This window comes from Phyllobates terribilis, unplaced genomic scaffold (genome assembly GCF_046119375.1).
Source record: "Phyllobates terribilis strain yellow unplaced genomic scaffold, ASM4611937v1 Scaffold_11__3_contigs__length_659146591, whole genome shotgun sequence".
NCBI lineage: Eukaryota > Metazoa > Chordata > Amphibia > Anura > Dendrobatidae > Phyllobates > Phyllobates terribilis.
In genome coordinates this window covers 329,131,281-329,419,638 of record NW_027362771.1, presented here as the reverse complement: position 1 = coordinate 329,419,638, position 288,358 = coordinate 329,131,281, and the positions used below count along the sequence as shown (strand labels likewise).

Below are 288,358 nucleotides of genomic sequence, written 5' to 3'. Positions count from 1 at the left end.
CGCACAGCGCCATCTATACTCAGCGGGAGGCCGCACATAGCCATCTATACACAGCGGGAGGCCGCACGGCACCCCCCCAGAGACAGCAGGAGGCCGCACAGCGCAATCTATACTCAGCGGGAGGCCGCACGTAGCCATCTATACACAGCGGGAGGCCGCACGGCGCCCCCCCCAGAGACAGCAGGAGGCCGCACAGCGCCATCTATACTCAACGGGAGGCCGCACGTAGCCATCTATACACAGCGGGGAGCCGCACGGCGCCATCTCTACACAGCATGGGGCCGCACGGTGCTATCAATACACGGCGGGGGGGCGCACGGCGCCATCTATACATAGCGGGGGCCGCACGTAGCCATCTATACACAGCGGGGGGGCACATGTAGCCATCTATACACAGCGGGGGGCCGCACGTAGCCATCTGTACACAGCGGGGGGCCGCACGGCGCCCCCCCCAGATACAGCAGGAGGCCGCACGGCGCCAACTATACTCAGCAGGAGGCCGCACGCAGTCACGCACACACACAAACATATACAGACATATACATACACGCATAAACACATTTGAAACACAAAAATACATATAAACAGACATGACACAATGATATCTGCCCACACACACACACATACAAACAGACATCACACAATAACATCTGCCCACACACACACAAACAGACATCACACAATGACATCTGCCTACACACACACACACACACATACACACACACATACACACACAAACAGACATCACACAATGACATCTGCCTATACACACACACACACACACACAAACAGACATCACACAATGACATCTGCCCACACACACACACAAACAGACATCACACAATGACTTCTGCCCACACACACACACACACAGACATCACACAATGACATCTGCCCCCCCCACACACACACAAACAGACATCACACAATGACATCTGCCTACACACACACACAAACAGACATCACACAATGACATCTGCCTACACACACACAAACAGACATCACACAATGACATCTGCCCACACACACACACACACACACATCACACAAACAGACATCACACAATGACATCTGCCCACACACACACACACATCACACAATGACATCTGCCCACACACACAAACAGACATCACACAATGACATCTACCCCCCACACACACAAACAGACATCGCACAATGACATCTGCCTACACACACACACATACACATCACACAATGACATCTGCCCACACACACACATACACATCACACAATGACATCTCCCCACACACACAGACATACACACACAAACAGACATCACACAATGACATCTGCCCACACACACACACACACGCACACACACACACTCACTCACCATCCCCCGGCTTGGCTCCAGTCCTCCTGGCTCCTGCTCCTCTCCCGTGGTAAGTAGCAGTGCAGGCCGGGCGCACACTGCGTGACGTCACAGCTAGGAGACACGGCCGCGCACAGGGCCGTGTCTCCTAGCAGTGACGCGGCCGGGCCAGCACAGGTAAGTTAACTGCTGCAGTGCTGGCCCGGCTGATGAAGAAGTAGCGGCGGCTGCTGCTGGGGGAGCGGTACGGGCCCCCCCTCCCGGGCCCCCCCTCCCGCCACTGCTACTGGTATGTGCCGCGGCGGCCCGCACATATAATGAGGGCAATCCGGCATTAGATACCCCGCCCGGAGCCGCGGGCCCTCTGCAGGCTCGGGCCCCCGGGCGGTCGCCCGGATTGCCCTCATTATAATCCGCCTATGATCATAGTATAAGAGTGGTCCGAGTGCTAAAACATCAGATAGCCATCCTCCGAGTGATAAGCTTGTGTGCGCAATGCCTGAAACTGATAACTTCCAATGGTGTTACACTGCAATTTTTAACCTACTACGACTGCGATGCTGAGCTACAAATGTTTCCAAATGTGTTGGATTTTCTTTTCTTCTTTATTACAGGAAAATAAAGGAGACAACACAAAGTTATATTTTTAATATTGTGCATTTTATTACTTCCTTATTTACTATACTTATATACTTGAGGTTCTTAGTGCGCAATTTGATCAAATTCTGCAAGCCCATCTGCCAACGTCAAGGCGACCTTATCAGATGTGGCCCTACACTAACCTATTTATTGTGTTTCTACTATTCTTATTATCACCACAATCTATTCATTACTATTACAATATTATTTTACTTATTATTACTTTTATTACTTTACTACTATGAGATCCCTAGAATTAAAGCTGTTAATCCAGAAGAAGGCAAAACCCCTGGACACATTAAGCCAATTTGTTTCAAGAGGAAAAATTCCTTCTTGGCCCCGGGAAAAAGCGATCAGTCCTAAAACCCTGAATCAAACCTGCTGATGCCTAATAATGTACTATGCTATTATTATACTATTTCTGAAAATATACTATAAGCATAGGCGGATTATAATGAGGGCAATCCGGGCGACCGCCCGGGGACCCGAGCCTGCAGAGGGCCCGCGGCTCTGGGCGGGGTGTCTAATGCCGGATTGCCCTCATTATATGTGCGGGCCGCCGCGGCACATACCGGTAGCAGTGGCGGGAGGGGGGGGCCGGGATGAGGGGCCCGTACCGCTCCCCCAGCAGCAGCCGCCGCTACTTCTTCATCGGCCAGGCCAGCACTGCAGCAGTTAACTTCCCTGTGCTGGCCCGGCCGCGTCACTGCTAGGAGACACGGCCCTGTGCGCGGCCGTGTCTCCTAGCTGTGACGTCACGCAGTGCGCGCCCGGCTCGCTACTTACCACGGGAGAGGAGCAGGAGCCAGGAGGTCTGGAGCCGAGGCGGGGGATGGTGAGTGAGTGTGTGTGTGTGTGTGTGTGTGTGTGGGCAGATGTCATTGTGTGATGTGTATGTGTGTGTGTGTGTGTAGGCAGATGTCATTGTGTGATGTCTGTTTGCGTGTGTATGTCTGTGTGTGTGTGTGTGGGCAGATGTCATTGTGTGATGTGTATGTGTGTGTGTGTGTGTAGGCAGATGTCATTGTGTGATGTGTGTGTGTGTGGGCAGATGTCATTGTGTGATGTGTATGTGTGTGTGTGTGTAGGCAGATGTCATTGTGTGATGTCTGTTTGTGTGTGTGGGGGGTAGATGTTATTGTGTGATGTGTGTGTGTGGGCAGATGTCATTGTGTGATGTCTGTTTGTGTGATGTCTGTGTGTGTGTGTGGGCAGATGTCATTCTGTGATGTCTGTTTGTGTGTGTGTGTGTGTAGGCAGATGTCATTGTGTGATGTCTGTTTGTGTGTGTGTGTGGGCAGATGTCTGTTTGTGTGATGTCTGTTTGTGTGTGTGGGGGGGGTGCAGATGTCATTGTGTGATGTCTGTGTCTGTGTGTGTGTGTGTGTGGGCAGATGTCATTGTGTGATGTCTATTTTTGTGTGTGTGTGGGCAGATGTCATTGTGTGATGTCTGTTTGTATGTGTGTGTGTGTGTGGGCAGATGTCATTGTGTGATGTCTGTTTGTGTGTGTGTGTGGGCAGATGTCATTGTGTGATGTCTGTTTGTGTGTGTGTAGGCAGATGTCATTGTGTGATGTCTGTTTGTGTGTGTGTGTGTGTAGGCAGATGTCATTGTGTGATGTCTGTTTGTGTGTGTGTGTAGGCAGATGTCATTGTGTGATGTCTATTTGTGTGTGTGGGGGCAGATGTCATTGTGTGATGTCTGTTTGTATGTGTGTGTGTGTGGGCAGATATCATTGTGTCATGTCTGTTTATATGTATTTTTGTGTTTCTAATGTGTTTATGTGTGTATGTATATGTCTGTATATGTTTGTGTGTGTGCGTGACTGCGTGCGGCCTCCTGCTGAGTATAGTTGGCGCCGTGCGGCCTCCTGCTGTATCTGGGGGGAGCGCCGTGCGGCCCCCCGCGGTGTACAGATGGCTACGTGCGGCCCCCCGCTGTGTATAGATGGCGCCGTGTGGCCCCCCGCTGTGTATAGATGGCGCCGTGCGGCCCCTCGCCGTGTATTGATGGCGCCGTGCGGCCCCCTGCTGTGTAGAGATGGCGCCGTGCGGCTCCCCGCTGTGTATAGATGGCTACGTGCGGCCTCCTGCTGAGTATAGATGCACTGTGCGGCCTCCTGCTGTCTCGGGGGGCGCCGTGCGGCCTCCCGCTATGTATAGATGGCTACGTGCGGCCTCCTGCTGAGTATAGATTGCGCTGTGCGGCCTCCTGCTGTCTCTGGGGGGGGTGCCGTGCGGCCTCCCGCTGTGTATAGATGGCTATGTGCGGCCTCCCGCTGAGTATAGATGGCGCTGTGCGGCCTCCTGCTGTCTCTGGGGGGGGCGCCGTGCGGCCTCCTGCTGTGTATTGATGGCTACATGCGTTCTCCCGCTGAGTATAGATGGCGCTGTGCGGCCTCCTGCTGTCTCTAGGGGGAGCGCCGTGCGGCATCTATACTCAGCAGGAGGCCGCACGTAGCCATCTATACACGTATACTCAGCAGGAGGCCGCACTTAGCCATCTATACACAGCTGGAGGCCGCACGGCGCCATCTATACACAGCGGGAGGCCGCACGGCGCCATCTATACACAGCGGGAGGCCGCACGGCGCCATCTATACACAGCGGGAGGCCGCACGGCGCCATCTATACACAGCGGGAGTCTCAGTGCTTTGCAAGAGCAGTCAATAAATTCTGCTTGACTAATTCTGAGCACCATAAAGTCTGGTTCGCTTCTAACCTACTGTCTTCATTTTCAGCTTGCTGAATTCTATCTCATTTACTGTCATTCGAGACGATGCCTTTGCTGGTCTCTTTCACCTTGAATACCTGTAAGTGCTCCACTTAATGTCATATTTTTGATTCTGTTCTTCTTCATCTTTTGGCATGTGAAATTGTATGAGCAAGTATTCATATGAATTTATGACCTACTTAAACCTTCGAGGACCTTAAATTTTATTCAATCAAATTTTTTTACAGTTTAAAACTATGGGACATATATGTGCCTTGGTCCTCAAAGGGTTTTTAAAGGGGCTGCAAACATAAATCCGAAAAAAATAATTCAATTAGTGATTTTTGTGTTCATTTAATTTTTATTTGAAGTCCATTTTTTTTATATACCTTGAAATTTAGCCCTACCCCATGGAATGAAGCCCTACCTACATGACATCTGAGAGCTACATGGATCCCGCTTGTGAGGTGCCTGTCCGTCACTACTATTCAGTTTTAGGGTCCACTCACTAAGCCATATATTCTCTCATGCAAGAGAATAGGGCCAATTATGCTAATGACACTCGGCTCAAACTCAGAGCTTCAACTGAGTGTGATCCGATTCTCTCGCAGCACAGATATGGAGAAGATGGAGAACTTACTTTCTCCATCTTCTCCATAGTCTCTGTGAGTGTTCATCGGACTGCACTTGGATGACATCCGAGTGCAGTCTAATGTTTTACGTGCGCCCATAGACTTGTATGGGTGCACATGGTCCGAATATCGAATGAGATTATTTTCTCATGCCAATAATCGCACTGTCCCATAGTATAACATAGGGCCGAGTCCTATCCGATAAAACATCACATAGCATTCAGCCGTGTTATACGACAGTGTGAGCGAGCCCTTAGAGTCAAGGAATATTTACATGCAGATGATGATATTACTCTCCAAGTGCATATTTTTTTAGGCGAGTTCATAGTAAATGCTTTGCCTTTTTGACATGTGATCAACTAAAGAACAAGAAAGATTTAGGACCTCCCCTATAGAGAAACGGAAAATAGTTTGGAGGACTTGCATGTCCTTTTTTATTTATTATGAGAAAATCATAAAAGATCCTGTTTTTTCACCATGCTGTGACTTTCTGCTGAGGGAGAGGGAGAGAGCTGCCCTATTCAGAGTCTGTAATAAGACCTGCTGACAAAAGTGTTGAAGATACAGTCTAATGTGAATTAACAATGAAAAAAAGTTAATTTCACAAATGGCTTGTATTTTTTTTAATACAAACCATTTTGTGTTTACAGCTCCTTTAAAGGGAATCTGTCATCAGGTTTTTGCCACCTAATCTGAGAGCAGCATAATGTAGGGTTAGAGGCACTGATTCCAGTAATGTGTCACTTACTGGGCTGCTTAGTGTTGTTTTGATAAAATCATTGATTTGTCAGAAGGTAATTATCACTAGATGACTAGTAAGTTCTGTAGGACCCCACCCCCATCACTGATCAGTAGATTTCTGTGTACACTGAGCATGGGCAGAAAGCTGCCAATCAGTGGTGTGGGTGGGGCTATACAGAGCACAGCATTCAGAGAGCTGCTAGATCTGCAGCAGATAAAACGGTGATTTTCTCAAAATGACAACAAGCAGCTGAAAAAGTGACACATCGCTGGAATCAGGGTATCTGCCCCAATATTGTGCTGCTCTCAGATGAGGCAGAACAATTAAAATTGTGGCAAATTAATTTCCCGTGAACTATCACATGATCTATCACAGGGGATCATGTGACATGTCACGTGATAAATCAGGTGGGGGGGGGGCCGCGCCTTCTAAACTGCCCGGGGCCCTTGCTACTCTTAATCCACCCCTGACTATAAGGATTTATATTACTATATTATTACTATCATTATTTTTAAAAAATATGAATATTATTACTAATATTTCTATTCTCTCTCTAGTTACTATTAATTAGATCCTATTCCTAATGCTATTGATCCAGACGAAGGCAAAAAAAACCTGGGCACATTCAGCCAATTCGGGCAACAAGGGAGAAATTCATTCTTGACCCCGAGAAAAGGCGATCAGTCCTAGAACCCTGAATCATATCCCCTAATACCTATTAATTATGTACTAATTATGATAATCATTACCCTAGATACTGTTGTTGTTTTATTCTTATTACTATTATTTGTTATTTTTAGCTTGCTGCTATTTTACTATTATAACTATTATATTACTAATATTCTACTCTTAATGTTTTATCCTATTTTTTTTTTTATTATTACTAATCATTACCATTGTTACTTTCATTTGTATTGATATTTTTCTAAAATTATAAATTAGATCCATATTCCTAAAGCGGTTGACCCAGACAGAAGGCTAAAACCCCAGGACACATTCAGCCAATTGGTGTCACAGGGGAGAAAAATTCCTTCTTAATCCCGAGAAAAGGCGATCAGTCCTAAAACCCTGGATCAAATCTCCCCTAATATCTATAAAAAATGTAGTAAATGCTGTTAATATTTTATTTTTAATATTATAGTATCATTTATTTATTACTTTGCTAGTGAAATTTTAACTGTTTTATCACTAATATTAAACTTTATACAATATTATATTACTATTCCACTAGTTCTAATTCTCCAATAACCTTATTAATAATAATACCTTGGCCATTATTGCTAAAGCTGTTGATCCAGAAGAAGGCAAAACCCCTGGACACATTCGGCCAATTGGTGTCAGTCATAGGGGGAATATTCCTTCTTGACCCCGGGAAAGGCGATCAGTCCCAGAATCCTGGCTCAAGCCTGGTGATGCCTAATAATGTACTATGCTATTATTATACTATTTCTGATAATATACTTATAAGAATTTACATTACTATAGTAATATTATCATTATTTAAAAAAAATACTATTTCAATTCTTTTTTTAACTTACTCTGACTAAAATTATGAATATTATTACTAATATTTTTATTCTCTCTCTATTTACTATTAATTAGAACCTTTTCCTAATGCCATTGATTCAAAAGAAGGCAAAAACCCCTGGACACATTCAGCCAATTAGGGCCACAGGAGGAAAATTCCTTCTTGACCCCGGGAAAAGGCGATCAGTCCTAGGACCCTGGACCAAACCTGTTGATGTTATTTTTATGTCTCTACCATTATTATACAATGAATGTTATAGTTATTGCTCTTATTATAATATTACATACTAAATTACTTCTCCTATTATTATAAAAGTCTTTATAATGTTTTACTAAATTTTAAAGCTTTTTTAATCTAATAATTACTATTTAATATCTATTCTTTTTATTATTATTATTAGATTTGAAGCAGTCGATGTTTCTACAGCTGGAATGCTGATTCCATACAGTCCATCAGCGTCGCATTGGTTTGAGGAGGATGGTCCAGATGATATTCCTCCTTCCTATGAGGTTGGTGTTGATGTATTGGAGGATGGACTGCTGACGAATCTTCAGTCTTCGTGTCGGCTGACTCTGAACTCTTCTGGTCCAGTTGCTCTTCTTTTGCACAACATCTTCTTTCTCTTCTGATGCCTTCTCATCTTCTTCCTCTTCTTTCCTCTTGGTGTCTTCTGCCTCATCTTCTTCCAGTTCTTTCACCTCCCGATACTTCATTGCCGCTTTGGACATCTTCAGCTCCTCTTCTTTTGGCTGCTCTGGCGTCATTGATGTTGGCTCAGGTTTTCTTCATCCAAAGGATAAGGTAAATATTTCTTCTGAGCTTCACGGTTGGTCGGCATGAGGCGCTAAGAAAAGAATAGATTCAGTCAATTGTCTATTGAGATGTTCCTTCACATCTTTGGACAGAACATGGACATAATATGCGGTATAATCAGTGACCTCCATCTTGAAAATCGAGGATGAGAGGAATCTGGTACAATAGATGAGAAGTAGTTGTTCTCTTTCTTCCTTTGTGCTGGGACAAGCTGGAAAGAAAACACAAGCAGATAACGGGATCAATAATGCAAATGTGACGCCCAGCTGCTCTTGGTATCACAAATCCTAGAAGGGTGTATTAAAGGATTCCTCCACAAGAGGCCCCCATAACCATTCACACATCTCCACCTTCCACCTCAGACCACCAGAGGGAGCCCGTTAGGCCCGTTGCCCTGAGGCCTAGCTCCACCTGTGGGGAGCTATATCATCTAGCTGCCTTATCATCGACCTCAGTGGACTGCGCAGCGCTGGTGATCCTCACCAGAAGCCACAGGTGGCGTCACGAACTCTTTTATAAACTTAACAAATCACCAACCCTTTTAAAGGAGCGACCCCAGGGTACGGGCCCGGGAGCCGACCACCGCGACACCCCTACAAGGCCAGGCTAAAGGCCGGGGTACCGAGTCATCCCCATTCCCCTGGGTGAGTCAGCTCTAACTTGGCGTCACGAACATGATTACGTGCCTGCTGCAACGATGAAGTGTTATGCCCGTTGCCACCGGGTACTGTGCACCTTTATTCTGAACTGTGTACGTAAAGTTGTGGTGAAGATAGCCGCCATTGTTGGTCCGTTGAGCGAGAAGAAGGGCGTAACCGCAGGAAAATTAGGGGCGTACCTGCAAAAGAGCGCGAAGCCCCGGACACGCCCCACGCTTCGACGTCAAAGCGAGTAGCGCCAGGTTCTGTAAGGAGCGTCGCTGAACACTCTGACATAGGACGCAAGCGACGCAAGGTCCTGAAGACGACCGTCACCTGCGGAGCTGCGGCCTACCAGAAGAAAAATCAGAAGATAGGCCACGGTTAACTAGGGGGGCGCCAAGATGTCCGACGAGCAGCAGAACGCCGATCTACCGGTCAACGTCCCTGAAGTTCAGCCCGCGCCCGATGATGAGCAGGCCGAAGCCGCCGCTCCTCCTGTAACGCCCGTCATTCCTATGACTTTACCGTACATTCCTGGAGCAAAGTGGCTCCCCCAGTACAACGGCAAACCAGATACCCTGTCTGGATTCAAACGGAAGATATGTGGTATCTTGGACATGTACTCTATGACCGGCAAACAAAGAGCCGCCATTGTATTAGGACAACTGACCGGTGCTGCAGAACGGGAAGTGGAAACATGGTCAGCCGCAGACCAGGAGTCAGTGTCCGCAATATTCCAAAAACTACAGACTGTCTTTGAGGACCTTACTGAGTCGGACCTCCGGATGAGGTTCTACAGCTTCTCCCAACAACCAGAGGACAATGTTCGGGACTACGCCTGGCGTCTTCAAGGGGCTCTGCGGGCTCTGAACCAGGTTAGTTCAACCAGCGTCGAAAATGAGAACAAGATGCTGAAGGAACAGTTTGTCCGGGGACTGAGGTCTCCAGAGGAGAGCAGGACTGTGCGTTGGTGGTCCCTGGATCATCCAGATGCCACCTTTGACAATCTCAAGGACATGGCTATAAAAGGACTGCAGCCCCTGGAAACAAATGCCATCCAACGTTACCAGGGTGGGGCTACCCCAGTGCCTGCTACACCCACCTTTTCCCCAGTGGCTGCTGAAGCTAAGGTCCCAGCAACGTCCCCTAAAGAACTGGACAGTCTGCGCTCTGAGGTGCGTCAGTTGAGCAAAACCCTGACCACTGTGCTGAGTGCTCTGCAGCTGCGGACGGAGCCTGAGGAAGGAGGGTAGATCCTGTTAGCTGATAGCCCCGAGGATGTCCCCTGGATGCGGAGGAGGAGGAGACCAACACCACCCTCGCCAACGACCAGTGACCAGCGCCGTCCACCGAAGGACCCAGCCTGCTACCGCTGCCGCAAGACCGGACACATCGCCCAGAATTGTCCTTTAAACGAGAAAACCCTGGGTCAGAGGGCCGACACCCAGGAGTAAACTCACCAGGCCCATCAGACTGGTACAACAGGTTCGTCGGAGGAAGACCTTTCCTGTCCATTGTACTGGACGGGATCCCGACGCATGCCCTGCTGGACACAGGATCTCAGGTAACCATCATGCTTGACTTTCTCTACAAGAGGTTCTGGTCCATGGACGACCTACGTCCGCCAGCTCCAAATCTATCAGTATATGCCTCAAATGGACTCCCCCTTAACCTAATCGGGGTTAAAAATGTAACTGTAAAGGTGGGGAGAGTGGAGCAGAAGGACCAGGGACTAATTGTAATAGAGACTAATCCTGATGACACCAACCCGTATATGGTACTAGGCACTAATGTTGTTGGTAACTGTTTGGGAGAGGTTGTGTTCTTGCTCCAACAGATCGCCGACACTGCCAGACCGAGACAGAGGAGGGCACTGCAAAGGGAGATCCGAGTCCTGATGTATCAACAGCAAGTAAGGTTAACAGACGGTGAAATCGGTAACGTGCGGGTAACAGACCCTATACCCATTGTCGTCCCCCCAATGAGTGAAATGCTCATCTGGTGTAGAGCTGCCATAGGTCTAAGAGGATAGAGCTACCAGGCGGTAGTAGAACCCCTTTGCTCCGAGCATAGACCCACGCTCTTAACCGCCAGGGGAGTGGTAGATGTACGTAATGGAAGGGTGCCCGTCCGACTTCTCAACTTAGGGGAAGATGAGGTCAAACTGCCACGTTATGCCACTGTTGCCAAATTATATGCTGTCAATAACAGCTGCATCCATGAGGCGGAGTCCTTAACCTCACCAGAAGAAGTAGAGGATAATGACCCTGCAACCCAGGTGGAGGATTGGTGTCAACAGCTCCATGTTGGCACAGACACCACTCTTGCCCATCAAAAACAGGGTGTACACTGGGTGGTTCAAGAGTACGCGCAGGTGTTCAGTAAACATCCACTTGACTTCGGGAGGGTTAAGGGGGTTCAACATCATATCCCCACAGGCAACCATTCCCCAATAAAAGAACGTTATAGGCCTATACCCCCAGCTCACTACCAGAAGGCAAAAGAAATGCTGCATGACATGAGGAAGGCGGAAGTGATAAGGGATAGTTGTAGTCCCTGGGCCGCTCCCCTAGTGCTAGTTAGGAAAAAGGACGGGAGCATGAGAATGTGTGTAGATTACCGTCAAGTAAATCGCATTACACATAAGGATGCATACCCTTTACCACGCATAGAGGAGTCCCTAGCTGCCTTAAAGTCTGCAAATTACTTTTCCACCCTTGACCTCACTAGTGGGTACTGGTAAGTAGCTGTGGCTGAGGAGGATCGGGAGAAGACGGCCTTCACCACCCCGATGGGACTCTGCGAGTTCAACAGTATGCCGTTCGGACTCTGCAATGCCCCCGGAACGTTCCAGAGATTGATGGAGTGCTGCCTGGGACACCGCAACTTCGAGACTGTGTTACTTTACCTGGACGATGTAATTGTGTACTCCAGAACGTACGAGGACCACTTGAAACACCTGGCAGAGGTATTTGAGTCACTGTCCCGGTACGGGATGAAGTTGAAGCCCTCAAAGTGCCATCTGCTCAAGAGAAAGGTACAGTACCTGGGGCACATTGTCAGTCCGGAAGGGGTAGCACCAGACCCGGAGAAGGTCACAGCCATCCAGAAGTGGCCGGAGCCGAAGAACCTCAAGGAGGTGCGTCAGTTCTTGGGACTAGTAGGATACTACCGGAGGTTCGTAAAGGACTACACTAAGAAGGCAGCTCCTCTGCAAGACCTCCTGGTAGGGCAGTCCCCCAAAGGCAAAAACCCCCCCATTCCACTGGGGTAAGGAGCAAGCCGAGTCATTTCAGGAGATGAAGGAGATCCTGACAGGTGATGAGATCCTAGCCTTCCCTGACTACAGCCAACCGTTCCTGCTGTATATAGATGCCAGCAACGAAGGGCTGGGCACTGTCCTAAGTCAGAAGCAGAATGGCCAAGAGAAAGTGATCGCATACGCAAGCAGGAAGCTCCGCCCGACTGAAAGGAACCCAGAGAACTATAGCAGCTTTAAGTTGGAGTTCCTGGCCTTGGTCTGGGCCATCACTGAAAGGTTCAAGCACTATCTGGCCTCCAGCAAGTTCACTGCCTTTACTGATAACAACCCCTTGACCCATCTAGAAACAGCTAAGTTGGGGGCACTGGAACAACGATGGATGGCTCGGCTGTCAAACTATCAATTTACAATCAAATACCGGGCGGGCCGCAAGAACGCCAACGCCGATGCCCTGTCTAGGATGCCTCACCAGTCAGACACAGAAGAAGAAGTGGATGACCTGGAAGAGATTGAGCTACCTGCCTTTCATCGGAGTGGGATGATCCATGAGCAACGAGCCTCCAGGAAACAGCGTGGAAAGACGTTAAACCCCCTGCCTCACCACTGCTGGAAAGAGACCCAGGACAGCGAACCGGTTGTCAGCCGCATCAAACAGCTGATAACCCAAGAAGGTGCCTCCCTGGAGAAGGATGCGTCCCTCCAAACGAAGCAGCTGTGGAACGAGAGAAGCCGGCTGTTTATCTACCGTGAGAAGCTGTGCCGGAGGTACGTCAATCCAAAAACCCATGAGATGGTATGGCAGATAGTAGTCCCGAAGACAGACATCCAGATGGTGTTAGAAGCTTACCACGATCAGGCGGGGCACTTTGGCTGGAAAAAGCTAGAGACCCTGCTGAAGTGTCGATTCTACTGGGTAGGAATGCGCAGCTCCATTGAGAGGTGGTGCCGGGACTGTGGACCCTGTGGCCTAAGAAGAAAAGACTTCAGCAGCCAGAAGGCACCCCTACAACCCATCAAGACGACTCGACCTCTGGAGATCGTGGCCTTGGACCATGTCAAGTTGTCCCCCAGCAGGTCAGGATATTCCTATGCATTGACCATGGTGGATCACTACTCACGTTTCCTGGTGGTCGCCCCCGTCAAATCCTGACGGCAGAGACAGCAGCAAAGACGTTCCAAGCGTATTTCTGTAGACCCCATGGTTACCCTGAGCAGGTGCTGACGGACCAAGGCCCGGCCTTTGAGGCTGAGTTGTTCAAGGAGTTCTGCCATCTCTACGGGTGTAAAAAGATAAGAACTACACCTTACCACCCACAAACAAACGGCCTCTGCCTCTGCGAAAAGATGAACAACATCATCATCGACCTGCTGAAGACCATACCACTTGAGGAGAGAAACCAGTGGCCAGACCTACTACCTGATCTAGTGGATCTGTATAATCATATACCAGTGAGTTCCACAATTGCACTCTGGCATATCTCATGCGGGCAAGGCCAGGAAAGCTGCCCATGGACCTGGAGCTTGGTGTTGTTGAGCCTGAAGCTGATATGACCACTGAAGACTGGGACAAGACCAGACAACAGCAGTACAGAAGAGTACAAGCTTGTGTCAAGGACAGTCTTACTCGAGTGAGAGAAATGCAGGAAATGCACTACAACAAAAATGCACCCGCAGAACCTTTTACACCTGGTGAGACAGTACTAAAAAGAAAAAGATGCAACCACAAACTTGATGACCAGTGGGAAAAAGACCACCAGAGGGAGCCCGTTAGGGATAGATAAATAGGGAAGGTGGAGCCAGGCAGCAGTTAGTCTATTCTGGATTCAGAGTCGAGTTCAGTCTGGTTTAGCAGTGAGTCCAGTGCAGTCTGAGAAGAGTTACCTCAGAGGACAAAAGCCTGTTCCAGCTCCTGCAATTGCTATCCTGTAGTGGAGCTTATCCAGATCAAGACTCCGGGTAGCTCAGAGAGGTGAGCTTTAGGTGTGCCGGCGCCATAAGATCGGTGAAGCGCGGCAAGCTGCCGTTAGTGTGAGTAGCCTTAGTGAGGGCCCGAGTAGGCCGAAGGCAAGAGGAGAGTTAGTACATAGGGGGCAGAGGAGCTTAATTGGCTCACCCCGAAGCTGTTGCCGGACACCGGGTCCGAAGCTTACCGGGATCTCCACGACCCAGTAAGATATAACCGGAATCCCTGGAGAACTACAGGTCTCAGGATCGCTAAAGTGCTGATACGTATCAGAGCCAGGAGACACATAGGCCCCGTAAGTCGGGAGCGTGTAATCCAAGAAAAGGCCCTACCACAAGGTCAGCCAGCGCAGGACAGAGACAAAGTTAGGCCTAGCTCCAGGCAGGTCAGAAACTTACTACGCAGAAGCAAGAAACAGGAGATCTAACACCTGCTTTTTGGGGAGGATCCTGACATGCACCCTTCACCCTACAGTACTCCGGGACGTGCCTGAATTTCCATCAGTAAAAGGTACTGAAGTGACTATCGTGTCTGTCCCTGTTCTTGCTCTGACCCCGCTGGGTCTCGCCTGTCCTGCACTCCCCGTCCATACACTGCCCTGAGGCCTAGCTCCACCTGTGGGGAGCTATATCATCTAGCTGCCTTATCATCAACCTCAGTGGACTGCGCAGCGCTGGTGATCCTCACCAGAAGCCACAGGTGGCGTCACGAACTCTTTTATAAACTTAACAAATCACCAACCCTTTTAAAGGAGCGACCCCAGGGTACGGGCCCGGGAGCCGACCACCGCGACACCCCTACAAGGCCAGGCTAAAGGCCCGGGTATCCCCATTCGCCTGGGCGAGTCACAATGTCCAGAGGCATCAAATCCTTAAAATTACAGGAAAATTCATTTAACCCAACATCACCGTGACCTGATAGATTTTGAATTAATCCGAGCATAGAAAAGCATACAATCTACTACTGAAAACTATTTTCTGACATTCTTCTCAAACTAGATTGTGTAACAATTCTGTGCTGGATTAATAGATGTTCTGGATAATTAAATGCTGGATTAAAGGAATGGTACTTTATTTTCAGATTAACTGGGAATTCTTTTTATTTAAACAATAATCTCACATGAGAAGTATCCAGGTCTGAAGACACATTCCTGACGGAGATAGACGTCCTAAAGAAAACAGAATCCGGTGAGTGTCCACTTATCAGGGATCAGGGATCCATCAGGGATGGAGAATAGGACAAGGGGTCCGGTTATAATGAAGCTGCTGACCCCCGGAGATCTGCGGCTTGCTGCCATCCTGTATATATCCTCCTCTGTAGACTCCATAGGAAAAGCTGTGAATCCAAAAAAGATTCAGTCACAGATCTAATAAAGAAACAAAAACTGCAGCTTTCCACACATAATCATAGTGAACGTCCCCCCAGGTATCGGACCCCCATTAGTCTCATACATGAGGCAATATGACCATATGGAGCATAGCCTTTACTGGGTGTTTGTAGAGTCTCCTCATAGTAGAGGCACCAGTATAGAGAACTCCACATGCAAAACATATGGTGCACTGGATTGTACTGGTGCTCTGTAAATAAAGATATATGGCATACATGTATTTCTATGTCCCTCATGTCCATAAGTACAGGTAACTGTCCAAAAATTAGAGCCAAAGTGACTTTATTAACAGCAATAAAGCCTAACCCCCATTAACAGTGCCAGAACACTAATCCCATTGACAATAGTTGCAAAAAAGGTTCCTCAATAAATCATACTGGCAGCAGAGTGTCCTGTATAACCTAAAGATAAAATTCTGCTTTCCTGCGGCCACTAGGGGGAGTGCAGTACACCAATAAATATATATTATGCTGAGAGCTCCCCCTAGTGGCAGGTGACAATAGCCGTTGTGGCAAATTTGTCTGTTCTTCCTGCTGTTCTCTCCTATTTAGAGTTGAGGTGAAATGATGAAATCATCAGCGGATTCCAGATAACATGAATGAAGCATCAGGGAGATGAGATAAATCCGTGTCAGCTCCATCAGATGATGGGATGGGAGCACTCACCGACATCCATCTTCACTGGTCACTGTCCTGGAACAGACTGAGGATGGTTGACAGTTTTTTTTTTTTTTTTTTAATTCAAATGCAGCGATCCTATTGGCTGCAGACCAGTGTCATGTAACACATGTAATTTAAAGGGACAGGATGCTATTATTTATTTGCAGTGTATTTCATATATGCTATAATTCTGCTTATAATTTGAAGCTGTGGGGTTGATTTGGGGGCACAGCTTTACTTTTCCATACAGAGCAATTGAAATTTCATAATCGATATTATATTCTACAAATTATTATAGAATAAAGGTGTCATGAAGGAGTTAATTATAAATTATATTATTTTCAATAACTTGTTCCTGAACAGGTTTTTTTTCTAAATTCTCCATCTTTTTTTCACACAACATATGGTATATTTCTACAGTACATCTTTATTACACAGGATCATTAGTGTCATTTCAGGAAATTAACATTTTATTTTTCACTGTCCTTTAATGCAATATATGTTATACTGTGCTGAGTGGTCATGTATTACTGTGACCACTAGATGGCTCTGGTGCAATAAAGATATATAGCACATTACTACCAGGGAGTACTGGGCTGAGTGTGGTGTGAGCCACATGGAGTGCCAGGGAAACCTGTTACCTGCCACATTAAGCCATAGGACCTGGGACACATAACTGTGCCCATTCACAGCCTGCTGGAGGATAGCTGACAGAGGAGGGCAGTATCTGTGTAAGGCCTCTTGTACACAACTGTATTTTCGGTCAGAGTGATATGCGTAAAAAAATCGGATCACACTCACACCAATGTTATTCAATGAGGCTGTACAGGTGAACGATATTTTTCTCAGACCAATTCAGAGTGTAAAAAAAAAATAGCAGCATACACGATTTTACCCCGAAAATTGGATAAGACTTGTTCAAGTCTAAGGGTGCGAGAAAATAATCGGACCATACATAGACCATCTGTATAGTATCCAAATTTACAGATCACATGGAACATGACCCAGGAATTTGAACCTTGTCAGCACAGGAAGTTCTACTACCGGAAAGTAGTCTGAGCAGAAATCCTGAGGGTCTTAATCTCTACACACCTCCACGGAGTAATATGCCTCGCACAATGAATGTCCAAATGCTGAATGTACTGGTCCAGAAGATGCTGGAACTATGAGACAGAGGGATCCTGCCCACACAGAGCGGCACAAGGAAGATTCCTCCTTCTGTATTCAGTTTACTCTGTTTCCACATTATGACTGCAGCATGGCTGACATCAAAATATCCATTAGTAAGTATGACAATTTATATTCACACAGTGTATTGCTAAATTTATATACAGTGGGGAAAATAAGTATTTGATACACTGCCGATTTTGCAAGTTTTCCCACCTACAAAGAATGGAGGTCTATAACTTTTATCGTAGGTAATTGTGACAGACAGAATCTAAAAAAAATCCAGAAAATCCCATTGTATGATTTTTACATAATTAATTTGCATTTTATTGCATGAAATAAGTGTTTCATACAATAGGAAAACAGAACTTAATATTTGGTACAGAATTGCAATTACAGAGGTCAGTCGTTTCCTGTAGTTCTTGACCGAGTTTGCACACACTGCAGCAGGGATTTTGGCCCCCTCCTCCACACCGTTCTTCTCCAGATCTTTCAGCTTTTGGATCTGTCACTCGGCAACATTGAGTTTCAGCCCCCTCCAAAGATTTTCTATGGGGTTCAGGTCTGGAGACTGGCTGGGCCACTCCAGGACCTTGAATTGATTCTTATTGAGCCACTCCTTAGTTGCCCTGACTGTGTTTCAGGTCATTGTCACGCTGGAAGACCCAGCCACGACCCATCTTCAATGCTCTTACTGAGGGAAGGAGGTAGTTGGCCAAAATCTCACGACACATGACCCCATCCATCCAACCTTCTATACGGTGCAGTCATCCTGTCCCCTGTCCCCTTTGCAGAAAAGCACCCCCAAATTATGTTTCCCCCACCATGCTTCACGGTTGTTCTTGGGGTTGTACTCATCCTTCTTCCTCCAAACACGGTGAATGGGGTTGATACCAAATAGTTGTATTTTGGTCTCATCTGACCACATGACCTTCTCCCATACCTCCTCTGGATCACCCATATGGTCATTGGCAAGCTTCAAACGGGCCTGGAAAAGGGCTAGCATGAGCAGGGGGGCCTTGCGTGCCCTGCAGGAATTTAATCCATGACGGTGTAATGTGTTACTAACAGTAATGTTTGAGACTGTGGTCCCAGATATCTTTAGGTGATTGACCAGGTCATCCCGTGTAGTTCTGGGCTGATTCCTGACCTTTCTTAGAATCATCCTTACCCCACGAGGTGAGACCTTACATGGAGCCCCAGACCGAGGAAGCTTGACAATCATCTTGTGTTTCTTCCATTCTCTAATAATTGTGCCAACAGTTGTTCCCTTCTCACTAAGCGCATTGCCTATTGTCCTGTAGCCCATCCCAGCCTTGTGCAGGTCTACAATTTTGTCCCTGGTGTCCTTAGATCTTTGGTCTTGGCCATAGTGGAGAGGTTGGAGTGTGATTGCTTGAGTGTGTGGACATGTGTCTTTTATACAGGTAACGAGTTCAAACAGGTACAATTAATACAGGTAATGAGTACAGAGTAGGAGGGCTTCATAAAGAAAAACTAACAGGCGATCAAATACTTATTTCATGCAATAAAATGCAAATTAATTATTTATAAAACATACAATGTGATTTTCTATTTTTTATTTTTAGATTCTGTCTCTCACAGTTGAAGTGTACCTGCGATAAAAATTACAGACCTCTCCATTCTTTGTAGGTGGGGAAACTTGCAAAATCAGCAGTGTATCAAATACTTATTTTTCCCACTGTATATAATATATACACTATGTCAAAATATATATAAGCATATAGATTTGCACTATAAACACATACATATTTATCACTAACCCCACCTACTGACCGCCATCTAATACTGTGCTGCACAGGGAAATGTTCGCCCCCCCTATGATATGTGTTTTCGATCCCATCATTACATTGATTATTGTACTATATACTGGACAAGTGTCTCTGGACTAACCTCTGGAGTAACATGGCATTTATTCAGTTGGCAACTTGATATGAATGAAAGTAATCTAACATCAATGTTTAATAAGCCAAACTTTACGTGATGTCTCCTGCCATTATGATATTGATGAAGGAACATGAAAATTCACCACTGAAAATATTCAGAACACATTTATCAAATATTTCCATGTGTAATTCTTGGTCATAAATACTTTACGGTGGAGTATGTCACAAGATGGTGGAGAAGCTGACCGATAAAGGAGAAAACATATGCAGGAAGGGATAAGTGGTTCTGCGGCAACCAAAAGGCTGTCCTACCTTTATTATGAGCGGCTAAATTTCCTTCCTCCTATAATCAAGCTGCGTCCATAAGTGCACCATTTTGTATGTTCTGTAGGATCGTACTCACTTGGGTGCGATGGGAGGCAAACAGGAGGCATGTTCCTTTAAATGTCCATAACGGTTTATTTGCTTATTAAACTGGTCAAAAGCAAAATTCAAGCAAACAGCCTTTAGATCAAGCAAAAACAAAGAAAACAGTCCTTTGAGCAAAATATCTGGTTAGCCAGCGCTGTGGTCACACAGGCTAGTAGGCATCCAGTACACGGCTCATTCTGGAGACAAGCACACACAGGAGGTCTTCTCCCTCCAGACACACAGACTATGTGCCAAACAACAGCCTCCATTATATAGGCTGTTAACCACACTCGGAAGTGAGGTATGTGGGTAGCTGAAACCTCCCATCTCTCCAAGCTACCCGGTCCCCGGTGCACCAAACAGTCCTCTTAGTGCTTGTGGACTAGAGAAACACTCCAGGTTATATCACAGAGGACCGCCATCTCTGTGACACATACCTCCCTTCGACTATGCGACCATTAGCCACTTTACATACCTCCCCATCTGCCTAAAGCCGTGGGGCTTGGCACCTTCTACCACTGGACAGGGGATTCTCAGAGGTCATCAGCATTATCATGTAGCTTTCCTGCTCTGTGTTCTACATGGAAGTTGAAATCCTGTAGGTCTAAGAACCAGCAGGTGACCCTAGCATTTTTACCCTTTGTTTCCCTCATCTATCTGAGTGGGGCATGGTCGGATACCAATCTAAACTTACGTCCTAACAGATAGTACCGTAACATGTCCACCGTCCACTTTATGACCAAGCATTCCTTCTCAATGACCGAATAATTCCTCTCACATGAGGACAGCTTCCTACTCAGTTATAGAATAGGGTGCTCCTTCCCGTGTATTTCCTGGGAAAGGACTGCTCACAAACCGACATCTGAGGCATCCGTTTGGAGTACAAATTCTTTCTTAAAGTTGGGGGCAAGCAGGACCGGTTGCATATGTAGCACCCTGAGGATTCGGCTGCTACAGGGGTATTGCACCTCAGCCAGAGGTGTGATATTCCACTCCCGGGAAAGGGTGGAGTGTGGAACTGAGCTCAGTTAGCTGCATGCACTACACACATCCCATTTCCGGGGAACAGACCGATGGTACTCCCACTAGAGAAATGTACAGGTACGACAGTGTCTGTTCCTGGCTGGAGTGGGAGGGGGGTGGAACATCCCAGTAGTGTAGGGGCAGATAGGGGGAGCAGTCTGGGTAATGCTAGGAGCTCATTGGGTGCTGGTCACCTGAGCTCACACATAGAGGGAGTATATAAGGTGGGCACCATCTTAGATCAGGGTCAGTCTGTCAGAGTTGAGTCAGAGAAGCAGAGCAGCTCAGCCAGCTCCAAGGCCAAGAGAGAGAGAGAGGAGAAAGAAGGACCCAGAGGGGGAGAAGAGGGAACTCCAAGAACCCAAAATTAGATCAGAGGGTGAAGAGTTGGCACAAGGGTACCGGATCCCAAGCTGGTGGAGGGCCCTAATCCTTAGCCAGAGACCGGAGGTCGTGGGCAGGATCTGCCACGACCACCCACTAAATCCACCCGGAAGGCAAACCAAGAATAGGGTCAGGGAACCCAGAGACAAGGGTTTACCAACAAGAGGCCCGAGGGAGCCGGACTTAGGTGGATCCCTGGTGGGGAAGGCCGGAGAGGAGGACAAGTCAGAAAGGGAGCTCAGGACCACACTCCGGAGTTGCCTGGGAGTTGACCGAGTCCAGGACCTGGTGGACGCAGCACGGCTTGGGTGGTCACTGCTGTACACAGTGACCCGAGCAACACCAGTAAGTAAAACCCTGGAACTGCATTTTATGCCTCTGAGTCTCCTTGCTGCACCTTCACAACCACCATCCTCCACGGCTGACCCCCTGAGGCTATACCTCTCCCGTTGGGGGTTATACTACCGCAGCTGCACACACACCACCAGCCTCAGCGGACCATCTTGCAGCGGCGGCCTTTTGACCGCAAATCAACGGGTGGCGTAGTCGACACTAATAACATCTATAAGGACTGCCGCACACTGAGTTTGACACCCTGGGCACTGACCGGGTCACAGCCACTCGGAGACTACAACCCCCATCTGATCCGGCTCCGGGTATCCCTAACAGCACTGGCCCAGGGGGCGCGTCAACTTTGGCGTAGTCGGCAGGATTACGTGCCCGCAACAACCGGGTACTGCGTGCCTGAAGAAAAGTTCACCGTTACCTCAAAAAGAAGTCTCCCGCCGGTTCCGGAGGGTCCCCGCCAACGGACCCCATCACAGGTCGTTTCCCGCCGGTTGTCCGCCATTTGCAGCTTTTTCCCGCCATCCATGGAGTTTCCCGCCACTGGGAGACGATTCCCGCCATTTCCAAAGATTTCCCGCCTTGGAAGAGCGGACGCCATTATGGGCGTGCCAGAGGGTGGCAAGAGGCCACCTCCCATCGTGGGCCAGGTCAAAGAATGGCGCCAAAAGCGGAAACCGCGCCCACCAACAGAGACTGTGATGCTGGAAGTGTCCATCAGCGTAAGAGAACTGCCCCTGGAACTGACAATCACAAAGTTGCCCCGGGACCACCCTCAATGTGGGCGGAGACAGAACAAAAGAAAGAAGATGGGAGCAGCTTGGAGGAGTCTGGAGGAGAGTCCAGAGAGAACACACCCGGAGATGGAGGGAGAGTCAGGCAGCACCGACCCAGTGGTCAGGAGCCTGTTGCAGATCGCCACTCCAGAAGGCCTGCTGGAGATCCTAGCACAGCTCCCCCGAGACCGGGAGTGTGCACAGACCGCGCTGGAGGGCCTCGCACGGAGGATGGCCCGGGTGCAGCGGGAGACGTTGGCGGAGTGGAGCCGAGAGATGGCCCAGCAGACCGGAACCCGTCAGCGGAGCACGCCGCCCGAGACGAGGAGACAGACCGCCTCTGAGGATGGCGCAGGAGGAATGAAGGCAGGAGACGGCGCCGAGAAGGGAGCTGAACGGACGGAGGCAGGTAAAGGGGACGTCTCTTCCCCAAGCCGGGAAACCGCGTGCCTGCCCCAGCTCCCCGTCGCAGAGCCCGAAATTCCCCCTGCCGTGCCCGTCGCTGCATCGTCACCGCCGCCGACTAGGCCTCAACCGGAAACCGCGGCCGCGACCCCTGTGACGTCACACGCCTCGACCTCGAGCGTGGCCAAGCAGGAAATACCACCGGCCTGGTCGCAAGGCCTAGTACCCCCGGGCGCCGCTATTCCAACAGCGCCCCCACCGGCCTGGCCGCAGGGCCGAGTAACCACGGGCGCCGCCGTTCTTACGGTGCCCTTTTCCTTTAGCGTGCCCCAAGCCTGGTCGCAAGGCCTGGTCAACCCGGGCGCCGCTACCACCACAGCGCCCATAGCACCTAAAGTACCGCACCTGGGTGAGGACCTGTTCGCCCAGCATACGTGCCCGGATGGGCAGCCCTTCATATGGCCACCGGAGTTTCACCATCCCCGACTCCGGAAAGAGAGACCCCTAGATGAACCCCTGATTCCGGTTCCGAAGCCCGCAAGGAGGACCTCGCCCCCGCTGGAGGAGGCACAGTTCGAGTGGGACCCCACTGGAGAAGACCTCATGGGGTTCACTCAGGAGACTCGGGCGGCCGCAGCGGAGCGTGCAGAGTGCTGCCGGCAGCAGCTCGAGGTCTTCGAGAGGGAGCGGAGAGAGAGGCGGGTCCGGGAACAGCAAGCGCAGATAAGGAGCGCGGAGCAGAAGAGCCGGACCAGGAGGAATCCCCATGCAGCTCATGGTCCCCCTTCCACCGGGACTGTGATAAAATTCAACATGCAGCATGGGTGGGGCTTCATTAGAGACCATCAGACCCCCGGCGACGTCTTTGTAACCCGCAGAGACGTAGAAAGCCATCTGCCGGAGGGACACAGAGGTCGTGACCTGTATGTAGGGGACGAGGTCACCTTCACCCGGCACAAGTGTGCCAAAGGACCCTACGCCCTCCATGTGCATCGCCTGACGGAGGAGGAGCTGCGGTGTGAGGAGGAGCAAGAGGACCCGGACGGGTCTGAAGAATCTAAAGAAGGAGCAGGAGGACGCCGTCGTTGAAGTACGGTAGAGAGAGACTGTACATAGTTACCCGTCAGGGTATAAGAACTGTTCTAGTTAAAATATAGTCCCCGTTGGGACCAGCCAATTGAACTGAAACCCGTGTGTCCCTATTCCCACTGACCGAGGACTGAGAGCGGTCATTCCTCCCTAATACCTGGCCGAGGACTGAGAGCGGCCATATCCCCTTTGTATATAGTTGCGCTTCCTAAAGCGCCCCCTACCGGTTTTATAGGGAACTGTTTTATTCCAAGAGAGACTGTCGCACTTTACCCGGTCACAAGTTGCACCGTGACTGGAGGAACCAGAAACAAGAATGTTATTTATATGAAAAGTTTATTGCTGATATATATATATGATGTTTTCTATGTTTATGTTTATGAAAAAAAAAAAAAATTGTATGTTTTGGATGTTTATATCTTACAGCCCGAGGACGTGCTGTGATTTACCAGGGGGGAATGTAGCACCCTGAGGATTCGGCTGCTACAGGGGTATTGCACCTCAGCCAGAGGTGTGATATTCCACTCCCGGGTAAGGGTGGAGTGTGGAACTGAGCTCAGTTAGCTGCATGCACTACACACATCCCATTTCCGGGGAACAGACCGATGGTACTCCCACTAGAGAAATGTGCAGGTACGACAGTGTCTGTTCCTGGCTGGAGTGGGAGGGGGGTGGAACATCCCAGTAGTGTAGGGGCAGATAGGGGGAGCAGTCTGGGTAATGCTAGGAGCTCATTGGGTGCTGGTCACCTGAGCTCACACATAGAGGGAGTATATAAGGTGGGCACCATCTTAGATCAGGGTCAGTCTGTCAGAGTTGAGTCAGAGAAGCAGAGCAGCTCAGCCAGCTCCAAGGCCAAGAGAGAGAGAGAGGAGAAAGAAGGACCCAGAGGGGGAGAAGAGGGAACTCCAAGAACCCAAAATTAGATCAGAGGGTGAAGAGTTGGCACAAGGGTACCGGATCCCAAGCTGGTGGAGGGCCCTAATCCTTAGCCAGAGACCGGAGGTCGTGGGCAGGATCTGCCACGACCACCCACTAAATCCACCCGGAAGGCAAACCAAGAATAGGGTCAGGGAACCCAGAGACAAGGGTTTACCAACAAGAGGCCCGAGGGAGCCGGACTTAGGTGGATCCCTGGTGGGGAAGGCCGGAGAGGAGGACAAGTCAGAAAGGGAGCTCAGGACCACACTCCGGAGTTGCCTGGGAGTTGACTGAGTCCAGGACCTGGTGGACGCAGCACGGCTTGGGTGGTCACTGCTGTACACAGTGACCCGAGCAACACCAGTAAGTAAAACCCTGGAACTGCATTTTATGCCTCTGAGTCTCCTTGCTGCACCTTCACAACCACCATCCTCCACGGCTGACCCCCTGAGGCTATACCCCTCCCGTTGGGGGTTATACTACCGCAGCTGCACACACACCACCAGCCTCAGCGGACCATCTTGCAGCGGCGGCCTTTTGACCGCAAATCAACGGGTGGCGTAGTCGACACTAATAACATCTATAAGGACTGCCGCACACTGAGTTTGACACCCTGGGCACGGACCGGGTCACAGCCACTCGGAGACTACAACCCCCATCTGATCCGGCTCCGGGTATCCCTAACAGCACTGGCCCAGGGGGCGCGTCACATACACAGAGTCCCTTTCATTTTTTTAAAGGCCATCTCTGCCTCTTCAGACCATTTGGCCATTGCCGATTTCGTTCCCTTAAGGAGGTCAGTCAGGGGTGCGGCCATCATGGCCAAGTTTGGGATGAACCTCCTGTAGTATCCCACGATCCCCAGGAGGGCTCTAACTTGTTTTTTTGACAGCGGTCTAGGCCAGGTTTGGATTGCCTCCACTTTCCTGATTTCGGGTTTGATCTCGCCTCTCCCCACTACATAACCCAGGTATTTGGCTTCTTCTTTCCTCATGGCACATTTCTTTGGGATTATTGAAAACCCCGCCTTCCTTAGAGCATCAAACACTGCCTGGACCTTTTCCAGATGACTCTCCCAGTCTGGGCTGAAAATAACAATATCGCCCAGGTACAGTACAGACCAAAAGTTTGGACACACCTTCTCATTTAAAGATTTTTCTGTATTTTCATGACTTTGAAAATTGTACATTCCCACTGAAGGCATCAAAACTATGAATTAACACATGTGGAATTATATACTTAACAAAAAAGTGTGAAGCAGCTGAAAATATGTCTTATATTCTAGGTTCTTCAAAGTAGCCACCTTTTGCTTTGATGACTGCTTTGCACACTCTTGGCATTCTCTTGATGAGCTTCAAGAGGTAGTCACCGGAAATGGTTTTCACTTCACAGGTGTGCCCTGTCAGGTTTAATAAGTGGGATTTCTTGCCTTATAAATGGGGTTGCAACCATCAGTTGTGTTGTGCAGTAGTCAGGTGGATACACAGCTGATAGTCCTACTGAATAGACTGTTAGAATTTGTATTATGGCAAGAAAAAAGCAGCTAAGTAAAGAAAAACGAGTGGCCATCATTACTTTAAGAAATGAAGGTCAGTCAGTCCGAAAAATTGGGAAAACTTTGAAAGTGTCCCCAAGTGCAGTTGCAAAAGCCATCAAGCGCTACAAAGAAACTGGCTCACATGAGGACCGCCCCAGGAAAGGAAGACCAAGAGTCACCTCTACTTCGGAGGATAAGTTTATCCGAGTCACCAGCCTCAGAAATTGCAGGTTAACAGCAGCTCAGATTAGAGACCAGGTCAATGCCACACAGAGTTCTAGCAGCAGACACATCTCTACAACAACTGTTAAGAGGAGACTTTGTGCAGCAGGCCTTCATGGTAAAATAGCTGCTAGGAAACCACTGCTAAGGACAGGCAACAAGCAGAAGAGACTTGTTTGGGCTAAAGAACACAAGGAATGGACATTAGACCAGTGGAAATCTGTGCTTTGGTCTGATGAGTCCAAATTTGAGATCTTTGGTTCCAACCACCGTGTCTTTGTGCGACGCAGAAAAGGTGAACGGATGGACTCTACATGCCTGGTTCCCACCGTGAAGCATGGAGGAGGAGGTGTGATGGTGTGGGGGTGCTTTGCTGGTGACACTGTTGGGGATTTATTCAAAATTGAAGACATACTGAACCAGCATGGCTACCACAGCATCTTGCAGCGGAATGCTATTCCATCCGGTTTGCGTTTAGTTGGACTATCATTTATTTTTCAACAGGACATTGACCCCAAACACACCTCCAGGCTGTGTAGGACTATTTGACCAAGAAGGAGAGTGATGGGGTGCTACGCCAGATGACCTGGCCTCCACAGTCACCAGACCTGAACCCAATCGAGATGGTTTGGGGTGAGCTGAACCGCAGAGTGAAGGCAAAAGGGCCAACAAGTGCTAAGCATCTTTGGGAACTCCTTCAAGATTGTTGGAAGACCATTTCCGGTGACTACCTTTTGAAGCTCATCAAGAGAATGCCAAGAGTGTGCAAAGCAGTCATCAAAGCAAAAGGTGGCTACTTTGAAGAACCTAGAATATAAGACATATTTTCAGTTGTTTCACACTTTTTTGTTAAGTATATAATTCCACATGTGTTAATTCATAGTTTTGATGCCTTCAGTGTGAATGTACAATTTTTATAGTCATGAAAATACAGAAAAATCTTTAAATGAGAAGGTGTGTCCAAACTTCTGGTCTGTACTGTATGCTGCGGCGTATTTTTTATGAGGTGCAAGGATTCGATTCATGGCTCTCTGGAAGGTTGCAGGGGACCCCTGCAGTCCACACGGCATCCTGACATACTGGAAGCATCTGTCCGGTGTAGAAAACACAGTCTTCTCCTTGGCTCCTTGTGATATGGGGATCTACCAATATCCCTTCGTCAAATCCAAGGTGGTTATGTACCTTGCTGGCCCAAGCCTCTCGATCAGCTCATCGACGTGTGGCATGGGATATGCGTTGAAGTTGGAGACCTCATTCAACTTCCGATAGTCATTGCAGAATCTCCATTCACCATCGGGCTTTATGACCAAGACAATCGGGATCGACCAACTGCTCTTGGATTCTTCAATGACACAGAGTTTCAGCATACGAGCCACCTCTTCGGAGATCAACTCTCGTCAGGCTTCAGGTATCCGATAGGGCTTCAAGTTCACCCGCACATGTGGCTCCATCAGAACCTCGTGTTCTATGACCCTTATGCAGCCCGGCAATTGTGAGAACAGATCCCTGTTCTTGTGCAGCAACTCCTGACACTGCTGTTTTTGGGCCTTCATTAGCGTCTCCGCTATTGTGACTCCCCCAACCTTGCCTTCTGGTTTGTCCATTAAGCATGAAGCTTCCAGAGCCTCTCTGTCTTGCCACGGCTTGAGGAGGTTGACGTGGTATATCTGGTATGGCTTACGTTGTCCTGGTTGATGAACCTTGTAGTTCACTTCACCAACTTTTTCCACCACCTCATACGGCCCTTGCCATTTGGCCAAGAACTTACTCTCCACCATAGGAATTAGCACGAGGACTCAGCCTCCCGGATTGAATTGCCTCACTCTGGTTGACTGGTTGTAGATCCTGGCCTGAGCTTCTTGAGCCTGGAGGAGATGTTGACGCGCCCCCTGGGCCGTGGGGTACTCGGTAGACGGGCCAGTCGGTGCTGGGGGATGTCACGGTGGCAGTGACCCGGTCCGTGACCCAGGGCGGTCAATAAAAGGGAAAAGTAAAAAGGGAATAAAGTTTTTAGAGATAATGTTTGTGACGCCACCTGTGGTATGCGGCTATATGGAGCCGCCGCTGCGGTGCAGATCCCCTGGAGCTGATAGTGACGCAGCAGAATTAGTTCAGCTCTCCACAGGCAGAGCTAAGCTCTGGGGCAGGATATAGTGATGCTATGAGGTAGATGTTGTCGGTGCGGTGTAGTGCAGGGCTGGTGGCGCAGTAATGAGTCAATGATACAGTGGAGTGCAGTCTCCAGGCTTTACTCACAGTTCTAGGCAGTTCCAGGTCACCGCTGCAGCCGGTAATGACCACCCACGTCGTCCTGTGTCCTCCGGGGTAGGGATCAAGCAATCTCTCAGGTACCTCAGGAGCACTTAAACGGGACCCCGTTCTATGTACCTTTCCCAGTCATGTCGCCCTCCTGCCCTGCGCCTCACAATCAGTGTCCCAAGCCAGTGGCCTCGGGCCTTGTCGGGCGACGTGCTCTCAGTCCCTTGGACCCTATGCGGCCACCTTTTTGGCGATATAATTGTGGATTTTGGCTGCAACACCTTGAAAATGCTGCAGACTCCGGTTGGCTAGCTGAGCCTAGCTGTTCTCCACTAGTCTGGGGCCGGTCCCCTTCTGCGGCCTGATCCCTCCACATCGGCGTGGATTTGGGAACATGGGTGGCCTCTGCACTCGCCATGCCCCTGGGATCCCCTCAGTCTTTCTTGGAGCCCTTCTCACTGCTCCTCTCCTCTCTCTCCACTCTCCTCTTGGGCCTCTCTCACTAGGGCCGACTCTTCTCTCCACTCCTCTGAGCAGAGCTCCTCCTGAGCTGCTGCTCCCAACTCAACTCTGTCCTCTCACCTTGCTCCCCTGAGCAGAACTTCCTCTAGAAGCTTCCACCCTCTCTTTTATACTCCTACCCTCTGTGCTCCACTGATCTACTTCCTCCACCCACAGGGCAATAGGCAGCACCTCCGGCCATGGAAGTGACAATTCTTTACTGGCTTTAAGAATTTTGTTTTTCAAAGTGCCATTCATCCTTTCAACGTTGCCGCTACTTTGAGGATGATAAGGAGTATTCAGGCCCAATCATCTCCCAGATTGATTTGGTAACTTCTGCAGTGAAGGCGGGTCCTTGATCACTGTCAATCACTTCTGGAATCCCGAATCTGCAGATAAGTTCTGCCAGAAGCCTTTTCACTGTAGTTCTAGCAGTCATGTTGGCCACTGGGTATGCTTCTGTCCAGCCGAAAAACATATCCACCACCACCAGAACATATTCATATCTTCCACTCTTGGGTAATTGCATATGATCAATTTGGATTCTCTGGAAAGGATACTGTGACATAGCTTGTTTCTTCTTTGGTACATGTTCTGTTCTTCCAGGATTACAAGTGTTACAAATCTCACAGCTCCTAGTATAGTTTGTAGCAAGAGCTGAGATCTCGGGTGCAATATAGAGTTTATTAATAGCTGAAATAATCTGATTCTTCCCTCTATGTACCTTTTCATGAGCCCACTCAACCACTGCAGGATACAGTGCTCTTGGCAGACATATTCTTCTTCCCACTCTCCAGATTCTGTCATTACAAAACGTTCCTCCCCGTCCGATCCATCCTTGTTTTTCTTCTTCTGTTACCGCATTCTGCCGGTCCATAAAAGTCCTGTGTGCCGGATTCTCTTCCAGTCTTTGCTCCTCTTCATCTTCCTCCTCTTCTTCTTCCAACCCCAAATTTCTCATTCTCGTTTCTTCCTCATCCCCTCGTTGTCTCTGACTTCTTGTGAGCACAAACACCTCCGTATCCCCCGACACCTCTGCTTCCTCTGGAAATATTGGTTCCATAGCTGCTGCTTTCGCTGTAATGTTAGCCAGATGATTCCCCTTGGCTTCCTCTGAATTCAGTTTCCCATGAGCCTTAATTTTGATCACAGCCACCTGGCTAGGTAACTTCAGAGCTTCTAGCAGACTTCTCACTGCCGCTGCATTCCGGATTGGAGCTCCACTGGCTGTCTTGTAGCCCCTCAGGGCCCATATAAGGCCAAAGTCGTGGGCAATCCTGAATCCGTACCTCGAGTCTGTGTAGATATTGGCCATTCAACTATCTGCGCACTTGCAGGCTTCGGTCAGAGCATACAGTTTGGCCTCCTGAGCTGACATATAAGATGGCAGTGGTCCAGCAGAAACAACCATTGGTGGGGACACCACCGATTATCCGGTATGGTACGTTCCATATTCATCTGCGTATCTGGAACCGTCAGTATACAGTATCAGTTCCACTTCAGGCAGTGGCTGCTCAGAGACAATACAGTAGGTAAGTGAGAGGTTTCTGCCTTCATGACATCAAGGCAATCATGGTCACTCAAATCAGGGTATTCATGGTCTTCTGAGGACCCCCCTAAGTCTTCAGAGCAGTCCCCCCTTGACAGAGGAAGCAGAGTGGAGGGGTTCAAGACAGTGCATCGCCTAAGAGCTATATTTTCTGGTAAAAGGAGCTCACATTGGATTCTGACACGACGTTGCATAGATAGATGGTTGTTAATGGAAAAGGGGAGTTTTACCAGCTCACCTGAGCAAGATCGTCTTGAAGCATGGATGTGAGGAACTACTCACAGTGATTCCATAACGTGAGAAAAAGGAAGATTTCCAGCTTCTTAAATAGTCCAAAATCCTTTTATTGTAGAAAAAACTTTATAAAATCAGATTCCATAGTCATGTTATATAGCCAGGGCAACGCGTTTTGAACGCAAGGCTTGCGTTCTTTGTCAAGACTCTTGACAATGGAACATGACTATGGAATCTGATTTTATAAATTTTTTTCTACAATAAAAGGATTTTGGACTATTTAAGAAGCTGGAAATCTTCCTTTTTCTCACGTTATAGATGGTTTGTGCAAGGATAGCTTTCAAATCATGAGGGGCCAGTATAGTTGTAGGATGGCCAAGTACAACATCTGCTGTTCTGCGGAGGAGTTCTGTAGCTGCCAACACTGCTTTGAGGCATGTTGGAGCTTTTTGCGCCACTGGATCCAATTTACTGGAATAATATCCGATGGGTCTCATGTGGCCTCCATGTTTTTGTGCCAGAACTCCTGAGGCATGGCCACATGCTTCAGAGACAAATGGAAAGAATGGAAATCCATAGTTGGGAATCCCCAGTGCAGGGGCTGAAATGATGAGTTCTTTCAACTGGTCCATTGCATCCTCAGCTTCTTGGTCAAAATGCAGGTCAAGCTCAGAAGAGTGGACCCGATCATATAGAGGTTGCATGAGAACTGATGCATTAGGGATCCACTGCCTGCAGTATGTGACCATTTCCAGGAAAGCTAGGAGTTGTTTGACAGTTCTCGGGTACGAAATGTCACAGATGGAAGTTTTCCGCTCTTCAGTGAGATTCTTGGTACCTTGGGATAAGCAATGACCCAAAAACACAACTTTGGTACAACACCATTGTAGCTTTTGCAGAGTAACTTTGCATCCGATGGTGGCCAGAAATTGGAATAAAGAATAGCTGAACCTGTGGCAAGTTTGGTCATTGGGACAACAGAGGAGTAGATCATCGACATATTGTATCAATGTGACTTCAGGGTTCTCACTCTTCCAGGGTTGGAGACTGGTAGTTAAGGCCAGTGTGAAGTGATGGGGAGAGTTCTGAGCTCCTTGAGGCATAACGGTCCAGGTGTACTGTACTCCTCTGTGTGTAAAAGCAAAAAGATACTGACAGTCTGGATGCAGAAGCACACTGAAGAAGGCGTTTGCCAAATCGATTACTGTGAAATGCATTGCCTCAGGGGGAATTTCACTGAGTAATGTATGTGGATTTGACACCACTGGGGTCTCCGGGATTGTAACTGCATTCACAGCTCTCAGATCTTGCACCATCCTAAATTTATCCGGTTCTCCTCTTGCAGTTTTCTTCTTCATTGGAAACAATGGAATATTAGCAGGAGAAACACAGGGAATTAATGCTCCTTTCTTGAGTAATTCTTGGATCTGGGCATCTAATAACGCTTCTTGGGCTGCTTTCAGTGGGTACTGTGGGAGTCTGGGAATCCGTGCACCTTCTTTCAGGAAAACTTGGATTGGCGGGACAGGCAGCTGGCCTATATCATCAGGACCTTGAGACCAGAGTTCAGGTGGTATGCAATCAAGATAATGCTGTGGTATGGCGGTTGTTGCAAATTGGATGACACACAATGGGAGGGCATGTACCTTTGTTTGTTCCTCTAATGAAAACGGAGTAGAGACATCTAGATGCATTCCATTCTCATCATATGATATTTGAGCATTTAACTTTGGAGTAGATCTGCTCCCAACAAATTAAGCGGGCAGGTGTCTGAAACGAGCGATCTTGCCAGCAGCTTCTGTTCTTTCCCAATAGGCAATGGAAATGTTAGTCGGGATGAGTGTGGTTTCACATCCACTCCCACACATGAAAGGAAATCATCAGATATAAACAATTCATAGGGTAAATCTCTTGACCGTATTACTGATCTGACTGCACCCGTGTCTACTACTGTAGAAAAGGTAAAGTTCTGTCCCCTACATCAATTTTGACAGTAGAAATCAGTCCAGATTTAGTGGGGACGCTTGCAACTGAGGTCAAGGTGAGCACGGGTTTGCCACTGTCCTATGCGGGGTAATTCTGGTCTTCCCCCGCAAACCGGCGTGGTGGGTCCCTGTTGTTGTTCTGAGGATATGGGTCATCACGATATTGTGGATCCCTGTTATTTTATTACATCTGTTGTAGTAGCTGGTCTCTGTAATTCTGCACAGGTTCTCTTGGCATTATCTCATACTCTCTCTGTGGTGGCTGCCGTGATGGCTGTCTATACTCTTGGTGGGAGTACCGTGGATTCCTTTGGTAGTGTGAAGAATCTCTTCTTTCAAATTGCGGGTTGTAGGAGAGTGACATTGAGCCATAGAAAGGATCCCCTCTATTCTCTGGACATTCTCTTCTGAAATGACCTGGTTGGTTACAATGGTAACAGATTCGTTCCCTTAGTGTTAAACTCAGTCCTCTGTACATTTGTTGAGGACCCATCCATCATGGGGGTGAGCGGTATAGTTGTTGTGGGTATCCTGAGGAATATGGCAACTGTTCTTGTTGATTATCTGCAGGTTGATAGACTGCTAGAGCAGCTGGAGCAGGAGCAGGAACAGGATTCGGTGTAGGTGCTGGAGTAGGCTCTGGAGCAGGCCTTGCAGCAGGCCTTGGTACAGCATTCAATTGTTTCTCTATAGCTTTAGCAATGAGGAGTACCTTTCGCGGGGACATGTCCACATATTCTGGTCTGGAGTCTGTAAGCTTCGCTGAGATTTACTCTCTGAGTCCCCTAACAAATGAAGTGACTAGCAGATTTAGTTGGATCCTCTGACCTTCATCGAACCCTTGATCCTTGAACAGAGTATAGATTCTGATGTAAAATTTTTCGACATTCTCCCCTGATTCTTGAGTACAGTCCGATACACTGGTAGATGAGTCTGTGAGCCGCTCCTTGGCTCATTGCTGAAGTTGTTGACAAAAAGCTCCTCCTGATTGGTAAGTCTCCTTGTCTGTCACTTGGCTGTCATCCAGAGCTGCTTGAATTATTGGCCAGAAGGCATCTCCCGCTTTAATGCTAGTGATTTCATGAAGATCTTTCCAAGTGGCTGAATAAGTTTGTTGAATTTGTCTGATTCTTCTGTAGAACGCCATAGGGTGTCTGTCTGGGTGAGGTAGTTGACTAATCACTTGATTAACTTGTGAGGGTGTGAATGCCACATATCTATTATGGTGATCTGGCACTGGAGATTCTGACTGAGAAGATGTTGAGGGAGATACCGGCAACACAGCAACAGGAGGTGGGCTTGTTTGTCTAGGAAATAGTTCATTTGGGTTATCTTCTGAGGTCATCTGGCGGCTGAGTGGGCTGATCTAGCTGTGGCACTTTCCACAGCTCCGGTGAGAATTTGAGATTTATGACAGTCATTGCTGATTAGTCTTATCTCCTCCTCTATCCTCCCGTATAGCGTGGACTATCGCTTGGGCACAGGCTTGCATAGGAAATCCATACATTCCAGAACTTATAGCAGGAAGAGCAATAGAAGTAAAGTTCCTTGTTCCAGCATAGTTCAGAATATTGTTGATTGTAGCTCTAAGTTGTGACACACACGGATCATGATGATCTTCATCATACACTGGACCTACTGCATGAATGATAAGCCTGCATGGTAATCTCCCTGGTCTGGTGACTACCAGGTCTGTTGCCTCGAATGGTCCTGAAGAATGTACAATGCTGTTACAGTCTTCCTGAATAGCATTACCTTCGGCTTGCACAATAGTCTTAGCCTCTTAGCCACTCTTCCCCTATGTTGTAATCTAGGGTTTGCTGCATTAACTATTGCATCCACCCACTGTGTTACCAGATCCCCCAGACCTGCTGTTAGTACCGTTGATGACTTTCAAATCATTCTTTCTATCCATGGTTTCTACACCTGTGGGTATTCTTCTTCTGAAAGAGTGGCACGAGAATCCTCCAGATCCGGAGGGAATTCTGATACTGGTGTACGAAATGTCACACGAGCCGGTTTACCTTCTGGATCGCTTATTGGTGTGGACGCTGGTGGTGGTGGTGGTGGTGCTGCCGCCTCTTCATTCCACGGCTCCTCTGGTTCAATAGTATTTCTCCTTCGGTTAAGGGCCTGCTGGGACTCCGGACTATTAAATAGAGTTTCGGCACTAGGCAAATGAGGATAGAGAGGGACATAGTCTTTTAGGACATAGTACGCACCATCCGGAGTGACAACCGGACACACTGGTATAGGAGTAAATGTTGCGGTTGATGTTCCGGGTGTAGTGTGTATTGCGGCCTGTATTCCGGGTGTGCCAAGATGGCTACCACCGGAAGGAAGCACACTACAGGAAGGGTGCGTGTCACTGGGAAGGAGCACACCCACTGACATCTGGTCAGAGGCCAGAGGTGATGCAATGGGTGTAGTAACATGGCCACTGCAGGATGAGGTTGGGGTTCTAGGAGTGGCTTGGGTAGTAGCGAGGGGTGGCCCTCCTGGACGGGGCGTGTGACGTGCAACACAATAATCTACTGACAATGGATTCTGCTGGCCACAATTAGAACACACCCAACAATTCATTGCACCGCCATTGTAGGGCGGTGGCGGAAGCATCTCTCTAACATAGAAATAACCAATTATGTTTCCTTTGTTATCCCTATAATATCTACTAGGTTCTGGCACTCAAATAATAGAAGAAAGTCAATGAATGTGTTTCAAACAGGTGGAAGCTTTAATAGATTCTCCAAAACAAAGGTAGCTCAAAAAGATGCCCAACGTTTCAACCCCACCGGGGTTTTCATCAGGGGCTTCAGAAAAGCTTGAAATCAGAGCATAGACATAAATACATACATGAGTGTTAGTGAAAATGAAAAAAATCACACAGAAAAAATAAGTATATGAGAAATCATATCAAAAGATGTATATCACTGTCGGGAAAAAGGAACAACAAAGAAACAAAACTAGGAAGGGAGAGAGGAAAAGGTATACACTGTTATAGCAGACTAGATTCTACTAGATAACAGAAGGGGAAGGACTGGAGATGAACAGAAACTAAGATAGAAATGGTAGTACCTAAATGTTAGAATCTAGTACGTTCCGTTGTGCAGGATCCTGGATTGTAGCGTGGTGTAATCCGGCAAATATAGTGCAGTGTGCTGGTATCGAAAGAAGGGATGTTAGAATACACTCCCTACCGGGCAAAAATTGCCACAAGGTAGAGACCATAATAATAAAAAAATAAACGAATAAAAAATGATAACAGCTAACCTCACAGTAATGTAGTGTGGAAAAATTCCAAGATTGGGAGAAATGGGATATATGCCCTTACTTTATGTGATTTGTGCACCTGTAAAACATATACATGAACATACCCATACATACACATATATAAAGAAGTATATATATATATATATATATATATATATATATATATATATATACATATACACAGATCCATATATATACCCACCTAAAGAGGTACTAGAATACATACGATTATTTTTGCAAGGAGCTGTATGGATCAGATCTAAATAAGGGCTAAGACGGAGGTGTAGGGAGGCTACCAGAAAAGAAAAGGCACATACCTGCGGGCGGTAAGCTATCCCTTTAAATGAAGGTAGGAGGTATACAGTAAAGAGGTGTGTACCTAAATGTGGTACTTGATCCTGGTGAGGGAGGTAAATATCAATAACAGGTAATAATTCAAGTTGTTGCCATACTCATAAGGTGTACTAACCTAGGGATAGCTGTATACCAGATGACCAGTGGATTTTGATCTGGGTGATAGGTAAGCGTACCTGTAAAGGAGGAAGGGAGTGCAGATAACTAATAAGTGAGTCTATTAAGAATCAGGGTCACGGATGTACCAACAAACCCAATCGTCATTGGTGAGTCAGTGTTAAAGGCACATACCTGGCTGCAATCTGCTGGTCCTATACCGGTGGTGGTGTAGTGTTGTGTTCAGTGGTATCGCTTATATAGCGATGAGATATTTTGCACTTCCTGTTTCCGGTTATCCGGAATACAACTTCCGGTCCGTGGAACGCAACATCCGGTTGCGTGGAACGCACCAACGCGCATGCGCGATGTGTGTTATGCTGTAGTGGACCGCAAATGCGTTCCACTGTCCGTAGTAGTGATTAGAAAGCACACTAAGGGGTAGAAATACCCGCAGGAAGGACCGTTCATTGTAGATGCACGTGGGGAGTAGAGTGGAGATGTAATGGACAGATGTAATGGTAGCCTCCCTACACCTCCGTCTTAGCCCTTATTTAGATCTGATCCATACAGCTCCTTGCAAAAATAATCGTATGTATTCTAGTACCTCTTTAGGTGGGTATATATATGGATCTGTGTATATGTATATATATATATATATATACTTCTTTATATATGTGTATGTATGGGTATGTTCATGTATATGTTTTACAGGTGCACAAATCACATAAAGTAAGGGCATATATCCCATTTCTCCCAATCTTGGAATTTTTCCACACTACATTACTGTGAGGTTAGCTGTTATCATTTTTTATTCGTTTATTTTTTTATTATTATGGTCTCTACCTTGTGGCAATTTTTGCCCGGTAGGGAGTGTATTCTAACATCCCTTCTTTCGATACCAGCACACTGCACTATATTTGCCGGATTACACCACGCTACAATCCAGGATCCTGCACAACGGAACGTACTAGATTCTAACATTTAGGTACTACCATTTCTATCTTAGTTTCTGTTCATCTCCAGTCCTTCCCCTTCTGTTATCTAGTAGAATCTAGTCTGCTATAACAGTGTATACCTTTTCCTCTCTCCCTTCCTAGTTTTGTTTCTTTGTTGTTCCTTTTTCCCGACAGTGATATACATCTTTTGATATGATTTCTCATGTACTTATTTTTTATGTGTGATTTTTTTCATTTTCACTAACACTCATGTATGTATTTATGTCTATGCTCTGATTTCAAGCTTTTCTGAAGCCCCTGATGAAAACCCCGGTGGGGTTGAAACGTTGGGCATCTTTTTGAGCTACCTTTGTTTTGGAGAATTTATTAAAGCTTCCACCTGTTTGAAACACATTCATTGACTTTCTTCTATTATTTGAGTGCCAGAACCTAGTAGATATTATACTGTCTTGTTGAGTTCCTGGCACCTTCACTCCAACGGTTGAGCCTGGACTTTATATTTTGTGCTCCTTTGTTATCCCTATCCTCAATCTCCACAATCCCTTCTTTCGATAAACTCAGCGCAACCTTTTTCCACATGTATGCACTTTGCAACAACCCATTATCTTCCCCTGTTTTCTCAAATTGCTGCATTCAACATCTCGTACTGTAATCTACCCCCCGGGTACAACCCACACAATGACATTACTTTTTTGGTTTTCTCTACATATTTCCTTCCTTCTCTTCTAGCAACTATATCTTTGGGGTCCTGTCGCTCCTGATCGAGCGACCCCTGCGACACAAACAATGTCTTTAGTTTTCCCATGATTTTGGCTCCAGGCGTTCCGTCCCCTTAGACTTATGATCAGACCAGGCAGCTGATACACAAGTAGAATTGTAACAGGTCCCTACACTCCCTACCAAGCACTGAATTGATTCTTTTATGACTTAATGAAGCACTGAACACCCCGAGCACCCGTGACATCTTAATATACGGCTTAACAATACAGTTGGCTCCCCTCTTATCCCACATCTTAATAGAGGATTGGTTAACCCCGCGTGCCCGCACCCTAATGGTGTCTTAATACACGACTTATCAGTAACTTCCATCCCCGCGTGTCCCATGACTTAATACACGACTTAATAGAGGCCCCGCATGCCCGCGCCCTAATGGCGTCTTAATACACGATTTATCAGCAACATCACTCCCGTGTTATAAACAAAGAAATTTTCCTAAATTCTCAAGTATATACTTGTACGCCCCTGCGTACAAAGATCGTTCTAATGGGACGGAACACCTCAGATACCACAGAGCAGCAGTTAGCCAGGAGCAACTACACACCAGAATTCTTGGAATCACACAGCGGGGACTGTCCCTAAGGGCCAATCTAGACACCCCAAACTCACCAGAGACTGCTCAAAATACGAATAAGCACTACAGATTAATTAAATCTGCAGACTTTCCGTATTCAGTGATGAGAGTTGATCAGGCTCTCTCTTTGAGCAGTCCCGGCTCGTCCGTAGGTGGTCCGGTGATGGGCACCCCAAGACCTAGAGTCCCCTCGAGTGTGATCTGAGTCACGGCACCATTTGTGGAGGTTTCACCAATTTAAGATAGACCAGGTAACTGCTATTCTCCAAATTAAAGATGTCTGAGTGCATGCGGAGAAGCTAATTAACCAAATCTGCTAATCTGGTTGAGAAACTTCACTCAGAGACTGAACCACGCAAAATGGCATACTTTATTACGTAGACATGGGATTATATAGTATTCTACTTCTAGGTGGGATTAGTAAAATTCATTGCTTTTTCTGATAACTCGGCACACTGCAATTTGCTCATCCATGTATCTCTTAGTCTCAGTAACGCCTTAGGAATTCTGATGGGAGGGGTGAGTTCGTCTCTCAGTGCCATCTTTGTCAACTCGACATGAATCTCTCTGTTATCAGCCATGCACATGCATACGTCATTCTCAGGAAATCATTAAGTTGTTCATGTCTACAATAAGAATAGGAACTGTTAGTTATATATTCATTAACTATTAATATAATCCATGTGCATATACACATTTGCATACATACATACACGTAGATTATTCCATCATCTCTATATTAATTCACACTGATTAGGTAATCTATTAAAAGAATCTAATTGATTTTCTATAATATATATATTTTACCTTGATAGTCCTACACAACTGACGTATAACACTAGATTATAAAATTCAATAATCAGGTATCAATGCCAAAAAGGGGCACTTGTTGGGCATTTCAAATGTGTAGGCACATCTGGGGCTCTGAAAACGTGACATGACGCCCGTAGCCCATTCCATCAAAGTCTGCATTCCAAAGTGTCACTCCTTCCCTTCCGAGCCCTGACATGCGTGCAAACAGTAGTTTTCTCCAACACATGGGGTATTAATGTACTCAGGAGAAATTGTACAACAGATTTTGAGGTCCACTTTCTCCTGTTACCCTTGTGAAAATAAAAATACAGTACAGACCAAAAGTTTGGACACACCTTCTCATTTAAAGATTTTTCTGCATTTTCATGACTTTGAAAATTGTACATTCACACTGAAGGCATCAAATCTATGAATTAACACATGTGGAATAATATATTTAACAAAAAGTGTGAAGCAACTGAAAATATGCCTTGTATTCTAGGTTCTTCAAAGTAGCCACCTTTTGCTTTGATGACTGCTTTGCACACTCTTGGCATTCTCTTGATGAGCTTCAAGAGGTAGTCACCGGAAATGGACTTCCAACAATCTTGAAGGAGTTTCCAGAGATGCTTAGCACTTGTTGGCCCTTTTGCCTTCACTCTGCGGTCCAGCTCACCCCAAACCATCTCGATTGGGTTCAGGTCTGGTGACTGTGGAGGCCAGGTCATCTGGCGTAGCACCCCATCACTCTCCTTCTTGGTAAAATAGCCCTTACACAGCCTGGAGGTGTGTTTTGGGTCATTGTCCTGTTGAAAAATAAATGATGGTCCAACTAAACGCAAAACTGATGGAATAGCATGCCGCTGCAAGATGCTGTGCTAGCCATGATGGTTCAGTATGCCTTCAATTTTGAATAAATCCCCAACAGTGTCACCAGCAAAGCACCCCTACACCATCACACCTCCTCCTCCATGCTTCATGGTGGGAACCAGGCATGTAGAGTCCATCCGATCACCTTTTCTGCGTCGCACAAAGACACGTTGGTTGGAACCAAAGATCTCAAAATTGGACTCATCAGACCAAAGCACAGATTTCCACTGGTCTAATGTCCATTCCTTGTGTTCTTTAGCCCAAACAAGTCTCTTCTGCTTGTTGCCTGTCCTTAGCAGTGGTTTCCTAGCAGCTATTTTACCATGAAGGCCTGCTGCACAAAGTCTCCTCTTAACAGTTGTTGAAGAGATGTGTCTGCTGCTAGAACTCTGTGTGGCATTGACCTGGTCTCTAATCAGAGCTTTTGTTAATCTGCGATTTCTGAGGCTGGTGACTCGGATAAACTTATCCTCAGAAGCAGAGGTGACTCTTGGTCTTCCTTTCCTGGGGCGGTCCTCATGTGAGCCAGTTTCTTTGTAGCGCTTGATGGTTTTTGCAACTGCACTTGGGGACACATTCAAAGTTTGCCCAATTTTTCAGACTGACTGACCTTCATTTCTTAAAGCAATGATGGCCACTCGTTTTTCTTTACTTAGCTGCTTTTTTCTTGCCATAATACAAATTCTAACAGTCTATTCAGTAGGACTATCAGCCGTGTATCCACCTGACTTCTGCACAACACAACTGATGGTCCCAACCCCATTTATAAGGCAAGAAATCACACTTATTAAACCTGACAGGGCACACCTGTGAAGTGAAAACCATTTCTGGTGACTACCTCTTGAAGCTCATCAAGAGAATGCCAAGCATGTGCAAAGCAGTCATCAAAGCAAAAGGTGGCTACTTTGAAGAACTTAGAATATAAGACATATTTTCAGTTGTTTCACACTTTTTTGTTAAGTATATAATTCCACATGTGTTAATTCATAGTTTTGATGCCTTCAGTGTGAATGTACAATTTTCAAAGTCATGAAAATACAGAAAAATCTTTAAATGAGAAGGTGTGTCCAAACTTTTGGTCTGTACTGTATATTTTTTTAACATTTTTGTGCAAAAAATGTTTTTATTTTTATTTTCACAAGTCAACGTTATAATTTTCTGTGAAGCACCTGAGGGTTGAAAGTGCTCACCACACATCTAGATAAATTCATTGTGGGTCTAGTTTCCAAAAAGGGGGCACTTGTTGGGCATTTCCACTGTTTAGGCACATCAATGGCTCTAAAAACGTGACCTGACGCCCGCAGACCATTCCATCAAAGTCTGCATTCCAAAGAGTCACTCCTTCCCTTCCGAGCCCTGACATGCGCCCAAACAAAGGCTTTCCCCCACATATGAGGTATCAGTGTACTCAGGAGAAATTGCACAACAACTTTAGGGGTCAAATTTCTCCTGCTACCCTCATCAAAATAAAATATTGCGGCTAAAAGATAGTTTTTGTGGAAAAAATGTTTGCTTTTTTCACGGCTCAACGTCATAAACTTTTACAAAACAATTAGGGCTTCAATGTGCTCACTACGCATCTAAATAAGTTCCTTAAGGTGTCTAGTTTCCAAAATGGGGTCACTTGTGGGGGTTTCCACTGTTTAGGCACATCAGGGGCTCTCCAAAAGCGACATGGGGTCCGCTGTCAATTACAGCGAGTTTTGCATTGAAAACGTCAAATGGCGCTCCTTTCTTTCCGAACCCTGCCGTGCGCCCAAACAATGGTTTACCCCCACATATGGGGTATCAGTGTGCTCAGGAGGAATTGTACAACAACTTTTGTTTTCCAATTTTTCATGTTACCCTCGTGAAAATAAAAAATTGGGGTCTAAAGTAAAATTTTAGGTGAGAAACGCAGCACAACTGGACCAGGGTGCACGAGCAGGATCCAAGACCATAGAAATTGTAGTAAAACCTCGGCACACCATAAATAGATTTTTGCTAATTTATTATAGCAGTCCACATCAAAACGTTTCGGTCCACATGTTGGACCTTCGTCAGTGTACCATTTGCTAAAGAATGGGGAATTGGAGGAAGGAGTGGGAGGCGCAGTGTCCCTGACAGGGAGTCCTAAGGCGCTGATGGGGGTTGTTTGAGGACCTCGGACACGCGGTATCCACCGCTGTTAGCCGGCATAGTATGTATAGTTTATTGGTGCCTGTACCACTGGGGATAGGGTGTTTCAGGCGGCTGGGGGTAAGGATTTTTCTCAATGTAGGGGCTCGCCTGAAGGTAACTATGCTGTTTAGGAATGACAGAGCAAAGAATCAGATCTTTTAGAAGAATGTGCCAATGTCTATGCAGCGAGTTACGAATGGACTCATGTGCTGAGTTAAAAGTTGTGATAAACTTACAATTAAAATCATCACCTGCACCTGTTGGTCAGTTTTGGGCTGGATGCACTGTGTTTGTGATAAGTTCCTACTTTTCTGATAAGCACGCTTGATAAGCTCTTTGCAGTAACTTTGCCTATGAAAACACTCACGCAGGATATTGGCTTGTGATTCAAAATCAAGCTCATTGCTGCAGTTCCGTTTTATCCGTTGAAACTGGTTAAAAGGGACATTTTCAAGCCACTTTTTATAGTGACCGCTGGAAAAATGGATACAACTATTGGCGTCCTTGTCTTTAAAAAAAGTTTTAGTAATTACATGTTGTCCCTGATGAGAGATGGTATTATCTAAAAAGTTAATAAAATCTTTCCCTATAGTGGGAGATAAGATTAAGATAAGATAAAAAGCATGACACTGTTTGTGGATTCCCTTTCCAAATAATAAAAAGATCATCTATAAACCTGTTGTACAGAGCAATGTTGGCATTATATCTGCAATTATAAATACATTTTTCTTCAAAAACTCCCATAAATAAGTTTGCATAGCTTGCGGCTGCATTGGTCCCCATAGCTGTGCCATATTTTTGATGATAAACATTATTTTGGAACTTAAAAGAATTATTTTGTAAAATAAAATCCAAACCGTTCAGAATAAGAGCTTTGTGTGGTTCACTTAGCCTTGCATATTTCACTAAAAATAGATTAATGCAATGTAAAACAATGATGTGCCTGATATTAGTGTATATTGAGGCGACATCCAGTGTAATAAATAATATGAATCTTTCCAAGTTATGCCCTGTAAAATTCTAATCAGATGGCCAGAGTCATCCAAGTGACTGGATAGGCTTTTGACATGAGTCTGGAGAATAGTGTCAAGGTAGTAGGATAAATTACTTGAAAGTGATCCTAACCCAGATATCAGGGGCGGACCTACCACCAGTGCAGCCTGTGCAACTGCACCGGGGCCCGGCGGTGCACGGGGGCCCCTGCCAGGCGGCTAATGATGAGGTCAGTCTGGCCTGCTTCTTGGAGCCCCAGGCTCCGGGGGGCCCATGGCCAGATTGCCCACATGTAATGCAGCGGGCAGGGAGCGATCCCTCCAGCTGCGCTGATGACAGGAGGAAAATGGCAGCAGAACAGAGCGATCCGTCCTGTGCTTCCTGCCTGGCGCTTCCTCCCTGACACAGGCCCACGCTGCTTTATGACGTCATTAAGCAGTGCGGGCCTGTGCCAGGGAGAAAGTTACTGGAAAGGAGGATGCTGCAGGGGAGCGAGGAGAGAGGTAAGTTGTGCCTTTTTTTTATTATACTGAACCGCTGGGAGAGGAACAGGAGCATGAGGGAAGGTGGGGGAGAGCAATGATGGGGCTAGAGAGAGCAATGGTGACAATGGGGAGAGCAATGATGGGGCTAGGGAGAGCAATGATGGGGATGGGGAAAGCAATGATGGGGCTAGGGAGAGCAATGATGGGGATGGGGAAAGCAATGATGGGGCTGGAGAAAGCAATGATGGGGCTGGAGAGAGCAATGATTGGGCTGGAGAGAGCAATGATTGGGCTGGAGAGAGCAATGACGGGGCTGGAGAGAGCAATGATGGGGCTAGGGAGAGCAATGACGGGGTTGGGGAGGGGGTTGGGGAGAGCAATGATGGGAATGGGGAGAGCAATGGTGAGGATGGGGAGAGGAATGATGAGGATGGGGAGAGCAATGATGGGGATGATGGGGAGAGCAATGACGGGGCTGGGGAGCGCAATGACGGGGCTGGGGAGAGCAATGGTGGGGCTGGGGAGAGCGATGGTGGGGCTGGGGAGAGCGATGGTGGGGCTGGGGAGAGCGATGGTGGGGCTTGGGAGAGCAATGATGGGGCTGGGGAGAGCAATGATGGGGCTGGGGAGAGCAATGATGGGGATAGTGGGGATGGGGAGAGCAATGATGAGGATGGGAATGTGGAGAGCAATGACGGGCTAGGGAGTGCAATGATGAGGATGGGGAAGAAAATGATGAGGATGGTGGAGACGGGGAGAGCAATGATGGGGATATTGGGGATGGGGAGAGCAATGATGAGGATGGGAATGTGGAGAGCAATGACGGGCTGGGGAGTGCAATGATGGGGATGGGGAAGGAAATGATGAAGATGGTGGGGATGGGGAGAGCAATGATGGGGCTGGGTAGAGCAATGATGGGGATGGTGAGGCTGGGGAGAGCAATGATGGGGCTGGGGAGAGCAATGATGGGGCTGGGGAGAGAAATGATGGGGCTGGGGAGAGCATTGATGGGGCTGGGGAGAGCATTGATGGGGCTGGGGAGAGCAATGATTGGGCTGGGGAGAGCAATGATGGGGCTGGGGAGAGAAATGATGGGGCTGGGGAGAGCATTGATGGGGCTGGGGAGCGCATTGATGGGGCTGGGGAGAGCAATGATTGGGCTGGGGAGAACAATGATGGGGATAGGGAGAGCAATGACGGGGCTGGGGAGAGCAATGATTGGGCTGGAGAGCAATGATTGGGCTGGACAGAGCAATGACGGGGCTGGAGAGAGCAATGATGGGGCTGGGGAGAGAAATGATGGGGCTGGGGAGAGAAATGATGGGGCTGGGGAGAGCATTGATGGGGCTGGGGAGAGCATTGATGGGGCTGGGGAGAGCAATGATTGGGCTGGGGAGAGCAATGATGGGGATAGGGAGAGCAATGACGGGGCTGGGGAGAGCAATGACGGGGCTGGGGAGAGCAATTCTGGGGATGGGGAGAGCAATTGTGGGGCTGGGGAGAGCGATGGTGGGGCTGGAGAAAGCGATGGTGGGGCTGGAGAGAGCGATGATGGGGCTGGAGAGAGCGATGATTGGGCTGGAGAGAGCGATAATGGGGCTGGAGAGAGCGATAATGGGGCTGGAGAGAGCGATTATGGGGCTGGGGAGAGTAATGATGGGGCTGGGGAGAGCAATGGTGGGGATAGTGGGGATGGGGAGAGCAATGATGAGGATGGGAATGTGGAGAGCAATGACGGGCTGGGGAGTGCAATGATGGGGATGGGGAAGGCAATGATGAGGATGGTGGGGGTGGGGAGAGCAATGATGGGGCTGGGGAAAGCAATTATGGGGCTGGAGAAAGAAATTATGGGGCTGGAGAGAGCAATTATGGGGCTGGAGAAAGAAATTATGGGGCTGGAGAGAGCAATGATTGGGCTGGAGAGAGCAATAATTGGGCTGGACAGAGCAATGACGGGGCTGGAGAGAGCAATGACGGGGCTAGGGAGAGCAATGACGGGGTTGGGGAGGGGGTTGGGGAGAGCAATGATGGGCATTTGGAGAGCAATGATGGGGATGGTGGGGATGGGGAGAACAATGATGAGGATGGAGAGAGCAATGATGGGGATGATGGGGAGAGCAATGATGGTGCTGGGGAGAGCAATGATGGTGCTGGGGAGAGCAATTCTGGGGATGGGGAGAGCAATGATGGGGCTGGGGAGAGCAATGATGGGGATGGGGAGAGCAATGGTGGGGATGGGGAGAGCAATGGTGGGGATGGGGAGAGCGATGGTGGGGCTGGGGAGAGCGATGGTGGAGTTGGGGAGAGCGATGATGGGGCTGGGGAGAGCGATGATGGGGCTGGGGAGAACAATGATGGGGCTGGGGAGAGCAATGGTGGGGATAGTGGGGATGGGGAGAGCAATGATAAGGATGGGAATGTGGAGAGCAATGACGGGCTGGGGAGTGCAATGATGGGGATGGGGAAGGCAATGATGAGGATGGTGGGGGTGGGGAGAGCAATGATGGGGCTGGGGAAAGCAATTATGGGGCTGGAGAAAGCAATTATGGGGCTGGAGAGAGCAATTATAGGGCTGGAGAGAGCAATGATTGGGCTGGAGAGAGCAATGATTGGGCTGGACAGAGCAATGATGGGGCTGGAGAGAGCAATGACGGGGCTAGGGAGAGCAATGACGAGGTTGGGGAAGGGGTTGGGGAGAGCAATGACGGGCATGGGGAGAGCAATGATGGGGATGGGGAGAGCAATGATGAGGATGGAGAGAGCAATGATGGGGATGATGGGGAGAGCAATGATGGTGCTGGGGAGAGCAATGATGGTGCTGGGGAGAGCAATGACGGGGCTGGGGAGAGCAATGACGGGGCTGGGGAGAGCAATGGTGGGGATGGGGAGAGCAATGGTGGGGATGGGGAGAGCAATGGTGGAGCTGGGGAGAGCGATGGTGGAGCTGGGGAAAGCGATGATGGGGCTGGGGAGAGCGATGATGGGGCTAGGGAGAGCAATGATGGGGCTGGGGAGAGCAATGATGGGGATAGTGGGGAGAGCAATGACGGGGCTGGGGAGCGCAATGACGGGGCTGGGGAGAGCAATTGTGGGGATGGGGAGAGCAATGGTGGGGGTGGGGAGAGCGATGGTGGGGCTGGGGAGAGCGATGGTGGAGCTGGGGAGAGCGATGATGGGGCTGGGGAGAGCGATGATGGGGCTGGGGAGAGCGATGATGGGGCTGAGGAGAGCAATGATGGGGATAGTGGGGATGGGGAGAGCAATGATGAGGATGGGAATGTGGAGACCAATGACGGGCTGGGGAGTGCAATGATGGGGATGGGGAAGGAAATGATGAGGATGGTGGGGATGGGGAGAGCAATGATGGGGATAGTGGGGATGGGGAGAGCAATGATGAGGATGGGAATGTGGAGAGCAATGATGGGCTGGGGAATGCAATGATGGGGAAGGAATTGATGAGGATGGTGGGGTTGGGAAGAGCAATGATTGGGCTGGGGAGAGCAATGATGGGGATGGTGGGGCTGAGGAGAGCAATGATGGGGCTGGGAGAGAAATGATGGGGCTGGGGAGAGAAATGATGGGGCTGGGGAGAGCATTGATGGTGCTGGGGAGAGCAATGATTGGGCTTGGGAGAGCAATGATGGGGATGGAGAGAGCAATGACAGGGCTGGGGAGAGCAATGATGGGGCTGGGGAGAGCAATGCTGGGGATGGGGAGAGCAATTGTGGGGCTGGCGAGAGCGATGGTGGGGCTGGAGAGAGCGATGGTGGAGCTGGAGAGAGCGATGATGGGGCTGGGGAGAGTGATGATGGGGCTGGGGAGAGCAATGATGGGGCTGGGGAGAGCAATGGTGGGGATAGTGGGGATGGGGAGAGCAATGATGAGGATGGGAATGTGGAGAGCAATGACGGGCTGGGGAGTGCAATGATGGGGATGGGGAAGGCAATGATGAGGATGGTGGGGGTGGTGAGAGCAATGATGGGGCTGGGGAAAGCAATTATGGGGCTGGAGAAAGAAATTATGGGGCTGGAGAGAGCAATGATTGGGCTGGAGAGAGCAATAATTGGGCTGGACAGAGCAATGACGGGGCTGGAGAGAGCAATGACGGGGCTAGGGAGAGCAATGACGGGGTTGGGGAGGGGGTTGGGGAGAGCAATGACGGGCATTTGGAGAGCAATGATGAGGATGGTGGGGATGGGGAGAGCAATGATGAGGATGGAGCGAGCAATGATGGGGATGATGGGGAGAGCAATGATGGTGCTGGGGAGAGCAATGATGGTGCTGGGGAGAGCAATTCTGGGGATGGGGAGAGCAATGATGGGGCTGGGGAGAGCAATGATGGGGATGGGGAGAGCAATGGTGGGGATGGGGAGAGCAATGGTGGGGATGGGGAGAGCGATGGTGGGGCTGGGGAGAGCGATGGTGGAGTTGGGGAGAGCGATGATGGGGCTGGGGAGAGCGATGATGGGGCTGGGGAGAACAATGATGGGGCTGGGGAGAGCAATGGTGGGGATAGTGGGGATGGGGAGAGCAATGATAAGGATGGGAATGTGGAGAGCAATGACGGGCTGGGGAGTGCAATGATGGGGATGGGGAAGTCAATGATGAGGATGGTGGGGGTGGGGAGAGCAATGATGGGGCTGGGGAAAGCAATTATGGGGCTGGAGAAAGCAATTATGGGGCTGGAGAGAGCAATTATAGGGCTGGAGAGAGCAATGATTGGGCTGGAGAGAGCAATGATTGGGCTGGACAGAGCAATGACGGGGCTGGAGAGAGCAATGACGGGGCTAGGGAGAGCAATGACGAGGTTAGGGAAGGGGTTGGGGAGAGCAATGACGGGCATGGGGAGAGCAATGATGGGGATGGGGAGAGCAATGATGAGGATGGAGAGAGCAATGATGGGGATGATGGGGAGAGCAATTATGGTGCTGGGGAGAGCAATGATGGTGCTGGGGAGAGCAATGACGGGGCTGGGGAGAGCAATGACGGGGCTGGGGAGAGCAATGGTGGGGATGGGGAGAGCAATGGTGGGGATGGGGAGAGCAATGGTGGAGCTGGGGAGAGCGATGGTGGAACTGGGGAAAGCGATGATGGGGCTGGGGAGAGCGATGATGGGGCTAGGGAGAGCAATGATGGGGCTGGGGAGAGCAATGATGGGGATAGTGGGGAGAGCAATGACGGGGCTGGGGAGCGCAATGACGGGGCTGGGGAGAGCAATTGTGGGGATGGGGAGAGCAATGGTGGGGCTGGGGAGAGCGATGGTGGGGCTGTGGAGAGCGATGGTGGAGCTGGGGAGAGCGATGATGGGGCTGGGGAGAGCGATGATGGGGCTGGGGAGAGCGATGATGGGGCTGGGGAGAGCAATGATGGGGCTGGGGAGAGCAATGATGGGGATAGTGGGGATGGGGAGAGCAATGATGAGGATGGGAATGTGGAGACCAATGACGGGCTGGGTAGTGCAATGATGGGGATGGGGAAGGAAATGATGAGGATGGTGGGGATGGGGAGAGCAATGATGGGGATAGTGGGGATGGGGAGAGCAATGATGAGGATGGGAATGTGGAGAGCAATGATGGGCTGGGGAGTGCAATGATGGGGAAGGAATTGATGAGGATGGTGGGGTTGGGGAGAGCAATGATTGGGCTGGGGAGAGCAATGATGGGGATGGTGGGGCTGGGGAGAGCAATGATGGGGCTGGGAGAGAAATGATGGGGCTGGGGAGAGAAATGATGGGGCTGGGGAGAGCATTGATGGTGCTGGGGAGAGCAATGATTGGGCTTGGGAGAGCAATGATGTGGATGGAGAGAGCAATGACAGGGCTGGGGAGAGCAATGATGGGGCTGGGGAGAGCAATGCTGGGGATGGGAGAGAGCAATTGTGGGGCTGGCGAGAGCGATGGTGGGGCTAAGGAGAGCGATGGTGGAGCTGGAGAGAGCGATGATGGGGCTGGGGAGAGTGATGATGGGGCTGGGGAGAGCAATGATGGGGCTGGGGAGAGCAATGCTGGGGATGGGGAGAGCAATGGTGGGGATGGGGAGAGCAATGGTGGGGATGGGGAGAGCGATGGTGGGGCTGGGGAGAGCGATGGTGGAGTTGGGGAGAGCGATGATGGGGCTGGGGAGAGCGATGATGGGGCTGGGGAGAACAATGATGGGGCTGGGGAGAGCAATGGTGGGGATAGTGGGGATGGGGAGAGCAATGATAAGGATGGGAATGTGGAGAGCCATGACGGGCTGGGGAGTGCAATGATGGGGATGGAGAAGGCAATGATGAGGATGGTGGGGGTGGGGAGAGCAATGATGGGGCTGGGGAAAGCAATTATGGGGCTGGAGAAAGCAGTTATGGGGCTGGAGAGAGCAATTATAGGGCTGGAGAGAGCAATGATTGGGCTGGAGAGAGCAATGATTGGGCTGGACAGAGCAATGACGGGGCTGGAGAGAGCAATGACGGGGCTAGGGAGAGCAATGACGAGGTTGGGGAAGGGGTTGGGGAGAGCAATGACGGGCATGGGGAGAGCAATGATGGGGATGGGGAGAGCAATGATGAAGATGGAGAGAGCAATGATGGGGATGATGGGGAGAGCAATGATGGTGCTGGGGAGAGCAATGATGGTGTTGGGGAGAGCAATGACGGGGCTGGGGAGAGCAATGACGGGGCTGGGGAGAGCAATGATGGGGCTGGGGAGAGCAATGCTGGGGATGGGGAGAGCAATTTTGGGGCTGGCGAGAGCGATGGTGGGGCTAAGGAGAGCGATGGTGGAGCTGGAGAGAGCGATGATGGGGCTGGGGAGAGTGATGATGGGGCTGGGGAGAGCAATGATGGGGCTGGGGAGAGCAATGCTGGGGATGGGGAGAGCAATGGTGGGGATGGGGAGAGCAATGGTGGGGATGGGGAGAGCGATGGTGGGGCTGGGGAGAGCGATGGTGGAGTTGGGGAGAGCGATGATGGGGCTGGGGAGAGCGATGATGGGGCTGGGGAGAACAATGATGGGGCTGGGGAGAGCAATGGTGGGGATAGTGGGGATGGGGAGAGCAATGATAAGGATGGGAATGTGGAGAGCCATGACGGGCTGGGGAGTGCAATGATGGGGATGGAGAAGGCAATGATGAGGATGGTGGGGGTGGGGAGAGCAATGATGGGGCTGGGGAAAGCAATTATGGGGCTGGAGAAAGCAGTTATGGGGCTGGAGAGAGCAATTATAGGGCTGGAGAGAGCAATGATTGGGCTGGAGAGAGCAATGATTGGGCTGGACAGAGCAATGACGGGGCTGGAGAGAGCAATGACGGGGCTAGGGAGAGCAATGACGAGGTTGGGGAAGGGGTTGGGGAGAGCAATGACGGGCATGGGGAGAGCAATGATGGGGATGGGGAGAGCAATGATGAAGATGGAGAGAGCAATGATGGGGATGATGGGGAGAGCAATGATGGTGCTGGGGAGAGCAATGATGGTGCTGGGGAGAGCAATGACGGGGCTGGGGAGAGCAATGACGGGGCTGGGGAGAGCAATGGTGGGGATGGGGAGAGCAATGGTGGGGATGGGGAGAGCAATGGTGGAGCTGGGGAGAGCGATGGTGGAGCTGGGGAAAGCGATGATGGGGCTGGGGAGAGCGATGATGGGGCTAGGGAGAGCAATGATGGGGCTGGGGAGAGCAATGATGGGGATAGTGGGGAGAGCAATGACGGGGCTGGGGAGCGCAATGACGGGGCTGGGGAGAGCAATTGTGGGGATGGGGAGAGCAATGGTGGGGCTGGGGAGAGCGATGGTGGGGCTGGGGAGAGCGATGGTGGAGCTGGGGAGAGCAATGATGGGGCTGGGGAGAGCGATGATGGGGCTGGGGAGAGCAATGATGGGGCTGGGGAGAGCAATGATGGGGATAGTGGGGATGGGGAGAGCAATGATGAGGATGGGAATGTGGAGACCAATGACGGGCTGGGGAGTGCAATGATGGGGATGGGGAAGGAAATGATGAGGATGGTGGGGATGGGGAGAGCAATGATGGGGATAGTGGGGATGGGGAGAGCAATGATGAGGATGGGAATGTGGAGAGCAATGATGGGCTGGGGAGTGCAATGATGGGGAAGGAATTGATGAGGATGGTGGGGTTGGGGAGAGCAATGATTGGGCTGGGGAGAGCAATGATGGGGATGGTGGGGCTGGGGAGAGCAATGATGGGGCTGGGAGAGAAATGATGGGGCTGGGGAGAGAAATGATGGGGCTGGGGAGAGCATTGATGGTGCTGGGGAGAGCAATGATTGGGCTTGGGAGAGCAATGATGGGGATGGAGAGAGCAATGACAGGGCTGGGGAGAGCAATGATGGGGCTGGGGAGAGCAATGCTGGGGATGGGGAGAGCAATTGTGGGGCTGGCGAGAGCGATGGTGGGGCTGGGGAGAGCGATGGTGGAGCTGGAGAGAGCGATGATGGGGCTGGGGAGAGTGATGATGGGGCTGGAGAGAGCAATGATGGGGCTGGGGAGAGCAATGGTGGGGATAGTGGGGATGGGGAGAGCAATGATGAGGATGCGAATATGGAGAGCAATGACGGGCTGGGGAGTGCAATGATGGGGATGGGGAAGGCAATGATGAGGATGGTGGGGGTGGGGAGAGCAATGATGGGGCTGGGGAAAGCAATTATGGGGCTGGAGAAAGAAATTATGGGGCTGGAGAGAGCAATTATGGGGCTGGAGAGAGCAATGATTGGGCTGGAGAGAGCAATAATTGGGCTGGACAGAGCAATGACGGGGCTGGAGAGAGCAATGACGGGGCTAGGGAGAGCAATGACGGGGTTGGGGAGAGCAATGACGGGCATTTGGGGAGCAATGATGGGGATGGTGGGGATGGGGAGAGCAATGATGAGGATGGAGAGAGCAATGATGGGGATGATGGGGAGAGCAATGTTGGTGCTGGGGAGAGCAATGATGGTGCTGGGGAGAGCAATTCTGGGGATGGGGAGAGCAATGATGGGGCTGGGGAGAGCAATTCTGGGGATGGGGAGAGCAATGGTGGGGATGGGGAGAGCAATGGTGGGGATGGGGAGAGCGATGGTGGGGCTGGGGAGAGCGATGGTGGAGTTGGGGAGAGCGATGATGGGGCTGGGGAGAGCAATGATGGGGCTGGGGAGAGCAATGATGGGGCTGGGGAGAGCAAGGGTGGGGATAGTGGGGATGGGGAGAGCAATGATGAGGATGGGAATGTGGAGAGCAATGACGGGCTGGGGAGTGCAATGATGGGAATGGGGATGGCAATGATGAGGATGGTGGGGGTGGGGAGAGCATTGATGGGGCTGGTGAAAGCAATTATGGGGCTGGAAAGAGCAATTATGGGGCTGGAAAGAGCAATGATTGGGCTGGAGAGAGCAATGATTGGGCTGGACAGAGCAATGATGGGGCTGGAGAGAGCAATGACGGGGCTAGGGAGACCAATGACGGGGTTGGGGAGGGGGTTGGGGAGAGCAATGACGGGCATGGGGAGAGCAATGATGGGGATGGTGGGGATGGGGAGAGGAATGGTGAGGATGGGGAGAGCAATGATGGGGATGATGGGGAGAGCAATGATGGTGCTGGGGAGAGCAATGACGGGGCTGGGGAGAGCAATGATGGGGCTGGGGAGAGCAATGATGAAGGTGCTGGGACAGAGCAATGATGGATGTGCTGGGAGAGAGCAATGATGGGGGTGCTGGGAGAGAGCAATGATGGGGTGCTGGGACAGAGCAATGATGGGGGTGCTGGGAGAGAGCAACGATGGGGTTTTCACCTTGCTTGTACTGTAAAGCCTTGTATATTTTCCATGTGCACATAGCCTTACAGTTAATTGGGGAGAATCATAGAGACTGAATAATTTATATTATTGGCTGGTGGAGATTATAGTTAATGGAGTGCACAGTGCTGCTTATCACTTTATATTTTGATTGGTGCTAATAGTATATTAATAGTGGGGTACATATCTGTAATCAGGGGATGCAGCGCGGGGGGAGACACTTGTATGTATACAATATATATGACCTTGTTATTTTCTAGGCTGGAGATCATCGTGACAAGATGAGTCGTGGCTGGGAGATGTTGACATGAAGGTCTGACCAGATGGAGAAGCAGCAGAAACCGACTCTGATCAGATGAGACGTCCGCTGTAAGTGCCTGGATGTAAATTTTATTCTGTATCTGCATTGTGTGACTTGGAGTGATAATGTTATCTCTAAAATCCCTTAGGCTATGTGCGCACGATGCGTATTTGAAGCAGAAATTTCCTGAGCATTTCTGCATCTCCTTGGCAGGAAAAACATGCATTTTTGACGCGTTTTAATGCATTTTTTACATGCGTTTTTTGAAGCATTTTTGTACATTAATGAATGCTTTTTGAAGCTAAATAAAGTTATTTGGTGCAAATAACAAAAACAAAAGAGCTAGGTTTCAGCTAGTCCCATTCACCCAATTTTCATTAGCATTTCTATTCATGTAATTTATGCGGCTGCTGTGAGCTGTTATTTTTAGCCTGAGAAGGTGCCATTAGGCAAACATTTTCCCTGGCCGTAATTAACATCTCACAGCTGGTTCATTAGCCACTAGGTCCCCCGGATCAGCAACAAGCAGCACTTTGGATGCAGAATATTTTTGTTGCGTCCAAAATGCTGTGTTCTAATGCCACACATTTGTTGCCTGTACATGTGAATCCACCACATATAATGACACTTCAAATCGGTCAAAATTTGCAGCGGAGACTAGCGTGTCCACTACAGAAATTGACATGCTGCGGGTGAGCTTGGGTACGTGGCCACGATCAGGAGCCGCTGCAGATTTGACGCTGCGTGCTTATACAGCGTCAAACTCGCAGCGTCCAGATGTTACAGCATAGTGAATGGGATCTATAGAAATCCTATGTCCACTATGCATGCATCAGAGGCTGCGAATCACCCACAGACATGGACATGCAGCGCGTCTTTCAGGACCGCAGCATGTCAAATTCTCTTGCGGAGTCGCTAGTCTCCGCGACAGAAATTTGACCACTAGAAAGTATAGAATGCGGTAAATCTGCATGGTTCAGTGAACACATGTGGATTTACCTGCATTCAATAGTATGCAACGTCTTGGACGCAGCAAAAAATATGAGTTCAAAGCGCTGCTACGTCCAGATCGCGGGCACAGAGCCTAAAATAAAAAAATGCCGTGGGCTCCAGCGTCATTTTTATAACTAGCACAGGGAAAGCCGACCGCTGGGGGCTGATATTAGTAGCCGGGGAAGGGGCCATTAGCCAGCAATGTTCCCTGGCTATTAATATCAGCCCACTGCTGTTTGTTTAGCCTTTACTGGCTAGATTACAGGGGAACCCCAGAAAAAAATTGATGTGGGGTCCCCCTATGAAATCTAGCCAGCAAAGGCTAAACTAGACAGCTGCAGGCTGATATTAATATCCAGGGAAGGGGCCATGAATATTAGCCCCATCCATGGCTATTAATATCACCCCTCAGCAGTTCCAGAAATGGTGCATCCATAAGATGCGCCAAATCTAGTGCTTAGCATCCGCTCTTCCCACTGCCCTGTAGCGGTGGCGAGTGGGGTAATGGGGTTGGGATTCATGTCAGCCTTGTATTGGCAGCTGACGTGAAGCCCAGGTTAGTAATGGATGGCGTCTATAAGATGCCCCCGTTACTAACCGCTTAGTAAAGTAGTCGGAGCTGTTTCAATAAAATACGGCCAGAATAAAGTATTTTAATGAAATAAAACACACACGGTTCTACAATTTTTTTTATTATCCTCCGTCCACAAAGCCCTCGATCTCCTGAAAAAAATGTAAAATAATAAACAACCATATTCCTTACCTGTCCGCCGTCAATGACGCAGTCCACGATTACGCCAACGAGTGTCCCACGACGATCTGTGTCTATTCTACTCCAGTGACGACAGCCATCACTGATGTCACTGCTGTAGAAGACAGCAATGTACACTCACGGATCTGAGAATGAGATCTGTGAGGGTCAAAGAATGTCCTGTTCTGATCCAATTTTGAGGATCAGAATAGGACATGCTCAATGCGTTTGTAAAAGCGGGCAGCACACCGACACTGCACACAGATGCAGGAATGTAGCTGACGCTCCCCCAGGGCAATGGGGTACTTGGCAGCCGGGCCTATGGATGCTGGTGGGGAATATGTCATAGTGGCTGGCCCGGTCCGTGGCCCAGGGCGGGCAACCAAAAAGGGGGGATTGTAACTTGGATAGGAAAAATAAAATAAATAGTTTGTGACGCCACCTGTGGTACCTAGTAAGTGTAACGGAGGCGGAACCTCTGAGCTACTATACAAGGGGGCGGTCCTTGTAAGGGAGCGGGTGGCGACCAGGGTAGACGGGCAGGCAGTCACAGCAGGTGACTGGGACAGTCTCTGAATGAACGGACAGGAGGTCACGGCAAGTGACCGGGGCAGTCTCTGGATGAACGGGCAGGAGGTCACGGCAAGTGACCGGGGCAGTCTCTGGATGAACGGGCAGGAGGTCACGGCAAGTGACCGGGGCAGTCTCTGGATGAACGGGCAGGAGGTCACGGCAAGTGACCGGGGCAGTCTCTGGATGAACGGGCAGGAGGTCACGGCAAGTGACCGGGGCAGTCTCTGGGTAAAGGATTGGTACGACCTGTGGCGGCAGATGATAGACGTGAGCTCCCAGGTGAGCAGGCGAGAGTCTCTGGATAATCGGGTGGTCACAGCATGTGACGGCGGAGCCTCCAGGAAGTCCAACAGACAGGTAGCAGATGAGCGCTCCCAGGTGAGCGGGCAAGAGTCTCTAGAATAGCAGGTGGTCACAGCACGTGACGGCGGAGCCTCCAGGTAGGCAAGTAGGCAGGTAGCGGAGGAGCGCTCCCAGGTGAGCAGGCAGGAGTCTCTGGCATAGCAGGTGGTCACAGCACGTGACGGCGGGGCCTCCAGGAAGGCTAGCAGGCAGGTAGCAGATGTGCGCTCCCAGGTGAGCGGCCAAGCTGGTCCATAGACAGACTGACAGACTGACAGGAGTAGGAAGGCAGACCGTCGGACCTCAGGCTAGCAAGCAGGTAGCAGGAATATCAGGCAGGAAACAGACAGCAAACTGGCAGGACTCTGGCAGGAATCAGGCAGGTAACTGGCAGGTAACTGGCAACGGGACCTGAGGGCTGAAGCAGAGTAGTGAACAGTGCAACAACATTGCTCGGGCACCTCCATTTTGGAGGAGGTGCCTTATATATGGTGAAGTCCTCCGGCCATTGGCCGGGGACTCCTTAGGACGGCGCGCGCGGCCCCTTTAAGAGGGAGGGAGCGCGCGCGCGCCCTAAGCACAGTGGCCGGGAAGGAGCGCGCGCTGCCAGCAGAGCGGGAGGAGGACGCCGGGCTCGGAGCAGAGAGGTGAGGGGAACAGCGTCCCTGCCTAGCAGAGGGCAGGGACGCCGACGCTACAGTACCCCCCCCTTTAGGCCCCCCCTTTTTTAGGCCAGACAGAAATTTAGCAAGGATGAGAGGGGCATGGATGTTCTCCCGGGGCTCCCACGTTCTCTCTTCAGGACCAAACCCCTTCCAATCTACTAGAAAAAAGGTCTTCCCTCTTACCCTTTTGGTGGCCAGAATGTTCTCTACCTCAAATTCGTTTTCAGCGGAAACCGGAGCAGGAGGCGTGCCTGTAGACTTGGAAAAAGAGTTAAGCACCACAGGTTTGAGGAGAGATACATGGAAGGAGTTAGGGATCCGCAAGTTGGCCGGGAGTTTCAATTTATAGGCCACCGGGTTGATCTGACTGATGACTTCCAGAGGACCGATGAACTGAGGCCCCAACTTATAGGAAGGAATCTTGAGCCGGACATACTTGGACGAGAGCCAGATCTTATCCCCTGGACGGAATTGAGGAGGATCCAGACGTTTTTTGTCAGCATGTCTTTTCATACGCTCGGATGACTGAAGAAGTGCGGACCGGGTACTCTCCCATGTGGAGGAAAATTTGTTAACAAGAGATTCCGCAGCCGGATTGTCCACCGAGGTGGAGACGGGAAACGGGATCCGAGGATGCTGACCGAAGACTACAAAAAACGGGGATTTGGAGGAAGATTCGCTCTCGTGATTGTTGTACGAGAATTCCACCCAGTCGGAATGGTGGGCATTAACGAAGTGCCGGAGGTAACTGGTCAGGATCTGATTGATCCACTCCACTTGACCATTAGACTGTGGGTGGTAAGCGGAGGAGAAGTCCAGGGTGACGTCTAGCAATTTACAAGTGGCTCTCCAGAAACGAGAAGTGAACTGTACCCCACGATCCGACACGATGTGACGGGGCAGGCCATGAAGACGGAAGATGTGGCGGATAAAGTCTTTAGCCAGCTCGGGTGCAGACGGGAGGCCTGGCAGGGGAATGAAGTGAGCCATCTTGGAAAAGCGGTCAGCGACCACCCAAATGACCGTACAACCGGCAGAGACGGGAAGATCAGTTATGAAGTCCATCGCTATATGCTGCCAGGGGGCAGCAGGTACTGGCAGAGGAAGAAGGCGACCGGCTGGCAGGTGTCTCGGAACTTTGTTGCGGGCACAGGACACACAGGCAGAAACAAAGTCTATTACATCCTTGCGCAGGTTAGGCCACCAGTAGTGCCGGGAAATAAGCTGGAGGGTCTTTTTCTGACCGGCGTGGCCAGCTAGTTTAGACGAATGACCCCAGTGTAGGATCTTCTCCCGATCAGGTACCGATACGAACGTCTTACCGGGAGGGAGACGATTTAGACTCACGGGAGCCACCTGCATTACTCTGGCGGGATCGATGATATGTTTAGGTTCTTCCTCGAGATCAGATACCAGAAAGGATCGGGACAAGGCGTCTGCTTTGATGTTCTTGTCAGCCGGGCGAAAATGTAGAACAAAATCAAAGCGAGCAAAAAACAAGGACCACCGGGCTTGGCGCGGATTAAGTCTCTGGGCATGCTGGAGATAAGCCAAGTTCTTGTGGTCAGTGTAAATTATTACCGGATGAAGAGCCCCCTCGAGTAGGTAACGCCACTCCTCCAATGCCAGCTTGATGGCCAATAACTCTCGGTCTCCTATGGAATAATTGCGCTCAGAAGAGGAGAAGAGTTTGGAGAAGAAGCCGCAAGTTACCATCCTCCCGGAAGAAGATTTTTGAGTAAGTACAGCTCTGGCTCCAGAGGAGGAGGCGTCAACCTCCAGAAAGAACTGCTTGTTGCCGTCCGGACGATGCAGCACCGGGGCGGAAGAGAAGGCCTGTTTTAAGGAAAGAAAGGCCTCCTCTGCTTCGGGCGGCCACTCTTTGGGATTAGTACCCTTACGGGTGAGCGCGGAAATTGGGGCAGTCCGGGAAGAGAAGTGCGGTATGAAGAGGCGGTAGTAGTTGGCGAAGCCCAGGAACCGCTGAATGGCCTTCAACCCCTCCGGTCGGGGCCATTTCTCGATGGCAGACAGTTTCTCTGGATCCATTCGTAGGCCAGTCTGAGAAATAATGTAGCCCAAAAACGGAAGCGAGGTCTGCTCAAAGAGGCACTTCTCATATTTAGCGAAGAGGTGGTTCTGCCTGAGCCTGAGCAGGACCTGACGAACGTCCCTCCGGTGAGTCTGGAGATCCGGAGAGAAGACCAAGATGTCGTCCAGGTACACCACAACGCAGGAGTAGAGAAGGTCCCGGAAGATGTCATTGACCAACTCTTGAAAGACGGCAGGAGCGTTACAGAGACCAAAGGGCATTACCAGATATTCATAGTGGCCGTCCCGGGTGTTGAATGCAGTCTTCCATTCATCCCCTTGACGGATACGGACCAGGTTGTACGCCCCACGGAGGTCCAGTTTGGTGAAGACTCTAGCCCCCCTCAGGCGATCAAATAATTCTGGAATGAGCGGAAGGGGGTACTTATTCTTCACCGTGATCTGGTTAAGGCCTCTATAGTCTATACAGGGACGGAGAGAGCCGTCCTTCTTTTTTACGAAGAAGAAGCCTGCTCCCGCCGGGGAGGTAGATTTCCGGATGAATCCCCTGGCCATATTCTCCTCAATATATTCGGACATCGACCGGGTCTCAGCAGCGGACAATGGGTAAATACGCCCACGGGGAGGAGTAGTACCAGGTAACAGGTCGATAGGACAGTCGTATGGTCTATGAGGGGGTAATGTCTCTGCCTCCTTTTTATTAAAGACATCAGCAAATGACCAATAGGGAATCGGAAGTCCAGGTAGATTAGTTGGGGTAGGAGAAGGACGGATGGGATGAACAGGAACCAAACAAGTCTTATGACAGTCCTGTCCCCAGCGAAGGACTTCTCCGGTCTGCCAGTCAAGCACGGGTGCATGTCTCTGGAGCCAAGGTAGACCTAGTAAGAGGGCGTGAGAGAGTCCAGGCAGAACATGAAAAGAGATGCTCTCAGAATGCAGCATTCCCACCTGCAGAGTTACGGATTCGGTGATGAGTTGGATGGGACGTGGTAAGAGGCCCCCATCCACAGCAGCGACAGATAATGGTACAGCCAGAGGTTTGGTGGGAATGCGGTATTTTTCTACCAGGGACTGTGAGATAAGATTCCCGGCCGCTCCAGAGTCAAGTTGGGCTAGTTCGAAATAACGATTCTCCCCGCAGATAATAGAGACTGACAGTAGCAGAGATGGAGAGGATTTATTCTTGTCTAGGTTGACCTCTCTGAGCGAACCTAGACACAGGCGTTTCCCGACCTCTCCGGGCAGGTGCGGATCCGGTGCTCCTTACTGCCACAGTAGAAGCAGCTCCCTTCGGCACGGCGTAAGTCCTGACGGGTTTTGACCATCTTGGTCTGGTCGACCTGCATAGGCTCAGGAGAGTGTACCTGGGGAGAGACGGATTTCTGAAAAGTAGGGGCTAGACGTGGAAACCTCCTCTCACGGGTGACCTCTTTGGCACGCTCCTGGAACCGTAGGTCAATCCGGGTGGCAAGAGTTATTAGGTCATCGAGAGTGGTAGGAATGTCCCGACCGGCAAGTTCATCTTTAATACGGCCGGACAGACCCTCCCAAAAGACAGACACCAGGGCGTCGTTATCCCAGGCCAGCTCCGAAGCAATGGTACGGAACCGTATGGCATTTTGGCCCACTGTGAGATTTCCTTGATGGAGGCATAGCAGAGATGATGCGGATGAGGTCTTCCGTCCGGGTACGTCGAAGACTTTCCGGAAAGCCGCGAGAAAGGCTGGCAGGTTGGACACCAGGGGGTCTCCTCTCTCCCATAGAGGATTTAGCCAAGCCAGTGCCTCCCCGGTGAGATGGGACATGATGAAGGCAATTTTGGCCCGGTCGGAGTTAAACTGGTGGGACAGGAGTTCAAAGTGCAGGGTGCACTGATTTATGAAGCCCCGAGCCTGGGCGGAGTCGCCTCCGAAGCGAGGAGGTGCAGAAAGCCGGGGTCCGGGGTAGGATACCATGGTATTGGTGGGCAGCGGAGCTGCCGGGTTGCGAGTCATGGCACTGGCGGTGGTTGCGGGTGGAGCAGTCAGAGTGTCCAGGCGAGAATTGACATTCCGCAGGTGACCCAGGATGGACTCCTGTTGGGACCTCTGACGGGACAGTTCATGACAGAGGTCCGAGAGCGAGGGAGCTTGGGTGCCACCGGGTTCCATGGCCCGAGCAAACTGTAACGGGTCTGGGAGGCGGAACCTCTGAGCTACTATACAAGGGGGCGGTCCTTGTAAGGGAGCGGGTGGTGACCAGGGTAGACGGGCAGGCAGTCACAGCAGTTGACTGGGACAGTCTCTGAATGAACGGACAGGAGGTCACGGCAAGTGACCGGGGCAGTCTCTGGATGAACGGGCAGGAGGTCACGGCAAGTGACCGGGGCAGTCTCTGGATGAACGGGCAGGAGGTCACGGCAAGTGACCGGGGCAGTCTCTGGATGAACGGGCAGGAGGTCACGGCAAGTGACCGGGGCAGTCTCTGGATGAACGGGCAGGAGGTCACGGCAAGTGACCGGGGCAGTCTCTGGGTAAAGGATTGGTACGACCTGTGGCGGCAGATGATAGACGTGAGCTCCCAGGTGAGCAGGCGAGAGTCTCTGGATAATCGGGTGGTCACAGCATGTGACGGCGGAGCCTCCAGGAAGTCCAACAGACAGGTAGCAGATGAGCGCTCCCAGGTGAGCGGGCAAGAGTCTCTGGAATAGCAGGTGGTCACAGCACGTGACGGCGGAGCCTCCAGGTAGGCAAGTAGGCAGGTAGCGGAGGAGCGCTCCCAGGTGAGCAGGCAGGAGTCTCTGGCATAGCAGGTGGTCACAGCACGTGACGGCGGGGCCTCCAGGAAGGCTAGCAGGCAGGTAGCAGATGTGCGCTCCCAGGTGAGCGGGCAGGAGTCTCTGGAATAGGAGGTGGTCACAGCACGTGACGGCAGAGCCTCCAGGAAGGCTAGCAGGCAGGTAGCAGATGTGCGCTCCCAGGTGAGCGGCCAAGCTGGTCCATAGACAGACTGACAGGAGTAGGAAGGCAGACCGTCGGACCTCAGGCTAGCAAGCAGGTAGCAGGAATATCAGGCAGGAAACAGACAGCAAACTGGCAGGACTCTGGCAGGAATCAGGCAGGTAACTGGCAGGTAACTGGCAACGGGACCTGAGGGCTGAAGCAGAGTAGTGAACAGTGCAACAACATTGCTCGGGCACCTCCATTTTGGAGGAGGTGCCTTATATATGGTGAAGTCCTCCGGCCATTGGCCGGGGACTCCTTAGGACGGCGCGCGCGGCCCCTTTAAGAGGGAGGGAGCGCGCGCGCGCCCTAAGCACAGTGGCCGGGAAGGAGCGCGCGCTGCCAGCAGAGCGGGAGGAGGACGCCGGGCTCGGAGCAGAGAGGTGAGGGGAACAGCGTCCCTGCCTAGCAGAGGGCAGGGACGCCGACGCTACAGTAAGGTTTACCAGCGCTGCTGCAGACCTCCAGGGGGTGATAGGATGGCAGCTGAGGTGTTTCTGCTCCCCACAGGCGGAGCGGGCCCCTGGGGCAGTGTGGAGTTTGGTGGGTAGTGATGCTGGGACTTGTAGTGCAGGCGGATGGTGCAGCAGGAGTAATTGACAGAGACAGGGGATTCGCTTCAATACCTTTACTGGTGCTGATGTCAGGTACGGTCCAGGGTGCTCAGTAGGATGGGTGCACTTCAGGACTTCTCCCCAGTGAGCGGGTATAAGGCCTCCTGGTCCGTATCTTCCTCTCTGTATGCTCCTGGCCAGCCTGCAACTGGGCCTAGCTTATGTGTCGTGCTGTTCCTTCACCTGTCGCTCGGTAGTAGGACCTTCTGTTGGCAACCACTCTCCCTGGACGCTGGGGCTTTGTGGTTCCTGGTCCTGTAATGGGTCTAGCTTCAGGTCAGCCAGGGACTTGTAGTCCTCCTGGGATGCCGGTGGTCCCTACTGGGTATAAAGGACCCTGTAGGCGCGGACCCGGTGTCCGGTTTGTATACTGGGGTGAGCCTATGATGCTCCTCTGCCCCTCAACTCCTCTCTCCCTTCTCCTCTTGCCTTTGGCCACACTCGGGGCCCTCAGAACTCAACTCGTGCTGTAGACCTTGGCTCGCCTAAGCACAGCAGCCAGCGTGCTGCGTCTTCACTGGTCTAAGTGCCAGCACACTCTCCAACAACTTAACTGAGCTGCCTGGCTCCACCCTTCCTATATATATCCCTAACGGGCTCCCTCTGGTGGTGTGAAGTGGAAGGGTGGAGGTGTTTGTATGTAATGAGGGCCTCTTGTGGAGAAGTCCGTCCATGCACCCTGGGTCCTGTGGTACCTGTGCGCAGCAGGGTGCCACGTAGCCTTATTACGTATAGCACAGTCCCTTAGTATATAGTGTACTCACTTATTATGTATAGCACAGTCTCTTAGTATATAGTGTACTCACTTATTATGTATAGCACCATCCTTAGTTACATAGTTTCCTCTTTTATTATGTATAACACTCTCCCTTATTACGTACCATCCTCTCTAGTTATATATGGTGCCGTCTCTTATTATATAGCTTCCTCTGCTGTTATGTACAGTGCTGTCCTTACATAGCGTATTCTTGTTATTTTTGTCAGCCACAGCGCCCTCTTTTATTAAATAGTCCTCTCTTGTTAGATATAAAATAACTGCTGACGGAGCAGTCGGTGACTAGAAGATCAGTCCATCAACTCCTCCATCAGAAAAGGAGCTTTCCCTTGTTCCATCAGCTGTTATATATCTAACAAGAGAGGACAGTATGTAATAAAGAACAGGGCGCTATAGATAATCCAATATGTAAGGGACGGTGCTGTACATAACAAGAGAGGGCACTGTGTAATAAGGGGCGGCAATAAACATAATAAAGGAGGCTATGTAAGAGGTATATATGTGTGTGTGGCTATATATACACCTGTACTGGGGGGACTTACAGCATGAGGGGTATATGCAGGGCCATCTTACAGTGTGGGGGGATTACTGGGGGCCATCATACAGCGTGGGGGGATTATTTGTGCATCATGCTGTGTAGAGGGGAACTATATATGAGGGGATTTGAGACATTGTTAAGTAGGCACTTGAGAAGCATAATTGTTATAGAGGCACTCAGGGTATAGTGACTGTTAAATGGGCAGAGTTAGGGCATTATTGCTTTCTAGGGGCAAAAAGTGGGCACTGTTTTCTAGGGCATTTGCACAGGGCATTAATATTTTCTGGGTTACAATTTTACCATCTAAAGGGCACAAAGGAGGCATTTTACTTTGTAAGAGGCACAGTCGTAGGCATTATTATGTAGGGTACTAAGAGGATGAATCATAGGGACACATATGGCAGCAGGGACTCAGCATTGGGATATCAGCATCATGAGGAGTTTGTGCAGGTTGGGAAGAGATGGGGATGGTGCTGGAAATGTGAGAAGTCAAATGTATCTGTGTTGTAATCTCTGCAGACGAGTCCTGGATGGAGAAGTTGTGAAATCTGCCTGGACCAGATGGAAAAGAGAGGAAAAGTGAACTACTCCATCAGAAAGAACGTCAGCTGTAAGTCACCACCAATAACTGTACTGTAATCTCTTAGACGTTCTACAGCACTGGTATGTACCACTATATGGTCACCATATGTTAGTAATATCAGTATTAATCTTTGTATAGAGATTTTCATTAACAGCATAGTTATCTACTGAGGATCCCATATACGTATGATTAGGGAGCACCACTGTAGTTATACACATTGGTACCTGGTTAGGGGTCCACTCATATGTTTTGCCCCCCCTACCTCAAGTTGAACCCCTAGCTACGCCTCTGGGGAAGTGGTATCCTATATCAGATCATTTCACGGAATCTACATGACTACATTTATATTTCTCTCCTGGAACATTAGGGACTGGGTAGCGCTAGAAGACAGAATATAGTATTTGCCTTAGGCCACGGCCCCACTATCAGTATTTGGTCAGTATTCGGTCAGTATTTTTTCTCAGAAGTGGGAGACAAATCCAGATTAGGAACAATCAGAGAAAAAATATAATGGAAACAAGTGCACCAATTCTGCATTTATCACCCACTCCTGGTTTTGTCTCCCACTCCTGAGAAAAAATACTGACCGAATACTGACCAAATACTGATAGTCGGGTGAAGGCCTTATTGCGTCATGCTGATGCCACGTATTTCAAATTTGGGTTCTTGTTTGGGGTTCCGGCTTGTTTGCGCCAAAAAAATCACCTGCGTGACAGAGTGGCAAATCAGGGATGTTCGTGGGTAATTTAGCACAGAGGCGGTGATTTAGGGGAATAGTAAGCAGATAGGAGGGGTTTGCTTGGCGTCCCCCAGACTCCAAGCCTCTGGAAAACAGTCTTTATAAAACCAGATTTCTCTGCAATCAAACCTCTGCTATGGGCCATACAGATAAGTATAGATTTACTTTTCTATCACCTCTATGCCCATAGTAGAGGTCTGATATCGCCCAGGGGGTGACACATTCCCTTTAAAGAGTTGCATGGGCAGTGACAAACCGCCTAATGCAGAGGTTCATCTCATACAATTTTTGAATGGGAACTCAGTATGGGCGATACTAGAATGGTCTTACAAACCACCACATGGCTTATTATACGCACACAGCTTGGTGATACAGATATGGAAAGTAAGTAAGCACATCTTAAAGCTTACTGAACAAGCAGGTGAGATTCAGTTATGGGATAACCCAGAGTCTCCATATCTTAAAAACCTATAAGATCCAATATTTTAGAAATGCTAGACCACATTTTTGAAAATGAAATTTTATTATCATTTAACCAATTCCATACAAAGTATAATGTTCCTTCTAGAGCTTTTTATAGATATTTTCAATTGAGGCATGCAATAACACACTACTTTCCTCTTCCCAGGATGCATATATCAAGATGTCCACTGATAGGGGAGCTCATAACCCATGGTCCCACGGTTGTGATATCCACGCTCTACATATTTCTACTAAACTCTAAAATTGCATCTACTCAACTCCCTGTTGAGGACAAATGGCGTCAATTCATTCCTTCAGTAACTGAAGAACAGTGGAATGACGCTTTAGAAACTTATACCGTAGTATCGTCAGCTGCAAATAATAAGCTAATAAAATTATATATTTTTCACCAATCTTACCTAGCTCACATAAAATTATATCGGTTTGGTAGGTTATCTTCAGATGATTGTCACAGGTGTGGGGAACTAGGCACAGATTTGTGGCATCTTATATGGAATTGCACGATGATAAGGAGATATTGTAATGAAGTGACCTTTACATTATTACACATAATTGGGGTCCAGTTGATTGTGTTCCAGAACTTTGTGTCCTTGGAACTGTAGATGAGGAATTATGGCCCCATTATAATAAAATATTTCTCCGTGAGACTACGTTCCTTGCCAGGAAGACAATAGCACTGAGATGGATGGGGGCAGGAGAAGATCTCCCACCATCACTCAATGAAAAAAGTTAGTTAATAACATAATATCATATGAAAATATAGTATATAGGAATAGAGAGTGTCCCCAAAAATTCCATAGAATTTCCATAGAATTTGGGAGAAATGGTACGATTCACCTCTAACTCACTTATCTGCCAATGCACTAACTTACTCACTTTCGCATTAAATACCCCAATGTGCTCCATGTTCCCAAATTCATATAATGAGATTCCTGATAAAAAATGGATCAAGAAGAGTATACTCGACTTGAATTAATATATATTTTGATCTCTTAATCATTCACATAATTCCGATACTTCAGATGAGTGGAATGTCCTATATATTAATGTACTTTACTGTATATGCAGTTATCTACTGTTACGATACAATACCTGCAACATCATTTTAAAATGGATATTTACAGATGTTTGTAACTGGATCTGGATTTTTATCTTATTGCTGTATGTTTGTAGCATTTATTATGAAGAATTCTTTAATAATATAAGTTTATAACAAATAAATAATTCTGCACACATAGATATTCTCCTAAGAAAGACAAAACCTCCCTTTTGTTTTTCTAAATATTTAGGCCATAGGTTTATTACCCTTTGGGTTGACTGACAGCACTGTAGTTTTTCAATAATTAAACAAATAATCAAAAATATAAATCGTGCACACAGTGTATAGTTATAGCCAAAAGTGTTGGCATCATTGAAATTGTTCCAGAAAATGAAGTTTTTCTCCATGTAAATTATTGCAATTATACAGTCATGGCCAAAAGTATTGAGAATGAGACAAATAGTAATTTTTCCAAAGTTTACTGCTTCATTTTTTGTAATGGCAATTTGCATATACTCCTGAATGTCAAAGAGTGATCAGCTTAACAGCAATTACTGTACTTGCAAAGTCAATATTTGCCCAGAAAATGAACTTTAACCCCCAAAACACATTTCAACATCATTGCAGTCCTACCTTAAAAGGAGCAGCTAACATCGTTTTAGTGATTGATCCATTAACACAGGTGTGGGTGTTGATGAGGACAGGGCTGGCGATCAATCAGTCATGATTAAGTAAGAATGACATCACTGGACACTTTAAAAGGAGGCTGGTGCTTGGTATCATTGTTTTTCTTCAGTTAACCATGGTTATGTCTAAAGAAACACGTACAGCCATCATTGCACTGCACAAAAATGGCCTAACAGGGAAGAGTATCGCAGCTACAAAGATTGCACCTCAGTCAACAATCTATCGCATCATCAAGAACTTCAAGGAGAGAGCTTCCATTGTTGTCAAAAAGGCTCCAGGGCGCCCAAGAAAGACCAGCAAGCACCAGGACCGTATCTTAAAACTGTTTCAGCTGCGGGATCGGACTACCAGCAGTGCTGAGCTTGCTCAGGAATGGCAGCAGGCTGGTGTGAGTGCTTCTGCACGCACTGTGAGGCGGAGACTCTTCAAGCAAGGGCTGGTTTCAAGGAGGGCAGCAAAGAAGCCACTTCTCTCCAGAAAAAACATCAGGGACCGACTGATATTCTGCAAAAGGTACAGGGAGTGGACTGCTGAGGACTGGGGCAAAGTCATTTTCTCTGATGAATCCCCTTTTCGATTGTTTGGGACATCTGGAAAACAGCTTATTCGGAGAAGAAGAGGTGAGCGCTACCACCAGTCTTGTCTCATGCCAACTGTAAAGCATCCTGAAACCATTCATGTGTGGGGTTGCTTCTCAGCCAAGGGAATCGGCTCACTCACAGTCTTGCCTAAAAACACAGCCATGAATAAAGAATGGTACCAGAATGTCCTCCAAGAGCAACTTCTCCCAACCGTCCAAGAGCAGTTTGGCGCCCAACAATGCCTTTTCCAGCATGATGGAGCACCTTGCCATAAAGCAAAGGTGATAACTAAATGGCTCATGGAACAAAACATAGAGATTTTGGGTCCATGGCCTGGAAACTCCCCAGATCTTAATCCCATTGAGAACTTGTGGTCAATCATCAAGAGACGGATGGACAAACAAAAACCAACAAATTCTGGCAAAATGCAAGCATTGATTATGCAAGAATGGACTGCTATCAGTCAGGATTTGGTCCAAAAGTTGATTGAGAGCATGCCAGGGAGAATTACAGAGGTCTTGAAGAAGAAGGGGCAACACTGCAAATATTGACTTGCTGCATTAACTCATTCTAACTGTCAATATAACCTATTGGTACTCATAATATGATTGCAATTATATTTCTGTATGTGATATAAACATCAGACAAACACTAATAAAAACCAGAGGCCAGCAGATCATGTGAAAATATAATTTTGGTGTCATTCTCAAAACTTTTGGCCATGAATGTACATGTTTTGTTATACACATGTTTACTTTATGTGTATTGCAAAATGCAAAAAAAAACTGAGAAAAAAAAGCAAACTGGACATAATTTCACACAAAATCCCAAAAACGGGTCAGACAAAATTGTTGGCATCTTTCCAAAATTGTGGGTAAACAACTTTGTTCCAAGTATGTGATGCTCGTTCAAACTCACCTGTGGCAAGTAACAGGTGTAGGCAATATGAAAATCACACCTGAAACCAGGTAAAAGGGGAGAAGTTGACTCAATCTTTGCATTGTGTCTGTGTGCCACACTAAGCATGGACAACAGAAAGAGGAGAAGATATCTGTCTGAGGACTTGAGAACCAAAATTGTTGAAAAATATCAACAATCTCAAGGTCCATCTCCAGAGATCTTGATGTTCCTTTGTCCAATGTGCGCAACATAATCAAGAAGATTACAATGCATGGCACTGTAGCTAATCTGCCTGGACTGCCAGCAGAGAAAAATTGATGAAAGGTTGCAACGAAGGATAGTCTGCATGGTGGATAGGTAAGAGTAGGTGATGGTACCCTTGAAGAGCCCCTGTGTAATGTGTCATTAGTGTGGGAAGGCTGCCACCTACTGGATAGATGGGACCAATGCGAATCAACCGGCACCGGAAGAGTTGCAGGGGGAATGGGTTCAAGCGCGGCACCCTGTCAGGTGCCTTGGATGACAACATTTCTGGATATAAAGGTACTGTGCGTCAAACTGCAGCTGGGAGCCAGAGCCCAGCTCTCTTTCCCCTAGGCCCAGGAGACACCCGCCGTCGGTCAAGCACCGAAGCTCCAAGAGGAGACTTCGACCAGGGGAGGACACCTGCCTTCTTACACCAATGTAAAGAACAGGTGTTGGCCTGGGCAAGGACAGCTGACGAGGTGGGTGTCGATTGGGGTGAAGGAGGCTCAGCATTTCTTGATAGACTTCATTAAGAGGACTTGCGGACTAGCGGGAATATCTGGTGACCCCCGCTAGGGCCATTAAGTCAAGAGGAGCTAGCATAGCAGATCTCCCAGGAACAGGTGTAACACCCCTGCTAAACAGACACTAGTATAATCTATTACGAAAATTTTCTGATTATTCTGATTGAACTGTAAGACCTATTGTATGTTTTGCATTGAATAACTCACTCGTGCTTGTGCAGTTTTCTATTGTTAAACTGCTTCCCCAGTTCCACAAATTCCCGCCATACCGAAAGCAATAAATAGTTTTGCTGCCTGTTCCCGCCTTGTGCTTGTCTGTGCATTGCATCCGGTTGCCTGCTTACATTTGGCATAGTCGGCAGGATGCAACACTCAAGCGCCATTCCCGCCAGGTGGAATATACCCCTGGGGACTATACTCAGCAACCTTCTGAAGTTCACGGGAATCAGTATATCACTGTGGGATTGTGTAGAGAGACTGTGAAGCATGCTGAGCATGTACCCCTTGACCCCCGTCGTACAGTCAGAATTAGCCCTTTTGACCCTTGAAGGAGAGGCCTGACAGACAGTCAAGTACCACCAGCCTAGAGACCGTGACACTGTGGACAAAGTGACTAACATTTTAAAGGACATGCACAGTGACACCACGGACTTAAGGCACCTCCAAATGCATTTGTTTCAGTGGATCCAAGGGGAGAGTGAGACTGTAGCCCAGCATATAAATGCGCTGCAGAAAGTGACGGTCCATATCACTAAGAAGACCCAAGATTGGTACAGAGGGCAGGGGCTGTTAGATAAAGTACTGCGGGATCAACTGGTTGCTGGAGTGAGGGACCCCTACCTGAGACAGGCCTTAAAGGAGTGCCTGCACTTGAACCCGGATTTGAGCTTTCCAGAGGTCGGGGTCAAGGCCCGGGTCCTAGAATGAGAAGCCCCTGTCCTGACGGGTCTGGTGCAGAGCAATGAAGTGGCTATCCCTGCTCCTAACACATACAGAGCCCGTCTGGGCCCGGGAGCTATGCCAGGAAATACAGGATATCCGAGGCGAGCGGCGTAGTATCAAGGGGACCCCTGCTAGCGTTGTGACGACCCCGATGTCCCCACGGCCCGATGTGAAGGGAAGTCAGAAAAGCCGCTTCCGCAGCCAATCAGTGGCATGTGTGCCAGAATGTTGGACCTGCGGTGGAAGCAGGGCCAGTTTTAGACAAAGTGGGGCCCTGAGCAAAAGTTTAAAGTGGGGCCCCCAATGCTCACATATTGCATCATTACACAGAAACATTTTGGTTGTTCATGCTCTGAGTTCAGTCTGTTATACGAAGCAAAAAAAGAAGAAAGAGACAATGTAACATGGAAATGCACACCTGTGAGTCAATAGTGTTAAATCAAAAAATTCCAAAATTTATTAATGTGCACTGACACAAACATGCTAAAACCAATTAAAAACAGAAACCATACAGAAAGACCATGTCCACAAGTAATCAATAACCTGAAAGTACAGATAATGACATAGATCAATTGTTAGGTACACTCTCCCATAAGAACATGTTACAAATAACCACCATACATCAAATACTGCAGTTTGGATGAACAAAATGGCAGGTATAGAGGATCATATAGGCAGAAACATGTAGGTATATAGTATAATAAAGATATAGAACTCAAAACCAGGCGTCCCTGGAGAAAATATTTAACCTCAGTATAGCACCTATATAATGGCTCATATAACACATATACAGTGCCTACAAGTAGTATTCAACCCCCTGCAGATTTAGCTGGTTTGATAAGATGCAAATAAGTTAGAGCCTTCAAACTGCAAACGAGAGTAGGTTTTATGAACAGAAGCATAAATCTTACAAACCAAAAAGTTATGTTGCTCAGTTGAATTTTATTACATTTTAAACATAAAAGTGTGGGTCAATTATTATACAACCCCTATGTTTAATATTTTGTGGAATAACCCTTGTTTGCAATTACAGCTAATAATCGTCTTTTATAAGACCTGATCAGGCCGGCACAGGTCTGTGGAGTTATCTTGGCCCACTCCTCCATGCAGATCTTCTCCAAGTTATCTAGGTTCTTTGGGTGTCTCATGTGGACTTTATTCTTGAGCTCCTTCCACAAGTTTTCAATTGGGTTAAGGTCAGGAGACTGACTAGGCCACTCCAACACCTTGACTTTTTCCCTATTGAACCAGGCCTTAGTTTTCTTAGCTGTGTGCTTTGGGTCGTTGTCTTGTTGGAAGATGAAATTACGACCCATCTTAAGATCCTTGATGGAGGAGCGGAGGTTCTTGGCCAAAATCTCCAGGTAGGCCGTGCTATCCATCTTCCCATGGATGCGGACCAGATGGCCAGGCCCCTTGGCAGAGAAACAGCCCCACAGCATGATGCTGCCACCACCATGCTTGACTGTAGGGTTGGTATTCTTGGGGTCGTATGCAGTGCCATCCAGTCTCCAAACGTCACGTGTGTGGTTGGCACCAAAGATCTCGATCTTGGTCTCATCAGACCATAGAACCTTGAACCAGTCTGTCTCAGAGTCCTCCAAGTGATCATGAGCAAACTGTAGACGAGCCTTGACATGACGCTTTGAAAGTAAAGGTACCTTACGGGCTCGTCTGGAACGGAGACCATTGCGGTGGAGTACGTTACTTATGGTATGGACTGAAACCAATGTCCCCACTGCCATGAGATCTTCCGGGAGCTCCTTCCTTGTTGTCCTTGGGTTAGCCTTGACTCTTCGGACAAGCCTGGCCTCGGCACGGGAGGACACTTTCAAAGGCTGTCCTGGCCGTGGAAGGCTAACAGTAGTTCCATAAGCCTTCCACTTACGGATGATGCTCCCAACAGTGGAGACAGGTAGGCCCAACTCCTTGGAAAGGGTTTTGTACCCCTTGCCAGCCTTGTGACCCTCCACGATCTTGTCTCTGATGGCCTTGAAATGCTCCTTTGTCTTTCCCATGTTGACCATGTCTGAGTGCTGTTCACAAGTTTGGGGAGGGTCTTAAATAGTCAGAAAAGGCTGGCAAAAGAGATCTTTAATCCACACATGTGAAGCTCATTATTCTTGGTGCCTGAACTACTTCTTAATACTTTTGGGGGACCAAACAGAATTCTTGTGGTTTGAGGGGTTGAATAATAAATGACACTCTGAATTAACTTTTAACATTTTTAAAAAAAACAAACAAAAAAAACAAAAACAAAATTTGCTGCAGTGCATTTCCCACTTCCAGGCTGATCTACAGTACAAATGTCACAATGCCAAGTTAATTCCGCATGTGTCAACCAGCTAAATCTGCAGGGGGTTGAATACTACTTGTAGGCACTGTATAACTATAGAAATCCAGTGTGCGAGCAAAGAACCTGAAATGCAGACTAGTGTAGCCACTCCAACCTGTCAAAGTCAATGTTACTCACTCCTATTGTCCCTCTCCCATTTTCCCCGCTACATCCACATGCATTCCTCTTCATCCCACCACATGGGGGTCTATATGAGTAACATTGACTTTGACAGGTTGGAGTGGCTACACTAGTCTGCATTTCAGGTTCTTTGCTCGCACACTGGATTTGTATAGTTATATATGTGTTATATGAGCCATTATATAGGTGCTATACTGAGGTTAAATATTTTCTCCCGGGACGCCTGGTTTTGAGTTCTATATCTTTATTATACTATATACCTACATGTTTCTGCCTATATGATCCTCTATACCTGCCATTTTGTTCATCCAAACTGCAGTATTTAATGTATGGTGGTTATTTGTAACATGTTCTTATGGGAGAGTGTACTTAACAATTGATCTATGTCATTATCTGTACTTTCAGGTTATTGATTACTTGTGGACATGGTCTTTCTGTATGGTTTCTGTTTTTAATTGGTTTTAGCATGTTTGTGTCAGTGCACATTAACAAATTTTGGAATTTTTTGATTTAACACTATTGACTCACAGGTGTGCATTTCCATATTACATTGTCTCTTTCTTCTTTTTTTGCTTCAGATTATCTTGTCAATGTAGGTATTTTGCACCCGGTCATTTTTTGCCCTATGATTGGCACTGGTGCACCCCCATTTACATATATCTATCACAGTCTGTTATATGAGCGCGATCGACAATATCAAAGTCGTTCGGCGCTTGTTTCCTGGCCTCTTTACACCGGCTGAGGAAGAATGATGGTGACAGAACAATCAATAGTAGCTCAATCTGTCCCATACAGCAGCACATCGACAGTTTGAACCGTTGATGTTCTGCTGAGAACAATGAATTTTGTTCCGGCATAAACAATCCAATCACTCAATGAATATGAAGCATTTTGCTCATTTAGTGTAATGCACCCCATAGTCCTCCACATAGTATAATGCACCCCATAGTCCTCCACATAGTATAATGCACCCCATAGTCCTTCACATAGTAGAATGCACACCTCATAGTTCTCTGTATAGTATAATGTGCCCCATAGTCCTCCATATAGTATAATGCTCACCCCATAGTCCCCCATATAGTATAATGTGCCCCATAGTCCATATAATATAATGCACACCCCATTGTCCTCCATATAGTATAATGTGCCCATAGTCATCCATATAGTAGAATTCACACCCCATGGTCCTCCATACAGTATAATGCACTCCCCATAGTCCTCCATATAATATAATGCACTCCCCATAATCATACTCCATTTAGTATAATACACTCCCCATAATCCTCAATATAGCATAATGCCATAGTCCTCCATATTGTATAATGCACCCCCATAGTCCTCAATACAGTATAATGCACCCCATAGTCCTTGATACAGTATAATGCAGCCCCCATATAGTACATACAGTAAAATTCACAGCCAGGGCCGGCATCAGCATCCGGCGTACCCGGGCAAGTGCCGGGGCCCTGGACCATCAGAGGGGCCCACTTGCTGTTGGGGCCCGGGCTGCTTCCCCGGCACCTGTTCAGGATAGCCTGCGCTGCTTGATTGCCGGCACTTCCCCAAATATGGCCACCCGCAGTGCGCTGTGAAGCTGTGTCTGGTAGTAATGATACGTCAGGGGCGATACTGCGCCTTTAATTGTGCTTGTGTGTCGCCCCTGCCGTGTCATTACCAGCAGACACAGTTGCACAGCGCACGGCGCATGGCCATGTCAGAAGTGCCGACAATCAAGCACTGCTGGTGACGCGCCCCCTGGGTCGTGTGTGGGGGAATACCCGGAGCCGGGTCTCGGTGTAATGCTAGGGGTTGTAGTCTCCGTGGCGGCGACCCGGTCCCGTGGCTCAGGGTGGTCAAACCAGTGGCGGATCTGTTTATTTGGTTTTTAATGTTTAAAGGTCCGACTACACCACCCGTGGATTGCGGTCACTGAGAACCGCCGCTGCGGGGCAGACTGCTGAGGCTGATGATGCGCAGCAGAGGGTAGTATAACTTCCCACGGGAGGAGTATAGCCTCAGGGCAGTGAGTGCAGATGGTGGGGGTGATGGTGCGCGGAAGCAACAGTAATGACTCAGAGTCCAGTGATGCAGTCCAGGGTCTTTACTCACAGTTTTACACTCCAAGCCACTTCTGCAGGTAATGGCTGCCCACGTCGTACTGTGCTCACCAGGTGAGGGGCTTGGCCAACTCCCAGGTACTTTTGGAATGCTTCTCAGGACCCCCTTCATGTGTCCTTTCTCTGGCCCGTCGTACCCCACAATTGACCACGTTTCTATCCAGCTGCCTCAGGTCTTGGCGGGCAAACGTATGTTCCGTTTCCCTGGGCCCTATATGGTGATTTCCTAATGGGTGTAGTGAGGGGCCGTAACACATGCAATGCCACGGCCTCCGGTTACTAGCTGAGGGTAGTTGCTCTCCTCCACTAGATGAGGGATCCGGTTCCCATTCTTGGCCTGCCCCCCCTACTCTGGTAGCGGCGGGCGTACGGTGGCGACTGGCCGGTCCGCACCCCTGGGGTCCCTTCACTACACTCCTGGAGCCTCCTCCGTTCCTCTCCTTTCCTTTCTTCTCCTCCAGGCCCAGGCCTTGTGACTTGGCCTGCCCGCGGAGCAGAGCTCGTACAGAGCCCCTGCTCCCAGTCTCCTTCTCTCTCTTCTCCCTCACTTCTCTCTTCTCCTTGACTCCAAGATGGTGCCCACCTTATATACTCCTCCTTTCAGTGCACCCTGGATCTACTCTCCCCACCCACACACTACCGGGTTCCCCCTTTCTAGGTGTTCCCTCCCCCCACTCCAGCCAGGGACAAGGGGCAGTTGCGCTCACTCTTGGGAGCATTGTCGCCCTGCCCCCCGGAAATGTGGTGTAGTGCATGTGGGTGTTAGGGTCCTGAGCCACACTCCATCCTTACCTGGAAGTGAGATATCACACCTCTGAGTGAGATGCAATACCTCTGTAGCGACCGAACCCTTGGGGCGCTACACTGGCAGTCCTGAACAAGTGAGCCCCTCTGATGGTGGAGGGCCCCATGTCTGTGCCACGCTGGCAGCCCTGCACTGCCACATACCTGAGGAGCTGCTGGAAAGGACACAGGACCGAGGACAGGTGAACGAGGCTTCCCCAATCCCCATATTAAAAAGATGTCTAATGTGTGTGTGTGCACATGTATGATGCGAATGTCTGTGTATGTCAGTGTGTATGACTGTGTATATATATTTATGTCTATTTTATGTGTTTTTAAGAATTTGTGTTCAAATATGTACGTATGTCTGTATGTGTACGTATCTGTGTATATGTTTGTGTCTGCGTATTGTATGTGTGCATATCTGTGTACCATGTGTATGTGCATTTCTGTGTACCGTGTGTGTGTGTATGTCTGCGTACTGTGTGTGTATGTGCGTGCATGACTGCGTACTGTGTGTGTGCATGTCTGCATACCGTGTGTGTATGTGTGCATGTCTGCACATGCATGTTTGCATATGTGAAGGATGAGGGCGCACACTGGGCCCTGTGTTGTATAACTATATTTCTCTGCCGTATCTGTGCATCATGAATGGTGGTATGTGTTAGGCTGTGTGCCCACTATGCGTTTTTCAAGCGTTTTTGCTGCGGAATTTCCACAGCGAAAACGCTTAAAAAATGTTTGGTAATACGTGCCCCATGGTCCCCAATGATAATCCGCATGTGCTGTGCACATGTTGTGGAAATTTCCACTGCGGATTATCATTGCGGAAAAATATGCAGCATGTCCATTAATTTTGCGGACACGCAGCGTAATCGTCGCCATTGACTTGCATTGGATCGCGTGACATCCGCATCACTGCATCTGTACATGCGGATATCACACGGTTCAATGTACGGATGGTACCCAGGTCTGGAGGAGAGGAGACTCTCATTCAGACCTGGGTACCATAGAATCTGTCAAAAAAATAATTTAAAATAAAAAATAAAGATTATACTTACCTTCCGATGTCCTCCCGGTGTTTTCTCCCCTCTGTCTGGTCTGCTGTATGGGTCGCGGTGTTGTGAAGGACCTGCCATGACGTCATTGAGTCATGTGACGTCACCGCAGGTCCTTCACACCAAACGCTTCTACCTGGCGGGAAAAACCGCATGCGTTTTTTCCTGCCAGGGAGAAGCAGAAAAAATATGCAGCATTTCTGCATCGTGGGCACATAGCTTTAAAGGGGCCCACTGAGACTCTTTCACCCGGAGCCCACGAAAACCTGGAGCCGGCCCTGTACACAGCCTATAGTCCTTGATAGAGTATAATGCAGCCATATAGAGTACATATCTCCCAACTGTCCTGCGTCCCGTCACGGCTCAGATGTTCTCCTGGCTTCTATACCTATCTCTCTCTCCAACATTCTCATCGCTCTGTAGCTCCTTCTCGGGGATGGGGCCGATCATCTCTTAGTGTATAAATTAAATTATATATTCACCTCCTCTCACTTCTGTTATTAATCTCACCCGGGACTTGAACAATGTCACAACATGCTTCTCAATGCTCACAGGCTCCACGGAGCTACAACACATAACAATAAAGATTTTAGTTATCTTGACTCTACATTGCAATGAATCCAGAAGCAGAGTATACATCTCCATAGAAATACATTGTATATATAACAATATATTTTTATGGTGATTGTATACTGAGAGGTGAAGAAAAATATTTATCTTGTTCCTATAAGGCTATAAGCCCACGCTCTGTATGGGCAGCGTTTTGGACACAGCACACATGCACTGCGTAAACTTACCAGCGGCGCGGATTTACAAGCCACAGCTTGTCAATTTTTGTTGCAGTGGCACTGGTCTCCACTATGAAATTTCTACAATAAAATGTCATTAGATGCGGTAACTCCACATGGTTCAGTGAACATATGCGGATTTACCTGCTTGATTATAACTCAGCGTTTTGGACGCAGCGAGAATGCACTGCGTCCAAAGTGCTGCTGTTCCTGATCGTGGTAATGTAGCCTAAAAGTATTAAAAATAATAAGCAATTAAAAACTTTTTTTTTAGCGTCTACTCAGGTCTTGAACTCAAACTAAACCTTTACACATTATAGCTATATGGGAGCTTTAGTGTGCTGGCCACAAGCTCTTGTGGGGGAATGAGCAGAATTCCATGTACTTGATCTGTACTGCAGAATCTGACCAGGCTGATAGGAATACACTGCAGTGTACAATGTATGTATTTTTATTCTACTGGGAGAATCAGGGTATGTGCGCACATTGCGAACCAGCCTGCGGGGTCGACTCTCCGGAATTGCCACCGATTGCTTCCGCTCAATATGCAAATGAGCGGCGCCATTTTTTTTTTAACCTGAGGACTTTCCTCATAGAGGTTAGGTCTATGGAGAAAGCCCGCATGCGGACCCACAAGAGAAATTGATAAGCTGCGGGTCTGAAAAGACTCGCCGCATGTCAATTTCCGTGGGTGATCCACAGGTGCATGGGGACGCATAGTGGACATGGGATTTCTACAAATCCCATCCACTATGCTGTAACATTTGGCCGCTGTGGGTTTGACGCTGTATAACACGTAGCAGCTCTGGATCATGTACACATATCCTAAGAGATTTTTTCATCTTATAAAATTACTAAAAAATTAATAATGAAAAACACTTGATAATGAAATTTTTTTTTCATTTTTAATGCGTTTATTTTTAAATAATGAACATCACAAATCAGCAAATAACATGGACATATTTGGTGTCCCTGTAATCGTAACGACCCACACAACACAGCGATCAGCTTATTTAAAGGGATCGGTAAATGACGTAAAAAAATAATTTATATTTTTCTCTATCAAACCCATAAAAATGTAATAAAACTGTAACGCTGAGGCCGTATTCACACGTAGCGTAAAAGCTGCGTCCTTTCCGCAGGTGCCCGCACCAGTCGACACAGTAATAATCTTCTCTGATTATGGCGTGTTTGCTGCGTTTCTTTTATGCGTTTTCCTCTTTGTTTGATGCGATTTTGGGGAAGATGGGGAAGATATGAAGCAGAGTTTTTAACGCTTTTTAACAGTACAGAAAAGCTTTGACTCAAATTGTGGAATTTGGTGCGGATCCTGCTGAAAACAAAAAACACAGTATTTCTGCACTGTGTGAACACGGCCTTACAGACACAAAAAAGCCAGATGTCGTATAGTGAAGCTACATAAACATGAGAAAGTTCTGGCGGTTCCGACTGTGAATGATGGAACAAAAAATAATCCACATGTTCCAACTAGAGATGAGCAGGACGCACAGGTGACGTCGCGCTGCCCTGGGTGATCAAAACCCACTGGGGACGCTGGATGGTTAGAGATTCGCGGCCTCCAGGTACCAATTACCTGAACGCTGGACCAGAGACCCGGGAATCCATCCGCTCATCTATACAGAGTATAATGCAGCCATATAGACTATAACTAAGCCATATAGAGTATAACACAGCCATATAGAGTATAATACAGCCATATAGAGTATAATACAGCCATGTAGAGTATAATGCAGCCATATAGAGTATAATGCAGCCAAATAGAGTATAATACAGCCATGTAGAGTATAATGCAGCCATATAGAGTATAATGCAGCCAAATAGAGTATAATACAGCCATATAGAGTAAAATGCAGCCCTCATAAACTATAATGCAGCCCCATATAGCGCAAAATGCAGCCCACATAGACTATAATGTAGCCCCATATAGAGTAAAATGCAGCCCCCATAGACTATAATGCAGTCCCATATAATATAATGTAGCCATATAGAGTATAATGCAACTCCCAGTCCTCCAGTATTATGGCCTCAGTGAGTTAAAAAATAAACATAATACTTACAATGGGGAAAAAAAGTATTTAGTCAGCCACCAATTCGTGCAAGTTCTCCCACTTAAAAAGAGGCCTGTAATTGACATCATAGGTAGACCTCAACTATGAGAGACAAAATGAGAAAACAAATCCTAAAAATCACATTGTCTGATTTGGAAAGAATTTTTTTTTAAATTTTGGTGGAAAATAAGTATTTGGTCAATTACAAAAGTTTATCTCAATACTTTGTTATATATCCTTTGTTAGCAATGACAGAGGTCAAACGTTTTCTGTAAGTCTTAAAAGGTTGGCACACACTGTTGCTGGTATGTTGGTCCATTCCTCCATGCAGATCTCCTCTAGAGCAGTGATGTTTTGGGGCTGTCGCTGGGCAACACAGACTTTCAACTCCCTCCAAAGGTTTTCTATAGGGTTTAGATCTGGAGATTGGCTAGGCCACTCCAAGACCTTGAAATGCTTCTTACGAAGTCACTCCTTCATTTCCCTGGCGGTGTGCTTGGGATCATTGTCATGCTGAAAGACCCAGCCACGTTTCATGTTCAATGCCCTTGCTGATGGAAGGAGGTTTGAACTCAGAATCTCACGATACATGGCCCCATTCATTCTTTCATGTACACGGATCAGTCGTCCTGGTCCCTTGGCAGAGAAACAGCCCCAAAGCATGATGTTGCCACCCCCATGCTTCACAGTAGGTATGGTGTTCTTTGGATGCAACTCAGCATTCTTTCTCCTCCAAACACACCGAGTTATGTTTCTACCAAACAGTTCTACTTTGGTTTCATCTGACCATATGACATTCTCCCAATACTCTTCTGGATCATCCAAATGCTCTCTAGCAAACTTCAGACGGGCCTGGACATGTAATGGCTTAAGCAGGGAGAAACGTCTGGCACTGCAGGATCTGAGTCCCTGGCGCTTAGTGTGTTACTGATGGTAGCCTGTGTAACATTGGTCCCAGCTCTCTGCAGGTCATTCACTAGGTCCCCCCGTGTGGTTCTGGGATTTTTGCTCACCGTTCTTGAGATAATTTTGACCCCACAGGGTGAGATCTTGTGTGGAGCCCCAGATCGAGGGAGATTATCAGTGGTCTTGTATGTCTTCCATTTTCTAATTATTGCTCCCACAGTTGATTTCTTCACACCAAGCTGCTTGCCTATTGCAGATTCAGTCTTCCCAGCCTGGTGCAGGGCTACAATTTTTTTTCTGGTATCCTTCAACAGCTATTTGGTCTTCACCATAGTGGAGTTTGGAGTGTGACTGTTTGAGGTTACGGACAGGTGTCTTTTATACTGATAACAAGTTCAAACAGGTGCCAGTACTACAGGTAATGAGTGGAGGACAGAGGAGCCTCTTAAAGAAGAAGTTACAGGTCTGTGAGAGCCACAAATCTTGCTTGTTTGTAATTGACCAAATACTTATTTTCCACCAAAATGTGAAAAAAAATTCTTTCCAAATCAGACAATGTGATTTTCAGGATTTGTTTCTGATTTTGTTTTCTCATAGTTGAGGTCTACCTATGATATCAAATACAGGTCTCTCTCATCCTTTTAAGTGGGAGAACTTGCACAATTGGTGGCTGACTAAATACTTTTTTCCCTATTGTACCTCCCCTCCTCGTTCCCCCTGCAGCTTCTGTATCTTCAGTGCGTTGCAGTAGCTGCATTGCCTTGCACAGCGTGGTGCGCGATGACGTGATGACGCTGCGTCAGAGGTAGAAGGTGAATGATGGGAGAGAGAGCGTCACATGACGCTCTCTCCTAAATCATTACTATCAACTGTATCGGCATCTATGATGCCGATACAGTTGCATACGCTATGTGGGTAGGCTGTGCCGACTCATGGGCCTCATAGCGGGTGCATGGTGTGCTGGCAAACCACTGCCGGGCGGCGGCGTGCCGGGGGCCCCTGGGAGAGTGGAGGCCCTACACAGATGTCAAGTCTGCATGCCCCTAACGCTGGCCCTAGGTGGAAGGGGACATATAGCGTGAGACTGTCCAAACCAGGAGAGAAGGGGGCATTCGTTAAACTAACGCGCCCTGTGGTCAAGGAGCACACCATGGGATACCGAGCCTCAGAAGGAAGATATGAAGACTCCGAAGATATTGTCTCTGGGAGACCCTGGGCTGAGTTCAATGGGCAGCGTTTCCACTACTTGATGGACACGAGGTCCCAGGTTACATAGTTACATAGTTACATAGTTTATAAGGCCGAAAAAAGACAAGCGTTCATCCAGTTCAGCCTATTTCTTGTGCACTGCAGCTATTCCACAGCGTTGATCCAGGGGAAGGCAAAAAAAAAAACCCATGCGGTATAGGCCAAATTACATCATTGAGGAAAAATTCACTTCCCGACACCAATCTGGCAGTCAGATTAAATCCCTGGATTAATTAACTAAGCATAAAATGTAATTTTATTGTTCTCAAGAAAGGCGTCCAGGCCTCTCTTGAACTCATTAAGTGAGTTGGACATCACCATTTCCTCTCCCAGAGAGTTCCAGAGTCTCACGGCTCTGACCGTAAAGAATCCCCTTCTATGCTGGTGCAGGAACCTCCTTTCCTCCAGACGCATAGTGTGCCCCCTCGTCTTTGTCACCATCCTTGGTATAAACAGGTCATGGGAGAGATCTCTGTACTGCCCCCTGATGTATTTATACATGTTTATGAGGTCTCCCCTAAGCCTTCTCTTTTCCAACGTAAATAGGCCTAATTTTGACAACCTCTCTGGGTATTCTAGTCCCTCCATTCCCTTTATTACCTTAGTCGCCCTCCTTTGTACCCTCTCTAGCTCCAATATGTCTTTCCTGAGCCCCGGAGCCCAGAACTGTGCACAATATTCTAAGTGCGGCCTTACCAGCGCTTTATACAGAGGAAGAATAATGTTCTCATCATATGCCCCTATTCCTCTTCTGATGCATGCCATGACTCTATTTGCCTTCGCAGCTGCTGCCTGACACTGGGCACTCCAATTTAATTTGCTATTAACCAAGACGCCCAGGTCCTTCTCCATGTCAGATTTCCCCAACGGTTTCCCATTTAATATGTATGGGTGACTGCTGTTTTTCTTTCCCATGTGCATGACCTTACATTTATCGGCACTGAACCCCATTTGCCATTTTTTGGCCCAACTCCCCAATTTATCTAAATCCTCCTGTAGCTGTGCCCTATCCTCATCTGTATTAACTACTTTACTAAGTTTAGTATCATCTGCAAATATTGCTATTTTACTATGCAACCCTTCCACTAGATCATTAATAAATATATTAAATAATATAGGGCCCAAGACAGACCCTTGAGGCACCCCGCTAGTAACCCTGACACCCCCTGAGCTTACTCCATTGATAACCACCCTCTGCTTTCTATCACTCAGCCAGCTATTTACCCACTTGCACACATTATCCCCCAGACCAAGCATTCTCATTTTATATACCAACCTTTTGTGTGGCACGGTATCAAACGCTTTGGAGAAGTCAAGGTATACAACATCCACTGACTCTCCCCGGTCCAGCTGTGAGCTCACCTCCTCGTAGAAGGCAATCAGGTTTGTTTGGCAGGAGCGATCCCTCATGAATCCATGTTGATATGGAGTTAGACAGTTATTATCATTAACATATTCTACAATAGCATCTCTAAGAAATCCTTCAAACAATTTACCCACAACAGACGTTAAGCTGACTGGTCTATAGTTCCCAGGGTCACTTTTAGACCCCTTTTTGAATATTGGTACCACATTTGCTTGGCGCCAGTCTAGTGGGACAGTCCCTGTCCATAAAGAGTGCTTGAATATAAGATACAGCGGCCTGTCTATCACATTACTTAATTCTTTTAGTACCCGGGGGTGTATGCCATCTGGGCCTGGTGACTTGTCTATTTTGATATTATTTAGGCGTTTCTGAACTTCCTTCTGGGTTAGGTGGGTGATATTTAGCGGAGGGTTTACTTTATCACTCTGCATTTCCTCCGATAAATTGTTTTCTTTTGTGAAAACAGTGGAGAAGAAGCTATTGAGTAGGTTTGCTTTACCCTCATCGCCCTCTATGATTTTACCCAGGTTATTTTTCAATGGGCCAACTCCATCAGTTTTAATCCTTTTACTGTTTATATAGTTAAAGAACAGTTTGGGATTCCTTTTACTTTCCTTGGCAATTAGTCTCTCTGTCTCCTCTTTTGCTATTCTTATTTGTTTCTTACAGATTTTGTTTTTTTCCCTATAAGATATTAGCTCTTCCTCGCTGCCTTCTTGTTTAAGTTTACCGAAAGCCCTTTTTTTGTTTTTCATTGCCCTCTTGACTTCCTTATTTAGCCACATTGGCTTCCTCCTATTCCTAGCCCTTTTATTCCCATAAGGTATGTACCTTCTACAGTGACTATGTAGGACTGTTTTGAAAATTTCCCATTTTCTATCCGTGCTCCTATTACTAAAGATACTATCCCAGTCTATAAGGTGAAGGGCATCTCTTAGCTGATCAAACTTTGCCCTCCTGAAGTTCAGTGTTTTTGTGACTCCCTTGCTGGGCACCCTACTGAACCACATGTAGAATTGTATAATGTTGTGGTCACTATTTCCCAGGTGCCCCCCAACCTGCACCTCAGTTATTCTGTCTGGCCTGTTAGTTAATATTAAGTCTAAAGGGCCGTCCCTCTAGTTGGTTCCTGCACAAGTTGTGACAAATAATTGTCTTTGATAATTGACAGAAACCTGTTTCCTTTCTGAGATCTACAGCTTTCGGTTTCCCAGTCTATATCGGGGTAGTTGACGTCCCCCATAATAATCACCTCGCTATTTTTTGCTACTTTGTCTATTTGTCTCATTAATAGACTTTCCGTGGCTTCTGCTATATTTGGTGGTTTATAACAGACTCCTATGATAATTTTATTATTGTTTTTTGCCCCATGTATCTCCACCCATAAGGACTCGACCTCCTCATTTCCCTCCCATACATCCTCCCGTATTGTAGGCTTTAGACACGTCTTTACATATAGACAGACTCCACCCCCTTTCCGATTTCTTCGATCCCTTCTAAACAGACTGTAACCCTGTAAGTTAACTGCCCAGTCATAGCTTTCATCTAACCATGTCTCGGTTATTCCCACTATGTCATAGTTACCTGTGGATATTTCTGCTTCCAGTTCATCCATCTTGTTTGTCAGGCTCCTGGCATTTGCTAGCACGCAGTTTACACGATTTTGTTTTGTTCCAATCTTCTCCCTGTGGATTGTATTAGAAATTTTCATACCTCCCTTCCAAGTATCTTGTCTTGGACCTTCTTTGTCGCACTTCATATCTTTCATTAGTATGTTCTCTGGTTGCATGTTCGTGTCCGGCGTTTTTCTTCCCATCCCCTCTTCTTCTAGTTTAACGCCCTCCTGATGAGTGTTGCGAGTCTCCTGGCGAATGTGTGTTTCCCGGGTTTGTTGAGGTGTAGCCCGTCTCTGGCAAGGAGTCCGTCATAGAGGTAATTCACACCGTGGTCCAGGAATCCAAATCCTTGTTGTCTGCACCATCGTCTCAGCCAGTTGTTCACATCAAGGATCATGTTCCATCTCCTGACGCCATGCCCGTCTACTGGAAGGATGGAAGAAAAAACTACCTGCGCATCCAGTTCTTTTACTTTCTTCCCCAATGCTTCAAAGTCCTTGCAGATTGTCGGTAGGTCCTTCTTTGCCGTGTCATTGGTGCCAACATGTATCAGAAGAAATGGGTGGACATCCTTGGAACTGATGAGCTTTGGTATCCTATCGGTAACATCCTTGATCTTCGCCCCTGGGAGGCAGCATACTTCTCTTGCGGTTATGTCCGGTCTGCAGATAGCTGCTTCTGTTCCTCTCAGTAGTGAGTCTCCCACCACCACCACTCTTCTTCCCTTCTTGGCTGTCCTTTTTCGTGCCGCTTCTGGGTGTTTCTGGGTGCTCTTTTCTTTTTTGCTTGCTGGTAGTTCCTCATCCTTAGGTGTGCCATCTTCGTCCTCCACAAGTCCTTGGAATCTGTTTGTCAGTTGTGTGGTTGGTGGTGTCTCCATGGTCTTCTTGCTTCTTTTGGTCACTTGCCTCCACTTGTCTGCCTCTGGAGGTTCTCTGACGCTTCCTTCACTTTCCGTGACCAGTAGTGACGCATCTGTTCTGTCCAGGAAATCTTCATTTTCCTTGATGAGTTTTAATGTCGCAATTCTTTCTTCCAGTCCCCGCACCTTTTCTTCTAAAAGAGCCAGTAGTCTACACTTCTGGCAGGTGAAGTTGGTTTCAGCTTCTGGTCGATCTGTGAACATGTAGCACATGTTGCAGCTCACCATGTAGGTTGTCTCATCTGCCATGCTGCTCCTTGTCCCTGCTGACTTGATGTCTGTCTTCTTTCTTGTGATACCCTAGGATAAACAAATGAAATAAATTCGCACGCCGTCAGGCGCATGGTTTGGCGATGCTTTCCAAGCAGCTGGTCCCGGCTGTACCCAACGATCTTCTAGCTGAAGGAGACTCTTCGCTTTTCCCAGAAGGCACCTGGAATATGCAAATTGTCCTCTTCAAGCTTCAATACCTGGTTTGGCAATGCTTTCCAAGCAGCTGGTCCCGGCTGTACCCAACGATCTTCTAGCTGAAGGAGACTCTTCGCTTTTCCCAGAAGGCACCTGGAATATGCAAATTGTCCTCTTCAAGCTTCAATACCTGGTTTGGTGATGCTTTCCAAGCAGCTGGTCCTGGCTGTACCCAACGATCTTCTAGCTGAAGTAGACTCTTCGCTTTTCCCAGAAGGCACCTGGAATATGCAAATTGTCCTCTTCAAGCTTCAATACCTGGTTTGACCAGGTGACCACTATGCCTGAAGAATACTTTCAGCTTCACTTTTCCAAAGTTTTTGACCGCTCCAAGAAAGATCCCACCATCCAACTAGTGGGGGCCAACCAGTGGCTAGAGTAGCATGGATGTCTGTACGGGTGTATGAATGTCTGTACAGGTGTGCTGAAAAGTGATGGGCCGAAAAGTTACCCTGGGGATGAATGTGTTAAAGGAGGTAGGGCAGTTCCTGGCTGATGGCCCAGACAAAAACAGTTGGACCCGTGCCACTCATGACCAAGCCAGCAAGAAGGTGTTCTAGCAGCTCATGCAAGTCAGCCAAATTCAGAAGTTACATGATGCCTCCCAGTGCCTCGGCAAAGTGCTGATACCCCGGAAGCCACGGTGACGCTACCAGCGGAGCAGACTGTGCTCACTATGCCGGTACTGGCTCAGGTATCCTTGGAAGGGGTGGATGCCCAAATTGAACCGATAGAGTGGGAAGAAGCGATATCCGGACTATTGGTCTCTTGCACTCTGGCCACTGTTCGACACTAACGCGTACCCGTGCATTGTATAAACTTGAGTGGAGCATGCCTGCTAGTTGATGTCCCGGCAAGAAGTAGCACAAGTTTGCGTGATGCCAGAAATTCTCACCAGGGTCGATGCTACAGAATTAACGCCTGAAGAAGGAGACCCGTGGACCTTGGCGTGTGTCACTTGATGGTCAAAAGGACAGAAGCGAGCCACTGGCCAGTCACCATCTCTTGGAACAAATGCAGGCCAATCTCACGGAATTTCTCCCCGGCAGGTCAAACACTTGCTGCAGCCATACCGAGGAGTGTTAGCACGGCACGAAGATGACTTCGGATGTACCAAGGCTATACAGCATGAGATCCGCATGGGGACTGCTGCTCCCATTCAAGAGCGATGTTGGAAAATCCAACCTCAGATGTACCAGGAGGTGAAAGAACTGCTGTCACACATGCTGCGCAATGGAATGATCCGCGAAAGCCAGAGCCCCTGGGCAACACCTATTGTGTTAGTTCGAAAGAAAGATGGTACCCTGAGGTTCTGTGTGGACTACTGATGGCTGAACGCTTGCACGATGTGGGATTCCTACCCCTTGCCCAGGATTGAAGAATCCCTGTCCGCTCTGGGAAAGGCTAAGTACTTCTCCTCCCTCGACCTAGCCAGCAGCTACTGGCAGGACCATGTGGCGGCTGAAAATCGCCCGAAGACGGACTTCGTCCTCCCTATGGGCCTATTCGAATTTAACCGGATGCTTTTCAGACTTGCAAATGCACCGGGGACATTCCAATGCTTGATGGAGAGATGTTTGGGGATCTAAATCAAGCGACCCTGATATATCTTGATGACATCATCAGTTATCTGGCCGTCGCAACATTGCAATAAAATGCATTAAGAGACAATCAATAGATTGTATTTACCACAAAAGTGTATAATAAAAACGTCAGCTCAGGACGCAAAAAATAAGCCATCACACAGCACTATATCCCAAAAATTTAAAGTCTTACGGGTCTCAAAAAATTGTGACACAAGCAAAGTTCTTTTTTTTTAAATATTGACCAAAAATGTTCTAACATTTTTATTTCATCACTTAAATAAAAAAAAAACTATACATGTTTGGTATCTGTGTAATCGTAATGACCTGTAGAATCATATTTCCATGTCATTTTTACCGTATAGTGAACATGGTGAATAACCTCTCCCCTCAAAAAAAAAATTGTGGTGAAATTGCACTTTTTTTGCAATTTCAATACACTTGGATTTTTTTCCCACTTTCCAATGCATTACATGATCAAATGAATGATGTAGTTCAAAAGTACAACTCATCTCGCAAGAAAACAACAACCCATGCGGCTATATGGACGGAAAAATAAAAAAAAGTTATGGCTTTTGGAAGAAGGGGAGGAAAAAAAGAAATAATGGGAAATCACCTGCGGGTGAAGGGGTTTAAGGACATTGCTGACATTCAAGATTTTTTTTTACATTTTGAAGTGAAACACATACAAATGCTAGATTGCTAAAATGATTAGTTCTTTTGTTAAAGTAGCCTTTTTATGGAAGTTAGTAAAGGCCCCGTCACACTAAGCGATGCAGCAGCGATCCCGACAACAATACGACCTGTCAGGGATCGTTGCTGCATCGCTAATACATCGCTGGTGAGCTGTCAAACAGGCAGGCTCACCAGCGATCAGGGGAGCAGCGATATCGTGGAAAGAATCGTTCCACGATGTCCTGCTCCAGTTACCAGCCTGCTGCAAGCAGGAGCAGGCTGGTAACTATGGTAAACATCGGGTTACTAAGTGCGCGTGTGCCCCTAGTAACCCGCTGTTTACCATGGATACCACTCTGCTACGGTGCGCGGGAGCCTCCGAGCACCGTAGCAGAGTGGTATCCATGGTAAACAGCGGGTTACTAAGTGCGCGCGTGCCCCTAGTAACCCGCTGTTTACCATAGTTACCAGCCAGATCGTTGGTCCCGCTGGTCACACACAGCGATGTGTGCTGGCCAGCGGGAGGCCAACGACCAAAAAATGGTCCAGGACACTTTGCAGCGATCAGCGACCTCACAGCAGGGGCCTGATCGTTGCAAAGTGTCACACACAGCGACATCGCTGGTGAGGTCGCTGGTGAGTCACCAAAACCGTGACTCAGCAGCGATATCGCTAGCGATATCGCTATGTGAGACGGGGGCTTAAGAGTAGTTGGCACCAGGCAGCAATCTTCTGTTTGACAAGCAAAGTCCTAAGGTGACAGGTCCTCTTTCATTGAACAAAAGAAACTGATACACTAATCCCATACCATAGACCTGAGATTTTAGGGTATGCCATTGATATAGATATAGTGTCTGTCTCCAATGTCTGCTAACCGAAGACCAGATTGGATGGGTTGGATTCTAATCAGCCTATTCTTTTGTTCAATGGGAAGATAAGCTGTACCAGACATGTCTAGTTCCTAGTTCTCCTGTTTGTGAAGGATTTGGGAATTATAGCTGTTAAACAAATAAGTAAAATAATATCTGCGTGGCGCGGTCCGGGTATGAATGATGTACGGCCTGGCCGCGGGTCTCCTGACCCGGACTTTGCAGCCTTATATATGCCTATGAGACTGTTGTGTACGGGTCGGGAGACCCAGGGCAGGTCCGTGAATCACAAAAAATAAGAGAGAAATGTGTAACGGCTGCCTAAACCTGACCATACAGAAATGATAGCCTTTGGCCTACAACAAGCTATCTGACCCAACATCCCCACACACGTGAAGGTTTGACTCAGCCAAGTGTTTATTCTTTGTGGAGGGAGAGCAGAGAAAGCAGTAGACAGCGAGCTATGGTAGTGTCTTATCTCCTTGAGAATGAAAGGGTCGGTGTTTATATTCAAACTGCCCAACACTTATCCCCCCAATATCATCTGTTGAGCAACAGTTAAGAGACCCCAATACCAGTGTGTTCAGCTGATTGTAATCTAATGTGTATGGGAGCCTTAAAAGGAATCTGTCACCATATTTGACCTACCAAAACTATTAATATGGGTATACCGGTTATAGCCTGCTGAAAAAAGTCCCACCTGTATGTCTCATATCAGATGCCTTGTTGCTGATAAATCATCTTTTATCACTTTATATAAATGGTTTCTTAAAGGATATGGGGCAAGATATTGCCCAGAAGATAACTCTGCCTCCACACTTCATCTCCATCCATCTTTCCTCCCATCAGCGTCACTCTGTCCCTGTGACGTGGGCCGCTTGAGAGCAAATTTCGCACGTGCACATTACTGTTCTCTTCTTTCTTCCACAGTCTTCCGACCTTTTTATGGACACAGGCATCAAGTGCCTTCTGTGCAGGTTCCGTTCCCAGAGCTCTCCGGCACATGCGTCTAATCATGCTGGGAAAACTGGGAATAGCACCTGCACAGAAGGCACTTGATGCCTATAGAAGGATGGAAGACTGCGGAGGAGAGAAGAGAATAAGCGGCCAACGGCACAGCGACAGAGTGATGCTGATAGGAGGCAAGATATATGGAGATGAAGTGTGGAGGCAGCGTTATCTTCTGGGTAATGTCCTGCCCATAGCCTGGAAGAGGTCATGTACATAAACGAATAAAAACTGAATTATCAGAAACAACCAGGAGCATAACTACAGGGGTCGCAGCGGACGCCACTGAGACCAGGCCTGTCGGGTGAGGGGTCCGCTGACTAGACCAAATACTTCATATATATACCAGGGTGGGGCCCAGGATAACGGACATATACCAGGATGGAGTCCACGATAACGGACATATACCAGGAGGGGGGAGACACCACCAACCATACAACTGAGAAACAGATTCCAAGGACTTGTGGAGGACGAAGATGGCACACCTAAGGATGAGGCACTACCAGCAAGCAAAAAAGTAAAGAGCACCCAGAAACACCCAGAAGCGACAAGAAAAAGGACAGCCAAGAAGGGAAGAAGAGTGGTGGTGGTGGGAGACTCACTATTGAGAGGAACAGAAGCAGCTATCTGCTAGAAGCCTGACAAACAAGATGGATGAACTGGAAGCAGAAATATCTACAGGTAACTATGACATAGTGGGAATAACCGAGACATGGTTAGATGAAAGCTATGACTGGGCAGTTAACTTACAGGGTTACAGTCTGTTTAGAAGGGATCGAAGAAATCGGAAAGGGGGTGGAGTCTGTCTATATGTAAAGACGTGTCTAAAGCCTACAATACGGGAGGATGTATGGGAGGGAAATGAGGAGGTCGAGTCCTTATGGGTGGAGATACATGGGGCAAAAAACAATAATAAAATTATCATAGGAGTCTGTTATAAACCACCAAATATAGCAGAAGCCACGGAAAGTCTATTAATGAGACAAATAGACGAAGTAGCAAAAAATAACGAGGTGATTATTATGGGGGACTTCAACTACCCCGATATAGACTGGGAAACCGAAAGCTGTAGATCTCAGAAAGGAAACAGGTTTCTGTCAATTATCAAAGACAATTATTTGTCACAACTTGTGCAGGAACCAACTAGAGGGACGGCCCTTTTAGACTTAATATTAACTAACAGGCCAGACAGAATAACTGAGGTGCAGGTCGGGGGGCACCTGGGAAATAGTGACCACAACATTATACAATTCTACATGTGCTTCAGTAGGGTGCCCAGCAAGGGAGTCACGAAAACACTGAACTTCAAGAGGGCAAAGTTTGATCAGCCAAGAGATGCCCTTCACCTTATAGACTGGGATAGTATCTTTAGTAATAGGAGCACGGATAGAAAATGGGAAATTTTCAAAACAGTCCTACATAGTCACTGTAGAAGGTACATACCTTATGGGAATAAAAGGGCTAGGAATAGGAGGAAGCCAATGTGGCTAAATAAGGACGTCAAGAGGGCAATGAAAAACAAAAAAAGGGCTTTCGGTAAGCTTAAACAAGAATGCAGCGAGGAAGCGCTAATATCTTATAGGGAAAAAAACAAAATCTGTAAGAAACAAATAAGAATAGCAAAAGAGGAGACAGAGAGACTAATTGCCAAGGAAAGTAAAAGGAATCCCAAACTGTTCTTTAACTATATAAACAGTAAAAGGATTAAAACTGATGGAGTTGGCCCATTGAAAAATAACCTGGGTAAAATCATAGAGGGCGATGAGGGTAAAGCAAACCTACTCAATAGCTTCTTCTCCACTGTTTTCACAAAAGAAAACAATTTATCGGAGGAAATGCAGAGTGATAAAGTAAACCCTCCGCTAAATATCACCCACCTAACCCAGGAGGAAGTTCAGAAACGCCTAAATAATATCAAAATAGACAAGTCACCAGGCCCAGATGGCATACACCCCCGGGTACTAAAAGAGTTAAGTAATGTGATAGACAGACCGCTGTATCTTATATTCAAGCACTCTTTATGGACAGGGACTGTCCCAGTAGACTGGCGCCAAGCAAATGTGGTACCAATATTCAAAAAGGGGTCTAAAAGTGACCCTGGGAACTATAGACCAGTAAGCTTAACGTCTGTTGTGGGTAAATTGTTTGAAGGATTTCTTAGAGATGCTATTGTAGAATATCTTAATGATAATAACTGTCTAACTCCATATCAACATGGATTCATGAGGGATCGCTCCTGCCAAACAAACCTGATCACCTTCTACGAGGAGGTGAGCTCACAGCTGGACCGAGGAGAGTCAGTGGATGTTGTATACCTTGACTTCTCCAAAGCGTTTGATACTGTGCCACACAAAAGGTTGGTATATAAAATGAGAATGCTTGGTCTGGGGGATAATGTGTGCAAGTGGGTAAATAGCTGGCTGAGTGATAGAAAGCAGAGCGTGGTTATCAATGGAGTAAGCTCAGGGTGTGTCAGGGTTACTAGCGGGGTGCCTCAAGGGTCTGTCTTGGGCCCTATATTATTTAATATATTTATTAATGATCTAGTGGAAGGGTTGCATAGTAAAATAGCAATATTTGCAGATGATACTAAACTTTGTAAAGTAGTTAATACAGATGAGGATAGGGCACAGCTACAGGAGGATTTAGATAAATTGGGGAGTTGGGCCAAAAAATGGCAAATGGGGTTCAATGCCGATAAATGTAAGGTCATGCACATGGGAAAGAAAAACAGCAGTCACCCATACATATTAAATGGGATACCGTTGGGGAAATCTGACATGGAGAAGGACCTGGGCGTCTTGGTTAATAGCAAATTAAATTGGAGTGCCCAGTGTCAGGCAGCAGCTGCGAAGGCAAATAGAGTCATGGCATGCATCAGAAGAGGAATAGGGGCATATGATGAGAACATTGTTCTTCCTCTGTATAAAGTGCTGGTAAGGCCGCACTTAGAATATTGTGCACAGTTCTGGGCTCCGGGGCTCAGGAAAGACATATTGGAGCTAGAGAGGGTACAAAGGAGGGCGACTAAGGTAATAAAGGGAATGGAGGGACTAGAATACCCAGAGAGGTTGTCAAAATTAGGCCTATTTACGTTGGAAAAGAGAAGGCTTAGGGGAGACCTCATAAACATGTATAAATACATCAGGGGGCAGTACAGAGATCTCTCCCATGACCTGTTTATACCAAGGATGGTGACAAAGACGAGGGGGCACACTATGCGTCTGGAGGAAAGGAGGTTCCTGCACCAGCATAGAAGGGGATTCTTTACGGTCAGAGCCGTGAGACTCTGGAACTCTCTGGGAGAGGAAGTGGTGATGTCCAACTCACTTAATGAGTTCAAGAGAGGCCTGGACGCCTTTCTTGAGAACAATAAAATTGCATCTTATGCTTAGTGATAGTTAATTAATCCAGGGATTTAATCTGACTGCCAGATTGGTGTCGGGAAGTGAATTTTTCCTCAGTGATGTAAATTGGCCTATACCGCATGTTTGTTTTTTTTTGCCTTCCCCTGGATCAACGCTGCGGAATAGCTGCAGTGCACAAGAAATAGGCTGAACTGGATGGACGCTTGTCTTTTTTCGGCCTTACAAACTATGTAACTATGTAACTATGTAAGGATGGGGCCTAGGATAATGGAGATATACCAGGATGGGGATAAATATATCAGGACGGGGCCCAGGACAAGGGACATATACCAGAATAGGGGATATATATCAGGATGGGGCCTAGGATAAGGGACATATACCAAGATGGGGATATATATGTAACATACCTGGCGGCGTCCTTGCATAGTGGTCCATCTCCCACTGTGCAAGAGCGCGCACTTGATCTCCAGTCCAGTCTGCTAGCCTGGCTTCCCTCCATGCTGTTTGCTTGCCTCTGTTTCTGCTGCTTAAGGGCGGCGCCCGATCACTTCCTTTTTCTTGTACCTGCTGCGGGCACACCCCTTGTGCGTCCTCAGCCTATTGCTGTCTGTCACCTGGTATTTAACCCAGCTGCTCCAATGAATCCCAGCCTGAGCATTGTGTTTCTTTCAGTGTGCTCTTTCACTCTGAATGTGCCAGGTCCCTTTCTGTGTTTGCTTGCTTGCCTTTCTTGGAGGCTGTATTTCCAGTCCTGTCTGAACACGCTCCTTGCCTGTTCGTTCCACCTTCTAGGGGCCGCATACCTAGACCCGCTTCCGTATCTTGTCTGTCCTGTCTGAACACGCTCCTAGCCTGTTCCTCCAGCCTTCTAGGGGCTGCATACCTAGACCCGCTCCTGTATCTTGCTACTGTGTCTGTTCTTGTCTGTATACTCTTCTAGCCTGTTTCCTGTGTTTCTCTATGTCCGTACCTTTCCTTTTTCTGCAGAGTCTGAACTCGTACCTAACTCCTGCTCATTGTCACTGTACTTCCGTTTGTGAGTTTGTGGTCCACTCGCTACTTCACTGTAAGTACCCTGTGGGTATCTGGTTCTGCCTTTCCCTTCCTGCCTGTTCCGTGTACAGAGCCCTGTCCCCCCTGCTCTGCCTTGCTCACCGCTCCGGCGGTTCTAGCCTGCTCTGCCTTGCTCACTGCTCCGGCGGTTCTAGCCTGCTCTGCCTTTGCTCACCGCTCCGGCGGTTCTGGCCTGCTCTGACCCTTTGCTCACTGCTCCGGCAGTCTTGCTCCGCTCTGACCCTTTGCTCACTCCTCCGGCAGTCTCGCTCCGCTCTGACCCTTTGCTCACTGCTCCGGCAGTCTCGCTCCGCTCTGACCCTTTGCTCACTGCTCCGGCAGTCTCGCTCCGCTCTGACCCTTTGCTCACTGCTCCGGCAGTCTCGCTCCATTCTGACCCTTTGCTCACTGCTCCGGCAGTCTCGCTCCGCTCTGACCCTTTGCTCACTGCTCCGGCAGTCTCGCTCTGCTCTGACTACTCTCGCTCACCGCTCCAGGCGGCCTCGTCCTGCTCTACTCTCGCTCACCGCTCTAGGCGGTCTCGTCTTGCCCTGCTCTCGCTCACCACTCCAGGCGGCCTCGTCCTGCTCTACTCTCGCTCACCGCTCTAGGCGGTCTCGTCTTGCCCTGCTCTCGCTCACCACTCCGGGCGGCCTTACTCTGCTGTGTTTGTCCGCCACATCTGTGGTTCTGTTCCTGAGTCCCGGTGTGTACTGGGTCCTATCCCGCCTGTGTTCCTACCTGCTAGTGCCTCCCTGTCTGCACTCTAGCCGTGCTTGCCTGTACCCCCCTGCCTGCATACCCGCCTGCCTGCATACCGGTCGTGCCTGCCTATACCCACCAGTCAGTGTGCCAGCCTAACCTGTCTGTTCCTGTATTCCCCTGTGTGGGTCAACAGCCGTGTCCGGGGTCTGTCCTGGAGTAGCACCTGGTCCCTCTGCTCGGTTCCTCCTTGGTGCACTGGCGTCGTATGCCGTCGTGCGACCCTGGTCGGATCGGGTGAATACCTAGTTACGCCCCTCCAGTCATTCACTCTCCGGCACGGTCCAGTGGAATCACACGCACACGCCGCTCAGCCCGGGCGTGTGCATTACAATATATACCTAGATGAGGGACATATATGAAATCAGGATGGTGGAGCCCCGGTCCCAATCTTACACCAGGGCCCATCAGACTCTAGTTACGCCACTGGCAACAAGGCATCTGATATGAGGCATACAGGCCGCATGGTGGCTCAGTGGTTAGCACTGCAACCTTGCAGCACTGGGGTCCTGGGTTCAAATCCCACCAAGGACAACATCTGCAAGGAGTTTGTATGTTCTCCCTGTGTTTGCATGGGTTTCCTCTGGGTTCTCTGGTTTCCTCACGCACTCCAAAGACATACTGATAGGAAATGTAGATTGTGAGCCCCAATGGGGACAGTGCCCATAATGTCTGTAAAACACTGTGGAATTAATGGTGCTATATGTGTCTTAATAAAAAAAATAAATAAATACAGGTCTCACTTTTAACTCTTTTCAGCAGTCTATAACCCGTATGCCCATAATAATAGTTTAGATAGGTCAAATGTGGTGATAGATTCCTTTTAAGGTAGAAATTAAAGGGAGACCCTCCGGTTCCTTCGGCAGATTTGCAGTTTGATATGCCACATTCGATTGTGCTAGTCCGCCTGTGGTTGTTTGGTTTACAGTTGATAACTCCACAAACCACTTCAGTAAGGAAAATGTCACTTTATGAACTCTTTTAAAACCGTGACAGAAAAGTCTGCAGCCGTTAGAGACATCTTGTGGGCTGGGTGAACATGCTGAAGATGGGTCCTTTTACACATGCTTATAATTAGCCCGCAATAAACACTAATTGAAGATATAGAAAGCTGACTCGCTTGTTTACAATAATCATGGGAGGTGTGAATGAGTTAAGCCGCCGAGACACAATAAATGTTTCAAGCCGATCGTTTGGTTTACAGCTGTCTCCAAATGCATCCACGCTGAGCGCTCCTGTGTTCTCTATGAGTCAGCTGCTGTAAGACCTCTCTGTAGACGGCTCTTTGTCAAACAAAAAAAGGATTGGCAGTCCGGATATGCCGAATCCTTATCTCCCCTGACATCGATTTTTAATGTCACAGTTTACTGGTCATTGAGTAGGTTACGGCCAACTCTGCAGTCATTGTGCTCCTGAGCACTGCAGATGAGATTATGTGATATGCAGAAGTAGCGCCGTTGCTTTAAAAGCATCCAGCAACTAGAGGGGTTAACACAGTCACAGGAGACGGAGGGTTTTAGCAGAGCCCCAGGGGGATTGTGGGGAAGTTGTTTACTGTCTGGCTGGAGCCGAAGAGAAAGGAGGTGTGTGTGTTCTCTATCTCACAGAAGCGCCCTTGCACCTGCAAGTGAAAAGGATTCAAGTCAGGAGTGAAGCTAAGCACAGGTCAGGTAGAGTTCCTAAGCTAGCAGTGCAGAGTATTGTCAGGAATAAAGATAAGGACTGGAAGAAATAGTGTCACAGGGATCATCTCCCTCAGAAAACCCTCCCCCCTTCCTCCATCTCACTGTGCTGTAAAGAATGCTGTGCTCATTAATGTGCCTTTGAATAAGAACTGTGATGTCCTGTACTACTGGGAAGACTGTAAACTGCTGTGCTACTAAGGAAACTGTACTGTTTGTCACTGGAGCCTGTTGCTCATAAGACTGAACTTGCACTGGCTGTGTGGCTTCTTATTAAATGCTACTGTTCTACTGTTTATGAGGACTCTTGTCAAGTGTGTCTGGTCAGCAAGTGAAACAACCTACGTGTCTGTGCCTGAGAGTCAATACCCCTGTGTGCCTGAGAGAAGCTGCAGCACATGGTCTATGGTCACCCTGAGTAACGGTTCCCCCAGGATTCCAAAGAATTCATGTAACCTATCTGAACCTAGGGGTGTGCGTGTAACAAATACCCCTATAATGCTTTGTTCACTTTGCATTTGATACTGTAAAGGGATTTTCCACTTTGAAACCATTGGTCTCCAAATGATAGAACGCGTGTAAAATAACAAAATCAGAAAGTACTTATGTTACACGCACACCGCTAGGTTCAGATAGGGCGAGATGGGTTTCATGAATTCTTTGGAATCCTGGGTGAACCGTTACTCAGGGCAACCATAGGCTGCAGCTTCTCTCAGGCACACAATAGATTCAATTGCTGACCAGACACATCTGACTGGAGTCTTTTTCAACAGTTTAACAGTGGAATTTAATCTGAAGCACGGCCAGTGCAATTCAGGGATATTACAGCAACAATCTTCATTACAGTACAGTCTGAGTTTCTTGAGCAACCGGCTCCAGTTACAGTACAGTAGTTTCTTCACAAGGCACAGTATTACAGTCTCTTCAGTAGCATAATTCAGCATAGATTAGATCTCTTAGCAGCACACTTCTATGCATACACAACCACAGGCTTTTCCTTCACAAGGACACAATAGTACACAGCATTCTTTATCTTGCATAGAGATGGAGGGGAGGAGGGTTTGATGAGGGAGATGATCCCTGTGACACAATTCCTTTCAGTCCTTATCTTCCTGCCCGATAATATTCTGCACTGTTAGTTCAGGGAGTTTATCTGACCTGTGTTTAGTTTCTCTCCTGACCTGAATCCTGTTCAGTTGCCTTCTGTCAGATCCAGATAACACACCACCTTTCTCTTCGGCTTCATCCAGACTGCAAAAACAAGTTCCCCACAATCCCCCTGGGGCTCTGCTAAAACACTCCCTGTGTCCTCTGACTGTGTTAACCCCCTCTAGTTGCTGGATGCTTCTGAAGCACAACACTTCCTGTCTCCTGTGCTTGTGTTATTTGTAACAGTTGCTGGATGCTTTTGAAGCAACAGCACTACTTCTGCATGTCACACTTATCCTCCCCAAGGTCAGCATTGTCTCTTACCTGCTGCTTCTGTCTCAGTGTTTTGAATGTAGCGGTGACGTCAAGTTGACTGGTCACACATGACTACTGCAGACCATCACTGAGCTCAGCAGCTCATGCTGGCTACATGACATTCGGCCAGCTTCAGAGAAGTGCGAGCAGGCTGTAAGTCATAGAGCTCGTTCGTGCAGCTTGCCCCTTGCCTAGATAAGCGGTCAAGCAGGGACTACAGTTTGTGAGAACAGAGAAGATTTTTTTTGCAAAAAATTCTCATGTATGAACTTGAAACAACCCAACCCCTTTGCACACATAGACATAACTCTAAGTCCAGCATTGGGGTGCTCGTGTGTGGAGGGGCTCAGAAGTTAAGGTATCATCACACTCGGCAGATGCCGTCTATATTACATAGCATCTGTGTATAACTGTGTCTAACGAATGTTAACTGTCTAAATGCTGACGGGGACATTTAAATGATGCCACCGGCCCCCATCAGCTCCCCGCGACACGAACGTGGGAAACTGACACTGATGCACTGTGAGCCTGCAAGACAGCTTGCATTTCTTTGGAACTTGATTGGGGCTGCTTATCCACCATCCAGACAATGATGCGTTGCAATCTTTCATCAATTTTTCTCTGCCGTCCATGTCCAAGGAGATTAGCTACAGTGCTGTGGGTTGTAAACTTCTTTATTGTTGCGCACCATCGACAAAGGAACATCAGGATCTTTGGAGATCGATTTGTAACCTTGAAATTGTTGATATTGTTCAACAATTTTGGTTCTCAAGTCTTCAGACAGTTCTTTTCTCCTCTTTCTGTTCTCCATGATTAGTGCGCACACAGACACACAATGCAAAGATTGAGTCAACTTCTCTCCTTTTTTTCTGGTTTCAGGTGTGATTTTTATATTACCCACATCTGTTATTTGCCACAAGTGAGTTTGAATGAGCATGACATGGAGGGCACGCGGAGGGCACGCGGATGGTACACAAGGAGAGCACGCTGATGGTACACGTGGATGGTACACACGGAGGGCACGCGGCTGGTACATGCGGAGGGCACGCGAATGGTACACGCGGAGAGCACACAAATTATACATACGGAGGGCACACGGATGGTACACACGGATGGCACACACAGATGGCACGCGGATGGTACACACAGATGGCACGCGGATGGTACACACGAGGGCACACGGATGGTGCACACGGATGGTACACACGGATGGTACACATGGAGGGTACAGGGATGGTATACACGGAGAGCATGCGGATGGTACACACGAAGGGCACACAGATGGTACACGGATGGTACACACAGAGGGCACGTGGATGGTACACACGGAGGGCACGTGGATGGTACACATGGAGGGCACACAGATGGTACACATGGAGAGCATGCAGATGATACACACGGAGAGCACGCGGATGGTGCACACGGATGGTACACGAGGAGAGCACGCGGATGGTACACGGATGGTACATGTGGAGAGCACGCAGATGGTACACACGGATGGTGCACATGGATGGTACACACGGAGGGCACATGGCTGGTACATGCGGAGGACACGCGGATGGTATATGCGAATGGTACATATGGAGGGCACACGGATGGTACACGCGGAGGGCACGTGGATGTACACACGGAGGGCACGCGGATGGTACAGATGGAGAGCACGCGGATGGTACAAATGGATGGTAGACACGGAGAGCACATGGATGGTACACACAGAGGGCACACAGCTGGTACATGCGGAGGATACGCGGATGGTATATGCAAATGGTACATACGGAGGGCACACGGATGGTACACATGGATGGCACACACAGATGGCACGCGGACGGTACACAATGAGGAAACGCGGATGGTACACACAGAGGGCACACGGATGGTAAACACAGAGGGCACACGGATGGTACACACGAGGGCACACGGATGGTACACAAGGAGAGCACATGGACGGTGCACATGGATGGTACACACGGAAAGCACACGGAGAGCATGCGGATGGTACACACGGAGAGCACACGGAGAGCACGCGGATGGTACACACGGATGGTACACGCGAAGGGCACACAGATGGTACACACAGATGGTACACGCGGAGAGCACACAGATGGTAAACACGGAGGGTACGCGGATGTACACACGGAGGGCACGCGGATGGTACACATGGATGGTACACACGGAGAGCACATGGATGGTAGACACAGAGGGCACGCGGCTGGTACATGCGGAGGGCACGCGGATGGTACACACAAATGGTACACGCGTAGAGCACACGAATGGAACACACGGATGGCACACGGAGGGCATGCGGATGGTACACACGGAGAGCACGCAGATGGTACACGCGGATGGTAAACACGGAGGGCACGCGGATGTACACACAGAGGGCACGGGGATGGTACAGACGGAGAGCACGCGGATGGTACACATGGACGGTACACACGGAGAACACATGGATGGTAAACACGGAGAGCACATGGATAGTACACACGGCTGGTACATGCGGAGGACACGCGGATGGTACAGACGGAGAGCACGTGAATGGTACACATGGATGATACACACAAAGGGCACACGGCTGGTACATGCGGAGGACACGCGGATGGTATATGCAAATGGTACATACGGAGGGCACACGGATGGTGCACATGGATGGCACACACAGATGGCACGTGGATGGTACACACAGAGGGCACGCAGATGGTACACACAGAGGGCACTTGGATGGTAAACACAGAGGGCACACGGATGGTACACACGAGGGCACATGGATGGTACACAAGGAGGGCACATGGATGGTACACACGGAAAGCACACGGAGAGCATGCGGATGGTACACACGGAGAGCACACGGAGAGCACGCGGATGGTACACACGGATGGTATACGCGGAGAGCACACAGATGGTAAACACGGAGGGCACACGGATGGTACACACAGATGGTACACGCGGAGAGCACACAGATGGTAAACACGGAGGGCACGCGGATGTACACACGGAGGGCACGCGGATGGTACACATGGATGGTACACACGGAGAGCACATGAATGGTAGACACAAAGGGCACGCGGCTGGTACATGCGGAGGGCACGCGGATGGTACACACGAATGGTACACGCGTAGAGCACACGAATGGTACACACGGATGGCACACGGAGAGCATGAGGATGGTACACACGGAGAGCACGCAGATGGTACACGCGGATGGTAAACACGGAGGGCACGCGGATGTACACACGGAGGGCACGGGGATGGTACAGACTGAGAGCACGCGGATGGTACACATGGATGGTACACACGGAGAGCACATGGATGGTAAGCACGGAGAGCACATGGATAATACACACGGCTGGTACATGCGGAGGACATGCGGATGGTATATGCGAATGGTACATACGGAGGGCACACGGATGGTACACATGGATGGCACACGGATGGTACACACAGAGGGCACGCGGATGGTAAACACAGAGGGCACACGGATGGTACACACGAGGGCACACGGATGGTACACAAGGAGGGCACATGGATGGTGCACACGGAAAGCACACAGAGAGCATGCGGATGGTACACACGGAGAGCACACGGAGAGCACACGGAGAGCACGCGGATGGTACACACGGATGGTATACGCGGAGAGCACACAGATGGTAAACACGGAGGGCACACGGATGGTACACACAGATGGTACACGCGGAGAGCACACAGATGGTAAACGCGGAGGGCACGCGGATGGTACACATGGATGGTACACACGGAGAGCACATGAATGGTAGACACAGAGGGCACGCGGCTGGTACATGCGGAGGGCACGCGGATGGTACACATGAATGGCACACGCGTAGAGCACACGAATGGTACACACGGATGGCACACGGAGAGCATGCGGATTGTACACAAGGAGAGCACCTGGTACATGCGGAGGGCACGCGGATGGTACACGCGAATGGTACACGCTTAGGGCACACGAATGGTATATACGAAGGGCACACGGATGGTACACATGGATGGCACACACAGATGGCACGCGGATGGTACACACAGATGGAACGCGGATGGGACACACAGATGGCACGCGGATGGTACACACGAGGGCACACAGATGGTACACACGAGGGCACATAGATGGTGCACATGGATGGTACACACGGAGGGCACACGGATGGTAAACACGGAGAGCACGCGGATGGTACAGACGGAGAGCATGCGGATGGTACAGACGGAGAGCACGCGGATGGTACACATGGATAGTACACACGGAGAGCACATGGATGGTAGACACGGAGGGCACGCGGCTGGTACATACGGATGGTGCACACGGATGGTACAAAGGGTACGAGGATGGTACACGCGGAGGGCACACGGATGGTACACACAGCGGGCACGTGGATGGTACATACGGATGGTACACACAGAGGGTACGCGGATGGTACATACGGATGGTACACACAGAGGGTACGCGGATGGTACATACGGATGGTACACACAGAGGGTATGCGGATGGTACATACGGATGGTACACACAGAGGGTACGCGGATGGTACATACGGATGGTACACACAGAGGGTACGCGGATGGTACATACGGATGATACACACAGAGGGTACGCGGATGGTACATACGGATGGTACACACAGAGGGTACGCGGATGGTACATACGGATGGTACACACAGAGGGTACGTGGATGGTACATACGGATGGTACACACAGAGGGTACGCGGATGGTACATACGGATGGTACACACAGAGAATACGTGGATGGTACATACGGATGGTACACACAGAGGGTACGTGGATGGTACATACGGATGGTAAACACAGAGGGTACGTGGATGGTACACACGAGGGCACACGGATGGTACACAAGGAGGGCACATGGATGGTGCACACGGAAAGCACACAGAGAGCATGCGGATGGTACACACGGAGAGCACACGGAGAGCACGCGGATGGTACACACGGGTGGTATACGCGGAGAGCACACAGATGGTAAACACGGAGGGCACACGGATGGTACACACAGATGGTACACGCGGAGAGCACACACATGGTAAACACGGAGGGCACGCGGATGTACACACGGAGGGCACGCGGATGGTACACATGGATGGTACACACGGAGAGCACATGAATGGTAGACACAGAGGGCACGCGGCTGGTGCATGCGGAGGGCACGCGGATGGTACACACGAATGGCACACGCGTAGAGGACACGAATGGTACACACGGATGGCACACGGAGAGCATGCGGATTGTACACACGGAGAGCACACGGAGAGCACGCAGATGGTACACGCGGATGGTAAACACGGAGGGCACGCGGATGTACACACGGAGGGCACGGGGATGGTACAGACAGAGAGCACGCGGATGGTACACATGGATGGTACACATGGAGAGCACATGGATGGTAAGCACGGAGAGCACATGGATAGTACACACGGCTGGTACATGCGGAGGACACGCGGATGGTATATGCGAATGGTACATACGGAGGGCACACGGATGGTACGCATGGATGGCACACACAGATGGCACACGGATGGTACACACAGAGGGCACGCGGATGGTAAACACAGAGGGCACACGGATGGTACACAAGGAGGGCACATGGATGGTGCACACGGATGGTACGCACGGAAAGCACACAGAGAGCATGCGGATGGTACACACGGAGAGCACGAGGAGAGCACGCAGATGGTACACGCGGAGAGCACGCAGATTTTAAACACGGAGGGCACGCGGATGGTACACATGGATGGTACACACGGAGAGCACATGGATGGTAAACACAGAGAGCACATGGATAGTACACACGGTAGACACGGAGGGCACACGGCTGGTACATGCGGAGGGCACACAGATGGTACATGCGAATAGTACACGAGTAGAGCACACGAATGGTACACACGGATGGCACACACAGATGGCACGCGAATGGTACACACAGTTGGCACGCAGATGGTACACACAGATGGCACGCGGATGGTACACACAGATGGCACACAGATGGTACACACAGAGGGCACACAGATGGTACACACAGATGGTACACACGAGGGTACATGGATGGTACATACGGAGAGCATACGGATGGTACACGCGGAGAGCATGCGGATGGTACACACGGAGGGCACGCGGATGGTACAGACGGAGAGCATGTGGATGGTACACATGGATGGTACACATGGAGAGCACATGGATGGTAGACACAGAGGGCACGCAGCTGGTACATGAGGAGGGCACGAGGATGGTACATGCGAATGGTACACGCTTAGAGCACACGAATGGTATATACGGAGGGCACACGGATGGTACACACGGAGAGCATATGGATGGTACACACGGAGAGCATGCAAATGGTACACACGGAGGGCACGCGGATAGTACACACAGACAGCATGCGGATGTACACACGGAGGGCACACGGATGGTACACATGGATGGTACACACAGAGAGCACATGGATGGTAGACATGGAGGGCACGTGGCTGGTACATGCGGAGGGCACGCAGATGGTACACGCGAATGGTACACGCTTAGGGCACACGAATGGTATATACGAAGGGCACACGGATGGTACACATGGATGGCACACACAGATGGCATGTGGATGGTACACACAGATGGCACGCGGATGGGACACACAGATGGCACGCGGATGGTACACACGAGGGCACACAGATGGTACACACGAGGGCACATGGATGGTGCACATGGATGGTACACACGGAGGGCACACGGATAGTAAACACGGAGAGCACGCGGATGGTACAGACGGAGAGCATGCGGATGGTACAGACGGAGAGCACGCGGATGGTACACATGGATAGTACACACGGAGAGCACATGGATGGTAGACACGGAGGGCACGCGGCTGGTACAGACGGATGGTGCACACGGATGGTACAAAGGGTACGAGGATGGTACACGCGGAGGGCACACGGATGGTACACACAGCGGGTACGTGGATGGTACATACGGATGGTACACACAGAGGGTACGCGGATGGTACATACGGATGGTACACACAGAGGGTACGCGGATGGTACATACGGATGGTACACACAGAGGGTACGCGGATGGTACATACGGATGGTACACACAGAGGGTACGCGGATGGTACATACGGATGGTACACACAGAAGGTACGCGGATGGTACATACGGATGATACACACAGAGGGTACGCGGATGGTACATACGGATGGTACACACAGAGGGTACGCGGATGGTACATACGGATGGTACACACAGAGGGTACGCGGATGGTACATACGGATGGTACACACAGAGAGTACGCGGACGGTAAATACGGATGGTACACACAGAGGGTACGTGGATGGTACATATGGATGGTACACACAGAGGGTACGCGGATGGTACATACGGATGGTACACACAGAGGGTACGTGGATGGTACATACGGATGGTACACACAGAGGGTATGTGGATGGTACATACGGATGGTAAACACAGAGGGTACGCGGATGGTACACACAGAGGGTACGTGGATGGTACATATGGATGGTACACACAGAGGGTATGTGGATGGTACACACAGAGGATAAGCGGATGGTACACACAGAGGGTACGCGGATGGTACACACGGAGAGCATGCGAATGGTACACATGGATGGTACACACGGAGGGCACGCGGATAGTACACACGGACAGCATGCGGATGTACACACGGAGGGCACACGGATGGTACAGACGGAGAGCATGCGGATGGTACACATGGATGGTACACACGGAGAGCACATGGATGGTAGACACGGAGGGCACGTGGCTGGTACATGCGGAGGGCACGCGGATGGTACACGCAAATGGTACACGCTTAGGGCACACGAATGGTATATACGGAGGGCACACGGATGGTACACATGGATGGCACACACAGATGGCACGCGGATGGTACACACAGATGGAACGCGTATGGGACACACAGATGGCACGCGGATGGTACACACGAGGGCACACAGATGGTACACACGAGGGCACATGGATGGTGCACATGGATGGTACACACGGAGGGCACACGGATGGTAAACACGGAGAGCACGCGGATGGTACAGACGGAGAGCATGCGGATGGTACAGACAGAGAGCACGCGGATGGTACACATGGATAGTACACACGGAGAGCACATGGATGGTAGACACGGAGGGCACGCGGCTGGTACATACGGATAGTGCACACGGATGGTACAAAGGGTACGAGGATGGTACACGTGGAGGGCACACGGATGGTACACACAGCGGGCACGTGGATGGTACATACGGATGGTACACACAGAGGGTACGCGGATGGTACACACAGAGGGTACGCGGATGGTACATACGGATGGTACACACAGAGGGTACGCGGATGGTACATACGGATGGTACACACAGAGGGTACGCGGATGGTACATACGGATGATACAGAGGGTACGCGGATGGTACATACGGATGGTACACACAGAGGGTACGCGGATGGTACATACGGATGGTACACACAGAGGGTACGTGGATGGTACATACGGATGGTACACACAGAGGGTACGCGGATGGTACATACGGATGGTACACACAGAGGGTATGTGGATGGTACATACGGATGGTACACACAGAGGGTACGTGGATGGTACATACGGATGGTAAACACAGAGGGTACGCGGATGGTACACACAGAGGGTACGCGGATGGTACACACAGAGGATACGCGGATGGTACACACAGAAGGTACGCGGATGGTACACACAGAGGGTACGCGGATGGTACACACAGAGGGTACGCGGATGGTACACACAGAGGGTACGCGGATGGTACACACAGAGGATACGCGGATGGTACACACAGAGGATACGCGGATGGTACACACAGAGGGTACGCGGATGGTACACACAGAGGATACGCGGATGGTACACACAGAGGGTACGCGGATGGTACACACAGAGGATACGCGGATGGTACACACAGAGGGTACGCGGATGGTACACACAGAGGGTACGCGGATGGTACACACAGAGGGTACGCGGATGGTACACACAGAGGGTACGCGGATGGTACACACAGAGGGTACGCGGATGGTACACACAGAGGGTACGCGGATGGTACACACAGAGGATACGCGGATGGTACACACAGAGGGCACGCGGATGGTACACACAGAGGGCACGCGGATGGTACACACAGAGGGCACGCGGATGGTACACACAGAGGGCACGCGGATGGTACACACAGAGGGCACGCGGATGGTACACACAGAGGGCACGCGGATGGTACACACAGAGGGTACGCGGACGGCCAACACAGAACCACACGGATGGTAAATACGGATCGTCTCACGTGTCTCATTTTTTATTCGGATGTGTGAAGGGGTCTAAATAAAGTGAATTTCCACGCTGCAGAAATTTCTGATACAGAAAACTGCTCCTTGTCATCTAAATGAAGTTTTGGATAAACGGTGCAGTACTAGAACTTTCGGCTACAAAACGCAATGTGTGAACACACCCTGGAGGCGGCATTTATCTTATCTACATCCAGCCTCGTTATCTGTCATACATGTACATATACATTATGTCAGCATGGTTCCGTGGTCTCTTTTCTGACAGGGGAGTCCTGACAGTGACAATGGAAGTTTCCCTAAACAAACATGGAGGACTGGCGATCACGTGTGGGCGGGGCCCCAGCGGTGTCACGTTACGGCCGTACGTCGGTTTGGGCGTGGTTATGGCCGGTTGCCTGGAGAGCCCGTGAGCCGGGAGCTGCGTCACACAGCTGGGCCTCCATCTTGTGAGCGGAGAGATGGGGCAGTGCGAGGTGATCTCCTCCAAGACCGTCCTGGTCTTCCTGAACCTCATCTTCTGGGTAAGGCTGCGGCTGTGGGGCTGCTCGGCGGCGGGGTCACGTGGTGGGGCCCGAGCAGGGCATTGCGGGCAGGTTACGTGGCGGCGGACTGGTCAGTAGTTCGTGCCCTTGGTGCCATGTCGTAGCCTGGGTGCTGCGCCCGTGGCAGTGGGTGCTGGGCGAGGTGGTGCTATGACCTCAGCCTCCTCCGTGGCTCGGCTGCAGCACATCCTCACCTCCCTCCCGTTGCTATGTGCACTGTTGCTATGTGAGGGTCCCATCAGCTTTGGCACTGGTTCCTTCCTGCACTATTTGCCTCTGGAGTCAGTAGCCTGCCGCACAGATCCACGAGCCGCACAGATCCACGAGCCGCTCTGCCTGGTAATAGGAACTTCTGGTCACAGTGGGGGAAAGTGCCCAGTATTCATAAAGTGGAGGCCCCCACCCGGGAGGTGCCAGATGGCGGTCTGTATTAATGCCTCTCCTTGTAATACTACATTTGCCCATCTGGCAGCGCCCTCCTGTGAGGGTGACGGGTGATGAGCTGAACACCCCAATGGCTGTATACTGATGATGACCCATGAGGATCCGCTCCTGATCCTCAGATATGCAGAGTAGTGAAGCGGCTTCAGTTTTGGATTTTAGTGCAGGTCCACATTGTGAACTCAGTGTGAACATTCCCTGAAGACGCTCCTTGATCAGATGACATGCGAGCGCCCTCTGACCTGTAACCCCCAGGAATATTCCTATTATGCAGACATTGTGGGATAATTAGCCTGCAGAACACCCCTCCTGGCGGGCGACAGTGAGTGATGTCTGTAATGTCCGGCTGGCAGTAATCAGAAGGAAGTGACTGCACATCATCCAATACCTCAATGGCAATACACTGCAGCTGTGGGCACATTCTCACCAGTGTTAGGTCGGTTGGCGATGAAAGTGAATTCTTTCTCCATAGATGTTAGTGAGCCGTCTCTTGTACCCCGGCCACGCTGGTGGTACAATGGGAGCAGCAGAGGGCAGATTGGTGTCAAGTGAGATGTAAAGCCTGGGCCACAGTGTGACGTGGCTTCTCCATAGAAGGAGCAGATTTCACGGCCAGCTTTAATCACTCTGAGGTATCCTGCCTATTGATGATCAGGCACTCTCAATATCTGGTCGTATGCTGTGCCCTTAATGTATCGGATCAACAGGCGCTTTCAATATCTGGTCGTACACTAAGGGCAAAGCGTATCTGACCATCGGGCGCTCTCGATATCTGATCATACGCTGTGCCCTTAGTGTATCTGACCATCGGGTGCTCTTGATATCTGGTTGGGCGCTCTTGATATCTGGTCGTACGCTGTGCCCTTAGTGTATCTGACCATCGGGTGCTCTTGATATCTGGTTGGGCGCTCTTGATATCTGGTCGTACGCTGTGCCCTTAGTGTATCTGACCATCGGGCACTCTCGATATCTGGTCGTACGCTGTGCCCTTAGTGTATCTGACCATCGGGCGCTCTCGATATCTGGTCGTACGCTGTGCCCTTAGTGTATCTGACCATCGCGTGCTCTTGATATCTGGTCGGGCGCTCTTGATATCTGGTCGTACGCTGTGCCCTTAGTTTATCTGACCATCGGGCGCTCTCGATATCTGGTCGTACGCTGTGCGCTTAGTGTTTCTGACCATCGGGCGCTCTCGATATCTGGTCATACGCTGTGCTCTTAGTGTATCTAACCATCGGGCGCTCTCGATATCTGGTCGTACGCTGTGCCCTTAGTGTATCTGACCATCAGGCGCTCTCGATATCTGGTCGTACGCTGTGCCCTTAGTGTATCTGACCATCGGGCGCTCTCGATATCTGGTCGTACGCTGTGCCCTTAGTGTATCTGACCATCGGGCGCTCTCGATATCTGGTCGTACGCTGTGCCCTTAGTGTATCTGACCATCGGGCGCTCTCGATATCTGGTCGTACGCTGTGCCCTTAGTGTATCTGACCATCGGGCGCTCTCGATATCTGGTCGTACGCTGTGCCCTTAGTGTATCTGACCATCGGGCGCTCTCGATATCTGGTCGTACGCTGTGCCCTTAGTGTATCTGACCATCGGGCGCTCTCGATATCTGGTCGTACGCTGTGCCCTTAGTGTATCTGACCATCGGGCGCTCTCGATATCTGGTCGTACGCTGTGCCCTTAGTGTATCTGACCATCGGGCGCTCTCGATATCTGGTCGTACGCTGTGCCCTTAGTGTATCTGACCATCGGGCGCTCTCGATATCTGGTCGTACGCTGTGCCCTTAGTGTATCTGACCATCGGGCGCTCTCGATATCTGGTCGTACGCTGTGCCCTTAGTGTATCTGACCATAGGGCGCTCTCGATATCTGGTCGTACGCTGTGCCCTTAGTGTATCTGACCATCGGGCGCTCTCGATATCTGGTCATGCGCTGTACCCTTAGTGTATCTGACCATCGGGTGCTCTTGATATCTGGTTGGGCGCTCTCGATATCTGGTCGTACGCTGTGACCTTAGTTTATCTGACCATCGGGCGCTCTCGATATCTGGTCGTACGCTGTGCCCTTAGTGTATCTGACCATCTTGCGCTCTCGATATCTGGTCGTACGCTGTGCCCTTAATGTATCGGATCAACAGGCGCTTTCAATATCTGGTCGTACACTAAGGGCAAAGCGTATCTGACCATCGGCGCTCTCGATATCTGGTCATGCGCTGTACCCTTAGTGTATCTGACCATCGGGTGCTCTTGATATCTGGTTGGGCGCTCTCGATATCTGGTCGTACGCTGTGACCTTAGTTTATCTGACCATCGGGCGCTCTCGATATCTGGTCGTACGCTGTGCCCTTAGTGTATCTGACCATCGGGCGCTCTCGATATCTGGTCGTACGCTGTGCCCTTAATGTATCGGATCAACAGGCGCTTTCAATATCTGGTCGTACACTAAGGGCAAAGCGTATCTGACCATCGGCGCTCTCGATATCTGGTCATGCGCTGTACCCTTAGTGTATCTGACCATCGGGTGCTCTTGATATCTGGTTGGGCGCTCTCGATATCTGGTCGTACGCTGTGACCTTAGTTTATCTGACCATCGGGCGCTCTCGATATCTGGTCGTACGCTGTGCCCTTAGTGTATCTGACCATCGGGCGCTCTCGATATCTGGTCGTACGCTGTGCCCTTAATGTATCGGATCAACAGGCGCTTTCAATATCTGGTCGTACACTAAGGGCAAAGCGTATCTGACCATCGGCGCTCTCGATATCTGGTCATGCGCTGTGCCCTTAGTGTATCTGACCATCGGGTGCTCTTGATATCTGGTTGGGCGCTCTCGATATCTGGTTGTACGCTGTGACCTTAGTTTATCTGACCATCGGGCGCTCTTGATATCTGGTCGTACGCTGTGCCCTTAGCGTATCTGACCATCAGGCGCTCTCGATATCTGGTCGTGCGCTGTGCCCTTAGTGTATCTGACCATCAGGCGCTCTCGATATCTGGTCGTGCGCTGTGCCCTTAGTGTATCTGACCATCAGGCGCTCTCGATATCTGGTCGTGCGCTGTGCCCTTAGTGTATCTGACCATCAGGTGCTCTCGATGTCTGGTCGTACGCTGTGCCCTTATTGTATCTGACCATCAGGCGCTCTCGATATCTGGTCGTACGCTGTGCCCTTAGTGTATCTGACCATCAGGCGCTCTCGATATCTGGTCGTGCGCTGTGCCCTTAGTGTATCTGACCATCAGGCGCTCTCGATATCTGGTCGTACGCTGTGCCCTTAGTGTATCTGACCATCAGGCGCTCTCGATATCTGGTCGTACGCTGTGCCCTTAGCTTATCTATGGAATTCGGTGCTGGCCTTACTCTTGTTGATGGGGTGTACTCTACAGCCTGAATCAAAATGTGCTACAAATCGAGCATGTGACATATGCAGTTGAATATGTGGTGGATTTTCCACGAACACATCCACGGCTCGTGCATTCACTAATAAGTCTGGTTTTCCCACAGATTTCAGTCTTCCAGATGATGTGCAGATTATATTGCTAACTTTTTTGTCTTTTCTTTTTTATTCCAGGCTGCAGCGGGCATCCTATGTTACGTGGGGGCCTACGTTTTCATTACTTACGATGATTATGACCATTTCTTTGAGGATGTTTACACCTTGATTCCTGGGGTGGTAATAATAGCTGCAGGAGCGCTCCTCTTCATCATAGGCCTGATAGGTTGTTGTGCCACGATCCGTGAAAGTCGTTGTGGCCTAGCAACAGTAAGTGACCTGACTATATACTGTGCCATTTATGTAGATGCTGGTACCTAGTTTTCAAGTCTTCATGACTTCATCTTCTTTTAAAATACCTGATCATCATTCCCACAGGAGATAAGCCATTGCCAGAAGTCTGTATGGGGGAGGAATAGCTGATAGCTAAACTTTCATCAGACAGTTATCTGAAGTGTATGGGCAACCTCACCTTACAAGCACATAGCCTGGGGCTGATTAGTTTTCTGGCAATTAGCATATAAAAGGTTTTCTCAGACAACTCCCCATACCTCCAAGATATAAGATCTGCCATGAATAGCTCCCTGCTTTCCTTCATTACCCTGCACTGTTAGACTTAGATTGTGCAGATCCAGCTTATCTTTCTCCTTACAATGGGAGCGTTTACCACATTTATTCATTTACTATATGCACAGTTACAATACAAAAAGCTTTTTTTATAAAACAGGACAATGAACTGACACTATGAAATGTAATCTTTAATATGATCTTTGTGGAGGGTTAATGGACTTTAAAGTTCTATTTACTTTCAAAGAGCAACATGAGCGCTTTCTTAGATACTCATTTTGCAATAATCTTAGGCTGCCGATTAAGGCTGTGTGCCCACGTAGCATTTTTCAAGCGTATATGCTGGGGAATTTCCGCAGCGTAAACGCTTGAAAAACGCATGTATATCCGCACCCCATGTTCCCCAATGGGATTCCGCAAGTTCTATGCACATGCTGCGGATTTTTCCGCAGCGTTTATGCTGCGTTCAAAAATCCGCAGCATGTCATTTAATTTTGCGTTTCCGCAAGCGGAATTGCCTTTGTCCAATGCATAAAAAACGCAAGGCAATTCCGCATGTGGAAAACGCGCGAAAAATGCGCGATAAACGCGTGCGGAATTCCGCATGCGTTTTTCCGGGAGAGGACTTGCATTTATGCAGCAGAAATTTTCTGCTTCATAAATGCAACGTGGGCACATAGCCTAACAGGCGAAACGCTCATTCATCTGGTGAAATGAGTTTTGTGCTACACAGAAGATCATTGTTCTCGGCAGCACATTGTCTTATGCTGCTGAGCACAATGACAGCCTATGTGCACTGAACGATATATTACAGATCATAGTTTAGTGCGTGGTCTAAACATAATGAGTATTTACAGATTGAAACGCCGTTGGTCTGTGCATGTAAACTGACCTTTATATGATTGATCTATACATGAGTAATGGAGCAGTATCTGAAGACAGTGTATGTAGAGGGTCTTCACAATCTGCTCTAAAGCATCAGGGGGCTTTCCTGACAAATGGGTCACTTCCTGAATTAATGAAGCGTGTCAGGTATCCTTCCGTATTATAATTTATGTTTTGTGTATTATTGTTTTGCATTCTCTCATTCACTCTTTCATGTTGGTGGACACATCTTCTAGTGATGAATCCAGTTACTGCCCTTGTTGGAGTATAACATCTTTGCCATTTTTTTTCTTTTTAGTTTGTGATCATCTTGCTTTTGGTATTTGTAACTGAAGTTGTTGTGGTCGTTTTGGGATATATCTACAGAGCTAAGGTGAGTGTCTGTCTGGCTTATAAATGATCATACATTTTATGTTCTCTGGATTTTTTTGTGTTGGGAAGGGGGGAAATGGGTTAAAATACTAATATGAAAAACACCCATGCTGAACAATTGCCTCCTTTGATCAGTGAAACTGTTATTGAAAACACAATATTCTTCTATAAGTATCTCACTTTGTCTGCTTCTTTATTTTTTTTTATTTATTTTACTCACTTATATAAGCTCCATTAATGTAACAGCGCTTTACAGACATTGTCGTCACTGTCCACATTGGGGCTCACAACCTACATTCCCTATCAGTATGTCTTTGGAGAATGGGAGGAAACTGGAGAACCCGGAGGAAACCCACACAAACATGGGGAGAACATACAAACTCCTTGCAGATGTTGTTCTTGGTGGGATTTGAACCCAGGACCCCAGTGCTGCAAGCCAATAGTGTTTCTTCAGTGCTGGCGCACAGGAGACAGGATGTCTGTGAAAACACTTTAAGGCTGCGTTCACACATTGCGTATTTTTGCGCGCGCTTTTTGAAAATACGCAATGTGCTTTGTGTCTGCCAGCAAAGTGAATGGGAAATTCACTTTGCCGTTCAGACACTGCAATTTTGTGCAGCTGCGTAAAGAATTGGCATGTCAATTCTTTACGCTGCTGCGTCCCGCGCTTTCTCTCCATTGTGCCCATTATAAGCGATGGAATTACGCAGCGGTGTTCACACACTGCGTAATTCCATCGCTTTTTTACGGAGGCGCAGGATGGATACTCACCTACCCGATGTCAGGGGAGAGGCATCCGGTCCGGTCCGCTCCAATCCCGCGCTTCCAGCATCTGCCGGTGAGCCGATCAGCTGTTAGCTAACCGCCTTGTAACCGGCCGGTCAGCTGATTACAAGCCGGTCAGCTGACAGCCTGCTGATCGCTTCACGGCAGATGCTGCAAGCGCGGGACGGAGCAGACGCGTCTCTCGGGTAGGTGAGTATCCATAGTCTGTACATACACTGCTAGGGACACACACACGACACATAGACACACACGACACAGACAGTACACATGTCACCCTTCATTTTCACACTGCTTTTTTACGCAGTGTGTGAATGGAGGTGCTTTTTTTACCTGCTTAAAAAAATGCAGGGAAATACGCAATGTGTGAACGCAGCCTAAAGCACTACAACTCCGGCAGTGCCTTTATTATATTGCCAACTCCTAACAGTGTGTAATATCCACCCTCTTATGATTCCACTCTGCTTGCTGGTATGAGTGGTCATCGTGTGGCTGCTCGTGATCTGCGTACTCGTGCTTAGGGTCTGACTACTTTCTCTTACTGCTCTTGCTAATGTTCCATTCAGGGAAGGAAAAGCATGTCGCCGTGTGACCACAAGTATGCAGATCACACATGTTTAGCCACATGACGACCACTCGCAGTGGTACGCAGAGCGGAATCCTACCAGTGCGTACGTGATATGCTTGTAGGATTTCATGTGATATGGTCTATGCTAACGTTGCTGCCTGGCCCAGGTAATGTTGCTCTCGCCACACTTTCCCCTGTTTAGTTACATAACTTGGTAGATTATTCTTTCTATTGTATGTGTTCTCTGTTCACATGGCTACTTTTAACATTCGTTAGACATTCTGATCTGTGATTTCGCTCCACCTCACGGTCAGACATGTCCCAATAGCTAATATCGGCCTTATATCTAGCACCCACTATGCACTGTGACCTAGTAAAGGAAAGTTAGCAGGGTTTTAAACTTTGTATATATTTTTTCTGTCCATCATGTGATTAAAAAGCCTTCCTAATAAAGCGAGGAATTTCCCAAGTCGCTTACCAAACTTAATGTAGCATTAACTAACCATTGTGTTTTATTTCTAAAGGTAGAAGATGAGGTTGATAAGAGCATCACCAATGTATTCAATCAGTACAATGGCGTCTCCTCTGACTCAGCAAGTCGGGCGATCGATTATGTTCAGAGACAGGTAAGAAGAATACATCTAGTCAAGTTCAGTAACCATTTCTCCTTCTCCACATTTTAACTAGTGAATTATTTGGTTACAGCTTCGCTGCTGCGGGATTCACAACTATTCGGACTGGGAGAAGACCCCATGGTATGATAGGTCAAAGAACAACAGTGTACCGTTAAGCTGCTGCCGAGATAGTGTGTTCAACTGTACGGGCAGCATGAGCCGCCCCGGAGACCTGTACTCGGAGGTAAGCCGCGCACCCGCTCCTGACATTATGTTGTTCTTTTTATTATCTTTATGATTACACAAGTGCTGTACTTGTCGATAAAGCGGACAGTGTTTCCACAATGCTGCTTCTCTTTTCCCTAATTAATAAACAATGTTTGTGGTTATTTCAAGGGCTGTGAGGCACTGGTAGTGGAAAAACTGCAGGAAATAATGATGTACGTAATATGGGCTGCACTGGCATTCGCCGCAATACAGGTAAGAATCCATACCTGCAATAAGTCTAAACTGAAGCCTGTCCGTGTGGCCTTCCTCCACCCAGACACAGCAATAGATTTCTGCATATCACATAGTATAGATATGTTAATATCTGCACACATTCCATCAGATAATCACATATTGCACACAATATCATGGACACATCTCCTTGAAGCTATTCTTGATCCTCATGTGCATTGCAGCCTGTAATATGAGCCACATTGCGTAGTATTGAGTCCTGTGAGAACGCAGTAGCCCAGATCCAGTTTTCCCCTGAGAAGCACTTAATACCGTACACCGCCATTTACACAAAGAAAACCGGACAATAGTGTATTTTGGCTGACAGATCTCGTGATTCTGAGAAGCTTTAGGTGTGTCCTAGCATTCTCATATACTGGAACGATTACTGCTTAATATCTTATACCTATAAAGTAAGCATTCAGTCAGAAAGTATGATTGTTCTACCAACTTGTAAAAGTTCTCCTATTTATGCACTAACATGACAAGCACACATAGCTGACATTGCAAGAGAACCCGATCAACAGGTTTAGTTCCTTTGGAAGTCTTACCGCCACCTTTTGTATATAGTGCAGTGCACACCTCGCACAGTGTGTAGGCTACATACCGAACAAGTGGGATTCTAGAATGGTTAAGGACCCCATACACATTTGTCTAAAGTTAGCTGATCTGCTGACATGCAAAGGCCCTCCATACTAATAGATAGGCGTCTACCTATTAATAGTCCAGCTTACAGACTCCTGCCTCCTCCATACAATGGAGCACTCCACTTCTGACTGCTCCTGGGCTCTCTGTGATAGAGCTGATGCCAGGCTCCTGATGCTAGTGGCTTACATCACCGAGTAAAAGGATTGGCAGTATGAAATCATTCACACGTCAGTATTTTGCATCCATCAGTGTTTATATACCAAAATCAGGATTGAGGATTGAGTGGAGCTTACAGAGAAAAACTCTAATTGAAAGATTGCCATCTGTTCTGTGTTTCGGAGTCCCTCCTGGTTTGGCATACAAATACTGAAGTGTGAATAAAGCCTTAAACTGAGAATCGAGGGATAGAGCTGCTTTTCAGGAGATTTAAAAGGTAGAAACATTTACCTCTTGCACATAAACACTTTAACTTCCGGGGCAGGAAACAAAAAGATGCATTCACACCACGACACTGAAATGTGTATTTTAGTTTCCAGTTGGATGTATTAAGCCGAATTCTCAATTTCTATTTATTTTTCTTTTTTTCTTTATACACAAAGAAAAACTGGCCATTTTTCATTATGTGTTGGACCCGGTTTTCATCACATTTGTTTTACCTGTGTTTTTTTTAATCTGTCATCTATTCTCTGATGTGAATAAAACACTTTTCCCAACAAGCAGCCAGTGAGAAACAGACAGAGCACACATGGTATATCTGTGCTTTTTTGTGGCCCCATTAATTGGGATGGGAGAGTGTGGCGGTTAGTCTGCAATTCATGGACCTGGAAGGGAGGATAAAAATGTTGCCTTAATTTGTAAACCTAGAGGAGAATGTAATAATTCCAAGTATAGCATGTAACCCCATACAGAAAGAAATGGGTCAAGCATTGACGGACTCCTAACAGGAAAACTAACAAGGATAATGGGGAAGAGGATATTACATAATTGTGTATACCCTCATCTTAGATTATATTCCGCAAAGTCTCATAAATGGTTGTCATTTTAAAGTAGAGACCTGATATGCCTTTCAGACCATTTAATAAAGGCAAATAAATGAACGGTGCTCCATGAGCCGCATCCGTGAAAGCAGATCTGTTACTGTCCACCTGGCCAGTTTGTGCGCTCCCTTATATTCTGCTAGTGTGAGATGTTGGGAAACTGTCCATGGACAAGGGGGTGAATGGTTCGTTACGAGGAGGAACAGCAAAGGAATTGCACAGTGCAGCATTCTAACAAAGAATGGTTCTTCAGCATTGTTTTTTCACAAGTTACTAAGACACAGGTTACTTTCAAGCTTTAGGTTTAAGTGAAGAACCAAACATCATTTTGTGATAAAATACAAGACTTCTCTCTAATGTAGCCTGATGGCCGTGTTCTCCTTCCTTCTGTACATTGCAGCATTCTGTCTTGTTAGTAGAAATCAGGAGTGAAAGGAGGTGACCTGGGTCTGGTGCTTACATTGCCTACACATCACTGCTACACCCAGTATATTGCTCTGGTTTTAGTATTGTTGGATTTTATACTTGTTTCGAGATTATGAACATGCTTAAACTTATATATATATATATATATATATATATATATATATATATATATATATATATTAACAAACAAAGAATCCTCACCTAATCGCTCCTTTGTAGACCCAGTTCCATCGTTCAGTGGTCCCTCCGTTCCTGCCATTGCATTGGTCCCTGTGGCCCTTTAGCAGTGTCTCCATATCAATCATTGACATGACCATTCAGGCTTGGTGGTCTCTTGCTGCGTATGCAAGCATCTCCACTGAGGCCAGTGATTTGCCTGCAGCGGTCATATGGAGGATGGAGGTGACATCATTACTGCAGGACCACTGTGGTCCCCCTAGGGCATTGGCTTTGACTAGATTAGATGATTGATACTATTTTGTGTGTGGGTTTTTTTTTTGTTACTACAGTTTTCTTCCCTTAGCTTGATACTTCTTGACAATCCATTTTAATATTCATAATGTGTTGGAAAAAAAATCTTATTTGGCTTGGCTAAGCTGATGGTATGTCTTGTCTGCTTCTCTTCTTAGCTCCTGGGTATGCTGTGCGCATGTATCGTGCTGTGCAGAAGAACTCGTGATCCGGCCTATGAACTTCTCATTACTGGTGGAACCTATGCATAAACCCACTTGATCACTTGCTCCCTGTAATTTGGATCCTTCAGCCCTTTTTCCCAAGGAATCCACTCTAGGATGAGACTCTCCTTGTCCAAGTAGTTTTTACACCGCTGATTCTCAGCTGCGAGCCAACAGTGGGTTACCTCTGCCCCTGGACTCTTCTCTACCTTCAGCCTGTCACTTTAATAGTTTCTTTTTATTATTTTGAGTGGATTTGTAGGTTTTAGCGTTTTGCTATAAGATTACTAGTGAAGTAAAGGCAGCGTTGTGATTAAATCATTGCTCTGAATTCAGGTCGGAGTGATTTCTTAGCTGGTTGCCATGTGTGGTGTTCTTTTCTCCCTTTTGGCTTTGGAGAGGTTTTATACCTAGAGATATTTTACTTGCCTGCATCCTACACACAGTTTTATTATTCTGCACCCTGTGGACAGCCTCATGCAGCAATCCCGGCCAGTATTTTCCAAATTTCTGAGTATTGTTCATTAATGCATTATTACTTCTACACATCACAGGGGCTTTTTATTCCCCTGATATGCAGGCGTTTGAGTATAAGGAGCAAAGTGATGTGTTCTGGATGTAAAACTGTATCAGAAGTGCATTTATCTAGTGGAATGAGACTGAACACTGGATTGACAAATGTAGCACGCACTATGATCATACAAATTGGTTTGCACAGAGAATGGTGGTGAAACTGACAATTACTTTGTAAATCCTGCTGTAGAAGGCACATGTAGTATTGACTGCGCAGAAAGGAAGCATGTACACTTCCACCAAGAATCAGCATTAACCCGACTCGCATACAGATTGCTCCTTCCCTTGTCCAAAGGTGTAAAGGTAAATGTTCATACATGTTGGTCATTAATTTATAACTCTTGTAAAAGACACCTTTTCTTTGTCTTGACACTTTTCTTAAAACGATCCTGACAGCTTGGCAAGCAGTTCTGGAACTAATTTTTTTCCCTCCAAGGAGACAGAATTGTAAAAAGTGATTTATTTGTAGCAGATTAAAAAAGTGCACACTCTACAGTTAGAAGGGATCTTGGTCTTCCACCCAGACCCACACTCACTTTTTCACACCTGCTTAATTTGGGCTCATTTGTGTCATTAATCCTGCAGTTAGGCCGGGACTTTAGTCCGTAACACAAATGCGCCTCTATTAAGTGTGTGAAACTGGCCAATGTTCCAGATCCATGGCCAGATGCACAATCTGAAGAAGATGCAGTTAGTATTTGTTTTTTCTTTCTTGGTATACATTTAGGTTCTTTATGCAGATCACTTTCTGTTGGTAATCACCTCTGCAGAACTATAGTAGCGATCTCTGGATCTGTATTGTCTCCATTTAGAACAACGAACAATTCTGTAACCGGAACTTGACCTGTAAACAGTGACTGATTCAATAAAATATACATCTACCTTTTGTGTGTGAATAATTTCTAATATGTATATTAATATTATATATATATATATATATATATATATATATATATATATATATATATATATATATATATATATATATATATTTTTTTTTAAAAATAAGGTAATTCTTTTGAAGAGTTTTAGCTCTCAGAACCTCTCCATCTGCCAAGACAGGCCCGTGGCTTTCAACCAGTACAAAATCACCTGGATTACTCTGTTCTGGCTTTTGTTTTGATTTTTTTTTTTCAAGTTATTGCTAAATGGGTATTCTGGTCTCTGCACCACTCCAGAGTTTTTTTTTATTTTTATTGCACCGCTGGAGTGGTGCTTTAAATGTAAATCCCCTGTCATATACTCGCCTTCCGCCACCTTCATCGGTTTCCCCGCCGCTCCAGTCCGTCTACTGTGAAAAGTGACCTGCGGTTCCAGTGTTTCATGGAGCTGCGCAGAGATCACAACTAAATACAAGTCTGAGAGCCTCGTTCTAGCTCTCATAGACTTGTATTGAGAGCCTGGGAGCGGAGTTTCTGACTTCAGAAGCTGCGCTCACAAGATGGTGCCGCGGGATCAGAGCATTGTTGAAAACTGGGGAAAATGCCAGTGCGTGAGTATATCGCTGGGGGCTTACGCTTAAAGCGCCACTCCATTGCTGAAAAAAAACAACGCTGGAGTGGTGTTTTAAGTGGTTTCTGATTAATTAAAGTGAAACTATCACATCTGATAACTCTTAACCTGAATAATAAAATAGCCAGTTGCATATTTTAATCAAATAGGTGAAGCACGATGCCAGATAGGTGCCATGGGTCACCTTGAAAGACAAACTCCAACAAATACACATGGTAAAATAGGAGGAAACTGAGTTTATAATGGTATAAAAAGTATTCTTGTTTATTAGACATCCTTTTAAAAGGAAGAAGTGAATAACAAAGACAATTAAACAGTAAGTCAACACCACATAAAATACCTATTATAACTAGCATGTTCTAATATGGCAGGCAGCCCCCCCTACAAGTACCCATATTAAGTATATTGCAGAGTGCCCAAAAGGCCAGTAGTCAAGGCAGTAATTAGTAAGCCTTACCACTATGGGGTTGAGAGCTCAGGTGGACTGGAGGGGAGGATGGACAGAAGCCCAACGTGCGTTTCTCTGGTGATGCTTTCTCAAGGGAAATGGTCACATCTGATAATGCTCTTAACCTGTAGATAAGGGGTCAATCAGCAGATAAGTAGCACTATGAAGCTGTACTGAAAGTGCAGCACTCTGGAGAAAATTAACTTTATTACTCCTGGAAGCCGCCGGCTTTCAGTCATGCTTGCGTCCTGGCTACTGTAATCATGCCCTGGCACTTTGATAGACTGCCAGGTCTGCAGTCATACACTGTAGAGCTGGCTGTCAGTCATTGCTGGGGCTTGTTAGCACCTGCTGCTCACAATATAGTGAGTAGTGACTGGTTAATTTTCTCCAGAGAGCCGTAGTTTCAATACGGCGGCCGGGCACCTTCATAGCGCTATTTACCTGCAGGTTAATAGCATTATTTGACCAGATAGGTTCCCTTTTAAAGCAGATTTTTATTATTATTGGAGATGTACAGTATATTATGATCTGCTTCCTTTTCATAAATGAAGTAGTGTGATCACTTATAGTGACAAGCAATCACTGCGAAGGCTTACCTTGATGTTTGCCTTAAGGAGGTAAACATTTCACAGAAGATGGAGTAGATTTCCAACCGCTAGCAACCACACCAGTCTCCAGAACAGAGGTCTGCCGACACTCCCTTCTCCCCTGGTGAGGTATTCACTACAAGAGAGAATGGTCAGGATTATGGAAATAGCGTAGCACACCAAGCTCAGCTGTTTTCATAAGTCCCATAGAAGTAAATTGACATAGAAATGGTGTAGCACAGAGACCCCCATTTTGGTGATAGGTTTGGGTCCCAGAGGTAGGATTCACATCTATCACTTATGGCGTATCCATAAGTGTTTTTAAGAGAGTCCTTTAAGTCAAGAAGAAAAAATACCGGTATCTTCTTGTTGATTACCAGTACATTGCTGATTGCATAGATGATGCCGTAAGGACCATAACCCTGCACTGTCCTATTTATGACTTGTTCCCTTCTCCTAAAATCTCTAGGGGTTACAACCGGCATATAATGTGTGATCTATCCTGAAAACTGCCTTGTATCTCCATGCAATGCTCTGCAGCCTATCAATCTCTGGTATATATTTTTTTCACTCCTCTACGTTTTTTATTCCATGATACGTAAAGGTCATCACACTTACTTTAAGAGTTTATGATCCATGCCGAGTTTGTTAGTCTGTTTTTTTTTTTTTTTCCCCTGCACTTTATGGTCTCCTGTTGTCTTTTAAGCTAGTGATTGATTGCTAACGAGTTAAATCTGTGTAGATCTAAGCAGATACGTCCCTATATATTGAGACTTAGTTTAGGGGCAGCATTTATGCATAATTTATCGAAGTGCCATAATTTATCAAAGTGCCCTGGCAGTTAGAAAATGGCAGTTGGACAGGGCAGGAGACAGGTAAGACATGCAAGACAAACAAACAAACTTGCTTTCAGGTCATGTTTTTGGAAAACAGTATTCACCATTTGTATCTGTGCCATTTATTTTCTGGTTGCTACAATCATACACATTCACCGTTCTCCCACAAATGCGGCACACTTCATCCATATTAATCCCTCACTCCTCTCTTCTCCTATGTACAGTTGTCATGCTCTCTTCACAATGTTATACCACACAGATCCATTCATTCCCACCATACAACACAGGAAACGCTCTCACAAATCACTCAACCATCTGCTCACTCTCTGTATCTTCCTTCTCTTAGTCGCAGGTGATATTTCTCCCAACCCAGGACCCTCTAGTAATAATAACACTAACTCTTTCCCTGTTACATTCAGAAACCCTGCTAATCTCATTAATATTCCCTGCATATCTTCTGTCTCATTCAACTGTGCCCTTTGGAATGCACGCTCCGCTTGTAATAAACTCTCTTACATCCATGACTTTTTCCTCTCTAATTCCCTCAACCTTCTGGCTCTCACTGAAACCTGGATCCAGCAGCCGGACACCACTGCCGCTGCAGCTCTCTCCTATGGTGGTCTACATTTCTCTCATACCCCGCGACCTGACAACAGATCAGGGGGAGGTGTTGGTCTGCTTCTTTCAACAAAATGTACTTTTCAGGTTATCCCCCCTGTACCCTCCCTTATCTTCCCGTCTTTTGAGGCCCACACAGTCAGACTCTACCGGCCCGTCTCCCTGCGAGTGGCGGTTGTCTATCGCCCTCCAGGTCCCCCCCGTCAATTCCTGGATCACTTTGCTGCCTGGCTTCCAAATTTTCTATCCAGCGACATCCCCACGATAATCATGGGAGACTTTAACATCCCAATTGGCGATCCTCTTTCCCCATCTGCCACGCATCTTTTATCACTAACCTCCTCCTTCGGCCTTTCACAGCTTGCAAATTCTCCTACACATAAGGATGGGAACACATTGGACCTGATCTTCTCCCGGCTTTGCTCAGTACATGACTTTACTAACTCTCCCCTTCCACTCTCTGACCATAATCTTCTTTCATTCTCTGTCAAGAACTGTGACTCTACTCAAGACACTCCCACCGTCCACACTTATAGAAATTTACGCGCCATTAACACCCAGAAATTTATAAAAAGGTTGCAATCATCATTGGCCCCAATCTCCTCCCTCTCATGTCCCAACTCTGCATTGAATAATTATAACAAAATAATGCTATGCGCCCTGGATGAAGCCGCACCTCCTACACAAAGAAAAATTCAGCATAGACAGCGACAACCCTGGCACACGCCTCAAACACGTCTTCTACAGAGGTACTCCAGGTGCGCTGAACGGCTGTGGAGAAAATCAAATCTGCCCGAAGATTTCCTCCACTATAAATTTATGCTGAAAGCGTATAACTCTGCCCTTCACCTCTCCAAACAAACCTACTTTAACAACCTCATAATCTCACTTTCCAATAATCCTAAACGACTCTTTGACACGTTTCATTCTCTCCTCAATCAAACAACACAGGCCCCGACCACCGACCTCAGCGCTGACGATCTGGCCAATTATTTCAAAGAAAAAATTGACCATATCAGACAGGAAATTTTTCTCCCAATCCCCAAATGTTATGCATGCTCTCCCCCGCCACATTGTATCTTGCTCATTTTCTGACTTTGAACCAGTCACGGAAGATGAAGTGATCAGGCTCCTTGCATCTTCTCGCCCTACCACCTGCACCAGTGACCCTATTCCCTCACATCTCCTTCAGTCCCTTGCTCCAGCTGTCACCACTCACCTAACTAAAATTTTCAACCTTTCCCTCTCATCTGGTATCTTTCCCTCTTCTTTTAAACACGCCAGCATACAACCATTACTTAAAAAACCATCCCTCGACCAGAAATGCACGGCCAACTACAGACCTGTTTCCAATCTTCCCTTTATCTCTAAACGCCTGGTCCATTCCCGTCTAATCCGCTATCTCTCAGACAACTCTCTTCTTGACCCTTTACAATCTGGTTTCCGCTCTTTACATTCTACTGAAACTGCCCTCACTAAAGTCTCTAATGATCTACTAACAGCTAAATCTAATGGTCACTACTCCCTGCTGATTCTCCTGGATCTCTCTGCAGCATTCGACACTGTGGATCACCAGCTCCTCCTCACTATGCTCTGCACTATTGGCCTCAAGGACACTGTTCTTTCCTGGTTCTCCTCCTATCTCTCTGACCGCTCCTTCTCTGTGTCTTTTGCCGGCTCCTCCTCCTCCTCTCTACTTCCTCTTACTGTCGGGGTTCCTCAAGGATCAGTCCTAGGCCCCCTTCTTTTCTCCTTATACACCGCTCCTATTGGACAAACAATCAGTAGATTCGGTTTTCAGTACCATCTCTATGCTGATGACACCCAATTATACACCTCTGCTCCGGACATCACCCCTGCATTACTACAAAAGACCAGTGATAGACACAGCAGAAAGACAAACACTATGTCCTCCCTCTACCTAAAACTGAATCTGTCAAAAACTGAACTACTCGTATTTCCTCCCTCCACTAACCTACCTGTGCCCGATATTGCCATTTCCGTTTGTGGCTCAACCATTACTCCTCAGCAACAAGCCCGCTGTCTTGGGGTCATTTTTGACTCAGATCTTTCCTTCACTCCTCACATCAAATCACTTGCTCGTTCATGTCATCTACACCTCAAAAACATCTCAAGAATCAGGACTTTTCTCACCTTTGACTCAGCAAAAACTCTTACTGTAGCTCTTATTCATTCTCGTCTTGACTATTGCAACTCTCTACTGATCGGGCTCCCTCTTACTAAACTCTCCCCTCTCCAATCCATCCTGAACGCAGCAGCCAGGATCATATTCCTCGCCAACCGCTACTCCGATGCCTCTTCCCTGTGCCAGTCATTGCATTGGTTGCCCATCCAATATAGAGTTCATTTTAAACTTATCACGCTTACCCACAAAGCGCTCCATGCTTCAGTACCGCCCTACATCTCCTCTCTTGTCTCAGTCTACCACCCTACACGTGCCCTCCGTTCTGCAAATGACTTGAAACTAAAATTCTCCATAATCCGAACTTCCCACTCCTGTCTCCAAGATTTCTCGCGTGCTGCGCCAATTCTCTGGAATGCACTACCCAGGACAGTTAGATTAATTCCCAATACCCACAGTTTCAAGCGAACCCTAAAAACACATTTCTTTAGACTGGCGTATCACCTAAACACCCTCTGTCCATCCCAGCTTTCCCCCATATTAAAATCTTCTTCAACTTCGGGTTCCAACCAACCATGCACATAAAAGCCTCTGTCAGGACTGCACACATACTGGCTGGCGACCAGTCCATGTATTATTATTTATCCTATTCAGTATATCAAGGCTGCATTATACAATATATGTACTTTTTACCTTTTGTGTCTCCCCCACTTCCTCATAGACTGTAAGCTCGCGAGCAGGGCCCTCACTCCTTTCGATATGAGATATGCTTATTCTGTATTGTCTGTATATGTCCCCCCTAAAAAAAAATTTGTAAAGTGCTGTGGAATATGTTGGCGCTATAAAAATAAACTATTATTATTATTATATAATTCTCTTCATGTCACAGTGTTTGCTAACTCCACAATGTACTTTGCAGAAACAAGTCCAAATTCTATTGTTATCAATGGCATATACAGGCTTTTGTCTGGGGCGTGGGGGCTGCACACACAAACTCTTTCTTGACATACACATTTGTTATTTCTTGTGAAGCGTTAGCTTGGTGCAGCAGATGCAGGTCATAGGTCTCTGGTTTCCCAAGCATTTGATTCAGGCACTTGCAAGTCAGGACATTGCATGACGATCAAAGAGGGAATAGGATATAAAATGGGCAGAAAGCTGGAAAAGCAGCTGATTGATTACAAGATGTGGGTATTCTGGTCTGAAATAAAGTTACAACTTGCCATAAAATGTGGATTCCGAGTGTTTTAGTTGAAGAAAACACATTAACTGTTGTAAATGCTGGATGTGAAACCAGATTATCCCGTCAAAGGAAGAAATTTGATCTGTCGCTTCACATCCTATCTTTGTAAATCTGAATTCTTTAGTTATGAGAAGAGGTTATGTTTAACCTAGTGAAGGGAATGTCAGTAGGAACAACCCTCCTAATGCGTCTATATGGGCATGTAGGTCATAGAAAGTTGAATAAAATGATACCTTGATATCTGCAGTCCGATGTCTTATTTCAGAGAGATCTGCTTTTTACCTTGTATGTAAATGAGCTGTTGAGATCTATGGGGTGGGCATAGATCTCCCTGAGAATATGCCTCCCAGAGCTTTTTTTTTTTTATATTAAATGAAAGGTGGCGTTACCAGTGTGAGACATGTAATGACTGACAGTCTGCTCTGATCTACGTGTCTCACACTGGTAAAGCCTCCTTCCTTTAAAATAAGCTCTAGAGGCAGATTCTCTGGGAGATCTGTGTCCAGCCCATAGATCTAATCAACTCATTTACATAAGAAAAATATGGATTTCTCTGGAATAAGACTTTGGATCGCAGATATCAAGATATTTTATTCAGCTTTCTATGATGTACATGCCCATGTAGACTGCTTAGGAGGGTTGATCCCACTGACAGCTGCCTTTTAATGCTATATGTAACATGGTCTAGATATTTTAGATATTGCATATATCAATATTGTAGATAAATAGGAAAATTTACTTTGATATCCATGCTAGAAAACTGCAGTATTATCCACGTTTTTTTTTTGTGGATGTCACTATTTACAAATGGAGAAGCTTGCTGTGAAAATCCATTTTTCCCACAATAAATGGTTTGTCAAGTTAAATTTTGTTACATTGCAGAACATTATCTCACTGGCTTTAGCACTCAGTGCTAGATTTGGATAGGATGAGTAAAGGAACGTTTTTCTTTTAAACAACAAAAAAAATGAACTTGAACTGGGGGGGGGGGGGGGGTTTCCTGAAGAGCCCCTTTAAGAGGATTAAAGGGTTGTTCTTTGTATCTTCAGGAGCACACTGCCCCCCCCCCCCCCCCAAATCCCATGGCTTCCTGTTTTGCCAGGGGCGGTGTACTCCTGAAGATGGATAGTTTGGACCACTGGCACTCTATCAGGCTGGTAGCAAAATTCAGCATGGGAGTAGCGCAGGGGCACTAAGACATTCTCCCTGGGAATCTGCCTGCGTTCGTCCAATCGCTTGTAGTACATACTTACCGCAGCCTACAGTAAAAATCTCAGTCTCCTATGAAGCCTAAATATATGGACTAATGGGCAAGTGCACGCTCTAAATGCCATTGTCAGAGATTGACAGCCACATTTAAGGGGTTAGCAGTGGATGAAGCGCCGCTGTTAGAGGCAGATGCTGGCTATGTAACACAACCATTGCTCACTGGGTATGATGCAAGCTCAGCTCCTGAGCCTGCATCAAGGATGGGGACTAGTGTTGAGCATTCCGATACTGAAATATCGGGTATCGGCCGATATTCGCAGTATCGGAATTCCGATACTTTTGCAATATCGTATACCGGAATCGGAAGTTCCCATAATGCAATGAGCCATTTTCATTTTATTCAGCCAATGAGGATCCTAAGAAGTGTGGGCACATCCTGTTAGGCATGTAGGCATCTTAACTAATGGCATGGCTATGATTGGCTGCTGAAATGATGTCATGATGCACTATAAAAGCCGCCGCCGCCATTTTGAGCTCACTCTGCTGTGAATTCAGTTAGGGATAGGACGCTGTTGTTTTGAGGGACAGTTTTAGCTACCTATTTGGTCTATTCTGCTTTACCCAAGCTACTTGATAAATCGCTGTGCCTTGCAGTGCTAGTGCACAGTTCTCTGTGCTGTTCACCGCTTTCTGCAAGGTCTCTGTGTGTGAGTGCAGCTCACCCTGTAGTGTGTGCTTCAACCACGTCTGGTTGTAGTGCGCTCAGCGTGCGTCACTGCCTCATACATTGTCCTTTTTTGCCAATTCATAATTTTTCCTGATATCTCCTATTAGTGTGGTGGTTCCATCCGTATTCAGCTAAATTGGTTCCAAACACACTATATAGGAGTAGATAGAGAAATTTTTTTGGTCTTGCAGCGCTAGTGCACAGTGCTCTGCATCTGTACTGTTCACCGCTGTCTGCAAGGTCTGGTGTGTGAGTGCAGCTCACCCTGTAGTGTGTGCTTCAACCCCGTCTGGTTGTAGTGCACTCAGTGTGTGTCACTGCCTCATACATTGTCCTTTATTGCCAATTCATAATTTTTCCTGATATCTCCTATTAGTGTGGTGGTTCCATCCGTATTCAGCTAAATTGGTTCCAAACACACTATATAGGAGTAGATAGAGGAGCCTTTCTGCAGCATTGGGCCCTGCAGCCCCAGCCAGATTAGTATTAGCCTATTTTTTGCAGCCTCATCTATTGCATTGTAGGTTACCTTCCTACATTGTAATAGCTACAAAAAGTTTGTGATACTATCGTTATTACATCTTTAGACACATCCAGTGTCTTTTTGTGACAAAAAAACCTAAATAAAGTTCACCAAACACTCCACTTTACAGTTGTGTAGGCCACATTAGCTCATATTAAAGTCTAGTCCACACTTTATAAAATTAGTGTTTCTTATACCTGTTAGCAGCTGTTCAGGAATAAGCACACTAAGCCCTTAGTACTTTTCTGCCTAGCTTTATCAGTCTACCAAGATGAAGAAGGCAGGGAGTAAGGCATGTGGGCGTGGAGTTTCTGCAGGGAGAGGACGTGAGGATTCTGTGCCTGCAGGGAGAGGACGTGGGGATTCTGTGCCTGCTGCGGGCACCAGTGACTCAGCATCCCTCAGTTTTACCAGGGAACAGTCCTTTATGCGCAGCTTTGTAGGAGCTAGCCGTACCCCACTGCTGCGCGAGGACCAAATTGAAGCCGTTGTCGGATGGATGGCAGCTAACGCATCGACTTCAATTAGTTCCAGATCCTCTCAGGTCCTGAGCACTGAAGAGCACCCATCTGTCTCTTCACCACCTGCCAAATTGCCCAGGCAGTCAGAGAGCCCTGGACAGGAGCCATCTCTACTTCTGTTCTCTGAATCTCTTGGCTTGGAAAGAGGGGGCCAGCCAAGCAGAATTCTAGAATTTGAAGAAGAGGTAGTATGCAGTGATGCGCAACCATTTTGTCTCTCTGAATCTGAAGAGGCGGGTGGGCCAGTGCCTATGGTCAGCAGCACACCTCAGTACACATCTGATGATGAGACTCAGGTGCCACTTTCTGGTGCGTACTGTGCTGTCGAGACTACCCAGGAGAAGCAGTTGTTTGAAGAGGGTGGTGTAGATGATGAGGTCCTTGACCCATCATGGCGTGAGGGACAGGAAGGTGGTGGGAGCAGCTCTGAGGAAGAGATTCCCCGAACGGCCCAAAAAGGAGGGAGAGGGAGGGGGCAGACTTGGTTGCCTGTAGCCTCCACTTCGGCACCCATTAGGAGCATGGCTCTTCCAAAATCCAAAGCGGGCGCTCCCAAGACTTGCAGTGCCTGGTCCTTTTTTGACACAGTTGCAGATGACATTTGCTTTGTCAAATGCAAGCTGTGTAATCAGAAGGTGAAAAGAGGGAAAAGTGTCAGCAACCTCAATACCACAAATGTGTGGAAACATGTGTGGACCAAGCACGTGGTGGAGTTACAAAAACACACTGAAGACCTAGGCCAACCTACAGCGCCACCTACCACCTCTTCAGCTCGTGTTGTAGCCTCTTCCTCCAGCTCACACACAGCTGGTTCGGCTTCCTCACAGGATCGCCATGGAAGAATCTCTGGCACTGTTGTACAGAGACACAGTGTAATTCCACCCACAGCACCACTTTCCCAGTCATCCTCACACTCCCAGGCCAGTCTACAGCCATCGTTAGCACAGGCATGGGAGAAAAGGCGCCCATACTCTGCAAACCACCCCCGAGCACAGGCTCTGAATGCTGGCATTGCTAAACTACTGGCCCTTGAAATGCTATCATTCAGGCTGGTGGAGACTGACACATTCCGTAACTTTATGGCATTGGCAGTCCCACAATACAACGTGCCCAGCCGCTTTTATTTCAGCAGGCAAGCTGTCCCTGCCCTGCAACATCATGTGGAGGGAAAAATTAAACATGCGCTACAAAACGCCGTCAGTAGCAAGGTCCACCTGACCACCGATGCGTGGACCAGTAAGCATGGACAGGGACGATACCTTTCCCTCACTGCCCATTGGGTAAATGTTGTGGAGCCGGGTACAAATCTTGAGAGTGGCGCTGTACGTGTTCTGCCAACTCCAAGGATTGCAGGAATCCAGTCTGTACACATTGACGCCTCCTCATACTCCAGTTCCTCTGAATCAGCGCTGCAGGAGCGTCACGGTCTACCTCCACATCGACCCGTGAACGGTTACCTGTTATGATGACCGATATGAGCACAGCCGTGGCCAAACGTCAACAGGCCGTATTAAAATTAATTTCTTTGGGGAATCGAAGCCACACAGCGCAGGAGCTCTGGAATGCCATCAAGCAGCAGAGCAACGTGTGGTTTGTGCCAGCGAATCTCCAGCCAGGCATGGTAGTGTGTGACAATGGCCGAAATCTGGTGGCAGCTCTGGGCCTAGGTAACCTCACTCACATCCCATGTCTGGCACATGTGCTCAACTTGGTCGTGCAGAGTTTTTTGAGGGACTATCCGGATCTTGATGCACTGCTTCACAAGGTCCGCATAGAGTGCGCTCACTTGCAGCGTTCCAGCAATGCAAGATCACGCATTGCAGCTCTGCAGCGCCGATTACGTCTTCCGGAACATCGCATCATATGTAACCTACCCACCAGGTGGAATTCAACGTTACATATGTTGGAGAGGTTGTGTGAGCAGCAGGCAGCAGTAATGGAGTACCAGCTGCAGCAGGCGCAAACAAGTCGCAGTGCGCGCCGTTCACACTTCACCACCACTGAGTGGGCCTCTATGAAGGACATTTGCCACGTTTTGCGTGCCTTCGATTATTCCACGCGGATGGCGAGTGCAGATGATGCACTAGTCAGCATGACTATCCCCCTTATCTGCCTGCTTGAAAAAACACTGCAAGCACTAAGGGACGAGGTTTTGGAAGAGGTGGAGGATGAGGAGTCACAAATGCCATCTGCTTCTCTACAGTCTGCGCAACGTGGTTCCTCACAAAGGCCTAGGCAGGGGACACTTTGTAAGGAGGATGAGGAGGAGTCAATGGATGAGGAAGACATCTGTCCAGAGGAGGGAGGTACACAATGCTCTAGTAGTCAGTATCTAGAGCGAGGGTGGGGTGATGCAGAGCAGGCAGAGATCACGCCTCAAGCAGGGGACAGTGTTTCTTGGCCAGTTGGCAGTCTGCAGCACATGGTTGATTTCATGCTGCAGTGCCTGAGAAACGACCGCCGCATCGCCCACATTCTCAACACGGCTGATTATTGGGTGTCCACCCTCCTAGATCCTCGCTACCGGGACAACTTACAAAGCCTCATAACACCGTTGAACCGGGAGCGTAAAATGCGGGAGTACCAAGACGCACTGGTGCATTCCATCATGTTCTCCATTCCAACCGAGAGCAGTGCTGCTAGTGCTTTACAAAGCAGCTCAGTGCGTCGAGGCAGTGGAGGAAGCTCTGCACAAAGAGGGAGCAGAAGCAGCGCCTCAGCACAAGGCAAGACCAGTATGGCCGAAATGTGTCAAAGTTTTGTGTCCCCGCCGCCACAAATGTCTACACCATCACACACGGCTCCAGTCAGCAGGAGGCAACGTTTCCGTCAGATGGTGACAGACTACATGTCTTGCCCTCTTAGTGTACTCCCAGACGGCTCTTCTCCCTTCAAGTTTTGGGTCTGTAAGCTGGATACATGGCCAGAGCTTAGTCAGTATGCATTGGAGGTGCTAGCTTGCCCTGCTGCTAGTGTATTATCGGAACGCGTCTTTAGTGCCGCAGGTGGTGTACTAACAGACCGTCGCATGCGACTATCCTCCGATAACGTTGACCGGCTTACTTTTCTCAAAATGAACAAGGCCTGGATCTCTCATGAATTTGCCAGTCCTCTTCCAGAATAAATAATTGATTGGCAACAGTATCCAGGTCTCCTGTTCTGTTCATGTTTCTACCACCTGAACTGTAATCCCTGAGCTCCAACACCGCCAGTTGGCGCTCGGAAGTGCCGTCTGCACAGTCAACACTTGCTGCCGTGTTATTGGGGTTCAGTAACGTCAGCTGTTCCCCTGCTGTGCGGACGGCAATTTCTCCTGCTCTATCCACATTCTCACTACTACAGATTTGAAAGTTTCTCCAATTACACCTCTGGCTCCTCTGTTTTCAGTATTATCCCTGAGCTCCAACACCGCCAGTTGGCGCTCGGAAGTGCCGTCTGCACAGTCAACACTTGCTGCCGTGTTATTGGGGTTCAGTAACGTCAGCTGCTCCCCTGCTGTGCGGACAGCAATTTCTCCTGCTCTGTCCACATCCACTGTACTACGGATTTAAAACCTCCTCCAAATACACCTCTGGCTCCTCCGTTTTTAGTATTTACCCTGGGCTCCAATACCGCTAGTTGCTGCTCAGAAGTGCCGTCTGCACAGTCAACGCTTGCTCCAGTGTTATTGGGGTTCAGTAACGTCAGCTGATCCCCAGCTGTGTGTCCGGCAAATTCTCCTGCTTTGTCCACATCCACTGTACTACGGATTTAAAACCTCCTCCAAATACACCTCTGGCTCCTCCGTTTTTAGTATTTACCCTGGGCTCCAATACCGCTAGTTGCTGCTCAGAAGTGCCGTCTGCACAGTCAACGCTTGCTCCAGTGTTATTGGGGTTCAGTAACGTCAGCTGATCCCCAGCTGTGTGTCCGGCAAATTCTCCTGCTTTGTCCACATCCACTGTACTACGGATTTAAAACCTCCTCCAAATACACCTCTGGCTCCTCCATTTTTAGTATTTACCCTGGGCTCCAATACCGCTAGTTGCTGCTCAGAAGTGCCGTCTGCACAGTCAGCGCTTGCTCCAGTGTTACTGGGGTTCAGTAACGTCAGCTGTTCCCCTGCTGTGCGGACAGCAATTTCTCCTGCTCTGTCCACATCCACTGTACTACGGATTTAAAACCTCCTCCAAATACACCTCTGGCTCCTCCGTTTTTAGTATTTACCCTGGGCTCCAATACCGCTAGTTGCTGCTCAGAAGTTCCGTCTGCACAGTCAACGCTTGCTCCAGTGTTATTGGTGTTCAGTAACGTCAGCTGATCCCCAGCTGTGTGTCCGGCAAATTCTCCTGCTTTGTCCACATCCACTGTACTACGGATTTAAAACCTCCTCCAAATACACCTCTGGCTCCTCCTTTTTTAGTATTTACCCTGGGCTCCAATACCGCTAGTTGCTGCTCAGAAGTGCCGTCTGCACAGTCAACGCTTGCTCCAGTGTTATTGGGGTTCAGTAACGTCAGCTGATCCCCAGCTGTGTGTCCGGCAAATTCTCCTGCTTTGTCCACATCCACTGTACTACGGATTTAAAACCTCCTCCAAATACACCTCTGGCTCCTCCATTTTTAGTATTTACCCTGGGCTCCAATACCGCTAGTTTCTGCTCAGAAGTGCCGTCTGCACAGTCAACGCTTGCTCCAGTGTTATTGGGGTTCAGTAACGTCAGCTGATCCCCAGCTGTGTGTCCGGCAAATTCTCCTGCTTTGTCCACATCCACTGTACTACGGATTTAAAACCTCCTCCAAATACACCTCTGGCTCCTCCGTTTTTAGTATTTACCCTGGGCTCCAATACCGCTAGTTGCTGCTCAGAAGTGCCGTCTGCACAGTCAACGCTTGCTCCAGTGTTATTGGGGTTCAGTAACGTCAGCTGATCCCCAGCTGTGTGTCCGGCAAATTCTCCTGCTTTGTCCACATCCACTGTACTACGGATTTAAAACTTGCTCCAATTACACCTCTGGCTCCTCCGTTTTTAGTATTTACCCTGGGTTCCAGCACCGCCAGCTGGTTCTCGGCAGTTCCATTTGCTCTTGTACCTTCTGCTACCCATCCGGGTTCCAGTACCGTCAGCTGGTTCTCGGCAGTGCCTTTGGATTAGGTGCCTCCTTCTCGGTATCCAAGTTCCACCAACGTCTGCTGGTCCTTGGTAGTGCTTTCTGGCACAGGTACCTCCTGCTTAGTAACCGAGTTCCAGTACCGTCAGCTGGTGTTCGGCAGTTCCATTGGCTCTTGTACCTTCTGCTACCCATCCGGGTTCCAGTACCGTCAGCTGGTCCTCGGTAGTTCCATTTGCTCTTGTACCTTCTACTACCCATCCGGGTTCCAGTACCGTCAGCTGGTTCTCGGCAGTGACTTTGGCACGGGTACTCCCTCCTGCCCAGCCTGGTTCCAGCACGCCAGCTGTTTCCGGGTAGTGTCAACCTCACTTTGCCTCCAATGCGTTGTCCTGTCGTGTTGCGGTAGGGTTAGCCGACTCTATGGTGCCTGCAGTTTAGGTGACTCCTATGTGGGCTGCGGGATCTGGCAATGAAGGCTGGTTCCATAGTGCCAATAGGACAAGCACCCCCTGTAGGACTGTGGGTTTTGGTAACTGCGGCCGGCTCGCGGCCTTGAACTTTTTTTTACATGGGTACCTTCTGCTACCCATCCGGGTTCCAGTACAGTCAGCTGGTTCTCGGCAGTGCCTTTGGATTAGGTGCCTCCTTCTCGGTATCCAAGTTCCACCAACGTCTGCTGGTCCTTGGTAGTGCTTTCTGGCACAGGTACCTCCTGCTTAGTAACCGAGTTCCAGTACCGTCAGCTGGTGTTCGGCAGTTCCATTGGCTCTTGTACCTTCTGCTACCCATCCGGGTTCTAGTACCGTCAGCTGGTCCTCGGTAGTTCCATTTGCTCTTGTACCTTCTACTACCCATCCGGGTTCCAGTACCATCAGCTGGTCCTCGGTAGTTCCATTTGCTCTTGTACCTTCTACTACCCATCCGGGTTCCAGTACCGTCAGCTGGTTCTCGGCAGTGACTTTGGCACGGGTACTCCCTCCTGCCCAGCCTGGTTCCAGCACGCCAGCTGTTTCCGGGTAGTGTCAACGTCACTTTGCCTCCAATGCGTTGTCCTGTCGTGTTGCGGTCGGGTTAGCCGACTCTATGGTGCCTGCAGTTTAGGTGACTCCTATGTTTGCTGCGGGATCTGGCAACGAAGGCTGGTTCCATAGTGCCAATAGGACAAGCACCCCCTGTAGGACTGTGGGTTTTGGTAACTGCGGCCGGCTCGCGGCCTTGAACTTTTTTTTACATGGGTACCTTCTGCTACCCATCCGGGTTCCAGTACCGTCAGCTGGTTCTCGGCAGTGCCTTTGGATTAGGTGCCTCCTTCTCGGTATCCAAGTTCCACCAACGTCTGCTGGTCCTTGGTAGTGCTTTCTGGCACAGGTACCTCCTGCTTAGTAACCGAGTTCCAGTACCGTCAGCTGGTCTTCGGCAGTTCCATTGGCTCTTGTACCTTCTGCTACCCATCCGGGTTCCAGTACCGTCAGCTGGTCCTCGGTAGTTCCTCAGCTTTCTTGTACCTTCTGCTACATTTCCAAGTTCAAGCTTTTTGAAATGGTTCTTGGTAATCACTCTAGATCTCCCTGACGAGGACCCTGAAGACGAGGACCCTGAAGACCAACCCTAAGAAGACGAGGACCCCGAAGACGATGACCCTGAAGACGAGGACCCTGAAGACCACCCCGAAGAAGACGAGGACCCTGAAGACCACCCTGAAGAAGACGAGGACCCTGAAGACCACCCAGAAGAAGACGAGGACCCCGAAGACGAGGACCCAGAAGACCAACCCGAAGAAGACGAGGACCCCGAAGACAAGGACCCCCGAAGACGACGACCCTGAAGACCACCCCGAAGAAGACCAAGAAGATGACCCTGAAGAAGTTGACCAAGAGGACAAAGAAGAGAAGACAAGCACCAAGATGCAGAAGAACAAGAGACAGAAAACCAAGAAGCAGAAATACAAAAAGCTGCAGAACAAAAAGCGGAAAAACATTAAGCATAAGACTAAAAATCAGAGCAAAAGATAATATCTAAATTATAAGCAGAAGATGACTAAGCAGTGTATGGGGGTGAGTCCGTTCCTCCTCGTGGTGCCCCTGGAAAAGACCTGCTGCTGCAGCCAAACTGAACGCGGACAAATCCTGTTGTAAATCTTTTGTGACGGGCAGAACGAAAGGTGTAATGTCCAACCTTTTAGAGATAACAACTACAGGAATGCTTGCCACAAATAAGAATATGATGAAGAAGAAGAAGATGAAGAAGATGAAGAAGATGAAGAAGTAGAATATGAAGAATGTAAAAAAAAAGAATAATACGAAGAAGGTGATGAAGAAGAAGAAGAAGATGAAGAAGAAGTGGATGAAAAAGATGCTGATGCTGAGGATGATGAAGGAGAAAGTGTGGGAGAAGTAAAAAAGAAGGTGAAGAGCATGGAAGTAGTGAAACATAAATATCTGACAAAATATAAAAATACTTAACATAGTCAATATTTCCGTAACTCAGAACGTCTTAAAAAAATATTAATTCCTGCTATTCCATTTGATTGGGCTAAACCTCTATGCCTTTATTGTCTCCCCCACCTCCCCCAATACATTCTACATTATTCTTAGTTGTTTTCCTTCATGTAGAATTAACCTAAAAGAAAAGAAAGGGTTTATTTTCATTCCGATATTTCTGTCCCATTGACTTGCATTGGTTTCCGGTATCGGAATCGGCAATATCCGATACTTTTTCGGTATCGGTCCGATCCAATACGATCCGATATTTCCCGATATCGGAAGGTATCGCTCAACACTAATGGGGACCCAACATACGACATGACAGTACGTCCTACTGTATGCCAGGGAGTGGTTAACATTGCACAAGCCATTGACAATGTAAAGTTAGGTGACAAATTACACTTTTTTTGTGCTGATATCCCAGTTCTTTATTTTTTTTTTTGAGTTAACTCTATCCACATATATTGTAAATTGGCAGAAATGTTTAGTGCAAAATCAGGGCAGATATGCACCACATCTGGCCTTGAGATATCTGTTGTGGATTTCTTGAAGATGTTCCACGGATCCGCTGTAAGAAAAAGGGGTGACCTCTAAATAAAAAAATCATGTGAAACAAATGTGAATTTCTGCAGCGGATTTTAGTTCTTTTCTATGGCGGACATTTGTTGCTTTGTGGGAACATCACCTTATCAGCTGTGTTGATCCAAATGACAGCAGTAATAGTAAGAGAGGTAATACCCATAATATTTGAGTGCTGTGTCCCCAAAGCTATACAGTATACAACATTAGTACAAGGGCTCATACAGACGAGCGTATAATTGTTTTGTGTGTGTGAAAGACCCATTATAGCCAGTGTGACAATGCACATGGCTGATTTTCCATGCAGACTATTGGTTTGTCCGATTTACTGATCAGAAAAATGCAGCAATGTAAAGGCAGCCCCTGCACCTGTCCACAATGAGCATATTTTCCAATATGGCCATCTTAACCCTGGACTTAAGAACGTGGTACATCAGGCCATAGCTTTTTATATCATTCCTTTCTTAGTGAGTTTTTATTCTTCATCCGGTCATTTGACGCCTGGATTTCACTTGTAATTTTGTTCCAGCAAAATGCCACCCTCTGCTCCTGTCAGCCAGACAGGACAGGGGGATTCTTGGGCATTGAAAGGGTATGACATGATGTGGGCACGCATAGGCAAGCACTTCCTATGAGAGAGGAAGGATAACTACAGTCATGGCCAAAAGTATTGAGAATGAGACAAATAGTAATTTTTCCCAAGTTTACTGCTTCATTTTTTGTAATGGCAATTTGCATATACTCATGAATGTCAAAGAGTGATCAGCTTAACAGCAATTACTGTACTTGCAAAGTCAATATTTGCCCAGAAAATGAACTTTAACCCCCAAAACACATTTCAACATCATTGCAGTCCTGCCTTAAAAGGAGCAGCTAACATCGTTTTAGTGATTGATCCATTAACACAGGTGTGGGTGTTGATGAGGACAGGGCTGGCGATCAATCAGTCATGATTAAGTAAGAATGACATCACTGGACACTTTAAAAGGAGGCTGGTTCTTGGTATCATTGTTTCTCTTCAGTTAACCATGGTTATCTCTAAAGAAACACGTGCAGCCATCATTGCACTGCACAAAAATGGCCTAACAGGGAAGAGTATCGCAGCTACAAAGATTCCACCTCAGTCAACAATCTATCGCATCATCAAGAACTACAAGGAGAGAGCTTCCATTGTTGTCAAGAAGGCTCCAGGGCACCCAAGAAAGACCAGCAAGCGCCAGGACCGTATCTTAAAACTGTTTCAGCTGCGGGATCGGACTACCAGCAGTGCCGAGCTTGCTCAGGAATGGCAGCAGGCTGGTGTGAGTGCTTCTGCACGCACTGTGAGGCGGAGACTCTTCAAGCAAGGGCTGGTTTCAAGGAGGGCAGCAAAGAAGCCACTTCTCTCCAGAAAAAACATCAGGGACCGACTGATATTCTGCAAGAGGTACAGGGAGTGGACTGCTGAGGACTGGGGCAAAGTCATTTTCTCTGATGAATCCACTTTTCGATTGTTTGGGACATCTGGAAAACAGCTTATTCGGAGAAGAAGAGGTGAGCGCTACCACCAGTCTTGTCTCATGCCAACTGTAAAGCATCCTGAAACCATTCATGTGTGGGGTTGCTTCTCAGCCAAGGGAATCGGCTCACTCACAGTCTTGCCTAAAAACACAGCCATGAATAAAGAATGGTACCAGAATGTCCTCCAAGAGCAACTTCTCCCAACTGTCCAAGAGCAGTTTGGCGCCCAACAATGCCTTTTCCAGCATGATGGAGCACCTTGCCATAAAGCAAAGGTGATAACTAAATGGCTCATGGAACAAAACATAGAGATTTTGGGTCCATGGCCTGGAAACTCCCCAGATCTTAATCCCATTGAGAACTTGTGGTCAATCATCAAGAGACCGGTGGACAAACAAAAACCAACAAATTCTGGCAAAATGCAAGCATTGATTATGCAAGAATGGACTGCTATCAGTCAGGATTTGCTCCAAAAGTTGATTGAGAGCATGCCAGGGAGAATTACAGAGGTCTTGAAGAAGAAGGGGCAACACTGCAAATATTGACTTGCTGCATTAACTCATTCTAACTGTCAATATAACCTATTGGTACTCATAATATGATTGCAATTATATTTCTGTATGTGATATAAACATCAGACAAACACTAATAAAAACCAGAGGCCAGCAGATCATGTGAAAATATAATTTTGGTGTCATTCTCAAAACTTTTGGCCATGACTGTACATCTGTTGATTTCTGAAATTCAGGAAATTGTGATAATTGTTAGGAAAGGTGAGATGCAATGATTTAATTGCAGTTGATGACTTATAGCCAACAAAAATAATGCAGAGTTTTTTAAAGATTTAAGTAAAGTCTATAGAACAGTATTGCAGGTCAAAATACATATATTCAGTGATCTTGGTGCGCGTTTGTATGCTAGTGCAATATATTCATAGGAACCTGCACCTGTACATTTATTTCATTTTGCTAGGAGGTGCTTCTCAGATTTGTTATTCGCAGTTTTTAGAAGTCTTTGTTTACTTTCTGAACTTTAAAAGGGATTATTGAGTGTCTGAAACATATCTCTAATTAGTATGTAATGCAATGCCTTGAGGGTTTTCCCAGCTAAATCAGTGTGGTCAGATAGTTTTCATCATTTATAAATCCTGTCACTGCAGGTGAGGACCATTTACACAATTAAAGGATAACCGTAATTTCAAATAACATTCAATAATAGGCTGGCCTGTGTGTACATGAGGTAGAATACTATATCTGGCCTTCATATGTCTTGTATCCTCATTTACATCAGTTTTCCCCTCTGCAGGCTCTTAATCTCTTAATTTGCGATTGACACTGAGCTGGTGCGAAGAGACTAGCGTCTTCTTGTGCAAAGTGGCTTCGGAGAGAAGTGGCAGTTATTTCAGAGGCAGTTAGTCAGGGCAGGAGTCAGGTAACCCACACTTTGACCACTTAGTCTCTTTTAACTATGTTTCTGTTAGCTCTCACTTTTTCCTCTATAGTCCTCCACTTTCTAATAACCCCTCAAATCCCTACACCAAGTAAGAAACTCATCATCTCTCCCTCTATTCTCCCCATTCATCTCACCTCCTCCTCCAAATTATTCCTCAGCATTCAATCCTGGATCTCCAAACACAGACAGCCACCTCATGCTCTCTCTTGCTCCCACCTGCTAACACTTTCTCTGCTCCTCCTCACTGCTGGAGATATCTCTCCAAATCCTGGTCCTCCTCGCCATATCCCCACAGTCACTTCTACCTCCTATCCACGACCTTCCTCAAACTGTCGCAACCCTTCTAACCTCATACCCATCCAACTAATACCCACCTCCTCAGCTATACTAACAGGAGCTCTATGGAACGCTCGCTCTGTCTGCAACAAACTTTCCTTCATCCACGATCTTTTCATTACAAACAAACTCTCCTTCCTCGCCATCACTGAAACCTGGCTCACCCCCTCTGACACAGCCTCCCCAGCTGCCCTTTCATATGGCGGATTCCCCCTTTCCCACACCCCCCGCCCCAATGGCAAACATGGTGGAGGCGTAGGTTTCCTCCTATCGGAACTCTGCGCTTTCACCAAAATCCCACTGCCACCCTCCGTTACACTCCCCTCTTTTGAGGTGCACTGTGTGCGCATCTATTCCCCCTCCAATCTCCAACTGGCCGTCGTTTACCGACCCCCAGGGCAAGCCACCACCTTCTTAGACCATTTCACTACCTGGCTGCTTCACTTCCTTTCCACTGACATCCCCACTATCATAATGGGTGACTTCAACATCCCCATTGACACTCCCCACTCGTCTGTCTCTAAGCTCCTATCCCTCACCTCCTCCTTTGGACTCACTCAATGGTCTTCCACACCCACCCACAAAGATGGCCACACACTGGACCTCATCTTCACCCGCCTCTGTTCCCTATCTAACCTCTCTAACTCACCACTCCCTCTCTCTGACCATAACCTCCTCACATTCTCTACCCTCTCCTCTCCGGGTGCACAATCCCCACTCCACAAACTCACACTCCCTCGCAGAAATCTCAAACACCTTGACCTACACTCTCTCTCTGAATCCCTCCTTCCTCTCACAGACATAAATTCCTTGCACGATGCAGACGTTGCTGCTGCTTCATATAACACCACAATAGCTGCAGCTCTAGACTCGATCGCCCCTCTCACACACACCACACCTCGCACATTCAACAGGCAACCCTGGCACACTAAACTTACCAAAGAACTGCGCCGGGCCTCCAGGGTTGCGGAGCGGAGATGGAAAAGGTCTCACTCCATCGAGCACTTCATCGCATTCAAGCAATCCCTCACTAATTTCAAGTCCGCACTCACTACAGCAAAACAAACCTACTTCTCATCTCTCATATCCTCCCTATCTCACAACCCTAAACAGCTATTTAACACTTTCAACTCTCTCCTTCGTCCCCCAGCACCTCCTCCCTCTTCTCTCATCTCAGCCGACGACTTTGCCTCATTCTTCAAACAGAAGATTGACACCATCAGACAAAACTTTGGCCTAAAGTCCACACAACCCCTCCTCATATCTACTCAACCATCCTCCTCCAAACCCCACTTCTCCACCATTACAGAAGGTCAAGTCTCCTCTTTACTCTCCAAATCACACCTCACCACCTGCAAACTTGACCCAATCCCATCCCACCTCATCACTAACCTCACCTCAGTCTTCATCCCAACCCTAACCCACCTCTTCAATCTATCACTAACAACCGGAGTCTTCCCCTCATGTTTCAAACATGCCGCAATCACACCCATCCTCAAAAAGCCCTCCCTTGACCCTTCCTCTCTGACCAGCTACCGCCCCATATCACTTCTCCCCTTTGCCTCAAAACTTCTAGAACAACATGTCCACCTTGAACTGTCCTCCCACCTCTCCTCCTGCTCCCTCTTCGACCGTCTACAATCTGGCTTCCGACCGCATCACTCGACTGAAACTGCCCTGACCAAAGTCACCAACGACCTACTAAATGCCAAATCCAAGCGACACTACTCCATCCTCCTCCTTCTGGACCTGTCATCTGCCTTTGACACAGTGGACCATTCCCTCTTACTCCAGATTCTCTCATCTCTTGGCATCACGGACTTGGCTCTATCTTGGATCTCCTCATACTTAACAGACAGGACATTCAGCGTCTCCCACTCACGCACCACCTCCTCATCTCGCCCCCTATCTGTCGGTGTCCCCCAAGGTTCAGTTCTAGGACCCCTGCTCTTCTCCATCTACACCTTCGGCCTGGGACAGCTCATAGAGTCTCACGGCTTTCAGTATCACCTCTATGCTGACGACACACAGATCTACCTCTCTGGACCCGATATCTCCTCCCTACTAACCAGAATCCCACAATGTCTGTCCGCCATCTCATCCTTCTTCTCCGACAGGTTTCTAAAACTCAACATGGATAAAACAGAGTTCATCATCTTTCCACCCTCTCATTCACATCCCCCATCCGACCTATCCATCAACGTCAATGGCTGTTCACTCTCCCCAGTCCCACAAGCTCGCTGCCTTGGGGTAACCCTGGACTCTGATCTCTCCTTCAAGCCACATATTCAAGCCCTTTCCACCTCCTGCCGACTCCAACTCAAAAACATCTCCCGGATCCGTGCATTCCTCAGCAAAGACTCTGCAAAAACACTAGTGCATGCCCTCATCATATCCCGCCTCGACTACTGCAACCTCCTGCTCCGTGGCATCCCTTCCAACACTCTTGCACCTCTCCAATCTATCCTAAACTCTGCTGCTCGACTAATCCACCTGTCCCCCCGCTATTCCCCGGCCTCTCCTCTCTGTCAATCCCTTCACTGGCTCCCCATTGCCCAGAGAATTCAGTTCAAAACTCTAACCATGGCATACAAAGCCATCCACAACCTGTCTCCCCCATACATCTGTGACCTAGTCTCCCGGTACTTACCTGCACGCAACCTCCGATCCTCACAAGATCTCCTGCTCTACTCCCCTCTTATCTCCTCCTCCCACACTCGTATACAAGATTTCTCCCGTGCTTCCCCCCTACTCTGGAACTCTCTACCCCAACATATCAGACTCTCGCCGACCGTGGAAACCTTCAAAAGGAACCTGAAGACCCACCTCTTCCGACAAGCCTACAACCTGCAGTAAACACCACTGCACGACCAGCTCTACCCTCACCTACTGTATCCTCACCCATCCCTCGTAGACTGTGAGCCCTCGCGGGCAGGGTCCTCGCTCCTCCTGTACCAGTCGCTGACTCGTTTTGTTAAGATTATGTAAATGCTTTTGTTATGTATATCCCTATCACATGTAAAGCGCCATGGAATAAATGGCGCTATAATAATAAATAATAATAATAATAATATCATGTCTCCCATACACAGCAGAGGACACAGGGATGGATTCCATTTGTCTTAATTCCTTAGTTATCGTACAGCAGTAGCAGCTGTATCAAGTACTAGAGTGAGGTAAAACACTTATTTGAGAACTCGGCACAATGGTTCTGTGTATCGCTCTGCTTATTTCCTCGAGGACCACAAGCCAAATAGGGAAGGGGTCACTGACTGCAGAGCCAATGTGATCAAGAGGCGAGGGGGTTAAACGTTCCTCACTTGTTGATTGCGCTCTACCATCCTCTGGTGACTGGTTAGGTTTGGGATTAAATTTTGGTCCAGCGCATCGCTGGCTCTAACAAGGGGTGGTCAGCTTCCCCATTCGATCATCCCACCAGGTGATTCTATCTGGCCGTGGGTGTGGAAGTTATCTTCCTGTTTCCACCTCCCTCCTACCCCTGTTCTTCTATTGTTTGGTAAAGTCCTATAATAAATATCCCCCCTTTTGGCTTGATATGCCTCATCACCGGTACCTGCTGACTGAGCTTCCCTTTCGCCCTTTGTAAGATATTGCCTGTCTAGAGTTTCTTCTGTGTTTTAGAGAGAGGAGTTAAGTCACAGCTGGCAGTAAGAGTTATCAGTTTGGAGAGTATGGAGCTGAAGACGTACAGTAGCTTCATACCATTTCGGATGTTACACGTTTTACGGTATAAAGAGAATGGTTATTTGAAAGAATGCTTTATTGGAGCGTCTTATTATTGGGAAGGAGGGCAACTTGGTAATTTAAGGGATTTGGTGTCATGGTCCTGGCAGTCTAATTGTGCTCCTCTTTCCCCCTCTCAAATGAACATAATAAGAATAACAAATACATGGTTTGCAAAATAGTATTCATTAAAGGGAACCTGTCACCAGAAATAATGCTGTTAACCCCATATCTGCAGGTTAATCTGCAGGTTAACAGTGTTATTATGCTGCCCGGCACCTGCATCTAGCCTAATGCTGCGGGGAGAAAATTAACTTTATTCTCCCCTCCAGCATTCGGTTTCAGTCACGGGGGCGGCGCTGGTTCAGTCATCGCTCTGAGTATACAGAGCGGGGGCTATAACTGCACCCCCGGCCCTGAGTGACAGCTGAACCCCAATGCAGACCAAGTGTCAATCAGGGCCGGACGTGCGGCTATAGCTGCCGCTCTGTATACTCAGAGCGATGACTGAAACTGTGCCGCTCCCTCCCCCATGACTGAAATCAAATGCTGGCAGGGAGAATTAAGTTAATTTTCTCCCCGCTGCATTCGGCTGCGTGCAGGCGCCGGGCAGCATAATAACGCTGTTAACCTGCAGAGGAAGTGCATATCTGCAGGTTAACAGCATTATTTCTGGTGACAGGTTCCCTTTAAGCTAAGGCCTTATTCAGACATCTGTTTTTTCTTATATGTGAAATAACTGATTTTCATCAGTGTGATGGATCAGATTTTTACCAGTATTTGATCAGTGTCAACATCGACCCTTTAACAAACCTTGCCATATGAGGTAGGATAAAAGCTTCATAAGGCAAGGCTTTTTAAAGGATCAATATTGACTTTTAGGATTGCTACTTCCAATAGGAGGCACTAGAGTTCAAGTCCTCTTCCTCTCTGAAGAGGCAATTTGCGCATGTATTATGAGTAATTAGAAATCTCTTCTAGCCATATTTTATTCACAGAACATAGAACACCGATCAGAAGGTGAAATTGAAACATTGTTCCATTTCAAATGAAAAAAAATTAACTCTTTTGGAAATTGATGGCAGCATCTCTTTTTTTTACAATAGTCTCTAAACGTCTGGAAAATGAGGAGACCAATTCCCATCACCGTACATTTATGGCACATCTACACAATATACCATACATTTTTATATAAACAGCGGCCTGCATATTAGAAAGCTAATTGTCAGGCAAACGGTCAGTCCCGCGCCTGCAATGAGAATGCCTACTCAAAAACACTAAAAATAACAGGAGAACTACTGAGTAAATATGGCATAAAAAAACTGATTTTATTGCTACATAAACGTACAACACATATAAGATACATATTAGAGTCACACAAATTTATATCAGACAAAAAGTGCAGTGTGCTGAGAACCGTGGCCTTCCGCCCTATAAGTATTCCCATGTGGGGATTCCCCACTAGCAGCATCAGAGTAAAAATCAATAAAACAGTCTAGAGAGTTTTTATGTAAGTTATGGAACAGACCCAAAGGGGAAGCAGATCATGCCCTCCCTTAGAACAGTCAGACATGAATATTAATGGATGCTTACCAGTAGATAGAATGGCGGGTAGAGTGGAGAGCCACAAAAAGGGGTATTAGACAGACAAGTGCCACGACGCACGTTTCGCCCCAGTATGACAGGCTTTATCAAAAGGCATCTACATTTATGTAGCAATAAAATCTGTTTTTTTATGCCATATTTACTCAGTAGTTCTCCTGTTATTTTTACAATATACCATAAATGTACAGCAGATGTGTATCCCACCAATGTGAACTGCATGTATGTTAAGGTCGGGGCCCTGATATGTGCCATTCTCAACCCAGAGATGGTCACAATTCCCATTCACTTGCATCATGCAACAGGTCCCTATTCTTGAGATAAATGTGGGTCCCATTGATGGGATACACATCTACTGTACATTTAGGGATATGCCATAAATGTACGAAATGGGAATATCTCTTTAAGGCCATGTTCACACTTTCAGTATTTTACCCCAGTAATTGTAAGCCAAAACCATGAGTGGGTGATAAATACAGAAGTGGTGACGTGTTTCTATTATACTTTTCCTCTGATTGTTCCACTTCTGGTTTTGGCTTATAAATACTGATAATACTGATCAAATACTGAATGTGTGAACGCGGCCTTAGGATGAGTTCAGACATGCTGGATTTGATGTGGATTTGCAGTACAGATTGTGTGTGAAGAAAAGCTATTATTATTATTAATAAAACCTAAATCAATTTTATAAAAGATAGCCTCTTCCTCCCACATGTGCCCTCTGAAAACTGAGTAAAAAATCTATGGGGGCATCATTCAGCCTAAGGCCGGCCATGGTTATAATGCCACGTTATTTAGGGTAAAGTTCTGAAAATTCTTTATCTTGCACATTTTGATTATTTCAACCAGGAGCCTTCACCTTTCCTTTCCACTGTGTATTTCACATTGTGCTTTCTTGATTTGTAATATAGTAAAGTTTATAGCCGGAGGTGTTTTTTTCCCTCACTCCCCTTTAATCAACATTTACCTTAATGTGTCATATTCCTGTATCCATTTCCTCCTCCGAATGCAGGTGAAATACAACCCTACAATGTTATACGCTGTGCAGTTTAGTGCCGGTGATCTAACAGGAATATGAAATGGCTTTATCTGCAGCGTTCCTTCTATTTAACACGCTGAAAAGGTTAAAGGGGTTGGCCACTACCGGACATCCCCTGCTTCATCACTTCAGGGCCCCATTTAAAATAAAAACAATAGTTACCTCCTGCAGCGATGTCGGCACCATTATTTCTGGCGGATGACATGACGTTGTTGTGTCATGTGACCACTGCTGTCAATCAACGTCCGCTTATTGGGTGCAGTTCCTCAATATTACATCAGAGCGGACTGTTGCTTGGCTGCAGCGGTCAAGTGACCCAACAATGTCATATGACCCACAGGGTATATCGGGGCTGACATTACAGGAATAGCGCCACTGTGAAAGGTGAGTATCCATTTTTTTTTATTTTAAATGGGGCCTTGAAAGGAATAAGATGGAGTTGTCTGGAAGTGGAAAACCTCTTTAACTCTGTGATAGAAAGGTGTGAAACGTGGGGCTACGTTGCGGCAGACTGGTCTGAGTGCTCATGCTAAGGCCTGTCCACCACCAAATGCGCCTACAATAAGCACATGAGCATCAGAACCGTAACATGCAGGGGCGGAACTACCGCCCGTGCAGCCGGTTCATTGAACGGGGGCCCCGAGGGAGAGGGGGCCCCTCCAGCCTCCAGCAGGGCCGCCATCAGGGCATGACTGCCCTGACTCCAGTATGGGGCCCGGCCGGTAGGGGCCCCCTCGGGGGCCCCCCTCTTGTGCGTCTCTCTCCTCATGGGGCCCCCGGCCCCATGCTATGCGCCGGGTCCGGGACATTTCAGCGCTGAGCTGCGCTGTTGCAGCAGCGCCTTCATGATTCCCCTGACTTCCGGTCATGTGACGGTGCCGTCACATGGCCGGAAGTCAGGAGAACCTGCTGTCAGCGATTTGGACGAGCGCCAGGATTCTGCAGGGATCGCATGGGGGTAAGTATAACAAGTTTTATTTTTTTTAAAATACAATTAACTAGGAGTGGAGAGATGGGAGATGCACATGTGTGTGTGTGTGTGTGTGGGGGGGGAGATGGGAGATGCACATGTGTGTGGGGGGGGAGATGGGAGATGCACATGTGTGTGTGTGGGGGGGGAGATGGGAGATGCACATGTGTGTGGGGGGGGAGATGGGAGATGCACATGTGTGTGTGGGGGGGGAGATGGGAGATGCACATGTGTGTGTGTGGGGGGGGGAGATGGGAGATGCACATGTGTGTGGGGGGGGGGGAGATGGGAGATGCACATGTGTGTGGGGGGGGGGAGATGGGAGATGCACATGTGTGTGTGGGGGGGGAGATGGGAGATGCACATGTGTGTGTGTGGGGGGGGAGATGGGAGATGCACATGTGTGTGGGGGGGGAGATGGGAGATGCACATGTGTGTGGGGGGGGGAGATGGGAGATGCACATGTGTGTAGGGGGGGGAGATGGGAGATGCACATGTGTGTAGGGGGGGGAGATGGGAGATGCACATGTGTGTGGGGGGGAGATGGGAGATGCACATGTGTGTGGGAGGGGGATGGGAGATGCACATGTGGGGGGGGGGAGATGGGAGATGCACGTGTGTGGGGGGGGGATGGGAGATGCACATGTGTGGGGGAGATGGGAGATGCACATGTGTGGGGGGGAGATGGGAGATGCACATGTGTGGGGGGGAGATGGGAGATGCACATGTGGGGGGAGATGAGAGAGGTGCACATGTGGTGGAGGGGGATGAGAGAGGTGCACATGTGGTGGAGGGGGATGAGAGAGGGGCACATGTGGGGGAGGGGGATGAGAGAGGGGCACATGTGGGGGAGGGGGATGAGAGAGGGGCACATGTGGGGGAGGGGGATGAGAGAGGGGCACATGTGGGGGAGGGGGATGAGAGAGGGGCACATGTGGGGGAGGGGGATGAGAGAGGGGCACATGTGGGGGAGGGGGATGAGAGAGGGGCACATGTGGGGGGGAGGGGGATGAGAGAGGGGCACATGTGGGGGGGAGGGGGTGAGAGAGGGGCACATGGAGGGGGATGAGAGCTGCACATGGGGGGGTTTGAGAGCTGCACATGGGGGAATTGGGAGTAGGGGGATAATGAGCTGCACATAACGAATGTGGGGTGGGGGAGAGTAAATGATAAATGATGATGGGGTGGGGAGAGCACGGACATGATATAATGAATTGGGGCAGGGGGTGCATGTAAATATTGAATGCGGGGAGCAGGAAGTATAGAGTAGGGGGCGTTGCGGATGCAGGAGTGTGACTGGTAACAAATTGGCGGAAAGATTAGAGGTTCTAATTAAATTATATATTAAGTGCCTATTTACAGTTAATGGGGGCACAGTGGTAGATTACAATTTATATTTGGAATGGTAGGTTGCCTAATAACTAACCATATATTGATGGTGGATGCACGTCTGTATTCAGCTGCGTAATGTAGAAGTTGGGGAATGTGCTCTAGATAACTGTGTTATTTTATGCAGAGACGAGTCCTGGCTGGAAGACGTGATGGCGGTCTGTGCTGGATGAAGGAGAAAAGCGAAGATGAAGGACTTCACCTAGAGACGTCACCGGTGAGTCAGTCTATTACATGTACACTGTGTATAATGTCACTGGTGATCACTGTATTACCTGTACACTGACACTATATACAGAGCTCCTGTGTATAATGTCACTGGTGATCACTGTATTACCTGTACACTGACACTATATACAGAGCTCCTGTGTATAATTTCACTGGTGATCACTGTATTACCTGTACACTGACACTATATACAGAGCTCCTGTGTATAATGTCACTGGTGATCCCTGTATTACCTGTACACTGACACTATATACAGAGCTCCTGTGTATAATGTCACTGATGATCACTGTATTACCTGTACACTATATACAGAGCTCCTGTGTATAATGTCACTGTATTACCTGTACACTGACACTATATACAGAGCTCCTGTGTATAATTTCACTGGTGATCACTAGATTACCTGGACACTTACGTTATACATACCATGTATAGAGCTCCCGTGTATAATGACACTTATGGTAATATTAGTAATGTGGTGGTAATATTAGTAATGTAGTGGTAATATGTGGTCTGGTCATGGTGTGGCAGTTTTTCTCCCTTCTGTGTGGTATTATTCGGTCACTATGTTGTGGTAATATGTGGTCTGGTCATGGTGTGGCGGTATTCCCTGTATGTGGTATTATTGGTCATTTAAAAAAAAAATGTATATGACACATTCCCTTAAAGAAAACTAAATAAAAATATATCTAAAAAGAGTATTGGATATTTTAAGAAAATTTTAATAGGTTAGAGTAGGGCCCGCCCAGAAGAGTCTACCTTATCGTGGTGGCGGCTTTAAAAATCTTTTGGCCAAAACAAAAGCTGATAACTATGTATGTGGCGCCGTCACATGGCCGAACGTCAGGAGAACCTGGTGGCAGCGACGTGGACGAGCGCCAGGATTCTGCAGGGATTGCATGGGGGTAAGTATAACAAGTTTTATTTTTTTTAAATACAATTAATTAACTAGGAGTGGGGGGGGTGAGAGATGCACATGGGGGGGATGAGAGATGCACATGGGGGGGTGAGAGATGCACATGGGGGGGGTGAGAGATGCACATGGGGGGTGAGAGATGCACATGGTGGGGTGAGAGATGCACATGGGGGGGATGAGAGATGCACATGGGGGGTGAGAGATGCACATGGTGGGGTGAGAGATGCACATGGGGGGGATGAGAGATGCACATGGTGGGGTGAGAGATGCACATGGGGGGGATGAGAGATGCACATGGGGGGGTGAGAGATGCACATGGGGGGGATGAGAGATGCACATGGGGGGGATGAGAGATGCACATGGGGGGATGAGAGATGCACATGGGGGGGATGAGAGATGCACATGGGGGGATGAGAGATGCACATGGGGGGGATGAGAGATGCACATGGGGGGGATGAGAGATGCACATGGGGGGATGAGAGATGCACATGGGGGGGATGAGAGATGCACATGGGGGGGATGAGAGATGCACATGGGGGGGATGAGAGATGCACATGGGGGGTGAGAGCTGCACATGGGGGGGTGAGAGATGCACATGGGGGGTTATGTTTACATAACTTTGTTGCCTTATGAAGGGCAGGGGGGGCCCCCCAAAATTTCTTGCACAGGGGCCCACTACAGTCTGTGTCCGCCCCTGGTAACATGTCACACTGGAAGGATGCGGACTGATGTGATAAATTAGGTTTTCTGTTATATAATGTGGATGGTTGAGTGCATGCACATTGTTCTCCTGGGAACCAGGATGCACTATAGAAATATGATGGTAGAGGCAGTGGGCTGCAGGTGGGCTCAGTTGTTAGCACCATAGCCTTGCAGCGCTGTGATCCCGCCAAGGATAAGATATTCAAGGAGTTTGTATGTTCTCTCTGTTTTTGTGTGAATTTCCTTTTGGGATTTCCGGTTTCCTCCCACACTCCAAAGACATAATTATAGGGAACTTAGATTGTGATCCCCAATGGGGACAGTGATGATGTCTATAAAGCGATGTGGCATTAATGGTGTTATGTAAGTGAGTAAAATAAATAAACGTGTGATGCAGAAGTCTAGCGACGGGTTGATGGGCCTGGGACAAAGCAAATATTTCCACACTATGGACCGTTAGCACTCCCTGAGTTCCTTCTATCAGTCCACTATTGAATCTCTTATCCCTCAATCACATGTATTTTAAGAAAATACTAATATACAGGGAGGTCCAAAAGTAGGTGGCCAGAAAATAATAACATTTATTTTGATTTATATATAAAATTATATTTACTAACACAAGCATAACATTGACAATTAAATTTTATTCTGAACAATAATACAAAAGCCCTTAAATTTTATCAACGCAGGTGCTCAAACTGTTTTCCATTACAATTTGCACAGCTTTGAAGTCGGCCTCTTACGCTTCAACAACTTTTTTGCACAAGTCTCTTTGGGTATTAATTTCTTGAAATGCATCTCTTATGTAATTTTTCATATCACTGACACTTTTTGGTTTTTGACTATAAACTTTGTCCTTGAGTACTCCCCAAAAGAAAAAATCCATTGGGGTCAAGTCTGGTGAACGTGCCGGCCAATCAAGTGGGCCTCTTCAGTCAATCCATTTATTAGAAAGTGTTTCATCAAGATACTCGCGGACTACTCTTGAATAATGTGGAGGGGCCCCATCTTGTTGGAAATAAAGGTCATTTGAATTAGGCTGTTGCTGTAACTGGGGAACAACTTGATTCATTCGAATTTCGAGATACTTATCTCCTGTGACTGTTCCATCAAAAAATATTGGTCCTAAAACACCAAAACTTGAAATACCACCCCAAACATTGACACCAGGCTCATTCAGTTGTTGCTCTAATGTTAAATGCATGTTCTCATTATACCAGTAACTACAATTATGTCTGTTAATATGGCCGGATAATTTGAGAGAAGCTTCATCACTCCACATAATGTTATCTAAAATTACTGGATTTTCTTCAGTTTAGTTAAGCATAATCTCACTAAATTGCAGCCGCCTGTCTGGATCATCCTCCAATAAACCATGAATTAGACGTGGACGATAAGCTTTCCACCCAATAGATTTCAGGATTCGCATGATAGAAGCTCGTGAAATTCCCAATTCCAAAGAGGCTCTTCTGTGGACTTTTTTGGACTCTGAACAAATGTTTCAGCAACAAGTTGCTTATTATCTTCTGTACAGACTGTTTTGAGTCGATCAGTTTTTGGAGCATTAAGGATTGAGCCAGTGGCATTGAATTTGTCACGAATGCGGTAAATGGTTTGTCTCTTTGGGGCTTGAGTACCAAATGTTTCAACCCAATTTGCTCTAACGGTTTCAGCATTTTGAGATTTCCAATACTCTGTTAAAATCCATTTTCTTTGATCTGTATTTAAATTACTTCTCATTATGTGTTATCTGAATTATCTGAAAATAAAACAGATTTGGGGGAGATCTATCTGTGAAAACTAGATCTGTGAAACTGGCTCAGTTGCCCTTAGTAACCAATCAGATTCCACCTTTTATTTTCCAAAGAGTCTGTGAGGAATGAAAAGTGGAATCTGATTGGTTGCTAAGGGCAACTGAGCCAGTTTCACTTTACACCATGTTTGATAAATCTCCCCCTTCATAACCTTATTACACTTTCTGTCCACCTACTTTTGGACCACCCTGTATAATTATAGTTTGCTTTTTGAGGCCTTAGGGTTTTTTCTGCTTATACAAAGTTATACATTGTTAGAATAAGTATTTGTTTTACATTTTTTATGGAGCTACAATGGCTTGCAAACCTATTCAACCCCTTGGCTTTCTGCTGCTGTGTTACATTATAACCTGTAACCACAACAAAATGCTAGTGCAAAATGAGCCCAGTTTTTGTAGGAAGATATCTAACAATTTATAAAAATTCAACAAACTTTATTTCAATTATATTAAGACACAGTTTAAAAATTAAAATACAAGTACATTCAATATCAAATATCCATCATCACTTACAGACTTAAATCACGATTATGAATTTTCCCATGTATATGCCACCAATTATGGCAATAACTATCAATTACTAAGATACATGCAACTTGAAATTTATTTAACCCCTTTTCAACCTTGGGTTTTGTCGTTTTTGCTTTTTCATTTTTTGCTCCCCTTGTTCCCAGAACCATAGCGTTTTTATTTTTGGACAATATGGCCGTGTGAGGGCTTATTTTTTACGGGACAAGTTGTACTTTTCAACGCCATTACTAGTTTTACCATATCGTGTACGGGAAAATGGGAAAAAAATTCCAAGTGCGGTAAAATTGCAAAAAAAGTGCAATACCACAGTTGTTTTTTATTTATTTATTTTACCACGTTCACTGAATGCTAAAACTGACCTGCCATTCTTATTCTCCAGGTCATTACGAGTTCGTAGACACCAAACATGTATAGGTTATTTTATATTTAAGTGGTGAAAAAAAAATCCAAAATTTGGTAAAAAAAACTAAAAAAAAAATAGCGCCATTTTCTAAGACCTGTAGCATCTCCATTTTTCGTGATCCGGGGCTGGGTGAGGGCTTATTTTTTGCGCGCCGGGCTGATGTTTTTATTGATAACATTTTGGGGTAGATCCGATGTTTTGATCGCCCGTTATTGCATTTTATTGAAATTTTGCGGCGACCAAAAAACGTAATTCTGGCGTTTAGAATTTTTTTCTCGTTACACCGTTTACCGATCGGATTAATTCTTTTTTTTATATTGATAGATGGGGCGATTCTGAACGTGGCGATACCAAATATGTTTATGTGGGTTTTTTTTTTTATATATTTTATTTTGAATGGGGCGAAAGGGGGGTGATTTAAACTTTTATATTTTTTTTATTTTTTTTATATTTTTAAAAACATTTTTTTTTCACTTACTGCATGCTTCAATAGTCTCCATAGGAGACTAGAAGCAGCAGTTGTCTGATCGTCTCTGCTACATACAGGGGATCAGCAGATCCCCTGCATATAGCAGAAATGGTCCTGTGCTATGAGCACCGACCATTAGGTGGCGCTCATAGCGACGAGATCATGACAACCACAGGCGTCTGCTGCAGACCCTGGGTTGTCATGCCCACCCATCGGTGACCCGCGATCACGTGACGGGGTCGCCGATGGGCGGGGCTTATGACGCGCAACCCGGAAGCGCGCGTTAAATGCCGCTGTCGGAGATTGACAGCGGCATTTAACATGTTAACAGCCGCGGGTGGATCGCGATTCCACCCGCGGCTGTTGCGGGCACATGTCAGCTGTAAGAATCAGCTGACATGTGCTTGGTTCAGTGAGGGCTCAGCGCAGCAGCCCTCACTGAACCGGGGGTACGCAAATGTGCGTACTAATACGGCAAGGGTTGGAAAGGGGTTAAACATGATTAAAAAGAGTACATGTTAAAAATAGCTCTAGACAGCATGCTATCTGACGCGTTTCAAACTGTGTGTTCTTATTCATAGTATAGGTACTCTTTTTAATCTTGTTTAAATATATTTCAAATTTTTAATTAATTCCCTGGATTTTGTGCTGGATAAATGTCTCTTTCCTGCCGTTGATCCACCCTATATTGCACCAATTCCCGTTTATGAGGCTCTAGTGCCAAGAAATTTTCAAGAACATGCTGCAGGATATCACAGATCTCAACATTATTATAGCAGACTTATGTCCAAATATAAAGTGCAAGTGCCAAAGATTAGTTAACTATAAGGATCTACTATGTGCAATATTATGCCCTGTTTCATACAACCAATGGTTCTATATACAGATACCAGATGCAAAAATTTCGCCTTGGGCTTCTTCCAAAAGGGGGCTCTACAAAGTCCTGACTTTAGAGAGGTGAGGGAAGAGGTGAATAATTATGCACACTGAAGTTTTCAGTTATTTTGTCCTATTTGTTTTCATCACAATTAAAAGGAAAACAAATGTTCACAGTTGTGGTTCTTTACATGACCTGATGCAAACCCTCAAAGAAACCAGTGACATTCCAGGTTGTGAGGTAGCAAAACAAGAAAAATGCCAAGGGGGGTGAATACTTTTGCAAGTCACTGTATTTTATTGCTCTGACCTTTGATCCTAGCCCTAACTCTAATTAGAGATATAAAACTATGGAAAAAAACGTAACATTTATTGCAAAGTTAGTGTTGTTTTTTTGTTTGTTCTTATTTACAGGAGACACTTGTTTATATTGGGACATCTTTCCAGAAGATCCATGAGTGGAGAGGAAGAGTGCTGCTGGAGAGCATAGTGCAACAAATGTGCATAGTGCAGATACAGTGGGGAAAAAATTATTTAGTCAGCCACCAATTGTGCAAGTTCTCCCACTTAAAAAGATGAGAGAGGCCTGTAATTGACATCATAACTAGACCTCAACTATGAGAGATAAAATGAGAAAACAAATCCTGAAAATCACATTGTCTGATTTGGAAAGAAATTTTTTTCAAATTTTGGTGGAAAATAAGTATTTGGTCACCTACAAACAAGCAAGATTTCTGTCTCTCACAGACCTGTAACTTCTTCTTTAAGAGGCTCCTCTGTCCTCCACTCATTACCTGTAGTACTGGCACATGTTTGAACTTGTTATCAGTATAAAAGACACCTGTCCGCAACCTCAAACAGTCACACTCCAAACTCCACTGTGGTGAAGACCAAAGAGCTTTGGAAGGACACCAGAAACAAAATTGTAGCCCTGCACCAGGCTGGGAAGACTGAATCTGCAATAGGCAAGCAGGCAATCAACTGTGGTAGCAATAATTAGAAAATGGAAGACATACAAGACCACTGATAATTATTATTATTATTATTTATTATTATTAGCGCCATTTATTCCATGGCACTTTACATGTGAAAAAGGGGTATACATACAAGAACAATTACAATAATCTTGAACACAATATGAAAGCGACTGGTACAGGAGGAGCGAGGTCCCTGCCCGCGAGGGCTCACAATCTACAAGGGATGGGTAAGGAAACAGTAGGTGAGGGTAGAGCTGGTCATGCAGCGGTATGGTGGATCAGTGGTTACTGCAGGTTGTAGGCTTGTCGGAAGAGGTGGGTCTTCAGGCTCCTTTTGAAGGTTTCCACGGTAGGCGAGAGTCTGACGTGTTGGGGTAGAGAGTTCCAGAGTAGGGGGGAAGCACGGGAGAAATCTTGTATGCGATTGTGGGAGGAGGAGATAAGAGGGGAGTAGAGCAGGAGGTCTTGTGAGGATCGGAGGTTGCGTGCGGGTATGTAACGGGATATAATCCTACAAGTAGACGGAGTAAGATACCTAGAAATAATTATAAATAATGACAATAAAGATGAAAATAAAGCTAAAACATGATTTTATTGAATATTCATAATAAAAGACACAATATTAAAAACAGCAGGTCAAGTGGAGGGGAATACTCAAAATCAGAGTGGTAGCCATTAGGGTTAATATAGGGTTTTGTATACACGATTAAAGGGTGTAGGGATAATAGGCACATTCATAGATCAATCAAAATATGTTTTGGAATTTCTAATACTCAGCCAATTAGGACGGAAGTAGAGAGTAGAGTAAGAAGTAGAAAGAAAGTGCCTATCCTCACACATTAATTGTTAAGCCTGAAATAGCAAGTGTAAATGGATTGGGAGCAGTAGAAAGGGATTGGTCAGACTACCCATCTCTCAAACTGTGTGACTCACCCATATTGGACAGCCCCCCGAGGACAGCTGACAGCCCGCCGAGGAAGCACATGCGAAACGCGCGTCGGGGCTCTAGCGTGGTACCAGGTATTTACCTCCAATATGGGTGAATCATACAGTTTGAGAGATGGGTAGTCTGACCAATCCCTTTCTACCGCTCCCAATCCATTTACACTTGCTATTTCAGGTTTAACAATTAATGTGTGAGGATAGGCACTTTCTTTCTACTTCTTACTCTACTCTCTACTTCCGTCCTAATTGGCTGAGAATTAGAAATTCCAAAACATATTTTGATTGATCTATGAATGTGCCTATTATCCCTACACCCTTTAATCGTGTATACAAAACCCTATATTAACCCTAATGGCTACCACTCTGATTTTGTGTATTCCCCTCCACTTGACCTGCTATTTTTAATATTGTGTGTCTTTTATTATGAATATTCAATAAAATCATGTTTTAGCTTTATTTTCATCTTTATTGTCATTATTTAGAATTATTTCTGGGTATCTTACTCCGTCTGCTTGTAGGATTATATTGATTGGGAGTGCCCACATTGATTATAGACCAATTATGGTTATAACTGTCTCTCATATTGTTCGGTTCAGTTGTTTGAGGGTATGTAACGGGAGACTAGGTCAGAGATATATGGAGAAGATAGGTTGTGAATGGCTTTGTATGTCATGTTTAGGGTTTTGAACTGGACTCTCTGAGCAATGGGGAGCCAGTGAAGAGATTGACAGAGAGGAGAGGCCGGGGAATAGCGGGGGGAAAGGTGGCTTAGTCGGACAGGTGGATTAGTCGGGCAGCAGAGTTTAGGATGGATTGGAGGGGTGCAAGAGTGTTGGAAGGGAGGTCACAGAGCAGGAGGTTGCAGTAGTCAAGGCGGGAGATGATGAGGGCATGCACTAGTGTTTTTGCAGATTCATGGTTGAGGAATGTGCGGATCCGGGAGATATTTTTGAGTTGGAGTCAGCAGGAAGTGGAAAGGGCTTGGATATGTGGTTTGAAGGAGAGTTCAGAGTCCAGGGTTACCCCAAGGCAGCGAGCTTGATGGACTGGGGAGACTGGACAGCCATTGACGTTGATAGATAGGTTAGTTGGGGGGGGGTGAATGAGATGGCGGAAAGATGATGAATTCTGTTTTGTCCATGTTAAGTTTTAGAAATCTAGCAGAGAAGAAGGATGAAATAGCAGACATACAGTACAGACCAAAAGTTTGGACACACCTTCTCATTTAAAGATTTTTCTGTATTTTCATGACTATGAAAATTGTACATTCACACTGAAGGCATCAAAACTATGAATTAACACATGTGGAATTATATACTTAACAAAAAAGTGTGAAACAACTGAAAATATGTCTTATATTCTAGATTCTTCAAAGTAGCCACCTTTTGCTTTGATGACTGCTTTGCACACTCTTGGCATTCTCTTGATGAGCTTCAAGAGGTAGTCACCAGAAATGGTCTTCCAACAATCTTGAAGGAGTTCCCAGAGATGCTTAGCACTTGTTGGCCCTTTTGCCTTCACTCTGTGGTCCAGCTCACCCCAAACCATCTTGATTGGGTTCAGGTCTGGTGACTGTGGAGACCAGGTCATGTAGAAAAAAAGAGAGGGGTCGCTCACTGGTCTATTCGGGTGCTCTGAAGAAAAGAGTAATCTCAATTGCAAAAAGAACTTCGGCACTCCATACATGAAAATATAAGAAATATTGTATCTAGACTAATGTCACTTTGAAAAATGAAGGTTTTTTGCGCATAATTTGGCCAATTTATGTGTGCCCATCAACCACGACAAGGTCACCTTCGTATGATGGGAAACTACGCTACGCTACCACTGGATATGCCACTCTTGGGCTGTAAGCCTGTATGGACAATATGTCTTTGCTTGGGCTTTTAACCTACAATGTATGGGCTGGTAGAGCTAGTTAAAACCACCTGTGACTGAATGGGAGGGACACATGGTCAGAAAAAAGGCTGTCAAACTTCTAATAGTGTGAACACGTACCTGCTGCAATGCTCCAGGAGCGGGATCCCAAAAATGATTAATAGAAAAAAGAGAGGGGTCGCTCACTGGTCTATTCGGGTGCTCTGAAGAAAAGAGTAATCTCAATTGCAAAAAGAACTTCGGCACTCCATACATGAAAATATAAGAAATATTGTATCTAGACTAATGTCACTTTGAAAAATTAAGGTTTTTTGCGCATAATTTGGCCAAATTTGGCCAAATTATGGCCGTGGTTGATGGGCACACATAAATTGGCCAAATTATGCGCAAAAAAACCTTCATTTTTCAAAGTGACATTAGTCTAGATACAATATTTCTTATATTTTCATGTATGGAGTGCCGAAGTTCTTTTTGCAATTGAGACCAGGTCATGTGGCGTAGCACTCTCCTTCTTGGTCAAATAGCCCTTACACAGCCTGGAGGTGTGTTTGGGGTCATTGTCCTGTTGAAAAATAAATGATGGTCCAACTAAACGCAAACCGGATGGAATAACATGCCGCTGCAAGATGCTGTGGTAGCCATGCTAGTTCAGTATGCCTTCAATTTTGAATAAATCCCCAACAGTGTCACCAGCAAAGCACCCCCACACCATCACACCTCCTCCTCCATGCTTCACGGTGGGAACCAGGCATGTAGAGTCCATCCGTTCACCTTTTCTGCGTCGCACAAAGACACGGTGGTTGGAACCAAAGATCTCAAATTTGGACTCATCAGACCAAAGCACAGATTTCCACTGGTCTAATGTCCATTCCTTGTGTTCTTTAGCCCAAACAAGTCTCTTCTGCTTGTTGCCTGTCCTTAGCAGTGGTTTCCTAGCAGCTATTTTACCATGAAGGCCTGCTGCACAAAGTCTCCTCTTAACAGTTGTTGAAGAGATGTGTCTGCTGCTAGAACTCTGTGTGGCATTGACCTGGTCTCTAATCTGAGCTGCTGTTAACCTACGATTTCTGAGGCTGGTGACTCGGATAAACTTATCCTCAGAAACAGAGGTGACTCTTGGTCTTCCTTTCCTGGGGCGGTCCTCATGTGAGCCAGTTTCTTTGTAGCGCTTGATGGTTCTTGCAACTGCACTTGGGGACACTTTCAAAGTTTGCCCAATTTTTCGAACTGTCTGACCTTCATTTCTTAAAGTAATGATGGCCTCTCGTTTTTCTTTACTTAGCTGCTTTTTTCTTGCCATAATACAAATTCTAACAGTCTATTCAGTAGGACTATCAGCTGTGTATTCACCAGACTTCTTCACAACACAACTGATGGTCCCAACCCCATTCATAAGGCAAGAAATCCCACTTATTAAACCTGACAGGGCACACCTGTGAAGTGAAAACCATTTCCGGTGACTACCTCTTGAAGCTCATCATGAGAATGCCAAGAGTGTGCAAAGCAGTCATCAAAGCAAAAGGTGGCTACTTTGAAGAACCTAGAATGTAAGACATATTTTCAGTTGTTTCACACTTTTTTGTTAAGTATATAATTCCACATGACAGGTCAAGGAGGAGGAGGACAGAGTAGTGTCGCTTAGATTTGGCGGTTAGTAGGTCGTTGGTGACTTTAGTCAGTGCAGTTTCAGTAGAATGGTGCAGTCGGAAACCAGATTGTAGGCGGTCGAAGAGGGAGCAGGAGGAGAGGTGGGAGGACAGCTCATAATCTCCCTCGATCTGGGCCTCCACACAAGATCTCACCCCGTGGGGTCAAAATGATCTCAAGAACGGTGAGCAAAAATCCTAGAACCACACAGGGGGACCTAGTGAATCACCTGCAGAGAGCTGGGACCAACATTACACAGGCTACCATCAGTAACACACTACGCCACTAGAGACTCAGATCCTGCAGTGCCAGACGTGTCCCCCTGCTTAAGCCATTACATGTTCGGGCCTGTCTGAAGTTAGCTAGAGAGCATTTGGATGATCCAGAAGAGTATTGGGAGAATGTCATATGGTCAGATGAAACCAAAGTAGAACTGTTTGGTAGAAACACAACTCGTCGTGTTTGGAGGAGAAAGGATGCTGAGTTGCATCCAAAGAACACCATACCTACTGTGAAGCATAGGGGTGGCAACATCATGCTTTTGGGCTGTTTCTCTGCCAAGGGACCAGGACGACTGATCCGTGTACATGAAAGAATGAATGGGGCCATGTATCGTGAGATTTTGAATGCAAACCTCCTTCCATCAGCAAGGGCATTGAAGATGAAACGTGGCTGGGTCTTTCAGCATGACAATGATCCCAAGCACACCGCCAGGGCAACAAAGGAGTGGCTTCGTAAGAAGCATTTCAAAGTCCTGGAGTAGCCTAGCCAGTCTCCAGATCTAAACCCTATAGAAAACCTTTGGAGGGAGTTGAAAGTCCGTGTTGCCCAGCGACAGCCTCAAAACATCGCTGCTCTAGAGGAGAGCTGCATGGAGGAATGGGCCAACATACCAGCAACAGTGTGTGCCAACCTTGTGAAGACTTACAGAAAACGTTTGACTTCTGTAATTGCCAACAAAGGAAATATAACAAAGTATTGAGATGAACTTTTGGAATTGACCAAATATTTATTTTCCGACAAAATTTGAAAAAAAATTTCTTTCCAAATCAGACAATGTGATTTTCAGGATTTGTTTTCTCATTTTGTCTCTCATAGTTGAGGTCTACCTATGATGTCAATTACAGGCCTCTCTCATCTTTTTAAGTGGGAGAACTTGCACAATTGGTGGCTGACTAAATACTTTTTTCCCCACTGTAAGTCAATTCTGTCATTGCCTATGCAAAATCCAGCAGGTGAAGAATGACAAAGCTCCCTTCTTTATACTGAGAGCTTTTTCATCTCGCTAGCGAGCACTCACTTCACCCGGGTGCTACTTTAAGAAGAAGCAGCTCATTTAACAGTGGGGAAAGAGGGCAACATTTTTGCACCACCATAGAATTTGGTGCCCGGGCCATTTCCCCCTTACATCCCCACCCCTCTCAATGCCACACCACTAGTGCAATGCACTGACCAATGTTACTGGGAAAACTTGGGTCCTGACATCCATGTGGGTGTTACATGTAATGTGCCACCTACCTAAAGTTTGCAGACCTAGTGCAAGGTTTCAGTATTATGGCTAATTGGTGTATCTACCCAATACACTGTTTTATAATCATAATTTGTATTCTCTTAATATATTCATCATATTATATACCACTGTGCTTGTACAATTGCTCATTTTGTCTTTCTATGCCGTTAATTCTTCTCTTTTCCATTAGGTCTATGACATCACATGATTCAAAACAGACTAGCTGAATCCCTCTAAGCTCTATGCTCTAAGCTCTATGTAGAAACAGGAGGTCAATTTTCCCTGCATGAGTCATAAGTCACTGCAAAAGTCCCTGGAAGGGGGGAGGAGGGAGCAGCTGGGTCATGAGTTGAAGAGGGGAATGTAATACTTAATAAAACATTTCAAAAAGGAAATGCAAAAACCAGGAACTTTAGGAAAGCTGATTTCAGCAAATTAAGGGAAGAGCTTAATCGTGTACTTGTTGGCTGGGACCATGTCATGGTAAACGGGGATACCGAACGTAAATGGGGCATGTTTAAGGAAATACTACTAGAATCCTGTAGAAAATGTATCCCCTTTGGTAATAAAATTTCCAGGAATAAAAAGAAACCATTCTGGATAAATAAGACAGTACAAAGTTTAATAAGACAAAAACAAAGGGCATTCAAAATCTTGAAGGCCAAGAATACAGAAATAGCATTTCAGGAGTATAAAGACCTAAATAAGAAATGTAAAAAAGAAATCAAGCTAGCAAAATTATCTACAGAGAAACAAATCGCCAGCGACATTAAATTAAATCCCCAAAAATTTTATACATACATCAATGCCAAAAAGAGAAAATTAGATGGTATCGGCCCCTTAAAAAACAATAATAATAAGATAATTATAGAGGACAATGAAAAGGCTGAGATATTAAACAGACACTTTTCATCCGTGTTCACCAACAAACAGTCTGTTCCAGGGATCTTTCAACAGGAAAAAAACAAAGTTCTCCACTTGATATAACTAGTTTAGCACAAAAAGAAGTACGCCTGCGTCTGAACAAATTAAACATTGACAAATCCCCTGGACCAGATGGTACTCATCCACGGATACTGAGGGAATTGAGCTCAGTAATTGATAAACCGCTGTATCTCGCATTCTTAGACTCTCTTGTAACAGGGGCGGTGCCACAGGATTGGAGGATAGCCAATGTGGTACCGATTTTTAAGAAAGGTAAGAAGGTGGGTCCAGGTAACTACCACCCGGTAAGTCTGACAGCAGTAGTGTGTAAAGTTTTTGAGGGCATCATAAAGGATGACCTGAAGAGTTATATTGCAGAGAATAATATAATAAATGATAATCAGCACGGATTCATGAAGAATAGGTCGTGTTTAACCAACATGTTGGGGTTCTATGAGGAGGTAAGTGCAAATCTGGATGTTGGTAATGCGGCTGATGCGATTTATCTGGACTTTGCGAAGGCATTTGATACTGTACCACATAACAGCCTTATACTGAAGCTACAGAAACAAGGACTTGGTAGAACTATATGTAGATGGGTAAGGAATTGGCTAAATAATAGGAAACAAAGAGTTGTCATAAATGGTACATTTTCTAAATGGGACATAGTCAGCAGTGGGGTGCCACAGGGATCTGTGCTAGGACCAATTCTCTTTAACCTCTTTATTAATAACCTGGGGGATGGGATTGTGAGTAAAGTGTCAGTTTTTGCTGACGATCCCAAACTACAGTATGTAGGATATTAAAATCTGATCTTGACATTACTATATTGCAGAACGATCTGGATAAGATGACTGAATGGGCAAACACTTGGCAGATGAGGTTTAATGTAGATAAATGTAGAGTAATGCACCTAGGACGGAGTAATCCTATTGCTACATATACATTAAATGGGAGTATGCTCGGGACTACAGAAAAGGAGTAGGACTTGGGTATTCTGGTTGCAAGTAAGCTGAGCAGCAGTACTCAATGTCAAGCAACTGCTGCAAAAGCAAACAAGATTCTAGAGTGTATAAAAAGAGAAATAAAATCTCGTGATCCCAACATATTGTTACCCCTTTATAAATCACTGGTGAGGCCACATCTAGAATATGGAATCCAGTTTTAGGCTCCACATTTTAAAAAAGATATTCAGAAGTTAGAGTCAGTTCAAAGGCGGCAACTAGAATATTACACAGAATGGAAGGCCTCTCATATGATGAGAGGTTGAAAAGTTGAGCTTGTTTAGCTTAGAAATACAACGCCTCAGAGGGGATTTCATTTACATGTATAAATATGTGTGTGGTCAGTACAAATGTCTAGCCCATGACTTATTCCTTCCAAAGACTATACTAAGGACCAGGAGGCACTCGTTACAGGTGGAAGAAAGATGACTCCAGCATCTAAACAGGAAAGGGTTCTTTACAGTCAGAGCAGTCAGGCTGTGGAATGCCGACCACAAGAGATAGTAATGGCTGACACTATAAAAGCTTTCAAAAAAGGTTTGCATGATTTCCTTGATACACATAACATTGTGGGCTACAGTTAAATTAGACAAAATGTTACACGTATAGTAGTACTTTTGATCCAGGGTTCTAGGACTAATTGCCGTTCTCGGGGTCAAGAAGGAATTTTTTCCCCGTGATGCAAATTGGCTGAATGTATCCTGGGGTTTTTGCCTTCTTCTGGATCAACAGATTTAGGTACAGGGATTTTAGTAATACCATAACAGTAATACAAAAATAAAACTAATTAAAAAATTCTAAACTGGTTTATTTGTAATTGTAATAGTGCAGTAATGATAAAAATAAAAAGTAAGTTAGTGTACTGTTGGTAGGGGAAATACAATTGGGGAAGAAAGATTGAACTTGATGGACCTAGATCTTTATTCAACCTACATTATTATGTTACTATGTAATGATAAATGCAGGGACAAGAGACTCCCTGTTTCTACATAGAGCAGAGAAAAGAGAAGAATTACCTGGGTAGAAAGGCAAAATGAGCAATTGTCAGTACACAGTGCTATATAATATGATGATTGCAATATATTAAGAGGATAAAAAATTTAATGGGAGGGCTTCTTTAACTAGATATATACCTTTACCAGGTAACTCATTTGAGGTTTTCAGCACACCACTAGTACAAGCTATATACAAGCAATCTTTATTAATGATATGTAGTCCAAATTTTCAACTGTGTGCTTACCCTCGCTTCCTACCCCACCCTTCTTTACCAATTTCTATGGCATAAATAAAATGCTAGCATAATTATTATTTTCTTGAAATAATTTATTTTTACATCCTGTAAACTTTTAGATGCATAAAACAAACCTTTAAATAAGCTGTGAGCATGAGACATTCACTGTCCTTAGAGCCATATTTCGCCACTAGGACCTGTGCTGTGCTGTGGGTGAAAGATGCTGTTTGCAGTTTTATAGAGTTCTTCAATTTCACTGACATCACTATATTGGGCTGTACGGCAGAAGTATGCTATATAATAAGGTTTCTACAGGAATATATAAAAAATGTGTCCGAAGCTTATGAATGGAGGGCAGTGCAGCACCTATTGAGGTGGTGGGTAGTAAATGCATGGCTAGCGTCTCCTACTAAAGCAAGGAAAAAAGTAAAATGTATCAACTAAAAGGACAAAAAGTAGATGTTTATTATCAGATAAGTACAGACAGATGTAGATAATGCTTTTGATATTTAGGGGTCACAGCCCTAGTGACAATATGTAGCCTATATTTTATTAGATTTATTCTAACCTGATAAGTGTAAGGCTATGTGCCCACGATGCAGAAATGCTCCGGATTTTTCCTGAGCGTTTCTGCATCTCCCTGGCAGAAAAAACGCATGCGGATTGTACATGCGGATTGTACATGCGGATTGTACATGCGTTTTTCCTGCCAGGGACAAGCGGAAGTGAAGCGTTCTTCACATGCATTTCCGCATGCGGGTTGTCAAGCGCTTTCCAAGTGATTTTAGCATCACTTGGAAAGTGCTTGACAACTTGGTCACACTATATAAATCCATGCAACCGGCATGGATTTATATAGTGTGACCGTAAAGAATGGTAAAAAATAAATATTATACTTACCTTCTGATGGCCCGTGGTCTTCATAGCGATCCGTCCAGTGTCCCCGGTGGCTCGCGGTGGTCTAAAAGGACCTTCCATGACGTCATTTAGTCATGTGACGGGTCAAGCGACCGCCAACGTCAGCGGTCGCGTGACCCATCACATGACTAAATGAGGTCACCACAGGTCCTTTTACACCATCGCGAGCTGCCGGGGACACTGGACAGATCGCTATGAAGACCACGGGCCATCAAAAGGTAAGTATAATGTATATTTTTTATTTTATTCTTTTTTTTTTTTACAGGTTCTATGGTACCCGGGTCCGGAGGAGAGTCTCCTCTTCTCCAGACCCGGGTACCGTCCGCACATTGAACCGCATGATATCCGCATGTGCACATGTAGTGATGTGGCTATTATGCGATTTAATGCAAGTCAATGGCGGCGAAAACGGCGCGATTCCGCAAAATAATTGGTAGTGCTGCGGATTTTTCCGCAATGATAATCCGCTTAAAAAACGCATAGTGGGCACACAGCCCTAGAGTATGTTCACACAGTGCTTTTTTGCAGCAATATTTTCCACATGAAAAACGCAGTGTTGGCAGGAAAAAAACATTGCAAACATTACTTGTGCTTTTGATGCATTTTTCATACCTTTTTTATTAATTTTTTATGCATTCATTCAAATGCAGAAAAAATTGCTATGTGGGAACATACCCTTCATTTGGAAGAGGCTGATGGGCAGGTCTAGTCACAAGCTTCTACTTTGTGGACAGGAGAGCAGTGCAGGCTTTAAAAGTGTATTTTCATGTTATTACATTGCTTTAGTTAAACAGCATGAAAATAAGCAGGTTTGCAGTTGGTTTGCTTTTTCTATCTGCTGTCATTCTCTTGCAATGAGAGCTTTTATCTTGCATAGTGTACAGCTTTTTGCCAAGGAGATTGACCACCAGAGCCTGGTGAGTATGCGCAGCAGCTACAATCCAGGCTGAGGAGTTAACGCCTACGATGCCAGCCACCTATCTCCAGCCTATTGATTTCTATAGAGCAGTTAGTTGTTCACCTTTGCCCCTCCTTCTCCGCTCCTGACCTATTATCACTCTTGCAAAATATCTAGCACCCCCCACTCCACCAACATCATCATTTTCCAGTCCATTAATGTGTCACAGTAGCATAAGCTCAGCAGAAGGAACTGACCAGAACTGCACTCAAGGAGGAGTGCCAGCCTCCCCAGCAACAAGGAGAGAAGGAGACTGCAGAGCTGTGTGCTACTCAAGACACAACTTGAGAATACCCCTTTAAAGGAAGTTTGGACTAACAAGTACAAAAGGAGAATCTGTGACACATATATTAGTAAGGGCCACCAAAATCGTAATCCTGACACATTTGTTGAAATAAAGTGGCCAATCCCTTCAGGAATTAATGTGACACTTGATAGGTAATTTTTTGGCAATACATTTCCATTAATCAGCAATTGTCATTACTGCTTTCAGATAACACAATGAAACATCTGACATATCAGACAGTGAAGATCTAGATCCATTTCTACTTTGTTAAATGCTTTTCATGTACAGTTCTTTACAGTTCTTTAAGCATTTCATGATTTTCTATTCAAAACCCTTTTCTGTGTAAAACTCTGAGAAAGCTGCACAGTTTTTCTTTAAAATACAATATACAGCATAGATTTACAATTTACAGTGACCACAAACACATAAGCTACTATCCGCCTGTGCACTAAACATTGATCATGAAATTACAGATAATATCACATCTGCACCAGCGAGAGTGTCGCTGACCCTTACATCATCTGTATCTGGATATGATTCTGGTCTCAGAGTTTCTTAAGGTAAGATCCAGGCACAAGACCAGTCTGTCCATTCCGCTCCACAGTCCACCAGCCATCTTCTCCTTCTTCTATCACCAGTACCACATCTCCAGCACTAATCTCCAGCTCATCAGTGCTCTGAAAGAATCAGACACTGTCAGGACAACATCACATGACTGTATTTTGGGTCCGAGTGCTGTCCGTGAAAAAAAATGACATCACACGGACAGCACTAAGATCGATGTCATTCAATAGGACTGTTCAGATGACCATTTTTTCACTCAAACCGAATCTGCAAGTGAAAAAAATTGCAGCATGCAGTAGTTTCTTCCATGTGTTAGATAAGATTCGCCCATTCAAGTCTACGGGTGTGCAAAAAAATTGGATTCCATACGGATCAACCCTATAGCATCTGATTTTTATGGACACATTGCAATTTTTGAACATTGAAGACTCTATTTGGTGTTATAAATTAGAACAAATGCTGATGTATAAAAAAACGGATGGCATACAGATTGCCTATGGATGACAATAGAGATAAAAATTGTCCTTTTTTTCTGGATGACAAACGGACGAGTTTTAATATGCTCGTATGTACTTAGCCACACTGTGGACATGGAGGTTGTCAAGTATATATAAATATAGACATACATTTAGGTGAATACAATACAAATAGTATATAGACCAATGGTGGACACAAGAAAACTACATGGGCCCTTTGCAGTCTAATAGCTCATCATAATGCACTATTCTACCAATTTTGAAGGTGAAAGGGGCTCCCTAACCTCCTGGGCCCTTCTGCGTCTGCACAGGTTGCACCAATGATATGTCCGCCCCTGATGTACACCTATATATTCCTGCTTATATTTGATCACCCATGTATCAGGGACAGCCTCTTGGAACCTAGTCACTGCCAATACCTTCTTGCTGTGTTCAATGAAATGGCATGTGAATACTGTATGTAATCTGTAGCTATCTGGACAATATGCCAGCGAATATCTAAATACAATACAGTACATACAAAACCATGACTGTGTATATACAGTAGCTGCTTGTTCATCTTCCTTACCTGGGGGATGTAATCATACATCACAGTGTAGTCTGGCAATACTGCGTCCGTCTCAATGGCGTGGTTTTCTCTAGGAACTATAGGTATACTGGCATATTCCGAATCTCCAGTCACTAGAAACGGCAGTCACCTCGATAAATGTCTTGTACAATAAATGTATATCTACAATGAGTTCTCTATTATTCTCTTACCTTTGGGCTGATTGTTCTCTTCCGAGAGGTTCTTGGTACTTCCACCACATCCATGCAGGAGGTTAGAAATTCTACACATAATAACAGGGAGTTTTGTTAAATGAGTTTACGTTGCCAAAAAAGATGTGCAGAATTTACACAATTGTTTCAGGCAGAAATGGTGATTTTAGGGTATGTGGACACAAATTTTTTTTCAGGTGGGCAGACCCGCTGGGTTTTTCAAGAAGACACTTGAGGAAATTTGCCTTCATTTTTTTCCCGAAACATATATTTCGGTATCTTCTTGGTAGTTTTCCGAGAGATTTTTTGACATTTTTGATTGCCGGTGGTTTCATTGAGCACTTTTTCTGTGTTTTTGTGGTGTCTTTTTTTTACTGCCTTTTTGTTTTTTACTCTATTTAATAAAGAAGAAACCACTAGCTTTTTTTCAAACAAAAACATTAGCAAAACGCTCAATAAGACAAGTCGTCCTTGCTTCTTTATAGCTTTCAAGAATGGGCAGGTCACTTCCTTTAACTGTTGGTGTATTTGGAAAGTTGAAGCGGTTAAGAGACGCTCAAAAGACTGAACATATGAACAGCAAGTAGTTTTTACACAGAAATGCAAATGTTCATTTCTCTGAGCGTTTTCTGGGCCCTTTTTCAGGCGGATTTTGGAGCAGACTCGTCTGAAAAGCATGTCATGTGCACATACCCTTAGGCTTCAGTATTGCTGTATTGAATTGAGGCCATAAAGTCATAATTAACTTGAAGATTAATTCCACCTCAAAACAGTCATATTTAAAGAGGTGGTCCACTACAATGTATAATGCGCCCATCGATTTAAACCTTGTAAATAAGTATTTTTATAAATACCTTCTGCTGCCATATGTGCCTGTGAGCGTCGCTATCGCTGCTCGCTCACTCCGCATCACGTGACCCCTGGCTGCAGCTGCCTCTGACATCCGCTGATGTCACGTCAACTTCCGGACTCCCTTGCATCACCGAGGCGTGACCCAGTTGCATGCACTCCCCCTGATTGACTGGGCTGTGGATGGTGTTTCACTGCACGTCACAGCCCAGTATCCAGCACGCACTTTCCCTATCTTCTCTGCTTTCATTGGCCGCAAGCGCGCACGTGCGATGAAACACTATCGCACGTAGGAGAGGTAGGTCCCCGGCAGCTTCTCCACACCTGCTCTCCTTGAGTGATAGGTCTCTGTCTATACACATGTAAAGTAAAGATCAGTAGCCATGGCCGAGCTGCTGCTTCATAACTCCCTAGCATTTTACTGAAAAAGATAGGTCCTGGCGGGGTGTTGGTAAAGTGAGGGCTTTCCGCCTGTGCAGGCCGCCTTTAGCTGATGGTGTTGGCTGACCAGAACCACGAATTCCACAAAACAATAAAGCAAACTTCCTTTTAAACATGAGGACTTTACTGAAGTTGATAAGGGTTATGTGCAAGGGATAGTGGGTACACAGTCTTCGGTTCCTTCACAATGAAAAGCATTTTCACACACATCGTTTCCTTCCACTGTAGTCTACTCCAGGGCCATTGACGCACTGTTTCGCCCTACCTCGCCACAACCTAGCTCCTAGGCCACAGTCCTGATCAGCGAGTTTCTACTCGCTCAGCGGTTCCATGTCTCATTACTATGGACACCCTGGATCTACCGCTCGGGACCTCCACTAGTCCCATGCTCTCAGTCCTCTTCAGGTCTGTTACCTACAGCCCTAGCAAGCTTTCTCGTGGCACGTCATCCTATCCAAGGACTTCTTTAAGGTGGAAGGCCACTCCGTCTTGTCAGTAATTCTCATCAGGATCTCACTATCCCTGTCCGTACATCTCTTTAAGCTGTGTATCACCCCTTGGTAGCACTGCACACTTGTTACTTTTTCAGACTCTAACTTCTATCTGACTCTAACCAGGAAACATAGTCCTTTCCCTATCACTAAGCCCTCCCATTGTGGGCTAGTCCCAACATGAACTCTCTCTCTGACCCTGCAGTCTGTAGCTGGGTATATGTAACATTTCACCTACATTCTATGCAAACACTACAACACCTATCTGTATCATGCATTACATCACTATACATTATTATAATACCTTACATTATCACATCTTATATTATTTATTACCAACATTACCTATAGCACTGATATACACTATGGATTACATTATACTATCAATACTTATCACACTCTATAGATATATATATCACAATATACATTATGTAAAAGACACATTGTCACAAGTTATTGTCCACACCTCTTACACACAGATGTAGGGAGAGACCTGTCACTCTGGGGCAGTGGGCAGGGAGAAGCTGTTAGGGACCCACCTATCCAACTAATCTCCCATGCGGCTTGGTCCCAGTGACCATTAAACGATCTTTTTTTCTGAAACGCAGCAGCAATTCAGAGTTAAACATATATGGCTGAAATCATGCTGCCAGCGTCTGACACATACTACCATGGACCTAGCAGCATATATCAGCTGTCAGGTTCCCTTTAAATATCCATGTGCTGTTTGTATGCAAAATAGTTAGCATAAAAAAAGATACTGCAAAATAATTGCATTTGTTATCCCAAAAAGTAAAAACTGTAGAGAATTAGAATATCCAATGCAAAAATAGTTTTTTTTCATTCCTTCTCTAAAAAATACTGTATAAAAAAAGTTATTGAATAGTCACCAATGAGAACAACAAGATATTTGGCAAAAAACTAGCGTCCACCCAAAAAATTAAAGATGTTATGGGTCTTTGAATGAAACAAAGCAAAAAACTAATTATTCTCAAAATAGTTTTAAAATGGTGCAAAAGTATAAAAACATTAATGTGGCGCCCCTGAGGGTTCAGTCGCCACAGAGGTACTGCACCTCACCCAGAGGTGTGGTGTCGCCTTCTCTCAGGTAAGGAGGGAGTGCTGCCCGGAACCCTAACACCCACATTCAACACTACACTGCTCCAGGCCGGCTGGAGGGGCAAGATGCAATGTGTTTCCTGCTGAGCCCTGACCCTAGCTGGAGTGGGGGGAACCAAAGGTAGGGGGAACCAGTAGTGGGTGTGGGTGGAGGAAGCAGTTTAGTGGAGCACCATGGTAGGAGATATATAATGGGAAGCCATCTTAGGGTGGCAGAACAGTTGAGTTCAGAAGAACAGTTCAGAAGGACAGTCAGGGAGCAGAGGCTCTTTAGGAGCTGTGCTCCACAAGTAGGGCCCAGTCCTAGAGGCCCAGGTGGGGAGCAGAGGAGTAGGCTCCGTTCTAAGAAAGGATCCTAGGGGGTACGGCGAGTGCAGGACGGCACCCGTACGCCCCGCATCTGTCAGAAGACAGAGGGATCGTATGCCGCAAGATGGGGACCGGCCCCTGGTCCAGCCGTGTTACTCCAGGTCTCGGCTGCGAAAATCGGAGGCTTCTGGCTTATATAGTCAGTTGCCGAAGCCTCATTCTAATCCCCGTGAGGGTCAAGCAGGTCTGTGAACTCCGACGGACAGGAGGGACTTCAGAGCACCCGAGCGGGATTGAGAGTGGGAAGCGCAGGGCAGGAGGGAGAAAGACCCAGCGTGAAGACGGTCTAGCTAGGAACACAAGAAAGTGGGGTTCTGTCAGGTACTCCTAATATACCTGAGGAAGTGCTGAACCCCTGCCTGGTGAACGCAGCGCGACGTGGGAGGCCGACAACTGTACAGTGCACCAGTGGAACTGTCATAAGAACTGTGAGTAAAAACTCGGATGACTGCACCGCACTGCCTCTGTCCATTCTTTATCTGCGCCATCTTTCCCTCCCTGCACTACGACGCCCAGCGCAACCTTCACCGCCTTACACTGCCCTGGAGCAAGCTCTACCTGTGGAGAGCCACACCATCCCTGCAGCCGTAACACCAGCTCTAGAGGACTGCTCCGCAGCGGCGGCACCCCCTTTTGCCGCATTCCACAGGTGGCGTCACGAACAATCCCAAAAACCCCATATAAAAATATCCCCCCTTTTGCACTGACCGCCCAGGGTCACGGACCGGGCCAGCCACCGTGATATTCCCCAGACTGGCATCCATAGGCCCGGCTGCCGAGTACTCCCACGGCCCTGGGGGCGCGTCATTAAAAAAATATGTAAATTTGATATTTAATTATACTGGCAAAATGTTGCATAATTGAGTACTAAACCAGACTTCATCCTTAAAAGGAATCTGTCAGTAAGAGCTTTGGGCATGACAGAGCACTTCCTGAGCTTCTGCTCCTACAGGTTGTTTCCCTGCCTCTTTGGTTTGATTGATAGCTCACTGCCTTAATTTCTTGCCTGGCTCCTAATATCACACAGACAGGGAGCAATTAATCAAGCTAAAGAGGCTGGTGCTATGTGGGGAAACATCTTCATGAAACAGAGGTTTAAGAAGCACTGTCACGCCCAGAGCACTTAAGGCCTCATTTGCATATGAATTGAAACGCTGATATGGATGAATACAGCAACAGATCTAGAAATATAAAGGTTTTGATGGATTTAGCTTTCAAAGACCTATATGCCCATATATGTGATTTTGAGGGTTGATCTTACTGATACATTTCCTTTAAGGGGTTAGGGCATTTTATAACTCAGTGTAAGCTATAAACTTAAAGTTTAATAATACTCTAATAAAAATAATAATCTTACCTTTTTATCATTTTATTGCTGTTGGTATGTGGGTTAATTCCATTACCATTTCCTGGGATAATCTCACTACTATAACTCTCATATAACACAGGACCTGGAGACAGACAATACAGGAAAGATGGGTTTTGCGAAAATACAACAATTTTCTATTTTAAATATTAAAGACAACCTGTCACAGTTGCTCCTATTTTATTCCTGCTGCTCGCCTTAGTAAGCCATTTTGTTTTATTTAATCCGTCATACGATTCAAGAAATATGAGCCTTTTTTATTTAGCATGGCCAATAATGTTTAGGTTTAGGGTAACAGCAGGAATAAAATAAGAGCAAAAACTAGCCCCCTTTGACCTGGTGACAAGTTCAGTCTGGGATTACATACACAGTACATAGAAAATAACAGAAGGCCAGTATTCACCATACCGAAGTTCAACGATATCTCTCCACTGGTGATGTCATGACTACAGCTCATGTGACCGCTGCAGCCAATCACTAGGCTCAATGTTTACATTGGCAGACAATGAATATAAACATCCAATCCTTTTATTCTCAGACAGGAGTCACCACCAGGACTTTCTCCTCTCTCCAATGAAACAGACATGAACGCTTGGTTGAGCCAAAAATTCATGTGTATGGGAAAATTGGGAATGGTAGTTGTTGGCCAAGTAATCTTTCAGCCCCCAGTTATTCCATGTGTATGGCCATGTTTAGATCAAGGCTGTGGTTATCTTGTGTTACCTCTCTTCCTTTATTGATCAGGAGTGTGCTAGAGGAGGAGAGGTTGGGGAGGCCAATACTTGTGGCTGCTTTACGGCCCCCTATACAGCGGATAGGCAAGAAAACTGCGCAAGGAAATACTGTAAGGGAGCCGCAGCGCTGAACAAATGCTGTGACCTTTTTATTTTCAGGAGCAAAAAGTGTCCACTTTAAAAGTCTTCAATTACACTAATATCTGTCAAATTGTAGAATGCTGTACCCATAATTCAATGTAGTTTATATTTTCTTCCTTGTGTTTGTTCATAAATTAATATCAGAGTAAAAAGTGTTATTTCATAATAAAATATATAGGGGTTGACCACTTTATTTTAACCGATGTAATGGGGATATTATTTTGTGGCACTTACTAAATATTACAGGAATTCCTCCTGCTCTTATTACTAAACCATCCTCTGGACTTTACAGCTCTTATATTTTCAAAATGGCTGGTGAGGAAAAGGCATATAACCAGTATAGATGGTGTGTATCGATTGTCACAAAACGGTCCATTGGCTATGTAATTAATCTGTATTCGCTGGATAGGAGCCCTGAGAACCCGCCTCTTACCTCTACGTATCCCCGGCTCTTCTTTCGATTAGCTACCCTGGCGTAATGTCACAGGTGCATCAAAAAGAGCCATGGATGACATTGGGCAAGAGAAGGTTCTCACAGCTCCTATCCAGGGGCCAAACATCACTGATGCAGCCAGTCGACTGGGTCATGCGAATTGATTCGCAACAACTCTAATGACTAGACCAGTCCATCAGCCTCCTCCAATTGAAAAGCAGCTTTCCATTGGTGTAACTTGAAGCTCATGGGCCCCAATGCAAAACCTCCAATGGGGCCCCAAAATTATCACAGATCTTTATTAGTATTGGTCTTTTCATATGGGCCAAAGGAACCTTTTGGGCCCCCCAGGCTTCAGGGCCTGGGTGTGATTGCAACCCCTGCAACTATTAGGCTATGTTCACACATCATGTTTTTTTCAGCATTCATTTTCTGCAGCAAAACCTGATCTCTTGCCAAGAGGTTGTTCAGGATTTTTGGTGCTGTTTTCTTGCTTTTTTTGGTGCGTTTTGTTTTCAGCGTTTTTCTCACTCTCCTTTTAGCTCAGTTATGCATGTACATAAAGTTCAGTGAAAAAAAACTCATTCTGGTTTAGGCACAAAAAACAAGGAAAAAAACATGATGTGTGAACATAGCCAAAGTTCAGCTTTGCTTCCACCACAGAAGCATGCACACAGGTCACCAATGCAAGACACATGTGAAACCATATTAACCAGAATTACAAATGTACAGTGGGGAAGGTGAATTCTTTAGGAATAGTTTACCTAAGACACTGGCAGTGCATTGAGTTTGTATGACACTATTTACTTTTTTACACTATGGTCTGCTCAGGGCATTGTTCAATTTCACACCTGCCTAGGCAATGGGTATTGTTCAATCTCACAGGTAGCTCATCCAATGTTTACATTGTACGAATCACTAATTTAAATACACTATACTAATGCAAACTACCATCTCAGTAACCAAGACAAGATGGTAAAATCACAAAAATAAATGAGTTTCACATACTGCTGTACTTGCTTATTTTCACTAAAAACAGCAAAACCTGATAGCTATGTTCACACTAGGTGTTTTTTCAGCGTTTTTTCACTACCCATTACTTCCAATGGATGAAAAACGCTGAAAAAACGCTGAAAGAAGTGATATGCTCTATTTTGCAAAAAAACATGCAAGGTACAAAATCCTGAACAAAAGAAACCCATGATGTATGCATGAGATTTCTGGAATCTCATAGACTTTGCTGGTACTGCAAAACGCAGCTGAACAAGTGCCGCAAAATCATGTCCCCAACACATCTGTTAAAATAAAAGATGAAGTGGTCAACCCCTTTTTAAAATGTGAATTATGAATAATGACATGATTTGCTTTTTATACCTTCCAATGGCTGGTGTAGTTAGGGCTCCTCTAGGACATGTCTCATCTAAACTTAAAGGGAATCTGTCACCCCCAAAGTGCAAATTAAACTGCGTAAACATTTATATAGGGGAGAAACATCTACTAAGTTTTATTCAATATGCAAATGAGGGGTCTTCATTGCATCCTTGGTGCTGCCTATGGCTTGGTGCACCGAACATAAACATGAATGTTTAAGCAGTTTAGTTTGGACTTTGGGGATGACAGACAACCTTTAATAACTGTAATTAATTTAACTCTCCTGGCTCTCCCTTATTACGGCTTACTTGCTGATAGAATAGTAAAGAATGCAGCTGCTGATTGACTGCAGTGGTCTCTTGATTGCTGTGTGACCCAGTGTGGAGATCGGGGAACAGTGGCAGTCTAGGAGGTAAGTATAGTGCTTTTGTTTTTTTTCTGCTGCTCAGTCAAGTAGTGGACAACCCTTTTAAAGATAACATCATCTGTCAAGCTAAAGTATCTGTATGCTTCAGTATGTGAGTGGCTTTTTCCTGATAAGCCTTATGCCTGATAAGCTTCTTTTTATCACTGTCTTTATAGACAGGGGCACAGAGGATAAGCAGAAAAGAATTGTGTCTCAGCCTATCTCAGACTAGCTGTACACACTGTACCTAAACTGCAGGCACAGATCACAGCTCTACCCTAAGGCTATGTGCCCACGACGCAGAAATGCTCCGGATTTTTCCTGAGCGTTTCTGCATCTCCCTGGCAGAAAAAAACACATGCGGATTGTACATGCGGATTGTACTTGCGTTTTTACTGCCATGGACATGCGGATGTGAAGCGTTCTTCACATGCATTTCAGCATGCGGGTTGACAAGCGATTTTAGCATCACTTGGAAAGTGATTGACAACTTGGTCACACTATATAAATCCATTCAAACGGCATGGATTTATATAGTGTGACCACAAAGAATGTCAAAAAATAAATAAATAAATCTATACTTACCTTCCGATGGCCCCCGCAGTCTTGCTTCGCTCCGTCCTGGCTGTCGGCAGCGGTACACTACACTGAAGGACCTGCCGTCACATGACTATGACGTCAGCGCAGGTCCTTCAGTCCACCGCGAGCTGCCGGCAAGGGAGGACAAGCGCACTGGGGGCCATCAGAAGGTAAGTATAATATTTATTTTTTATTTTATTCTTTTTTTTACAGGTTCTATGGTACCCGGGTCCGGAGGAGAGTCTCCTCTCCTCCACACCCGGATACCATCCGCACATTGAAATGTTTGGATTCCGCATGTACAGATCCAGTGATGCGGATTCCATGCGTTCCAATGCAAGTCAATGGCGGCGAAAACGCATCGCTTCCGCAAAATAATTGGTAGTGTTGCGTTTTTTTCCGCAATGATAACCAGCAGCGGAAATTTCCGCAGCATGTGCACAGCACATGCGGATTATCATTGGGGAACATGGCAGACCTTCTACCATGCGTTTTTTAAGCGTTTCTGCAGCGTTTTTGCCGCAGCGGAAACGCTTAAAAAATGCATAGTGGGCACACAGCCTAAGGGTGCTTTCACATTGCATTCCGGCACCTGTTCGGTGGTCCTGTCGGAGCTTACATCTGAATCCCCCGCAAAACTGGATTCAGATGTATGCGCCGACGGGACCATAGACTATTATGGTGTTGGCAGAACGGACGAGTGCTCTGCCATGCATCATTTTCGGGTGTGTACATCTACTGGAGGCGGAAACTCAGACGTAGTAGACTGCGTCTGGGTGTACGCCTCCAGTAGGCATATATGTCTGAAAATGATGTACGGCAGAGCACATGGCCACTCTGCCAACACCATGATACTCTATGGCCCCGATGGCGCATACATCTGAATTCTGTTTTGTGGAGGTTCAGACGTAAGCCCCGACGGGGCCACTGAACTGGTGCTGGAACGCAATGTGAAAGCACCCTAATGGAGATTAGCTAAACAGCATAAAACAACGAGAACAATAAATTGAAAGTAATCATTCTATTTCATATCACCACTAGATATTTAGCTTCTCTAAATTTTAAGTGGTGTGCTGTCTAGTTTGCATGTTGGAGTTTTATTACTGACTTCTACAAAGTTTTCAAAATGGTTGTCATGTAAAGTTAAGGGGTTTCTGCTAGGAGGTTGAACAGAGATAATAGTTTATTTTTTATCAATAAACAAAATGAATGAATGAAAGAGAAATTCAAATCAAATCAATATTTGGTCTGACCGCCCTTTGCTTTCAAAAGAGCATCAACCCTTCTAGGTACATTTACAAATAGTTTTTGAAGGAACTCGGCAGGGAGGTTGTTCCAAACATCTTAAAGACATAACCACAGATCTGTGGATGTAGGCTTGTGCACATCCTTTTGTCTCATTCTATAATTTCACACAGACTCAATGATCTTGAAATCAGGGCACTGTCTGGGCCATATCATCACTTCCAAGACTCGTTGTTCTTCTATATGCTGAAGATAGTTCTTAATAAAAATATTGGCTAGATGTTTGGGGTTGTTGTCCTGCTGCAGAATAAATATGGAGCCAATCAGATACCTTCCTGATGGTATTAAATGAAAGATAAGAATATGCCAGTATTTCTCAGAAGTGAGGACACCATCAATCTTGACCAATTCCCGAACGCCATTTGCTGAAATGCAGTCTCACACTCGCAAGGACCCTCTACCATGCTTCACTGTTGCTTACAGACACTAATTATAGTACTGCTCTCCTGTCCTTTGGAAAACAAACTGCCTCTGCTACAGTCGAATATTTTACAGTTTGACTCATCAGCACCAGTTCCTATGTTTTCGTGCATAGTTGAGTCATTTGGCATTGTTGCCATATCGAAAGGAAGGTTTTTTACAATAATTGTTTTATGAAGACCACATCTGGTCAGACTTCTCCAAATTAGTATATGGGTATCGCTGGTTCATACTGGTCACTGACAGTTCTGAGCTGATGTGTCTTTCATCTTTTGTCTAAGTTTCCTTGGCCTACTTCATCTACAGTCTTCAGGGTTGTCCATTTCTTGATGTCCTCAATGCTGAGAAATACAAACAGATACTTATCCATCATATATTATTGTCGGAGAGGTGTCTAATTGGATCCAAACTTATTCTGCAGCAGGACAACGACCCCAAACATACAGCCACTGCCATTAAGAACTACAGTATCTCCAGCGTAAGGAAGAACAGAGAGTCATGGAAGTGATGATATGGCCCCACAGAGCCCCTGATCTTAACATCATCGAGTCTGTGTTGGATTGGATGAAGAAATTAAAGGGAACCTGTCACGTGAAAAAATGCTAATAACCTGCAGTTATGGGGTTAATCTGCAGGTTAATAGTGTTCTGAACCTGCCCGGCACGGGCACCTAGACCCTTGCTGCCGGGAGATAATTAACTTTATTCTCCCCAGTAGCGTTCGTTTTCAGCTTAGCTTCAGTCACCGCTCTGTGTATAGAGAACGGCAGCTGTAGCTACGCCCCCGGCACTGACTGACAGCAGCTCTGCATTAGGGCCGGCTGGCAGTTAGTGCCAGGGGCGAGGTTACAGCGGCTGCTCACTATACACAGAGCGGTGACTGAACCTGTGCTGGCGCCAACCCTATAACTGAAACTGGAACACTACCAGGAGGAATAAATTTCATTTTCTGGAACAATTTCATGATTGACCATGATTGTATATGATACAGCACGTTCAGTGGGCTTTGAACTCAGGTTGCAGTATTTCTGTTCTCTGGCAGGCCTTCTCCAACTCTACTGCTAATTTTGTATGTTTACTATGCTATGGAATATGTTGGCGCCATATCAGTGATGGTTAATATTATTACCAGGTGGGATCCGCCCTGTGGTTTTGTCTTGAATAAAGAAATTCAGTTCTGCTTCCACATCACATTGTTCCAGGCTCTGTCTGACAACTTCCAGCATCTGCAATGACAGCAGTGAGTCAATGGACTGTGAAGATCAGAACGTTCAGCTGTTAGTTAAATGCACCATAACCTCATTCTTCTTTGAAGGAATGTATGGGATAGAAGGTAGAGGCATCTTAATTAAAATTGAGGATTGTATAGGCCGGTCATCACTTTATTCCTGCACATATGCAGGATACAGATGGTTTCTATGGAGTCTGCTTTGATCATTTTATTTTTTTTCTGCCATGATTTAATATATCTGTATACATTGCGGTGAGTCGGCTAATCAACTTATGTAAGCCCTATGGTCAGGCAGACATTTATAGTATATCAAATTAACATGCTGTAAATATTATTCAGCAAAAAGGGGGCAGCATGTATCAGACGCTGGCTGTATCATCTCAGTCATGTATATTTGACTTTGAAATGCTGCGGCGTAACATACTTTAATAATCGCTGGGGACTGAGACTAGTCAGACAGGTGGGTCAAAAAAACAACGACCGAGGAAATACAGCCAGTGCCTGATCAATGCTGCACGTGGATTGGGCAGCATGCATCAACTTGACAGGTTCCCTTTAAAGGAAATCTGTCAGCAGGTTTTTGTTATGAAATATAAAAGTACTATGAAGTAATGGAAGAGACCCTGATTAAAGTGATGTCACTTACTGGGCTGTGTTTTGCGGTTTCAGTACAATTAGTATTTTACCAGCAGGAGATTATCACAATAGGACAACTGACCTCCTGCATCCTAGTCCAACCACGCCCCCAGCACTGATAATCAGCTGTCACTATACTATGTACACAGAAAGCTGTGGTGTGTGTGGCAGGGGAAGGGGGGTTATACAGAGCTCACCAACTGAGCTCTGCTAGATCTGCAGCAGAGAAAACTGTGAGTATCATTACTGCTACACCCAGTACACTAAGTGATACCTTGCTGGAATCAGGGTCTCTGTCTCCTCATCATGCTGCTGTCAGATTACATAGCAAAAACCTGCTGGTAGATTCTCTTTAAATTAGAAAAACATGGCTGCTTTCTTTCAGAAACATCAGCTATCGATGTGAGTATAGCTGAGCTGCAATACCAAACAAACGATCAGGGGTGGCGCTGTTTCTGAAGATGTTTTTCTAATTCTGGACAACCCCTTTAAATATCTGGTTTGATCACTTTTATTAACCAAGAAGCAATCCTAGAATTTTTGATCGGCTCACAACCTTCTCTAGCGGAATGAATTACATTCCTTAGAAAGATTGGATTGGAGCTGCTCCCTGGAGAACAGTTGCTGCTTTTATATGAGCCGCCTGAGACTGTGGGCTGTAAGAACATTGTGCCACTGTTACCTCGTCATCCTTCACACATTGCATGGAAAACTGGTTGGAATGAACCCAGAGGGAGCTGCGCATTATACTGATCCGGTCTTTCTCCTGTTGTTCAAATGCCTGAAATCCACAATACATAATTGATGTATGACACATGCATGATAATCCAGGCACAATAGTAGTGTACAATGGAGAGCACGTACCTCACAGGTGTTAACATGCTCCGTCTCCCATTCTAGTCGAGCCTTTTCAAGTAAAGTAATATTTTGCTTGTATAATTGGTCTAGAAAATACCATGCAAGTTTGTAAAAAAAAATACATTGAATTTCAGTGCATTTATCAGCCTATCCAAAGATCTAGAATATGGGAACCTGATTCACAGCAATATCACATTTCACAACTGAATAGTACAATTAATAGCACAAAGGGTGATACATAAAACATCAGAGATATAGAAGAAGCCACGAAAAGGGATTCATCATTACAAAAGTTCAGTGTTAGAAAAGTGAGTTATGATGCCCCCTGGTGGGGGGCATGAATAAGTTATTGTGAATTATTTTTTCAGATCTTTTATAAATAAAAATGCTCCCAAATTATTAGGAAATGGCATCATTTTAAAATTAGTGATCCTTCTACTAATTCTAGGGTCCCCATGTAAAAGTCTCATGTGCTTATTCTCCCAGGTAAATTTTTCTCTACAATTTTTCACGTTATATAGCGTAAGCAATTTTTATAATATATGTTGCGTAACACTAAGATCACAGTGTTGTATATTAACGTTGCATCTAATAATTCCTATTGTGTTTCATACGATTGTTTCCAAATATTTAGGATTTTTTGTTCCTGGTCTCAAAGGCAATCTGTGTTATCAAAAAACACTATTAACCTGCAGATATGAGGTTAACATGCATGTTTATAGCGTTCTGAGGCTGTGCGGCCACCGCACTGAAAGCCCGGCTGCCGAGAGGAAATTCATTTTATTCCTCCCGGCTGCCTCGGGCTTTTAGTCATAGAGGTACAGCTTCTATTAGCTCAATACTTAGTGATCAGCAGCTGCAAGCACACCCCAGCACTGACTGACAGCCAGCTCAGCATTGATTAAATGCTGATCACTAAGTATTGAGTGGTGACCAGGGCCGGACTGGGACTGAAATTCAGCCCTGGTATTTGAACTCACACAGGCCAATGCTGTCCCCGCCCCTGAGCACCAGATAGAGATATATTACTAATATTATCCTGCCTGGAGGAAATCAAGATTGTCACCACAGCCTCCCATACAGAATGGTATCCACCACAACCACCTGTATATAGTAAGAAAGGCACCACAGACCCCCACACAGTATGATGTCCACCACAGGCCCCTATATAAAGTGTAATGTCCACCAAAGCCCCCTGTACAGTATGAGGACCCCATAACCCCCATACAATATGATGTCCCCCATAACCATCCCATATAGTATGATGATCACCACAGCACCCAGCATAGTACAATGTTCCCCATAGACCTCCACACAGAATATTGTCCACCACAGTCACCCCACACAGTATGATGTCCACCACAATTACCCTACACAGTAAGATAGTCACCCCACAGCCACCCCGCACAGTATGATAGATCCCCCATACACTATGAAGATCCCCATAGCCCCAATACAGTATGACGGCCCCCCCACAGTCCCCTATATAGTATGATGGTCCACATCACAGCCCCCTATATATATGATGGTCCACCTCACAGCCCCCCATATAGTATGATGGTCCCCTCAACACCCTCCCCATATAGTACGATGGTATACCCCACAGCTCCTTATATATTATTATGGAACACCTCACAGCCCCTATATAGTATGATGGTATCCCCAACAGCTCCCCCATATAATATGATGGGCCCTCTCATAGCCCCCTATATATTATGACGGTTCACCTCACAGTCCCCCATAAAGTATGATGGTCCTCCCAAGAGCCACCTATGTAGTATGATGGTCCCCCCAACAGTACACTATGTAGTATGGTGGTCCATCCCACAGCCCCTTATATACTATGCTACTATGGTCCAATCATACTATATAGGGGGCTATGAGGTGAACCATCATACTATATGGGGGGCTGTTGGGTGTACCATCATTGGCCTGGGACATCTCATAGAGTGTCACGGCTTTCAGTATCACCTCTATGCTGATGACACACAGATCTACCCCTCTGGACCTGATATCACCTCCTTACTAACCAGAATTCCACAATTTCTGTCTGCTATTTCATGTTTCTTCTCTGCTAGATTTCTAAAACTTATCCCACAATGTCTGTCCACTATTTTATCATTCTTCTCTGCTAGATTTCTAAAACTTAACATGGATAAAACAGAATTCAACATTTTGCCCCATCTCACTCAACCCCCCCAACAGACCTATCCATCAAAGTCAATGGCTGCTCACTCTCCCCAGTCCTGTGAGCTCGCTGCCTCGGGGTAATCCTGGACTCTGATCTCTCCTTCACACCACATATCCAAGTCCTTTCCACTTCCTGCCGACTGTAACTCAAAAATATTTCCCAGATCCACACATTCCTTAATCAAGAATCTGTAAAAACACTAGTGCATGCCCTCATCATCTCCCGCCTCGACTACTGCAATCTCCTGCTCTGTGGCCTCCCTTCTAACACTCTCGTACCCCTCCAATCTATCCTAAACTGTGCTGCCCAATGAATCCACCTGTCCCCCCGCTATTCCCCCACCTCTCCTTTGTCAATCCCTTCACTGGCTCCCCATTGCCCAGAGACTCCAGTTCAAAACCCTAACCTTGGCATACAAAGCCATCCATAACCTGTCTCCTCCATACATCTGTAACCTAGTCTCCTGGTACTTACCTGCACGCAACCTCCGATCCTCACAAGATCTCCTTCTCTACTTCCCTCTTATTTCCACTTCCCACAATCACATACAAGATTTCTCCCGCGCATCTCCCCTACTCTGGAACTCTCTACCCCAACATATCATACTCTCGTCTATTGTGGAAAACCTCAAAAGGAACCTGAAGACCCACCTTTTCTGACAAGCCTACAACCTGCACTAACCCTCGCTCCACTATACCGCTGAACGAACAGCTCTACCCTCTTCTACTGTATCCTCACCCATCCCTTGTAGACTGTGAGCCCTCGCGGGTAGGGTCCTCTCTTCTCTTGTACCAGTCGGTGACTTTTATTATTTAAGATTATTGTACTTTTTTTTTATTATGCATACACCTTTTCACATGTAAAGCGCCATTTAATAAATGGCGCTATAATAATAAATAACAATAATACTAATATGGTCCAACTCATAGCGCCCTATATAGTGTGATGGTCTCCCACAGCCCCCCAAAAATAAAAAAATCCCTATACTCACATAATCCAGACACCTCATCCTCCACAGCGTCTGTCTCTTCTATCCATTCTCACAGTGGATGCTGGCGGCGCAATGCAGTGAAGTCATTGCACCGCCGATGTCTCCTCCTTGGTGCTGGCCTCCGGCAGGTTGCAAGATTCTCATAACAATGTAGCAGACAAGGTGGCCCACATCCAGACAGGCCCTTCTGGCATTTGCCAGAATTGCCAGATGGCCAGTCCGGCCCTGTGCCCTCCGGACGAGAGACTGTCATTATTTATGTTTTATGTGTCGTAACGCAGCTCTTGTCAATGCTTTTCTATCTTTTGCAATTTTTTTTTATATTATCACCATCAATCTGCACTACTACTTTTTTAGCCCTCTCAGTGATGATTTGCAGATACATAGGATTTGGTTTGTCTCCAGGGAATTGATGGTAAATTCAGATCTCCCATCAAAGGGTTGATGTGTGTTTTTTAACCACACATTTGACCTGTATGAAATACAATACTATGGTGTCAGTATTATTTACACCTAGGTTGTTGTTTTTTCTTTGTTTCAGAGTTACAGCATTGTAACAATGTGACCCTTTTTAATGCATAAAATACAAAATGTTTGGAAACAGAGGATCTTTATTTTAAGAGCTTTTGTAAATAAAGTCTGAAAAAAGTTGTGAGATTTTGCAGAGTCTTCATTTAAACCATCAGTAGCCACCAGAAGGCTTCACAATTAGAGGAAGCTTTTCATGTGGACCAGGTGGAAATGGAGGAAGAAAGTACACAGGGTGATACTACCCAGCCTAGCCTCATCTCATCTTCTCAGCATGGACTGGGTGATAATGAGGAGGAGGCTGAGAAGGAGGAGAAACAGGAGATGGTTGCCAGTGCTACAGAGGGTACTACCCACACCAGATTCATCCAGTCTTTTTAGCGTGGATGGGCAGAAGAGGAGGAGAGGGAGGGGGAGGAGAAACATAAAGCCAAATCATATGTTCATTTTTTTCTGGTGTATTCCCATCCACCATATGGTTCATGGTTTTTGCAACACCAGCATCCCTGCATTCTTCTGCTCCTCCCATGCAGCAGGGACGCTGACATACTCAGCGCCCAGGCCGCACTGCTGCGTCTCCTGCTTTGCCTCCTGTGTTCCAGGGTCTGCGCCCGCCACACAGGTTCCTTGGCAAAATGCTTAGGGCATGTGCGCACTTCCTGTCTCTTAAAGAGACAGAGTGCACACTCCTAATGTGTTCCCAGCCAATAGCGGGGAGGCACATAATACTTAAGGTATCTCCACCTGTTGGGAGGTGCCTGAGCAACAATTGTAGTTAGTCAATCTGCAAGCTTGTTATCAGGTCCCTGTACCAGTCCAGTTAAACCTGTACCAGTACTAGTTCTGCTTTCCAGTATCTGTCTTGTCTGAGACAATCCTGAAACCGCTCTGGTACGTGAACCCGAAACCTTTCCGGCGGTACCTAAACCTGAAACTGCTCCAGCGGTACCTGAACCTGAAACTGCTCTGATGGTATCTGAACCTGATCTGATACCTCCCTGGCGGTGAGTGAACCTGAAACTACTCTGGTGGTACCTGAACCTAAAACCGCTCCAGTGGTAAGAGAGCCGGAAACCACACCTGCAGTACCCAAATCCTGAAACCACTCTGGCTGTACCTTTGCCTAAATTCCACGCTACCAGTACTGGTTCCAGAGACAGTCCTATCTGAACCAATGTCTAGGTCAGTATCATCTGTATTTGGTCCTGCCTTGGACTCTGAGTCCGTTTCTGCCATTCTGACCCTTGGGGTCAGCTGCCGCAGTTCCGGGGACTGCCCTAGGAGTGGTACTTGGTAGCCGCTTAAACATGCCCCTCCAGGGTAAGCCTGGCCCGTGGTGCAGTGGGTCCACGAACCACCAGCGTGACAGTTTACTCTTTTTCTTGTCCTCCTTGTCTAATCCAAAACTATCTCTCCTCCAGCAGCTATCCCTACACTGAATGCAGCTAACAGCAGTATTAATACGAATAAAAGATGTAGCCTTGATAAGGACTTTTGGATTTTGGTTGCATCAGCAAGGACTGAGGGGCATATAGGAAGGAATTATTGCCTTAAATGCAAAACTATCCCTTCTCTAGCACCTATCTCTACACTAAATGCAGCTAACAACAGTATTAATAGTGAATAGAATAGATGTTTCCCTGTAAAGGACTTTTGGTTTTAGGTTTCAGCAGCAAGGACTGTAAGGCAATAAACTGTGCCTATAGGCCTCTAATGCAAAACTATCCATTCTCCAGCACCTATCCTTGCACTAAATGCAGCTAACAGCAGTATTAATAGGGAATAAAATAGATGTAGCCCTGATAAGGAGTTTTGATGTAAGGTTAGCAGCAGCAGCAAGGACTCTAAGGTAATAAACCCTGCCTATGTGCCTCTAATGCTAAACTAGCCCTTTTCCAGCATCTCTCCCTACCACGTGTCCAGCTTGGATACCCAATAGTTGTACGGCACAGAGGAATAACGGAGGACACTGGTAGGGTCGGCTAGGTACTCCTTTCCCATCTTCTAAACCTTTTCCCTCCTTCTCAGATTACCCTGCACATCAGGGCATTGGCGCTGGGAGGGTCTAATGAAACTGTTCCAGACTTTGATAGTCTTCTCCTGCCTCTGTTGGACCTGTTGTGTGTCTCCCTCATCTCTCCTCCTTGGTTGCCCAAAGAACTATGACCTCTGCCACCAGCGTTGGCAGATGGGAATTATTTTTACTAATTGATCAACTAAGGCCTTCTGGTATTGCACCATTTTACTAGCCTTCTCTGCCGTAGAGAGATGGATATTCCTCCTTGTAGCGTGGGCCGAGAAGGGTGAACTTTCCCATGACTTTTCCTTGCCTTTCCCGTGACCATCGCGTTATATGCAGTGTTGGTATAAAGTCAGCCATGTGTGCCAGACTCCCAACAGGCAAGACTTCCCTGTCCCCACCAGGAGGACGACTATCCATCTCCTTCTTTTCCTCCTCCCTCTCCTCCTTCTCCTCCTCTTAAGCCCATCTACACTGAACAGATGGGATGAAGCTGGTGTGGGTAGTACCCTCTGTAGCGGAGACAACCATCTCCTGGTCATCCTCCTCAGAGTCCTCATTATCACCCAATTCACACTGAAAATATGAGGCTGGGCTGGGTAGTATCACCCTGTCTTCTTTCTTCCTCCATCTCCACCTGGTCCGCAGGCTTCCTCTTTAATTGAGAGCAGCGAGCATTTGAGTAGACACAGAAGCAGGATAGGTACGCTGTTTATGGCATCATCAACGCTCACCATCTTTGTTGATTCCTCAAAGTTTTGTAGAACCTCACAGATATCAGACATCCAGGCCCACTCGTCGGTTGTTATGTGCGAAGGGTGACTGGAATAACGACGGGCATATTGTAGCTGGTATTCAACTACTACTCTCTGCTGCTCACAAAGCCCTCCCAACATATGTAATGTTAATTTCCAGCCCATGGTCACGTCGCAAACCAGTCGGTGAGGTGGCACTTGCAAGCGCTGCTGCAGCAGCACTGCCAGACCGGCGGCAGCTGTAGGTGACTTGCAGAAATGGATGCACAAACGACATACCTTCACAAGTGATTCAAGCAAATCTGGGTAGGTTTTCAGAACCACTAAGCTGAGCACATGGGCCAGGCATGATACATGTGCGAAGTTACCAAACTTGAGGCCACCACCACGTTAAGACCATTATCACACATGACCATGCCTGGTTGTAGGTTCAGTGGCGAAAGCCACAGATCTGTCTACTCTGTTAGACCTTTCAACAACCCTGCGGCGGTGTGCTGTTTGTCATCTAATTTAAAATTAGTTTCAGCAGAGCCTGTTGCAGCTTCACTGACGCAGTGCTGCAGTGCTTCCAGCTTGTGACTGATTATGGATGACAATTTGAAGGAGGTGGAGGTGGTGCAGGAACTGGTGTAGGAGGGGGGGGGACTTTGATGGAACTAGATGTTGCAAATCTAGGTGTCGGTAGCACGTGTAGTGTCCCAATGTCCAATTTGTGAGGAAAATGCAGCGTCCCTGGCCACGAGCACTTGTCCATGTGTTGGTGGTTAAGTGGACCTTCTCAGTAACTGCATTGGTCAGGGAATGGGTGACACAACAGGAAAAATAGTGGTGGCTGGGCGCCTAGTACCGAGGGACGGCCACCGCCATGAGGTTGCGGAAAGCCTCAGTGTCCACAAGCCTAAATGGCAACATTTGCATGGCAAGAAGTATGGAAATGTAGCCGTTTAGTTTTTTGGCACGTGGGTGGCTGAGTATTTCCGCTTTGGTTCCAAGGCTTGGGGTAGTGACAGCTGAGCGCTGCGCTGGGAGAAGGAAGGGGATGTGGTTACTGATGGTGTTTGCGAATATCCGATTACAGATGCAGGGCAGGAGGCATTGGCGCCTGCGTCCTGGACAGGGGATGGCAAGCACGTAGCACAGGGGAAGAGGCAGTGGTGTCACCCGTAGATACTGATTGTGGACCCAAGTGTTAGGCCCACTTAGTCGGGTGCTTGGATGACATGTGCCTGAGCATGTTGGTGGTGGTCAGGCTGGTAGTAGTCAGGCCCCTGCTGATCTTGGTACGGCACAGGTTGCAAATGACCGTTTTCTTGTCTTCCGCACTTTCGGTAAAAAAAACACTAAAAAAACACCAGATTGGGGAATACCTAACCCTTGGCCTGGGATTTTGTCACGTGTGGGTGCTCTAGAGAACAGTTGCCCACCTTCTCCCTCTGGCAACCCCACTGCCTCTGCCTACCTATTGCGGTGCTGCAGGTTGGGTCAGTGACTTCATCGTCCACCACCTCGTCTTCCACTTACGCACTTTTGTCCTCCTCCTGACTTGTTGACTTAAGAACATGACTTGTTGGCAACTGTGTACCATCATCATCTACCTCTTGAGACACTAATGCCATTCCCCACCGTTGTCTTCTTCTGTCCGTGGCTGCTCAAATATTTAGGCATCACTACACATCATCTCCTCATGTCCCTCTTGAAATGTGCATGGCGAGAGGCCAGAATCAATAAATAGTAATGTAAAGAGCTCCTCTGAGTGTCTGAGTGTGGGATCAATTGTCTCCTGGGATTCGTCATGGTGGGAGGAAGGAGGAACAGGGTGAGGATTGTGTGGTCCAGGCTGGCTAGTGAGACTGGACTGTGTGGAAGACAGGGTGGTGCTGGGAAACATACTGGAAGCATTATCTTCTATCCAACTGACCACCAATTCACACTGTTCTGGCTTGACTGCAAAGTGGGACAGGAAGCTAGGTATCATGCTCCCCCAGCATGGAACAGGATAACCTGGCCCACGGCCTCGGCCTCTGCATGCACCATCAGCAGCACGTCCACTTCCCCGGCCCTTACCGCACGCCTTGCACATATTAAATTAGGTATGCAGCTAAGAGTGGTATTAATAGGGACTAGAACAGAATAGATGTAGGCCTAAAAATAAGTTTTGGTTTTAGGTTTCTTCAGCAAGGACTGTAAGGCTATAAACCCTTTCAATAGGCCTGTAATGTACTACTATTCCTTCTCCAGCAGTTATCCCTACACTAAATACAGCTAACACCGGTATTTATGTTGAATAGAATAGATGTAGCCCTGATAACGAGATTTTGTTTTAGGTTTCTGCGGAAAGGACTGTAATGCACTACTATCCCTTCTCAAGCAGTTATCCCTACACTAAATACAGCTAACAGCAGTATTTATATTGAATAGAATAGATGTAGCTTTGATAAGGAATTTTGGTTTTACATTTCTGCAGCAAGGCCTGAAATGCACTACTATCCCTTCTCCACCTACTATCCCTACACTAAATACCGCTAACAGCAGTATTTATATTGAATAGAATAGATGTAGCCCTGAAAAGGACTATTTGGTCATAGGTTTCAGCAGCAAAGACTGTGAAGCAATATACAGTGGGTAAGGAAAGTATTCAGACCCCTCTACATTTTTCACTCTTTGTTTCATTGCAGCCATTTGGTAAATTCTAAAAAGTTCATTTTTTTTTCTCATTAAAGTACACTCTGCACCCCATCTTGACTGAAAAAAACCCAGAAATGTAGAAATTTTTGCAGTATTGAGTAGAAGCACCCTTTTGAGCTAATAAAGCCATGAGTCTTCTTGGGAATGATGCACCTGGATTTGTGGATCCTGTGCCATTCTTCCCTGAGATCCTCTCTAGTTCCGTCAGGTTGGATGGTGAACGTTGGTGGACAGACATTTTCAGGTCTCTCCAGAGATGCTCAATTGGGTTTAGGTCAGGGCTCTGGCTGGGCTAGTCAATAATGGTCACAGAGTTGTTCTGAAGCCAATCCTTTGTTGTTTTAGGTGTGTGCTTAGCGTCATTGTCTTATTGGAAGGTGAATCTTCGACCAAGTCTGAGGTCCAGAGCACTCTGGAAGAGGTTTTCATCCAGGATATCTCTGTACTGGGCCGCATTTATTTTCCTTCAATTGCAACCAGTTTCCCTGTCCCTGCAGCTGAAAAACACCCCCATAGCATGATGCTGCCACCACCATGTTTCACTGGTGGGATTGTATTGGGCAGGTGATGAGCAGTGCCTGTTTTTCTCCACACATACCGCTAAGAATTATCACCAAAAAGTTCTATCTTCGTCTTATTTCTCATAGTCTGGGAGTCCTTCATGTGTTTTTGAGCAAACTCTATGAGGGCTTTCAAATGTCTTGCACTGAGGAGAGGGTCCCTCGGGCCACTCTGCCATAAAGTCCCAACTGGTGGAGGGCTGCAGTGATAGTTGACTTTGGTGGAGGGCTGCAGTGATAGTTGACTTTGTGGTACTTTCTCCTATCTCCCTACCGCATCTCTGGAGCTCAGCCACAGTGATATTGGGGTTCTTCTTTACCTCTCTCACCAAGGCTCTTCTCCCATGATTGCTCAGTTTGGCTGGACGGCCAGGTCTTGGAAGACTTCTGGTGGTCCCAAACTTCTTCCATTTAAGGATTACTGTGCTCTTAGGAACCTTGATTAATGCAGAAATTCCTTTGTAACCTTGGCCAGATCTGTGCCTTGCCACAATTCTGTCTCTGAGTTCCTTGGGCAGTTCCTTTGAGCTCATGATTCTCATTTGGTCTGACATGCACTGTGAGGTCTTATATAGACAGGTGTGTGCCTTTCCAAATCAAGTCCTATCAGTTTAATTAAACACAGCTGGACAATGAAGGAGTAGAACCATCTCAAGGAGGATGACAAGGAAATGGACAGCATGTGACTTAAATATGAGTGTCTGAGCAAAGGGTCTGTATACTTATGACCATGGGATATATCAGTTTTTCTTTTTTAATAAATTTGCAAAAATTTCTACATTTCTGTTTTTTTTCAGTCAAGATGGGGTGCAGAGCGTACTTAATTGAGAAAAAAATGAACTTTTTAGAATAGTAATGAGCTCTGATGGTTGCTGTAGGCACCAAGGACACTTTTTCGGTTAGTTTGATAAATTGGGCCCAGTGATTTCTGCAGAAATTCTGAGGGTTTACATTCACAGGATATGAAAGTAAAATAACCACAGCTTCTCGGCAAGCTGCCAACATTGTATGTACCTGCATCCTTAGCTGCTTCTTCACAGTGTTTCACTTTGTTCTGGATCTGAAATATAAAAAGATTCAATGTTTCTTTTTTGTTCTACGAGGAAAAAAATTATCATTTGGAAGTTTTGAGTCATTTTATTTAGGGAGATGATGATACCTAAAAAGGTAGATGGATGACCTTTTTTTTGTGTAATAATAACAGGACTTGGCTACCGTGGATCCAGAGGGACATCTATATAACCAATGTACTCTAGCATGCAAATTTACAATGTCACCAGTACTACTTGCCTATTTGCAAGGCTTCAATATCCCAAGTGAAAAAAAAGGACTATTTTGAAGGCGCTGCGGGTGTAGATATTTTGTGTATCCACTGAAAGTAGGAGGCTAGGGTCACTTCAATGCCTCAGCCGCTTTCTATTGGCTTAAAAAATGAGATGTATAAAACTAATAAAAGTAAAAAACCACTTCGTGTTAATTTACTCTTCCAAAAAAGCTGTACAATTTTGGAACATTTGTGTGACAATGGGAAATGACACATTTTTTGGGAACTGTAAAGAGGAACCAAAGACTGATTTTCTAAAACCCTGAGGTATCGCATGAGTACAGTATTGACGTTAGCTTACTGTATATATATATATATATATATATATATATATAGATTTATACAGTATATCATGCATGGATTATAAAGCAGTGAGTCTAACCTGGGAGCTTTATGTGTCATTATAAGTGTTACAGACCACATTTCTGCCGTGTTTCACACTATGTTCTGACTCAGATTATTTTTCTGACTATTTTATTACTTTTTTACGTTAGGGATTTTTTTGTAACCACATGCTATCATTATGAAGCTATTTTGCTTCCTTTTCACTTTTTACTCTCTTAGGCCACGAAACCACTATCAGTATTTGGTCAGTATTTTTTCTCAGGAGTGGTAGCCAAAACCAGGTGAGGAACAATCAGAGAAAAGGTATAATAGAAACAAGTGCACCAATTCTGCATTTATCACCCACTCTTGGTTTTGGCTCCCACTCCTGAGAAAAAATACTGACCAAATACTGACCAAATACTGATAGCGGGGCCGTGGCTTAAGGCTACGTTCCTACGATGAGCTTTTGGTTATTTTCTGCACCATTTCTGCACCTACGTATTAGGCACGTTCACATGTTCAGCATTCGGTCAGTATTTTACATCAGTATTTGTAAGCCAAAACCAGGAGTGGGTAATAAATGCAGAAGTGGTGACGTGTTTCTATTATACTTTTCCTCTGACTGTTCCACTCCTGGTTTTGACTTACACATACTGAGCTAAAATACTGACCAAATACTGAATGTGTAAACAGCCTTAAATAAATTAGGTTACTTGCGTTTTTTCATTTAATTTTTGTGTGCGTTTTTTACATGCGGTTTTATTGAGGTTTTATCTAGTTTTTAAAACTGCATCTTTTGTCTCTTTTTGCTATGTCATGTTTTATATAAAGCTGCTTTGATTATGATACTTCCTAGCATTTGGCTTTAACAAAATTTATTGACATAGTCATGTGCGGATCACATGCGTTTTTGCTGTGTTTCCTCCATGAAAACGCAGTAAAAACGAGGGGCGATTTTTACATGCAGATTTTCCGCATGTAATGCAAGTCTATGGCGAGAATCCGCACAGAAAACTCAGCGTATCGGCAAGAGAAATTGACCTGTTATGGATTTGAAACATACACCGCAGGTCAGTTTATGCTGATTAAAAAAAAGCACAGTGGGCAGGAGATTTCTATAAATCTTTTCTACTTTGCAGGAATTATAAGACGCTGCGTCTTAGATGCAGTGAAAATACGGTTTTATATAGCAGACCTGTAATTTACTAATATTATTCTATACAGAGACCTAGTGTGAATAGCTTCACCGACACTGCAACGGAATGAAAATGGAAGAAATGGCTGATTTTGGAACACTGTTATAGGTGATCTGACAGAGAACCACGGTTTTAAATAGCAGGCCTTTAATTTACTAATATTATTCTACACAGAGACCTAGTGTGAATAGCTTGACCAACACATTGCAACGAAATGAAAATGGAAGAAATGGCAGTTCACCAAAAGCTCATCTTGGTCTTAGTGGTTAGCGCACTCCTATTTTACATGCTGATAAATTCCAGTTTTACTAAATTAACCATAGAGATACTTTTTTGTAGGTGCTGTGCAAAATGTCCTTATGTGCTTGTGTAGTTCAGTACTGTGATGAACCTGTAGCCGCCATCTTGGTAATGATAAATCATATCCAGGGATGGCCACACTTCAGCAGCCCCCACCCTTGGGACCTTCTGTTAAAACGTCAACTAGATAGTTTCCCCCCATCCAGGCTCCTGTAAGATAAGAAGCCTACTTAACACTTGAATGCTAGGAGCTTCAAAGACTTCGAGAGGAAACACAGCCAGCAGGGGGGGGTGCTTCGTCTATCTGTACCTGACCATTTGTCCCATAGGACTAGTTTCTTTGTCTGTCACAAGCATGGAGGCATAAGATATAGAAACATGAATAGTACACGCATGTTGCGTGGGATGGGCCAATAAAAAAATATCACGGCGTCCCGGAGCCATTGCGCACACAAGCCTCCGCGGTAGACGTTTGTACGTGCTCTGGAAGCCAAGATATAGCGCGGAGCCATTCCTGAGGACCGTATGGTATCATAATTGATATCAAAAGGTCGGTTACGGCGGCCCGAATCCATGGGAACCCCTGGGGGTATCATGAGACCATCCCAGAAGAAGTTATTGGGTTCCATAGAATTTGGGCTTCTGATCGAAGTTAGACCTGAGGGTGGAGACTGAGCCAGCTGACCTCACCAGCAGTGGGCGGGACGGGGCAGGTAAGATAGCAGGACAGACAAGAGACAAGTCAGTCTTGACCCAAGAGTGGGGTGCTGAACATCTGAGCACCAGCTGAGGCCACCAAGGGGAGGAGCAGTTTGACCATGCGGTGGTAGGCCTCAGCCTGTAACAAAGAACCGTGCCTGCGACCGCAGAATCCTCTCCCTGCGTCACAAGAAAATCAAGAAACCGGTAACTGATATGCTGTGGTGATTCTGTGTGTTGTATTCCATTGTTGTATAGTTTAGCCTGACCTTATACCTGTGTATATTTAGTTGTATATCGTGTATCTAGTGTATTATTATAATCAATTACCTCAAGTAATTGTGGGCCTGCCTTTTATTCTGCATAACGAACGCACGTCCGTGTGAGCTCGGCTCAAGCCAAAAACGCTACCCAGGGTTGGTTCCTGACCCGATATAGGCCCATTCACGGACTGGGCGTATATCTAAAATAGGGACTGGTGGCAGCATACCAACTGGGGATTGGGGAAGGCTGGTAGTGACGGTCGGAGGTTCAGATATATATATTCCTGGCGCGGCCAAGGAAGATATATATACCGCCCTCACTACAGAGGGCCCCGATACCCAGTAGGTTACAGGACAGTCTCCCTGGCGACCGCTTATCCTAGGTGCAGTTCCTTGACTGACCTGAGGCTAAGAGGGCGCTAGCGAGTTGTGCTGTGTAGTGACGTTACGGTTTAGTGACGTTGAAGGGATAACACACTACCGTGTTCCCTGCGCTGGTTGCAGCTTCCTGGCACTACTTTCTCTAGGTGCAGTACCTTGACTGACCTGAGAGGTAAGGGGGCGCCAGAGAGCTGCACCCACCGGCCGGCTTTCCTCACATTGGTGGCAGAGCGGTGGGATTGCAGAATAATAGTGTTGTGGGACCCCTACTCCCAGGCACTAAAGACTGCCAGTGGTAACTTCCACTGCTGGAGTCTTAAGGTCAGCCCAACGTTAGACGGTCAGGCTAAAAGTATAACAAGGTGTGTGCAAACTCAGGGTTGCAGCGGTGTCGGTTACCAAGATGGCAGACGGCACCAGGAGCAAGACCCTGCAGGAGGCTAATGCTACGGTCCGTGTGGCAGGAGGGGAGGACATTGTTACTCATGGCGAGGAGGAGTCCAGCCCGGGCACCTCAGGGAGCCAGTCCCCAGTATACGGTCCCGCAGTGGGCTGCCCACCACCTACCCAGCCCAGCCTGTCCAGATCACAAGCCCTTTTACAAGCGGCTATGGCAAGTCTCCAGTCTCATGGCGATGCCGTCTACAAAACCCTCCTGGCAGCATCAGAGAAGGCAGCGGAGGAGGAGCGCGAAGCTGCGGAGCGCCGGGAGGCTGCGGAGCGTGAAGCTGCAGAGCGCCGGGAGGCTGCGGAGCGTGCAGAGCGAGCTGCGGAGCGCCAGCACCAACTGGACCTGGCCCAGCGGGGGCTTCCGCTAGAGCAACCAACCCATCAGGAGACCAAGTCGTCCAAAGTCCGAGCTGAGGACTTCCCTCTACTGGAGAAGGATGGGGACCTGGACTCCTTTCTGGTGGCATTTGAACGGACCTGTCTTCAGCACCATCTGGCCCGGGATCAGTGGGCCAGATACCTGACCCCCCGTTTGAGGGGTAAGTCCCTGGATGCCTTGGGGGACTTACCTGCCGGGGAGGTACAGAACTACGACTGCATCAAGCGGGCCCTGATCCGGCAGTACAACCTCACTCCCGAGTCGTACCGCCAGAAGTTCCGGAGCCTGCTGCGTGGCCCCAAGGACACCTGGACCGATCATATGCGGGCGCTGTTGAGAGCCGCAGAGCACTGGACCTCGGGTCTAGCGCTTACTACCCGCCAGGAGGTCCAGGAACTGTTCGTCACGGAGCAGTTCTTGTGGAACTGCCCAGAGGACCTCCGACAGTTCCTCCGTGACCGAAAACCAACAGGGGCTTCTGCTACAGCCGCCCTGGCAGACGAGTATGCCAATAACAGGGCGCCTGAGCTGAAGAAGTCTGCCAGCAGCACCTGGAGAGGGGGTAAGCCCAGTCATGCCCCTGTTTCCCCGGCCCCTAGAACACAAGGGGTGTATCCCCCTGTTGCCCTCTCCAGGCAAGGACCAGACGTAAGACGTTGTCATCTATGCAACAAACCAGGACACTTTAGGGCTGAGTGTCCCCAGCGCCAAAAGACCCCATCCCAGTCCCAGAGAGCGCCCAATGTTTTGTGTGTGGGAGGGGGTGGTGGTAGGTCCCTGGACAACATCCAACCCGTCACCATAGGCCGTTCTGCGGTCATGGGACTGCGGGACACGGGCGCTGAACGAACACTGGTACGGCCTGAGGTGGTGTCCCCCCAGGACTTGGTACCAGGAAAGACTCTTTCCGTCTCCGGGGTTGGAGGCGTGGAGCCGGCACTTCCCGTTGCCATGGTGTATTTGGACTGGGGTGCCGGAAGGGGGATGCGGGAGGTGGGAGTAACGCCAAATATTCCCGCAAATGTTTTATTAGGGACCGACTTGGGGCGTCTAGTATCGCAGTATGTACCCTCTGAACCCCCAAGTTCGGCCCCCCAAGAGTGTATTGATTTGTCTGCTGCTAATGCCAACCATGTTGTATGTAGTGTGTGTCCTGCTGAGGAGGAGGGAGTGAAACCTGAGGGTAACACCTGCACAGACACAACACAAACAGGGTTAGTGAAAGCAGGTGGGGAGTGTGGGGATGCCCGCAGAGGTGCTCAGCCGGCGTGCCGTGACCTCTTGTCCTCCGGTGAGGGAGGGGGCGGGCAGGATTCTGTAGAGGGAAGCTCAGGGATGGAGAGGGGGGCAGCTACCGGCAGTGTAGGGCTCCCAGGGGTATCCAGGCTGCTGAGTATAGGCCCCCTGCAGGGGGAGGAACAGGCCATGGGAGGTGGGGGTGTCCCAAGAGAGGAGCCGCCAGGTAAGACCCCAGGGCAGGAGTTCCCCACATCCGAGATGTCCAAAGGCCTAGGAAGCCTGCCTGATCGGGCGGCTTGGTCAGAAACAGAGGGGAAGCAGGCACTACCCACGGTCACAGCGGTCATAGCCGCTGTCACCAGGAGTGGGAGCGCCGGAGCCCAAGGAGCCTTGCAGAGGTCCGACGGCTTCCCCACTTCTGACCAAGTGTCTGCCGGGTCAGACAGCGGCCAGGTGACATGCCCGGAGGGGCTGACAGAGGATGTGGCAGTTTCGTCGATTCTGGCCACATCAAGTCAGGAATTTCAGGCTGCGTTGGAAGCAGACGACAGCCTGAAAGCTCTCAAGGAACAGGCGGCACAGCCTCCCATGGAGTCAGACTGCGAGCGGGTGGTCTGGGACCAGGGACGGCTGTACCGGGTAACGGTCCAGCAGGGTTCACCGGAGGCGTGGCCCAGGGACCGACAGTTAGTGGTACCCTATCCGTTCAGGGCGGAATTGTTGCGGATCGCACGCGAGATTCCGATGGCCGGACACCTAGGGATCGCTAAAACCAAGGCCAGGATAGCTCAGCATTTCTACTGGCCTGGGATGGGAGCCGCGGTGGGTGCCTACTGCCGTTCGTGTGACACCTGTCAGAGGGTGGGGAAGGCGGGGCCGCGCCCCAAAGCCCCACTGGTAACTCTGCCAATCATCGAAGAGCCTGTCTCGAGGGTTGCTGTGGATCTTATTGGACCTCTGTCCACTCCCAGCCACTCCGGGAAATGCTTCATACTCACGGTAGTGGACTATGCCACCCGGTACCCGGAAGCGGTAGCTTTGTCGTCCATTCGGGCCGACAAGGTGGCTACCGCCTTACTGGAGATCTTCTCCAGAGTGGGTTTCCCCCAAGAAATGCTCACCGACCGAGGGACCCAGTTCATGTCGCGGCTGATGGAGTCCCTCTGTAAGCAAATGCAGGTGCAACATCTGGTGGCCAGCCCGTATCACCCACAGACTAATGGCCTGTGTGAGCGGTTCAATGGCACCTTAAAGCAGATGCTTAAGATGTTGGTCGACTCCCACGGGAGAGACTGGGAGCGTTACCTCCCACACCTCCTATTTGCTTACCGGGAGGTTCCGCAGGCCTCAACGGGGTTCTCCCCCTTTGAGCTCCTGTACGGGCGACGGGTACGGGGCCCCCTGGCTCTGGTGAAGGAAGCATGGGAAGGGGATTTGGCCACCCCCGAGGTGTCGGTCATCGAGTATGTCGTGCGCCACCGGGACAGGATGATGGCCTTGGCAAAGCTGGTGCAGGACAATATGGCCCAGGCCCAGGCCGACCAGAAGCGGTGGTACGACCAGAATGCTTGTGAGAGGACCTACCAGGTGGGTCAAAAGGTGTGGGTACTGGTCCCCGTACCACAGAACAAGCTTCAGGCAGCCTGGGAAGGTCCCTACTTCGTGCACCAGAAACTCAATGCCGTCACCTATCTGGTCACCCTGGATCACGCCCGTGGAAGGAGGAAGGCCTTCCACGTGAACATGATGAAGGCTCATCATGAGCGGGAAGCGACTGCCCACCCAGTGTGCAACCTTCCCGAGGAAGGAGAGGTAGAAACCCTCCTGGATCTGCTCACCCAAGCCAAGGCGGGTGGGTCCATCGAGGATGTGGGGGTTGGCCACCAGCTCACGGAGGACCAACGGTCCCAGCTGGGGACCACCCTGCACCCCTTCCGGGGGCTGTTCAGCAGCCTGCCCGGAAGGACTGAGATGGCTGTCCACGACGTGGACACTGGCGATCACCCGCCGATCCGGCGTTCAGCATATCGGGTCTCTTTCGAGGTGCAGGGAAACATGCGCCAAGAGATAGACGAGGTGCTGAAGCTGGGGGTGATCCAGGCATCCAGCAGCGTGTGGGCCTCGCCTGTAGTCCTCGTACCAAAGAAGGACCGAACTACACGGTTCTGCGTGGACTACCGGGGGCTCAACGCTGTAACGGCCACCGATGCGTTCCCCATACCACGCATCGATGACCTGCTCGATCGGATGGCCGGGGCTAAGTACCTGACCATCATGGATCTGAGCCGGGGGTACTGGCAGATTCCTCTGACCCCCGCGGCAAGGGAACGCTCTGCCTTTATCACCCCTTTTGGACTGTACGAGTCCACAGTGATGCCATTCGGCATGAAGAATGCCCCTGCCACTTTTCAGCGGATGGTCAATACGCTGCTTGAGGGACTTGAAGGGTACGCGGCTGCGTACTTGGACGATATTGCAGTCTTCAGTCCCACTTGGGAGGATCACCTAGAGCACCTGCGGCAGGTGCTCGGTCGGATCCACCGGGCAGGCTTGACCATCAAGCCGGAAAAGTGCCAGCTGGGCATGAGTGAGGTCCTCTACCTGGGTCACCGGGTAGGCGGGGGGGTTCTGAAGCCAGAACCGGGGAAAGTGGATGCCATCGCATCCTGGCCCACTCCTAGGACCAAAAAGCAGGTGATGTCCTTCTTGGGGACCGCCGGGTACTATAGGAGGTTCGTCCCACACTATAGCACCCTGGCCAAGCCCCTGACGGACCTCACCAAGAAGAAGCTGCCCGTCGCAGTCGACTGGACAGTCGCCTGCGAGACAGCTTTCGGGGCACTCAAGGCCGCCCTAAGTAGCTCCCCTGTACTGCAAGCTGCCGACTTCGACCGGCCGTTTGTGGTACAGACCGACGCCAGTGACTTTGGCCTCGGTGCTGTGCTAAGTCAGGTCAACACGACAGGCCAGGAACATCCTGTCTTGTACCTGAGCAGGAAGCTACTGCCCCGGGAGGTGGCTTACTCCACGGTGGAAAAAGAATGCCTGGCAATTGTATGGGCCCTGCAGCGTCTGCAGCCCTACTTGTACGGGAGCCATTTCACCGTGGAGACGGACCACAACCCCCTCAGCTGGTTACACACGGTCTCTGGGTCGAATGGCAGGTTGCTACGCTGGAGCCTCGCTCTCCAGCAGTACCACTTCTCCATTCGCCACAGAAGAGGCCGTGACCACGGTAACGCTGACGGGTTATCCCGGCAAGGGGAGGGTGCAGAAGGACGCACGGGGGAACACAGGAATGTGCTACCCCCTCGCGCCCTCGTATAGGGGGAGGTGTGATGAACCTGTAGCCGCCATCTTGGTAATGATAAATCATATCCAGGGATGGCCACACTTCAGCAGCCCCCACCCTTGGGACCTTCTGTTAAAACGTCAACTAGATAGTTTCCCCCCATCCAGGCTCCTGTAAGATAAGAAGCCTACTTAACACTTGAATGCTAGGAGCTTCAAAGACTTCGAGAGGAAACACAGCCAGCAGGGGGGGGTGCTTCGTCTATCTGTACCTGACCATTTGTCCCATAGGACTAGTTTCTTTGTCTGTCACAAGCATGGAGGCATAAGATATAGAAACATGAATAGTACACGCATGTTGCGTGGGATGGGCCAATAAAAAAATATCACGGCGTCCCGGAGCCATTGCGCACACAAGCCTCCGCGGTAGACGTTTGTACGTGCTCTGGAAGCCAAGATATAGCGCGGAGCCATTCCTGAGGACCGTATGGTATCATAATTGATATCAAAAGGTCGGTTACGGCGGCCCGAATCCATGGGAACCCCTGGGGGTATCATGAGACCATCCCAGAAGAAGTTATTGGGTTCCATAGAATTTGGGCTTCTGATCGAAGTTAGACCTGAGGGTGGAGACTGAGCCAGCTGACCTCACCAGCAGTGGGCGGGACGGGGCAGGTAAGATAGCAGGACAGACAAGAGACAAGTCAGTCTTGACCCAAGAGTGGGGTGCTGAACATCTGAGCACCAGCTGAGGCCACCAAGGGGAGGAGCAGTTTGACCATGCGGTGGTAGGCCTCAGCCTGTAACAAAGAACCGTGCCTGCGACCGCAGAATCCTCTCCCTGCGTCACAAGAAAATCAAGAAACCGGTAACTGATATGCTGTGGTGATTCTGTGTGTTGTATTCCATTGTTGTATAGTTTAGCCTGACCTTATACCTGTGTATATTTAGTTGTATATCGTGTATCTAGTGTATTATTATAATCAATTACCTCAAGTAATTGTGGGCCTGCCTTTTATTCTGCATAACGAACGCACGTCCGTGTGAGCTCGGCTCAAGCCAAAAACGCTACCCAGGGTTGGTTCCTGACCCGATATAGGCCCATTCACGGACTGGGCGTATATCTAAAATAGGGACTGGTGGCAGCATACCAACTGGGGATTGGGGAAGGCTGGTAGTGACGGTCGGAGGTTCAGATATATATATTCCTGGCGCGGCCAAGGAAGATATATATACCGCCCTCACTACAGAGGGCCCCGATACCCAGTAGGTTACAGGACAGTCTCCCTGGCGACCGCTTATCCTAGGTGCAGTTCCTTGACTGACCTGAGGCTAAGAGGGCGCTAGCGAGTTGTGCTGTGTAGTGACGTTACGGTTTAGTGACGTTGAAGGGATAACACACTACCGTGTTCCCTGCGCTGGTTGCAGCTTCCTGGCACTACTTTCTCTAGGTGCAGTACCTTGACTGACCTGAGAGATAAGGGGGCGCCAGAGAGCTGCACCCACCGGCCGGCTTTCATCACAAGTACATGTTGTCTTTGAGAGAGGAAGCACTGTGAATATCTGCCTTTTTGAAGTCATCAGTTCCTTTTAAAATACCTTCCTCATTATCAAAGTAAATTATGCCAAACACCAAACTAACCAGATTTTGTTTGTACTAACACAATTGAAGACACAATGAACCTTTGAGATGAACATCAAAATGTAGTTAAAATGGTCATCTCAGAGTGGGGAACAATATACACAGAATATTGAAAATTAAATAGGAAATGAAAACCTGCCCCAGAAAAATATAGTCTAGGTCAGGGCTCCCAACTCCAGTACTCAAGGCCCACCAACAGGTCATGTTTTCAGGATTTCCTTAGTATTGCACAAGTGATAATTACATCACCTGCACAGGCAATAATTCAATCACCTGTGCAATACTAAGGAAATCCAGAAAACATGACCTGTTGGTGGGCCTTGAGGATTGGAGTTGGGGAACCCTGGTCTAGGTGGTCTATTCAAAGACGTAGTCTCTCGGAGAGAGTTTAATGTTTCCGGTTATTAAATATACCTAAATAATACCGGACTAACGTGACACACCATGGATTACTATTACACAAAAATGACTGGTATGAGTATCAAGATTTGATAGTCCTCAGTGGTTGATACCTTTTAATGGCTAACTGAAAAGATGGTAACAAATCGCATGTTTCCAAGACTACTAGGGGCACAGAATAACACAAGACTACTACAGGCATAGAATAACACAAAATCTGAAGAGTCACATATTTATGCACAACAGGACACAGGAAAAATGCAATAGATAAGACAAGTGACGTGAGGCAGAACTATCAGTATGGGAGAGGGCGAAACAGTTGTGGCCGTAAATATTGGAATAGTTCATAGATAAGTCGTGTGACAGTTTTATTGTCCTGTGATTGAGGTCTGGTCCATTGTTGTGATGCCCCCATATGGTCTGAGGAGCACATTCCTTAGTAGAAAGACATAAATCCATGCAACACATTCATTCCTGCTGAGTGTGTCAAAGGTTCTCATAAGTTTGTACTCCCAAATTTTTCTGTCTCTCTCAGATTTGAAGTTACCTTTTAATACCAGTAATTTCATGTCCATGATGCTGTGATCGGGGATACAAAAATGTTTGGCCACAGGTAGATATATTCTGTTTTTCTTTTATTGTGTGGCGATGAGAATTCATCCTTGTTCTAAGTCCATACAGACCCCCAGTTGGACATTTGGTACATATAATTAAGCACACTACATTAGATGTGATGCAGCTGAAAGTACCTGGGATCTTGCAGTCCTGATGTGAGTTGGGCATCTTTATCTTGTCTGTGGTCATTATAAATGGACAGATTTAAATTTTTTTCTGGTTGCAGGGAAAGGTTCCTGTAGCTGTTGGAGAGGACAGGGAGATTTTGACAATGATGCTTCTTAGATATGGGGGCTGCCTAAAACACAGAAGTAGGGGTCTGGAAATATGGATTGTAATCGGGCATCTTTTTGTAGTAAAGGTTGTAGTTTCCGTACAGCTCCCTTTAGCGCCTCCAGATTTGGATTGTAGGTGACTAATAGAGGTACCAGGTTGCTTTCTTGTTGAGTTTTGTAATGTAGGAGATGATTCCTTGATATTCTGGTGGCTCTTGCAATCTGGTTTTCAATTGATCTTGGATGGTAGCCCTGATTCAAAACAATCTTTCTGATGCCACCAAGGTGTTTGTCTCTATCCATAGGGTTGGAACATATCTCATTGTATCTGATGGCTTGGCTGTAGACAATAGAGTTTTTTATGTGTTTTGGATGAAAACTGTCCCATTTAAGGTATGTTGGCCGGTACAAAAACATCTCTGTTTCATTGTTCTGTAACTTAATGATGGTGTCCAAAAAGTTAATTTCAGTACAGGAATAGTTGAGTGTTAAGTTGGTGGTGGGATGAAATTGATTAAAGTGTGCATGGAACGTCTTTAGCTGTTGCTCAGACTCCATCCAGATGATTAAAATATTGTCAATGTAATGGTAGTAGGCCAGAGGCCTGATGGGACATGAGGACAAAAAGTCACTTTCAAGCTTGGCCATGAAAATATTTGCGAACTGTGGAGCCATTTTACTTCTCATTGCTGTACCAGTCTCCTGTAGATATATGTTGTTATTAAATTCAAACTGATTGTGAGTGAGGATGAATTTTGTAACACCACAAAATCAGCATCAATTCCTGAATTTTCAGTGACGACTTTGCAGGCATTTAATCCATCCTGGTATGGGATATTAGAGTACAAAGATTCCACATCCATGGTGCCCAGGATGGTTCCTTCTGGTAGAGTACCTATTGCTGCTAGTTTATTCAATAGGTCAGTTGTGCCTTGAATGTAGCTAGGTCAAAGGTATAGCTAGGGGTTTGGTTCAGGGGAGGCAAAACTTTTAAGTGGGCCCCTAACCATGTAATCCTGATTACAACTATAATGGCGCACCAGAATAGTGGCTGTAGAAGAACCTCAGCAGATGACAGAGCTGTTATTAAAAAAAATCTTTATACAAAGAACAAAAATGATATTACCGCCATATGGTGACCATATAGTGGTAGATACCAGTCCTGCAAAACATATAAGAGATTACAGTACAGTTATTGATTGTGATTTACAGCTCACATTCTTTCTGGTGGAGTCATTCACTTTTCACAGTCACAACTTCTTCCAGCCAGGACTTGGCTGCTGAGATTACAACAAAGACACATATGACTTCTCACACTTCAGGCACTGTCTCCATTTATCTCCAACCTACACAATCTCCTCATCCTGCTGATACCCTAATGCAGATCCACTGCTGCCATATGTGTTTGTATTACTGCACCTGCTGTGTGGTACTGTGTGCCACTTAATTGTAGGCCTACTGGAGCCCTAGATTCCCCTTTCATTGCATTCGTAAAGTATGATGACCCTGCTGAACCCACCCCTCAACTGCCCCAGAAAAGAATTGTAACTCCAACACACTATGGTCCCCCAACTGTGACCCCCACACAGCCCTCGATGCAGTATAATGGGCCTACATACAATATAATGGCCCCACATCTCTTCACACTGTATAATAGCCTCCACACAGCATGATGGACCCCACACAAACCTTCACATTGTATTTGCTTACATATAGTTTAAAGGCCCCCACATAGTCTTATATACAGCATAACACACCCCATAGTCCATACAGTATAATGCACCCCCATAGCCCATACAGTATAGCGCACCCCCATTACCCATACAGTATAATACACCCCCATAGCCCATACAGTATAATGCACTTTCATAGCCCATACAGTATAATGCACCCCCGTAGCCCATACAGTATAATGCACCCCCGTAGCCCATAAAATATAATGCACTCCCATAGCCCATACAGTACAGTGCAACCCCATAGCCCATACAGTATAATGCATTCCCATAGCCCATACCGTATAATGCACCCCCGTAGCCCATACAGTGTAATGCACCTCCATAGCCCATACAGTATAATGCACCCCATAGTCCATACAGTATAACGCACCCCCGTAGCCCATAAAATATAATGCACTCCCATAGCCCATACAGTCTAATGCAAGCCCATAGCCCATACAGTATAATGCACCCCATATCCCATACAGTATATTTCCCCCCATAGCCCATAAAGTATAATGCACTCCCATAGCCCATACAGTATAATGCACCTCATAGTCCATACAGTATAATTCCCCCTATAGCCCATACAGTATAATGCACCCCATAGCCCATACAGTATAATGCACCCCATAGCCCATACAGTATAATGCACCCCCATAGCCCATACAGTATAATGCACCCCATAATCCATACCGTATAATGCACCCCATAGCCCATACAGTATAATGCACCCCCATAACCCATACAGCATAATGCACCCCCATATAGCATAATGCACCCCCATAGTACATACAGTATAATGCACCCCAATATAGTATAATGCACATGCACCCCCATAGCGCATACAGTATAATGTTCTAAAAAAAACTAAAATAAGATACAATACTCACCTCTCCTCCTCGTTCCCTAATGATCTCAGAGTAGAGGACGCCATGTAGTCATCGCGCTGAGACGTCAGACGCCGAGAAAGAATGATAGGGGAGGAAACGTCAGCTGATGCTCCCTCCTCCATCGCTTTTAACTGTAACGGCTGATGCCGATACAGTTGAATTTGCGAAGTGGCCCCTCAGCTCACGGACCCAATAGTGGCAGTGCAGGGAGATCGTTTCTCCCTGCTCTGCCGCAGAGTTTATTTGTATCGGTGCACACTGATACAGTTTAAAGTAGCGCAGCTCCAGGTGGGCGGCCCCTTAGAGCGCGGGGCTCGGGGCAGCCCCACTGGTAGCTACGCTACTGAGCTGGCTGTATCCTTTACCAGGGGTTTAAGAATACCCTCTACACATCTAGAAACCTGCTCAGTAAGGGTGCCCACACATGAAATAATTGGTCTTCCTGAATTTCTAGATTTGTGGATTTTGGGAAGCATATACAATCCACAGGGATAACGTTTCTCCTTGCGGAGAGTGACATGTCAAGTCCAGCATGTCAGGCTTGAGATGTCACTCTCCGCAAGGAGAAATGTTACCTCTTTGATCCTGGTCAGATGCCTCTCACCCAGCCAAACCAGAACTCACACTTTGCACTGACGAGGGGCAGTACCCCGAAACATAGTGTCTGCAAATTGAGATTTCTGGTTTGACTTTTATCCTAAGTCATCTGGCAAGGCTCGTTAGAGCAGGGTTCCCCAACTCCAGTCCTCAAGGCCCACCAACAGGTCATGTTTTCAGGATTTCCTTAGTATTACACAGGTGATAATTGCATCACCTGCACAGGCAATAATTCCATCACCTGTGCAATACTAAGGAAATCCTGAAAACATGACCTGTTGGTGGGCCTTGAGGACTGGAGTTGGGGAACCCTGCGTTAGAGGATCGATAGGATTGCTACTTCCAATAGGTGGCACTAGAGTTCTAGTCCTCTTCCTCTCTGAAGAGACAATCAACTAAGGAATGTGCTCCTCAGACCATTTGGGGGCATCAGAACACTGGACCAGACCTCAATCCCAGGACAATAAAACTGTCACACGACTTATCTATGAACTATTCCAATATTTACGGCCACAACTGTTTCGCCCTCTCCCATACTGATAGTTCTGCCTCACGTCACTTGTCTTATCTATTGCATTTTTCCTGCGTCCTGTTGTGCATAAATATGTGACTCTTCAGATTTTGTGTTATTCTATGCCTCATGAACAGACCCGAGTAGTCTTGGAAGCATGCGATTTGTTATCATCTTTTCAGTTAGCCATTAAAAGGTATCAACCACTTGAGGACTCTCAAATCTTAATATTTTTCTATCTACTGCCTAACACGGTAAAAAGATATATATATTTTTCTAGTATGAGTAGACATAACTGAACCAAACAGAGACTGCATGTGTATGAGGTGGTCAGTGAACAATAGCATTTGTCTGAACAATCAATCTTATGTACATGGCCAGCTTTTGGGTGTTTATTAGAATACATTATAATTGAAACAACCAGTGCCAAACAGCTGCTGCCGAGCCAAATAAAATAAAGGATTCATAAAAAGATGCCTTGATGCCTTACATGGTTTTATCTCTATAAATTACTGATGCATGTAATATATGTAGCTTTGATCAGAAATAAAGGAAATTCAGAGAGAGCTGATCAAACTAATTAAAGGTATGGGTGGACTGCATTATTAAAAAAAAATCAAGAGAACAAGGCTATGTGCATAGAGAGTTTTTTGAACAGAAACTCAGTGGAAACTGAGCGGAAGCTCTCCAAATCCTCTTCTTCTAATTTCAAAAATCCTCAAAAGTTTGAGTTTCTGCTCAGTTTCTAATCCAAAAATTTATGTAAAAAGACTTCATTTGCATTTAGCCTTAGCCTTAGGCCCCACTATCAGTATTTGGTCAGTACTTTTTCTCAGGAGTGGGAGCCAAAACCAGGTGAAGAACAATCAGAGAAAAGGTATAATAGAAACAAGTCACCAATTCTGCATTTATCATCCACTCCTTGTTTTGGTTCCCACTACTGAGAAAAAATACTGACCAAATACTGATAGTGGGACCGTGGCCTTAGGATCACACAAATTTTTTAATGTGAATTTTGGAGCAGATGTACTTCAAAACCCACATCAAAGCATATTCAAAAATATGCAGTGGTTTTTGATGTGGATTCTGCAGTGGATCTGCTTCAAAATCCATGTCAAAAAACTCTGTGAACCTAGCCTTTGGTTATGTGCACACAGTTTTTTTTTGCAGAGTTTTTGGAGCAGAAACTGAGAAGACATGCCAAGGTTTTGAGGAGTTTGGAATTTTTGAAGAGGATTTGGAGAATGTTTGCTCATTTCCTGCTCTAAGTTTATGTGAACACTACGTATTTAAGATGCTGGCACAACCACCAAGTTTTCCCAGGCAAAGCAGCTTCAGTTAAATGCCGGGGGTCATTTTCTAAGGTGGCTTCGCAAGTGAAGCAGGCATCTTTATCGCTGTACTGTCGAGCATAGAAATCAGGTGTCTTCCGAGCAGAAGTCGCCTGAAGAATGAATATGTTTATTTTTTTAACAGCGGAAACTGCCTGAAGAATGGTCAGGTCACTTCTTTCAACTGCTTGGCGTTTTTGGAAACCTGAAGCGGTTAAAAGAAGCTCAAAACACTGAACATATGAACAGAAAGTCATTTTTAAACCTAAATGCATATGTTCATCACCTCTAGCGTCTATTTAGCATTTTTGTCAGGCGGGTTACGTAGCGTATACTCCTAAAAAATGATGTGATGTGCAAATAACCTTAGGGATGGTTTACTATATATCAAATATAATTCAAAAGCCTATATAGAAGTCCATCGAACAGACGTTTTATACCCAGGCCTGTAAATATAAGGCTCACTACCTGTGTATAAGGCTGTTAAATGAATGTGTATTTGCACATTTAAATGGAAACTTGTTTTGTTCTGCCCACTTACTATTCCATAGAGAAGTGTGAACTATAAGTGACTAAGTCAGGTATTCTTTACCTTCTCTACTTGCTTAGCGTTTCCGGCTATAGTCACGCGCTCAAAGTTTAGTTGAGCTTCCTCTACATCTTTGCACTTTTGCTCATAATTTTTCTTTGACTAAATAGAAAATGAAAGAGAGAGTAAGCATGAAAATACATTTGCAAAAAGCATAAAATCACTGTTTAACCAGATTATCACCCATAGATTATACCTTTTTTGGAAAAATTTTCATTCACTGTTAGTCAAGAGGCAGGGCAATACTAGTGACGAGAAGCAAAGAGGAACTATAAACTGTAAGCGCACAAATGTAACACATAAATGCTGCAGCCAATCACTAGTCTCAGTTGTCATCATTGCTAAGCCCAGTGATTGGCTGCAGTGGTCACATGTAGGTAAGTTATGCTTATTTTGTTTTTGGCATAAGCAACATTGTATTTTTTTTTATGAAACAAGATAACACCTTCAAAGTTACTCATCTTTTTATGTAGATTCAAATATGTAATATTCTAAAATATCACAAGAGGAGTTTACTCTTTGGTGATATTGTCTACAAACATAACAAAGCTGTCGTGAGAGTGTAAATGTTGTTGTAAGTTACAAATACTTGAAAAGAACCTGACATCTGATGCATGTTGCCTGATTCACGGGCAGCATGTATCAGACACTGGCTATATGATCTCGGTCAGGTATGTTTGACTATGAAATGCTCTGGAATTTCAGAGAAAAACATGCTTTAAAAGCAGCAGGGAACCTCTTATCCACAACCGCTCCCCTGGAGTGACAGGTTTCTCTCTGTACATGCGTATAGGGAAAAACCTGTCAGTCACTGTCAGAGGGTGGGAGAAGCCGCCAACTAGTTAATGTCCAACTAGTCTCCAGCGCGGTTTGGTCCCAATCTGTGGCATTTAAGAGTTGGTCATACCTGGCTGAGATCATGCATCCACGATCTGATACACGCTGCCACTGAATCTGGCAGCATATACCAGCTGTCAAGTTCTCTTTAATACACTGTGCAGTCCTATGGTATCAATTTTCATGTGATTATCCCACAGTTCATTATGATCGCTCATTTATCACAAAGGACCATGGGAATTTCTTTTTGTGTGGAGGAAAGACTATTTATATGTAGTCATCAATATAGAAAAGTATTCATTACACTTAGAGTTGTCAATCCCCAAGATGTAGTAATAGAGGATAATAGTATCTACATTCCAGGCTGAACAGTTAATTCCTGAGACCCCAGTCAGCTTTGTCCAGACCATTGATGTATATTCAGCAGTTAGACGGTTGCTCACTTCCCCCTCCTGTCAGAATCTGTTCCAGGCCTGTTGTTATCAGGCCTGCAAAATCACAATCACAAGGATGAAAATGCAAGAGTCTGTCTGGATCCCAGAAACTCACTCAGCTTTTATGCACACACACTGATTACAAGCAAACAGGTCACAGGTGAGAATGTTACCTTTAGCAGCAATTCAAACCCATTTGTGATCAGGATCATTTGATCAGGATCATTTGGATGTTTTTGGTTGTCATTAAGATTTAAATAGAGAAAACACAGTAGTTTGACCATACATGGTTTCACCCAACCAATAACCATGAGTGGAGAAAAAGTTTTTTTGTTATCATTCATATTCTCTGAAACAAAGCCAAGAAAGCAAAAATTCTGCTGGAGTATGTAAACTTTTGAGCACAACTGTGTGTATATATAGATATACTGCATATACATATAAATCTATGTATATACAGTATAGACCAAAAGTTTGGACACACCTTCTCATTTAAAGTTTTTTCTGTATTTTCATGACTCTGAAAATTGTACATTCACACTGAAGGCATCAAAACTATGAATTAACATGTGGAATTATATACTTAACAAAAAAGTGTGAAACAACTGGAAATATGTCTTATATTCTAGGTTCTTCAAAGTAGCCACCTTTTGCTTTGATGACTGCTTTGCACACTCTTGGCATTCTCTTGATGAGCTTCAAGAGGTAGTCACCGGAAATGGTTTTCACTTCACAGGTGTGCCCTGTCAGGTTTAATAAGTGGGATTTCTTGCCTTATAAATGGGGTTGGGACCATCAGTTGTGTTGTGCAGAAGTCAGGTGGACACACAGCTGACAGTCCTACTGAATAGACTGTTAGAATTTGTATTATGGCAAGAAAAAAGCAGCTAAGTAAAGAAAAACGAGTGGCCATCATTACTTTAAGAAATGATGGTCAGTCAGTCCAAAAAATTGGGCAAACTTTGAATGTGTCCCCAAGTGCAGTTGCAAAAACCATCAAGCGCTACAAAGAAACTGGCTCACATGAGGACCGCCCCAGGAAAGGAAGACCAAGAGTCACCTCTGCTTCTGAGGATAAGTTTATCCGAGTCACCAGCCTCAGAAATCGCAGGTTAACAGCAGCTCAGATTAGAGGCCAGGTCAATGCCATACAGAGTTCTAGCAGCAGACACATCTCTACAACAACTGTTAAGAGGAGACTTTGTGCAGCAGGCCTTCATGGTAAAATAGCTGCTAGGAAACCACTGCTAAGGACAGGCAACAAGCAGAAGAGACAAGTTTGGGCTAAAGAACACAAGGAATGGACATTAGACCAGTGGAAATCTGTGCTTTGGTCTGATGAGTCCAAATTTGAGATCATTGGTTCCAACCACCGTGTCTTTGTGCGACGTAGAAAAGGTGAACGGATGGACTCTACATGCCTGGTTCCCACCGTGAAGCATGGAGGAGGAGGTGTGATGGTGTGGGGGTGCTTTGCTGGTGACACTGTTGGGGATTTATTCAAAATTGAAGGCATACTGAACCAGCATGGCTACCACAGCATCTTGCAGCAGCATGCTATTGACGCGCCCCCTGGGACATATTCCTTTTTGAGGGGAATACCCGGCACCGGATCAGATGGGGGGTTGTAGTCTCCGAGCGGCTGTGACCCGGCCCGTGCCCAGGGCGTCAAGCTGGGTGTTATGTGGCAGTCCTACAGATGTTATTAAGAGTTCTTTTGTGTCGACTACGCCACCCGTTGTGATGCGGTCACTGTGGCCGCCGCTGCAGCAAGGTCCGCTGAGGCTGATGGTGGGTGCGCAGCTTGGTGGGATAACCCCCAACGGGAGGGGTATAGCCTCAGAGGGGACAGGCGCAGAGGATGGGGGTTGTGGTGGTGTAGTGCAGACGGCAGTGAAGACAGAGTCGGGTTGTGCAGTTAAGGGTGTTTACTTACTGCAGATGTTGTACTGGTCACTCCAGCTGCTAGTGACCACCCGAGCCGTGCTGCGTCCACCAGGTCCTGGATCCAGCCAACCCCCAAACAAGTCCGGAGCGTGGCCCTGAGCTCTCTTTCTGTCCCGTTCTCTGGCCGTCCCCACCAGTAATCCACCTAGGTCCAGCTCCCTCGGGCCTTCTGTTGGGACACCCTTGGCCCTGGGTTCCCTGACCCTTCATGTGGTGTGCCTTCGGGGTGGATGTGATGGGTGACCGTGGCAAACGCTGCCCACGGTCTCCGGTCTCTGGCTGGGGAATGTTTTTACCCCCACCAGCTTGGGTTCCGGTACCCTGATGCCGACTCTTCACCCGGTGCTTTTAGTTGGGATCTCAGAGTCCTTCTCTTCTGTGCTCTGGGTCTCTCTCTTTTCTCCTCTCTCACTCTGGGTCTTTGTCTTTCTTCTCTCCTCTGCTCCTGACTTGTTCTCTGCAGCTGACTCTCTGCATCTGACCCTCTGCATCTGACCCTGATCTTAGTTGGTGCCCACCTTATATACACCCTCTATGTGTGAGCTCAGGTGACCAGCACCCAATGAGCTCCTATCTTTACCCAGGCTGCTCCCCCTATCTGCCCCTACACTACATGGGATGTACCACCCCCCCTCCCACTCCAGCCAGGAACAGACTCGGTCGTACCTGCACATTTCTAAGTGGGAGTACCGTCGGCCTGTTCCTCGGAAATGGGATGTGTGTAGTGCATGCAGCCTACCGAGCTCAGTTCCACTCTCCATCCTTACCCGGGAGTGGAATATCACACCTCTGGGTTGAGGTGCAATACCCCTGTAGCAGCCGAATCCTCAGGGTGCTACACTATTCCATCCGGTTTCCGTTTAATTGGACCATCATTTATTTTTCAACAGGACAATGACCCCAAGGACACCTCCAGGCTGTGTAAGGGCTATTTGACCAAGAAGGAGAGTGATGGGGTGCTACGCCAGATGACCTGGCCTCCACAGTCACCAGACCTGAACCCAATCGAGAAGGTTTGGGGTGAGCTGGACCGCAGAGTGAAGGCAAAAGGGCCAACAAGTGCTAAGCATCTCTGGGAACTCCTTCAAGATTGTTGGAAGACCATTTCCGGTGACTACCACTTGAAGCTCATCAAGAGAATGCCAAGAGTGTGCAAAGCAGTCATCAAAGCAAAAGGTGGCTACTTTGAAGAATCTAGAATATAAGACATATTTTCAGTTGTTTCACACTTTTTTGTTAAGTATATAATTCCACATGTGTTAATTCATAGTTTTGATGCCTTCAGTGTGAATGTACAATTTTCATAGTCATGAAAATACAGAAAAATCTTTAAATGAGAAGGTGTGTCCAAACTTTTGGTCTGTACTGTGTATGTGTATATATTTACATATATATCAGTAACAACGAAGCATACAGACATCATATAGCCAGTAAGATTACATTGCATTCATGCTAAATGTTAACAAGTTTTATAAATGATGCGAAAGAAGAAAGCAAACTAAGAAAGGTAGAAGCATATATACTGTATATGCTTCTACCTTTCTTTGTTTGCTTTATTCTTTTGCATCATTAATAAAACTTGTTAACATTTAGCATGAACGCTGCTCACATTATTATTTATTATTATACAGCCATTTATTCCATGGCGCTTTACATGTGAAAAAGGGGTATACATAGCAAACAACAAGTACAATAATTTGGACAGAAAAGAGTCACAGACTGGTACAGGAGGAGAGAGGACCCTGCCCGCAAGTGCTCACAATCTACAAGGGATGGGTGAGGATACCGTAGGGTAGAAGCAACTTGATGTACTTAATATAATAATGCCCCATGCATACTTAGAGCAGTCCTTCAGAATATGTTAGTGTTCTCTACAAATAAAGATTTGGTTTTAGAATAGGAATAGTCTTTATAGTTGGACCATTGGATCCTTAAAATGAAATCAGAGACAAACTGATAACATTGACCTATGGGTCATGTAACATACCATATTGTTTACTAGGTGCTTTCTGCCTGTGCTGTTATGGGGATTAAGAGTACAGTGCACCTACGAAATCAGCATTTGAGGGAAGAGTAAAATATTTAAAAGGTCATTCTCAAAATATTAAGTTATTCCATTGGGATAACTTACTGATCATTGGTGGCCAGACTTCTGGGACTCCCTATAATTCTGAAAATGAGTCTCTTGAGCCTGGGCACCAATCTCTAAAGAGCTCAGTCTTGAATAGAATGGTGGTGCACATGTTTGACCCTCATGTCCTTCTTTGTCTATGAAACTGCCAGAAATAATCACAGTGCTGGGCTACTTCCATGAACAGTGAATGGAGTGGAGGTCGAGCATGCGCATCTCTGTTATACTCAAGATGGGGCTCTGCAGAACTTCTGGGTTCCAGAGCCCCGTTCTTGGGATTGCTAAGGGTACTAGCTGTTGGACCTTCAGAGATCAGTAAGATATCTGTTTTTCTATGGCTAGAAGATAACCTGGTAGGTTGGTAAATGACCTGGTAGGTTTATTTTCAGATTATAATACCAGTGGTGGTCCATACAGACCACCACTGGTGTCCTGTTATGCATTAATGCCAAAATGAAAAAAAGCAGGGGAGATCTGACTGTGAATTACGAAGCTCTCTATATTAAAGTCTGTGGAACCTCTAGTAACAGGTGAGCAGAATCTATACTAATCCACACTGAAAATCCACTCTGCTTTCATGGCAAGTCCTCCCCTGAAACCCTCCGTAAGAGAACGTACATCCACTGTCTTCTTGTACAGAGTCACTTTATTCTTCTGGAGTCGCTCCATAGCATTTTCATACTGTGTGAGGAAACATTGCAATATTGTTAGCAAAATAGTAAAGTTCTTGTTGTAGTAATAGTGCCATACAATGCAATTATTAGAAACGGAGTGCCATAGTCAATGTGTATAATGGACACTTCAATTCAAAACTGATTAACTGAGCGGAAAATGTATCGGAAAGACTACAAGTCACGTTCTCACAAATAACATTTACAGGATATCCATAGGAGGAGCAAGTCTACAGGAAATATCTCCCTGTGCATCATTATGAAGAGAGCGACATGGTTTTTTTTGGCTTCTTATCCAATATGAATAATAGGACCCTTGTTGTTTTGATTGGTCAAGGTCAAGTTCCGGCAGTAGGACCCCTTATGATCAAATACTTTTGCCTCCTCAACAACTGTGAGAATAGCAGTGGGCCATCATGTGAGCATATTATCCGGGGACCTTTTTAACAAAAAAAGAAAGGATTGTACAATGCTGAGAATTTTTTTTAATGTAAAAAAAGGGGAAAAAAATATATAATCGTTAAGAAGTAAAAAATCTAATATTATAAAATATATTGCACAGAAGTAATGTAACTGTTTCAAAGGTGCCTAACATAGAATTGTTAGTGGAAAGAAAAGAACAAAACCACAGGTTAGGTGGAAATGTACTGGTAATTATAATTCCAATGGAACAATAGGGAAATGGTAAAACTGAGTCACATTAAAAGCTACAGAGAATATAGATATATTTTTCTAAACATTAACCCCTTATGAACACAGCCATTTTTCAATTTTGCCATTTCATTTTTTCCTCCTCTTCTTCGAAGGACCATTACTTATATATTTTTGCATTGACATAGATGTATAAGAGCTTGTTTTTCTTTGGAACAAGTAACAGTACAGAATGGCATCATTCATTTTACTATATAATGTACTAAAAATGGGGAAAAAGTACAGTGAAATGCTGAACAAAATTCAATTGCACCATTGTTTTATTAGTTTTGTTTATAGGGCATTCAATTTCTGGTAAAAATGACCAGGAACATGATTCTCCAGGTAAGTATAATTATAGAGATGCTAAACTAGTATACTGCATTTATTTTAATCATTAAGTGTTGAAAAAAAATCTGAAGTTTAAAAAAAAAAAAAAAAAAATTAGTTTGTATTGACATTTTCTGAGACCCATAACTGTTTTATTATTCCATAAACCAAGCTATGTGAGGGCTTCTTTTCTCTGTAGTGACCTGACCTTTTTAATGTTAGCATTTTTGCCACATCAGCAATATAAGGGGGTAATAGCAGCGATTAGAGTTAGCTCTGGTCACTGCTGTTAGAGGCATGTGTTGGCTGTATAACACAGCCTGCGCTGTCCTGGGTGGAGAGGGCTCAGCTCCTGAACCCATTCTACAACCCCTGGCAAAAATTATGGAATCACCGGGCTCAGAGGATGTTCATTCAGTTGTTTAATGTTGTTGAAAAAAAGCAGATCACAGACATGGCACAAAACTAAAGTCATTTCCAATGGCAACTTTATGGCTTTAAGAAACACTAAAAGAAATCAAGATTAAAAATGTGGTACTCAGTAAGGGTAATTTTTTTCAGACCAAGCAGAGGGAAAAAATTATGGAATCACTCAATTCTGGGGAAAAAATTATGGAATCACGCTGTAAATTTTCATTTCCAAAACTAACACCTGCATCAAATTAGATCTGCTCGTTAGTCTGCATCTAAAAAGGAGTGATCACACCTTGGAGAGCTGTTGCACCAAGTGGACTGACATGAATCATGGCTCCAACACGACAGATGTCAATTGAGACAAGGGAGAGGATTATCAAACTCTTAAAAGAAGGTAAATTATCACGCAATGTTGCAAAAGATGTTGGTTGTTCACAGTCAGCTGTGTCTAAAATCTGGACCAAATACAAACAACATGGTTGTTAAAGGCAAACATAGTGGTAGACCAAGGAAGACATCAAAGTGTCAAGACCGGAAACTTAAAGCAATATGTCTCCAAAACAGGAAATGCACAGCAAAACAAATGAGGAACGAATGGGAGGAAACTGGACTCAATGTCTGTGACCGAACTGTAAGAAACCGCCTAAAGGAAATTTGGATTTACATACAGAAAAGCTAAACATAAGCCATCATTAACACCTAAACAGAAAAAAACAAGGTTACAATGGGCTAAGGAAAAGCAATCGTGGACTGTGGATGACTGGATGAAAGTCATATTCAGTGATGAATCGCGAATCTGCATTGGGCAAGGTGATGATGCTGGAACTTTTGTTTGGTGCTGTTCCAATGAGATTTATACAGATGACTGCATGAAGAGAACATGCAAATTTCCACAGTCATTGATGATATGGGGCTGCATGTGAGGTAAAGGCACTGGGGAGATGGCTGTCATTACATCTTCAATAAAAGCCCAAGTTTACATTGATATTTTGGACAGTTTTCTTATCCCATCAATTGAAAGGATGTTTGGGGATGATGACATCATTTTTCAAGATGATAATGCATCCTGCCATAGAGCAAAAACTGTGAAAACATTCCTTGAAAGAAGACACATAAGGTCAATGTCATGGCCTGCAAATAGTCCGGATCTCAATCCAATTGAAAATCTTTGGTGGAAGTTGAAGAAAATGGTCCATGACAAGGTTCCAACCTGCAAAGCTGATCTGGCAACAGCAATCAGAGAAAGTTGGAGCCAGATTGATGAAGAGTACTGTTTGTCACTCATTAAGTCCATGCCTCAGAGATTGCAAGCTGTTATTAAAGCCAGAGGTGGTGCAACAAAATATTAGTGATGTATTGGAGTGTTTTTTTGTGTGTTTGTTTTTCATGATTCCATAATTTTTTCCTCAGAATTGAATGATTCCATAATTTTTTCCCTCTGCATGGTCTGAAAAAAATTAGCCTTACTGAGTACTACATTTTTAATCTTGATTTCTTTTAGTGTTTCTTAAAGCCCTAAAGTTGCCATTTGAAATGACTTTAGTTTTGTGCCATGTCTGTGATCTGCTTTTTTTCAACAACATTAAACAACTGAATGAACATCCTCCGAGCCCGGTGATTCCATAATTTTTGCCAGGGGTTGTATATTGATGGCTTTATGATGTAATAATATGGTAGTGTGTGCTCACTTTATCTGCTGTGACTTTGATGTGGGATTTCTAGAAGTAATATATTTATTTTAACTTTTCTATTTAAAGTTTTTTTTCCTTGTCCATCTGAATTTGATGTCATATTTTAAGGAAAACCCTTTAACATTTACCTTTTTCCTCAACTCCTTCTGCCTCTCTCTGAAGTCTTCTAAACTGCGAATCTCTTCTTTCAATGTTGTTGCAAGCTGAATATGGGAATTTCCGATATTCTCAATTTCTAGAACAAAATCAAGGATATTTTATAGTAATAGGAGAAAAAGTAAGATATATAGATGTGAAATTTTGCAATCACTGTAATTCTAATATTAGAATCCATTATGATCTGATTTTTAATTGATCCTCAAGCTAATTTCACTGGATAGAGTAGAGAAGCGTGCTACACTATTCTGACCATCAAAGCCAACCAGAAAAGAACTAATGGACATGTGAACAGATCCACGCTAGCCTGTGTATGTTATTTGTAATATTCTACAGTATAACAATGCAGAACCTCCAAGTCTTATAAGAATAAAATAATTTAAACCAAATTAAAAAAGTAAACACACTTACGTTGTTTTAAAGTATCAAAGGATTCACGTAGTTTACTGGAATAGATACACATAATAAGCCATTAGAACTAGAAACACATTTTGGTTCACAACAGATGTAATAGAAAGCAGATACAGTGACTTCCATCTTCTGTTACATGTTCATTTCAGATTATACTGATCATGTTATAGCAGCTCTGAGTTACACACTAAACAGGTGTTGGATTGAAGTTCCTCGGACTCACCACAGGACCACAGGACAGGATTCAAGAATCCACTTTTATTTTCATCTCTAATTCTGCTGATATTATTGGACATGCAGGATCAATGATATCTAATAGGTTCTTTTCTAATCAGCCCATGAGGAATAAACAGTGTTCTAGTGATTAGCTTCATTGAAGACTCATAAGGGACATGTCTTCTGCTGTAGGGCCCATTATTATATCAGAGTCTGGGCCCCAAGAGGATCCTCTGATAGGCTAGTAAAGCAATGCATTAGGCTAGGGCTACATAATAACATGGGGGTCACTTAATATTCACAGCAAAAATTCAGCATTACTGCGACTCACTGATGACCCCAATGTTGTGGCCCCACAAGTGTAGAGTTTGTACCAATTACAACTTCTTCCCCTAAGGTCATAAACTGAGAATGTAAGTGAATTGCAGCAGTGTTGTAGTTTTATGGCAAATTACAGGTGAATCTGTGTGTCAACGGAGAGAGAATATACAGTCATGGCCAAAAACATTTGAGTGACACAAATTTTGGTTTTAACAAAATTTGTTACTTCAGTTTTTAAAGTGGCAATTTGCATTTAATTCCAGATTGTCACATAAGAGTGATCAGATGAATTGTAAAAAATTGCAGTCATTTCTTGGCATAAAAATTAATTTAATCACAAAAGCCCAATTTCCACTGATTTTCAGCCCTGCCCCGAAATGACCTGCTTATATAATTTCACTGATCTTCTAATTAGCTCAGGAGAAAGTGCTAATGAGGACAAGGCAATTACTTTGTCATGCTGATTGAATTATAAAAGCAGGCTGTTGCTTTAAAAGGGGGCTGGTGCTTGAAATAATTGTCTTCTTATGTTAACCATAGTCATCTCCAAGGAAACACATGCAATCATTACTTTGCACCTAAACAGGTTTGCAGGCAAGGACATTGATGCTTGAAAGATTGGCCAAAAATCAACAATTTATCGGATCATCAAGAACATCAAGTAGAGAGGTTTATTTGCTGTGAAGAAAGCTTCAATGTGCCCAAGAAAGTCCAACAAGTGCCCGGACCATCTCCTTAAGAGGATTCAGCTGTGGGATCAGAATCAATACCAGTGCAGAGCTTGCTCAAGAATGGCATCAGGCAGGTGTCAGTGCATCTGCATGCACAGTGAGGTGAAGACTTTTGAAGGCTGGCCTGATGTTTAGGGCAGCAAAGAAGCCACTTTTATCCAAGAAAAACATCAAGGACGGAGTAACAGGAAGTATAGGGATTGGACTGGCGTAAAGTTATTTTCTCTGATGAAGTGCCCTTCAGACGGTTTGGGACATCTGGAAGAATGGTTGTCAGGAGAAGAAAAGGTGAGGGCTACCATGAGTCCTGTGTCATGTCAACAGTAAAGCATCCTGAGACCATTCATGTGTAGAGTTTCTTTTCATCCAAAAGATTGGGCTCACTCACAATTTTGCCTAAGATCACTGCCATGAATAAAGAATGGTATCTAAGCATTATCCAAGAGCAGCTTCTAATGATCAGGAGCGATTTGGTGATGAACAAAGCTTTTTTCCAGAATGTTGGAGAGCCATGTTACATGGCAAAAGTGATAACTAAGTGGCTTGGTGAATAAAACACTGACATTTTTAGTCTATGGTCAGTAAACTCCCCAAATCTCAATCCCATTTAGAACCTGTGGCCAAACCTCAAAAAGTGAGTGTAACCAGCAAGAGAGGGCAAATTGCAGATGTCTTGAAAAACAAGGGTCAACACTGTAAATATTGAGCCTTTAAATAAACTTGACGTATTTGCCAATAACAGTTTAAAAACGTATGAAATGCTTATAATTATACTTCAGTAACTAGTTATTGTTGTGTTTCAGTCTCAAACCTTTTGTCCATGACTGTATATTTAAAGGGAACCTTTCACCTCAGAAAGCACCATTTGCCTGCAGATAGAGGGGCAAACTGTTAGGTAAAAGGCATTTCAATGCTCCCTGACCGCCTTATTGAAAGTGCAGCTACTGGGAGAAAATGTACTTTCTTCTGGGAGCCGGCGGCTTTCAGTCATGGGGGCATGCAGCTATAGCCACTGCTCACAGCACCGCTGCTTATACTGATAGCATGCCTTTGATTGAAATCTCGCTCTGTACAGATGCGCTGCAGAGTGAGCTGTCAATCATAGTGCCCATGGCGTGTGACTGATGACTGAAGACACTCTGTACATGCTTCTTTTCTTAAAAGCTGGCAGCTCCCAGGAGGAAATAAGTTGATTTTCTCCAGGTAGCCAGGAATTACTGTACTGCCATAGTCAAAAGTAATTAGAGGAACAACCAAGTGGTTAGGCAGAGGTTGAGTGCTCTTACCCAATCAATAAGCAAACCCATTCCCAATGGCCTAGATTGTGGGGTAACAGTAGGTAGCTATCCCATTGCCCCACTGGTCTAATAGGATACCTATCAGATTTATGCTGATAGGATTATAACTCTAACACGCTGAAATACAAGTTAAGACAGCTTAAAAAAATAACGCCAAAATGGATACTTTTAGTTTCCTGCCTCCCCCAAGAAACGATACAAAAAGATATCAAAAAGTTGTACATGTACCCCAAAATGATCTCAAAGGAAATGTCAACTCGTCCTACAAAAAAAAATGTTTTTTATTTTGCAAAAGTATAAAAATATAACAAAAGTAACCAGAGCCCAATCCAGTTTAGCCCACTCCAGATTAGCAACAGCACCAATGAAAACACATAGAAGTAAAAACATATGTCCATTTAAAGCTAGAAACAATGTAAATTACATTAAATGGTCACTGTCTTTTCCACAAAACGTTGCATAAATCAATAATACAAGGGAATATAACAAAGTATGATGCACAAGTCAAGTTACGGAGTACATTGAGCTCTGTGGAGAGCAAAGGGGAAGAATGAGCGAACAGCACTCAGCACAGTTAGAGACCATACAAATCAAGCTACAGCTTCTAGCAAATGTATTTCATGTCAGTGCTGGATTCACAGTCACACAGCTCAATACTGCTGTGTAACATCCTCCAAGCTGCTGCTTCTGAACATGTGCTAACGAGAAAGAAGAGCAGGAATCCATCTCTCTGTGTACTGCGTATGGGAAACATCATAGCAGCTATTCTTCACCCATCACATTATATAATTGGCAGAAATAGAGTTATTCCTCTTGTGCACAAACATGACAGCTTATTCTGAAACGTTACCTAAAGTGACTGGTTCGCTTTAAAACAGCTATTTGCAGTCTTTCAGGACTTATGTTATAAAAAAGATGAATGAATAACCCAGTTAATTATAATAATTGTAAAAATTTCTGTGGCTGAAAATCAGTTTATTCATCTGTTTGAGGCTGTTTCTGCAGCATGCATATGGATTTTTGTAAACCCCAGTTAGATGAATGGGACAGTCACAAACATTTCTGCGATAAAGCTGCCTTGTGTGAATATACCCTAAACAGTTTTTGTAAATGTCCAAACATTTCATGTTGTTCATAAGTTGCAGAAGGAAATCTATTATTTTTAAGCGTCCAATGAATTGAGTTTACTTTTAAGTTTTAGTTTAGCTGTGGTTTATCTAAACCTGAGACATCTGGCCACAGAGGTGTCCTGCTTCTCCTTTTCCCAGTCATGAGAGCTACTGAAAACCAAATTTATTTTACTTCATAAATGACCATAAATGATCATCTTGTTGAAAACGTCAGTGCTTACTTGATTTCTGTTAGTCCTGCAGCCTTTTTTGCAATTTGAACCAATTCTTTTCCATATTTTTCTTCTGCCATAGCCCTGGTCACAATAAAAAAGATGAAAACATTATTTTTGATTTGAATAATGTAAATAGGTGAAAGTAAGGGACCGTTTACATGGACCGACCAGGGGCTCGATACGACCCCTGATTGGTAAACTTTTACAGATCAGCGGAACTGTTGATTGACCAATGTAAACGATGCGGTGTGATTTATACTAGATCGCTCATAGTCTGGCATGGTTCTCGTCAATGCGAGTCCTGATCACACAGGGTGATGCTCCGTCGAGAATGATGATCCTTTTCGCCGCACAAAAGATAATTTCACCAGACGAATAACCATTTTTCTCATCCATCAGGTTATCGGCAGCCTGTTTACACGGCAATATAATCGCGAAACGAGGGTTTTTAACAATGCTCGTTTATGATAATCTGGAGGCCGCGCTGGAGTACAATAGTGTTATGTTATAACCTTTATTATCTTATCTATACAAAAATAAGACTGTCATCTGAATGGTTTCTATGGGCACTAACTGTATTTAGTTTTATTTATTTTACAAGTGACCCCAAACTGTGTTTTATGGACTAAATATTTGTATTCAGCTCTCTGTTTCCTTTGGTTGTTGCCAAGTGAGCACAATTGTGGTTCTGCAATATACAGCTGAGATGGGCAGCCATGCGACTGTCACTGTCATTATATATAGTATGCTGTGGTTTTAGGCAGCAGTGCGTTTGGGAAGCTGACAAAAGCACTTCTTATATAAACTTATATGAATCTTTCAGCTGTTCTAAGACTTTTGATCTGTGGTTAAAAACTAGAAGTGGCCACAGAATCTCATCTCCCTACTGATGTTACTTCTTACTAGTCATGTCTGTTATATGTCCTTTATAATGAGTGCACTACTTATGAAACTACATACGCCTTGCTGGCTGATAGATAAGAATATACATCTATAGTTTTACAGGATTATGGCCTCATTCACACATCTGTGTTTAAACACGCATGTGAAAAAATGGTATCGGTGTCATCAGTGTTTTGGATCAGTGTGTACCATCAGTGTATCTGTTTTCACCATCAGTGTCATCAGGGTTTTTCATAAATGGATAAATAAATAAACGAAAAAGCTTCTCCTATACTTTGTGATGTTAAATCCGTACAGCACTGATGGCACACATACCCGTAGACTTGTAATGGCCCTTTGCATCCATGCTGCCGGAAAAAAACAGACTCCAAGTGTTTTGCACAGAAATGTGATCCATGAAAAAATATGGACATGTGAACAGCCCCACAGAAAACAATGGGTACGTGTTGTATCTGTGAAAAAATGGATACAACATGTATGTGCAACACAGACATCTGAATAAGGCCTAAAATGGTAGTACTAGCTCACAGAGCCATGTTTGGCCAAAGTCCATGAGGCGTCAAAACCACCCTACTACCATCTAAAACATGTAGCGATTAGTGATGAGCGAGCGTGCTCGCAACTGCTCGGTACTCACCTGAGCAACTTACTGTTCAAGATGCTCAGCGAGTATTTCCTGGATGTTCGGGCAGAAGCTCGAGTCCCCGAACGCATGTTTTGGCGCTGTTTTAACAGCGAATAAACATGCAGGGATTACCTGCGAGTCACTGTAATGCCATAGCCATGTTGGTTGTGGCATTACAGTGATTGGCTGGCCGCATAGCTTCATCAGGTCTATATCAGACCCAGTGCTCGTCACAGTCTACCCTTCAGACAGGCAGAGTAAGAAGAGCTGCTGCTGAGCTAGGGAGAGAATTGGCGGTTTATTAGTGAGGTATTAGGTATTCCACAGCTATATATACACATCTGAACTAACAGTCCTTCTAAGGACTAATGCAGCCGCATATATTATTCCTGGTGATAGCAGGAGTTTGGCAGGCAGAGTTTGTGGACACTGTATACACCAGAATAGGGTCCATTGCACGTTATGTCTGCTGCTATTGCAGATATCCATAGCCCTAGATATCAGGGCTAATTTTTTTTTGTTGCTCTTAATCCTGATCATTTATATCAATAATGCCACTGCCTAAAACCGTGGTCATCAGACATGATCCAATATTACTGCGGTCACATTTTTTGGAGCGTGCTAAATATTACACTCCAGTTAAAGTCTGCCAGTTGTGTGTTGTTCAACTTATTCACACATAGTCGTTGACCAATGCCATATCTCTAACGCCACTGCCTAAAACCGTGGTCATCACACGTGATCCCATATTACTGCGGTAATAATCATGACATTTTTTGGAGCATGCCAAATATCACACTCCAGTTAAAGTCTGCCAGTTGTGTGTCGTTCAACCTATTCACACTTAGTCGCTGACCAATACCACATCTGTAAGGCCACTGCCTAAAACCGCGGTCATCACATGTGATCCGATATTACTGCGGTAATAATCGTGACATTTTTTGGAGCATGCCAAATATTACACTCCAGTTAAAGTCTGCCAGTTGTGTGTTGTTCAACCTATTCACACTTAGTTGCTGGCCAATACCATATCTCTAACGCCATTGCCTAAAACCGTGGTCATCACATGTGATCCCATATTACTGTGGTAATAATCGTCACATTTTTTGGAGCGTGCAAAATATTACATTCCAGTTAAAGTCTGCCAGTTATGTGTTGCTCAACCTATTCACACTTGGTCGCTGACCAATACCACATCTGTAAGGCCACTGCCTAAAACCGTCACATGTTTTGGAGCGTGCCAAATATTACACTCCAGTTAAAATGGGCTAGGCATGTGGCAAGGGACGGGGAAGTGGACGTGATGCTGATGGTGCACGCAGAGGCCGAAACCATGGGCAAGATGAAACTGTGCTTGCTGAGGGAGCACAACAAACACCCACATCATGTCGAACTACCTTCCTGTCCCAATTTCTAGGAGGCCGCGGAATACCACTCTTGAAGCCAGAGTAGTATGAAAAGGTTGTTGGTTGGATAGCAGATAATGCTTCCAGTCAGTTTGCCACCATCACCACACTGTCTTCTACACGGTCCAGTCTCAGTAGCCGTGAGTCTGGACCACATATTCCTCACCCTGATCCTCCTTCCTCCCACCATTCCGAGTGCCCGGAGACTAGTGATCCCACATTTGGACACTCCAAAGAGCTGTTCACTTTTCCATTTATAGATTCGGGCCTCTCGCCCGGCCCGCTTCAAGCAGGGCAAGAGGAGATCGCATGTAGCAATGCCCAAATATTTGAGCAGCCACGGTCACATGAAGGCGATGGTGGGAAACTGCAATTACTGTCGCAAGAGTTGGATGATGATGAGACACAATTGCCAGCAAGTCAGGAGGAGGCCCAGGGTGCTTACGTGAAAGACGAGGTGGTGGACGATGAAGTCACTGACCCAACCTGGTAAGGTGACACGCATAGTGAGGACAGCAGCACAGAGGGGGAGGGGAGCATAGCATCACAACAGGCAAGAACAAGTAGTGCGGTGGCCACAGACACAAGGCGGGCAACTGTTCCCCGGAACACCAACTTGAGGGAAGTTGCCAGTCCATCTTTTAGGTCTTCCAGAGTCTGGCTCTTTTTTAAAGACTGCCCAGGTAACCCCAAAAAGGCCATTTGCAACATCTGCCATGCTAGCATCAGCAGGGGCATCAAAACTACCAGCCTGACCACCAACAGCATGCTCAGGCACATGACAGCAAAGCACCCAACTAGTTGGGCTGAACGCCAGGGTCCAGAAACAGTGTCTGCGGGTGACACCACTGCCTGTTCTGCTGTTGTGTGTGCATGCCAATCCCATGTTCATGGCACAGGCCAAGATGCCTCCCGCCCTGCACCTGTTGTTGAGCACTCGCAACTACCACCATCAGCACCACCTTCATGTCCTTGTCCCAGCGCAGCATTCAGTTCTCCCTACCTCAGTCCTTTGAACACAAGCGCAAATACGTAGCCAACCACCCACAGTGCACAGCGCTAAACTGCCACATTTTTCGACTGCTTGCACTTGAAATGTTGCCTTTTAGGCTCATGGAGATGGAATATTTCTGCAACCTCATTGTGGTGGCCGTCCCTCGGTACTCAGTCCCAAGCCACCACTATTTCTCCTGGTGTGCCATCCCCACTTTACACAAGCACGTGTTCCAGAACATTACCTGTGCCCTCAACAACGCAGTTACTGGGAAGGTCCACCTAACCACAGACACATGGACAAGTGCTTGTGGCCAGGGATGGTACATCACACTGACGGCACACTGAGTTAATATAGTGGAAGCCGGGACCCAGTCAGACCCTGGGAGGGAACACGTCCTCCCTATGCCGAGGATTGCGGGCCCTGGGTCTATCAGGGTTGCCCCTACATTCTACAGCTCCTGCACCTTCTCCTCTTCAGCCTCCATCTCCGAAATGACCACATCAGTCGGAAGCTGGAAGCACTGCAACACTGCCTCGGCCAAGCGGCAACAGGCTGTGCTGAAGCTAATATGCTTAGCGGACAAACCGCACACCGCTGTGGAGTTGTTGACAGCTGTAACAGAGCAGGTAGATCTGTGGCTGGCATAGCTGAACCTACAGCCAGGCATGGTCGTGTTTGACAATGGCAGGAACCTGGTGGCGGCTCTTAAGCTTGGCAACCTCGCACACGTACCATACCTTGCCCATGTGCTCAACCTAGTGGTTCAGCGGTTTCTCAAACCTACCCGAATCTGCCTGAGCTGCTTGTCAAAGTACGCCACTTGTCTTCCCATTTTAGAAAGTCACCTACAGCTTCGGCCGCCCTCGCTGTGCTTCATCAGCGTTTGCAGCTTCCAGCTCACCGACTGGTGTGCGATGTCACCACGCATTGGAACTCAACCTTGCATATGTTGGGAAGGATTTTTGAGCAGCACAGGGCAGTTGTTGAGTTCCAGCTTCAACACGCCCATCGGTATTCAGGTCAGCCTCAGCACATAAGAGCTGATGAGTGGGTATGGATGTCTGACATCAGTGCCATCCTCCAAAACTTTGAAGACTCCACCAAGATGGTGAACGGCGATGAGCCATAATTAGTGTCACCATCCCGCTTCTCTGTCTACTGAAACACTTTCTGCTCACAATTAAAGAGGAGGCATTGCAGGTGGAGCACGATCAGATGAAGCAAGGAAGTATGCAGGGTGATGACACACAGCTCAGCCTCATCTCATCTCAACATGGATTGGTTGATAATGAGGAAAAGGGGGAGGAACAGGAGCTGTTTTCCTGCACTACAGATGGTACTACTCACACAACAGCCATACCATTTGTTCAGCGTGGATGGCCTGAGGAGAGGGAGAACGAGGAGGAGGACCAGGAGGAGGATGAGGAGGAGAGCATGGACAGTCGTCCTTTTGGACAGGACAGGGAAATCTTGGCTGTTGGCAGTCTGGCACACATGGCTGACTTTATGTTCCGCTGCCTTTCCTGTGACCCTCGCGTTGTACGCATTTTGGGCAACAGTGATTTCTGTTTGATTATACTTCTAGACCCACGCTACAAGGAGAACTTTCTATCTCTCCTTCCCATGGCGGAGAGGTCTAATAAAATGGTGCAATACCAGAGGGCCCTTTTTGAGGAATTATTTAAAAAATTCCCATCTGAAAATGCTGGCGGAAGAGGTCACAGTTCGTTGGACAACCAAGGAATTCAGGCGAGGGAGGCACAAATACGATGCAGCAGAGGCAAGGGAACACTGTCAAAGGTGTGGGACAGTTGTCTCAGACCCTCCCAGCGCCCAGGCCCTGATGCGCGGGGTACTCTGCCAAGGAGGGAAAAGTTTTGGAAGATGCTGAATGAGTACCTTGCCGACCGTACCATGTCCTCTATGATTCCTCTGTGCCTTATAACTATTGGGTATCCAAGCTGGACACGTGGCATGAACTGGCTCTCTACGCCTTGGAGGTCCTAGCCTGCCCTGCTGCTAGCGTTTCGCCAGAGCGGGTTTTTAGTGCCGCTAGGGGTATTATAACTGATAAACTGATAGGCGCATCTGCCTGTCAACTGAAAATGCGGACAGGCTGACTTTTATAAAAATGATTAAGGGCTGGATTGGGCCAGACTTCTCAACACCACCGGATGATTGCAGCGAAACATAGAGTCAAATCCAGTGTTTTTTTGGGGGGGTCTATTCCCATGCACCTCTTCACACCCAGACATGGGTATACGCTTCCTGATTTTGTCTATTTTCTGTTGTCCTCTTCCTTCTCCTCATCCTCCATCACCATATCACCAGGGTGACCGTGATGCAACACCCACATAATTTTTTAAGGGTGTTTATGATGCCCATAGGATTTTTTTTTAGAGGCCTACCTCTAACATTCTGAATGTTATACAGTATGTTCATTTATACCCCCCAGGGATAAATGTTTTTTAGCCTATGCACTTAGTGCATGGGCAGTACCAGTATAAGAGACTCACTCCTTAACAATGGTAACAATTTTTTAAAAGAGGACCTTCTCTACGTCTCTTCAAAGGGGTATTGGAGTGCGTCCAATTTTTTGACAGCCCTTGCAGTCACTGCATGGGCATTACCACTATAAGAGACCCACTCCTTAATAATGGGAACAATTTTTTAATGAGGCCCTCCTCTATGTCTCTTTAAAGGGGTATTGGAGTGCATCCTAATTTTTGGCAACCCTTGCAGTCACTGCATACGCAACAACAGTATAGGAGACCCACTCCTTAATAATGGGAACAACAAAGCATAGCCGGGTGATGGCCCGCTAACAATAGTGAGGGACAACTGCTGGCCCTCTAACAATAGTAAGAGCCGCCTGATGGCCTTGTAAAAATAGGCTTTGTGACTTTCACAATCCCTCCTTCATAAATGAAGCAGGATGTGTCTGATTATGTCTCACACACCACATGGCCAGATAAGGTAGTAAAATGTGAAAATTACATTTACTGGTGAATGAATTTTTCACCATTGAAAGCAATGCAAAAGTGCAAAAGCGCATCAAAATTGCTACGTGTGAACATAGCCCAAGGTGTGGAGCAGCATTTTTGTTTTTGGTTGTGGAATGATCCTTAACATTTTTTCCAACAAAATCCATTTTGGCATAGTTTTTGTATATTTTATTGTCCGTAAAAGTTGCGTAATACTCTGAAAACATTGTTCACAGCAGTGACCTAGGAGTCAGAGATGCTTCCAGGGGTCTTCCCCATGCTGTTCCCATATCATTTTAGCACTGTTTCCATCGATTTGGCCAATTTTGGCCAATTTTTAGGCCCTCTCCAGACCTCCGCTCCGGAGGAAGCCGTCGGAAAAATGCTCGAATTTCCCATTGACTTACACTGGGCTCATTGCTCGGGTCAAGCACCCGAGCATTACGACTTGCTCGACCAGAGCAACGAGCACCCGAGCATTTTAGTGCTGGCTCATCACTAGTAGCGATTCAAACAACCTGTTTTAGTTTTCATGAAACAAGAGCATGCAGCAAATATAGACAGATCACTAAATTCATGCACCGCTATGCAATAACCAAGGAGGATGTGTACAGCTGGTCATTTAGATATATTTTGGATGAACCCACCGAGGGAGGGCTCACTTGATCAAATTTCTTCGAGGGTCTTCTAACACAACCTGCAGCAGCTTTTAGGGGATGAAAGGATTGGGTATGTTGGATTTCAACATGTCCAATCCTTTGTTTGTTTTCTGCAGCCACTGAGTGAAATGTCAGGCAGCAGTCTATTCCCCTTTCTTTATTAAGAACACATGCACACTGAGCAAATTCAAGAGTAATGGTGGAGTCAGGAGGAATAGGTGTCAGATGAAGAGCTCTCTAAGGCTATGTGCCCACATAATGTAAATGCTGCCTTTTTTCCAATACTTTTTTTACACGGAAAATCTGAAACATTTAACACTTCAAGGAAAGAGGATGTGATTTCATGAAATTCCTTCCCACTTTGTGATTAAAAAATGATGCGGAACTGTGCATTTTTTATGTATTTTGATAAAATTGCAATTGTGCATGTAAAATTGCAATTGTGTTTTGAAGTGTGTAATCCCAGCATTTCTGAATTAAAAAAAAGCACTAAAGGGAATCTATAAGCATGATTTAATACTTCAAACTATTTGACAAGACCAGTCCAGCAATATCTTTATATGGCCAGTCCGTTCCTCTGTTACTGAGAAATCAGCATTTGAAGGTATATGCAAATGAGGCTGTAGATCTGAAGCCTCTGTCACTCCAGTTCTATTCCTCTCCCGGCGCTGCCTCCTCCTGCTTGCCTGACAGCCTTTATTCTGTGTAACTTCAGGCAAAGGAGCAGTCAGTTAAGCAGGAGGAGATGGTGCTGGGCGATGACTGATTCTTCTCTAGTTTTGCGTTTCGCTACTATTCTTTTCATTATTGGTAGCATAAGGCTGTACCTGCAGGCTATTCAGCCTACACAGGTATTCCAGCTCCTCCAGGATGGCACAGCAATACATGCCATTACAGGAAGGTTTTCTGTGTATCCCAGCACAGTCTCAAGAACATGGATCAGATACCAGGATTTGGGCTGTTACATGAGGAGAACCACACAGGCCAAGAGAATGGTATCAACCAAGCAGCAATTCAGGTGACTGCTTTTTGTGTGAGGAGAAGATGAAGGAGCACTATCAATGCCCTACAAAATGACCTTCAGTTGGCTACTGGTCAGAAACAGACTGTATGAGGGCCTGACATCCTGTAGTGGGACTTTTGCTCAACACCCAGCACAGTTGAGCAGTTACACTTTTGGCATCCCTTACTCTTCACAGATGAGAAAAAGTTCACACTGATCATATGTGACAGACGGGAAACAGTCTGGAGATGCAGTGGAAACTTTATTTAGCATGACTTGTTTAGTGGAGAGTCAGTAATGGTCTCGGGAGCCACATCTATCCTTGAAGGGTCACACAAACCTCCATGTAATTATCAGCGGTGTCCAGACTGCTGTTAGGTACTGCGAAGAAATCCTAAGAGCTATTGTCAGGCCTTATGCTGATGCTGTGAGCCCTTAGTTCTTCCTGGTGCAGAACAATGTCCTGCCTCATCTGGTCGGAGTGTTTAGGCAGTTCCTGGATGATGAAAGCACTGATGCCATTGAGAGGCCCTCATGCTTCCCAGACGTGAATCCAATTGAGAACCTTTGAGACATTATGTATCAGTAGGTCTGACACTGCAAGATAGTGCCCCAGACTGTCCAGGAGCTCACTGATACCCTCTTCCAGAAGAAGAGATCCCCCAAGACACCATTCGCCATCTGATCATGAGCATGCCCAGATATTGTTTGGCATGCCCACAGGTATGTTGGGTCCATACACACTAGTGACTCAGATTGTGAGTTGCCATGATGCAGTTCCATTAACTGGATTCACCTGTGATTTCTATTTAGAAAGTAGCCTCCATTGCTGGATGATTTTGGTTTCCGTTGATCATTGATACAACATTTTGTCCTCAACAAATTAGCCAATTCATACCAGTAACAATTTGTCACTCGAGTCTCTCATTTTTTGAGATCCGATGGGTGAATTATATGTTTCCTTTCATTTTTTTTGAGCAGTGTATTTACAGACAGAAGAAGCACAACTCCACAGAATAAAACAGTACTTTATAACTCACATATAAATACGATTATTGATAAAGATACCAGATAATCGTAGAGATACCATTTGCAATGTACTCTAAAACTAAAAATCAACAGTAGCCACTTTTTTAAAACATACGATAAATTAATAATTAATTTTTACCTTTGCTTCAGTAGGTCCTCTACATCCTTACAAAACTTCCTCCCATCCAGTAATTTCTGAATTATTACTTCATATCCTGTATTCAGAATCAAATCTGTACACTAGAAGAAAAAAAAAGATACTTTAGGCTATGTCCAAATTTGCATTTCCACTGATGCATTTAGAGGAACAACCAGAATTCATGTACAAAATGGATGAGTTGCATTAGAAAGGGACCCCATTAATTATCATACGGTGCGTCTGAGTTCCATTGAATGTCCATTTTTGGAATAGAAGAAAAATTGCATGTCCTCCTCACAAGGTCTTTGGATACTGGTGCCAGCTTTTTCTTTATTAATATAACATTTGTATTTGGTGATGGATTAAAGTGAGTTAAATACATGTGATATCAGGACAATGTAGATACAGGATCCCCACATTGTACCCCCACATTGGTAATAGTGTGGTGGAGGCAGTCAAAACCATCCCTGTAGATGTCAGCACAGTCTGCCCTACTGAGCGGATTGTCACAAGATGGTAAACTACATTACAATGTCTTGGTCAGGGGCGGACATAACATTGGAGCAACATGTGCACCCACCCAGATGAACTATGGGACTGCAAAGGGTCTGCATATTTTTTTGCACAGGGGCGCTGTTCTGTCGGAGTCCAGTCCTGTCTATATAGAGGAAATATGTATATATACATTTTACTGTAATAATCATTAGCATACATTTTATTCTTTAAATGGCAGAAAACCCAGTCCAAGAACTGGACAGTAGCTTGTTTGACAAGGAAATCTGTAGGATTTCCTAAACATTCCTTAACCTTCAATGGAAGACTGAAGACTAATTCTGCGTTCACACTTTGCAAGGCCTTTTTGCTTTTTTTGTTGCAAAAACTGCAAATATGTATGCAGACTAAACGCAGGATTAAATATATTCACCTAGTGTTAGTGTGTGGTGAGAAGAGGACTGCTCCTAGTTGCCCTAATTCCTTTAGTGTCTATCTTCTCTCTTTTCTTTTGTATATAAAGATACTTTGAGACAAACCCAGCAGCTGAGTGAGCACAATCCCCAGCAGAAGACAAGGCCTAAGGCCTTCTTCATACTTTCAGTATTCAGTGTTTTCACATTTTACAGTCTTAGGCTACGATCCTACGATGAGCTTTTGGTTATTTTCTGCACCATTTCTTCACCTACGTATTAGGCCATATTCACACATTCAGTATTTGGTCAGCATTTGACATCAATATTTGTAACCCAAAACCAGGAGTGGAACAATCAGAAGAAAATAAAACGTCACCACTTCTGCATTTTTCACCCACTCCTGATTTTGGCTTACAAATACTGATGTAAAATACTTATCAAATACTGAAGTGTGAACATGGCTTCACCCATATGTGTTGTTACAGTGGCCATCGGGCAATTCAGGTGTTTCCACATACCATCACTACTTATGCTATCCTCATATTTAAATGTCAGCTCATCAAAAGTGAGCCCATACTGGAAATGCTCACTGTATATAACAGAAACTGAACTTGTACATGTATTTCACAAGTGTGGAAATATTTCACCATAACATTTCCTTCCTGTGCTCATTTAAATAATTAGGTTTTATTTTTTTGTGTGCTGTTCTTAATTCTAACATTATTGCATGAGTCATATAATTACTATAATGTAATTTGTCAGTTAAAAAGTGACAACATAATTGCTTGCTCGCATTGGCACAGAACAGAATACAAGGTAATGAGTTCAGCCAACACCTCTCCTCCAGAACAATGCTGTCTTTCTAGGTATATGACATGTAGCCAAGGCAAAGGTGTCTCAATGTTTTTCTCCTGTGGCATCACCATCCAGAGCAGGATAATACCTATATTTTTTTTATTTTTCCCTGAATCCTGTATAACTTTGAGCAAGCAAAAACACAGAGGCAGACCATGCCACAATTGTGGAGAGAAGATCACTTGGCACTTGGCTCTAAACTTGTGGTTACCGCCATGGAGCCAAAGCATTTCCCTGGTGCCACCACTCTGGGGAGTTCAGTGCTTAGAGATTTTACAAGTTTCCATCTCCCTACAATTTGAAGGGAAAAAGGACTGAAAGCTGTATGGGGCAATTTATGCGGTAGTTATACCAGTTGCCTTATTTATGTAGTCAGAGTGGCCTCAGTGTGGTATACTGTATAGCAGAAAGTGTTTAACAAAAGAGTCCTCCAAACACTAAAAAGAGCACGGAAGAATGACTGACCTGGAGATTTAACTTTTAGGATATGTGCACAAGGCATCCTTGTACCTGGAACCCACCTGAAAAAGTGCTTAATAAATGTTAAAAATATTGAACATAAGCACAGCAATGTCAAAATGATTAGCTATGTTGTCTTTTTTCAACTTCTTTTATCTGCTTCAGGCTTCAAAAGCCTTGAAGCGGTTAAAAAAGACCTGTCCATTCTTCAGGCAGCTTTAATAATAATAATAATAATAATAATAATAATTAGTGCAAAGACTGGCACATGGTGGTGGCATCAGTGTTGGCGTTGCTGTTATATATACAGTATATACTGTATATATGTATATATATATAGTAGGAAATCCAGGTAGACTAGGGTTAAATCCTAGCACTACAGGTCCTGATTAGGTGAACCTGGATGGCTATGAGTAGAACCAGACCATGTGTTCACTGGTCAGTCAGCTGGGGGAAGCTGAGAAGACTGGGTTGTGTTAGACCTGGAGAGAGACAAGCCAGAATCTCTCTGAGAAGAGATTGCACAAGCCATGTGCACCATACTGCAAGTGCCACTGGATGAGAAACTATATGTGTCCTCAATATCATAAATAATCCCTTAAGAAGGATGCAAGTAAATAGAGTATCAACGGTTGCTATGGACTATAACTGTTTTGTGTGACCGAACTGAGACTAGCTCAGCCGTATCTGAGAAGCCAGGGTCTGTATTGTTCAGTTAGCGCATGGACAAGGCTAGGGATTTTATGTTTATGATTTTGTTTTCAGTACTGTGCAACGGGTGGAAATAAACATTATTCAGTTTTTGAGATGAAAACCTTATGGCTTTGTGTTCCAAGTGGCTACCCGAGAACGTGAACCCCTAAAATCTATAAATATACTGTATATTGTAGGCAAGCAGCTGGCAGAATCCTGGATGGGAGGTGTGTATCACTGAGGTGGCTTGGAAATATGAAACCTGGTAAGCAAGCTCCAGCACTGATAGGTGCTGAGAGGGTTAATAGGACCAGTATGGGTTCAGGTTTTTAGGAATGTCTAGAAGAGATGGGTGGGACTAGTCATTCCAACCTTCCAATTCAGCAGGAGCAGCTGTTATAAAAAATGGCAGCAAAACTTCTCAGAACTACCTAGGAGTAGAGGTGGAAACACCTCTGATATCTGTGTCTGAGAGTGAAGGTGAAAAGACCTGGTATATGTTGCTCAGTCTCTGCCAGAGGCTGGAAGAGCAGGACTGAGATTTATTTGGGTGAGCTGTAACTTCTACAGGACTGTTATGTTATACTGACTGTTTTACTTTCTGTTGGAAATTTATGGACTCAATAAACCTTCCTGTTTGCACAATAAACTGCGTGCCTGTGTGAACACTGGCGACTGCCAAAGAGCTGATTCCCTACAATATATATACATTTATATATACATAATAAAGTGGAAAAAAAGACGCAAGAAGCACAGAAACAACAAAAAAGATCGCAAAGAGGACGCTTCAGGAAAAACACAACTGGAAAAGAACCTTTAGCTATGAATTCCTGACAAAGAATTGACACGCTGAAGATTTTAATATCTAAATCACGTCTATTTCTCCAGGGAAAATTTTCATAACATGTGAATGCAAGGGTAACAGGAAAAAATGAACCCCAAAATTTGTTGTGCAATTTCTCCTGAGACAGGTAATGGGAAAGACGATGATCCAGCTTTTTTTTCTTTTCCCTTTCAATTTCTCCTGAGCACACCAATACCCCATATGTTGGGGAAAACCACTGTTTGGGTGCACGGCAAGGCTCGAAAGGGAAGGAGCGCCATTTGACTTTTTGAATGTAAAATTTGCTTGAATAATTAGCGGATGCCATATTGCATTTGGAGAGCCCCTGATGTGCCTAAACATTGGAAATCCCCCACAAGTGACACCATTTTGGAAATTAGACCCCTCAGGGAACTTATTTAGATGTGTGGTGAGCACCTTGAACCCCCAGGTGCTTCACAGAAGTTTATAACATTGAGCCGTAAAAATAAAATTTTCACATTTTTTCCAACAAAAATGTTTTTCAGCCCCCAATTTTGCATTTTCATAAGGGTAACAGGAGAAGTTGTGCCATATCATTTGTTGTGCAATTTCTCCTAAGCAAGCCGATACCCCATATGTGGGAGAAAACCACTGTTTGGGCGCACGGCAGGGTTCGGAAGGGAAGGAGCGCCATTTGACGTTTTGAATGTAAAATTTGCTTGAATAATTAGCGGACGCCATGTTGCGTTTGGAGAGCCCCTGATGTGCCTAAACGGTGGAAACCCCCAACAAGTGACACCATTTTGGAAACTAAACCCCTCAGGGAACTTATCTAGATGTGTGGTGAGCACCTTGAACCCCCAAGTGCTTCACAGAAGTTTATAACATGGAGCCGTGAAAATAAAAAAATCAAACTTTTTCCACAAAAATTATGTTTTAGCCCCAAATTTTATATTTTCACAGCAGTAATAGGAGAAAATGGACCTCAAAAACCTTTGTGCAATTTCTCCTGAGTATACCGATACCCCATATGTGGGGAAAATACACTGTTTGGGCGCACGGCAGGGTTCAGAAGGGAAAGAGCACTGTGTGACTTTTTGAACACAAAATTGGCTGGAATTGAGAGCGGATGCCATGTCGCGTTTGGAGAGCCCCTGATGCGCCTGAATAGGGGAAACCCCCCACAAGTGACCTCATTTTGGAAACTATACCCTCAAGGATTTTATCAAGGGGTATAGTGAACATTTTGAACCCAGATGTACGACACAGAATTTGATAACATTAGGTCATCATATTGAATAAGTTGTCTTTAGTCTTGAGCACAAGTGCTCGCTACTTGAGTTTGCATCGGGTACTCAGGTATGCACCATGTATCGCGGGTGCTCGAATGACATGCTCGAGTCCCCGCCCCGCATGTTTCACGGTTGTTAGACGCCCAAAAAATAACATGCGCGAATCGATCGTGCATGGCACGCAATCCCTGCAAGGTTTTTTTGGCCGCTAAGCATATGGGTCGGAGACTCGAGCATGTCACTCGAGCACCTGCAATACTCGGTGAAAAAATCCCAACCCCAACACAACCCTAACCCTATCCCTAGCTCAACCCTAACGATAACCCTAGCACAACCCTAACCCTAGCACAACCCTAACCCTAGCACAGCCCTACCCCTAACCCTAGCACAACCCTAACCCTAAAGTTTATTTTTTACGCCGTTTCTTGTGCGGTATAAGTGATTAGATTACTTTATTCTTCGGGTCGGTGCGATTACAGCTATGCCAGATTCATATTGTGTTTTTATGATTGACAGCTGTCACACCCTAAAAGACGCTTTTTTTTGCAAAGACTTGTTTTCGCATCGCCATATTTTGTCGGACAACATATTTTTCCATATGTTGGCCGACAGAGTCATGTGACGGCTTGTTTTTTGCAGGATGAGTCAACATTTTTATTGGTACCATTTTCAAGCATGTGACTTTTTTGATCGCTTTTTATTCCGATTTTTGGGGGGCAGAATAAACAAAAAGCAACAATTCAAGAATTGTTTTTTGGGCATTTTTTTATGCCGTTCTGCATGTGCAAAAAAATTGATAAGGTAGCTTTATTCTTTGGGTCAGTACATTTACAGTGGTACCACATTTATATCTTTTTTTATGTTTTGGCGCTTTTACACAATAAAAAATATTTTATTGAAAAAATAATTTTTTTGCATCGCTTTATTCTGAGAGCTATATCTTTTTTATTTTTTGGCTGATGGAGCTGTATGTTGGCTTGTTTTTTGCGGAACAAGATGACGTTTTTAGCAGTACCATTTTTATTTACATTCGTCTTTTTGATCGCGTTGTATTCCATTTTTTGTTTGCCGGTATGATGATAAAGCATTGTTTTTTGCTTCGTTTTTTATTTATTTGTTTACTGTGTTCACTAAAGGGGTTAACTAGTGAGACAGTTTTATAGGTCAGGTCGTTATGGACGTGGTGATACCAAATATGTGTACTTTTATTGTTTTTTTTTCAGAATAATATTTATTCATGGGTACAGTATATTTTTATTTTTTTCATTTTTTTAACATTTTTACAATTTTTTATTTTGTTTTTCACTTTCTGAGACTTTTTTAACTTTTACACTTTGTCCCAATATGGTGGGACTTTCATTTTTTGCAGTCTGATTTCTTGTATAGCATAGAGATGCTCGGGCGGGAGCTCGGGTCCCCGTCCTGCATGTTTGGCGCTATTTAGAGCAACAATCATACTGGGATTGTCTGCCACTCACTGTAATGTCACAGCCATGGTGGTTGTGGCATTACAGTGATTGGCCAAATCGATGGGAACAGTGCTCACAGTGAATGCAATTCAGCAGCGGCATACACCGGTACCCGACAATTTAGAACAGAAAGAATAGAGCATCACACATAGATTAGATAGATAGAAACATGTCAGTCACATATATAATAAGTACAGTGATAGTGTTGGTTACTGTACTTGTTATTTAGTGTTAAAATAAAGGATTTATCAAAAAAAATAATAGTGTTTTCATGCACCCGTCTCTTTAAAAAGCCAGCCGGCAATTCTTCAGCGGCATACATCGGTACAAGACAATTTAGAACAGAAAGAATAGAGCATCACACATAGATTAGATAGATAGAAACATGTCAGTCAAATATATAATAAGTAGAGTGACAGTGTTGGTTACTGTACTTGTCATTTAGTGTTAAAATAAAGGATTTATTAAAAAAAAAAATTGGTGTAGGGTTCCCCGTAATTTTAGTCTCTAGCGGAGGTTAAGCAGACGGCTGGGGCAGATGTTTGAAGCCTGGGAAGGGGGTAATACCCACGGAGCTTCCCAGGCTACTAATATCAACCCCCAGCTGAATACCTAGCCTTTACCAGCTATTAAAATGGGGGACCCCCCAAAAAAATGACGTGGGGTCCACCCTATTTTAATAGCTAGCAAAGGCTAGGCAGACAGCTGGGGGCTGATATTAATAGCCCAGGAAGGGTGCCATGAATATTGGCCCCCTCCCAGGCTAGAAACATCAGCCGTCAGCCGCCCCAGAAATGGCGCATCCACAGGATGCGCCAATTCAGGCACTTAGCCTCGCTCTTCCCACTGCCCTGTAGCGGTGGCAGTGGGGTAATAGGGCTGGAGTTGATGTCAGCTTATAATGCCAGCTGACATCAAGCCCAGGTTGGGCTGGATGGCAGCTTTCTGCTGCGATCCAGCCTGTCATATGAATGTAGCAAAGCTGGAGCCGTCCTGGGAACCATGGAAAGGTAAGGATGAGGTTGGTTTATTATTTTATTTTTATTGCAGGAGATCGTTGGCTTCAGCTGGAATGGGCGTGATGGTAAGTATGGTTTAATTTAGAACATTAAAGAATTGCGTGTTTATTTCAATTAAAGGACTTTATTCTGGGTGCTTGTGTTTTTTTTTAACTTTGACTATGGGGTTAGTAATGGGAGTGTCTTATAGACGCCTCTCCATTACTAACCTGGGCTTGATGTCAGCTGGCATTATAAGCTGACATCAACCCCAGCCCTATTACCCCACTGCCACCGCTACAGGGCAGTGGGAAGAGCGAGGCTAAGTGCCAGAATTGGCGACGGCTGACGGCTGATGTTTCTAGCCTGGGAGGGGCCAATATTCATGGCACCCTTCCTGGGCTATTAATATCAGCCCCCAGCTGTCTACCTAGCTTTTGCTAGCTATTAAAATAGGGGGGATCCCACGTCATTTTTTTTTGGGGTCCCCCATTTTAATAGCTGGTAAAGGCTAGGTATTCAGCTGGGGGCTGATATTAGTAGCCTGGGAAGCTCCGTGGGTATTACCCCCTTCCCAGGCTTCAAACATCTTCCCCAGCTGTCTGCTTAACCTCCGCTAGAGACTAAAATTACGGGGAACCCTACGCCAATTTTTTTTTTAATAAATCCTTTATTTTAACACTAAATGACAAGTACAGTAATCAACACTATCACTGTACTTATTATATATGTGACTGACATGTTTCTATCTATCTAATCTATGTGTGATTCTATATTCTTTCTGTTCTAAATTGTCTGCTACCGGTGTATGCTGCTGATGAATTGCCGGACGGCTTTTTTAAAGAGACAAAAACACTATTATTTTTTTTAAATAAATCCTTTATTTTAACACTAAATAACAAGTACAGTAACCAACATTGTCACTGTACTTATTATATATGTGACTGACATGTTTCTATCTATCTAATCTATGTGTGATGCTCTATTCTTTCTGTTCTAAATTCTCGGGTACCGGTGTATGCCGCTCATGAATTGCCGGCCGGCTTTTTTAAAGAGACGGGTGCACGAAAATCGGAGGGCACTAGTGTGTTCCAAGTGCCCTGCTATGTTTTTCATGCACCCTCCTATATACCCTGCCTGTCTGCCTATATATTCTGCCTGCCTGACGCTTAATTGAGCACCGTTCCCATCGATTTGGGAAATTTTTGACCTTCTGCAGACTGCAGGGGGGGACCACCAGAAAAATGCTCGAGTTTCCCATAGACTTACATTGGGCTCGTTGCTCGGGTCGAGCACCCGAGTATTCCAATGTGCTCAACCCGAGCTTCGAGCACCCGAGCATTTTAGTGCTCGCTCATCACTAGTACTAATACGTATCTGGTCCAATTGGCCCAGAGCACAGATACGTATTAGTACGTATAATGTCAGAAAGGGGTTAATGAGGGTATTATCCCTAAGAAATTTATGGACACCATCCAGGAACTCCGGAAATCAGTTATATCCTTCAGGGAGACGGATCTTGGCATGGTGTAGCTGCTGAACTGGAAGGCTGCATGTATTGTGAGCTCCTTGCACAAACCCCTGTAACAAGCAACATCTAAGCAACTGTGGGTCCATAGCAGCATCCTTGAATCCCCGAATCCCTCCTACTTCAAGCAATGGCCAAATCCAGTGAGCAAGAAGAAGATAACCGCAAGTTAACAACTTTCTTTGTGAAGACCGAAGGCCAGGGAAAAGCCTCGGCATATATTTCCTACACAGCACCAGGCCGCGACACACCTACATCACAGAAGATTATGTCACCAACAGAGAAAAAGTTTGAGACACTCGGAGGAGACTCAGTGCCACCCAAAAAGCATTCTAGGAGGCAGGCAAACCCAATTCCCAGTCCATAAAGTAGAAAAGCCTGTCGGGCAAGTCGGGTATACAGCCTAATGCCACTCGAGTCGGGTATACAGCCTAATGCCACTCGAGGCGGCAAGTGGCTTCCATCTGGCAGCTCTGGTCTTGAGTCAGATTACAGCTCTTCCTCTCTATCCCCTTACAAGTAGAAAGCCATTAGAAGATCCTTCAGCTCCACGGATGGCGCTGGCAATCAACCTGAGTCCCATGGCCACAAAGACTATTTTGGTAGCATCGGAGCCACAGATGAAGGAATTTACCAGCTGTAGATTCACGCTGTCAGGTAGGCAGTAGTTAGCGTCCACACAGGCACTGGATTCTTGCATGAAAAATAAAGATGTGACGTTTATGTCCACTGGTTTCAAAGTACCGAAACAAAACCATAAACATAAATCCATAGCCTTGTCCCAGCGCTAACTAAACAATATAGACCCTGGCTACTTCAGACACTGCTGAGTAATTCCCAGTTTGATCCCACAACACAGCTATTGTCCATAGCAACCACTGATATTTACAGTTGTGTGCACATGGCCTGTGCAGTCTCTTCTCAGAGATAAATTCTGGCTTGTCTCTCTCTTCAGATCCAACACAAATCCACTCTGGTCAGCTTCCCACAGCTGACTGACTAAGGTAAATACCTAGCCTGATTATATGAAAAGTCAGACAGGTGTAAATAATCAGAGCCTGTAGAGCTAGGATTTAATCCTAGCCTACCTGACTTTGCTACACAGCTCTATCTAAGAGAGATGATTCTTTCCTATCACCTCTTACAAACAGGATTGAGGCACTAGAATCTCACACAAGTCAAAATGAATATGGGATAAATTACCTAGTTTCTGCCTACAAATCCCTTTACACCAAATATGAATGTGACGATGGTGGGTGTGGACGCACTGCGCCACAGGCTCGGTTTACCCTGGAGGGGCATGACTAAGTGACCAGCTGGTTTTCACTAGAGCCTATTGTGGTGAGGAAAGGCTTGGGCTGCAGGTAATCACCAGGTGCCACTCCAGGGCAGTCCCTGGACCCTTAGCAGCTGACCCATGGGTCAAAGCAGGAATGCGGAGCACAGTAGGGCAAAGACAGAAGAGTAGTCAGACCGTTCACGATCAGGGCAGACAGCACAGGTTCAGAATTCAAAGCCAGGGTTAGGAGAGGAGAGGCCAGACAGAATGGGTAAATGAGCCGGGTTGTTTGGATGAGACAAAATAGAACTTAAACTGATAACTGGAGACAGACAGGAACCAAGAACTTAAGTTCAGGCAGGGAATAGGGGGACGAGCTGCCTAATATATCCCCTGCTGGCAGGGGATTGGCTAGGGAGGCCAAACCCTGCAGGACACAGCAGGTTTAAACTCCTGCAGGATATGGCCGCGCCTCCCTATAAACAGGTAAAGACAGCAGGAAGATGAAGCAGAGGTGAGAGGTAACTCAGCAAGGCGGCCTGACACGGGGAGGGGCACAGCAGCGACCGCAGTGAGTAGCATGGCGCAGAGAATGTGTGCGAGTTACTGCCACGACAATGAGGCTCTCCAGAAAGAGGTAAAATTACTCCAACTAAAAACAGCTAAGAGGACAGGAGTAAAAGAAACAATGTCAAACTCAGTGGTATCCCGGACTCTGTCCTCCCCCTCAGCAGCTAAGACCCTACTTACAGGACTTCATAAAGAAATTCCTCCCAGGCGTCTACAAGAAGGATTTAATAATTGAGAGCGCACATAGCCTCCCTAAGCCTCAGCATATCTCCCCTGCAGTTCCTAGAGATGTGCTAGCAAGACTCCTGTCTTTCAAGTTAAGGAAGCCCTCCACTAAGTATGACAAATCTAACCCAAGCTGGGGTACAGAAACGCCTCAGTAAAATTAAAATAAACAAATCACCAGGACCTGATGGCATACACCCACGGGTACTAAGGGAACTAAGTAATGTGATAGACAGACCGTTATATCTTATATTTAAAGACTCTGTTGAGACTGGGTCTGTGCCACTTGATTGGCGACAGGCGAATGTAGTGCCAATATTCAAAAAGGGAGCGAAAAGTGACGCCGGAAACTATCGGCCGGTGAGTCTGACGTCCGTTGTGGGCAAAATTTTTGAAAGCTTCATTAAAGAGGCAATTACGGAGCATCTTGATGCTAATAATCTTTTAATCCCGAACCAACATGGATTCATGAGGAATCGCTCCTGCCAAATAAACCTGATTGACTTCTACGAGGAGGTTAGCTCTCGAGTAGATCAGGGGGAACCAGTGGATGTCGTGTATCTCGACTTCTCAAAAGCGTTCGATAGCGTGCCACATAATAGGTTGGTATACAAAATGAAAATGATGGGGCTGGGGGAAAATGTCTGCAAGTGGGTAGCTAACTGGCTAAAGGATAGAAGGCAGAGGGTGGTTATAAATGGAATATTCTCAGATTGGGTAAGCGTCACTAGTGGGGTACCACAGGGATCTGTACTAGGCCCAATGTTATTTAATATCTTTATTAACGACATAGTCAAAGGGATAAATAGTAAAATATCAATATTTGCAGATGACACAAAGTTATGTAAAACAATTAATACAAAAGAGGACAGTGCAGACCTACAGAGGGATTTGGATAAGCTGGGTAGGTGGAGCATTAAATGGCAAATGAGGTTTAACGAGGAGAAATGTAAGGTCATACATATGGGAAGGAAAAATGGAAGTCACCAGTACTCACTGAATGGGAAATCATTGGGGAATTCAGAGATGGAGAAGGACTTGGGCATCTTGATTGATAGCAAACTAAATTGGAGTGCCCAAAGTCAGGCCGCTGCTGTAAGGGCAAACAGGGTAATGGGATGTATCAGAAGAGGTATAGCTGCAAAGGATGAGAACATTGTTCTTCCACTGTACAAAGCACTGGTCAGACCACACTTGGAATACTGTGCTCAGTTATGGGCCCCAATATATAGAAAGGATATAAATGAGCTTGAAAAGGTACAAAGGAGGGCAACAAAATTAATAAAGGGAATGGAGGGACTGCAATACCCAGAGAGGTTGGCAAAACTAGGACTATTCAGCCTGGAAAAGAGAAGGTTGAGGGGGGACATAATAAATGTGTACAAATATGTTAGGGGACAGTATAGAGATCTAGCCCGGGATTTGTTCAAAAGGAGGGATATTACGGTAACAAGAGGGCATTCACTAAGACTGGAAGAGAAAAGGTTTCAGCACCAGCATAGGAAGGGGTTCTTTACGGTAAGAGCAGTGAGAATATGGAATTTACTGAGTGAGGAGACGGTAATGTCGGATTCACTACACCAGTTCAAGCGGGGACTGGATGCATTTCTAGATACCAGGCAGATTTCAGCATATACTTAAAAATAAAATAAAATAGTAGGCTGATACAGGGATTTATTCTGACTGCTGGTTTCAGAGTCGGGAGGGAATTTTTCCTCAGGTGAAGATTGGCCAAATCATTTGGGGTTTTTGCCCTCCTCTGGATCAACTTTAGCAATTACAGAACTAACAGGTCGAACTTGATGGACGCAAGCCTTTATTCGGCTTTACAAACTATGTTACTATGTTACTATGTTCTTTTGTCAAGGCAAAATCCAACCTTTCCTCATTCCTATGAAGGAATAAACATTAGTTGGAGGTAGTAAATCTGCCCCATGTATGTGTTTTTATCTAAATAAGTTTGGTAAATTTAAAAAGTAAAATAAAAGATACCTTCTGATCGTAATTTGTACTTTAGAAAATGAAAGAGTACATATGATTTAAATGCTTTTAGGGTACTGCTCAGCACGCAGAAGCACAGAACTTCTTCCTGAGCGCATACAGAATGGTTTTCGGGCTCAATAGAAGGTCTTTAAGGCTATGTGCCCACGATGCAGAAATGCTCCGGATTTTTCCTGAGCGTTTCTGTATCTCCCTGGCAGAAAAAAACGCATGCGGATTGTACATTCGTTTTTCCTGCCAGGGACATGCGGATGTGAAGCGTTTTTCACATGCATTTCGCATGCGAGTTGTCAAGCGCTTTCCAAGCGATTTTAGCATCACTTGGAAAGTGCTTGACAACTTGGTCACACTATATAAAGCCATGCAAACGGCATGGATTTACAGTTATATGAAAAAGTTTGGGCACCCCTATTAATCTTAAGCTTAATGTTTTCTTAAAATTGGTGTTTTTGCAACAGCTATTTCAGTTTGATATATGTAATAACTGTTGGACACAGTCATGTTTCTGCCTTGAAATGAGGTTTATTGTACTAACAGAAAAAGTGCAATCTGCATTCAAACAAAATTTGACAGGTGCATAAGTATGGGCACCCTTATCATTTTCTTGTTTTAAATACTCCTACCTACTTTTTACTGACTTACTAAAGCACTTGTTTTGGTTTTGTAACCTCATTGAGCTTTGAACTTCATAGCCAGGTGTATGCAATCATGAGAAAAGCTACTTAAAGTGGCCACTTGCAAGTTGTTCTCCTGTTTGAATCTCCTCTGAAGAGGGCATCATGGGCTCCTCAAAACAACTGTCAAATGATCTGAAAAGAAAGATTATTCAACATAGTTGTTCAGGGGAAGGATACAAAAAGCTGTCTCAGAGATTTAACTTGTCAGTTTCCACTGTGAGGAACATAGTAAGGAAATGGAAGAACACAGGGACAGTTCTTGTTAAGGCCAGAAGTGGCAGGCCAAGAAAAACATCAGAAAGGCAGAGAAGAAGAATGGTGAGATCAGTCAAGGACAATCCTCAGACCACGTCCAGAGAGCTGCAGCATCAACTTGCTGCAGATGGTGTCACTGCGCATCGGTCAACTATACAACGCACTTTGCACAAGGAGAAGCTGTATGGGAGAGTGATGCGAAAGAAGCCGTTTCTGCAAGCACGCCACAAACAGAGTCGGCTGAGGTATGCAAAAGCACATTTGGAGAAGCCAATTTCTTTTTGGAAGAAGGTCCTGTGGACTGATGAAACCAAGATTGAGTTTTTTGGTCATACAAAAAGGCGTTATGCATGGCGGCAAAAAAACACAGCATTCCAAGAAAAACACTTGCTACCCACAGTAAAATTTGGTGGAGGTTCCATCATGCTTTGGGGCTGTGTGGCCAATGCTGGCACCGGGAATCTTGTTAAAGTTGAGGGACGCATGGATTCCACTCAGTATCAGCAGATTCTTGACAATAATGTTCAAGAATCAGTGACAAAGTTGAAGTTACGCAGGGGATGGATCTTTCAGCAAGACAATGATCCAAAACACCACTCCAAATCTACTCAGGCATTCATGCAGAGGAACAATTACAATGTTCTGGAATGGCCATCCCAGTCCCCAGACCTGAATATCATTGAACATCTGTGGGATCATTTGAAGAGGGCTGTCCATGCTCGGTGACCATCAAACTTAACTGAACTGGAATTGTTTTGTAAAGAGGAATGGTCAAAAATACCTTCATCCAGGATCCAGGAAACCATTAAAAGCTACAGGAAGCGACTAGAGGCTGTTATTTTTGCAATAGGAGGATCTACTAAATATTATTGTCACTTTTCTGGTGAGGTGCCCATACTTATGCACCTGTCAAATTTTGTTTGAATGCAGATTGCACATTTTCTGTTAGTACAATAAACCTCATTTCAAGGCAGAAACATTACTGTGTCCAACAGTTATTACATAGATCAAACTGAAATAGCTGTTGCAAAAACACCAATTTTTATAAAACATTAAGCTTAAGATTAATAGGGGTGCCCAAACTTTTTCATATAACTGTATATAGTGAGACCGTAAAGAATGGTAAAAAATAAAAAATAAATATTATACTTACCTTCTGATGGCCCCCGGTGTCCTTGTCTCTGCTTGCCGGCAGCTCGCTGTAGACTAAAGGACCTGCCGACGTCAGCGGTCGCGTGACCCGTCACATGACTAAATGACGTCACCGCAGGTCCTTCTAGTCTACCGCAAGCTGCTGGCAAGCCGAGACAAGGACACCGGGGGCCATCAGAAAGTAAGCATATTATTATTTTTTTATTTTATTCTTTTTTTACAGATACTATGGTACCCGGGTCTGGAGGAGAGTCTCCTCTTCTCCAAACCCGGGTACCATCCGCACATTGAACTGCATGTAATCCGCATGTACAGATCCAGTGATGCAGATGACATGCAGTCCAATGCAAGTCAATGGCGGCGAAAACACCGCGCTTCCGCAAAATAATTGGTAGTGCTGTGGATTTTTCCGCAATGATAATCCGCAGCGGAAATTTCCGCAGCATGTGCACAGTAAATGCGGATTATCATTGGGGAACATTGCAGACGTTCTACCATGCGTTTTTTAAGCGTTTCTGCAGCGGAATTGCCGTGGCGGAAACGCTTAAAAAACGCATAGTGGGCACACAGCCTTAGCCCATACTTCATTCTGTATAAATGCTCATAGGCTTTTTTCTGCATGCTGAAGAATGTGGCTTTATGAGTCATCGTTGGGGGTCTCAGGACCTAGAAACCCACTGATCTGATTTGCTGCATATTTTAGGCAATATCTATCATTAAGATCTTGTTATTTATGTCTGTTAGTGTGAAGCTAACTGACTATTATTCCCAATGTAATCAGAAAAGATAAAAAATAAGATTGTTCTGATGTGTAATTCCAAAACATGAAGCTTCTAACATATTAAGAGCAAGATTTAATCTTACCTTGGTTTGCTGGGATCAAAAGTGCATAATAAGTGCTGTATATCACTTATTTTGCAAATGCAAATTGCTGGGGCTCTCCCACCTATTGTTTAACCACTTCATGACCGGCGCATTTTCCGTTTTTTGCGGTTTTGTTTTTTGCTTCCCTTCTTCCCAGAGCCATAACTTTTTTTATTTTTCGGTCAATATGGTCGTGTGAGGGTTTATTTTTTGCGGGACAAGTTGTACTTTTGAAAGACATGACTGGTTTTACTATATCATGTACTGGAGAATGGGAAAAAATTTCCAAGTGCGGTGAAATTGCAAAAAAAGTGCAATTCCACAGTTTTTTGGGTTTTTTCACCACATTCACTGAATGCTGCAACTGGCCTGCCATTATGATTCTCCAGGTCATTACGAGTTCGTAGATACCAAACATGTATAGGTTCTTTTTTATTTAAGTGGTGAAAAAAAAAACAAAGTTTGCATTTTTCGTGATGTGGGCCTGGGTGATATCTTTTTTTTTATGTGCGTCGAGCTGACGTTTTTATTGATACCATTTTGGGGTAGTTACGATGTTCTGATCGCCCGTTATTGCATTTTATTGCAATGTTGTGGCAACCCAAAAAATGTAATTCTAGCATCTTTTATTTTTTTCTCGTTACGCCGTTTACTGATCGGATTAATTCTTTTTTTTATATTGATAGATCGGGCAATTCTGAGCGCAGCGATACCAAATATATGTATGTGTTTTTTTTTATTGTTTTATTTTGAATGGGTCGAAAGGTGGGTGATTTAAAGTTTTATATTTTTTTATTTTTTTATATTTTTAAAAACATTTGTTTTTTTACTTTTTGCATGCTTCTATAGTCTCCATGGGAGACTAGAAGCAGCACTTATCTGATCACCTGTGCTACACACAGGTGATGATCAGATCGTCTGTGTGTAGCAGATTTGCTCACTTGCTATAAGCGCCGACCGCTGGGCGGCGCTTATAGCAATCTGGCACTGACAACCACAGGGGTCTCCTGCAGACCCCGGGTTGTCATGCCAACCCATCAGTGAACCGCGATCATGTCACGAGGTTGCCGATGGGCGGGGCCAATGATGCGCTTCCCGGAAGTGCGAGTTAAATGCCGCTGTCAGAGATTGACAGCGGCAGTTAACCGGTTGACAGCCATGGGTGGATCGTGATTCCACCCGCGGCTGTTGCGGGCACATGTCAGCTGTATAGATCAGCTGACATGTGCCCGGAAAGGTCAGGGGGATCTGACGTGGGGCGTACTATTACGCTCCACGTCAGAAAGGGGTTACATTTGATTTCTATAGTTCATTTATTTTTTAAACTTTTTGGAAACATTTTTTTGTTCATATCCTGCTCTTTACTAAAAAAACAAAATTAGTTATCTTGCAATTTTCACACTGGTAGCTGGGGATTTTTTATTTAGACTCATACTTCTTGTCCTTTAAGTAAAGGCCCCGTCACACTTAGCGACGTTGCAACGATCCCGACAACGATATGACCTGTCAGGGATCGTTGCTGCGTCGCTATGTGGTCGCTGGTGAGCTGTCAAACAGGCAGGCTCACCAACGATCAGGGGAGCAGCGACATCGTGGAAAGAATCTTTCCACGATGTCCTGCTCCTGGTTACCAGCCTGCTGAAGCAGGAGCAGGCTGGTAACCATGATAAACATCGGGTTACTAGGGGCACACGCGCACCTAGTAACACGTTGTTTATCATGGTTACCACTCTGCTACGGTGAGCGGGAGTTTACCGCTCACTTTAGCAGGCTCGTAACCATGATAAACATCGGGTTACTAGGGGCACACACGCACCTAGTAACCCGTTGTTTATCATGGTTACCACTCTGCTACGATGAGCGGGAGGTTACCGCTCACTTTAGCAGGCTCGTAACCATGATAAACATCGGGTTACTAGGTGCGCGTGTGCCCCTAGTAACCTGATGTTTATCATGGTTACCAGCCTGATTGCTGCTCCCGCTGGTCACACACAGCGATGTGTGCTGACCAGCGGGAGGGCAACGACCAAAAAATGATCCTGGACACTTTGCAGCGATCAGCGACCTCACAGCAGGGGCCTGATCGCTGCAAAGTGTCACACATAGCGACATCGCTGGTGAGGTCGCTGTTGCGTCACCAAAACCGTGACACAGCAGCGATCTCGCTAGCAATCTCGCTATGTGAGACGGGGGCTTAACAGTTTTTAGAAAGGCTCCTTATCAGCAGAAGCAGGATTACAATGAGAGGTAACATCTCTACACACAGCTGATAACACAGAATGCCCTTTGGGCAGGCTCATTAGACACTTCAATAAAAAAGACAGGGTCAGAATCTATTGGGGCTTTGTACATATGTTGTTTCCTGAAACAGCAGGGAGTTAAGAGTCTAAAAAAGCTCTAGTGGCCAGTGTGAAAATTGCAATAGTTCTATTTTTTATTTTTAATACTGATTATGATATGTAAAAAAAAAGGGAAAACAATTATAAACAATACATTAAACACATTCATCAGGGGATGTACTGGAGGGGGGGAGGCTTAAAATAAATTAGGAAACCATGGTCACCAGGACTCCAGCAACAGTCATGCAAGAGTCCACACTGCTTGGAAAAAGTTAGCTTTCACATTCTAAATCTCTTTCTTCTTCAACTTGATGGCAGACTTTCTCATGTTGGATGGAATATGAATACCTCATGGATAAATAAATAGGATATTTAAGAGGTTTGGCTAGCAAAAAAGTGTGATGATGTACCGTTAAAAGTATAAGTACCTTCATATCCCACCCCCACTGTACAAATAATGCCCCCCTGATGTCCATATGTAGGCTTTTGATCATTTGACAGGGTGATCTACATGTCCATATGAAGTAAGATGATTGGGATCATGTGATTTATCAATGTCATCAGTGTCTGAGCAAGGGCAAGATTTCTTCCGCGACTGCACAATGGTCTCGTGACCTCCCAATTGTCCCAGATCAAATGGGACAGGCTTGAATTTGGGGGGCTGTCCTGCTGTCCTCAGAGGTTGGGGTTACATTACCGACTTCAACTGTATCTAAGTCCTCAGTACTCAGAGTTGAACACAAGGGTGGAGCGCGGAGCCATCATGTCTCTGCACCACCATTCGGTCTGGGAAGAGAGTTAAAGGGGATTGTCCACTACTACACAGCTCATTCTTAAATGCTAAAGTGCCCCAGATAAAATAACAAAATCACATACTCACCTCCTGTACTGCTACTGTTCCAGCGATGTCAGCGCTGTGTCTACTGCTGGTAGATATTGTTATGTCATGTAAGCGTTGCAACTCATCAGTGGCTACTGATGGACAGCAGTTTTCACAGTCCTGTCAATTGGAACAGTTCTTTGAAGGACCTGCAAGGACCTTCCGGTTACAAGACATTCTCAGGTCATGCGACTCGGTAGCAAAGAGCTGCTCAGTCCTAAGGACGATGGGATGGGTCACACAGGTAAGTGGGATGCTTGTGTGGATGTCACTGTAGGCACTCCATACAGAGTGATGGCAGGAACTGTGGTGCCATACTGTGTGGGGATCACACTGGGGACATCATATTGTGTGGGGGGAATCATACTCTGTGTAAGACACACACTGGCATCATCCTGTGTGTGAATGGGGCATTCTGGGGACACCACACTATGTGGTGGGCAACTGTGAGCATTATACTGGAGGGCACTATGTGGGCATCATATTGTGTTGGGGGACATTAGAGGCATCATACTGTTTTGGGGCATCATGTGTAAGGTACTATCAAACCATCATACTGTGTGTCTTTGGAGACCCTAGGGGCATAATATGGTGTATGGGGCACAGTGTGGGACATCATGTTTTGAGGGGGAATGTCAGGGAATCATACTATGTGGGGGCCATCATACTCTGTGTAGGGTGCACTGGGGGCATCATATTGTATATGGAGGACACTGGGGACATTATACTTTGTAGGGGCACTGTGGGGGAATAATACTGTGTGTGGAGATTTATAAATTCGGAAGAGACGGAGACTGGTATAAAAACACATGTTTATTATTTCATGAGTAAAATTCATCTACAATTACAAAAACATACGTATAAACGATGACATGACAGCTGAACAAAACGGTGTCAGCCGAGACCTGCCACAACCCCCCAAAAACAATGGTATTTGTAAATTGCAAAGTGCAGTGCAGGTAAGAAAAATCCCATAAGTCAAAAGATATGCCTGGGATACAAGTGCTGAAGTGGTGCTATAAAAGATTAAGTAATTGCAAAGCTAGGCATAGAAAGTAGAGGGTTAATCTTACCAAGGGGGTATAGGCAGGTAACAGCTGACAAAGATGGCAGAGAGAGGAACCCTGATGCGCGTTTCGCAGCATGTATTACCGCTTTCTCAATGGGGAATGTTTGTGGAGATTGTTGGGGCCTCATTTCATGTGTGGGGGGTGGGTGGGCACTGTGGGCAACTTACTGTGTAAGATGGATCATACTCTGTGAGAGAACTTTGGGGGTTATCATATTGTGTGTGGGGGTACTGTCAGGGTCATTATATTGTGTGGAAGACTATAGGGCATCATATTGTTTGTGGGTGATACTACTATCGGCATTGTTCTGTGTGGGGAGACTGTGGGGGCATCATACTGTGAGGGTTTTCTGTGGGGAACAACATGCTGTGTGGGAGGATTGTGAGGGGCATCAAACTGTTTAGTGTGACTGTGGGTGGCATCATACTGTATGGGGCATTATATTCTGTGGGGGCATAATACTTTGTTGGGGCTTACTCTGAGGCATCATAATGTGTGTGGGGGTGTACTGTTGAGGCATCATGCTGTATGGGATGCACTAAGGGGGATCATACTATTTGTGGGAGGCATCATAATGTGTACAGGGACTGTGGACTACATCATATTGTGTGGGAGTGTGGGGGGCATCATACTGCATGGACTGCAAGCATCATATTGTGTGGGGGGGCACTGAAAGGGGTATTGTATTCTGTGGGAACAGCCCTTAGAAAAAGCTGACACATATCGGCGAAACACGTGTCAGGTACCTAGTCTCAGTTTTATGGATAGCTAGCTAAATTTGAGTTAGGGCAAGCACATTAATAGGGAATTATTATCCCTCCAGAAAGCCCTTGGTAGATATAAACTGACTTAATCTGCACTTATCTGCATGATCTGAATTATGATAGATTCGATGACTGATACCGCTGTATATGCCGAAAACAATGAAAGCGGCTGGTTCCTCTTTAATAATTTCCTGACCTGCTGCATAATTACCTGTGTCTTGTGCTTTAGTGACATCCTCTATAATTACATTGAGTGACCTCTAACTGTGTGCATTAACACAGTTAAAGGTCACTCTAACTGTGGGACACTGCTGGCATTAAGCTTTACACACAGCACCTGCTTTAGCGCTGTCATGATCTCATTATACTTACATTGCGCTTCAGCCATACACAGGGGCGTACATAGAATTCATGGGGCCCCATAGCAGAATTTCTAATTGCCCCCCCCACTCACAAAAAATAATATATATATACACGGCTGTGCGGCCCTCTAAAAGAAATGCCACTGCACACCATTACTGACCCACTGCCAAACCGGTCATGCTGAAGGATGTTGCAGGCAGCAGATCGCTCTCCACTGCGTCTCCAGACTCTGTCACGTCTGTCACATGTGCTCAGTGTGAACCTGCTTTCATCTGTGAAGAGCACAGGGCGCCAAAGGCGACTTTGCCAATCCTGGTGTTCTGTGGCAAATGCCAAGCGTCCTGCACGGTGTTGGGCTGTGAGCACAACCCCCATCTGTGGACGTCGGGACCTCATATCACCCTCATGGAGTTGGTTTCTAACTGTTTGTGCAGACACATGCACATTTGTGGCCTGCTGGAGGTCATTTTGCAGGGCTCTGGCAGTGCTCCTCCTGTTCCTCCTTGCACAAAGGAGGAGCTAACGGTCCTTCTGCTGGGTTGTTGCCCTCCTATGGCTCCCTCCACATCTCCTGGTATCTGCTCCATGCTCTGGACACTGTGCTGACAGACACAGCTACCCTTCTTGATACAGCTCGCACAGATGTGCCATCCTGGATGAACTGCACTACCTGAGCAACTTCTGTGGGTTGTACTGTAGACAACGCCTCATGCTACTGTACCTCTAGGGGTGAGAGCAATGGCAAACTGAAAAAGTGACAAAAACAACAGCCAAAAAGGATGAGACCAGAGAAATGGTCTGTGGTCACCACCTGCAGAACCACTCCTTTATAGGGGGTATCTTGCTACTTGCCTATCATTTCTACCAGTTGTCTGCTCCATTTGCACAACAGCAGGAGAAATTGATTCACGATTAGTGTTGCTTCACAACTGGACAGGTAGATTTCAGAGAAGTGTTATTGACTTGGAGTTACATTGTGCTGTTTAAGTGTTCCCTTTATTTTTTTGAGCAGTGTATATATTTGTTGGGGTCAAAGAAGAGAATATCTCACAACTTTACATAGTGATTTTTCTCTTCCTGAAGTCCAAGATTTCTCTTTTATTGCCCTCATAAAGTATGATGCCAATAAAAGAGCCCCCCTAACACAGTATGATACCCCAATGGTGAATTCCTCCACATTAGCCTCCACATGAACAGTTGCAGTCAGACCATTCAGTCTAATCTCTTACAAATTCAATAGGAATATGAATCCATAATTTTGTGATTCTGTTTACAACAACACAATCTAACTGGCTGGGTATTCATCTAATTTATGGTATATATGGCCACTTTACATTAACCCCTTTACGACATAGGGCGTATTAATACGTACCTGTTCCCTGGGCCTTATGGACCAGATACGTATTAATACGCCCTGGCGATTTCGCCTGCACACAGGCTGTGCGGGCGCGATCGCCGCCGGGTGTCAGCTGATTGTCACAGCTGACACCCAGGGCTATGTGCAGGGAGCGGTCCCGCACCGCTCCCGGGACATAAACCCCCGCAATGCTACGATCGAAGTCGATCGCAGTCGATCGCAGAATTGCGGTGGCTAAGGGGAGGTGATTGGCGTACTCACCTCCTCTTCCGGCCTCCAGCGCTGTCTGCCGTGGCTTCCTGGATGTTGCCATGACGACCCGATGTCGTCATGACAACATCCGGGTCACCAGACAGCAGGAAGATTTTTTGGACATGCGCAGTGCATTTCCAAACTATCTTCTCCCTGTCCAGCGCTGACAGCCTGCATGGCACAGGGATGGTGCTCCATCCCTATGCTATGCAGGCGATCAGAGAAAAAAAAGTGAAAGTCCCATAGTGGGACAAAGTAAAAAAGTAAAAAAACTGTCATAAAGTAAAAAAAAAAAAAATTGTAAAAATATTAAAAAAATTTAATAAAATAAATAATCCACCAAAAATAAAAATATAATGCACCCATCAATAAATATTACTATGAAAAAAAAACTAAAATTCAATAAAAGTACACATATTTGGTATCGCTGCGTCCGGAACGACCTGACCTATAAAACTGTCCCACAAGTTAACCCCTTCAGTGAACACGGTAAACAAAATAAATAAAAAACGAAGCAAAAAACAATGCTTTATCACCATACCGCCAAACAAAAAATGGAATAACACGCGATCAAAAAGACGAATATAAATAAAAATGGTATCGCTGAAAACGTAATCTCGTCCCGCAAAAAACAAGCTGCCATACAGCTCCATCAGCTGAAAAATAAAAAAGTTATAGCTCTCAGAATAAAGCGATGCTAAAAAATATTTTTTTCTATAAAATAGCTTTTATAATGTAAAAGTGCAAAACATAGAAAAACAATATAAAAGTGGTACCGCTGTAAAAGTACTGACCCAAAGAATAAAGCTACCTTATCAATTTTAGCACACGCAGAACAGAATAAAAAAAAAAAAAAAAAACCAATTCCTGAATTGTTGGTTTTTGTTTATTCTGCCTCCCAAAAATCTGAATAGAAAGCGATCAAAAAATGTCACATGCCTGAAAATGGCACCAATAAAAACGTCAACTCATCCTGCAAAAAACAAGCCGTCACATGACTGTCAAAATATGGCGATGCAAAAACTAGATTTTACAAAAAATGCATCTTTTAGCGTGTGAAGCTGTCAATCATAAAAACCCCATATGATTCTGGTATCGCTGTAGTCGCACCGACCCGAAGAATAAAGTCGTCTAATCACTTATACCGCACGAGGAACGGCGTAAAAAATAAACTCTCGGGTTAGGGTTGTGCTAGGGTTAGGGCTGGGGTTGGGGTTAGAGTTAGGGCTGGGGTTGGGGTTAGGATTAGTGCTGGGGTTGGGGTTAGGGTTGTGATGGGGTTGTGATTTTTTTCAAAAGTAAGAAAAAAAGATGACGATATGGCGACTAGTGTTGAGCGCAAGTGCTCGCTACTTGAGTTTGCATCGGGTGCTTGGGTATGCATTGAGTATCGTGGGTATTTGAGTGACATGCTCGAGTCTCCGCCCCATATGCTTCACGGCCAAAAAAACTTTGCCGGGATTGCCTGCTATGCACGAGAGACCCCCGCATGTTTTTTTTTGGGTGTCTAATAACCGTGAAACATGCGGGGCAGGGACTCGAGCATGTCACTCGAGCACACGCAGTACATGGTGCATACCTGAGTACCCGATGCAAACTCAAGTAGCGAGCACTTGCGCTCAAGACTAATGAAAACTTATTCAATATGATGACCTAATGTTATCAAATTCTGTGTCGTACCTCTGGGTTCAAAATGTTCACTATACCCCTTGATAAAATCCTTGAGGGGTCTAGTTTCCAAAATGGGGTCACTTGTGGGGGGTTTCCACTGTTTAGGCACATCAGGGGCTCTCCAAACGCGACATGGTGTCCGCTAACAAATTGAATGGAAAATCAGCTCAAATTGTTAGCGGACACGATGTTGCGTTTGGAGAGCCCCTGTGTGCCTAAACATTGGAGCTCCCACACAAGTGACCCCATTTTGGAAACTAGACCACCCAAGGCACCTATCTAGATGCATAGTGAGCACTTGGAACCCCCAGGTGCTTCACAAATTGATTCGTAAAAATGGAAAAGTATTTTTTTTCCACTTTTTCATTTTTACGAATCAATTTGTGAAGCACCTGGGGGTTCCAAGTGCTCACTATGCATCTAGATAGGTGCCTTGGGGGGTCTAGTTTCCAAAATGGGGTCGCTTGTGGGGGAGCTCCAATGTTTATGCACACAGGGGCTCTCCAAACGCGACATGGTGTCAGCTAACAATTTGAGCCGATTTTCCATTCAATTTGTTAGCGGACACCACGCACCATGCACAACAAATTTTAGGGTCCATTTTGTCTTGTTACCCCTGCGAAAATAAAAAAAATTGGGTCTAAAGTAACATTGGGTCTAAAGTAACATTTTTGTGAAAAAAATGTTAATTTTTTTCTTCCACATTCCAAAAATTCCTGTGAAGCACCTGAAGGGTTAATAAAGTTCTTGAATGTGGTTTTGAGCACCTTGAGGGGTGCAGTTTTTAGAATGGTGTCACTTTTGGGTATTTTCTGTCATAAAGACCTCTCAAAGTGACTTCAAATGTGATGTGGTCCCTAAAAAAATGGTTTTGTAAATTTTGTTGGAAAAATGAGAAATAGCTGGTCAACTTTTAACCCTTATAGCTCCCTAACAAAAAAAAATGTTGGTTCCAAAATTGCGCTGATGTAAAGTAAACATGTGGTATGTAACGGGTCTGGGAGGCGGAACCTCTGAGCTACTATACAAGGGGGCAGTCCTTGTAAGGGAGCGGGTGGCGACCAGGGAAGACGGGCAGGAGGTCACAGCAGGTGACCGGGACAGTCTCTGAGTGAACGGGCTGGAGGTCACGGCAAGTGACCGGGGCAGTCTCTGGATGAACGGGCTGATGGTCACGGCAAGTGACCGGGGCAGTCTCTGAATGAACGGGCAGATGGTCACGGCAAGTGACCGGGGCAGTCTCTGGATGAACGGGCTGATGGTCACGGCAAGTGACCGGGGCAGTCTCTGGATGAACGGGCAGATGGTCACGGCAAGTGACCGGGGCAGTCTCTAGGTAAAGGGTTGGTACGACCTGTGGCGGCTGATGATAGACGTGAGCTCCCAGGTGAGCAGGCGAGAGTCTCTGGATGAACGGGTGGTCACAGCATGTGACGGCGGAGCCTCCAGGAAGACCAACAGACAGGCGGCAGATGAGCGCTCCCAGGTGAGCGGGCAGAAGTCTCTGGACAGGCAGGTGGTCACAGCACGTGACGGCAGAGCCTCCAGGTAGGCTAGCAGACAGGCAGCAGATGAGCGCTCCCAGGTGAGCGAGCAGGAGTCACTGGACAGGCAGGTGGTCACAGCACGTGACGGCGGAGCCTCCAGGTAGACTAGCAGGCAGGTAGCAGGTGTGTGCTCCCAGGTGAGCGGGCAAGCTGGTCCATAGACAGACTGACAGAAGTTGGAAGGCAGACCGTCGGACCTCAGGCAAGCAGGCAGGTGGCTGATGTGCGCTCCCAGGTGAGCGGGCAGGGTGGTCCTTAGACAGACTGACAGGAGTAGTAAGGCAGACCGTCGGACCTCAGACTAGCAGGCAGGTAGCAGATAATCAGGCAGGAATCTGGCAGGTAACTGGCAGGTAACTGGCAGGTAACTGGCAATGGGACCTGAGGGCTGAAGCAGAGTAGTGAACAGTGCAACAACATTGCTCGGGCACCTCCATTTTGGAGGAGGTGCCTTATATATGGTAAAGTCCTCCGGCCATTGGCCGGGGACTCCTTAGGACGGCGCGCGCGGCCCCTTTAAGAGGGAGGGAGGGCGTGCGCGCGCGCCCTAAGCACAGTGGCCGGGAAGGAGCGCGTGCTGCCAGCAGAGCGGGAGAGGGACGCCGGGCACGGAGCAGAGCGGTGAGGGGAACAGCGTCCCTGCCTAGCAGAGGGCAGGGACGCCGGCACTACAGTACCCCCCCCTTTAGGCCCCCCCTTTTTTAGGCCAGATAGAAATTTAGCTAGGATGAGAGGGGCATGGATGTTCTCCCGGGGCTCCCACGTTCTCTCCTCAGGACCAAACCCCTTCCAATCTACCAGAAAAAAGGTCTTTCCTCTTACCCTTTTGGTGGCAAGAATGTTCTCTACCTCAAACTCGTCCTCAGCAGAAACCGGAGCAGGAGGCGTACCTGTAGACTTGGAAAAAGAGTTAAGCACCACGGGTTTGAGGAGAGATACATGGAAGGAGTTAGGGATCCGTAAGTTGGCCGGGAGTTTCAATTTATAGGCCACCGGGTTGATCTGACTGATGACCTCCAGAGGACCGATGAACCGAGGCCCTAACTTGTAAGAAGGTATCTTGAGTCGAACATATTTAGATGAGAGCCAGACTTTATCTCCTGGATGAAATTGTGGAGGATCCAGGCGTTTTTTGTCAGCGTGTCTTTTCATACGCTCGGATGACAGAAGGAGTGCGGACCGGGTACTCTCCCATATGGAGGAAAATTTGCTAACGAGAGATTCCGCAGCCGGGTTGTCCACAGAGGTGGAGACAGGAAAAGGAATCCGAGGATGCTGACCAAAGACTACAAAAAACAGGGATTTGGAGGAGGATTCGCTCTTGTGATTATTATAAGAGAACTCGGCCCATGGTAGGAGATCCACCCAGTCAGAATGGTGGGCATTAACGAAGTGCCGGAGGTAACTGGTCAGGTTCTGATTGATCCGCTCCACTTGACCATTGGACTGTGGGTGGTAAGCGGAAGAGAAGTCCAGGGTGACGTCTAGTAGTTTACAAGTGGCTCTCCAGAAACGTGAGGTGAACTGTACCCCACGATCCGACACGATGTGGAGGGGCAGGCCATGAAGACGGAAGATGTGGCGGATAAAGTCTTTAGCCAGCTCGGGTGCAGACGGAAGGCCTGGCAGGGGAATAAAGTGAGCCATCTTGGAAAAGCGGTCAGCGACCACCCAAATGACCGTACAACCGGCAGAGACGGGGAGATCGGTTATAAAGTCCATTGCTATATGCTGCCAGGGGGCAGCAGGTACAGGAAGCAGAAGGAGGCGTCCGGCTGGCAGATGTCTCGGGACTTTGTTGCGGGCGCAGGACACACAGGCAGAAACAAAGTCTATTATGTCCTTGTGCAGGGTAGGCCACCAATAGTGCCGGGCAATAAGCTGGAGGGTCTTTTTCTGACCGGCGTGGCCAGCTAGTTTAGACGAATGGCCCCAGTGTAGGATCTTCTCCCGATCAGGTACTGAAACAAACGTCTTACCGGGAGGGAGACGATTTAGACTCACGGGAGCCACCTGCATTACTCTGGCGGGATCGATGATATGTTTAGGTTCTTCCTCGAGATCGGACACCAGAAAGGATCGGGACAAGGCGTCTGCTTTGACGTTTTTGTCAGCCGGGCGAAAATGAAGAACAAAATCAAAGCGAGCAAAAAACAAGGACCACCGGGCTTGGCGCGGGTTAAGTCTCTGGGCATGCTGGAGGTAAGCCAAGTTCTTGTGGTCAGTGTAAATTATTACCGGATGAAGAGCCCCCTCGAGTAGGTAACGCCACTCCTCCAACGCCAGCTTGATGGCCAATAACTCTCGGTCTCCTATGGAATAGTTGCACTCAGAAGAGGAGAAGAGTTTGGAGAAGAAGCCACAAGTTACCATTCTCCCAGAAGATGATTTTTAAGTAAGTACCGCTCCGGCTCCAGAGGAGGAGGCATCAACTTCCAGGAAGAACTGCTTGTTGCCGTCCGGGCGATGCAGCACCGGGGCGGAAGAGAAGGCCTGTTTTAGGGAAAGAAAGGCCTCCTCTGCTTCAGGCGGCCACTCTTTGGGATTAGTACCCTTACGGGTGAGCGCGGAAATTGGGGCAGTCCGGGAAGAGAAGTGCGGGATGAAGAGGCGGTAATAGTTGGCGAAACCCAGGAACCGTTGAATAGCCTTCAACCCCTCTGGTCGGGGCCATTTCTCGATGGCAGACAGTTTCTCAGGATCCATTTGTAGGCCGGTCTGAGAGATAATGTAGCCCAGAAACGGAAGCGAGGTCTGCTCAAAGAGGCACTTCTCATATTTAGCGTAGAGATGGTTCTGCCTGAGCCTGAGCAGGACCTGACGAACATCCCTCCGGTGAGTCTGGAGATCCGGAGAGAAGACCAAGATGTCGTCCAGGTACAACACTACGCAGGAGTAGAGAAGGTCCCGGAAGATGTCATTGACCAACTCTTGAAAGACGGCAGGAGCGTTACAGAGGCCAAAGGGCATTACCAGATATTCATAGTGGCCGTCCCGGGTGTTGAATGCCGTCTTCCATTCATCCCCCTGACGGATACGAACCAGGTTGTACGCCCCACGGAGGTCCAGTTTGGTGAAGATTCTAGCCCCCCTCAGACGATCAAATAACTCCGGAATGAGCGGAAGGGGGTACTTATTCTTCATCGTGATCTGGTTAAGGCCTCTATAGTCTATACAGGGACGGAGAGAGCCGTCCTTCTTTTTGACGAAAAAGAAGCCTGCTCCCGCCGGGGAGGTAGATTTCCGGATGAATCCCCTGGCCAGATTCTCCTCAATATATTCGGACATCGACCAGGTCTCAGCAGCGGATAATGGATAAATACGCCCACGGGGAGGAGAAGTACCAGGTAACAGGTCGATAGGGCAGTCGTATGGTCTATGAGGGGGTAGTGTCTCTGCCTCCTTTTTATTAAAGACATCAGCATAAGACCAATAAGGAATCGGAAGTCCAGGTAGATTAGCTGGGGTAGGAGAAGGACGGACGGGATGAACGGGAACCAGACAGGTCTTATGGCAGCCCTGTCCCCAGCGAAGGACTTCTCCGGTCTGCCAGTCAAGAACGGGTGCATGTTTCTGGAGCCAAGGTAGGCCTAGCAAGAGGGCGTGAGAGAGTCCAGGCAGAACATGGAAGGAGATACTTTCAGAATGCAGCATTCCCACCTGCAGAGTAATGGATTCGGTGATGAGTTGGATGGGGCGTGGTAAGAGCCCCCCATCCACGGCAGCAACAGACAAGGGTACAGCCAGAGGTTTGGTGGGGATGCGGTATTTCTCTACCAGGGACTGTGAAATAAGATTCCCGGCTGCTCCAGAGTTCAGTTGGGCTAGTTCGAAATAACGGTTCTCCCCGTAGACGATTGAAACTGACAACAGCAGGGATGGAGAGGATTTATTCTTGTCTAGGTGGACCTCTCTGAGCGAACCTAGACACAGGCGTTTCCCGACCTCTCCGGGCAGGCACGGATCCGGTGCTCCTTACTGCCACAGTAGAAGCAGGTCCCCTCGGCACGGCGTAAGTCCTGACGGGTCTTGACCATCTTGGTCTGGTCGACCTGCATAGGCTCAGGAGGGTGTACCTGGTTAGAGACAGAAGGAGTGACGGGTTTCTGAAAAGTAGGAGCTAGACGTGGTAACCTCCTCTCACGGGTGACCTCTCTGGCACGCTCCTGGAACCGTAGGTCAATCCGGGTGGCAAGAGTTATTAAGTCATCGAGAGTGGTAGGAATGTCCCGACCGGCAAGTTCATCTTTAATACGGCCGGACAGACCCTCCCAGAAGACGGAAACCAGAGCGTCGTTATCCCAGGCCAGCTCCGAGGCAAGGGTACGGAACCGTATGGCATACTGGCCCACGGTGAGACTTTCCTGACGGAGGCGTAGCAACGATGATGCGGATGAGGTCTTCCGTCCGGGTTCGTCGAAGACTTTCCGGAAAGCCGTGAGAAAAGCAGGCAAGTTGGACACCAGGGGGTCTCCTCTCTCCCATAGAGGATTTAGCCAGGCCAGGGCCTCCCCGGTGAGATGGGACATGATGAATGCAATTTTGGCTCGGTCGGAGTTAAACTGGTGGGACAATAGTTCAAAGTGCAGGGTGCACTGATTTATGAAGCCCCGAGCCTGGGCTGAGTCGCCTCCGAAGCGAGGAGGTGCAGAAAGCCGAGGTCCGGGGTAGGATATCATGGTGTTAGTGGACAGCGGAGCTGCCGGATTGCGAGACATGGCACTGGCGGAGGTTGTTGGTGGAGCAGTCAGAGTGTCCAGGCGAGTATTGACATTCCGCAGGTGACCCAGGATGGACTCCTGTTGGGACCTTTGACGGGACAGTTCATGACACAGGTCGGAGAGCGAGGGGGCTTGGGTGCCACCGGGTTCCATGGCCCGAGCAAACTGTAACGGGTCTGGGAGGCGGAACCTCTGAGCTACTATACAAGGGGGCAGTCCTTGTAAGGGAGCGGGTGGCGACCAGGGAAGACGGGCAGGAGGTCACAGCAGGTGACCGGGACAGTCTCTGAGTGAACGGGCTGGAGGTCACGGCAAGTGACCGGGGCAGTCTCTGGATGAACGGACTGATGGTCACGGCAAGTGACCGGGGCAGTCTCTGAATGAACGGGCAGATGGTCACGGCAAGTGACCGGGGCAGTCTCTGGATGAACGGGCTGATGGTCACGGCAAGTGACCGGGGCAGTCTCTGGATGAATGGGCAGATGGTCACGGCAAGTGACCGGGGCAGTCTCTAGGTAAAGGGTTGGTACGACCTGTGGCGGCTGATGATAGACGTGAGCTCCCAGGTGAGCAGGCGAGAGTCTCTGGATGAACGGGTGGTCACAGCATGTGACGGTGGAGCCTCCAGGAAGACCAACAGACAGGCGGCAGATGAGCGCTCCCAGGTGAGCGGGCAGAAGTCTCTGGACAGGCGGGTGGTCACAGCACGTGACGGCAGAGCCTCCAGGTAGGCTAGCAGACAGGCAGCAGATGAGCGCTCCCAGGTGAGCGAGCAGGAGTCACTGGACAGGCAGGTGGTCACAGCACGTGACGGCGGAGCCTCCAGGTAGACTAGCAGGCAGGTAGCAGGTGTGTGCTCCCAGGTGAGCGGGCAAGCTGGTCCATAGACAGACTGACAGAAGTTGGAAGGCAGACCGTCGGACCTCAGGCAAGCAGGCAGGTGGCTGATGTGCGCTCCCAGGTGAGCGGGCAGGCTGGTCCTTAGACAGACTGACAGGAGTAGTAAGGCAGACCGTCGGACCTCAGACTAGCAGGCAGGTAGCAGATAATCAGGCAGGAATCTGGCAGGTAACTGGCAGGTAACTGGCAGGTAACTGGCAACGGGACCTGAGGGCTGAAGCAGAGTAGTGAACAGTGCAACAACATTGCTCGGGCACCTCCATTTTGGAGGAGGTGCCTTATATATGGTAAAGTCCTCCGGCCATTGGCCGGGGACTCCTTAGGACGGCGCGCGCGGCCCCTTTAAGAGGGAGGGAGGGCGTGCGCGCGCGCCCTAAGCACAGTGGCCGGGAAGGAGCGCGCGCTGCCAGCAGAGCGGGAGAGGGACGCCGGGCACGGAGCAGAGCGGTGAGGGGAACAGCGTCCCTGCCTAGCAGAGGGCAGGGACGCCGGCACTACATGGTAAATGTTATTTATTAATTATTTTTTGTGACATATCTCTCTGATTTAAGGGCATAAAAATTCAAATTTTGAAAATTGCAAAATTTTAAAAATTTTTGCCAAATTTCCGTTTTTTTCACAAATAAACGCAAGTGATGTCGAAGAAATTTTACCACAATCATGAAGTACAGTATGTCTCGAAAAAACAATCTCAGAATCAGGGGGATCCGTTGAAGCGTTCCAGAGTAATTACCTCATAAAGTGACAGTGGTCAGAATTGTACAAATTGGCCTGGTCATTAACATGCAAACCACCCTCGGGGGTAAAGGGGTTAAAGGGACAGTGGCCTGTTCCATATATAGATTAACAACATTTTTGTTTTTTTTCTCATAGCCATCTATGATATTATACTGAGAATTTGTGCAATAAATATGGCAATTTATGGTAAGTAAGCCACTGATTTTATATATTAGACAATTTCAGCAACCTATTTTATCAATTTTATTAGGTAATCAATAAAAGTTATATTTTAATTGACATTCTCTTCCCCCCTTTTCCCTTACTACATATAATTTGAACAACAAAGACACAAAAACTGCCGCAAATAAGTGCAGCTATAACCGGAAAGCATAAAACTCATAATTAAAAATATAATTTTATTGAGGTATACATATAAAAAGTAGACAAACAATAAAAAAATGTTAAAAAAAGCAGGAACCCTTGAGTTCCCTACACAATAGCTCACTGAACCAATTAATGCTAATAATGAGTCCGATGTTTAGGTAGGAGTATATCTCCTTACAATAGCAATCATAGGAAATGCGAATACATAGGTTCAAAATCACATTAATAATGGATCCTTAAATATATAGAATGCTAGTGCAACTAGAGGATATTCATACCCAACAAGGGCATAAATACTGAAAAATAGTATTGGTAATAAATCCTTAATAATATAAAGTGCTAGTGCATATAAAGGATATTCATACTTGGTAAGTGTAAGATGCTAATGCATATAGAGAATGCTCATACATAAAAAAATAAATGTTGCACATATAGAAATACAAATATATATAGAGTGTATAAAGGAAGTCCAAGAATAAGGATATATTACTTGCCAGAGAAAAGAGCTTGTAGGGGCCCCCTCAGAAGAAGCACTCGCGAAACGGCGTCGTCGGGGTGGTTCCCTACAAGCTCTTTTCTCTGGCAAGTAATATATCCTTATTCTTGGACTTCCTTTATACACTCTATATATATTTGTATTTCTATATGTGCAACATTTATTTTTTTATGTATGAGCATTCTCTATATGCATTAGCATCTTACACTTACCAAGTATGAATATCCTTTATATGCACTAGCACTTTATATTATTAAGGATTTATTACCAATACTATTTTTCAGTATTTATGCCCTTGTTGGGTATGAATATCCTCTAGTTGCACTAGCATTCTATATATTTAAGGATCCATTATTAATGTGATTTTGAACCTATGTATTCGCATTTCCTATGATTGCTATTGTAAGGAGATATACTCCTACCTAAACATCGGACTCATTATTAGCATTAATTGGTTCAGTGAGCTATTGTGTAGGGAACTCAAGGGTTCCTGCTTTTTTTAACATTTTTTTATTGTTTGTCTACTTTTTATATGTATACCTCAATAAAATTATATTTTTAATTATGAGTTTTATGCTTTCCGGTTATAGCTGCACTTATTTGCGGCAGTTTTTGTGTCTTTAGTGTATCATTGGGAAAGTATATCGGGACCGTTGTGGTTTATATAATTTGAACAAGTGGTGTCCACTTGTGTGAATTTATGATTTTTGACAATTTATCAACTCATTCTACTGTGTGGGAACACTAACGGGTTTCACTAGAACTAATGTTTCTATGTGGGCCTTTATAAAGGACTGGGCAAGGTTAGGGAAGTGGCTTAGTGTGAAATAAATATTGTCAGGCGACTTATGCACGTGCAGTATGTTTCCCTCTTTTTATCTTTCGTAAGTTAAAACGGAACTGTACTTCCAACAAGCTTTGCAAAAATCAATGGTACAGGACTGTAAGAAACTTTGAAATATATCTTATCAGAGAAATGAGCTTCCTTCCTCACTTAACAGACACTTCTTCCTCCCCCCCCCCCCCCGCCTCCTTAACTTGTCATCCACTATGAAAAATAAGCTCAAGTCCATCTTGCTCAATGACACAGCCCATTATCCTCTATGGAGTGGGAAGGAAGAGTGAAAAGCAGGGAAGGGAACAGGCAGAAGCAGACAGAAAAACATTGTGCCAAGCTCTATAATAAGTGGTTTACCTCACAGCAGAGCTAAATTCAGATAAAGACAGCTCAGCTCTGCTGTACAATGTCCATATTGTTGCAGCTTGTCTCTGTGAGCTAAAAAGTGAATAAAGAGCAGGCTCTCTGTGCTGTATATAGGAGAGATCACGGCAGCCCGTCTCCTCCCCCAACTCCCAGTGGATTGCAAATTACAGATAGAGCATGCAGGGGAGAAAACTGATGAGAATGCAGGATATAAGTCATATAATTGCCAGAAATTGTGTTATTCCTCATGTATGCATACATTAGAGCTTATTCTGAAAGATACTTGAAAGCACGGTTACCCTTTAAATAATAGAAAAGGTCCGACAGTGTTACGCTCACGCCTGGACTGACTGGCGTGAGCGTGGTTAGTGATCCCACTCGGCCACGAACCGAGGAGTGCCTGGAGGGGAATGACTAGGGGCCTCGCTAGATCCGACCACGAACACATGGCGGCTCAATCGACTCCTTGGTCTGAGGAGGGACATGGGAGGAGGCCCCCACCGGAGAATGCAGGAATGGGCAGGCACAGCTGGTATGCAGACAGGTGGGTACTGGCAGGCACGGCTGGTATGCAGACAGGCGGATACTGGCAGGCACGGCTGGTATGCAGACAGGCGGGAACTGGCAGGCACGGTTGGTATGCAGACTGGCAGATACTGGCAGGTAGGAATGCAGGCTGGATAGGGACCAGTACAGACAGGGATACAGGAACAGAGCCGCGGGTGCGGTGGACAAGCAGAGCAGAACCGCAGGCACGGAGGACAAGCGGAGCAGAGCAGAGCGAAACCGCAGGTGCGGTGGACAAGCAGAGCAGAGCGAAACTGCAGGTGCGGTGGACAAGCAGAGCAGAGCGAAACTGCAGGTGCGGTGGACAAGCAGAGCAGAACGAAACCGCAGGTGCGGTGGACAAGCAGAGCAGACCGAAACTGCAGGTGCAGTAGACAAGCAGAGCGAAACCGCAGGTGCGGTGGACAAGCAGAGCAGAGCGAAACCGCAGGTGCGGTGGACAAGTAGAGCAGAGCGAAACCACAGGTGCTGTGAACAAGGAGAGCAGAGCTAAACCACAGGTGCGGTGGACAAGCAGAGCAGAGCGAAACCGCAGGTGCGGTGGACAAGCAGAGCAGAGCGAAACCGCAGGTGCGGTGGACAAGCAGAGCAGAGCGAAACCGCAGGTGCGGTGGACAAGCAAGGCAGAACAGAGCAGAAGGTGCAGGCAGACAGGACAGGGCTCTGTTCACATGAAACAGACTGGGAAACACAGGAAGATAGTTAGAACACAGGACGTAGGTACGGAGGCAGGGAAACGGGACAAGCAGAACCAGATACACACAAGGTACTTACAATGAAGTAGCGAGTGGACACAAAACTCACAAACAGAAGTACAGAGACAATGAGTTGGAGTTAGGTGCAGGTTCAGACACTGCAGGAAAAGGGCAGTTATGGACATAGAGAAAAACAGGTAACGGGCTGGCACACAGTTCAGACAGGAACTGAACCCGGAACAAGATACAGGAACGAGCCTGGGAACTCAGCCCCCAGGGTGGCGGAAACAGACTAGAAGTCACAGATACAGGTAACGGGCCTAGGTATACAGCCCCCAGGGTGGCGAAACAGACTAGAAGTCACAGATACAGTTAACAGGTCTGGGTACTCAGCCGCCAGGGTGGCGGAAACAGACAAGATACAGGACAGGACCTGGCAACTCAGTTGCACAGAACACACTGAAAGAAAGTGTTGCTCAGGCACCTCCTACTGGGTGGAGGGGGTTTAAGTATCCAGTGACTCACAGCAATAGGCTGGGGACACATTAGGAGTGTGCACACTGTAACTTTAAGAATCAGGCTGTAACCGCGCCGCCGCCCTAAGCAATCAGACAATAGACATGCACACAGCAAGTACTGGAGCAAAGTGTGCAGCCTGGACTGATAAGTAAGTCGGCAGTCTTGCATGGTGGGAGATGGTAAGCCATGCCAGCACGCCGCCAGGAATGTTACAGTAGCCCCCCCTTTACGCCCCCTCTTCTTCAAGCCTGCAAGGATTTTCTGCAGAGAATTTGGAGGCCAATCCTTCTCTTCAAGAAGATTACCTCTTCTGTCCACTAGAGGGAACGAAACTCGTCTCACCATCTTGGTGACTAGGATGCTTCCTCCCATCGAGCCATCCTCAGCATCAGATGAAGTGGGCGAAGTTCCAGATACAGGGTGTAGGAAAGTCTCTTTCCATTTTTTATCAGGTAGCAACCCGGAGGATTCAGGAGACAACTGGAGGTCCTCCACATGGTTGGAGGGGTGCAGAGACTTGGAGGTAGCCACCGCCTTGATGGACTTATTGCCAGATTTGTTAGAGATGGAAGATCCTTGCTTTGGGACCATCTTCAGTCTGGTTTCTGAGATGACACGTCTGCGAGGCGGGGCGGTACCAGAAGCCAGATCATTGGTACAATCGTCGAGACTGTGTGGGGACATTGCCTCCGCTTCCCTTCCTTCGGAGACTTCCGCGCACAGCGAGTCAGCAACTAGCAGATCTGGTGAAGAAGAAGAAGACATTGATGACTGTCCTGAAGATATGGGGACTGGACACCCCTTGTACCTCAGCAGTCCCCCAGGAAACACCATGCAGGATCTCCAGACCAGAGCGGGCACTAGATCTCTCGGCTCTGGGTGACCTGTGGGTAAACCAGACAGCACCTGGAATGTGAACTTCTTCATGTGTAATGCTCCAATCTGGAGCTTAAATTGTACAGACATATTTTGACTGTTTCTGAGTGGAGCTCATCCTTCCGCTGACAATGCCCAAACCAGATTCTGGAGTTGTCGGACGGGAATCAGACACCAACTCTTCAAGGCTTTAAGCACGAAACTTCCGATTAATCCGAGGCCTTCACTTGCCACGGAGACATTCATGGTCATCTGTGGAGAGGAAACACTAACGCCAAGGGCAGCCTCTCCTACAGGCCTAATGTCTTGGGATTCTCCAACCTTCACTGGACAAAGACCGTCAGGGTGTCCCAAACAACCGCAGCGGGACCGCAATCCGATTTTGTGACTGAGTTCCGGCCTCTGCTTTGCCTGACGAACATAGTCAACCTTCATGGATTCTGTGCGGATAGCTGCCTCTACAGGCTGGGGAACAGGAGGTCTTTGGGAGGACAGAACCTGGCGTGACGGTTTACCTCTACGCTTTGCACGTCTGGACTGCCTCTTGAGGTTGGGAAGAGAAGTATTCTGCGGAGCATTGTCATCCTGTGTGGATTCTGTGTGGGCAGCAGCCTCTTCAGGCTGGGGAACTGGTGGGCTACCTACACGCATCACCCATCGGGACTGCTCCAGGATTATGGGAAGGGACGCTTTAGCAGAAGCTTCAGGGCTAGGGTCATCGAAGACCATTAGAAAGGCCACCAGGAAGGCCTGCAGGTCAGAGACGATAGGATCCCATGCTTCACATAGGGGGGTGATCCAATTCAAGGCATAACCCGCTAGGTAGGACATCAGAAATGCTACTTTAACCCAATCAGTGGGAAAATAGTGGGCATAGAATTTGAAATGCAGCATGCATTGCTCCACAAACGCACGACTTTGTTTTGGATCCCCATAGTACCGTGGTGGATCCGCAGGAACGAGTGCTGATAGCTCCATTTGGGCTGGTGCGTAAATCGCCTGGACCTCAGTTTGAGAAAAAATTTTTCCTTGGTGCACGTGTTCGCCAGACAAAGATTCAAATATCTCCGAGAGCGAAGGGCCGTGGGGCTCAACGGGGAACATGGTCTGAGCAAACTGTTATGCTCACGCCCGGACTGACTGGTGTGAGCATGGTTAGTGGTCCCACTGGGCCACGAACCGAGGAGTGTCTGGAGGGGCGTGACTAGGGGCCTTGCCAGATCCGACCACGAACACACGGTGGCTCAATCGACTCCATGGTCTGAGGAGGGACGTGGGAGGTGGCCCAGGTGCTACTCCAGGTCAGACCCCGGTCACAGCTGTTGACCCCCACTGGGGAATGCAGGAATGGGCTGGTATGCAGACAGGCGGGTACTGGCAGGCACGGCTGGTATGCAGACAGGCGGGTACTGGCAGGCACGGCTGGTATGCAGACTGGCAGATACTGGCAGGTAGGAACGCAGGCTGGATAGGGACCAGTACAGACTGGGATACAGGAACAGAGCCGCGGGTGCGGTGGACAAGCAGAGCAGAACTGCAGGCGCGGAGGACAAGCGGAGCAGAGCAGAGCGAAACCGCAGGTGCGGTGGACAAGTAGAGCAGAGCGAAACCGCAGGTGCGGTGGACAAGCAGAGCAGAGCGAAACTGCAGGTGCGGTGGACAAGCAGAGCAGAGCGAAACCACAGGTGCGGTGGACAAGCAGAGCGAAACCGCAGGTGCGGTGGACAAGCAGAGCAGAGCAAAACCGCAGGTGCGGTGGACAAGCAGAGCAGAGCGAAACCGCAGGTGCGGTGGACAAGCAGAGCAGAGCGAAACCGCAGGTGCAGTGGACAAGCAGAGCAGAGCGAAACCGCAGGTGCGGTGGACAAGCAGAGCAGAGCAAAACCGCAGGTGCGGTGGACAAGCAAGGCAGAACAGAGCAGAAGGTGCAGGCAGACAGGACAGGGCTCTGTTCACATGGAACAGACTGGGAAACACAGGAAGATAGAACACAGGAGGTAGATACGGAGGCAGGGAAACGGGACAAGCAGAACCAAATACACACAAGGTACTTACAATGAAGTAGCGAGTGGACACAAAACTCACAAACAGAAGTACAGAGACAACGAGTTGGAGTTAGGTGCAGGTTCAGACACTGCAGGAAAAAGGCAGGTACGGACATAGAGACAAACAGGTAACGGGCTAGGACACAGTTCAGACAGGAACTGAACCCGGAGCAAGATACAGGAACGAGCCTGGGAGCTCAGCCCCCAGGGTGGCGGAAACAGACTAGAAGTCACAGATACAGGTAACGGGCCTAGGTATACAGCCCCCAGGGTGGCAGAACAGACTAGAAGTCACAGATACAGGTAACAGGCCTGGGTACTCAGCCCACAGGGTGGCGGAAACAGACAAGATACAGGACAGGACCTGGCAACTCAGTTGCACAGAGCACACTGAAAGAAAGTGTTGCTTAGGCATCTCCTACTGGGTGGAGGGGGTTTAAGTATCCAGTGACTCACAGCAATAGGCTGGGGACGCATTAGGAGTGCGCACACAGTAACTTTAAGAATCAGGCAGTAACCGCGCCGCCACCCTAAGCAATCAGACAAGAGACATGCACACAGCAAGTACTGGAGCAAAGTGTGCAGCCTGGACTGATAGGTAAGTCAGCAGTCTTGCATGGTGGGAGATGGTAAGCCATGCCAGCACGCTGCCAGGGATGTTACACACAGTATAAATATAAGTCCTATATTATTGCTCTTAGGTAACGTAGTAGGGCTAATATTCTACCCACACATCTCCTACATGTGGTTATGTGATTGGCTAAATTGGTTAAGAGACTCACTGTAAATATAACGGTTTTAGCTTGACTGACTTTTATAAAAAGAAACCTCAGAAAACTAAGCCAGTGCTAATATATACTGTATGCAGGGTGTAAAAGCTATACTAAAATAACTTGAGGTTGTTCTTCGGTTTCAGTGGATGATGTTTGAGGAAGTTGCATGCAAATGTTTAAAAATATAAATGGCTAAGTGAAGACTACGTATAAACTCAATTCGTATACATGTACAGTATATTGCACTTCATTTTATGTCTCAACACCGTATATACATTCCTCAACATTGAAAATGCAACACCAAGAACGCTGAGCTGTTAGTGTAACGTTATCCATGTCATCCCCAGATGGAGACTGGGGGCTGAACTGGAGCAATAGAAGCTGCAGGAGGTCTACCCTCTTCAGAGATGAGTTCTGCTTTTGTCTTGAGGGATCCAATGATAGTAAAATGATAGCAAGAGAATGGTCTAGAGACCACATGAGCAATGCCATGATGAGGCCTTCATGATGGAATATCAAACCTGACCTACTCCCAGGATTATGGTGTGGGTTGGCATAATGTACAGTAGCTTGACCCCTCTAGTCTTCATTCTAGGTGCACTAACAGCTCAGCATTACATTGATTTAGATGTGGAACTAGTGGAACAGCTATTTCTCCAAAATATTCTGGAAGCCATTTTTCAACACAACGCCAGGCTGCATGTTGCTCGTACTACTGTGAGCAGCCTATATCTGCTTCTCTGTCCTGAAAGGTCTCCAGACTTGTCTCCCATCGAACACATCTAGGATATCATTGGTTGGAAATTGTAAAAGGAGCAGCCAGCAGTGGATCATGATGATTTGTGTGCTCAAGTGCATTCAGCGTGGCAGAACATTCCTCAACTCTTAATAACCTCATTAATAGCATGCCCAGACGTGTATTTCTGTACGTGGCACTCATACTCAATAATTAATCATTCGAGATGCTTTAAAAATGTTGTTTAAATTTTTCATTTACATATCATTAACATGTCTATGGAATTTGTGATTTCCATCATGACTTTTCCTTCTTGGTGTTGGACTTTCAACGTTGAGGAGTGTATTTTGCTCATGATTAAGGTGGGAAATCCCTGCCCTTAGTCTCATATGTGTATATGACCTATGTTTAATCCCTTCCTGACTCTGTCAATTTCTGTTATTTTTTAATTTGTTCCTCACCTTCTTTCAAAAGCCATAACTTTTTTATTTTCTGTCTACATAGACTTATGAGGGCTTGTTTTTTGCAGGATGAATTCTACTTGAATCACACCATTCATTTTATCCATAGTATTGTAAAACACTAAAAAAAAAGTTACAAGTGCGGCAAAATTGGAAAAAAATACACAATTCTGACATTATATTTTGTGAATTATCTTATGGCATACATTGTGTGGTAAAAATGACCTGTCAGTAAGATTCTCCTTATCAGTACGATTACAGCGATACCAAACTTGTACGTTTTTTTAAATTATTTTAATGGTGAAAAAAAATGTGAAATTTAAATTTATTTAGAAATTAAAAAAATGTTTTTTGATTGTGTCGCCATTTGAGGAGGAGGTGTGATGGTGTGGGGGTGCTTTGCTGGTGACACTGTTGGGGATTTATTCAAAATTTAAGGCATACTGAACCAGCATGGCTACCACAGCATCTTGCAGCAGCATGCTATTCCATCCGGTTTCCGTTTAGTTGGATCATCATTTATTTTTCAACAGGACAATGACCCCAAACACACCTCCAGGCTGTGTAAGGGCTATTTGACCAAGAAGGAGAGTGATGGGGTGCTACGCCAAATGACCTGGCCTCCACAGTCACCAGACCTGAACCCAATCGAGATGGTTTGGGGTGAGCTGGACCGCAGAGTGAAGGCAAAAGGGCCAACAAGTGCTAAGCATCTCTGGGAACTACTTCAAGATTGCTGGAAGACCATTTCCAGTGACTACCTCTTGAAGCTCATCAATAGAATGCCAAGAGTGTGCAAAGCAGTCATCAAAGCAAAAATTGGCTACTTTGAAGAACCTAGAATATAAGACATATTTTCAGTTGTTTCACACTTTTTTGTTAAGTATATAATTCCACATGTGTTAATTCATAGTTTTGATGCCTTCAGTGTGAATGTACAATTTTCAAAGTCATGAAAATACAGAAAAATCTTTAAATGAGAAGGTGTGTCCAAACTTTTGGTCTGTACTGTATACAGTGGTGGTCAAAAGTATTGGCATCCCTGCAATTCTGTCAGATAATACTCAGTTTCTTCCTGAAAATGATTGCAATCACAAATTCTTTGGTATTATTATCTTCATTTAATTTGTCTTCAATGAAAAAACACAGAAAGAATTGTCCTAAAGCCAAATTGGATATAATTTCACACCAAACCTAAAAAAGGGGGTGGACAAAAGTATTGTCACTGTTTGAAAAATCATGTGATGCTTCTCTAATTCGTGTAATTAGCAGCACCTGTAACTTACCTGTGGCACCTAACAGATGTTGGCAACAACTAAATCACACTTGCAGCCAGTCAACATGGATTAAAGTTGACTCAACCTCTGTCCTGTGTCCTTGTGTGTACCACATTGAGCATGGAGAAAAGAAAGAAGACCAAAGAACTGTCTGAGAACTTGAGAAACCAAATTGTGAGGAAGCATGAGCAATCTCAAGGCTACAAGTCCATCTCCAAAGACCTGAATGTTCCTGTGTCTTCCATGCGCAGTGTCATCAAGAATTTTAAAGCCCATGGCACTGTGGCTAACCTCCCTAGATGTGGACGGAAAAGAAAAATTGACGAGAGATTTAAACACAAGATTGTGCGGATGGTGGATAAATAACCTCGACTAACATCCAAACAAGTTTAAGCTGCCCTGCAGTCCGAGGGTACAACAGTGTCAACCCGTACTATCCGTCGGCGTCTGAATGAAAAGAGACTGTATGGTAGGATACCCAGGAAGACCCCACTTCTTACCCCGAGACATAAAAAAGCCAGGCTGGAGTTTGCCAAAACTTACCTGAGAAAGCCTAAAACGTTTTGGAAGAATGTTCTCTGGTCAGATGAGACAAAAGTAGAGCTTTTTGGGAAAAAGCATCAACATAGAGTGAACAGGAAAAAAAAAGAGGCATTCAAAGAAAAGAACACGGTCCCTACAGTCAAACATGGCGGAGGTTCCCTGATGTTTTGGGGTTGCTTTGCAGCCTCTGGCACTGGACTGCTTGACCGTGTGCATGGCATTATGAAGTCTGAAGACTACCAACAAATTTTGCAGCATAATGTAGGGCCCAGCGTGAGAAAGCTGGGTCTCCCTCAGAGGTCATGGGTCTTCCAGCAGGACAATGACCCAAAACACACTTCCAAAAGCACTATAAAATGGTTTGAGAGAAAGCACTGGAGACTTCTAAGGTGGCCAGCAATGACTCCAGACCTGAATCCCATAGAACACCTGTGGAGAGATCTCAAAATGGCAGTTTGGAGAAGGCACCCTTCAAATATCAGGGACCTGGAGCAGTTTGCCAAAGAAGAATGGTCTACAATTCCAGCAGAGCATTGTAAGAAACTCATTGATGGTTACCGGAAGCGGTTGTTTGCAGTTATTTTGGCTAAAGGTTGTGCAACCAAGTATTAGGCTGAGGGTGCCAATACTTTTGTCTGGCCCATTTTTGGAGTTTTGTGTGAAATGATCAATGATTTGATTTTTGCTTCATTCTCTTTTGTGTTTTTTTACTTGCAAGCAAATTAAATGAAGATAGTAATACCAAAGAATTTGTGATTGCAATCATTTTCAGGAAGAAACTGAGTATTATCTGACAGAATTGCAGGGGTGCCAATACTTTTGGCCACCACTGTATATATAAATGTATACATAGTATTACAGCTGGCGCATTCCTGCCAGTGATTAATGCAATAATAGGTCAATCGCTTCTCCCCTTTATCCTATGAAGTGGAGGATCTTAAATCTGATTAATACAAGCTGCTAATCTGTTAAGAAAAATAAATTTGGTGAGTCCCAAGAATAATTAAAATCCTCAATTTATTAGAAAATAATTAAAAGATCATACAGGTTGGGGATGCATCTCAACGCGTTTCTGGCAAAAGCCCTTATTCACGGAGATACAGATTCCTTATGATACATGGTATAAAAACAAATGGTGACCAACCGTTGATCAATAAACACATATGTTAGCAATCAATCACATTTGAGAATAATCAGCATAATCACAAGGCTAAATCCAAGAAAGCCAGAGAAAGAGAGAAAAAAAAAAACCCGACATTAAATATTCTGAGATCTAATATAGATAAAGGGTATCATTCCTATAGTTCATGCCATTGGGGTATTTTGTATCCAGTTTGATAATCCAAAATAACTCTCTTAGGAGGAGTTTTTTCCTCCAATCCCCTCCTCTAATAGGAATATCCACTTTTTCTAACCCATAGAAAGAAAAATTATTTAATTCCCCTTTATGTCTCTCTACAAAATGTTTGCAAGCTCCTGAATAGGATGCATTTTTATGGCTGTAGATAAAATTCTACCCACCGACTTAAATTTTCGTTCAAAGAAGAAATACTCGATATGATGGGGCGTAAAGGTGTAGGAAATTCTAGTTTGTGGGTTTTAGGGAGCCCATGAAAAATTGGTGTCATCGGATTATCAGGTATTATATTATAACTCATTTTTTCAGTAAACACCCCCATTTTATCTCCATCTTCAACCAATTTACTCAAGATTTTCCTGCATATGTAGGATTAAATTGTATCCTTTTATACGTCTCATTATCATCCAGGATATCATAAACACATTTTTCATAGAGTTTCTTATCCATAACAACAATATAGCCTGCTTTGTCGGATTTTTTAATCACCAGGTCATCTCTCATTGATAAGCTGGTGATTGCTTTTTTCTCATCTATGGTTAAATTATTTTTTTTATTATTTGATACACTCTGTTTCATTTTTTGAGAAAGTTCTATCAAATCTCTTTCAATTAAAGACTGAAAAGTTGAAATGCATTCAGCCTTAGAATCTTTTGGATAGAAAGATGGATTCAATATACGAAAATCCTTAGTATCAACATGTATAAGATCAACATCACCTGATTCACCTTTTAAATCCTCCAAAGCAAGCCGTGCACATTGTTCATCAAACGTCAATTGTGCAAGGGTTTCACAATTATCCTCCTCCTTATACAATTCCCCAGGGACATGGAGATCATTATAAAAATGCTTTTTCACTGTCAATAATCTGGCTAGTTTATTTATATCTAGAATCGTTTGAAATAAATCAAAATCCTGATTCGGAACAAAATTTGTCCCTTTACTTAAGATACTGATCTCATGTTCAGAGAGAATTGTAGGGGTAAGCACAATGACACTAGACCATAGGCTGTCTACTTTTTCTTGCCCCTCGTATTGAAGCTTGGGGGATCTGGATTTCCTCCTCCTCCTCGGTCGCTTCTCCTGTCGTTTTTTGAAGCAGGATTACTACAGTCTCCTCCTGTTCCATCTTCTGAGCTCTCTGCATATACATCTGAAAAACCTTCCTCAGATGAAAAAGTTACATTTCTGGATGGAGTTTTGTCATCTGGATTATTCTTCAGGATAGATTTTATGTCAGTTTTATCCCTCAGTTTTTTTGGATATTGGGAAATAAACCTTATGTTCCTTTTCCAATCATAAACTTTATCATGTTTGTAATCCAAACAGTCTCTTTGGAACTTTTTCTTTTTTATTGTCATGATGTTATTTTTCTTATGTGAAGCCTTTAGTCACGGCTATTGGTTGGAGACCCACAGCATTGCAAAACGGATTGAGCTATACAAAGAGGACACGGCGAGGCAGCTTTTTTTGTTTATCTGCTAATCTGTTGTTTGTCTTGCTTAAAGCTATCTGGGTGAACCATGAGAAACGGCAAATTTTATTTTGTTAAATGTATTTATTTTGCTAGCAGCTCCATTATTAGTGCAAATCATCACCCTAAAATAATTTCCAAACTCATACATATTGAATTGATTCATGTCTGCGGTATATGTACTTGTTTATAGTCTATACATAGTAAATATTATTATATAAGTAAAGGTAAAATTTGGTTTCCACTTATCAGCTGAATCAGGGTCAGATTTCTTGTGTTTCAAATGATTGCAGCAGATGTGAAAACTGATGAAGATATACAGTGGTGGCCAAAAGTATTGGCACCCCTGCAATTCTGTCAGATAATACTCAGTTTCTTCCTGAAAATGATTGCTATCACAAATTCTTTGGTCTTATTATCTTCATTTAATTTGCTTGCAAGGAAAAAAACAAAAAAGAGAATGAAGCAAAAATCAAATCATTGATCATTTCACACAAAACTCCAAAAATGGGCCAGACAAAAGTATTGGCACCCTCAGCCTAATACTTGGTTGCACAACCTTTAGCCAAAATAACTGCGAACAACCGCTTCCGGTAACCATCAATGAGTTTCTTACAATGCTCTGCTGGAATTGTAGACCATTCTTCTTTGGCAAACTGCTCCAGGTCCCTGATATTTGAAGGGTGCCTTCTCCAAACTGCCATTTTGAGATCTCTCCACAGGTGTTCTATGGGATTCAGGTCTGGACTCATTGCTGGCCACCTTAGAAGTCTCTAGTGCTTTCTCTCAAACCATTTTATAGTGCTTTTGGAAGTGTGTTTTGGGTCATTGTCCTGCTGGAAGACCCATGACCTCTGAGGGAGACCCAGCTTTCTCACACTGGGCCCTACATTATGCTGCAAAATTTGTTGGTAGTCTTCAGACTTCATAATGCCATGCACACGGTCAAGCAGTCCAGTGCCAGAGGCAGCAAAGCAACCCCAAAACATCAGGGAACCTCCGCCATGTTTGACTGTAGGGACCGTGTTCTTTTCTTTGAATGCCTCTTTTCTTTTCCTGTTCACTCTATGTTGATGCTTTTTCCCAAAAAGCTCTACTTTTGTCTCATCTGACCAGAGAACATTCTTCCAAAACGTTTTAGGCTTTCTCAGGTAAGTTTTGGCAAACTCCAGCCTGGCTTTTTTATGTCTCGGGGTAAGAAGTGGGGTCTTCCTGGGTATCCTACCATACAGTCCCTTTTCATTCAGACGCCGACGGATAGTACGGGTTGCCACTGTTGTACCCTCGGACTGCAGGGCAGCTTGAACTTGTTTGGATGTTAGTCGAGGTTCTTTATCCACCATCCGCACAATCTTGCGTTGAAATCTCTCGTCAATTTTTCTTTTCCGTCCACATCTAGGGAGGTTAGCCACAGTGCCATGGGCTTTAAACTTCTTGATGACACTGTGCACGGAAGACACAGGAACATTCAGGTCTTTGGAGATGGACTTGTAGCCTTGAGATTGCTCATGCTTCCTCACAATTTGGGTTCTCAAGTCCTCAGACAGTTCTTTGGTCTTCTTTCTTTTCTCCATGCTCAATGTGGTACACAACAAGGACACAGGACAGAGGTTGAGTCAACTTTAATCCATGTTAACTGGCTGCAAGTGTGATTTAGTTATTGCCAACACCTGTTAGGTGCCACAGGTAAGTTACAGGTGCTGTTAATTACACGAATTAGAGAAGCATCACATGATTTTTCAAACAGTGCCAATACTTTTGTCCACCACCTTTTTTAGGTTTGGTGTGGAATTATATCCAATTTGGCTTTAGGACAATTCTTTTTGTCTTTTTTCATTGAAGACAAATTAAATGAAGATAATAATACCAAAGAATTTGTGACTGCAATCATTTTCAGGAAGAAACTGAGTATTATCTGACAGAATTGCAGGGGTTCCAATACTTTTGGCCACCACTATATGCATCAGTCGTCATCCGACTTTTTTAACCAGTTTTTTTTTTTTTGCTAAAACATACTGCGTTTTTAGATCTAGCTCCTTGAAGAGTCTGGTGCAACAACCAATGCACATGGTGATAAACTATGGGATCAGTTTTTCTTCAGTGTCCCCCCAGTTTGTGTCTATGCTGTGTCTGAGGGAAAAAATTAAGGACAGCCGGATAGGTGAAAACAAGCCCTAAGAGGGAGTCATCCCTGCTACTATGTTGTGCCAAGCTTGCAAGGCTATGGGACCTTCCTACCAATACAGCTTAACAAAAGTAGTGCAACTACTCAAGGAGAACCCCTGTATGTTTAATATAAAGGGGGAATTCTGCTTACCACAGGGGTTACTAAAAAGCATTACCACTTGTTTTGCTTTAGACACTCCTTTTCATGTTGTGAATCCCCCTGGGGATAAGAAGTCCCTCTGCTGCACGCTCCAGTGATCAGCTCTCATTGTGGGGTAACCACTGTGCAGATTCTTGTGGCACCAATGCTCAATGTCTTGCATGGCACCCAGGGCAAGGTTCGCCATGATTCTAACTCTAGTTAATGGAGCAGGACCTCCTCTGTTACCTTAATAAACCCTTGTGTAAATTTCTACGAGTTCTAGATTTTTTTCAACATATCTATGAAATAATCTTAAAAAATTGGTAAAAAAAAATATCAAGTACTTACCCAGAAAGCATCTTTAAACTGTATCAACGACATCCTTTTACGTCCACAGTTCTATAGTTCCTTCCAATGTAGACGCTTAATTTTCAGCTTAAAGCCATGCTACCAGAAGTTCCAGTTTGTGAAAGTATATTTTCTATAGGTCCTCCAGGTCCAACTAAAAATATTTACAGCTCTGAAACTACTGAGATGACAAACTTGGTCTATTACATAAAAAGGAGAAGTTTGAGAAATATGCAATATCTGTCAGGAAGAGCACAAAACATACAGTATGCCTTGATGCTTGATATTGTGCCAGTCAATGAAAAGAGAGACCAGAGACTGGAGGTTGGGTAACAGCAGGTAAACTGTGGTGCCTTCCAGTCCTCTAAAATGTGAGAGCAGCGCACCACAGGAAGTTACACGTCTGAGACCTAGCTGAAGATGAGAAAGATCTGTGCAGTTCTCGGAAACTATACACCAAGGTGACTATTGTCAAACTTCCTGAGGTTTAGTGCTCAGTGTGGCAGTATCCTGGGCCCCAAATTATGACGAGCAATGTCTTCACTGGCATACTTAAAGGGAACCTGTCACGTGAAAAAACGCTATTAACTTGCAGATATAGGATTAATCTGTAGGATAATAGCGTTCTGACACCATACGGCGCCTGAACATAGATCTCCACTACAGGGAGGAACTTAACTTTATTCCTCCCAGCAGCATTCTTTGTTCAGTCACAGGGTGGTTTCAATTACCACTCTCTGTTTATAGAGAGAGGCGGCTGTAACTGCACCTCTGGCACTGACAGCCGGCCAAAATGCTGAGCGAGCTGTCAGTCAGTGCCGTGGGAGCGGTTACCGTCACCGCTGACTATATACAGAGCGGTGACTGCACCGTACCGATGCTACCCCCCTGCCGGGGGGAGTAAAGTTAGTTTCCTCCCGACAGTGTAGCTCTTAAGTGCGGGCGCTGGGCAAGTTCAGAACTCAATTAACCTGCAAAATAACCCCATATCTTCAGTTTAATAGCATTTTTTCACATGACAGGTGCCCTTTAAAGTACAGAAACAAAACCTATGATAAAAAAGAACAAGCCAACCTGCCTGTGAATGATTCCCAGGCAGTAGCAGATTTTATTTCACACTGTGCACAATGAAAAAAAGGGTAATGGTCATATATCAGATATATGCTACATTTCACTGCCTATAGAATCTTTGATAATCAAAGGTGGAGCTGCATTGTGTCGAATAATATTATTTATGGTGAAATTGTGATGTCACAGCAGATCACCTGGCAGAGTGGTGATGTCACAGCAGCTCACCTGGCAGAGAGTGGTGATATCACAGCAGCTCACCTGGCAGAGAGTGGTAATGTCACAGCAGCTTACCTGGCAGAGAGTGGTGATGTCACAGCAGCTCACCTGGCAGAGAGTGGTAATGTCACAGCAGCTCACCTGGCAGAGAGTGGTGATGTTGTGGCACCCTGCTGTGCACAGGTACCACAGGACCAAGGGTGCATGGACGGACTTCTCCACAAGAGGCCCTCATGACATACAAACACCTCCACCCTTCCACCTCACACCACCAGAGGGAGCCCATTAGGGATATATATATGGAGGGTGCAGTTAGTAGGCAGACAGAGAGAGAGTCTGAGAGCGTGCTGGCACTGAGAGCAGCGAAGACGCAGCGCGTCTACTGCTGAGATCTGAGGGCCCCGAGTGTGGCCGAAGGCAAGAGGAGAAAGGAGAGAGGAGTCGAGGGGGCAGAGGAGCACCATAGGCTCACCCCAGTATACAAACCGGACACCGGGTCCGCGCCTACAGGGTCCCTTTATATCCAGTAGGGACCACCGGCATTCCAGGAGGACTACAAGTCCCTGGCAGACCTGAAGCTAGACCCACACAAGACTAGGAACCACGAAGGCCCCAGCGTTACCAGGGATAGTGGTTGCCAGCAGAAAGTCCTACTACCGAGTGACAGGTGAAGGAACAGCAAGACACATAAGCTAGGCCCAGTTGCAGGCTGGCCAGGAGCATACAGAGAGGCAGACATGGACCAGGAGGCCTTATACCCGCTCACTGGGGAGAAGTCCTGAAGTGCACCCATCCTACTGAGTACCCTGGACCGTACCTGACATCCGCACCAGTACAGGTATTGAAACGAATGCCCTGTCTCTGTCAATTACTCCTGCTGCGCCATCCGCCTGCACTACAAGTCCCAGCATCACCACCCACCAAACTCCACACTGCCCCGGGGGCCCGCTCCACCTGTGGAGAGCAGAAACACCTCAGCTGCCATCCCATCACCCCCCGGAGGTCTGCAGCAGCACTGGTAAACCTTACCAGGTACCACAGGTGGCATCACAAACTATTTATTTTATTTTTCCTATCCAAGTTACAATCCCCCTTTTTGGTTGACCGCCCTGGGCCACGGAACGGGCCAGCCACTGTGACATACCCCCCCCCCACCAGCATCCATAGGCCCAGCTGCCGAGTACCCCATTGCCCTGGGGGTGCGTCAACTTCTGGCGTCACGAACAGGATTTCGTGCTCGTTGCAACGAACAGGATTCCGTGCCGCTGCCACCGGGTACTGTGCACCTTAAAAGACTATAACACTTACTGTGGTGAATATTTCCCGCCATTCCCGAGGTTTCCCGCCATTATCCGCCATTTTCCTGTCGCCACGCGGGAAGAAGAGGGGGTTAACCGCGGGAATCGGAGAGGCGTAACCGCTGGAATCGCGCGAAGCCCAGGCCCCACCTCGCGCGTTGACGCCGAACCAGGAAGCGTCAGGTCCTAGAAGAAGACCGTTGTCAAGCGCACGCTCTGACGTCAGCCGCGAGGGAGACGCAAGGCCCTGGAAGGAGACCGTCGCCTGTGGAGCTGCAGCCTACCCGATCCAAGTAAAGAAGGTAGGCTAAGGTTTACTAGGGGGGCGCAACCATGACCGACGACCAGCAAGCCGCCGGAGCACCGGCTACCGCTCCTGATGCCCAACTTTCGCCCGGCGCTGCACAGGCCGGAGCTGCCGCCCCACCAGCAGGGGTCGTGACTCCGTTGATACCCATGGCCCTGCCGTATATCCCTGGAGCGAAATGGCTTCCCCAGTATGATGGCAAACCAGACACCCTGTCTGGATTCAAAAGGAAAATATGCAGTGTACTGGACATGTATTCTATGACTGGTAAGCAGAGAGCCGCTGTTGTGCTGGGACAATTAACTGGTGCTGCAAGGCGGGAAGTTGAAACCTGGCCAGCCACAGACCAGGAATCAGTATCCATCATCTTTAAGAGACTGCAAACTGTCTTTGAAAACCGCACTGAGACTGATCTCCGGATGAGGTTCTACCACTGTACCCAGAAACCTGGGACTATGCCTGGCGCTTACACGAAGCCCTGCGGGCCCTGAAACAGGTTAGTCCAGTCAGCATACAAGATGAGAATAAAATGCTGACGGAACAGTTCATCCGGGGGTTGAGGTCCCAGGAGGAGAGCAGAACTGTACAGTGGTGGGCTTTAGATCATCCACACGTCCCCTTTGACACCCTGAAGGACATGGCTATTAAGGGTCTACATCCCCTGGAAACATCAGGGACTGCTATCCAGCGTTACCAGGGTGGGGCCACCCCAGTGGCCGCAGCACCCACTGCTCCTTCATTGATGGCTGAAACAAAGATGCAAACAGTGCCCCCTAGCGAGCTGGACAGCCTGCGCTCTGA

General features: G+C 46.3%; 2 protein-coding genes across 2 annotated transcripts; one reads left to right on the top strand and one right to left on the bottom strand.

Moving 5' to 3' along the window:
* The first annotated feature begins 109,387 nt into the window (after positions 1–109,387).
* On the top strand, positions 109,388–122,041 carry TSPAN3 (tetraspanin 3). Its single transcript, XM_073652667.1, has 7 exons — positions 109,388–109,554; positions 113,589–113,780; positions 115,261–115,335; positions 117,210–117,311; positions 117,391–117,543; positions 117,696–117,779; positions 120,538–122,041. The coding sequence occupies exons 1-7, from the start codon at positions 109,492–109,494 to the stop codon at positions 120,628–120,630; spliced, it is 762 nt and encodes a 253-aa protein (XP_073508768.1). The 5' UTR covers positions 109,388–109,491; the 3' UTR covers positions 120,631–122,041.
* Positions 122,042–168,893: 46,852 nt separating this feature from the next.
* PSTPIP1 (proline-serine-threonine phosphatase interacting protein 1) lies at positions 168,894–285,118 on the bottom strand. The gene is made up of 15 exons (XM_073652666.1): positions 284,666–285,118; positions 235,989–236,089; positions 226,250–226,324; positions 222,333–222,367; positions 221,894–222,000; positions 218,588–218,650; positions 212,624–212,722; positions 195,219–195,264; positions 184,481–184,560; positions 184,299–184,397; positions 182,879–182,975; positions 176,353–176,446; positions 171,727–171,797; positions 171,536–171,648; positions 168,894–170,604 (listed from the first exon to the last, which is right to left on the bottom strand). Exons 1-15 carry the CDS (start codon positions 284,696–284,698, stop codon positions 170,473–170,475), a joined length of 1,245 nt encoding a protein of 414 aa, XP_073508767.1. The 5' UTR covers positions 284,699–285,118; the 3' UTR covers positions 168,894–170,472.
* Between the last annotated feature and the right edge of the window lie 3,240 nt (positions 285,119–288,358).

Bases quoted from the DNA above. Each gene is read 5' to 3' on its own strand.
- PSTPIP1 (XM_073652666.1), bottom strand. From the start codon at position 284,698: ATGTCGTTGATACAGTTTAAAGATGCTTTCTGG. The intron at 184,561-195,218 runs GTACATACAATG...GGTATTTTCTAG, and splicing joins AGAAGCAGCTAAGGATGCAG to ACCAATTATACAAGCAAAAT. The intron at 171,798-176,352 runs GTAAGATTATTA...TATTATGTGTAG, and splicing joins AGCAATAAAATGATAAAAAG to AATTTCTAACCTCCTGCATG.
- TSPAN3 (XM_073652667.1), top strand. From the start codon at position 109,492: ATGGGGCAGTGCGAGGTGATCTCCTCCAAGACCGTCCTGGTCTTCCTG. The intron at 113,781-115,260 runs GTAAGTGACCTG...TTTTCTTTTTAG, and splicing joins GTCGTTGTGGCCTAGCAACA to TTTGTGATCATCTTGCTTTT. The intron at 115,336-117,209 runs GTGAGTGTCTGT...TTATTTCTAAAG, and splicing joins GATATATCTACAGAGCTAAG to GTAGAAGATGAGGTTGATAA.